At 40.1% G+C, this 288,358-nt stretch overlaps 2 protein-coding genes across 2 annotated transcripts; one reads left to right on the top strand and one right to left on the bottom strand.

The window, feature by feature from the left end:
* Positions 1 to 53,946: 53,946 nt before the first annotated feature.
* On the bottom strand, positions 53,947 to 215,845 carry LOC108896858 (MAM domain-containing glycosylphosphatidylinositol anchor protein 2). Its single transcript, XM_051071963.1, is given in 19 exon segments — positions 53,947 to 61,273; positions 62,774 to 62,870; positions 63,460 to 63,546; positions 63,548 to 63,591; positions 70,172 to 70,333; positions 72,857 to 73,012; positions 75,324 to 75,344; positions 83,019 to 83,196; positions 90,139 to 90,287; positions 99,149 to 99,421; positions 109,605 to 109,898; positions 120,977 to 121,214; positions 121,319 to 121,410; positions 132,779 to 133,048; positions 133,291 to 133,423; positions 136,675 to 136,871; positions 152,205 to 152,379; positions 161,052 to 161,191; positions 214,747 to 215,845. Coding segments are annotated over 19 exon segments (2,868 nt in total). The 5' UTR covers positions 214,820 to 215,845; the 3' UTR covers positions 53,947 to 61,184.
* Positions 178,004 to 181,053, top strand: LOC108896859 (low choriolytic enzyme-like). The gene is given in 10 exon segments (XM_018696137.2): positions 178,004 to 178,299; positions 178,479 to 178,497; positions 178,641 to 178,703; positions 178,897 to 179,043; positions 179,164 to 179,281; positions 180,383 to 180,470; positions 180,472 to 180,513; positions 180,515 to 180,563; positions 180,653 to 180,734; positions 180,858 to 181,053. Coding segments are annotated over 10 exon segments (819 nt in total). The 5' UTR covers positions 178,004 to 178,230; the 3' UTR covers positions 181,000 to 181,053.
* Positions 215,846 to 288,358: the final 72,513 nt, after the last annotated feature.

Raw genomic sequence — 288,358 nt, 5'->3', positions numbered from 1 at the left:
TTCAGAGAGAGAGACAGAGAGACAGAGAGAGAGAGAGACAGAGAGAGAGAGAGAGAGAGAGAACATTGCCATACTTTACAAAACAACTGAGTGCAGAGATTTTTTTAACTGGAAAAACATTGCCATGTAAAGCAACTCTATACATTAATAAACAGGTAAAGAAGCCTGTGAAAGGAAAATCCTTATTGTTTACAAATAAAGTAGGTAATTTTTTCTGGAAAAGACGTGTGACTAATATGAACATAAGTCTTCCATAACAGACTAGTGGCCTGTTTTGTTCTGTGAAAAAGTATAGATAGTCTATATAGCAACTTATAATGGTTTCTCAGTATGTTTGAGAGAAAACAAAGCTTTTGACCTGTAATATCCTCCATTTCCATCTTCCCTGCAACATTCTTGCATATGTTAATTGTTTTTTTATTTCATTTGTTCATAGCCCATGATCATATTAATTTTTTAGGTTTGCATTCCTCAGTGATGTTTGCAACACATTGCCATTTCTAGCCACCTTTTGCCTGCACACTCCTTCATTTCCTTTTGTTGCCCTCGATGTGCAGGGATCGATAAAATAGAGCTAATTATCATATGTCTAACTACATCCCTCATCTGATTGTCCTCCTCACATTGCATTCAGTCACAAACTTTACAATGATATCTACTGCGTACAGATCAGTTATGTAACAACATCAATGTACAGCCCAACATAAATCACTCTCACACAATAAACACTTTCTTCTTCTGATAGTTGGCAAACAGCCTTAGAGGAGTTAGTACCTCATACAAGACTGAGCTCTTCTGCTCTGTCTTCTGTATTTGGAGTCATTTATGTTTCATGATCACCATATACATTTTCACAGTAATTCCAAACATCATAATTACACAGTCCAGTAATGAATGTTATAGGTTTTATCTGCATATATATTTATGTCTCGCTATGTTTCTCAACCTGGCATGTACTGTAGCTTTATTCTACATAGCAAGAGCCTCATGTGTTGAGTCAGTTGTCAGCCTCCTGCTGCTTTTCTCAGAGTTAACGTGTCAGTCTCATCTTTGTTGCATCACCCAGGCTTTCTGTTTGCACCCTGTGGTTCAATTGGAAATCTTAGATTCGTGTACCAACAGTGAGACATACAGCATAAAAAGACCTGCATGAATATGTCTCCTAAATGACCTTGCTTACATCTATTCATCAATAACACTGAAAAGTTGTGAAGTGATAATTTGCCACCATAGTCAGATGTAGAGCAGGGTCAGAGTTTTTACCCTGGTTGTTTACCAGGCATCAACAGCGACACTGAGTGAGAAGTTCATGAGGAAGAGGAGAGGGATAATTATCTCTTTAGAGGAAATCTCTCAGGTCTCATTTCATCTCCTACTTTGCTTGTGAAGGAGAGATTGTCACAACAGCACAGCTGTGGAGGTGAGTTGGCTTCAGGAGAATTAACATAATTTTATAATAAAAACACACTGCCTTTTGATATTGTGATGTAAGGTTTTCTTTATGGTAACATACATATATCTAATATTTTACTGTGTATGGTACAACCAGTTCTTAGTTGGCCAGAGGGCCTACTCAAAATCTTTTTCTTTTCTTTTCTTTTTTTCCCCTTTTGTCTCTTTCCTTCATTCTTATGCCGCCAGCGTAATGTTTGCTTTTGCATTTTGGAGTGATGAGCGACTCTCTCACTCCTTATGAGCATTTGGATGAAACTTGCATCACAGGAAGTTTCAGGAGAAAAGAAAAGGCGATTGAGGATCATGCCTGGTGTATCGTGTTGTGATGAAGTATTTCTTAGGAATGCAAAGCTGAGGAGCTTAAATGGGCTCACATATCAAGCGAGAGAGGAATCTAATTTGATGCAGCTCCTGAGAGCTCTTCACATCTACAGGTTACACAAACAAGTGATACACATTCTCTCAGATGTGCCTCTCTGCACAGAGATTGCAAACAATATAATCCTTGAATCATGTTTGCAGAACTATGCCCTTAGTTACACTCAATTCAAGCACATGCACTGTCAGGCAATCCGGCTTTATTTTAGCATATTGTGGTTAATGCTCCGACAACATATACACATTATAAGTAAGATATCCACCAACAGCAAACAAGAAACTATATATTTGCTATAAAGCTGATACTAGTGCTGTCACATTTAAGCGTAATATTGACAGTTTTTCATTAAGATAATTTTTCAGAGTAATAACAGAACTGACATTTACCTCCCACGACGACAGCTGAGTGTGTTACAGTATTCCACCAAAGATCTAAATCTCTATTTGAGAGGCTACGAAAAGGCAAGTGTTAAGACTCTAAAGGAAACTCTTAATTAGATTATTAAAAGCAGGTGCAAGAAATTAACCTCAAATGTAGTACATGATATAAACTCATGGGCAGAACAATATGCTGTCTTCTACAAGAGACAAATTGGTGTAACATTAAAAACAATACAATGCATATGCTATTAGTTATACTATCTATTTATCTATCTTTCTATCTGGGTAAATGCAGTCACTTCAGTTTAGTCTGACTGCAGTTGCAACCTCAAACCTCAAGGGGGTAGTATGTATGCATTGTTCATACGGGTAAAGCTGACTTTGTCCCACATATACAAAAGATTGATATTTTCAATATATGAGGTTTACAATAAGGCTTGACAGGAGGGAAAATGGCCATGATTCATCCTGTTGAAGAGCACAACAATAATAAATACCATAAACAGTGTAAATAAATAACAGGTGCACGGTGAGGGGAAATAAGGTTTGCAATGCTGCTATGCTACAGAATCAAAAATTCACTGTCTGTGTGGATGGTGTTAATACAGTGTTTATCTGTTTTTCTCTGTATATGCAGACAGTAAAAGGAGCAGGAGTCATTCTGTATGATTAACCATTAATTTGATAGTTTTCTTTGAGTGACTGTGTAAAAGAAAACTTAATTATGCTGTGTGACTACAGCAGTATGAAGTGGCTTGTATGTGTCTGTCTCTCTTCTTTAGCTGGATCTGGCAGGAGATAAATTAATAAACCTTTTAATGTTGTTTACCTGGCTAAGTACAGGAGGAAATATTGAGTATGGTCATTATTTAAAAATAAATAAATAAAAATAAATAAAAAATTAACAACGCTTATCAACCTTCTCTCTTATCTGTCTGCAACAAATACCCAGAGGGTTAATTTGATTAATTATACTACTTTAAATGAAGGAGAGTGACAGAAAGAGAGTAGGAAAAAGTCAGTGGGGTCAGAAGGTTGTCCATTTTCATTGTCAACAATGTAATTACTTATAGAGCTGTGTTCAAGAAGCAAGCTAGAGAAATCACATTTCTCCTTCAATACCAGCCAGGACTTGAAAATATCATCTGACCCAGTACAAGCCAAGCAGCCAGTGTGCAGCTCCTCTCCAGAAGCTTTTTTCCTCCACATTTCCACTCTCCCCCCTTCTACTCATACTGGTGGAATTAAAGGCTTTCATAATGGAAATCACCCCTCGGTGGCCTTGGTCCACTGTGGATAATGTGTTTTCTGCTCAGTGCCTAATAAGCTCCCTCTAAGCCATGTGGTGAGCTGGGTTCACCTGCCTGCACCCCGGGCTGTGAGAACCCATCTTTAGCTTCATATGGAATATTATTCATATGCTGCCGCAGCCCAAACCAACAGTTTACACCTCATAAAATGTAGGCAGTCAGTGTGGAAGGTGAGATAGGTCAGCAGTTGAAAACGACACCAATATGGTGGTGAGAAAGTTGGAAGTGGTACCCTTTTCTATAAACTTTTATTTATAACCATATATCTTGGGAGGAGAGTAAAGGTTGGATTAAGGTGCAGTGTAGCAGGTGGGTTGGTCAACAGGGAGCGTGGAATTTCTCACACACATGCTCCTGGTATCATCATGCAGCAAGGAGCTCTCCATCCAACAAGCTGCACCAGGCTTTGGAACATTTCCAATCCAGAGCTTAGCCTGCAGATCTGTAGTCTCAGTACTAGCCCACGCCTGCCCTGTCAGATCTAATCTCTTGGCTGCATGCCGTGAAATGGGGCTTATTAAGAGTTTAACTGAGATCAGCCCAACCCCCGATCTGAGGCATGCAAAGGAAAAGGGAAATCGCTCACCTGAAAAATCTCAAAATCACAAGACCTGGGTGGCATAAGGGGTTGATATCAGTCACCAGAGGCTTTGCTGTACACCGCTACGTGCTCTCTGCCTTCTGTCTCCGGGATGCATCATCTGTTAACGGCTAATGAGAAACCAAAGAGAAAAGATGGATTTGAAGTTTCAATTGGAAGTAGTCCCAGTATGCTATCTCAGAGGGCTTAAAGGGACAGACTTCTGAGCCACATGCTCCCAAAACTCTTGTCTCCTCACATTACTCTCACTCTGTCTGTTTGCATTTAAACAATGACACTCCTGACTTCATCCTCAGTGCAAATTCTAAATTTCAAACACTGCATTTTAACTTCATCTTATGTCCACAGCTTACCATTTACTTGCTCTTATAGCTTAAAAAATACTGTTAAAAATACTGTTTGCTATAACTGCTGCAGTGTAAGGTTGGTCTGCTATTACTTGACTTAGTCTGTCCCCAGACAGCCTGAATTCAGAAACTGTGGTATAAAAATGTGCACAATGGAGCAATTACATTCCAGGCCAACTCTGTCTCTCAGAAATTACATTTATATACTACAAATTTGCAACAGCAAAGTGGTGCTGCCTGAATGTTTTTTGCTGTGCCAGTGGCACGGCTCTAGGGATAGCACTGTCTGTCTATCGGTCTGTCCACCACTTTGGTCCTGACTGAAATATCTCGACAACTACTGGATGGCTTGTCATGAAATTTGGATGACTTTTCTGATCCCCTGATGTTTCCTCTTGCACCACCACTCTCAACAGCCATTGGATGGATAGCCATAAAATCCTGTACACACATTCATGCTCCCTAGATGATGAATCCTACTGAATTTTGTGATGCCTGACATTTCCTCTTGCAACACCACAAGGAAGGATCCCCATGAAATTTGGTGCACACAGTCATGCCTGCATCAGGATCTATTTCTAATATATTTGGTGATCCTTTAACTTTTAATCTAGCACCATCACCAGGTCAAAATTTCTGTTAAGTCTCACTATATTTGGTGCTAATTAACAGAGATTAACATGCTAACATGCTAAACTAAGATGGTGAGCATGGTAAGAATTGTACCTATTAAACACTTTTAATGTTTATTTTTAAGCATTCACATTACTTAAAATATTGAAAGCAGTACAAGTTTACATGATTAACATTTAACAGTAAACCATTTAAGTGAGTGTGAATACACAATGCCCAGGGACTGGCTCACCTAAATGGAATACAGCCATCATTAATGTCATTAATGCTACCTGTACTTCTCCTGCTTTGTCAAGTCAAAATGTCTGCCATGAAAAGGGTCTACTCTTTGTATACATCAACGATCTGCACAGCTTGTATGCACTACAAAAACATAGCACTTTATTCACTGGAGAACCTTTGCCTGTGCCCACAGAAATGAAGACCGTCTGTATCCCAGGCACACATGGTCACACATTCATACAGTAAATACATTAAATGCACACCTGCCTGTCCAACCCTGAAGCAATGCTGTCTCACTGCTCTATCCACTGATCCCTCCTGGCAAAACAGCCTGAGATCAAGGCCCCATCTCACTCAGACACACATCATCCAGTCTCCCTGACCCTTCCCCAAGGATCCATCACCAAATGGAGCTTTGATTTGTGTTTACCAACCTTGAGATGAGGTACACATGTGTGTCCCCCTGTGCTATGTGCTGTAAACTCATGCAATTCTCAGTGGGGAAACCTCAGGACGGCAATGGTCGATGGATGGTGATAGTGAATGGACTGCTGATTGCAAAAAGCTTTTGCACTAAGTGACATTGAAAGGCATATGTCAGGAGTGGATTATGAGCCATTTTCTCAGTCTAATTTATTTTGGATCTGACGCGGGCACAGTATGATGGAAAGCCTGATTTTTTTATTTCAGGAAACAGAGAATGAGGAGCATCTGGGCACATTTATTACTTTGAATCATAACACCGACTTTAATATTTTTGATTTTCACATCATTTGAAAATATACTGATTTTCTGAGCGTTTTTTTTTTACTGCTCAGTTTGTGGCTGAATATATTTCATGGTGACACAGACCGACTTAAACATGCTGGCAATATTCAGTTTCATCTAGCCGTGTATATACAAAAGTGATTCACTGCCTGTATCAGCCTCCATTAAATCCATGCCAGGATACCCAGTGTGGCCTGGCACTAACCTCCTGTTGCACTCATAAAACATTCAAGCCTTCAGATAACATTTGAGCAAAAGTATTTTTTCTCTATTACAGAAAAAGGATGGCATACCTTGCCTTATCAGGATGTCAAGTAAAACACCAAGCAATTTTGCTCTACTTACACTAACCTGAACGCGTTTTCAAACTTGGGTTGTAGTAACTTTTCTTTTCCCATTTGTTCAAAGATTGGATTGCATTTTAGAGCAATCCCTTTTCTTTTACACAAACACCAAACGCACACGCGTGGGCACTAACACACACGCTGAAGGGTTTTTGTGTAATTGAAAATGGGTTTTGCGTTCAGTAGGTGGAATTCCATCTTTCTCCGTTCGGTTCCATCACCAGGATGAAGTGAGTTTCATTGTGGCTGTCATGTAAAATACATCATAACTGCTGAGAGAAGAAGACTTATTGATAACAGAACATGTTTCTCATATTTAGTATTTATGCAACATCACATAAAGGATATTTTCTGAGGCAGGATCTTCACATGAAGCATAACAGGAAAGAAGAGCCAACATGAGACAGCTAGTGTCATGGGAGTCATGAACCTATTATGTTGTTCGCAAATATAATTGTACCCTGGAATGCAATTTTTTCTCTTTTTTCCCCCTCAGTGTACGTATGTGTGCCTGAATGCACTTTGGAGAAAGATGAGACAAACTGGGGGAGAGAGGGCATTTAAGAGATGAAATACTGCGTGTGTTAAAGCCTGTGAATGCTCAGCATACACACCTGGTGCAAAACCATGAGACATTAAAGCACTACAGCCATGAAAGAGGTGACCAGTCATTTCTGTTTTTTATGTGCAGCTTTCCTGCCTTGTCCTCTCCAGCCAGCTGAGCCACTCAGGCTTGCAGTTTGATCAGTATGTGAAGCCTGACACAGACAAGGCACCATGCAATGAACATGAAAGGCTCAGCAAACACCCAGGCATTGACAGACACACACACACATGCTTACTCACGTAAACACAAATCCACATGCACTTTTTCTTTCATGTGCCTGCCTCTCACTCAATCTCATTCTACTGTTTTGGTCGGAAAGGATCAACAACAGAAAACCCAACAATTCACACAGTGTAGCTCCCCGCCGTTCCGCATCTCTCCTTAGAGGTCCCATTCATCTTAATAATGGAGAAGCAGAAAGCGCCGGAGCCAGATTGTCCATGGCACCTCTACCACCTTGCATTTTTGAAGGTGCCAACCAATCTGTCTATCTGACAAAATTCATGAAGGTGCCACATTTAAAGAGGAGGAGGAAGAAAGGTCATGTTTGAATAATGAATCTGTGCGGGGAATGAACTGCAGCTCTGGAGTCTGTCTGAGTTTTTGCGAATTTTCTTCAGGGGGGTGAGGTGATGACCACAGGTTCAATGTCTGTCAGAGACGCTTGAGGAAAGCCAGTCTAAACTTTCCATCTAAGAGAATAAAGTTGCTCAAACAAGGAGCAAGGGAATCTGAATGAAAACAACTCATCACAAACGCTAAAAAACATTATTTGTGCCTTCCTGAAACCCTACATACATGTCAAACAGAATAAAAATAGAGACACAGAGAGATGGCTGTGATGGTGACGATGACTGTGATATTATGGCACTGTTCACTGGTATTAGCGGAAGGTCAGACTCTGTCCTGACAAAAAAAAAAGCCATTATCTGGAAGGGTGAGATGGTCCACTGGGGCTCAGCACTCATCACTGTAAAGGACAGTAGGCAGGTCGAGGCATCCCAGGATGGCAATAACAACCCATACAGGTGGAGACAGGTGTCATTAGGAATGGGCAGGGCTATCTGGCATCCTCTGTCCTGGCACAGAGGGATACAATACAATTAATTTTGTTCTGTGTCATAGATTGTTCCTTTAAACCCTGGGTTGAAGCCTCAGTAAGATGGAAAGTTGAATTTTCCTGAATTCATGGCCATATAACGCAGCCTCACAAACCACAACTATAAATGTTGTGTATTAAAATCCCCTTGAAAAATTTGCTCTTTGGTGATCAAAATTATCTCAGAAAATTGAGTCTATTTTTCAAAAGTAAATTGAAACCTTTACATAAATTTTATTTGATCTGATTGGCTGACTGTATGGTTAAAACAGTAGCTACTGGTCCCATGCCTCAGATAACAAGTATGCAGTGGATGAAGTTTTAAAGCTGCACTTATTAATTTTCTGGTCACTTGGGGGCAGTGCAACAAGCTGTAAATGTAAGACTGTAAGAAATATTATCACCTTATTAAGTTGTTATGGTGAACTTTTAGCTCTGGTTTGGTCTCCACCAACACCAATATGTGGCTTTTTAGCAGCCAAGTCATCCACTGTGTTTACCTTCTAGCAACAGCAACAAACAAATAGTTAACAGCTACCTACTGTATCTGAAAATGTGGTTGAGAGCTGTGAGGGTGACCCAAAATATTAAAGTTGTGTGCCAGAAAACCAAAACAATAAAAAGCTTTACAGAGCTGAGGAGAACTGCAGAATTGGGTGGTAATTCTCTGTGGGCTCATTGCTATGAGCAACAGTATCAACAACAGTATTCATATTACATGTAGTCATTTTATCATAGCTAATAGAAATCTCTGGCAGGGTTTTGCATTGGATATTTACATTACATATTTGTGAATTCATTATTATTTGGTTAATATCAACACTGGATTACAACAAAATTTAAATGACATAAGTTATAACCAGAATAAATCTGTTATGCTGTACTAATGACTCAACACAGATCCTTTACCTCACCTCCACACTTTAGTCATGATTCAGCCCTCATCAATAAGTCACACTGGTCTCCTGATGCACTTAACTATTAATCATAACATAATATGTTGCACTTAAACAGCACAGGCTTGAGGAGTCTAAGTATGAAATTGGATTAAATTGGCAATCTGCAGAATTGAGTGGTGGCCTCCAGTGGACGAGAGCATCTGCTGAAGAATGAATGATTCTCTACATGATGATGAATGAAAATATAGGCATACAGAGAGGGAAAGAGTGCAATGTGATGATACCTTCAGGCACAGGCCAGGATATCAGGATATCATTTACAGAGTGACAGGAGTTATAAATCGTGTACATTACCTGTCTTGGTGCTATGTTTGATCAAGCTGAGGCAAGTGAAAATAACAGCTTACAATGTGCTGCACATGCACACAAGTAGTGGGTGAAATCATCAGCTATTTTAACTGCTTGTCTTTGCATGATCCTGGACAAAGGTATCGGGGTAATAAAGTGGAATGATGCAATTTAACGTGCAACCCGTCCCTGTAGGAATATAAAGTGAAGACAGGATGGAGTTCCGCTTTTAAGACTTGACCCTGCTCCCTGGTGATACTGCATTCAGCAGGACAAGACTACAGCTCATCCTAATTATTTCTAACTGATGGGCCAATCCATCAAGAGAGACAGTCAGAAAGAGGGAAGGACGGAGGAGGAGGAGGAGGAGGTGGTGGTGGAGGGAAACAGGAAAGGACGGTAAGAACTCATGCTGAGGCTCGACCACTCTTCCTCTGCAGGATCTCTCCTTTGTGTGGTTTTTCTCTCTTGTTCATTCTTTTTTTCTCTTCCCCCTTCACATCTCCTATTGCTTTTCCTATCTCACTTAGTCCTTTCCTGCTGTCAACATGAAAACATACTTTCTTGTGTGTTACTGTACCGTATATTTGGCAAGGTTCCGGGTAAGTCGATAACACAAATACATGGGGTTGTCATTGTAATAGTTTATAAAGCACGAGCAAGTGATCTTCTGTCCGAATGAGTCGATGTGAATTCAGAAAACCTATTTAGTTTTATTTCTCATATGAGGATTCTATGACAAATGTCCACGGCCCAGGCACTTCGGGTCATTAAATTCAGATTTATAAGATTGATATCAATACTTATCAAAACACTAACGCCCCCTTACGCCATCAAAAGCCCCAGGCGCCTATTCTCCCCTCATGAAGCAGGAGACTGATAGACTCAGAGCATGGACAAGAGCGAGAAGAAGAGGAAGGGATAGATAGAGAGAAAAATGTCCTGAGCCACAGCAGCAGCGTGCGATTCACCATTGCGGCATTAGCTGACGTCTCCTGATAACAATGGTAAGGGATTAATCAGTATTCTGTGCGTAGCTTAGGGCTGCACTAGTCCTTTATCACAGCAGCAACTGCGGCCTTCCACTAAAGGTAAGGTTAAAATGGAGATTACGCTTTGTTCCTGCACACCTCCTCTAATGAACCTTATCTCCCCTCACTACCCATCTCTTCATTCTGTCTCGCTCACACAGAATAACACACCTTCTGCCCTCTTTTCCCCTCTCTGGAGGAAAACAGAGAAAGGCTCTCTGTTTTCTGTGTCTTTTTCTTAAGTGCAGTGGGGCAGTCACCCTGTTGTCTCCTTCATTTCCGCTTTGAGTCATTCACGCTGAAGCATTTACACTTGTCAGCTCTTTAGAGGCTGTCTCGTCCGATGTCTAAACAGTGTGTTAAAACTCCTAACTGTGGACATTTGCCCAGAGTGCTTTATAATTAGTTACTGCTTTCATGCAAAAGTGAAATACACCTCTGCAAACCAGTAAACACTAATGTCTACAGTAGAAAATCAGCTTTGTCCAACCAGGTAAAACACATTGTTGTGAGTCCAGTGCTAAGTCTGATGCAAAGCAAAAACCAGTTCACATGCAGTCGGTTCCAAAGTCATTTCCAGGCTAGTCTCTGTTCCACTGGCCTCTGTGAGATAGTGCAATCTCTCAATTGCATTTTTTCATCAATCTCTCTGTTAAAGTCAAGCATGGTCCTGGGGTTTACTTTCCTTATTATATGACAAATGGCCATCCACTACAGCAGTTGCCCTTAGAAATTGAAACCTTACTGATTTTAACATAGTGCGGCAACACATGGTTTCGTCCATGTAATTCACTAACCTTCTCCTCTAAAGTCTTTTTCTAAAATTTTAGGTAGAAACCACTTCTACAATGTCCCCATCTCTGTCCTGCTACTGTTACAGATGTATCAGAGTTAGCTGCAGCCCCTTGATTTGCTCATGGATTCTCCTCTTTAGTCAAGCTGTGATATTTAGCCCAAAGGTCTCATGGGAAAAGGTGTTTGTTAAAGGTTGCTAAAAACATAACTATTAACTATATTAACAATGCAAGATTTCAAAAAGACTACCACCCTTTTGAAGACATATGACCCTAGCCACACAAAATACTGTTGAGAAAAGCTCTGGACTACACATCTGACATAATGTTTGATCATGGTCATAATGCTGTTTAATTATGTAAATTGGTAATATTTTAAATTACAAAAAATTAACAAAAGAAACTCAACACGTCTTAAATTAAACAACATTATGTTAATAGTGTCTAATTACATAGTGCTGGTAGGTTACCATAATCAGATATTTCCCATTTATTCTAAACTGCATGAATAAAACCATGAAAACACATAACAAATTATATTCATAGCTACATTTATGTAGGATTAGAAATTAAGTTTAATGGTACAGCACTACAGATCTTTCCTGGTGACCAGTTTTCAAATTATTGAAGTTTTCACCAGGCAAGTTTAATGGTGCAACCCAATTTGGTGAATCACTAGTTTGAAACTAGCTAGTACTTACTAAGAAATTATGGAAGCACTTAAAATGCAAATGTACTGATGGATTTATGGTGCAACCCAATCCACTTATTGTGTTACAAGTAATCTGTATTACTATGTCAAACAACACTTTAAAAGACCATTCAACAAATTTCTTCAGAACCATCCTGGGCACAAAAAGACAATTTAAAATGTATAATACATCATCTTTGCTCATTTCTTCCCTCTTGCTCTCATGCAGAGCTGAACCACACGCTAGTGAAACATCAGCAACCTCTACACCTGTGCAGGAGGCAGAAATGTGTAACATGGTGATGACACATAACTTGAAGAGCTGTCCTGTACATGCAGGTGGCATCTTGCAGCACACTGACTGTGTGATTTTCTCTACCACTAACTGGCTGCTGAAGAGGAGCTGCAAGGAATCACACCGAGTCAGATTTTTTAAGGAGTAGTGGCAAAGTGAGGGAGCAGAGGCAGAAACATGTATAATGTTGTATGTTAACGTGTTGTCCTTCAGTGTTCATATATATGTCCACTTTCACAATACATAATACATTTGATTATATATGCACTTGTTGTAATTACTTGATTAGAGTAGTTTTCAAAATTACTTTGTGTTTGTATCACTGCAGAGTGATAGAGCTGGAGGAAAATGCATTCCTCACACAACTTTGTTATCTTGATAAGGTGGGATTCAACCTGGCAAAGTCAAAAGAGATGGCCATCAGAGATGTAAGAGGTGTAATTTGACAAAGTGGCCTCCAACATTGGAGAATGTTGTAATTTCCCAAATTTTTACAATACAAAAACATTTTCTTGCCTCTTTTGAGGCTTTGTACTACCCTTTTATTTCTTAAAATGAGACTGCTGGTAGGGGCTGATTCGGTGAATAATGGGGCAATTTTAGCTTTTACCTGACTGCTCTTAAAAGGCAGTGATTTTCCTTGCAAGAACTCCTCCCTATGTATTCATTGTTTCTCCATTCATTTGAGAATTCTCCTCATCAGTCTCTAAACCAAATTTGTGTCCTCACTGGATGCAGTCGATGCTGATTTTTGAGAATCTGCAGGGCCATGCCTCACAAACAACAATATCACGTGTGATGTGAATAAAATGTTGTAGCTAAAAAGAAAGGAGAAACAGAAGAAGACAGAATAACATATATGTCTTTTATTTTTGCTTTAAATGACCAGATTTTTACATCATATTTACTGAACTATATCTGTACCAACACTGCTGTTATGTTGTCATCATTTTTAAAAATGGGACTTTTAAAATATATTCTATAAATATATTCTAAAATTGATTGTAGAACTGAGGAGAACTGCAGTGTTGGTGGTAATTCTCTGTATGCTTGTCATATATTGCATGTAATCATTTGAGCCAGTGTTGTTCTAAAAATATTTATTAGTGCAGCTTGTGCTGGGAGGAGGCAGGACTGCCTTTACACAATAATGGTCTTGGGGAATAATATTACGTTTGAGGGAGGGAGAAGTTGTAGAAAGCCTTTTGTAGCTTCAGGGGGAGGTGCGTGAAATCTGATAAATTGCCTCAAGTGATGTCACTTGAGTCAGGGGTAGTTGGCTTTGTTTCATTTAAGTTAGAAAAAAGAAAAATCTTGGGTTGTTGAGTTAGAAAGAAGTGAGCTTACCAAACCTTTGTGGCCTTCTTTCTCTGCTTGAGATTAGTGCCTCACAGCTAGATTAGTCACTACTAGCATAACACACCCTGATCTGTGGGCAGTTGAGTTGCATTGTGGGTAATGTACGTGTCGTGAGAGGTTTTGACAAAAAAGAAGAATGGTGGGAATACAGACGACAATATATCTGGTTCCGCTGCATCAAACTTGATCCTTTTCTTTAGATTGACTGTCTGACAGTGTGGGAGTGCAAAGCTAAATCTGTGGAGTCCTCTTTTTGAGCAAGTCATATAAACTTATGAGAGCTTGTTGGCAGCAGAAGAAACTAAATATCCTGTTTGGAAATCTATAGGGTGGTAAATGGTATATGATTTTTTCCTCCAGCTCTTTCTGTTCTGTTGTTGCAGTCACCATTTTTAATGCCAGACATGAGTCTAGCATCATAAATGACCAATGTGATCTACCATCTACTGTTTCTAACCTCTCCTTTTCATCTATCTTCACAGGGAATCAACCTAGTTTCACTTTTGTGTGGCTGAAATATAGATCTCAGTGTACCATTTGCATAAAAAATTGAAAAAATTGTTACTTCAGCTTCAAGGGACATATTTTTCATTCATGCACTATTGTTCACACCGAATCTCTGCAAAAACACCAGAGTAATTTCTCTGCATGAATGCCCTTTCTAAACCAACAGGCTTAAGATGAATTCAAAATCACTCAACATGCTTCATTCTTTCTGAGACCACTAAGATCCAGAGCTGGCATGATAAATCTGTATGCACATCTGCCAAACCATCCCTGTCTCCTCTCCACCTCTCTACCTCCTCCCTGTTCTAACCCCCCACCCCATCCCTCCGCTTCCACCATCTCTCAGTCCCAGACTCATTTGATTTGGGGCGTAATCACGGGTGCAGATCTGTGGCAGGGTGTGGAGAGGAGCGATTGCTGTGCTTCACTGAGTGCTGAGGATGAGATAGAAGAGAACAGTGCCCAGGAGACTCTGCGCTGCTATAGCTGGTTACCTAGACTCATACCTAGCTCCAAGCGCACTACAGTGCCAAAGGGAAGCCAAGGTTGGCTTTGCCAGTTTAAGTCTGTGTCTCTCTGTTCTTCTCTCCCTTTCACACTTGACTATCTCCCCTGTGGTAGCTTCTTGTTCTTTTTTTCTCCTGTATCTCTCATATTCTCTCTCCTATTTTTACTCCTCTTCATCTTCTTTCGTCCTCTATTTGACAATTAATCATCCAAATAGAATAAAAGAAATAAAGAATAATAAAGAATAAATGGTCTATCTATCTATCTATCTATCTATCTATCTATCTATCTATCTATCTATCTGTCTTATAGATCCTAGATGTACGCCTAAAATATAATATTTCTGTCTTTCTCTTCCACGCTTTCTCCACAAGCATGTATTTTCAATTCGATGTGGACTTAGTTCCCGCAGATTTATCCTTGCTAGGGCTTGAGTTACCAATTACCACGGCAGGTGCCTTCACATTTTCGATTTCACATTCACTTGGCTAGAAAAGTAAACCCAAATATGTGTGAATGCATACTGCAGACATAGGGATGATTCTTTTGTCGGGTATTGAGCCTTATACTGTGCAGCCCATCAGAGAACCAGGCAACCTTGAACACAGGAAACAGTTACTTTAAAAAAGCTGACGTGTTTTTTGAGTGACCAGCTGTGTTGATACGCGGGCTGTAAAGTTATCTCTATTGACATTACGTGACTGTGTGCGTGATGATATTTGCCATTACTGCAGTGGTTGGCTTCAAAACTGTAACAGTCTTTTCAGGGCAAGCTAGTAATCAAACCTCTCAAACTGCATAATTACAACAACAGCAGAGTGTTAAAACCCATCAGCCTTCTGTGGTTCCATGCCAACGTATTCAGCAGAGGTATAGTCAGTAATTATAGTCATGACACAAAGAGAATAAAGTGAAGTGCCTATGGACAGACAGAAATATTAAGCTAGCTCCCCTGTGAGTTGAGACCCTAACAATTAAGTCCCAACATGCTACAGTACATAGCAATCAGATACAGTGGGATATAAGGCTTAATTGCATGACATTGACATGCAAAGCTTTTCCCAAATTGACTCCCATAAGAAATTAACAGTTGCTGTGGGATAAATATTCTAAGTGAGTCTATTTTGGTAAGGTGAATATACAGACTCAGCTCTCTGTCGTGGCCTTGAGATCCACACAGGAGAGATTCAGGAGGGAAAAGATTTTGAGTGTGGGAGCACTTGCTCCACAGGACACTCCAGGCCTTCACAGGAAATGATTTATTCAGGAAGTAAGTGTAGCAGCGGGCCATGGGGCCTCCCCTGCCATCATTTAGGTGCATGCGCTTGCTTCATTTATCCTCCCCCTTTTATTGATTAATTCATGGCCCTGATTAAATTTTCACAAGTTGCCAATTGTCCTTCACAACGTCTGACTCCCCTGTCGATCCAGAGCCAGTGGGGACAGCTGCCCTCCTGGTAATGGGAGAAAGCTCTGGAACGTTTTCTCCCTCATCACAGACAGAGCTGGTTTAAGAGATCCCTTCTCTGAATATTTTACAAATTGCAGCCCATTATAATCTTTCTTTTTTTGGTTACCCACTGAGAGATTATTTAAATATTGATGATATGGTAATTCATCAATAATTGCAGGCTGCTGGGATAACAGCCCACATATGGGCTAAGGAGAGGATCAATTAAACAGTCAATCATTTCTCACTTACAGAGTACAGTGATTCTGCATTACTCAAAGGTGTTTTGCTGTAAATTGGGCGTTAAACAAACGCCTATATGGTAAAATGTCCAACGCCAACTCTCCATAGCACTGAGATTCATCTTATTATTCATAAGGCCTTGAAGAAACTCAGGCAAGAAAAATAATTTAAAGGTAGATGCAAATGACAGGATTTCTTAAACTAATTATACAGCTAGCGGCCATATTTTTAGATGAAGATACAGTGCAGGAACCTCTAGGAAAAGCTTAGATGTAAATTAGACTGGGATGTGTGACTCACCTTAATAAGTTTAATGACCATGTTCACGGCAGAAATATTGCAAAAAAATATTACAGGTTTGACAAAAAAAAAACAAAAAAAAAACAAAAAAAAAACGTTCCACTATCAAGACACACAGAGAGAAAGATGAACATTCTAAGTTAACAAAGTTTCCCCAAAGTAACAGCAAAATTATCTTACATGCTTTGGCTCGGTCTCCTGAACTCTGAGCTTTTTTTTCCCCTCCTTTCATGTTCCACGCCATGACATATAAAGCAACCACTATGAGAAATCACTTTCATTTCTTTGCAATAATGGAGTCAAAACCTGCAATTATTCCCACACATGATTCTCCACCTGATTGCCTGACATGCACACACACACACACACACACACACACACACACACACACACACACACACACAAAGACAAATCAGCTAAACTAACTTTGCTATTGGGATAAAATTAACATCTCCAGAGATGAAGCTCATTCCCATAACAAGATGATACAATTCCGTGCTGCATTATTCGCCCACACATCTGGATGTGAGCAAGGAGGATGCTCATTTCTGTGTGTGTGTGTGTGTGTGTGTGTGTGTGTGTGTGTGTGTCTGAGCCTGTGGATGTGTGCGTTGACCCTAATGTGTGTATGAGGTCAGCGGTGGGTCACTCAGCATCACCGGTGTGTTTGGCTGAGTTTTTTACTGAGTCACAAAAACAGTAGAACATCAACATGTATTATAAAACCTCCCAGCTCATCTAAGGTCGTTTACTGTTGTGTCACAGCTGGGTCTGTTGTGTTTTGTTTTACTGGAAGGGAAGCAGTTGGCAATCCCATAGCACACACTGCAAACCAGCAGAGACCTCTCACATCAACTGGACAGGAGTCAAAGATGTCTGAGTGGACCGGCAACAGACTGTCATCCAACGTTTATTGAGGCACAGATATGTGGCCTCACAAGAATAAGAAAAGATTTTTCTTTGTTAGTCTTATACAATTATTACTGACTACTCTAAGGGATGAACTGTGTTCTATTTTTTCTTATCCTGTGCTAGGAAAATTGAGAACACACAGAAGCTCGTTGCCAGCTAGTTTGACAAAACTTTACAATGCTCAGCTTTGATCACAATATGTTTAAATTAATAACACACTTAATGGTTGCAAGACTAACGCTTACACCCTTACCAGTGTGAGTACTGACTTAACAATGATCTGTAGTTACAATATGTGAGGACTATCTAAATTGTCTGAAGGTAAAGAGACAACGATTATCAATATCTGGCAGTTAAACTTCAATAAAAGTGATTATACTGGTAATGTTATTCAGTGAACTTGAACTGAAAATTAATGATAAAAAATTTCTCAACAGGGATTTACAACTTGAAAAACAAAAACAAAACAATCTCACCACAAGGTCTACTCAGTCGCTGTTTCGGAGCTTTCGACGGTATCATGTGATCTTCCTCTCCAGATGAAGTTGCCCAGTTGTCATGGAAATGTAGATGTTCAAGTGAATGCAGCAAGGGGACCTTTTGGTGAGATTGGTAAAGAAAGAATCTTCAGTTTCAACTTTAACAATATTGTAACTGTATACAGCAAATATCTCTTTAAAGCCGCATTAATGTTTTTTTTTTTTTTTTTTTTTTGCCTCTTGGGGGCAACTGAACACAATGTGAACACAGCAGTGACATACTCTTGATATGACAAACATGGTGGCAAAGAGTTTCCTACTTTCACATCATGTACAAACATGAAGCAACATCATCATTCATTTGGAGTTGTGTTTCTGGCCACCCAATATAGATTCATTAGCTAGTTGCTAACTTTGTCTTTCTGGTGTTTGGTGTTGGGCAGGTAGCACATAGTGGGTAAAACAGCTTGACAAGATTGACAAGAGTAGAGTTGCGAGTTGGAAAATCAAAACAATGATCCACAATAGAACTGGATTGTCTGGTGATAATTATGTGTGGGTTTGCCACTACATGCGACCCCTTACACATTACACATAGTCATTTGATCCACTGTTTATGTAAAAAATGTTGATTTGTGCAGCTTTAATGTTGTTGTTGTCTTATGCACTTTTGCATATGTTAAATCCCAGAAAGCTTGAAGAGTCACTGAAAAACAAACACTCCATGCAAATTATAAATGTGCTGGTTGCAAGGCAGAGGAATTACGTGTACAAACTTCAGGCTGGTTTATGTTAAACAGCCTCTTTCTCGTGCTCAGAGAAGGCACGGTACAGAAGCTGTCGGACGGGTATTTAATAACTGAAGTGTTATCCAAACGGCAACCCTAAAATTAGTCACCACATTCAGTTGCCATGGAGAGTATCAGACAGGGCTTTGTGTGTGTCAGGGAGAAGCATAAATCCCACAGCCCTGTGATAAAAGCTGCTAGATTAGAAACACGGGAATGTGCTGGATGCATCTTTCTATCTCTATCTCTCCTTTGTTCTCTGCTCACTTTGTTGTTATGTCCTTTCTCACTCCTCTCATTCCAATTTATTTCTCCTTGCTCCCTGCCTAAAGGAAAAAAATGGACTCTTCTCTCTGCCATTCTGATATCAGACTGCACCTCTGGTTTTCCTGTGTCATAATGTCCTTCAGTATGAGCATTATTTCTTCACTCTCCTCCGTCTCTCATTTCCTCTATCACACTGGCACTTTTTAGTTCTATTTTTTAGACCTTTTTCTTTCTTTTCTCTTTCTCTTTTCTCCCTTCATCCTTGAGGCGCTCTCAGAGTAAAGGTTGCATGGCGTTGCCCCTCGTGAAGGCACCATCCCACTGTAAACGAATGAGTCTGTCACACTGCAAACAATCTGCATTCATCATGTCTTATCTGCCTGGGCCTCCGCAGCAGCAGTCATGATACCAGGGCAGAGCGAGTGTGTTTGGGCCCGTGGCAGGGTCAAGGTCTACGGCTCAGGGAAATAGCACGCGGGCTCAAGGCTTATTTGGCGAGCTGGCGTTGGATTTAAGCATTAGGCTGTGGAGGAGGGGGACAGACGGCTTGACTTATCCTTGATCCAGGATAACGTTCTTTTTCTCTTTCTGTTTTTTTTTTTTTTTTTTTATTTGTCCGGGGATGGTTTGCTGACCATGCATGCTCTTTTTCAGCAATTCCAGGCTTAAGATTCATACAGCTACAGCTCTCATATTAACATCTGGCAGGATAATAGGATAACCAGAGTCTTAAACCTAAACATAAACAGGTTTAAGTGCCTTGCTTGAGGGCTTATCATAATTAATTGTTGAGATGAGCGAGGAGAGAGCACTGCTTAATCACTTTCCCCACCTCAAATTTCTCTTCCAGTTTCAGGATTCACACTGGAGCATTTTCATTCACATCTACTTTAAAATCATGATGCATTGATGTTGCAGATGAAAAGAAAAAAAAAAATTGAAGAAAAAAGTTCTCATGAGAAATGTTTACAGCTACCAATTCCAAGATGAAATAAGGTTCCAGTGAGTCATAATAAGTCAAACAACACTCATGAGGGGACTTATTGGCAGTTATCAAAGTCATTACCTAAGCCAGATACAAACAAATTATTTCTGTAAACAAAAGCAGCACCATGGAGCTTGTGCTGATGGACTCTATGATGAATATATGTTTAGACTGTCAAAGATGCTTGTCAATATCAGTGGGGTAGCTGTTGGAATTTTGGTAGAGTTTATTGGATTCAATAAAACACTGGGACCTGATGTGAATTTGGATTTCACAGTTCATTCCATGCTGTAATGGTGCACAATAGTCCAGAGGGTAACAACAGAACAACAGGAATACGTGAAAAACCTGGACAACAAAGGCATTCTTCTTATTCTTTAATCCATAATTCATCAAGGTGGAGTTTCTGGAGCTGATCTGGCAGTAAAACTCTTGGCTAAATTTTGGCTTCTAACTGGCCCTGAAAAACAACGATGACGACAGGGGAAGTGTTTACGAGCGCAGTGTTTGGAAACGAGTTTGAATGATAGCGCTGGTTTGAAGGTCACAGCCGCAGCGCTGACCGAGCAACAGAGTCACTGACTCCACCTGCTGCCCGGCAGACCTCTGGGCTACCTATCACTCACCCACCCGGCGGACGGCCGCACTCTGGGTGACTGGACCACGCCTCCCAGCTAGCCACTCTATCACTGCAGACAGCGCTCGCGGCAGCGTGGGCAGAGGGCATGATGGAGGTCGTAGTCAAGTGCATGGCCCAAATGTTCCATCTGGGGACTGGTTGTGGGGAGACCATTGAGGTCAGGGGTCAGGTGGACTTTTTGAATGAGTGACTGAATGCGAGATGGGACTCTACAGTGATAATAAAGATGTAATATGGTGGAGACAGCACATGACACATGGAGCATTTTTGGTGGATAACTGTTGTATTAATTAGAAAATCTGAGATGGATGTCTGCAGCTGGCCATGGAAAACACACGTGCACCAACACATATGTTTATGTCTATGTAATTAATACCATTAAACTGAGCAGACAGAAGTTGTGGCTGCATGCTGTCTAATTAAACTCCCATCTCAGTGTTTGTTCATCAAGTCACCCATCATTGAAACAAAAAGGCAGATGTGTGTTGGAGAACAGAAAAAAAAAAATCTCTCCACTGTAGTACATCCCGCAAATCAATTTTTCATTTTCCCCTCTTCTGCTTCTGAGTGAATTATATATAATATCCTTGAAGTACAGAGCAGGCGTTAATATAAGAGCACTGGTTGTGCTGTGATTATTTCTTTTTGTTGTGCGTCTGTGTTTTGTTTTCATTATTCAAATCGCTGAAGGGAACTTGTCCCTGCAGGGGGGGTCATGCTGCACCACACCAGGAGACTCTGGTTCCCAGCTTGTGGGGATAACAGCATCCCTCTAAACAAATTGAGTTAACCTGTATTTTAATCCAATTTGGCCTTTGATTGAATTGTTAGCACTGGGTTTTTTTTATCTAACTGCATGTGCATATCTATGAGTCAGGTAGAGCTTGAAACCCCCCCCCCTCCTTTTGTTATTTTGGCTCATTCTTCTCTTTGCTATGATGTGAATGGATTCACTGATGGATGCAATATGAATAACAATTAATACAGATAACAGTAATGACCACTAGAGTTACTCACTGCACTTACGGTGGCATTTGAGTGTTTTGTATCTGCTCATTGCATTAGCATGTATAATTAGGAAAAATACTGTGACGGACAATATCTAAAAGCAGCGGCCTTTCATTTCACCCTAAACAAACAATGACCTGAAGCTCATGTGGGCCGGCTGCAGCTGTCGACACTGAAACACACTACTCCTGACTGATAGGGACTCTGCTCCGCTAATGCACATTTAATTGTGTGAGCCATTACGATGTTGGAATATTTCAATTACATACATGCATTATACTTTCCTTGGAGGAACAGCCCTGTGTTTAATTTGATTCCGTAATAATTACTGTAAAATGAATTTTAATTGTTATATCCAATCCTAAAATAAATTGGCATATATTTTCTGCTCCCCGCAGTGAGGTGACTTTTCATTTGGATTTAAGGCGTCGCAATCAGACTATATTTGGCTAAATTAAGAAAATACAGTTCATCTAGATAACTTTGTTTAAGCATAAGCATGAAGACAGTAAGTGCTCTATTAACCCACTTTGCAGCAGAATCTAGCCTAGTACAAATCTCAGCACAGGGGTGAAGTTGCATTCAGAGAGTGGATTTGAATGTAAAACTAGGACTCATAACCGTTTTACATCATACAGCAGTTTCAGACAAATCCTAATTGGCCATGTTGTCTCTCCATCCAGACTTTGTCAAAAGCATTACGGGTGTCACAGTACCCTGAACATCTGCCATATTTATTACAGTTGGCTGCCTGTTTCTGTTTTAAAATGACACTGGCACCTGTGTCTGTGTTGCTCACTATGACATTTTCCCTGTTAGAAGATGAAATATGCGTCTTTATCTCTCTTCCCTCTGTCTCTCTGTCTCTCTTCCTCCATTGATGGCGTCTGTTGTCCGAGTGGATCCAGCAGGTTTCCGCTGGGTAGAGATGAGCTTCCCCTATTCGAAAATCAGGAGACACAGCCGCCTCATAATTAGATTTGCTTTCTGTGTGGCGCCAGTCCCTTCAATCTAATCTATTTATGCATTCCCTCTTTCAGGCCTCATTGAGATTCTATCGCCTTGTATTTGTACCCCGCCTGTCAAAACGGCCTTCTTTTCTTCACAATTTTGGGCTCATTTCACTGGCGGAGATGGGCGATGATTGCCCGCTGGTCTCATCGCAAATGCAATGTGCTGGAACTTAAGAGGCTTCTCTTCTCTCTTTAAAAGGCTGGAGTGTGTGTGTGTGTCTGTCTGCATGTGAGTGTGTACACGTTTGTTTAGCAGGCTGAGACATATGCTTTGCCGTGGGACGTGTTTGTGTTTTTGTGTATGTGTGCTCATGTCCTCCTGTCACTATAGTATTGATATGGGAATCAATAAATATTCTGTGCATGACTCTGTGTGTGTGTGTGTGTGGAAGAGGTGTAGGGTTGTGGAGAGGGAGGAGGTGGGGTGTTAAAGTAAGATTAACTTTATTTATCCCTAGGGGGAGAATTGGTTATTGAAGGAACAAACAATAGGCCATGGATGAAAATGCAATGAACTGAACATGAAGATATGTGCCTTCGTATCAAAACAGATCTGCTCTTGGCTGAAATAAATCAGGTTCTTGTATTTCTCAGAATAGTACAGGTTTTGACTGCAACTTATGACACTGACTATAATGTCCATTATACAATAATGTCTATATAAAGTTTTAAATGTTAGCTAACATTAATGTCACTTTAAGCAGATTCTTTAGTTTCACAGTGGATGCTGTCAGTTTAGGGTTATGCAAACACAAAGTGATTTGCCAAATGATGTGTGCAGAGATTGTATAGTTATCTGATTGTACTATCATATTAACATGTGGAAGTAGCAGAGTTTGTATGTTTGTATAAACTTGTATGTGTGGGTGCGTTGAGAAGCCAGTGAGTGTCTTTTATGTCGGCTGTGTGCTGTGTACATGCAATTTGTTTGCATGAAAAAGAGGGAGCCTCAAAGTGAAACAGGATCCAGGTAACTTGAGGGGGTTGTGGCTGTCTCAAGTGTTTCACTCCATGTCTGTCAGCGGTGAGACCTGTCGCAGTTTGTTGCCAATCCTATCAGCATCAATGGCAATGTCCCCAGAAGGTCATGGCAAAGCTTCAGTACATCCGAACAATAAATTACCCCGATAACAACAAAGAATGCTATTCCTGACAAGTCGCTTGCTATTTTATCATTGTCCAGCTGACACCATCTTCGGATGCCAAGCTGACATCGGCCCACACTCAAGCCAAATCAGGCTTTGTGGTGGAGCCATCTGCACTGAAGGACATAAAAAAAGAAGGAAACTGTGACTGAAGGTTATGAAACAACTGGAGCGATCCACACAATGTCTCATAGCTGCATAAAAAAAGGCTTTCAACAGTAGTCCCAAGAAAATATATTTTGATTTTGATTTTGATCTACCTATATCAAATACAGCACAGTAGGTGTCAGAACCTTCAGTCTTCTTATGTAAGACCACCTTTAAATACCAACATTGCTGTTATAATATAAAAACTCTTTAAGTACAAAACAGCATGAATCGTTAAATCTACAGAATACGTCCAACTCATGATGTGTGGGAATATAAAGTAATAGTTCACCATCTTGGGAAATATGCTTATTTGCTTTCTGGCAGAGACATAGATGAGAAGACGGATACTACTCTTATATCTGTCAGCAGCCAGTTTGCTCAACACAGAACAATAATTGGAAAAACTGGCAAACAGCTAGCCTGACTCAGTCCAAATATAACAAAATCCACTTGCTGGCACCTCTAAAGCTAGCCAATTAAAATTCTATATATTTGTTATATATGTACAAAAACCTTCATGTAAAAACAACAATTCTGGGGGGGGGGGGGGGGGGTATTTCTTGGCTGGGAGCAGTTACCAGGCAACCAGCAGAGACTCCAGGAAGTTTCTCCTAACCAGCTGCTGACTGTAGCCTTATATTTAATAGATTTGAGAGTGGTATCATTCTTCTCATCTCACTCTGAACAAGAGAGAGAATAATTGAAGGCAGGCTGTTTGACCTGACATTATATTACCATAAAATTTTAATCTTTTAAGACACATTATTTTAAGACACATTATTTGCCACAACTGTGGCAAATAAATCAACCAAAATGCACATAAAAAATTTGATGTACTCACAACTAAAGATTTTGGGAAATGCGCTTGCTTGCTGAAGGTTAGGCACAGCTAGTGTCCGTCAGTGTGGGTAACCTGGTCAACCTGGTCCTTGAGCTCCTGTGTTCACCAGCACTCATTGCCAAGGTGGTGTGCTGCAGATAAAATCATTATTCTATTATCACTACATTGTCTGACAAAGTGAACAAAATGCAGTTTACTGTCAGCAGCTGTGCTGTGTGACTGGCTGGACTGACATTTAAAACAAGTGATGACAGAGAGAGATAGAGGCATATTCAAGTACAGCCACAAAACATCTCAATGAGCTGCAACAGTTTTCTCAACATGCTGTAAAAGATTAAAAATATGTTAATTAATAGCTTTAGAGATGCTGGCAGGTAAATGCTTAACTTAAGACAGAGCCAGGCTAGCTGTTTCCCTCTGTTTTCACTCTTTATGCTAAGATCAAGCTAATTACTGCTTGGCTTTAGCCCAGTACTGCATGGTCAGAAATGAGAATGATATCAGTTATCTCATTTATATACCATATGTTCATTCATTATACCATACTCTTGGCAATAAAGCAAATAAGCCTATTTTCTATGAAGTTGAACGTCTTATTTAACAAGCTCAGGTTAGATTAGGGTAAGTGCTTTCATGAGTCCAAAATAACTAGTACCGATCTGCCTTGAAGGTACCACATGATCTACAACTACACCAGGGGAGTTAGAATAGATAACAGCAGATTGTGACTAAAGCTGCAAAAACCCTGTGTCTAAAAGTGAAAAAAGTCTGACACTGAAGTCAGGTGTCGCTATAATGTTCACTCAACTTTCCCTGCCTGAATTCACATGGTGAAAGAAGCTGAGCATCCTATAGCAGATATGCTAATTGACTGCGTTGAGAAAAAGCTAGTCAGTCTGACAGCCCGCTCCAGAGATGTTTGTTTCCTGTGTGCATTCAGATCTCTTGGGCATGTAATGCAACTCCGCTTCCTGAGAACTCCAACCAGCAGCACTGTTCAGCTGGTGACACCATTACAGTGAGTGATGGTCTGTCTGACAGGGGCTTCTGTCACCACTCGCAGGAGGAGTCAACCAACTGAACAGTCTCTCAGCCACCGAGGAGCTCTGCCTGTTGCCAGAGGGATAAACACTGTCACTGGTTGGTTTTAATATTACTCTGTCTAGTTGAGCATTTGTCAGCTGAACCACTTGATTGTAGTCTCTAAAGCATTTCAGTCCACTATTTGACAAGTATTCACTTCCTGTTATCTAACTTTGCTTCTGTGGCGGGTTTTCTGGCTTTCACCACTTGTACTGTTGTAGTCTGGATTCCATGTTTAGCTCTCACATATACTACATATATCTCATGTGACAGTTTAATTGTGTTTCTATAGACATGTTCCAGTGTGTGTAGCTGAGTTAGCATGTCTTAGTTAGCTGTGACAAACCTGAGGCTCACGGGAGCACCTTGAACTTACACCTCACGATACTTTGCAAATAAGATTAGAGCAATTTAATTAGGCAGAAAGCCGCAGTAATAAAGCCATTAAATTAGTCACTGGTGCAGGGCAACAGTGGCAAGGAATCCCACTAATTAACCTGTGTCTCTTAGACTGTTACAGCCCAGCTTGTCATAATGACGAAGGCTTGATGCTACAATGACCCAAACGTCCTGACCTTGCCCAAAACACTTAAATACTCATCTAGTTGCAAAATTGGCAAAGTTCATTAGTATAAACATACAAAGTGAGCAACATCCGCTTGTTTTTTTCCACTCATCGAGCATTGGATGAGTGTTAAATGTAAAAGGTTAAAGCATGAGGAGTTCACATTTAACTGAGCTCATCAAGATTTCTTTAAATTTGAGTCTCAGAATGATGTCTGAGCTTTGTGCAGGGACACAAATAATCCCCTTTACTGCATGAATTTCTCTTCTTTAACCTTAACATCATCGTTACGGAAAAAAAAAACAAAAAACAAAAAAACACTTTCCTCTGTGATGCAGAATAGAAGCATGATTTCCACTTTTATTTAGCGAAGCTGCCTGTGGATCAAGGATCCGTTATTCTTCTGAATCATTTTCTAGTACTTGACCCACAACTGTGCCCAAAGTGGCTCAGAGTCATAAAGATGAGAGTACAAAAATAAATCTCAACTCAAAATGAAAGCCAAGCTCGATTGCAGAAATAGCATCTCCTGGCTCATCACCTTGTGAACCCTCATCTACGTCCTATCAAGCTGAAGAAACACTTGAAAGTCTTGGTATTAAATAGTATCCAATGCTATTAATGACTTTACCTGTCCACATTTTCCTTACACTGCAGCTAGAGGGCAAGCAAGCATAGAAAACCATCTCTCTGAGGGATGAGGGTTAAACTTAGCTTTTTTCAGTGGTGCTGAAAGCCTGTATGTTAACATATCAACTTCATATGAAAGGAGGGACCTTCTGCATGTTTGCAGAGTGATAATGCACTGCACATCCCATTTTTGTGTATTACCTTGAAGCCAGAAGAGCACAGAATGACATTCTCCTCTATTTTTTGATGATGAGAGGTGCACCCTTCAGATTATTTGACAACTCATCTTGACATCTTCTCTCTGAGGCTCAGTTTCACAGAGATGCACTTACACGTGACACCCCGGCGAGAATCGGCGAGACATGTAACATGACATCTTAAAGATTTAACATGAAGGTCTGAGCAGCGCTTGATGTTTCTGTTGGTCTTTGGCACGGGTGGGCAGTGCTTCTGGCATGTGTCAGCTGACTGCAGCACCCATGGGACTGTGCCTAGCCCCTGGCATTGTCATTCTTCATTGATCAGAGGGGAGAGGCTAACAAGGTCTCCAGGCTACATGCTGCTCTCTGCCTGCTGCTAGAAACCTGCTCCTACTGCTCAATTTGGGCTGGGCTTTAATGCTGTTAGTCTTATTCAGGCCCTGGATTTCCTTAAAGGGAAATTATTATTAGTGCTATTGACAACTTGGCTCTCATTATAGTCATCTTTTCTATCAGTTAGAATGACATACTCACAAAGTCAGTTGCTGAGATTAAGAGCAGTCAGTGAGATTCAGATTAATCATACTGTACTGTTTTAAGCTAGTGACATACATTCAACACGCAGTTAGTTTTAAAGTTTCATCACAGTACTGTACTTAGCTGGGATTACAACTGATCATATGCCAGTGTTGTGTCTACAGCTTTTGTGTGCTGCCATGTGAAAATCAATTCATGCAGATTAAAATTTTAATGCATTGAGGTTTTGTTTAGGCTAGAGTAAGGTTTCTCTAACAGATGTTCCTCTTTGAGAATGATTTATATGTCCACATTCTGCATCAAGGGGTTATGTATGGCGTAGCTATATAGCTGCAATACCCACATAACTACCATGTGGGTACTGTTTTGGGCTGCTTGTGTTTTCTACTACTAAGTTTTAGTAGGATTGTTGAGAGTGAAGACAACAGACAAGGCTCTGTCATCTTCTCCTACTCAGTACACATACATTTAGTAGAACCATTTCCACTGCAAACCTGCTCACCACAATCCCCTCGTCTCTGTAACGGTTAATGAAGCAACATCAGTACTGCGTGAATAGTCACATATTCAGTAAACAGACATGGCCGATCGTCCCACTGGTTGTATCACAAAAGCAAATGAGCCAATGTAAATAATGCTAATGCTAACAGATGTAACTCTGGTTCTATGAGTAAAAGAAAGAATATCAACAAAGTTTATGTGAGAAATATTACTAAAGCTTGGTACATCTTTGTCAGATTTCCAACGGGTAAAATTTAATGTTGGACTATATTATGAAACCTACATCCGTCTGTATTTATGATAGGATTGCTATTAAACCCCTTGGCACTATCCAGCTTTAGTCCTACTTTGCCCTTTTGCTCTGTCTCTGCCAGTAAAGTGATCCCTAATATCATAAAATGGCCATTAGCAGGGGTACACTGCTGTCATGGATTTAAGCAAAGTTATGTACAGAGCATAGCTCATTAGATTGCCTCCACACCATCAAATCCAGTGTGGTGATCCTGGCCCTCTTACTTGCAACCTGCATAGCAATCACCCCTCCCTCTGACCTACTCTGGCGACCCGCCGCTTGCCCTCTCTCTACCTGTTTCCTCATTAGTGGCTGGCTCTCAATGAGGAAAATCCATTAGTAATCCTGCTGTCTCACACTGCACGAATCTGGATTTTTCCACTTTCTCGCATTCTCTCAATCATTCTCTGCATTCTCTCCGATTTGCATTCGCACAAACATAAGCGCAAGGCACACTTTTCACGCTGACATGTTTCAATTTTCTCTGTCACTATTCTTACTCCTGGCATTCTGTCTGTCTCTCTCCGCCACTTGATGCACTCCGTTCCCTCTCTTCCTCCGCATGTCTGTGAAATACCCAGAGAGCACAGATACGCGCATATATCCTCTGGCGCACGGTGCATCAGAGCTGGGTGAAATCATGGTCAGAAGACGTCTCCGCCGCTTGGGTCTAAATTGGCCAGCTCTGAACTTCGAGCTTCAGAAGATGGCCTGTGGTAACAAGTGGGAGGAGGTGAAGCCCCGACAAATATGCAGTACCAATCACTCATTAAGTTTACAGGGGGGATGCTACTGCTCACAGGATGAGGAGGGAGATTGTAAAATCAGGCGGGTTGTGAATATTCAAATATACATATGTCTCACGTGAATATTTATGTCATCCATCTACGAAACGAGTGGAGTGACTGCAATATCAGAGAACACAGATGGCTGAGAGGCATGACTTGGAAGCCTTGTAATAAATTAGAACATTTCTGATATGAGGAAAACAGACTGACTCTTCAACTAATTGCCTAAAAATACAGATAAAAGGAGACACTGCAGCCTGAAGTCGCAATATATATCCAATATTGGATTGGGAAACATATCACAAAGAAATACTGCCAGTTTAGACGGATGAAACCAGATGGGGTAATCACACAATTAATCTATTTGTTACCTGCATCACCCCGAAGCTACATGATACAATCCAGACTAAATTACACCAATTAGGTTGCTGTGATAGAGCTAGGTGCTCTTCGTCTTCGTCCCCCTAATTAGTTATTTTTGTGTTGCAATTTTTCCTAATTGAAAATGTCAGCAAAATGCATTTACCACAAACAAAGCGTAGCTAATTTTGCTGTGGAACAATGGCAGACATGAGAAATGAATTAGCCCGGATGACATGTATGTGTGAGCATAGTGTGGGTGAATATGTGTGTGTATGCGCAGTATATGTGTGTGAGCGTAGCATGTGTTGCCAGTGGGCACGGTGGTGTGTTTGCACTTTGCAGTATGATTCAGGAGTGGTTTTACAGAAACAAATGCATCAACATCTTCAACCGGAACTGACCAGTTCTGCTTTTAAAAGGCCATTAAGGTTATTCTGCACATTAAGCCCATTAATTACATTTGTGTATACATTACTGCTGACCATTCTCTAAGTAATTCCACACATTGATTTCCTTTTCCATGGCCACTGCTTTCCATATTTTTCAGTTAACTCTCACAGAGGTGTTCACTGAGACACAGTGAACATTTATTCACCTTTTCTTTTTGTAGAAAATAAAGTTAACATTATGTAGTAATGATGCAACAATTGACCAATTAGAGCTTAGTAGGTGGGATTAATAAGGGGACAGCTTCCTGCATAGCTAGCTATGTATCTTGGTACTTTTGTGAAAATAGTGACAACAAAAACTGTGACAAGGGTGGATGAAATTAACGCAGCTGTATAAGATGTTGTAAGTTGGCTTACAGTAATAAAAACTCTTAAACTGATATTTTTTATCTGATCAAGTTGAAAAACATTGAGTTAACTGCTCCTAGTGCTACTACAGCTTCAGTGTCAAGTGCAAATGAAATTGGCAGGGCTACTCGGTACAGATTGGTTACGGCAAAACAAAACAAAATACTTCCCCTTCAAACAAGAAATTGACATGAATACAATGTCAGGATAAAGTGAAACTAATTGTTAATTTAGTCTGATATTCAGCCTAATGACAACTGCCACTCCAGCAGGTTTTGCAGGCTATAACAACATTATGCTGCCTGTGTGCGTACTTGTTAGTAGCTGTAAAAATAATTTTTGGTGTCATTGCTCAGATGTCTGAAGTCGGTTATGAACAGCAACCGATTTAGTAACCAAGTCAAAGTCACACTGTGTCTGCAGTGTCTCTATTTGCTCCTAATGTGTTTGATTTTCCAATATCAAATTATGCTTCTAAGCTTCAAACTCTCAATGCACTGCAATGAACAATGTCCCTGCCATGTGACACAAGAGAATGTTTATCATTAAAAAAATAAAGGTGACAACAATGTTCACTCTGATAGAGTGCTTAGTTTGAGCTAATTTCAAACCTCTGTAGATTGATTTTCATATTAATTCATCAGATTAAAATGAATGGAGACATGTAACTGACCAAAACCTACTATTTCTTTAAGTAACTGGACTTAGAGGAACAAAATGTAAATATCTAAGTTGAAAAATCAGACAGAAGATATTGTATCTATATTACATAGGCCAGATATGGCTACATGGAAATTAATTCTACCTGCCACTTGAGTTGACTTGACTAGGCCTCAACCTAACCTTGTCATTCCCCCATGGCGCTCACCACAGTCGACCCTTCTCCCATTTTATACTCTCAGGGGTAAAATGCACGTGGCCTTTATTCAATCTAGCTCCTGATCATGCAGATAATGACTTTAGAGAGCCAGTTAGGCTGAGGGACAGGAGGAAGCTGTGTACGCGTGACAGCCAGCAGACGGGATAAAGAGACGTTTGGCCCTGCCAGGGTGATGAGCTGAAGGCGTTCATATTCAGCAGGAAGCGTCTTGCAAAATAATGTAGCCAGCTCCAACTCGTGGACTGTGTGTCAGCACATGTGTGTGGATTTACTGTCAATGTGCCTTTGTGAAGCAGCAGTACAAATACTCGTGGGGGCTGCAGTGTAGAGATTTTTGCTGAACTCAAATGGTGTCATATGTAATATTCACAAACACAGCCATGGGTAAGGTCAACCCTCCTTTCTATGTCATTAAAAAAAAAACAGATGAACTCGAACATACTGTAAAATACAGTAGTGCTGCAGCTTTCCCTGAATCTGCAAACTGTACTTGTGTACAGTAGATTTAGCGCATGAGTGGTAATGGAGGTCATTTCCTATAAAGTCACAACTAGGCAGAATTGTTCTGACACACACTTGTGTTAACTCTAAAATGTCAGAGTAAATTTACTCATTCCCTCCGTCTGTCTCCTTTTATTTCATACCCTCTTTCTTTCCAGTGCTCTCTTTCTTGCTTGCATGGGAAATCTAATGGGATGCTCGTCCTCCAGAGATGACACAATTTCCTTCTTCTCACACTTGAGTCCCCCAGTCAACATCTCTCACTCTAAATTATAGCTAGGTAATGTTAGACCTTACCCTCATTACCAGCCGTAATCACGGATGGAGAGAGGTGGCTAACATATGCATATGGAGAGAAAGTGGCCGACAAGTAGGGTGCAACACATGCAAATTCCTCATTTTTACTTGAAACTGAAGCTGTTTGAAACTACACTCTTTTCCTTACTCTTAACCTGAAATTAAGTGAAAAACCACTTGAATGTGGCTTGAATAGAGATGAAAGTTATCATCTTGTTTTCATATATTCTTTCTGTATGCTGATTTTCTGAAGTTGACCCACAGTATCAAAGAGTTTTACTTCTACTTTTACATCCATCTTTGGCTCTCTACTCTCCAATTTAATGGAGAAGACTTGGGAGTGTTCGACTTCTCTTGTTCTTCCACTAAAAGACCAAAACTAATGATGGATTGACTGTAAAAAGTATTGTCTGTGTACACCATTACACTGGGTGACATGTGCCTTCATTAGAGTGAACATAGGCACTGTATCTATTTTGACAGTAATCCCACATACACAATCATGCTGCCATGAATACTCACTAGTGCTCCTAGTGTGTATTAATCCACAGCTTAAAATAGTCCCCAACAAATTCACTGTTTGTAAGTTTGATATGGACTATAGTTGCCCAGCTGTTTTAAATTATTAACCTTTAGAAAAATAAATAAAGGAAATGAAGCTATAGAATGTGACCTGTGTTTAGAGTAGTACAAATAGGAACAAACGGACTTGGTGCTGATTGCCAAAAAGGACTGAAAGACAGATTAACACACTGTTGGTTTTGATCTTTTAACAATAAGAAAACCAGATAACAGTGTTAGAAGATCCAGCTCAAGAGATGAGATGAGGCATCATTATCTTCATCATAATCATCGTCATCATTGTCATCATCACAATAATCATCATCACCCATCGCCCAAGGGACCTACTTGAGTACTTTATCCAAGACACAAGATGTTGTCATGCATGGTTGACACAGATATCCCACGTCCCATATGGGCCTGGAGAGCGCATTGGCCTGTTCCCGGGTAGAAGCCCAGTTTGCAGTGCAGATGGCCACAGCTGCGGTGCATTGGCGTACGCTCCGTTCTGCTCCGGGTGACCCTCCCCTGTGCCGGCCTGAGTAAACGCTGCAGCTGTGGAGCCTCTGCCACACACCACATCCACCCAGTCTCTCTCTCTCCCTCACATACACATGCATACACACAAGCAAACAAGCTGCCAGTCTCCTGGGATGTATATCTTCATCTGTGAATTCAGAGAAAAACAAACTGCCATCAGAAAGCAACATATGGCCTGCTTCTAATGGAACACATCTCTTGGGCTCTAACTGATACAGTAACACAAAGGACCCATTGGCTTGAATGTTTTGTACTGTTGTTGAGCTTCGGGTGGAATTATAACAAGTGAGACTTTTTTTGTACAATTTTCAGTTTTGCATTGTTGTTATTTCTTCCGAGGATGATATGGCTCTTGTCTTTGCCAGCCTTGAATCCCAAGGACAATTGGAAGATGGATTCGGCAGTGTAGAGAATCACAAAACTCCTTTATTTATGCATGTAGGTCGGTGAAGAACAAATTCTTATTTACAAGCATAACCTTGGAGGAGTGAATTTTCCTCCTGAGTGGGAAGGGGAGGAGATAAAAAATGACGTTCAGGAAAACAAAAACACTCTGCACTGAGGGACAATATTATAGTGATAAACAACAACATAATATCAAACTAAGAGCAGAGTGATGGCAAAACATGGTGGCAAAATAAAACGAAAGGAAGAATGAAAGGGGATTAGGCAAAAAATAATTGTAAGAATGAAGAGAGGCAACACAGAAAAACAACAGAACAGCAGGACAGTGAAATCATGAATATAATAGGTAAGCTGGGGAAAAACATCTCCACGGCATGAGACCAGTACTGAGATTTTGTGTTGCAGCACTCTCAATAAAATGTGCAAATGAAGACACCAGCGTAATAGTTAAATCAACATTCAATATTTAAAACAAACTTTTTTCCTCAGTCTGGAAACAGCACTGTTACCTTGGATACACACAGTGAAGACAAACCTGAAACTGTACTTATGCTGCTCAGACCTTGTGCACCTGACCTGCTCCACATTTACAAGAAGGCAAATCGAATTTCTGGATTTTATTGAGCTATACAAACAATAGGAGATTGTGTCATGACAGAGAGTTGGAGGTGATGGGATGTGCAAATTGGTGTCTTGTAAGCTGGGTGCTGGAAACTTGTATTACTTGTTCTGGCTGCCTGAAAACAACAGTTTGCCATGACCTAAACACCCCTGAAAAAACTGGAAACAGGAAGATGCAAATATCAAAAGGCTGTCATATGTGATTGTTGATAATCAAACCACAGGCAATAATATTACATTATGACAACCTCCACTCATCTGGGAAGATTTTCTGTAAGAGTCTGGAACCTGGCTGCACAGATTTAATCCCATTCAGCCATGTGAACAATAGTTAGGACACAGATGTTGGGTGATAAGGCTTGAAGGTGATGTTCCAATTTATTCCAAAGGTGTTGGGTTGAGGTCAGGGCTCTGTGCAGGCCAGAGCCAAATGTCAAATGAAACTATACATTAAAGATTTACATATTTAATTGGATCAAATAGGCTTGAGATTAATTGCCACAGATAGGGCAGAAAGTTATGAGAGATGGGCTGAGTCAATGTTAGTTTTGGTCTTTTCATGGGATTTCATGGCAGAAAAACATTTTGTTTTTCAGATTAATGCTGATGTTATTATTGGAAGGAGGGGAGCCAAATTTTTCCAAAACAGACCCCATGAAGAAAAAACTGGTTTTATGGACCTCACATTGTGTCATTGTCATGTTCCCCAAACCATTACCAGAAAATGGAGGCACGTTAATGCGTGAAATATGACTCTTACTCACTCACTGATACTGAAATTTGCACCCAAACCATGAAAAACACAGCCCTAGGGATTATTGGATGATTCTGAATCTCATGATTTATATCCAGTCCTAACATTCAGTGCCAGTGCAGCAAGATCTCTGTAGTGGGGTCAAAAAGTAACGATATGGAGGGTTGGAGTGGTGGATGGGTGTCAGTATTTCATTTGCCATAACCATGATTTTTCCATAATGTCAACAATGCAAAGATACTGTAAGTAACAATTGTAAAAACATTGGCAATGGTTGGCATTGGAACATAATCTGGGGCTTTGCAGAATTGTCCAATATTGACATTCTTGTCTGGGATTTTTAGAAGAATCATGGTGCAAAACACCAGCACATTTTTCTTGTTGAGTCCAAAGAGTATATGGCTTACAAAACTGTAGAATGGTTCCTTTAAACATGTAAGTTACACCATTGCATTTGAAAGTGTACAATGTTTTTAGCCCAAACTGACTCTTCATGCAGTAAGGAGGTATCAAATCGAAGCATTTTAAAGAGAGCACTCCACAAATAATGTTGTTTGGGCAATATGTATTGTATTAAAATCCTACTCTGTACCAAATTACAATACTGAATAACTGCCATATGCATCAAAGCACAGATCATACAAGAAACTACCTAGCTTTCCTGCTTGTAGCGGTTTTGTCTCTTAACATAGTTAAGTCAAGTCAGCACACACTACACTGTGAACTTTCTGCTTTATTTGCTGCCAGTTAAAGCTGAAATCAGTGCTTTCAAGTGTCTCTCAATCTAAGGGACCATGCAGGGAAAAAAAAAAAAACTCAACAATGAAGCCAAACAAATGGTTCATGTAACGCCGAGGTGTGAGAAAGGACAGGATCCATAAAAAGTGAAAACAGTGTAGTTTTTGCCATGGAAACAAGCTGATGATCTGTCTCTTTTTTTTCTTCTTTTTTCGAGTATAGTGTTAGCAGCTCTGTTTTCAAAGTAGCACTGGTTCAATACTGTGGTATGTAGCCTACATACTGCGTTTCATCTGATATGAAAAATTTAGAACATGTGTTATATCACCATCAGACCCACAGAGACATGAATATCAAAGCACATTCTCTGGATTTTGTTTCATAACACCCATCCAATTCTCTTTCTACCTCTCCCTCACTACTCACTGATGCATCATATGAATGTGTACACTGTACATGAACCTCATATGTCCATAGAAAACACAGAATAATCAATGTTGAAACAATGGCGTCAGAATAAACTAGTGCTCACGCCTCCTTTTTTCCCCCATTCTCTTCTCTCCCTCTTTTCCATCAACTCCTCCCAGCTCCCAAATGAACACAGATGCCTCCTAATAGATCCTGCTAACTCAAAGACCATCTCTGGTGTAGCCAAGACAACACAGCTTATGATATATTCCCTCTTGATATTAAAAACAAGTGGGATGAGCAGAGGGATTGTCTGGGCTCTCTTATCTTACTTCAACCCCCCCTCCCCACCCCTTTCTTCCTCCCATCCTGCCTCTCCCCTGCGCTCCCTCTTGCCTCCTCTCTTCCTCCCCCTGCTCTCCTGATCGTCATAGCGATAACACGGAGTGAGGAAGGGGGAGGGATAGCGATACAGGCTAACCCTCCCCACCACCCCATATTCCCCAAATCCCCCTGATACTGTTCTTAGATCAGCCTATTTGTTATACACAGGTTTTTTTTTCCTCATGTGCAAGGCAGGCTAAGAGAGACAAACTCCTTGTCTGACTAGTGCTAGTGTTGCCTTGTCTCTTTTTGCCACTCACAGTCTATAGGGATACGTGCGCTTGTGTGCTTGTGTATTGGCCTGTGTTAACTCTATCTGCTGAGATGTGTATGTGTTTACACTGAATGTATGTGCAAATTGGCAAATTCTACACTTTGTTTGTCGTGTGTGAACTCCATTTGCTTCTCTAAACTATCACCTGAAGGTTGAAACAACAATCAACAGCTAAGTGTTGAATATTAAGCAGGGGAAAAAAAAAGTGACAGCACTGAGAGAGGAGATCTAAAGATTTCCATATGCTGTTGTGCAGAGTTGGGGTAATAGGGCTATGGGGGTATGACACTGCCTTTCTGTCCTTGAAACCTCCCCAAGATAGAAACACAAAGACAGAAACTCTAAACAGAAATCATTCACTCAAACCACGTTTACACGTACAACAGAAATGAGATTATAATTTGATTAAGTCAGTAATGCATGTGAGACGGAGCCCATGTAAACACCATTCTCTGATTGAATTAATGAAATTTTGCTCTTAATCTATAATCATAATTATATTAAAATATGCGCAGTGCTTGGATTTTAATCCTGTTAATAGACACATTTAGATCATGTTTATCTCTTTGCCACATTACTTAAACTGTGATCAAGTTCAGTATGCTATCTGGAGGTAGAGAGGAGCTGTAGTCTGCTGGTTTGGCTGCTTCTTCTCCACATTTTTAACCCCCTGAACCAGATAAATGAAATGTTCTATCAAAACTCACAACCCTTATTCTCAGATCTACAACTCAGTAAAATCTCACCACATAGAAATGGACAGTGCAACTTACTCTTTCCAGAGACGGTAGCATCTTCTACATCCACTGTGGTTAAACATAAATAAGTCTTCTTAGAAATCCAAGAAACAAGATGCTCCTCATAATTTAAGATTTTGACTAAAAATCATCCTGTTAAGATGTTTTCTTAAGCAGTTCGGTGACTGCTGTCTCCACTGTCACAGGTACTGCTAGTAGCTGATAAAGCATGATGTTTCAAGGTGCTAATTCCCCAAAATGTAAGCAAATATAAGCTAAAACAATTGTGTCTCAAACTGTAACCCACAGGTAGCTCACTCCATGGACAAATTGCACTTCCTGGTTGCATCTCCATAGCATGATGGGAAATGTAGTTCCACATTTCAGAACATTTAGTGCAAATAGAAGTAAAAAAAAAACTAAGGAGTGACTAAATAATTTGTTTTTTCTTTGTCCATTCATATACAGATCCACAAACACCTGTGGTATGTTGACAACCTGTGAACATATTATATTATACTGACTTTTTTGAAATAACAAATAACTTTATATAACTATTTTTATTTGCCCTAGAACATGTCAATTTGCCATTTGATGGCAGGGTTAGGGTTAGACAACAGGGTAGTGACAATACATAACATGTCTACTTAAGATATAGCGACTTTGACAAAAACTAGTGGGAAAGCTAAGCAAGAAAAAAAAGCCAGGGGTTCAAGGTGTTATATGAGTACTTCACCCAGTGGTCGTTTACACTATCATCACAGCTTAGAGATGTATTAACATGCCACAGTGGTTCATAATACACTAACCAAAAAAAAAAAAAAAAAAAAAAAAAAAAACAGCTCTTAGAAATGAGGCCTAACAGTATTACACAAACAATGAATTCATTTCCTTTCTGTGTTATGTAGTGGCTCAAACCTGTGAAGGCCTGTGTGCTTCTGCTTATTTTTGAGTGATAAGCTCTTATCACAACACTTCCTGTCAGAGGTGATGTTCATACATCAATATCACAACCAATCAATAGCACATACAGTACTACACTATGTCAAACAACACTCTTTTAAATGAACTGAATGGCTCAGTCGGTTTTCTTTTGTTTTTATCTGTCACTCACAGTGGAGAGACAGAGGTAATCAATTGAACAGTCAAATGACTGATCAATTGATAGCCACTGGACTTCAGTGAGTCACAAATTACTGACAAATGTTCTCCAATGCCCCAACTGTCAGTCATAACAAACCAGCTGCTTACAGCACAGCCAATTACAATTAGAATGTTTGACTGACAGTCAATCATGAAATGGTGTGGGCTAAAATGCAGGTTGTCACTATGATGCAAAACAAGACTGGGTGCAAAACAAACAAACAAACAAAAAATTGTACAATTAAGCATATGATTTTAAATGTGATTACATATGGAACCATTCTCTATGTGCATGTCAACATAAAAATAACATAAATAGGCTTTTGAAAATCTATCCTTCATGGTGAAAGCACCATGCAACATTTAGGGGGAAGTGCCCTTTAAAAGATTATTTTCAAGACACACATTGTGATACTATGCATTCACAGTGGAAAAAAAGACATTAACATGTGATAGAGTGGATGTGTAAAACCAATAACGCTCAGAAGCTGCAAAAAGAAATAAAATCTGAGATCAGAGCTACTGTCTCCAAATAATACACACACTCCACCAAATAGACTAGAGACAAGAAAAGCCTTTGCCACTTAACAGCATGGATGCACACTTACCCTCACACACACACACACACACACACACACACACACACACACACACACACACACACATACATCCCAGCAGCCAGTTGTTCCCTGCTTTGCATAAACCAATAATGTAATGGAGAGAAAGCAATTCCCTGATGAACACTGTTATGAATAATTTAAAATAACACAGCTGAAAACCATCTCAAACTTTTAAACTCGCTCCGATCACACATTCAAAAAGTCCATAAAGAAATTTAATGGCAGTCAATAGATGTAATGTTGTAGAATCATTGTACAAATAAGATGAGTTGCTTGCATTTACATCCAATTGAATTCAATAAGTCTGAGCTGGTTTGATTTTTGCTGTGATGGATTGTAGTCGTGCCTGCTAAGCTGCTCAGTGAGCTTGTGGTTCTGCTCTGCATTGTGGGTACTGGTAACAGGGTACAGCCAGCTTTGCCTCAGGGATGAAATGACCGTGTTAAGAAGAGAGCAGGTCGGAGATAAGAAAATATCTTTGTACAGTGGACATGTATGTGCTGCGAGCATGTATAGATAAAGATGCAGATAAATAAAATAGGGTGGTACCAGAGTTAAAAACAGCAAAGGTTTGCTCCATGAAGGGAGCTCGCAGTCAGCATTATCAAGTCATGGGTGCGGTCTGTTCCTGATACACTGTCATGACTTACCGAGACACTTGAATAGTACAGAGCCATTGTTAATGTTGTTAGAAACACCTGTGCTTTTCTTGCAATGATAAGCCAAAATATCTGTTGTAAAGACTGGTCTATTAAATGTGCAACAGGTGCAACAAAGCTGTGTGTGAGATGTCAATCAAACACAGTGTGTACGTGCCCACACAGTCCAGAGAATTTGTCTAATCAGAGACAAATGAACATCTGTGTGAGTGTGTTGGGCTCTTACAAAACACAAAATGAGATAAGTCGCAAGAAACAACTAAGGAACTGATCGTCAAAATCAAAATATTCAGGAAGTAACAGTAACTGATATGACTAATAATATGACTATGATTAGAAATGTTGCAGTTGTCAGTTTTTTTCCCACTCAGCAGCTGACTAAGAATGTGGTCAGTATGTAGATTCAATAATAACTGAAAACTAATCTTTGCATTATTTTCATTAACATAGCTGCAAAATGTATTATTGAATTTTTTATCCATTCATTTAATTTTTTTTTTCATGAATCATTTTTGACATATTTTTTGGTAACTACAAGAAGTTTGCACTATACTGTGTCATAAAAAAAAAAAAAAAAAACCACACAGAGAGAGAAAACCACATTGACTTTTTGGTCCTGGGAAAAAAGCTCTGTGGTCAAGAAATTCTATTATATGTATTATTTTTGTTTGTACTTCTGTGCCTTGTCATCATCATTAAAAAACCTCAGCTCAGCTCAGATTTCCCAGAATCTCTCCTTCACGACATGTCTTTGAAGGAGAGCTCATATTTGATTCCCTCTTCAAAGTGAGGTCGATCTACTTGTGGAAAGGGTATAAACCACAGGATGCATCAGTGCAGTCTGCTTCACTGCCATCTATCCATCCACCTCTTTCAGACGCATCATCCAGCCTCACTTTGACCGGCCGCCCTGCTGCACGGTGGGCTGGTCCGGCGGGACACAATGGAGGTCATATCTGGAAGGGGACAGTACATCAGCTGGACGCTAATCGGCTGACTCACCTTCACAATGCCCCCCTCTGGGATGGGCCAGAGGACTGGCGAAGGGGAAAGGCGGAGGGAAATCAGACTGTGAGCGATTAGGTTAATGAAAGAGGAAAATGGAGTGAAAGGACAGGAAAAGGTGGCCCTAAGGCAAATAAGTTTAGAGGAGAGCTGGACCAATTGCTCTGACAGCTTCAGAGCACAGCATTGAGACACTGATTGGCAGAGTAGAAATAAGAGCCAAGATACACTGTCAGTGGGTGAAAGAATTACTTTAAATGTCCTATTTTAGAAGCTCCCATTTCTATCAACTGCTAGAGGGTCAATGAAAGCAGGGCTATCACACAAAAGTCCTCTTTTTTTACAGCTGTCTGGTTTTACCGACTAACTGTAGGTTAACTGAGAATCTCCTTTAAAAGCTCTGCTTGGCAGATTTTTACGGAGAAACAAAACTGTCTTAGCCAAAACGCTGGAAGTGTTGCTCCAATAGAGACGAGCTCAGAAAAACATTTTGATTTATTATCATTACATTTTCTTATCCTGATGTTGGCTGTGACCACCAGGTGGAAATGTTGCATATGTGCAGTGGTGGAGAAAGTATGATGAAAATGTAGTAAAAATATAGTTTAAGTAATTAAAATAGACAGGTTTTAATAAAAATAAGAATATATAATAATGTGAATGTTTGTTCTTGGATGTTTGGTTCTTGGTTCTTGGATTGTGCAGTAAAGTCATATTTCATCCTACAATCCCCCCTTTCATCCAACAATCATTACAATTCAGTACAATGCAAGCTGCTATTTGTAGATGATGACATTTCAGTAACCTGCCAATCCATTTCTATTCTTCTATCCATTGCCCTTCATTAATTCACCTGTTTGAGAGTACTAGGATTATGCATATGTAATGCTTATTATGGCAGTAAGCATCAATTGTTGATCAGTCCTCACTTCATGTAATATAATCATCTAGAAGCATGCAGGCTACAGCTTACAGTTAATTGTTTGTTTGTTTTTTACTGTAACTGCAAATTATTTGGGTGTAATATAACCCACTACCAGGGACCGAGGCACGTGCAGTAAATGCTTGCATAGACTGGGTGCCCTGGGTACAGTGTGTGTTCAGATAATAGTGATTCAGCAACCTGTAATCTACCTCTGCCCTGTCTCTATCAGAAGGAAGTGTGGCCTGCGTGATGCTGAATTTCAAGTACATGAGGCTATGCACAGGCTTTCAACTGTTTTTAAATGCATTTTTTTGACTAATGAGAAGTGACAGTGATATTTACTGAGATTTGCACCTTTGCATAAATGTGTGAGTTTGGCCCTAGGACATGCTCCTGGTCAAGGCTATCCCTGTGTTTTTGAAATGTGTTGTACATGTTAACAAGTCTGTGTCTAAAAATGAGTGAGGAACAAAGTGCAGGAATTATGCAGTTGGAAATGGAAATTCTGAGTACTGCTGTATTTTGTCAGACGCCAAATTACATTGAAATCAACAGCAGTCTGGTGCACTGAATTTAAAGCATTCCTAATACAAATCCTCATATTGTTCTAGTACCAAAAAAGAAGACAAGTAACATAAGATAGAAGGAGAAGGAGAAATTGTGACAATAAAAACTTCAACAGCTTCTTCACACACCATTTCCACTTTGCAAGCTCCAGTTGTTCTCTAAGCCTTTAGTAACTGCTGCTACATCTGTCAAGCTTTCTGTTCCTGGTGAAAAGAGTCTTAAATATGCACTTGATGGCGACATAATGTAAATGTTATTGGTCTGAAGCTAAAACTCTGTATCAGAGGCTAGTCCTAGTTTATGCCTCTCATACATTAGCATATATTCAAGTCACAGGTAACCTCTCTTTCCTGTCTAGGTAGCCAGCGGGCTTCCAGCTTTGATTAGAAAACAGAGGTGCCACTTGGGGAAACAGGTTGAAAATCTTTTTTTTATCATTCAGTGAACTGATTTTTTTTTTCATCCAGATGGTTAGAGAAGTCTTTGGGGATTCCCAAAATAGCTTTAGGCCAATAGTAAGTGTTTTAAACGTCTTGGGTAATGTTTTCTGGGGGTTGTTGGAGTGCATACCTCCCAAAATACGATAATGAGCAAGACAGAGCTGCTAACGCTACACTAAACATAGCATCAAGGACCAGCTTCCACATGCTGGGGAAATACTAATTTTTACTTTTTTTTAAGTAACCTGTAACTGCACAAATGAATGTAGTTGGTTAATAATGTGCTCCTTAGCGGTGTAAGTAACTCTTTACTACTGTAAATAATAAGCTAGGTAGCTAGGGTTGGATTACAATATCCATTAGCATAGATAAACACATTGTTAAATTCATTACATTTTTTCACCAACATTTTTTAAAATTGTATTTTTGTTTGTGGAAAGGCTAAAAAAAGACAACACCCTCCAAACTCTAAAAATCGCTCTCACTCTGGCCCCTTACTTCAACACATAGAGAAATCCAGAGCTTATCAGGCCTGCAGTGCCTTGTTTTGGTTGCTAAGCTATGATTGGACAATCACTGTTCAGGGGAGGAGTTTTGGGGGCGATCAGTATCCTTTTTATTGCGGTCAGTCCACACTCTTACAATGTAGTCATGTTGAATTTCATGTTGAGTTTGGCTACACTGACCCCTCGAGCTGCATGTCATGTTGGGTCCACCTCTGTCATGGATTTATTTCTTACTCCCAGTGAAATGTTAGCTAGTGGCTGGACTCTCAATGTATTCAGAGCATTTATTATTTAGCTCTGGGGCAGGTCTGCACTTCAGGCTGCACAATCAACTATCTGGCAATTAAATTCTCCACTAAAATAGGATCTATGCTGCTTTTCTTTAAATAATATAAAAATCCCATGCTTTGCACAACTTGTCTTTTTTTTAACGTTGGAGAAAAGATTCACTCTAGGTGCCCAGAAAAGGACAATCTTGTTTGAATTCAGTGAAGGTGATGGGGTGTACTTGATTGCCAGTCCTGTCACCTCTGCTGAAGCCTTAGAGCATTGTTGGGATTGGGCCTGTCACCGTGCTGTTGTTGGAGAAGCATTTATTTTGGTGATATACTCCCAGCATTGCTCCATATGTGCCAATTTATCTCAAGGACTGGCCCCTTCAGATTATACTGGACTCCTTAGGACATCCCAGAATTCGACTGTGACAACAAACAAAACAAAACCAAGCCTCCCTTTTCCTCTCTGTGCTAATGTGTTCTGTGTGGAGAAACAAACAAAAAAATATCTCAGAAACAAGAGTAGCCTTACATATCACTGCACTATAACTTATGTATCACTTTTTATTTTTTATCTAATTGTTTTTATTCTTTTGACTTTTTATATGTATCTGTCATTCTAGAGCTGCTAAATAGTATTTTATTGTTTTGGATCAGTGACAATAAAGACTATTCTATTCTAGCCATACTTTAGCAGATGTGCATATTGATTTTAAGAAAACTCCTCCAGCAGAATGTGGGGCACGTTTAAGCACCTACAGGAATAAAACCTCTGAAATCCTCTCTCCACCCACCAACATCTTCCTTCTCAGAATGACCAAAAAAACAAAAAACAAAAAACAAAACAAACAAAAAAACAAAAAACCAAAAAAACAAAACAAAAAAAGGACAACTAAACAAGCACTGCTGAAATAAAGCCCAAAGGAACTCAAACCATCTGGACTGGAAAATGTGTACAAGCTGTAAACAAATAGCCACAGAACAAACCTCTGTGTCTCTGTGAGCTCTCATCAAATGCTGAAAAAATTCACCTCACACTGCAGAGCTGACCTGGCCCTCACCTAGCATCCCCGACCCCTCATAACCTAGCTGTGCAGCACTCAGAAACACTTCCCCTCTTGTCCAGGAGACAGCAAAGTGTCTCAGCAATGGCCTTTTGATCTGGAAGAAAAACTCAGGTGTTCATGACCCAATCGCAGTGTGTCGAGGTTGGCCTTAGGGCTTAAAGGTCACAGCCGGCGGAGAGGAGCTTACTACTTAATGTCAGAGATGTTGAGTTTACATTAGCTGTGGATCCAGTGGCGTTTGTGTGAGATGAGGGAGAGAGAATGTGAATTATCTTTTCCTCTGGCTCAGAGAGACAATGAAAATGAAACAGAAAAAGATGAAGCCATGATTTTGAATTTTGCCAGATTTTTCCTTGAGCCCCAGGCTCCACAGAGGGGCAGTAAAGTGAGCTAGGGCCACCCCAACCCCAGCAGCCTCTCAGTGCCCTGTCACAAGAGTGTGAAATATAATTGGACACCTGCACCCAAGGAGCACCAAAAACAGCTCTCTGTGTTTACACCAGAGCTTGGAGGAGAGGAGGAAGAGCAGTGCAGAGTATCATTGTTACCCTTTGTTAGACTCAGGCTGTTTCATTGCTCTTGTCTGATTGCCCAGCCTTTCTGCAGCACTGAAATACAAATCCACCCTAAGTTCCTGAAAGCAAAATGGAATTTCAAGTGCTTTTCTGTGTCTTTGTAAATTCTCGCACACTCACTAATGTCGACACAAATCTCTCACACCAGACTTCTTGCCCTGAATTTGGTTTAGTGCAGCTCATTCAGGAGGAATTTTCAGTACAATACACGGATTAATTCCTTTAGAGGAGGAATAGTTTGTTCTTAAGTGAGAGAGCCAGCTATGGTACATTGCCTTCCACTCGCTCGTTTTCTTTTTTTCACCCCTTGTCCTCCTCCTTCCTCCATTCTTGGTTTTTAAATGATCCCTGGTTTCCCCCTTGGTGAACCATGATTTTCAATAATCTAACTTTATTTAAGCAGTGTCAGAGAAAGAAGCAAAAGAGAAAGACTTTATCTTTCAAGAGCTGAGGTGGTGTGTGCTGAAAGCAGCAGAGCAAGTGGTTGCCATGTCTGTCCACATGCCCCGCTATTTACAGTTCTCTTCTGATCAATAGGCGCTCCAGGCAGTGAAAACCTCACTGAACCAGATCTACATCTCCACCTATTACCCCAGGGACCCGGAGATGGATCTCCAGCACACAATTAAAATTTCACACTTGACTGCCTTCCACAGGCTACCAATATTAGGAAAATGAATAATAGCAAAGTTGTGCAGTAAACATAAAGTTAAACAGGACTAATAACTTGTAAAAGTAACTGATGTAGGAACAAGAATAACAGAGAGGTGATTAGTCAAGATTAGGTGTTAACAGCCACGCTGGATGCTCTGGGATGCTGTATTTAGGCACTGTGGTACTTAAGCTACAGTGGTTACAATGACAGTGCTAACACGCTGATATTGGCAGGTTTAATGTTTACTATGTTCAAGGTGACAGTTACACAATAAACATTCTATACCAACAATAGATTTCTGAAAAGAAGTTGCTGAAGTGGACTAAAAGGTCACCAAATCTAGCGAGAAATTGGCACTAAAGACAAACCACAGTCGAGACTGGGAATATCATTTTGTATTTTTTGTTGTGGACAAATTAAAAATTTGACCTGATAATAGTACTAGATGAAAACTCAGGGGATCGCAAAAGTTATTACAATCCATCCTTAAGTAAACAAAATTTCATAGCAACTGATCCAATAGTTGAGACGTTTCACCGTAAATGTCCTATGTAAATCTCATAGTGGCGCTAGAGGAAAAATTAGGGGATTGTCAAAGAGAACGACCACAAATGTGCAAAATCACGCCTTAATCCATCCAAGCTGGTAAACAGACCAACTAACAGACAGACACTGTCACAGAGCTACACTACTAGTATGGCTAAAAAAAGAAAAGCATTGGTATTCTTTGACAACTTTGGATCAACGCATCTATTGTCAAGTTCTGTGCACCAAATAAATTTGGTCTTGTCACAGGCAGAGGTATGACTGCAGCCCTGAACCATGGGATATTCTATCCCTTGTTGTTTTTCTTCACCCCGCAGAAGGTTTAGTCCTCTGAGAGAAAAGTTGGCACAGGATGCCAGCTTTGTTTCCTGCAAGACATGACAAAATGAAACTGCTGCAGATGCATTGTGTCTTTCTGACCAAAACAAAACAAAACAAATCCCGTGTCACATGGTGTGACACAATCCATGGTTTTGGAAGGCAGATTTCAAATCCATTTGACCAGCTTGATAAATATCATTTCACATAAAACACATGTCACACAGTTAGCACTCCAGCACAGTTCCACAGCAACCATGACAGAAACAAACAAAATAAAACCAATTGAATTTCCTGAGTTGTCAGCCTTTTGTTTGGGTAAAAACTAGTTTACGATGCTGTGGGGTGGATTTTGTTGAGGAATCGAAGAAGCACAACCTGTTAAGCGGAACCAGGGATCAGCAGAACTTGTCAAAGTCCTGGCAATGGTACATTTTTCAAATGATTTCCAGCCAACTCACACACAGATGAGGGCTCAGGCACCCAGTGAAATATGTGAGCACCAGAAAGGTATCTTGTCTGTGATAGATGGAGGATTTTCACAAGGATTACAAGTCTGTCTGTCTATCTGGCTACAGTATCTTTCTACAAAATCTATTGCACTCTGTTTTGGCAGATGTAAAAACAGAAGGAGATAATTGCTTGGTCTAACTTGTCGTCTTCATGCTGAGAGGTACTCCATGCCTGTGTCCTGTCCTTCAGAGGACACTTGTGTGACATCAAACCCACAAGTGGTGAGCGAAGATGAAAAGAGGATGGAAATTATGGATTGGAGTTCCAGATACTTGCCCAATTTCAACACTGATATTTTTAGACTGGCTTTTCAACAGGCTTGTTTGACAGGAGTAGAATTACTTTGAAAACAGCACAAACAGATGTAGTGATTTTTTTCCCTGTGGGTACATTTCTCTTAAATATATTTCCATCTTGTTTGAAATTAGAATGCCTTTTGAGTCTCTGGTAAAGTTGAGTACCCAGAAGATTTTTTATTTTTTTCGAAGGTAAAATTGCTTTAATGCTCCAATTGAAAGATTAATGTGAAAGCAGTTGCTTGTAGTGATGGACATACAAAGAAGACTCTGCAGTGTGCCTAAGCTTCATATATTTTATAGCATCGTCCAGCTCATTCTTGTGGTGTTCCAGCCTCCAACTTAACTGTGTTGGACCTCTCTTATTACTTTCTTCAGCATTGGTTCAAGTGGATTTATCGGAGCTTTTTTTTTTTTAAAGCTCTGATAAATCCACTGTCCACTATCTGCCCAGCACCAGACAGACAAAAAATAGTAACTAGTTGGTGAACATAATGCAACATTTAGCTGCCAAAGAGTTGGTGGAGATAAAATGAAAGTTGAGTGAATATTGGACTTACATTCACCAGGTGGACACAAACACACCTCTAAAATGAATAATGTTGCAATATATCTGCTGTATGTGTAAATAAGCAGCTGTTTGCAAACAAAAGTGCTAATTTTATAAGGTGATAATATGTCAGTGTTTTGTTTACAGCTTTCTATGCTGCCCCCAAGTGGCCAAAAAGCTTTAAACATGAAGCACTGTAAGATGAAACCTTAAATGGGCACATCCCAGTAATGAAACTTCACAACCAGCACTACTCCAGACTTATCTGATATACAATCATACAGTATTACTACTATCAAAAATAAATTTCACTATAATAAGGTAAATAAGCTGTCATTATCACTTGTTTTCATGCTGACTCAACAAGTGTAAATAGCAATTTATTTCCAGGCTGTTTCCTTTTGCATGGCCTACTTTTGTTTAAAGGGCATATGACTTCATTGTAGTCATCCCTCAGTACCTTCACCTCTTATGCTTGGCCACTTCCAAACAGAGCAGCATTAAAGAAAAAAGAGCCCCATCTTTTGCCAAATCAAATTTTGAGACCACTTGATGCGGTGCTCTGAGCAGGGCATTTGAAGTTGGTCTAAATTATAATTCTTGGGCTCATATTTAATGGCGTGACCACTCATAAGACCAGTGAGATAAGGGAGCAGTGGGGGTGGAACTGTGGCATTGTGTAATCAGGACGTGGTGATGAGAAAAGGTCATTTGTGCTAATGCAACATTTTTTATTCTGTGAGAAAGACGTCAGCGCTGATAGATGATCCAAAGGTCACCCGTGTCATCACGCCCATTCTGTCCTGCGGGGTGATGCAAAACAGATCTGATGACTGCCCTCCACACTCTCTACTCCATCCGAGAACAAGAGAGAAAACAGCTCATCTGGTGGGCGGATAAGAGCCTGGGTGGGGCTCGCTCACATGATGAACAACCTTGCCTGCAACCTTACTCATAATGTTCGCCCGCAGACTGAAATGGCAGACTTAAGCACATTGGAGTCGAGGGAATCCAGCAAGTTTAAGTTTTGCTTATTTCCTTGCTGATGTGGAAGACGTATGGGAGCAGATTGATTGCTCTTTTGATCTGTATCAGCAACTTTAACAGTAATGAAAAGCCTCACACCCTGTCCTCACAGCCTGAGACGCTGCTTGGATAAACACACAATTCATACTGAGCAAATGAGTCACCTACTTGATATGCACAGGAGCAGTAATCATTATCTTGCTAGCTCATAAGCATTATACTCATAGCCTACCAGTAAACAAAGCTTATGAAATCACTTTTTGTCAATTAGCTCTTTGAGAAATGATCCAGAAAAAAATATTGTGAACGTGATGGACGTGATGTGGGAAAATGAAGAGAGGCATTGTCTTTATTCTTATGCCTTACCAAGTGATTCCTAAATCACTCAGCGAGGAAACTATACATTGAAAGTAAAGGATATGACAAAGAGAACGCTCTGCTAACAAATGCTGAAGGGAATATTTACTTGGAGAAGCAGAATTAGACGTCTCATTTAAATTGACTCGATAAGATCAGAAACATAAAAATGAATATGAGCTAACAGATTTTTCTTTTATCAGCCGAACTTCCCTGCAGAAGCGGGTCATGCTGTACCCATGAGGGAACTACATCTGAAAACGACCCCAGGAGGTAATCCATCTTATATATGAGACAGTGTTACAATACAGAAATATCTAAGTTGTGATACAGGGTGACACTCACTGTCATCATAATTAAATTAGGCAGAAAAACAGCTAATAATCAAGTTCAGAATCTGTTCATCTCTGGTTTAATCACCTGGAAGGATGAAACTGAAACAATGAGGCAGTATGCTTTGTGAGCGTGCTCTGGATCTGTCCTGCATTAGCAATGCAGAAATCAGTACTGCAGCACAGCAGAAGTAATCCCCTTGGAGATGAAGCAAAAGTGCAGCGACAGTGCGGCACATGTGGAAAAGGTGACCACTGTTCTGCTCATAGGCAGCGTTTGGTTCCCCTTTGTCTGTCTATCTGGTGGCCACAATTCAAACCAGATCTGATGCCTCCCTCCCATGATGTGCGCTCTTATCACACGACACAGATGTCTGAGCGGATGCCAGCAGGCTCAGGTCTGTGATGAGAATCCCTAGTTATGCGTGGTGGCACCCGGTGTGAGCACCGGCTTCCGAAGGGCAGACAGATAAATTATTCACCCTGAAGTTTTGCATCAACACGGCTCAGATGGCAGCACATGAGAGGGATTAATTTATGCAACATCCACGAGAGGACAAGTGCATGTCTCAGAGCTATGGGTTGAGTGAGAGGTGCTCATATGTATGTGGCTAGGCAAATCACTGCTCATAATGGAAGAATTGCTAATTAAGTTACTCTAGACTATGACATCTTTCTACTTGAGAAATGCAGGTAATGAAGAAAACAACAAAGTAATGCCTCGTGGACTGTTTGCTCTGTTTCTCCTCATACTGTTGACTGGTTTCAGATTATTTTAGTCTGGTGTGGAAACTTTTGAATCTTATTTAAAAACAATAGCTTATAAAGTTGGGAAAAGATGCACTGAGGCAACAAAGAGTGTTCCAGCTAATAAATTAAATAAAATCCCAGCGGTGTGGCTTTTTCAGTTTTGCTGTTGGAAGAAAAAAAAAAAAAACAATGTTGATGTGTTTTATCCTCTCAAGCAATCTAGTTTAATAATCTCAGCTGAACACAAATTAGTTTACACGTGGAGAACAAATGAGGAGTGTTTTTTTATTGATAATGTGTCAACACTGCAGCGGCCACAGATGTGGTCATCTCATGTTTGCCTGAATGACTTTGACAAAGCTGGCATAGCTGAATGGATATTGCTTGACTGACATGGGGAGCCCTGTCAGAGGAGCATTAGCGGACCATTAGCATTCCATGACATTTTCCCATCCGTCCAGAAAGCAGTGGTGGCCCTGTAAACAAAGTGCTGTTGCGGTGCATGGCAAGGAGAAAAGGGAATAGAATGTAATGTAAAATGGCATTGTTCAGTGGCTGAGATACCAGGTGCGCATTCTAATGCGGATCTACAGGGCAACCTCTGGCTGGCTGAAACAGAGGAGGGAGACGATAAGGGAGTGGACGAATGGGACATGCAGCGGGGTAATTGAAAGTGCTTGGGATTTTAAAGGCCAAATGCTACCAGGGGTTATCAGCCGCAGAAACAATCTGAATTTTTTATGGGAGTAACTTATTATCTAGACAAAAAGGAGGTTTGTCACGCTTCACAGAGGGCACGCAGGATAAAACAAGATCATAAAGGCCACAAGCAAACTTTAGAGTGCTTTTAAAGTACTGTAAAATTACTTTTAGCACCTTGTTTGCAGGAACAGCGGTTGGATTGTGTACTCAACACCCTTTTGAATAAATGTTCTCCACTTACCACCAGCCGTTCCCTTCACAGTAATTGTCTGTGTAATGGAACAAACTCCATAATGTGGTGTACATGTTGTTATTTTTTTCATGAAACAAAGATCACCACTTGGATATCAGTAAAGAGGATTACATCACTGCTTATGTTGCAGGGAAAAACAAACCTGAAAACAAAGGTGAGAGCTGCAGAATATGGCATCATGTGTTTCTGACTGCCCATCACAGAGCTACAAAGCTACAGCACTGGGGGAAAGACACATTAATGCTACAAAATATTATTGAAACAACTCAGTGTTTTGTCATGCGAAGATGCTGCACACATTCTCTCTCACATATGTGCGCACCTACACATCCTACACAAACACACACAGCCATAGCATTCTCTAAATCCATGGGCAGCCTTAGGAAAGCCCTGAGGCTAAAGGGAGACTGATGACAAAATCTGCATCTCATAAAACAATAAAACACTGTCCTGCTGTTCCCTCAGGGTACAGGGCTGAAAAACAACACAACTGGCAGATTCTTCCACTACTGGAAAAAAAAAAAAAAAAACAACAACTACTTGCCTTTCGGGAGTATGGACACAGCTTGGCCTTGGGGAAAACTGAGTATATGGTGGAAAATGCCTATTAGCCCCTACAGCAAGGCCTTATTGTGTGGGAGAAGCCAAAACAGTGTAAACAGATCATTCTGACGGGCATTACTTTCTTTGTCAGTGTGTGGTGTATGGACAGAAAAAGTCACCCTGATCTTTCAACAACTTTTAAAAATCAGAATAACATATTTTGGTTAATAGTTAAGCATTTTGGGAAATACAAAACATTGCTTATTCACTTTCTTGCCGAAAGACAGAAGAGAGAATCAATATCAGGCTCATGTCAGTACATTAATAGCCAAGAGGTGATTATCATAGCTTAGCATAAAGCCTGAAAACAACAAGCCAGTTCAAAAATATCTACCAACACCAAGTATATATAATATGTTGTATCTTGTTTGTTTAATCTGTACACAAACAGAAATGTAAAAACAACAATTTGTGTTTTGATGTGTTTTAACTATGTCTTGATAAATAAGGCCTGGGCATAGAAACTTCCTGTCTTGTTGGATAGACAAACTGTTGTTGGTAACAAAATAGTTCAAGCTCTTAAGCCCCTTTTAAAACATCTATATTTTTCTTACATGATTATTTGCATACTGCTCGAACATATGAGATAAAAAGTGTTAAATAGTGAGCTCAAGATGTGCTGGTGAAGCAGCTAGCCATGAATCTTTCTTTCAATATATGAGCCTACTCCACTTCAAATGAAGCTAAGGTATGTTAGCTTAAAATTGCTCTGATAAGTTTACTTGGAAACAAAGTTCCTGTCTACATTAAGCGTTACTCACCAAAATGCATCATGGATATCCTTGCGGTTTGACAAACACATTCAATGTATTTTCTTCCTCATAAAACATCTGCAAAGTTGATTTTTCATTAAAGTTTGACACCTGGAATGTTAACATCAGGTTTTCATGCATGCTTACTAGCTTGCAGTCTTCTTTGTTTGTTGGTGCATTTATGTGTTTCTTGATGCATTACTGCCACCTGTTGATCAGAGGAATAGTGTGAACAACATACTGTGCCATTTCTCTGACTTTGCAGTTATTGTAAAATACAATAAAAAGGTTTGGTGGTTTTAGTTGTCTGTTTAGTATATGAAAGGGGTGGGCTACTCAAGGAAAAAAAAAGAAAAAGAAAAGTCATTTCAGACTGTGTACAGTAACTTCTGTATAAGCTTTCCTCATTTGGGAGGCCCCTGCTGGTTAACCTTTGGATGACTTTCAAGTCCCTCCACACGCCATTGTTATTCCTCTGTCGTTCCCTCAGATGTCCTTTCGTCGCCACAATAACTCACATGCTCTCAACTCCAAGAGGAAAGCAAGCATGCTAGCTCCTCAGAAGAACCACAAACTGGGGAGTACTGTCAAAAGAACAATTTGCACAACACAAAAGCTTTTGTTTCCAGCCCTTTGAGTGGGAGACAGGTGGTCACTGAGGGAATAACTTGGCTTTTCCTTTGAAAAACTTTGGGGACAGAGGTGTCAAGTACAGGCAAGCCACAGAAACAAGAGGATTTGTGTTTCAGCTCTGAGCATATAATATGGGACATTGTACTCTATTCTGTCCTATACTGTTCTACTTTATTATGTTGTAGTCTCATAGAGTACAATAGAGGATTTATTTGACACAGCACATAAAATATTCCTTTTCTTTATTTTTTCATTAGTTGCAGGTATGGCACAAAAAATGGGTGATAAATCCAAAGAAATACAGTGAAAAAGAAGCCTGATCATATATAAATATAGAGCACAAAACAGAGAAGAGTGACAGGTCATCATTACAGGGTGTCAGCACAGAACAAGATAAATAACATCACTGAAACACAGCTTTCTCAACAACCTTGATATTACAGCATCAAATCTCATAATTTCCATGGGTTTTTAAGAATGAAGGGGGGCCATTTCTTGACGGTGGCAAACATCTTCATTTTGTCATCCCGCACACAGTCTGCTGCACTGATGGTAAATGACAAAAGGGAGTCTGTGTAGATGTTGCTCCTGCCTTGCCCGTGACTCCTGATCAAAGCAAGTGAAAAGAGAAAAAGAGGACAGACAGGAGAGGAAAGCCATCGAGAAGTAGTGAGATTGACTCCAACACCAGAAACACTAGGCACCAAGAGGTGGCAGTTTTCCCCACTGGTAAAGTTGTCACACTGAGCAGCCATGCCATCAAATAGCGACACACTGCTTCATCCCTGACAGAGTAAAATGAGATCTCTGAAATGTGTCTACCTTTTCCAGTTATTTAGTGAGACTGCAGACAGCCTCCTGTCGACAAGTCACTCACTACTGCCTAGCCACTGTGTGGAAGTGAAAGGAATGCACCACATTAAAATGGCCATTTTACTCTTGAAAAAGAATTCACTGCTGTGGTAAAGTTTCAGGTTTAATATGACAGATATTTTGTTTCTGTTTGAGTCGTTCATATGAACACTTTTGACTGTGACTGGCAATTCTGCCGGCGCTACTCGTACCTAACCACAGTGCTTTTCTCCCTTTTGGCGGTCAATGCCTTTGCTGAATCAATACCAAGAAAGCTGGGTGTGTATAGTGATAATTAGGGCTACCAGCTGCTATTATATCACGCTAGTGGAATTGAATATTTTTTTTAGGGGGGAGCTAAAATAGTGCGATGAATAGCACAATGTGACAAAGCCCTTCTCAGGTTAAACAGAAAATGAGAACATTTTCACTCAGAAAGAAATATTGGGACTGTTCCTTTTAGAGACCTATGGAGCAGTTAAATACCAGTTAAAAACAACAAACTATCAGATATCACAGCTGTAACTAAGCAGGTAAAAATGTGATAATTACAACTAAATTTCTTTTAAAACACTATTCAGGTAACTACATCACAGTTGGGAGCTGCCTGAGTTTAGTAGCATGACTGAACAGGACTCAACTTTCTTCTCTTCATGTAGTTTATAATATTACGAGGTATGCACTTTCTAGGAATTAAGGCAATATTTTGTTTTAAATGAAATTTTCTCACATCCCAACTGGCCATGGTTCTACTCACATGGATAGTTTTAATCAAATTTACCAAGGAACCTGGGAAATTGTTTCGACATACTGCATGTTACAGCAATTAAGTTCAGTCTACAGCCTGCACAAACTCTGACAGACCCCATCCTTTAATGCTACAGTACCTCCATTTTAATGGTATTAATCTAAGCACTGGGTATTTTCATGCACAACTGCATAATTCATTCATATATTCATAAATGCACAAAAGAAATAACAGATTTTTTTTTAAAAAAGAATCTAACATGAAACAGCATTGAAAACAAGTCCTTGTTTGTTTCCTTGGTAGTCCAGGACCTTACCATATCAACAATAGATTTCTTTTCAGTTTAATTAAGATTAATATGAGCCATATATCTTAAACAAAGGTAGCAAGTCAAATGTCTCATGTTTTCAGAAAGGTGAAACTAAATTCAAAAAGGCAAACATTATTTCTGTCTCTATACACTGCACTGCATACTGCTTCCCTCCTCCCACCTACCAAATGGTTATTGCCTTTTCCATGCAATAAAGATCGACTTGTGTTGTTTGCTTTCAGCAGCGTTACAAAGGAAAAAGGCAATTTCTTGTATATACTGTGACCAGTGCAATGTAAAGCAATGCAATATAATTGACTCAAACACCTTATTTTTAATGTTCAGTATTTGTTAAAACTATAAGCTTTAATGCTTTAGCTTTTTAAGTTGAATGAATTCTGTAGTGCATTTTCAGGCTGTACTTTCTGGTAGTTTTAACTGATTGCATCTTATTGAAAGGTGCCCTAAAGTTTTGTTCACCTCATGTACATTTACTTAGAGGGGCATAAACATAATATAGTCAAATACCAGACAATCACAATGTGCAGCTTCAAAAATAACAAACAATAACAAACAACACCTTTTTGACATGATGGCAACGACAAATAACTAAGTTTCGGTCGAGGAGTTGACCATTTATAGAAAATGATTACATACTTAGAGTTGGTGAAAAGGCTCTGCTCTCTAGGAGGTTAAAGTGACTGAGGAACATGCAACATTGGCATAAGTGTATCAGCAGAGTAATAGTGAGAAGTATCAGGTTATAATGGTTGCCCTTTACACCCACATGAATATGACTGGACATTATTACTCAGTTGATTGAGCTAGTGATTTTAGGGCTTGAATGAAACAGCTGATGCCAAAAAGTTAATGCAGACATGACTTCAGTGCTCCACCTGCCTCAGTGCTAATCTCTGTTTGACCAATGTTAAATATTAATAATAATATTGACAGTTGTACTAGATTGCTGTACCTATAATATATACATCACCATTCTTAGAGATAACTAAATAAATAGAGACCTTTACATGTCATGTTATTGTGAAAGGTCTGCCAAGAAGAAGAGAGAAAAAAAAAGATTTCCATAAGAATCTATTTAAAATAATGGCACTATTACCACAACTCTTCTTGAGTGAGCGTAAAACTTAATTAGCTGTTGTGAGAAACATCTGATACTGTATGCGTTGGTTGGAAAAACAAACACACTCAGCTCCAGCAGCTAAACTAAATAGACACTAGAAATACCTCAAACCCATTCCCCCTTAGTTAGTTAGTTTATGAACACTTCCCACTTTCCACAACTACAGAAGCCTCTCATTGTTAGAATAGAGTCAGTAAAGACTGCAAGAAAGCAAACTGTCACATACCACTGTTTACATATTCAAAAACTCTTAATCCCCTCCAATTGTACTTTGAAGTAGCTTAGAGGACTTTTATCAATAAATAGAGCAGAGCTGAGTGTGTAAGCCACTCACTGGGCTCATATCCCTCATACACACAAAGGGCAGAGGCTGACTTAGGGTGTATGAGTTGCACAGAAATGGAAATCAAGGATACGGTGAGAGCTGTAATACCATGGAAACAAACAATGACTCTTCTGGGAAAAATAGACAATATTTCCTTAACCCAAATGAACATTTTACAGCTATGTATGAATATACCCAATATTTAATAATGTTCACCACAAAACTAGGATAAAAATGGGGTCTGTCATAGTCTGTGAAAGGTTAATGCTGATATAATTCAATATACACAAAACAAGTTTTACAGTGTAGTGACTGAGAGGAAATACACAGAGAAAGTTTTGCATACTTTTAAACTCTAAAGCAATAGTTTGACATTTTGTGAAACACTTGTAAATTTGTGAGCTTTAGGGGTTATTTTTGAACTCCGGAGAGAGCAAAGCTAGCTGATAAGCACCTCCTGGTTCTAGCTCCATACAAATAGGAATGGTTTAACATTTAAAGAAATACACTTACTTACTTGTCCACAGTTGGCTAAGATTGATATCACTCTTATGGCAGCAGACATTTAGCCTAGCTTAACACAAAGACTGGAAACAGGGGAAACTGAATCAAAATGAAACCAAAATCAGCTTGCAGACACCTCTAAAGCTCACAAATGATGTTATATCTTGTTTAATTGTTGTTTAATTTGTACAAAAACGTTCCAACAATTTGTGGTTTTACAGGGGTTATGTGACAGACTATTTCTTGACTGGGAGCAGTGACTTCCTGACATCTTTGATAGTTTCCTGGCAACACACATAAAATGCAACGTCTTGTTTTTACTCTTTGGTTTTTGTAGAGCAGATTAAACCAAAGATATACAATTAGTGGATTTTGTTCAGGCAGAGCCAAGCTAGCTGTTTCTCTGTTTCCAGTCTTTGTGCTAAGCTAAGCTAATGGTTTTCTGGCTGTAGCTTCATATTTAACTGACAAGGCAAGAAAGCGAATACACACATTTCTCAAAATGTTACATTATTCCTTTAAATCAATGGTAACAATACCAAAATTATATCAAATATGTTCTTTTATGTAAATCCAGCAGCTATCATGTTCTGATTTTCTGTTCTCATCATGAACTGACCAGGTGCTTAGAGTGGCTGTAAAAGGAACAGTTACCAAAATATCTTAGGAAACTCATATCCATACTTAGTAACAGTGACGACTACTCATGGCACTTTTCATTACCTTCTATACCACAAGAGGATATAGCGACTAGCTAATGGATATTTTTTTTGAACTTATATTTTTGGAAATTGTGTCAAAGTCTGTGTCAAAGTCAGATGAACCTCTTGTTCTTGATGTACCCAAAACAACCTATGAAAGTCTGAAAGTTCTCATCATCAAAAGCACACAAAAAACATATGCTGAAGTAAAACATTACACCTAGTAAGAATGTAAAAAAACAACTCTCCCCAGAACGCCATTTACATTCATTGTGATCTGGGCCTTTTGGAAATAAAAACATAGAAATGAAAATGTCTGAAATTATCTAAAAAAACAAAAACAAAAAAACAAATACAAAACAGAAATGGATAGCATATAATACCTGTGAATACATCTCTGTAATAACATCATACAGACCATAATGATATTGTAAGGATGCCCTGAAATGTTCATCATTCTGCTCTGTTTTGCTTAGCATATTTATCTTCTTTACATGTATCAGTTTCTCATCACACCTATTGTACACAGCTTTATGCTCACACATGTACACGACCCACTCAGACTAACCCAGGCTTCCACTGAAGAGGCTACATACGCTGAACAACCACAACACCATGAACATTTACCCAGTTGGCATTCATGAAAATTTCATTTATACTCTTGACTGGGTTCCTTTTGCGTTCTCTAGCATTGTGGTTGCACTATAAATATGAATGCAACAAGTAAAAAATGATCAATTTGCTGTTAAACGTGGACTTTCAGAGTGTAGATAAGCCTGAATTTGTGGAAGTAGGTCACGTATGTGCAGAGAAATATAAAATGAATTTTATATGTTGAGACCTTGAACTGTATGTTGTGCTTCCTGTACTCCAACATAAAACATTTATCATAAACCTTTGAATAGAGCTTCTTTAACATTTACAAGTTATACAGTTACCAAATTGGTTTACTTCTTATGCTTCCATCAGCTTTGATACTTCAGCAATGCAAAGGGAGACAACAAGAAGAGAAAGGAAGTTAAGTCATCTTCAACAGAAAAAATAAGAAACAAGACACAAGTCCTCAAAACATTTGTCATAACCAACAATGAACGGAATTTTTCATTTTCTTATTTTCTCTTTTTTACAATACATTTTTTAAAAACCCCGCTGGTTAAGGTTATGGTCTCAGGTAGATCTTCCACAGTCAATCTTCACAGTTTGTGTAAAAGCAGAGAAACATTCTCGCTAGAGTAATAAAATATCATGACTATTATTATGGTCATTATTATCTTTTATTCTCATATTGTTCCATATAAATGGTGGAGGACAGGGGTGAGGCGAATCACCCTAAAGAAGCCTGCAGTCCCAAGGTTCCTACTCTCCTCCCTGTACAACGCAATGTTTTATTCAGCAGTTGTTCTTTTCTTTTGTTAAAAAATGCTCGCCCGCAGGGAAAGAGAATTATGGGAAGAGAGAGTGGGGTATTCATTCGACGAAGTGTCTTTATCCTCCCGTATGATCTTAAACTGTCTTTCTACGAAAAAATATCCAGAGCCTCACTTTCACTGTTGCCGCTGTTTTTGTCCAAATTGTTTCCAAACCTGTGCTCGGGGTCTGCCAGCACTGCCTGGTCGGCTGCCCTCACATTGAACTACGCATAGGCATAGGCATAGGCTTAGGCGCATGCACACACACAAACACACGCATACAAACAAACACGCACACACGCACACATAGGCAACTGTCCCATCAGGAGTAAAATCCGGGTGTTGCACAACCCCCATACTCCCTCTGAACACGCATGCCCTCCCATCAGCACTTGTGGGGCAAAAGAAACATGTAGAAAATAGCCCATCAGAGGAAACATGAACAGAGATGTGTTCGATGTTGATTAACACCCAGGCTCACGATTCGGTTTGTAATCTGAAGGCACTTTGTTTCATGGCAGAAAGTAAAGTGGCTTCTGTTCCACAGACAGACCGCTGACTGAATATTCGAGTCAGGCCTCACTAATCAGACCTTTCTCTACTCTCTGCCTGTTCCTCCTCTCCCTCCACTCTTCCTCCCTTTAACATCTCCCCTCTCTGCCCTCTTTCCACCTCTTCCTCTCATTGCAGCTCATAAACTTGAACTTCTTTCTGCCCTCCAGTCCAGCTGTCTACACCTCTGCTGATTCTTCTGCATTTATTGTTTTGCCACCATACTGTCGGCTGGCCACTTGGACTCGTGAGCACAGTGTTAAAAGATACATAGGCAGCTACAGGGGAGTAAGCAGACAGAACTAAATGTTGCCAGAGTCCTTGTTTTTCTACAGTACAGCACCAAGCAGATAAAGAAATGTCAAGGTGTGATGTGAGGCTGGGCTAGAGTGAAAAACAAGTGTCGGTGATTGGCATCTGGTGCAAGAAAATGAAGATAAAGATACACAGAGAAAGGTCTGATTTCATGTATTTGTAAGCAGGGAAATGTTATTTCCTCTTCAAAAAGTCAGCAGTGTCTATATTCCGCCGCCTTCCAAAGATATTTTCATAACTTCATAAAATTGTTCTTGTGCTTTACAAACTGTCCTCCCTCGACGCTTGTGAACTCTTTCGCCAAAGTCCAGGCTCACTCATCACCCACCTGTCTTTGTGCTCGTAAAGACGTCCCGAGTCCTGCATCGAGGAGTGGTTTCTGTAAAAGAGGTCTTTTTAAAAAAAGTAGCGCATCTTCTTTATTACTTTTTGTGTAACTTTTTTATCACTATTTTTTCTCTCTTTTCTTTATTTCGGTCCCTCCGTGGTCCGTCAGGGGACCCCTGCTGCTTTCAGGATGCATGAATCTTTGGTGATTGGATGCCGAGGGTATAGCTCACAGACGGTGGGTCTGAATATTCGCCTCTGAGGTGACGGAGAGAAGGGTCACCTTTGACCTTCTAGGAGGGTCATCACCAAGGTGATGCATAGCAGCCATATATGGGGGGATGAGGACGGAGCCGTGGAGCTGAGATCTAGATAAAAGATAAAAGAAACATAAAATAATGGCAGCTGTTGTTATTACATACTCCAAAGAGTACCCCTAGACTCAAAAACAAAACAAATGGACATGTAACAAGCGAGGAGCGTTTAAAGGAGTAGTCCACTATTTTGGGAAATGCACTTATTTACTCTCTTGATCAGAGTTAGTTGTCAAGATTGATACCACTTTCATGGATGTACAATAAATATGAAGCTATAGCCAGCAGCTGATTAGCTTAGCTTAGCATTAAGTCTCAAAACAGGGGGCACAGCTAGCCTGTCTCTGGAAAAAACAAAAACAAAAAGCCAAACAGGTGCAGATGTGTAAAAATGACAATTTGGACTTTTACGGGGGATTTTGTGTGGGAATATTTCTTGACCTGGTGCGATGTTGTCCTGGCCTTCAAGTTGGTATGATGATGACAAGACTCCTGGCAGTAACTTCTCTCAGGCAAAAACAAACAAGCCCCCTTTAAAACTACAAAGTGTCAGTTTTACAAATTAAACAAACAAGATATTCACTGTTACTTAGTGAGCTTTCTGGGTACTAACTGTTTCCCCCTGCTTTCAGTCTTTAAACTAAGCTAACTATCTCCTGGCTCCAAATTCCCATTAAACTCTCAGAGGGAAAGTGGATTATCACCATTTCCCAAAATGTCGAAGTATTCCTTTGATGCACAACTAACCTGTATGGCCAGGTCCTAAGATAGCTCCTCTGAACCATTCTTCCTGACAGTAACATCTTCGGTCAGAAGTCATGTCAGATCAGCCCTCATGAGATATTTCTCAATTTTTCCTTCTTGCATCACATAAGATCATGTAAGATTCATCATATGAGATTGAATTGCATAATTCATAACATTACTCTGTCCTCAGCCTGGGTGACCACTCCTATAAATCCAAATGAATTCACGCTGTCGCTTTGAATCATAGTGGATCTAAATGAAAATTAACTTATAATATAACATATAATAATCTTGCAGTAATAAAAAAATACATCTGACTCTGATTTTCTTTTAGATGCCTGGTTATTTTCCAGTGATGACATGAAAAATGAAAATAGATCACTTTGATTCATCTATGGCGTGTTAAAGAGATGTCTAGGTTTGAGAGGCTTCTGGAAATTATGCTCCTCTGATCATAAATAATATGAATTAAATCAAAGGAACAGTGTTTTCCTGCCTACCAATATCACCTTGTCAACTGCAGACCATTTTCTGTGTCTTGTTTTCTGTTTTTACCTCCTGTTTGTTCCTGCAGCGCAATTACAGTGCTCCACTCAGGCAGTGTGGCTATCATTCATGTGATTACAACACTGTTGCTATGACAACCACGTTTTCCCCATGAGACGGTAGTTCAATGCTGGCAACTGTCTCAGATTGGATCCCCTCTCGTAAATCTCGACCTTGTCCAGTGAGGTAGAGTGAGAATCCGGGGGCTCAGATAAGAGGGACAAAAGGGGGAGCAGGAGGCGGACGTGTGGTGCTACTCACTGGGCGGTGGGTCTCGACATTCCCCTTCTTCCAGCGTGACGTCATCGATGGCGATGTCTCCCTCGATGCCAGGTCCCCGGACACCTTCCAGTACCACCTAGAGAGAGAAAAACAAGTTTCTTTCTTTTTTTTTTTCTTTTTTTTTGGTGTGTGTAGCCTCGATAGACCACAAAGAAAATTAGCACTACTGCGAGATAAAATATAAAAGTAAGTACACAGAGTAATTTAGTTAAATTGCCTCTTATAAAAAATAACAGCAGGTGGCAAACGTTTGTTTCAGTCTTTAATGTCCCAAAATGTAAAACTAAGAATGCTTGTGGTGTTCGAACAGTTAGAAGTGAGAGTGGGAACAAAAAAAGACACAGAAGTGCAGCCAAAACTATAATTACTTTCCACAACTGCAGCCGTAAAAATGATGGAGAATATTGCAGTTCTATATTCGCTACTCACAAAGATTAGGCTTCCTGATGGCATAGCCTGAGTGATATTGCTTTCTCAATAGCAAACAATGTCTATGGATCCCGTCCACTTCTCTGCTTAATATCGAGGTTTGCGAAGTGCTACATCAATATGCAGCCCCCAAGGAAACTGATACTTCACCATACAAACACAGGCAGAGAGGAAAATAAAGGGCAACAGGGGGAAATGCTGCTGCGTATTGGATTGATTAAGTTTTCTGGTCTCACCTGAAAGGACGCTGTCGGATGGATGCTTACTTTGGCCTGCTTCCAGCGGTCACCTTGGTTACCACTTAGCGACCACACGGGACCCTCAGGAGGTTGTCAGGCCTTTCTGCTTTAGGAAGGCATTCAGTGTTCCTGCGTGAAGAGAAGACACACATACAGGTCACTGTACACACACACACTAATATGTTTCAAGTAAACACATAAATGTTTTGCAGTATTTACATTTGTATCTAACTCAGTTGTGTCAAACCCTGAGCGGCGGACCGGTACCGACCTGTACTAGACACAGAACATTCGCTACTGAACACACAGAGCTTAATAATAATTGTATACTGTCATTTTATAGGGCAATATAGACTATTTTTGTGGGGTAATTACCTTTAACTTGGTGCCCTCATTCCTCCCTGCTGTGCTCCCAACAACAATATGCTGCGATTTCTCTAAAGTAGGTCAGTGGTACTCAGGGTAACCAGTCTGCCATCACCACCTTTCAGTGTCTTATTTTTTTTTCTTCTTTTTTGTATGAGGAAATTAAATGAATGAAACAGATTTGCGTGGAGGTCAAATTTCCCAGAAGCACTTGAAATATTTGTTTTGTGGACAAGTGTTGAGTTTTTCTGAAAGTTTCCAGTTTCCAGTTCATATTCTAGCACACTTGCTGCTGGAAGGTATGTTATTAACTCTGGACTGTTTACTCTGTAACTCCCCGCAAGTGACATGTAATGCTCTGAGCCAATTCTGACTGGCTGCTGAGATTCTATTTACAGCAATATTTTTACATTACTCTTTACCAGGTAAAAATAGCATACAATTCAGTGCATTTATTTGATCCCTAGAAAACACTTGTTTTTCATCGTCTTCATTGTCATCATCATACTGTTGTTTTGATGGGATTTTGCAGTTTCTCTGACTGATGTCTGTATCAGTAGGTCTGGTTCTTTGTTGAATAGTGTAACTAAGGAGTGATAGACACACACTGATACATCAGTGTAAGTGTTGCTGAGGGGTAAATTTTGGTTTAACTGTTATACCCACTCATGTCAAGGCTTACTAGTGTTTTGGACATAGTGAATACAAAGAAAATATCAAGTATAAAAACAGCCAAAAAAGTGCAAAAAGGGCTGGGAACTCTGGCTCTACCTGGTCTATCTACTTTAAGGCTGAGTTCAGGATGAGTTAACAGTTAATATAAGATACCACAGGACCACCCACATACAGTAGGGGAGGGTTCCATTGTGAATTCCAGGGTAAAACTCCAAGTAAGAGCCAGACTTTTAAGTTTAATATTCACCTCTGTCTCCTGCATTTCAAATTAATGTATTCTTCTGCATTCGGAGCAGAGCCAACCGGTAGCAAAGGTTAAACTCAGGTCATATGAATTGATACATTTATTAAACTGGGGTTCTGTAAGTGATGATAAATTATTCTCTAGCTCATAATCATCCAAATTAATTATCACTAATAGCCAATGTGTGATGAGAATTTTTGGTGAGTGTAAATACCTTCCCTGTGGAGAACAGTTCTAATTTGCTTTCAGTTTCAAACTATCCCTGCCCAGTCCAGCTGCCTTTTCCCATCTCACCTGCTTTTCCACTGAAACTGCACAGGGAAAACTACTGGATGTCACTGCTGAAACCAGCTCTACATTTGAAAATGCAATATGACAGACCCATTTCAACTGAATTCACATATAAACCTTACAATAACGCAGAAATACTGTCTCTTATTGAGACAGAATAGACTATATACCAGGTCTGAATTATAGACTCTCCTCTTGCCTGGCCTTGGGCTTTGATATAAAGCTGTCAGATGATGACACTGAGTGCAACCACTTTACCCTCCTCTCCAAACACACCAATTGTGTTAGCTTTTTGCCATGCAGCAAAACTCTATGTGTGTGTGTGTGTGTGTGTGTGTGTCTGTGTGTGTGAGAGCAAGCCATCCTTAAGCATTGGCCCAGAGGGAGCAACATCCGAGGACCCCCATCAGTTCGGTATTGACACCATAGTTATGCTCAGTAGGACCACTACTCTGAAGTCGAGCATCACACAAGCATGGTAATCAGCACCTTTGCATTGACACAACTGATGAGAAAAAACAGCAGCGTTAGGGCCGCAACCTTGCTTTTGATGTATCTTTGCCTCAGCGAGGTGCCTCATTACTGTACAGCCCCCTTCAAAAAAAACATCTCTGTGAGGAAACGAGGGGAAGCTATACTGTACGTCCTTCTTCATATTCTCTCATCAGCACAGTATACACTTTCCCCAACGACAGCACAATCTCCAGTGAGAGATGAGCTCTTGTACAGAACATGACCTGCGGTTTCATCTGCCATAGAAGTGTTTAGGATGTAGGAGGATTCTTGCTGAGCTGGCTGGCTTACATTTTCTTTGAACTCACTGCGATGTAGGTGGTTATGTCAGTGTCATCACATCCTGAGCAAAGGCATATGCTGTATATTCTTTGGAGTACCTTTTTTTTTTTTTTTTTTAAAGAAATACCTGTGGCAGACACTTGTGAAATTTAAAAAGATCTGAGAGGAGAAAGATGTGAGTCTGGTGAAAACTGAGAAATAGCCCCTGGAAATTTTCAATTATGTAGTGAGGACGAGAGAGAGAGGGATTGAGGCGCAGTACCACCCTCCTTGCTAATGAAAGGATGACTCCATTGCTTCTCAGAAGGTCAGGCTTAAAACAGACTTGCTTGGTGTGCTTTGCTAGAGACTTAATCCTATAAACAAATGCGACACGGGCTCCAAAGGCAAACTTTGATGTGCTCTTCAGTAATTAAGTGTGACCTTGTCTCAGGTATCCCCCCGCTAGCTAACTACGGAGGAGTTTCTTTGAGCCTGTGCCACTGTTTTCATCAGTGTGTAGGCGAGACTCCTTATCGACTGATTCTGGCCTTCAGCGCTGCTGTGCCACAACTTGACTGTGACTCACCTCAACAGCACAGTCCCAAAGAGTATCAAACTCCAAGCATTTCAAGACGGAGCTGTGCCACTTCTCATGGCTTTGTGACTCACAGCTCTAAATATGAAAGTGCCTTCAACTACTTAAAACAACAAAGTTCTCTCAGATGAGAAAAAAACATACAGTATATGTGAACGTGCATTATTTGGACCATTTGTTATAAGCATTCACTCTCTGGGTAGAAAATATCACAAACCAACATTCCTGAGCTCAGGGGCAAATTTCTCTCACGGCTGGAGAGGCAGAATACTAAATGGAGCGTAGCTATAGAGGATCTGAGCTGGGTTTCAAGTCCTTGACATTTAGCCCATTCATCATAACACGCCACAGTCTGGGCATGGGCTTCACCACAGACGGGGAGGGCAGGGAAGAGAGGGTCTGGCTGGCGATCAATTTGAGCAAATTGGAAATGTCATGGCCTACTCAACCTCGGCAGGGAGCCGGAGGAGCTCTCATCTCCCCGCTGAGTCGCCTTCCAACACCTCTATCCTTACATTCTCTCCACCTCTCCAGATGTTTGGTCCGTCCCCCCCACCTGGACACTTCTACTAAGCCTTTCCACTGAGGACGGCTGAAAAGTAGCCTGGCTAAATTTCAGCCCATGTGGAGTCCTGTTGTCAAAAAAGTTGATTTCCCCATTTGCAGTGTTTTTAGGCTTTTGCTCTTTTTGCTCCTCAGTGATCTGCCACAACCCAAATATAATGGAGGATAATTTAACTTTTGTTATGTGGTAGAGAAGTAGAAAAAAAAAATCCAATTTATTATTCACATTTTCCAGAAACAGTGCTCTGGTTACTCATAATAATCTGTTCAAATTATTCACAATGCCATTTGTGGATTTCATTGAATAACCAGGAGAGCTCACTAGGTGAAGGTCAGTGGTCTTATTTGTCAAAATGTAAAATGTAATGCTTTATAAAAATTCTCAAAGATAAAGCAAGAAAATTTCAAAACACTCGTTCAGACTGAAGTTTGTCTCCTAATGAGAAAAACTGTCTATTGCTCAATGGACTGATCTGTAAGCTTATTGATATTTTCAATGCAAATAAGAGTCATTAAATTTACTTCAGAGAGAATAAAAAAATTGGAGCATAAAAATACATTTTAAAAAATGTATAAGCCAGTCACTAAAAACAAGAAAGAAAGAAAAGAAGAGAAAACTGAGTGGGCTGGAGATAAGCAGCAGGTCCAGCAGACGCTCAGAGTGGAGGGTGGAGATGGTGCTGATGTGACCAATGTCTCACTAGAAAATTGAGGTAAATGCTGCCAAATGCTCACTGTAAACATGTTCTGAAAAGAGAGGAGAGTGTAGCTGAGTGTAGTTGCCAGCCTGCAGTGATTTGCATAGCGTACTGAATGTCAAGTTCAAGTTTAATGAGCAGTGAAATACAACTACTTGTCCCCTCTTTGTGTTTATTCACTATCACTATCACTGTCTTTTCCTTCCTGCGCTGTGTTTTTGTTTTTAAATCTATTTTTTATTCCTTGTATTTATTTTTTGTGAACTAAAACATATCTTTGGTAAAGAAGTATTTTTACTTGAGAGGATATTTTTGTGGTACGCTCTCTCTTCGTCTGTGTCTCAAACAGCTTCTCACTCATCAGGGATGGGTCCTACATGAATACAAAATAATCTGCCAAGGTTTGAACTGTTTTGTTTATTTGGCATCAGAGATTTCTTTATTTTGTGTTATGTCTGTGATCTTCTCAGTGGTTTAAAGTGGGTGGGCCTCAGTTGGTGAATGTGATATCACATACTTCTGCCAATCAGATTTTGAACTCATTTGAATCAGAATCTGATGAGAACTGATGAGTTATTTGGTTACTGTCGAACAAACCACATCAACACAGGCTTCATGAGGCTGATTATCAGAGTTTTTGAGGGTTAAACTGTGAATAAAAAATGCTTAAAGATATTTATTTCCTAAACTTTCACTCTGATTGTTGCTTATTTTGTCATGAATATTGAATTTTAACCCATGTCTTCGGTGGCTTCAAAGCTCCTATGTATAGCATTTTACAAAAAGACACACTGGCGGAGAGTTATGTGCGCTCTTCACTTTGCATGTCAACCTCAAATGCCACGCAAACTGTGCTTCAAGGCTTCTGTGCCTATAATGTCCACACTTGCTTCGCATGTGAACGGACTGCTGAGGACAGGTCACTGGGTTTCTTTTACGGCGCAAATGTCAAAGGTGATGGCCCATAACACAACACACCTGCGTATGAGAGAGGTGCTCATGGTAGTTAAAATGGGAGACATCTGGTGGCTTGGGTAATAACAATAATAATAAACAGTCCAAAATATGATTCAACAACACACAACAGCACAGTGACCAAAGACACACTGGTGCTGTACAGCTGATGGTTTGTACAGTTCCAAAAACAACACAGGACACATCATGCATGAACTATAAAGGACGGTGTGGGAGCTGCAGTGGTTTGAGAGGCATTCAGGTGGATTAAACTGGGTCCATTAATATCTGTAAATGAATGCTGAAGTGCCAGGACTGACCAGAGTTCTTAAACCTTTGGGTTGCCTGAGAACTCGTTTAAAATAGGACAAATCTCGTTTTCATAAAATCTAGAATTACTTTTTTGCTATTAGTGTAAATGCTTTCTACAGCATCAGCTTGTTGTCTAACAAACTGCTCTCAAACCATACCAGCATCCAGGCCCCAAGATACCAAGATGACCCTGCAACCCCATCCAGAGGCACCCCTCACCTACCCTATAGACCTGTGCAATAGCTAATGATACAGGGTGCATCCGAGACCGAGAAATCACCACTAGTGGCCTTCAACATTGTCTGCTGTTTTTGTGCTCAGGTTCCAATCTTGCTCACCACTTCCAAATTCCCAGACACCATGAACAGAATGCACTCAGAGCAAGAGTGCTTGTGGTCGTCTGATTGGGTCCCTGGTGAAGGAAGCCTAAGAGTCAGACGTAACACAGAGTGCTCCTTCAGTCGCTCTGCCATCTTCAAACGGGCCATACAAGTTTGTTATCTACATTCAGAGAGCAATGTAAGAGCCAATGCCCAGGATTAGTGTATACACCTTTGTGGAGGTTTGTTGCAAAAATGAGATATCTTTTTCTTGAAACACCTGACAGCTGCACTTACAGAATTTTAACGTGAAAGCACAAAACTCCCAGGCGCACCTGCCGCGGGGACAAACTCTCTGGAAATTACTGAAATTCCGTTGCTTGCAGGAAAAAGTGCTGTTTCTTTTTCCAAAGTGTAAGTCCTCTCTTTCCTGTCTCAACTATTCTTTCACACTCACACAAAAAACTGAAATCCCCACTGGGAAACACGTGGGTGGTGGACAGCAATTTCAAGAATCTCATCTCATGAGTTTATATCTCAGAGTCACTGCGGGCGTTCCACACATGTTTGATGATAGCCTTTTTTTGATAAATAAAATTTGTTGTGGTGATTCCTCATTGACTGTTTAGTTCCGCACAGATAAGAATGCATCCCCTTCATTTAACAGAGAATTGCTAAAGCAATATAACTATTACTTGAAGATATTTCTGCTGCTTAAGCAACCAAACACACAGAACAGTGACAGATTCTTTAAAGAATGAGATTAATTATTCCTCCTTCATCTATTCCCATGAACTATTGAGCAATGAATTTAATTAAGAGCAATCCTTTCCACAGATTACTTCAAAGAGCAACACAGACGTTTGTAATACAAGCTAAGGATGTAATGAGGCATGTGAGGGATGTGTCTTACCTATGTGTTTTCCATACATGTGGTAGAAGAAGCCGAAGCAGTAGGCAGGAGGGTTGGTGATACCATAAGGGTTTTTAGGTGCTACGTTGAAAAATGGACTCACAAGCCGTGCCTGGTCCCCTTCCTTCCGTGGTCTTGATGTCTCAATGTACATGTAGAAACCTTAAAACACAGGGACACATGTAGTGATGTGTGTATATATACTGGAGGTTACTGCAAGATTTACTTGCAGGTAAAATCATCTTCATATATAAAACATAAAAATATAACAAACTATTCAGATGCTGGAGGACGCAACTTCCTTTACCTTAAGCTGCAGTAGTTTTTCAGGGAGAGATAAGACCACTTTATTTGGAAGTAAAACTGAAGTTGAGCACACCCTGAATTGGTAATAATCCATCCTTGCATGTTAAAATCACATGCACAAAGGTTAAATAGACATTTTCTCAAGTGTCACATTCTCAGAAACTGGGACGGTAGTCAAAATTACAAAAATAAGCCTCAAGTTGCAATAAATAAAAATAATCATTTAAGCTTATTAACAAACAAATATGTCTACTGTATGTAGTTATGTGTTCAGCACAATATATAGAGCTGACTATGCCCCTAAGCTTCTAGGATGTAGGACAAAGTCATTGTGTCTCACTGGGAAACTACAGGCTGTGTTCAGAATCCCATAACTACTTTCTCACTGGCCTCTGATATACAGCAGTTTTTTTTCTCACTGTAAACACTAGGTAAAAGCGAGGCTTCCTTGGTCACGCTCAGCTGCTTTTCCAGCCAGCCTGTGATTGTATGATGGAAATGAAACCTTCCATATCAGAGATAAGGATTCAGGCTTTCTATGAAGGACAGTTCTCTTTTTACTAATAGCAGTAACCTGGGGCAAATCGAGACGATAACAATGGGGCTACATTTATGCTCCCTCGGTCTGACAGTCGTGGACAGCGACGGTGATGGCAGTGAGTCAAACAGTCCTCTGATTGTGTCTGAGCCACATAATCTGAAGCCAATCTGTACCCAGCCACAGGCACAGGGAAGGTAGCTAGTGAGCAGCTCCACGCCCCTCCAGCCAAAATCAAATGGAATATCTCCCTCAGTTGAATCTCATATCAGATAATTATACGCAAAGAGGAATGGGGCTGGTAATGAAATGCTGGACATTTTGAAACCATTAGGTGATTAAAGCCAATGCATTATTTACTGCTTCAGCTGCTACTGGTGCCACAGCACCATAATAGGCACTTACAGTATATTCCACCACAGATAACTTCCATCAGAGGATTTTATATGACTCCTCTGATGGATTCCAGCAAATCCAATTTTGCAAATTCGTTACTTAACTTCTTGAATATGAAATACCTGCACATGTAAGTAACATTGAATACCAAATACTATGCAGATTTCTCTGGTTTAGGTACCCATGGAAACAGCAACAGAAACCCAGTTACAAGATTATCTTGAAAACAAATGGTCAAGGTTGCGCATCGTTAAATTGTGCTGCATCAAGCGATTGGTGACACAATGAGTTTAGCTGAAATCATTTATCATGCAGTAGGAACACTTGAATCTTTCCAACTTACTTCAACATTTCAAAAAGTGTTGATTTTAGTGGCATGTTTGCAAATAAAGCCACAACATAATCAACATGCAATGTTGCTAATTTTATGCCGTGTCATTTAGCAATAACAAGATAATCACACTGTTTGCCTGTGCACCATGGGAACTGCTGTATTCATGCATGGATTACATATGAAATAACAGAGTGGTGTCCATTTAAATGTGTGCACTCAACCAACTTATTTCCAATCCAATGAGCAGGTGCAGTGTTTTCAGAGCCTTACTGACAGCTGGCAAAAATAATCGCTTACTCTTACACCAACTGTGTTTTTTTCCTATTGGTGCATAATTTTACAGTCTGATTGTTCACATAAATCCCCAGCCGAGAAATGTAATTGGACAACTTGCTAACTGGTTGATGACTACTGAAGTTGTTGGTGATTTGTATTTAATTGCTGTTTTATGCACCAGTATGTTACATATATCTACCTATGTATCTATTCTCTACACATACATATTCATGCGCATTGTCATGGGAAGTTGAAGTCTATTCCAGCATGTGTTGGGCAAAAGCAAGGAACAGGTGTTACACATAGACAAACATATTAACACTTTAACTATTGGTAATTTAGAGTTTCAGATTCATTCTCCAGCTCATTTGACATACAACTGGACTGCTGTAAACACAAAGTACTAATTGCCCTGCCATCACAAGTACAAGGCTATATTAAGAAATGATGTGGACCTGTGGCTACTGCATATCTGCTAATCAGACAAACACTTGATGACTCAGCCAATGAATTAATCTGCTGACCCTTTGCTAAGCCCCTGTTGCTACGTGTCGAGCTTTCTGTTCCAGCACAGATACAGTTTACAGTTAAAAGAGAGGCAGAATTACCAAATGAGATTCATGGTATTTTTTTAAACAGTGAGTAGCTGACTGAACAGGGAATTTTGAAATGTAGCCCTATAATATATTGCATAGTAATAAGCTAATGATAAGCTGCTTAGCCGTGGAAGTGATGCCTTTTTTTTTCTTAACTACAGCTATGCTGTGATTGGACAATCACTGCTTGGGGGGAGGGGGGCTAGTGAACAGTCAATTAGACTTTTAGGAATACTTACCCTGCTTAGAACCACTGCGATCACCACTAGGCCCGGTATTAGGTGTATACTTGGTGTCGCGGGTAGCTGCGCTATGCCGTGTCCAATCAAAATCATCATTCTTGTCCTGGGTGAACATGCAGATGGGCTCCTCCTCAAAGCTGCAGTGGAACTCTCCTAGTGAGTGACAGAGCAGAACTGGGCTCTTACATTTACATCATTACAAAGAAAAAAAAAAAAAAAGTGTACACTGCCTAGAAGCTACGGTGCAATATGTGAGCAGTGTGACACCTACTGTATATTTATGAGATTTTCTGGGGTGTGTATGTGTGTGTACGTCTCAGGGGGGGATATACAACAGCCAAGTCCTAATTACACCATGCGATCTGGTGAAAAGACTTTCTAAATTAAGATGTGACCTCTCGCTGACTGTAGTGGAGACGTCACTGAGTGTGTTTTGGTTTGTTTCCTGACAACGGCATGCAGTTTGGTTCAGTTCAAACAGGAAGTCTCAGCAGAGAGAGAGAGAGAGAGCTGCTCCATGGAAACACCCAACAGCGGTGTTACTGGTTATTAGAAGCTATACCATGACAGCCCACTATTGAGGCATGATGGATAGCATTCAATAAACACACTCACATGCACTGCCCCGGTAAATAACATTAAATAACACACAAATCTCATGTGAAAGACATTGGAAACACTGAATCATGATTATTTTAAAGGTATTAATAGTTTTCTAGATGTTGCTTGACACTGTAGAAGTAGTATCACCTGCATGAAAAGTGAAGTTGTTGAACCGCTAATAATCATGAGTAACTTTTTCCCCGATTGCAAATAAAAATGAGGTGATTGTCCTTGAATGTTCTGTAGTGTCTCACTAATAGGACTTCATGCAATCATTTTTTTAAAAATTGACTCCGCCCTCCTGCTTCGCTATCACTCTCCATCTTCTCTGTAGTGGGTGTGCAGGTGGAGATATTGTGTGCCCCCCTTCCTTCTCTCCCCTTCGCCCTCCCCTCTCCTCCGTTGCTCTCCACGCCCACTTGACAGCAATTTTTAAACTACTGGAGTGTGCAGACAGGGAATGAAAGCGTGGGGTTTCGTCACCCCTCAAGAATTTTTTTTTTTAAAAAGAGTAAGCGTTACTCCAACACAAGGTTACGATGGGTCACATGTAGGGGGAATGTCTAACAGTGAATACACTAATGAGGAGTCGGAAATCGCATCGCATGGGGAACTAACCTACTCACTTTAATGAAGGGGTAGAGGCAGGAGCAACAGTGTCAAAACCTCTATTTAATTCATGTAACAAACAAAAGCAAAACACCTAACCAGAGGACATGGTGATGCTGAGCAGTGTCCTCAAAGAGATAGTAAAAAGGAGCATTTAGATTCAGGATGCAGGCATGTGTTCTGATAAATATTCATTGATTTATTAAAACGTAGCTGGGAGCAGTTTGGAGTGGTGACCTTGAGAGGAGCCGAATCTGCAGCTTTTACTCAGGTAATGGAGGTAACATAGACAGAGGTAGAGTGTGGGTGGATGGACCGAGGGAAGGGAGAGGGCAGTGGCGCTGCAAGGCAGAGCGAGGAAGAGAAAAGCATGGAAAAGTGAGAGCGGGAAGAGAAAGAGGTGGAGTGGGAGAGTGGAGGAGGGGGCCAGGTTGCAGGCACTCTTGACTCCTCTCCTCATAGACATGCAGATTTAAATGGAGGTCTAGCTCCCGGCGCTAGACACTGACGCCCCTATCCACTGTGAGCTAAACTAAATGTTTTCGCCTTGTGTGCCTGGGAGAGATGGGAGGATTTGAAGGATAGGCAGATGAAGGAGGGAAGAAGAGGAGGTGTGCAGGTAAGATAGTTTCCTTCAGGGATTTGGATAATGATGTTGGTGATTAGGATGTTTGTTATTATGTTGGCAATGTTTGTGAGAACACCCACCAAAATATATATCTATATAAATAAATAAACCACAATACACAACAGCACACTGCAGCAGAGCAAACAGTGATTAAGTGTGGATTCTCAAGGCGTGAATAATGTGAATTTGTAAAGTTTCAACAATGAAATGCGTCATAAATGGGACTAAACATTAAAGAATACAAACACATACGGCAGAGATGCATGCATAAGTAATGCTCATAAAGCACAAAGCGTGCAAACGTACTCACAGACGCACACAAAACCACATATCTCATGCAAATACAGTATCCAAAATGCACAATGTCCTGCAGAGATTTAAAGCTCTCAGCGTGTCAAATAGCCTGATGCAGGTTACTCTGAATTCCTACAGGGAAGTCTTATTTATCATACTTGATTTAGTTCTACTTAGAAAGATCTTCCAGTGCAATGTGACACGTTGAGAGTCAGATCTCTACGGGATGTACAGTTACTTTGAGTCCCCCCACTGTTCTCACAGACTGTGCTACGACAGACGGAGCTCGCTCTCTGACAAGAAAAGCAAAGTGAGGTTCACATTACTTACTCAGATGTGGGTTGATGGGAGCTGTGAAAGAGAAAGGCCAGGGACAGTCATTAGTACAGAATATAGTGTTTTAGCTGTTAAAAGGAAATGCGCACAGAGGCACACACACACCTGTACAAGCACTCAAACTGTCGCACTTTAAAACACAGTCTGACTGTTGTTGTACGCTCTACTACAGGTTACACACAATACTACACAAGCACATTCACAGTAGCTGTTGCTATTAACCTTTTGTCCTGGTGTCATCTACTGTTTGGTGTCGAGCTAATGAAAGTCTACATGTATAAAACTTTGCTTAGTGTTGTGCTATCATAAAAACAAAATGAAAGAGGCCCATGGGAAGTCTGGAAATATTGCCCTGTGATATTAAAACACTGCAAGCATATTAGGGTGTGTACTCTCCATCTTCCTCAAGCTCTATTGCATTCACAATGTGCAAACTAATAGTAAGTATATAGCTAAACAGGAAACAATGCACTGGCACACAAACAATACAGTGATTATTGAGCAGACAGAAAGAGAGATGTCTGGGATTTGAAGTGGAAAAGGTGACAACAGTCGTTCTCTGCCTGTTATCAAATGTAAAAGACAGAGGGATTAGGAAGACTAGCCTGACCACATTAATAAGCTTATAGCGCAACTGCTTATCATTATTGCCATTTACCGGCAATGCTGATGTTCTTGTCCAAGGTGACTTCCACTTAGAGCACTAAGCCTATTTCACACTTCCATTTAGAAGCCAATAAATCTTAAAAAATGAGTAATAATCATGAGTGTGTCAGCTAATCACTTTCCTGTAACATCCTTGATTCTTTCAATGTTTTTTATAGAAACTTTTGGATCAAACGTTGATGAGTTGAGTCCAGTGAAATCATGCACGGCTTCTTTTGCATTCTGTCCACCTAACCGCGGTTCAATGCCTCCCTCATTGATAATTTAAGAGGCTACTGCCGCAGCAAACACAGAAAGGTCAAGGGTATCACACAGAGTTGCAACGAGCCAGTTAGTCTGCACTTCACTTTTTGCAGAGTAAATACCATTTAACCTGTCAAGAAGATTCATGGGCATTTTCATGATCGATTGCTGACCGGCTGAATAGATGCGATACATCAGCTTTACCACAAAACTACGTTGCTTTGTGATTTATGAAACCTTGCCGTTCATGGGGGGAATTGATTTTAATCCAACCAATTAAATTGAGTAATAACAAATCATTCCTACAAAGGAAAACATGTACTGAAGAGTGGGAAAGTACTGCGGGGCTAGTGGAATCGGTCTTTTTAAGAGCAGAAACTCAAATAGTGATTTCTGTTTATTGTTGTGTGGCTCATAGAAATGTGTGCCCACTTGTTTACTTGCAGTGTTGAGAAAAGAAAGATAAACACAAGGACACACATACATACACACACACACACACACACACAGTGGGAAAGAGAGAGAACAAACTATTGCATTTTCAATTGATTCATATAAAATGTTCAGCGAACTGCACCGCTGCAGCTGAAGCCTGGCTGTGAGTGTAGGGCATGAGTGCGGAAAGAACAGGCTGTACAACCTCTTCATATAAAAGCTTTAATAATCTTTTATGTTACTGATTGTGAAAATACCTGCATCTCGACACTCACTGCTTCCTAGTGAACCTACACTGGACTGCACAGAGTATCACTGCTGCAAAGGAGGAGTTTGCAGAAGGGGAGAAAATCATCTAGGCTTTTACAGAGGAAATGTTTAAGATGACAACTTACAGCCTCAGGCCTGTGAAACGGATGCTGAGTTTTCCGACAAAACTCTATTCTTTCAGCAACCCCTCACACCCCCCCCCTTCTCCTCACCGGCTCTTCCCCTCTCTACCTTCCACTTCTTGTGACTCTCCTCCCCAATCCTGCCCCCTTCCTCCCTCCTTTTTTTCTTACCAAGACTGTGGTCATGAAAATATGTTTCGTTGACTTTTTTTTTTTTTTGTAACCTGCAGCGTGCACAGGCTGACTTGCTGTGCCTTAGTCCAGATGAATGTGTCTGCTCAAGCAGGATCTCTACCCCTACTGAGGAAATCAAGCTGAGCACAGAGCAGCCCAGAGGCTAGTTTACTACTTGCTGTACATGCACATGCATTCTTTAAAACACACACGCACACACACACACACACACAGATAATTGAACTTTCAATTTGGATGACTGTTTAAGATATGGGAAAACAAACAAGGAATTAAATAACTTGAGACTGAGATTGTTATTGTTGAATCAACCACTTTGGAATAAAGCATTCTTTTCAGAAATGTTACAGCATTGTCTTTAAATACTGCTGAAAACAGGAGCAGACCTCAAATGCTCTTCTCAAAATGGCATAGGTGTGAGGAGCCGTCAAGCAAGCTACAAAAGCTTTAAAAAATGTATCTCTTATTTCTTTCTTAATGCCTGCAGCACTCTGCTTTCCCTTTCATAATGATGGAGAATGAAATGTAACTTTGATAAAAACAGTCCCCGTGATCATGGAGTGAATTGAATTCTTTGAAAACTTCTGTTTTGTCATGTACTCAACCCACGTACTGTATTAGGTGCATGTCTGTCTGGCTCCTGGTTTCTACTTTTCCAACTGAGAGGACAAAACAAACTGCTGCTTGATGCATGAGCGCCTTCCATCCAAATTGCCTAATTTTGATTGAAACACAAAGTGAGCTCATTGACCGTCAAAGGACAGTGGTCCGTAGAGGCCGTTTCGGATACAAACACTGACTTCATCTTGGCAGGATTCCCTGCCCACTGGCCTGCGGCTGTTTTACAAAGCAGGAGACAATTCCTCGGCTGCAGCCAAGTGTCCTCATAGACAACAGCAGGCTGGCTTTTTTTTTATATACTGACCTTATATAATCCACACTCTCCAAGATTCCCATCCATCATGTTTAAGGGGTCTGGGTGGGTGCCATGATGTTCCGAGAGAGCCCTGTGATGGCTTCACAGCTCCAACCATCAGTTGGAATAACAACAGTGTGGGTAAATGTAATTCAGCAATCTTCCCCTCATGTCTCCCTGACAAATATAACACAGGCGACATCACACTATTGCGCCTTTCAATCAAATTCTGTTTTAGAGGATGTGCTGCTCTGCACAGGTCCTGCAGTAACACACACAGACCCATGGACACACCCAGGCACAGCCAACCCATGTGCAATGATTTCCTACTTGTTATCCTGTTCTTACATCAGCAAGTGTATGCCACATTGATGCAACAAGTGAATCCTTAATGGACTTCCACATGAATGAGCTTTGCTGTGGTTTAAATGTTTAGCAGAGAACTGAGACAAAAGAAAGGTGTGGGAAAAGAGACACTACTAACTCAAAGATATAACTAATGGAAACCATGATGGGAGTGCCATATTACATCACTTATGAGGTTACTGATGTCTTCTTTGTGATGATGAGTGTTTCACTGTGTTCTCAGGTAAACATCAAGTTGAGACAATGACTGAACAAACAGTCCGACAGGGATTACACTGAACCAACACTGGCCAAATAATAACACCCTGAAACCATAGCTACATCAGGAGTAGAAGACTGTAATTAATGTAAGATTTAGCTGGGTTCTGACTTTGGGACAGGCGTCTTACTGTATTTTTCAATATGAGCTGCATAAAAATGGAATATTGAGAAACAGCAATAGTGCTTTACTGTGCCACAGTGAGGGTTGACAGGAGGATTAAACATTAAATCCTCCGTCTTGGAGGAAACCAGAGAGAGGGAGAAGTGTTATAAGGAACGCCAAACAGATGCCGAGTTTGTCACTGCAGCAAAATTTAAAAGTGTCTTTGGAGCTTGGTGACACAACCATCCTTCATTCTACAGCTGGGGACACTATAACCGCTTTTGTGTTTTCTTGCCAACTCGCAGAAAAGCTGCTACCATCGACTTTATGTGTATCACAGTGATCTCTCAGCCTACTGGGCAATGATGAGAAAACTCACTCATAGTTTGATTTTAAAGGCCTTATATTTATACTTCACAGTACGACAGCTATGTTTACTCTAACAGCTAACAAAGGGTATAATAGTCAGTTTATTTGGTTTGTTGTTTGTTTTTGTGTACACACATCCAGTTTCAGTGTTATGGGAACCAGAAACTACTTAGTGAAAGGCAGGAAGCACCATGTCCACCATTGCACTATAAACATACAAACACACTTAGATGGACAAACACAGACAGACAAATACACTCACATTCAGACCTGAGGGTTATTTGGAGACTCCTGGCCTGTATGTATTTTTGACTGTTGGAGGAGACTACAGCAAACACAAGGACAATGTGCAAACTCCACACTGTGAGAACCACAGCTAAAGGGGGAATTCTCACTCACACCCTTCTTGCTGTGAAGCAGCAGTGCTAACGAATGATGAAAACCATAAACTGGTATAAACTGGATTTAATTGCAGAGCTAGCTGTTTGTTACTTTTTGAGTACCAAACTGCTAGTATGTAATAAAGAATGATAATAACAATATAAGGGTATAAATAAGATAGAGAAATAGGAATAAAAATGATGGAACAAAAATAAATGAAAAAAAAGAAACATATCTAATGATTAAATTGCCAAAGTTTATATTGGCTCTAATGTGTAGGAGGGTTGTGCATTTCTTCAGCAATTTTTGCACACGCTTGTAATTTGCAAATGTGAAGACAGGTGCTTTTTATTTATTTATTTTTTTTTTTTTGCATGTCTGACCATGGAAATTTTGCCAGCTGGGGTAGTAGGAAAGTAAGTAAGAAACCTTACCTTACCTGCTGTCTGTCTAGGTATGTGTCCAGCTTGGACGTCTAAGCAGTAAGTCAGAGACACTCAAACAAACAAGGTTTTTGTTTTCTTTCTATGTTACAGACATATTAATTGTATACAGGTATATACTAATTGTCAGTTTATGTTGCTAGAATAGAAAAAATCAATTTATTTTACTGTGTACACTAACAAGAAATAATACAATGCCTTTTTTGTTTTCTGGGGTGTTCACAAAGCTGTTACCAACACCTGCGATTTCTTTTAGTTTTTTTGCATCTATGAGTAGCTCCTCTGTTTCCTTTGTGCATTGCACTGTGGGAGGGTGCAACAGCTCACCCAGAAATCAGGGTTTTATAGTATGACGCGTTTATGTAAACAAATTTTGTAATGTTTCCATTACATTCCAACACAGGGCATGCTTAAATCCTACTGAGATTTACTGTTATGTATGGCTTTAGGACTTATGTAAGGAAGCTTTGTATTAGCATTAGGACTTGCATCAGCTGATTGGCATTAGATGCTTTATTGATGCTTCACTATCACTGGCTCATTCACCAACTGCTTGGCTACCAGCTGACTAGTGTAATTCAATGATATTCTTTCAGGCTGCCACTATGACAATTCATTATTAATCTGCTCAGTATTCAGCACTCACGCCAAAGTCTTTTTTTTGTTGCAGCTCCCTCCATCACCAAAACCCCTGTATACACTAAATTCTGTGTATTGTTGATTTAACTAATATTTAATGTTCATATATGTGATATTATTTATTTCTAAGTTTGGATTTTCCCTGCAGAATCCTTATTGCTGCTTGGATTCTTTGAGTGTTCCCTCAAATAGCAGCAGGGCATATTTCACCAAATGTAGCTGTATAACCATTTGCTATAAATGGTCAATTCTTTGATGCAAGTGTCTGTGACTCATAAGTTTGCCTGTTCACAATGAAAGTACTTAATTTAGATTAATGTCTTTGGCCAGGTCCAGGTACAATAATAATTAGGTTTCTTTTTCTTTTATGGAAATATTACATTATATTTATATAACACAGATAGAATGAGGCCAAATGTAAACATTAATTATAATCACATATACAATAACATAATTACAAAATCACACACATTCATTTCAGTTCACCATAAACTATTGTGTATACACGTTGTGAAATCTACAACGTGTATAGAAATATCCCAAACGTCCCTGTTCCCCAGTGAAAGTGAAAGGGAAGGAAAGTGATAATGGAGATGATACTGGACTATGTTTCACACGTCACTCAGACTGCCTTACGGGACACGCTCTCTGAGCAGAGTGGATTCGGCTCAGACCTACATTAGCCTGCTGCAGTGACACTATGCTGTGCGTGGGAGAACAGAGCAGCCCTAGAGTGATAATTAGTCCAGTCTCTCGTTGGGCAGGAGATTCACACATCAGCACTGGCTCTCTTCTTTCCCTTTTTTTCCACTTTGTTCCTCTGTATCTCCCTTTTCTCCCTCAGTCCCATCTTGGCTGCCTCTATCTCTCCTTCTGTGCCTCCCTCTGTCTTAATTAGCCTCAGTTCTCTTTACTTCACTTTGATTGGAATCAATTTCATTCAATTCAGCTGAATTCAAGGCTTTGGACAGGCCACACAATATCAAAAACTTCTACAAAAATAACAGCAGAGAAACTTTGTGTGTCTGTTTCTCTTCCTCTCTTCCTCAATTCTCTTTTCACCAGTCATGATGAGCTGCAGTGAAACTGAATTATTCACAACTGCAGCAGCATTGCCCAGGAAGGGCTCAGCAGACAGTGATAGACAGAAAACAGTCAGCCAGTTTGTTTCTCAAAATGCACATCTCAAGTACCTGTGCATCTGTTCACTGGCACTGCTGGGCCAACTGTGGATACTACTGTAGCTTTTGTATTTCAGCCAGTACATTATCCCACAGGCTGAAGAGTCTTCCTCCATTTTCATGCTGCTGTTTCACTCTCTAGAGAAATACAGTGTGTTTTGATGTATCCTCACTGGCTGCCGTGCCACACAATGCCCAGTAATCTCCATGATGTCATTCTGGCTGCTATTCTATAACTGTAGCTCTGATTCAAAACCTACTTTAACCAAGTTAAACAATATGTTATTATGGTTATTTTTCTATCTGTCCAGTGGCTCTGGGGTTTTGTTAGAGTGGCCATATGGGGCTTGGCAAGTGCAAGGACCTTTCACAATATTTGCATAAAATTAAAACAAAGAAATATAGAAAATTTGCTACATGATAAATATCCCAGGACACAAATCCCCCACCAAGAAAACAAACATTGTTTTGGGTGAAACTGAATGAAGCAAAACATGACTCATCTTTGACCATCCCTGCTTGGTCTTGTGACCTACACTATGTGTTTGAATCATCTGATGATTTGATGTCAGTCTCAAGCACAGAAACAAGTCAGCCTTTGCCCCAGTCAAGGATAGACCTGACTCCAGCAATAAAGGTCACGAGGATGAGATGATTACTCAGTTGATCAGCATTCATTTAGCTCAAACTGGCAAAGAAGCAAAGGAGGCTGATTTCAGTGATGACTGCATGTGTTAGATGCAATTCAAATTATTTTAATGAGTTCACTTTTTACTGGTCCTGCCTCATACATATCATACATAATACATCACCATCGTGATCATCATAATGATTACTGATACCAGGGTGAACTTTTCATATCCATCAAGGTTGATGAACATGTGTCATAATGCAGTGGTGCAAACTTGAGCTGGAGTTAGTTTCTGAGTTAGCTGAAGGATAACGTTACCAGCTGGAGCTATAATTCTTCCACCTGTGCAACCACATGTGTAAGCACACTAAAGCGAATGCTGCTCTCCTGTCTACCCGCTGTTTTTCTCTCTATTTTCCAGACTGCAGGATGAATAGACCAATGACAGTCCTCCAAGCATGCAGCACTCACCGCTATAGGTGACAATACGGATGGTGGAGTCACCCTCTCCAAAGCGTGTGATGGGGGTGAGGCGCACTTCGTAGGATTCAGGCTTTATCAGCTCAGTCAGGTTGTGCGTCATGAGCTCTCCTTTGTTGATTGTTCCATCCACAGGGATCTCTTGCTCCCACCAGCGCTGCAACCCCATCTGGATAGAAAGAGGAAAACACGAGAGGTTTTGATCATTAAAAATCACTGGACGCTCATAACTTCAGTTTCTTAGCGTAGGACATACTCGTACACACAGATATCACCTACAAAAAGCATGAAACATCGACCAGCCCCCTGCTTAAGAAGTTGCAAGGCACAGGTTTGTATTCGTCAGCATTAAAATGGTTTGATTCATATTTTACTCAACGTTCAATGTAATACAGTAACCTACAATATAAATCAACCTATAACATATGGAGTCCCACAGGGTTTTGGGCCACCTCTGTTTTTACTATACTAATGCTTTCAAATAAGAATGAGGACACATGGAAGATGATCTTAAGTATGGGATTCAGCAAGATCTAGAACTAACTTAAAAAAATAAGTTGTCTCATTTACTGCCAAACCCTCAGTTTGAGACCACCAAAATAGGTATTTGGCTAGAAAAACTAATTTGATCAATAAAGGAAGAATTTTCTTATTTTAAGCAGCTTTGAATACTCAATCTGCAAATTATATTAGAGTCTGCAAAAAACACCTTAAAGTAACCACAGATCTCTCAGCCCTTGTTAGTCAGTATTCTGTTGGTCTTGAAGCCAAGGGCACATGTTGGCAGACAACATTCTCAGCAGCTCGAGGTGTTAACTGTGATGGATAAAGTTGGAAAACCACAACTCAGTGTGGTACATAATACTTTTAACTCCAAGAAAACCCTCATAAAGTTGGAGAAGCTCACACCCACCAGACTAACTCTAGTGTTGTACTGAGGTTCAAATGTTAGTTTGAGTAAGGCTCACACTGATAGGTTCATATAATCAGTTTTTGTGTGGCTGTCTAGAAGTGAACAGGTCTTTTGATTAACCCAGAGACTCTGATATATTAAGTGCTCACATGTAGCAGAGATGAGAATCACCTTTGTTGGACTGTTGGACTGAGAGAGAGTCTAGGCCTGTTTGACTACTTGTATTTAACTGATCCAACTACCTCAAATTACCTGTGTTATCTTTGAGGTTACATGAGGGGCATCTCCTTGAGCTAGAAACTAAAATTCCAACACCCCACTGCCATTCAGCCTTCCGCTTTATTTTACTTTATCTTATAGAGTGGCTGTAGCCTAGACACTTAATAAAGAGATAGTTTTCATGACACAGTATCAACAGTTTTGTCTGTCCCTTTAGATTCTGTGGTGCTGTGAAATTGGATTAAATTTACTTTGTACAATATAATCACTGTAAATATCATTAGTCTACAGATTTTTTTTTAATCTTGATTAATCACAGAAAAAGAACATGTACAGTACAAAGAAAATTCTTCTGAAGAGTTTGCTCCTGGGAACATATTGCGCATATGACCACAACAAATACGTATTCCCTTCGCCAACAGTGTAGGATGTTTCCTCTCATCTGCCAATTAACCTCGTCTATAAGCATTTGTATGATCCGGCAACATGAAATGCTACACAACAAAAAATGTTTTTTTTCCTCTCTAAGCTGTTGACAGCTAGCTGCTCATTAGCCACATTTACTTTCAAAGCAGCTCCCAGCGTCTGAATTCAAAGGCTGATTCATTTTTCCCATTTAAGATATGCCTCAGTCTGCATTATACAGGCATTCTGCGAGAATGGTAAGGACAACACCTTTGTGCACTGTACTTGATTGCCTCGTTCTTCTCAAGTTTTTCTTAATCATGTTCTACAGTGTTTTGCTATCCCTTTGTACAAGGACCTTGAGCTGACAGGAATTTATATCTCGTCTTAGAACAATGCAGAGCACGTGAGGGAACCTGTCTTTAGGTGACTCAGCTCAGGTATCACACAAAAATTAGCTCATACTTTTCATGTCTTGTGATACAATACAGGCCCTCCAGACATCCAAAGAAACAAAATGAGGGTTTGTTGCTGCATTCGCTGGGGGGCAAAGAGAAGGGAAGAGAAGTAGGGTACATTTTATCCTTGAGAATCAGTTTAAGGGGAAGAGCTGCACAAAGACAAGTTACAGCTTCTGCATCACAATTAGTGACTATACATGCCCTTCTCAGTCAAAGGAAAAGAGGAAGAGTGTTACTAGTAGGGAGAGACAGAGAGAGAGTGAATGAAGGTGTGATAGCAGTGAAGCACTGTGTGTGTGTGAGAACAATACCAATTAAGTAATTACTTAGAGCCTGGATGAGCCACAATTATGGGGTGCAAGTTTTCATCACCATTAGTTTGCAGGTAAATAGAGTGTTTTGTCTGTCACTGGTAATTGCAGATGGTGCACTTGTCCCTACCTATCCTTTGAAAATTTTAGCTTTTCTCTAAAGTACAAAAGGAATTGCAGTTAATTGCCATAAATTACACAGTGTTGGCCTGTGTGTGTTTGTGCGTGTATGTGTTTGTGTATTTGCATTTGAACACTCTACTAAGAGGAAGCATCAATTTCAGCACATGTACTTTTTCAGCAGGAGTGAAAACAACCTTTCTATACAAATAGTGAAAAAACAGTACACCTGCTGTTTCTGACTAGACACACAGATATATTAAAAGTGACACATCTTCCTTTTGTTCTGAGTTTGTGTTTGGAGGTCTGGGCAATGTCTGCAAACTGGTGGTGAGGGGTTTACAGTGATAGGCAGCTGCAACATTCAGAAGGTATTTATACACTGTTACTCATACTCATGACAAAATACATTGCACTGTGCATTTAAATTAATCTGAACAAAAAACAAATGAAACACATGAAAACCTAACCAACATGTTTTTTAACTGGTGAGTACATGTCCTTCTCTTGCTTCCCTAAATGTGCAGATGCTAAGGAGAAGGAGGCACAAATATTCAGAGAATAATATTTTTAAAATGTTGGAAAGAAAGAATAATAGTCTACTTCATTTTGCCTTTAAATCAAGAAATGAAAGATTCTTTTCAAAGTTACCTTTTCTGAAAATCAGACACAAAATACATCACACCTCATCCACATGCTTTTTTCTTGCTTTTGTATTTCTTTGTTCTGTGTTTCTTTGACCCTGAGACCTGGAGCCAAAACAATCACTATCACTATCACTCAATTTCACATTTAAACAAATGCTCACATTTTCTGATTTGAATCCATCCTACTATATCAAAAAAATGAAATTAGTTTTCGTTATCATTTTGCTTCCTGTCCTTGTGTGTTTTTTCCTCTAGTGTTTCATCCCCTCACCTGTTCCCATTTACCCAATCAGCCCTGCAGTCACCTGGTCTTTCTCCCCACCTGCACCTCATCCCATAATCTGTTATGTTTCCTTGAGTTACTCATGCTTCTGGTGACTTCTGCTGATTTTTCCTGTGAGAGTTTCCTAGTGTCCCTGCTTCTAGCATGTTTTGAGTTTTTCTAGTGTTCCTTCCTCCTGTCTGTCTTCATGTGCCTGCATTTGAGTCCTGATATCCTCAACTGCAACATTAGGACTATGTTACTGAGCACAGCATTTGATCAGACTGACCACTAATGTCACATCTGCATCAGCTCATTGCCATCAGCTGTTTCATTAATGCTTCACAGTCACCGGCGCATGCATCAGTGGTTTGGCTACCAGCTAACTGTGCTGTACAATCATATTCATGCGGACCATTATAACATTATATGATACTTTCACGCTCCCTCCACAACCCAAACATCCTTCGTATCTGCTATATTTTAGGCATTGTTGGTTTAACTCTGATTTATGTTCATGTATGTGTTCAGATTCAGATCTAATCGGATCCTTTGCTCAGCCTTGTACACCAGTAAACCAGAGTAGGTTTATGTTTGCATTTTGCATCTAATTTTATTGTGTGTTATTACCTTATAAGACTAATAAAATGTTCTTATTACTTTAGTGTAATAGATGCAGGTCTCAAAAAAAAATAATATTTTATTTTTAATGGACTTGATTCCAGATTGCAATGAAAGCAATCTGTCAGTCTGTCAGAGGATGTCTTGGAGGGTTGTATCATACCTTATTATTGTTCACAATTCCCAATCGACATTACTTTTCTAATGTTCAGGTAGCTATTTAATACTGTGAGCATGAATAACACAAGTTAAATAAGTATATGTGTAGCTATATATCTGTTTTGGAGGCTGGCATCAGATTTAAACACATTTAATTGGGGACTGGTTTGTGTTGTGTGTCTTTGTGTGTGTTTGGGTGTCCCAAAGCTCCAGGCAGATGGAGGCCTTAAATGCGAGTCTTGGCAAACGCCGCCTCAAACTCCAAATGAACAAATGGAAGCAAATAGTTCAATTTTTTCCATATCAAAAAGGAATTGTGCTCAAACGTGCAAATCATATCAAACTTGAAATGTTGATTGAAAAAACATTTAACTTTTCAGATGTTTTGAATCATACACATGTGTATTGCCTTATTGGATTTTGCACTGTTGTTTTGATTCCCATTAATGTTCACTGAATCCCTGTGTCTGCGCTCAATTAAGGTGTCTCTTTACATCCCATTACCTTTCATTCCCCACATTTTCCCCACAGAGACAGAGTGCCATATTGATTTAATTTCATTTGATTGCAGTGGCAGTTCATGGGGTTTTTATGGCAACTTTAAAAACAGCAGAATTGATCAAAGTGATAACTGGAGCCAAAAGAAACACAGGAATAATCAAAGTGAAGGTGTAATGGTAGATGAGTGTTGATCTACTGTAGATTGCCCACATGTAATTAGTATGGCTCCTATTGATCTGCTCGCAAACTCTTGACTTGACAGATCAATTGAAAAGAGAGGGAGGAGGTAGAGGAGATGAAGGAGGAGCACGGAGAAGCAGCTTCAAGATGGCAAGATGTGGGCTGAAAAAGTTATTTTGCAGGGGTTAGAGACAGCCAATCAAGCCTCTGGACAGCAGAGGTTTTGAAGTAGCGGGCTACAGTATCTAAACAAGAGCAGATGTCACACCTTTCCATTGCATCCTTGACAGGTGCGGTGATTTGTGTTTTGTGATTCTCACCCGTGCATGCCTTTCAGCTAGAGCTTCATTCCCATTTCCCCTTCAGCTAGACTGTCTGTCACGAGGGCACTAGACGATAACACAAAGCAATTCATTACAGAGGCATAAGGTCTACCAGCTCTAAGTATTAATTCAAAAGTAGTGAGAGAAAATGATAATAATTCTCAGGGAATGGCAGGGGAGCTGCTGCTGGATCTATAAATAGATCGAAGTGGTGTAGTCCACGTGCCGGAGCTTTCCTTACTGCACCACTCTCTCACAGTCAGTCTGAGGGTATCTCTGCATTTATTTACAAAAGGAGCCTCTCCTCCTACTCATTTCGCTCCTCTTCTCTCTCATTTCCTCATGCGCGCTGCCTTTATTCTTTTGCTTCTTTTCCAGTTCCAACTCTTTCTCACCAAAAGACATTATAAAAAAAAAATCTTATTATCAGTCTAAATCAATACTAAAAGCTGAGACTCAATCAATCATAGAGGGTATACTGTATAGTAAATGCTGCCAAAAAGTCAGAATTTCCCTACAGCAAAGAATCTCTTTCATCTAAGACAATGGAAAATTGGTTGTTATGCCTCGGAGGAAGGAAATAATGGTCACACAATGTACCCTCTTGAGATATCAAGGCAAGACGGTGGAAAGAAATTAATTTTCCCAAACACTGATTCTCTGCTAAAATGGACAAGGGTAGTGATGTTCTCTTTTTAACAAACAAATGCATAAAAAAACTGAAATGCAAATGTGATTTCTGATTTACTGTGGGTCCTTTCTAGCACAGATGCAAAATGTCCAAATCTGTTTTAAAAACAAACAAACAAACAAACAAACAAACAAATAAACAAACAGTGCATGGGACCAGCTGAAAATAGGAAAAGCAAATGTATATTCCTGGCAAGTTTTCATACAAATGCCTGGCAAGCGCAAACATGGGCTCTGCAAGCGCAACATCATTTATTACCAAACAGGCCAACTGAGATAGTTGACAGAAAAATCATTGTGTTACACAAACATAACTGGTTTAGATTGTGTTTTCAAGCTTGAATTCCTTGAGGGTGTAGTGTGAAACAAACATGAAATTATATTATTCATTGCAAACACAACTGTCAGGCTATACTCACTAATTCTGAGCAGAACTGAGATGGATTTAGCATTGCAGCATGTGCTACATTTTTTTGATATATACATTATATGCATTAAAAAAAAAGGCAGGCTCCTGAGTGGCAGCTCAGTTGCTGCGATGCAATGATAATTTGAATACCTACAGTGTTAATAGAGCTGGAGTTTTAAACTTTATCTAGGTGGTGCCACACCTGCTGCTGTTTCAAGAAAAACATGGATGCACATTCGCCATGAGGAGAGAGAGTGAGAGAGGGAGAGAGGAAGGTGTACATTGATTGCCAAAGAGAAAAATGTAACCATGTCATCCATCAATGCTGTCTGCTTGTCATCTGTGGAGTTTACTTGAGAAGTAGGGAAAACAGGAGCAGTGCTTGTTCTTTTTCTCCGCGGGGTTCCCTTCCACTCCTCTGACTGAGCATCTGATGGAGAGCAAAAACAGAAGCAGTTCGTGGAAACCACAGAACTTGCTCAACCGACTGCCCCTGACAGGTTCTTAGTGATTCTGTTTGGCCCACAGAGGCTCATTCACATCCTCAAAAACTGCAGAATAAGACAGACAATGAATCGAGGCATAGAGATTTGGCGCTGTCAAATGGAATACAATAAGCAAGCGCAAGCTGTGCAGACACTTCTATCACATGCTTAAACTGGCAATAAGAAAGGTTTTTAATGCCCCGTGGCACAAAAACAACTCTAATTCATCTGTGAAGGGTCAAAAAGAGGCTGACCAATACCAATGACTCAACACTTTTTGTATCAGGAGCCAACTTTTCAGGCTTTAGAGATGCGTGTTCTGGCTGAAACAAATGCTTCCTGATAATAGAGTTCTGTGCAAATGAATAACACCAGAACTTACACAGCCAACTCTAGTCATCCTACCTGTCTGATTCCCAGTCTGTAAGCGACGATGCGGTCCACAGCGTTGGGGTTCATCTGGGTCCACTGGAGCTTGAAGCCGTAGACTCTGGGTCTGTTTTGCCACAGAGGGCTGTAGGTATCATAGTAGAACTCTGGGGGGTAGGCCTTTCCTGGAGAGAGAAAATACAATGATAATGTTACTAGATGCTTTAAATGCTCATTTAAGGTGAAAAACACAAAGTCTAGGGTTCCTGCAACTCATCTGTCAAACTCCACATTCCCAGTTTAACTTTGTTTCTGTTAAAAAGCATTTAGTCTAAAACTGAAGCCAAGATAGCCCTGATGACATCACTGGGGTCATTTTGTCAAACTTCTGAAAGGTCCCTTCAGAGCCACAGAAGATACTGTGCAGCAGCTTGTAGGCTGTATATGGCAGTACTTGCCATGATAAGTGATCTAAACTTTAAAAGTAAAGTTGGTGGTGTCTCCCTTTATGATTGGTTAAAAACTTTTACACTGATTAAGCCTATTATAAGGAATGATTGAGACTTACAGCCCCATGACAGCAGAGTCAGTGTTTCACCATATAGCATTCCTTATTGTATGTTTTTTTAAACAATAATAATAATGAAAACATTGACACTGACACATTTGTACAGTTAATTAGGGCTGTATTATCAGCATTTAGTGAAATAGATGTGAATTGCAATTTTACTTTCAGAATGCAGTTAGGTTATTATTATTATTATTATTATTATTAGTAGTAGTAGTAGTTTGAGATCTTAATTCCTTGCCTGTGGCCAGGCAAGCTCTGCTGTTTTATACAGCAGTTTATTTTGCACAGAATGCAGGCATACTCTTACACTTGAGTGAAAATTCAAGAATGTGTTAATGTAAATGTGCAAATGTTTCATTTGTTAACATTATAAGAAGTCTTTCAAGCCAGGAGGAGAGCTGAATTAGCACTGTAAAGATGTAGAGAATCTCTTATCTTTACTCCACTGTGTTTTTTCTTTGTTTTACCCACTATATGAGATCCCTTATTGCTGCTATGACCCAGTTTTCCCTCAAGGGTCATTAAAGTTTCATCTTATGTTCCGTGACATAGTGTAACATTCATGGCATAGAATCAAGGCATGCACCAGATTGTAGTGTCTCATAAATGTAAGTTAATCTTATGCGTCCATCTCATGCAATGGCAGATCCAATCTGTGTACTAGATGTCCCCTACACTCAGCTCAACAGCCCCCTAAGTAAAAACAATGTCATACAGCTGGATTTGAACTAACACAGAGATCTTCTCAAACCTTTTCTTTCAATAACACGGTCTGCTTTGTTGGAATCTGAGGATTTATTTTCTACAGAACTGTGGCTTGAACTGAATAAATCTCTCAAGTTTTCAGCTTTCCAGTCACAGTCTGCAAGCTGATTTCTGACAGCTGAAGAAGGAGCTGGCAGAACACTGCACTTTAATAAATATCTAGAAACAAGCTTACAGGATGACCTTCTGGGCAAAGAATAGTAATTCACCTCAATGACATGTTGTTGTGTTTGTCCCTCTGCTATTTGGGCTTGTTTATTGAAGGATGACAATACCCAAGGCAGATGATTGTTAATAGCCATGGAAAAGACAGAAGAGCAGCCATTGTTAGCTCAAACAATAGCAGCACCGGGATTTGATGTACCCGCACAGAGATGCAGCAAGTAGTCGATGTACAGTATGTCAGGCTATTAGATAAACCTGTCAAGATGGCATTATTTTCCTAAACAGTTTTAGTGGTCTCCTGGGTCTTTCCCTGGGTGCTCCTTGGTATGAAAAGATCCTTGAACCATAGGTTTCCTTTGACTTGACTATAAATATGACACTCAAGGGAGGAAGGAAATAAACTGGATTCTGGACTATGAAGAGGTCATAAGTTCAAACAGTTATATGTCTGGTTTTAATTTTCTGTGCCACTGCGCACAGTAGGCTACTGGTTTCCTAATCCTGAGCTGGATCAGAGCACAAGGGTAGTGATAATCTATATTTTTCTTATTGTTGTCAAATCCCATGAAGAGAACAAATCCAATACCAAACTGATCCTACACATAAGTATTGCCTGTGCAGCCAAAACCTGATATAGCTTATTCAGCTGTGTCACACAGCACTATAGTTGTTCAATACCAAGAACAAGGATAATGTAGTTTGTAGCCACATAAACTGCACTGCTGCTTCAAATACTAACTAATGCAACAAATGTGTATTAATCCACAGATGAAAATAGAAACCGTGTATATTGTGACTCATTTTCAAGATTCTTCAGTAGGGAACAAATGAGCTTGGGATGACAGCCACAGATGGGGCTGGGAAGAAGGAAAGTACTGAGAGATGGAGCCACACATTGCTGGTTTGGTCTTTGACTTAACAGCACAGTGCTGGAGACCTGAGCTATGCTGCTGTATAATCATGCAGCAGAGGTTGTAACTGATGTGAGATTCTAAAAGTATGCATTGTGTTGAGATGAAATCTAGCACAAGGAAAACAATATGGGGCAAACATAATCCATTATACACTGACAAGTGTAATAGTTTTTTAAAGGTGTGAACACATGGATTTAAGATATAATCATTCAAATGTACACAAATGAAAAGTAGTGAGGTGCCTTTGTAGGAGGAAAAAAAAATAAGTTTAGTGGTTTCACTCTGCCTCTAACTGGTTTGATCAATTCTCATAATCATCCATGATAATAAGTCAAAATCAACACTGCGGGCATTTTGTTCTGCATTTTAGACAATAAATCAGGTTAATGATGCTTTGGGCAGCCAACTGCAGATCACTTGGCCTTTACATGGATAAAGCTATTTAAAATACAATATTCTGATCTGGGGGAATGGAACACTCATTCATCAGCCAGATAAAATCTTTCAGAGAGAAAATAACAAGCAAGTGAAAGCAAGAGAAACACTGTTAATAATTTAACTATGCAATTTATCTTTAAATGTTTTGTCTTTATATAGAGTTAAGAAATGCAGCTGCAAGTTAAACCTCTCTGTTAGAACTGAAGAGGCTATAACATAAACTGCCTACATGCCTTGCTGAAATACTAATGCAACCAGAAAAACATATTTTCCAACAACAGAAAAAAAAGCATGGATAATTACTGTCTGCACTTCACTTGGCACTGTTTCGCTGTATAGAGCCAGCTGTGTTTACAGCATACTGTACAGCAAATGTTACATAGCAGTGCAGATAGTGTCAGTTTTGTTTATGCAGTTTATACAATACAGTAATACTGATAAGGAAAAGAAGAGGCTGTAATTTGCAGTAAAGCAAAGGCACGAAAGGTTAATTAAACTGACTTTTATCACTGTATGTTTTCATAAGTTGTCTTTAAAGATTCCCACTTAGACTGATTTACACATGACTGAAAGGGCACACTGTGCCTTTATAAACTATAAAATGTGTGATTTGTCTGATTTTGAGAGAATTCTTTCAAAGTTACATTTCTTAGAGCACATTCACAGCAAAGGGAGAGACAGACTGGTGAATTGTTGTCTATTAAAATATACACTGGAATTAAGCAAAATGGACCTCGCTCCTAATATGTTAAGTGTGGTGAAGCAGCATTACCTAACCCACTTACACTGCTTGAAACAGATAACCCTGGGTGGGAGACATCAAACATAAAGTACAGAAGACTTAATTGATTTTTTAAAATCCTGTTTATAACAGCAGAACCAATGCAATGATTCATAACAGCTCAGTGAAAACCCCTTCAGGCGAGAAGCTGACCTTGTTTGCAGACTTCTTTTTAATTTTTTTAAGGGTCTATGAACATGTTTTCTTCATCAGGAAAACACTTTGTCCTGCCATATGCTAAGCAATGCTATATGGTGCTGGGCTGATGTGTGTGTGGCAGACCTGACACTTACATATGGATGGACAGCTGGCTGAGATAAACTCAATACCACTGCAAGAATGGCAAACTGAGTATAAGGAAAAGGCATTAAAGACATAAGAAGACTCTGGTAATTGCCTAGTGGTGTCCTCCTGGGATGGAGAATGAAATCTCTCTGTGGCTTTTTTTTTCTTTTAAGGGGAATGGCATTGAACTTGTAATGAGTCATATCCACCCTGACTATTCAGTTAATTCTTCCTTTACTTCCTCCTTCCCTGACTAATCCATTTGAACAAAAACAAAGATTTCAAATCGTTGATCATATTATCTGGGATTGAATTTTGTTTGTCTTGACCCACTGTGGGTTCTGATTTTATCCCTCTTGGTCAGAACAAATAGAGGGCTGCTCTACAGTGACTAATCTTGTGATATTGTATTGATATAAAAGAAGCAGAACTACAAAAACAGGCTGGAAAATAAAAAAAAGAGAGGAAAGGACAAAAAAATAGCTGAATAGATTGTGTCTGTCCTTCAAGCCTGACAGACTTTTAGTCTGATCACAGATAACATTATTCATATGCTGCCTTTTTACTCTGACCATGTAATGTCAGTCATTACTACCTACATTACAGAATCCATCAACGTCAGTGTGTCTCTTTGAGCTACGGAAAGGACTCAACATCATTCTCCATTTACTGCAGGGGCGAAGTTCAACCCAGGTGAACTGGGCACAGACTATAAAGGCAGATAGCCAAGTTGCTTTAAACCATGTCTGGAACTCAAAGCTAAGGCAAAAATGTTCACTGGAGACCAAGGCTGATAAGGTTTATAAACCCCTGAGATGGAGGAGTGTGCTGGTTTGAAGGTAAAATCTATTTAGTTTTTTTCCCCTTGAATTTGGAGATATGAAAAAAAGATAAAGACAAAAATAACACACAAAACATCAGAGAATACCCACTCAAAAAAAAGCCCATGAGGGTTATTTAAAACACACCTCAAAGAGCCAAACATACAAAAAATAAATGAATCAAGATGACAAAAACATTGCTCAAAACAGATGCTGTACTAAGTAATAATATATAATATATTAAAACAGAAAAGGCATATACGTGGAGATGAAGTAGTCAGAACATGTGTGAGTCACACTAAAGGACATACAATGCCTTCCTGCAATGAAGATATCTGATTGCAGCCAGCCTTGGACACCATGTTCCACAATGTGATTTCTGCATCATTAGGAACGTTGGCGACAATAAAAATGGAAACTGGATCCATACAAGCACATCATTATTCAGAATCTGAATTCATTTTATGAGCAAACTCGCAAAACACAGACAATGAATATCTGAACGTTGTCCCCGAGAATTTTCCTATTCTTTTCTTCTAATTGACGCCAGACTGCCAAAAAAAAGGGATTAAGTGGAAAGAGAGAAATGAGAAACATTGTTTGCTCTTTCTTTGTGTTTTTCTGAATTGCTAGCAAAAACTGTACATTGTTCGGGAGGCTGGTCAATGGAGGGGGGGCTATGGTCTAGCTTTGCAGAATCTGTTAATTTGCTATAAATTTCTGTTTTGTAGTGATTAGACAAATGCGTTATCTTGAAGAGCCACTCCACTGATTTTACACATAAAGTTCATTTTACTCATCATAGTTAAGGCCACACAGGAAATTCAGAATATCTCACTTCAGCTCCTTCAGTTTAGACTTTTTTTTTCCCCCCTTTAATCTGACTCTTGTGGTAGTACGGTGGTGCAGTGGTTACCACTGTCACCTCACAGCAAGGTTCTGAGTTTGAGCTCCAGTTTGCCCAGGCCTTTTCTGTGTGGAGTTTGCATGTTCTCCCTGTGCCTGCGTGGGTTCTCTCCAGGCACTCTGACATGCAGGTTAATTGGTGACTCTAAATTGCCTGTAGGTGTGAATGTGAGTGTGGATGGTTGTTTGTCTATATGTGTTGGCCCTGCGGTGGACTGGCGATCTGTACAGGGTGTACCCTGCCTCTCGCCCAATGACAGCTGGGATAGACTCCACCCCCCATCCCTAATGGATAAGGGGTATAGATAATGGATGGATGGACGTGATCTGTCTCTTGTGAGTCAATGAACAATGCTAAATTGTGGGATTACCCCTTTAAAATTCATGTCTGTATATTCCATGACCTGTGTTTCACCCTATCACAGCTTCATCAGAACACATTTGCTGCCTAAGGACAGGATGTACAGTACATGCAGACTTGAATAAACCACTGACTGCATCAGAATGGAATGAAATCAGAGAAGAAACACAGCCTGAAGACCCAAAGACGGTGAAATATTTTTTTCATTTTCTAACTCTTGAGACAAGCATGATTTCAGCTTTGGCTAAAAGACTCAGGGTTCCCGTGACAGAGAGCCTGAGCCAAAGCTCAGTGGTACACATTACATCCCTCTGAGGGGTCTCTCCCCTGCCACAATTTAATGGCCAACTTGGCCATTACAGCCAACTCACTGTTTCCACAGATGTCCCAATGGCTTGGCACATGGGCATCCATGCACATGCACACACACTTTCCCCTGGCACAATATACTTTTTGAGGCAACAGCATTTATATAGTACTGAGAATGGCCTGCTGCCCAACTTTGGTGTGTTTGCATGTGTCTGTCGGCATGGTAACATATATGTTTTGCATGGTGTGTGGACTGGATCAGCGTGTTTAATTGTGTTGCTGTGGCCTCAGGCCAAAACTTATAGATGTGTTTATCATATATCTACAAGGCCTAAGAAGAAGCCAGGGAGAGCAATGAGGGAGTATCCACTTAGGTGCCTACCTGTCTTCACTCTGTAAAGTGAGCAAACCAAGATACCACCTAACTACATGAACCATAACAAATATTTCATGAGCTTCATCTTGAAGTGGGCTCACAAGTCATGGAGAGGAGCTGATACCCACTTTGTCTCCTGTAGATTATTTATTTCAGCCACAGAACAGAAAATTGTAGATCTCATATTGTGGCTATTGAGTTTCAGGATAAAATTAAAAAATCTTACAGAGTAAGAGCTGGGGTTAAGGGATTGGGGCGAGCCAGATTTCATAGATGATGGGAGGAACCAAAGTAGATTTTCTGCGCCATGCTCCTGCACTCAGGGGGGTTACTAAAAGAGCCTCCATACCTTTGGCAACCACTGAGTCCAGATGGTGGGAATCTGGAGCATTGGGCGGGAGGAATAGAACGATGGCGGGAGAGAGAGGGAAGGAGGGATGGAGGATGAAAGGGAAGGAAGGGGAGTGGAGTTAGGAAAAGGGAGGGTGAGTGAGCAATAGCAGGCACAACCCCAGCCCTATTGAGAAAAACAAATGGCTAGAGGGTACTATCTCCCCCTTTCTCTCTGCTCTACCCGTTTTGCCAGGGAGGAATGATTTATGACACACATGAGGGGGTGGGGGGGTGGGGCTGTGGGGATGTCCATAGTTTCCATCTCTTTCTCCAGGCAAACTTGAGAGACAGGGAGGATTATAGAGAGACAATCATAAGGAGAAAGATGAAGAATGAGGGAAAGATGGCATGGACAAAGAGAGAAAGAAAGGAGATAGAAAAAGAACGACTTGAAGACAGCAACAGATAGAGAGTAATGGACAGCATCAAAGAGGAGAGCAACATAAGTGGCAGAGGATCAAAGTGACAAATACTCCTCCTGTGACCCTGCAGCTCCTGTCTATAATGGGAGGTCTGGGAGATTGAAACCTTGGCCAGACATTCCTGCGGTCACTCAGCGTGGCCAAACTAATTTGGTCCTGTCATAACAACCAACTAGGAGATGGACACTTGTGTAGAAACAGGTTTACTAGGTGAGACAGAGAAAGAGCTGATGTGATTGACATGTCCCATTCAGATTGACAGTCGATAAAATTTTTTCTTTCAGTCTTGTTATAAATTAATTGTCTATCACACTCAGAGACATCTATGCCCCTAAAACACATTGTGACAAGAACTGTTATGTGTCTGAGGAGCCAATTTCAGCTGTCAGCAAACACTCTAATTACCAAATGGAGAGCACACTGAAGAATTGGTTGCAGACATGCAGATGTGCACTAAAAGAATAAAATCTGCCATCAACTGTCACTACAAAGTAGATGAGGCACACTGACAGTTAATTTTATACCACTAATGTGTGCATGATAGTGAAAGTGAAATCTAGTTTGAGGAAAAGTATGAAACTTTAAATAATTCACTTTTAAGTGAACATTTCCCTTGAGCAGGAATAGTCAAAACAGAGCTTAGCAAACACAAGAGGTTTGACAATCTCTAAATATCTCCACAGTGTGCATGGGGCTCTAGTAACAGATATTCCGTTTATAAAAAGTGTGAAGGATATCATTGTTCTTGTTAGCCTGTCCAAAACTAAAAAAAGGAGAGCAAAAGTTGAAAAAACTGATTGAAAGACAGTGTGTTTATCTGTTCTAACGTGAGTTGCAAACATTAGCTAATCTGACTAACTAGCATATTATCTACAGTGGTAACGTAGCTAAGCCTTACTTCAGAGGCTAAGAAGTTTTTCATACTATGCCATTTTGGATGACAGATTACATAAAAAACAACATGTTCACAACAGCAAACCTGCTGTGTAGTATTACTCCACTGTGTGGAAACTGGTCCTGGATGCTGTCAGAGTTTAGGCTATCTCAAAAATATTGAGAGGCCACAGTTTATTTCCCCATTTCAACCCAACAGTCAACATTTGTTTCTTTCAATCATAACCAAGATCACTCTATAACCTTAACCTTGAGTTTCTTATTAACCATGATGATAAAGATCCTCTAACATTTATGAAGCACTTAACGCAAACCACAGTCTTTCTCTAAACTTAATCAGGTTGTTTTTGTATCTAACCAAACCTTTACTATCTGTCACATCATAAAAGCTATATGACCTGTGGTAGACTTTATGGTTGTTTAGGTTAGACGACTTGTTGAGTTAACTAAGCAACAGTTGTCTTTTCAGGGAGGAAAACTGATGGTTGCCACGTGTAAATGAGAAGAAGAAGAGCATTTATCTACCACAGTTTGAACTGTTGTAACCGTGTGAGAATGGAAAGGTTGACAGGCATAGCAACAGTAGCTAAGGAGGGCTTAGCAAACAGTCAATTGGTAGGAAAACTGTAAAAGACAAATCTTTACCTGTAACCTGGAAGGTGCATTTGCCTGCTCCAGCCTCATTGATGACATTACAGGTGTACTCCCCCCAGCCGTCTCGATTCAGGCTGCGGATGGTATACTCCGTCTCATCTCTTTGGGCATCAAAGGCTCCGGCGTGGAGCAGCCGGTTTGATAGAAGCCACTCAAATCGCAGCACACGGGAGGGGTGGGCTCGCAGCACCCTGCAGGTCATCACCACGGGCCTCCCCAAGCCCTGACGCATCTCCATGAAAACCGGTTCCACCGTTGGAGGGTCTGAGTGGGAGACAGAAAGGCTCAGACAAGTTCAGCTGACATTTGATAAGGACAGAAAAGAGTGTCAAGGACGTCAATGCAGTGGAAATATGAAAGAATAGGGGAAAAAGCCTCTAAACGAGGGCACAGAGGAGAAAAGGAGTGAGTAGGAGGAAGGTGCATTGATGTCCACACATGCCAGACACTATTCAGACGAGGGCCCTTGCGGTCAGACTATGTTCTCTCTGACCTCCAGAGGTATTTAGAGAGAAAAAATATCTGGAAGACAGAAAAGACAGTCAGAGTACTACATCTAGAAGAGTCAGATATTAGAGGAATAAATAAATATATTTAAAAATCTAAACAAGGACATTTTATGAAAGACACACAAGGAGAATAGCTCTGAGCAATGTGCTCAAAGTTCGCTGAACACCTAAGAAGGACATAACTGGAAAGAAAATCGTTTTTTAAATGACAACCAAGACATTTTGGAGGACAGTCTAACATTATAACATGAATGGGAGCAGTGAGCAGAGAGAAAAAAAAGAGATTTAAGCATACTGTATTAAAGCAAACTTTAAACAATCAACACTGCACAGTCAATACAACTCAACGATAAATGAAAAATGACGAGTGAAAACAATTGTGGGGAGAGTGGCAATGCCGGAAGATCAATTTTGCAGAAAAACTAGAACAATGTTCTGAACGAAATCAGTCACGCTTCGCAGAAAATTGGTAACAGGATGATGAAGTGCACCTCAAGCTTTCAAAATGGAAAATTAATAACTTATTTGAGTATCTGACAGGCTCACCTCTTCCCACCAAGGCAACCCTGGTGGTGAATTATTTAGCCAGTCGTCTCAGAGCAGAGTCAGGGGCTGAATATGACCTCAATGCAACGCGGACTGCAGCGTAAAATGTATGATTTATCTATTTATTTTTAAAAATCTTTGCATATGTTAAGGTGCATGGGGACCGAATGCGTCTGTAGGTTTTCGTGAGGACAAAATGTGTTTAAGTGCTTGTGTGTGCAAGCACTGAAATACTTATGAATAATTTCCCCATCTTAAGCATCTTTGCTCTTGACAAGCTCATGCAGATGCTTGACAAAAGTCACGGTGGGGCTTGAAAAACAACAGTGAATGCAGAGGAGAAGAGACAGAATGACACAGAGCCCCTTAATTGCCTGAAATTTGCATAATTCCATTCAGAGTAAAGGAGAGACGGGTAGCTATAGCCAGGGCTGTGGATATTACTTTTCAAAATGTAATCTGTTACAGATCACTGATTACCTGATTGAAAATGTAATCTGCAACATAATCTTCTACATTATTCATACTCCATAATATAATCTAATTACTAAAGCCTTCCAAACTTGATAGGATATGCAATTAAATGAATAGTTTATAGCATATAATTTGATAACACTATTATGTCATTATCAACAATCTTAATCAGCCTTCTTAAAAGATGCTAAAATCACTAGCTAAACCTTTTTAAGCTAATCAGGATTTAAATGTTTTTTTTAAACAAGAAACAACTTCAATTTTTGTTTTTCTGTTGCACATAAATAAGATAATCTCAAGCTGTAGAGCAAGGCAGGTCATCCAGGCTAGAGAAGTGCACAGGGAAAGATCATACTGTGTGCAAAATAATCATAGACGTGTAACAGCGGGATTTTACTTTGTTGCCCTCTATGGTAATTATCACACATCCTACAATCCAGACAGCAGGCTACTATGATTAATGACACACCATTAGATCGGATAATGACCGGCTGAAATGTGAAAAATAATAAATCATAACACACCGGATGACATTAGTAAACACAAACCTTCCAAGAGGTTTGGACTGAAAAGAAAAAAAAAAGTTTGCCCACCACACCTGATGCTGTTCACAAGGTGGAGAATAAAGTGGCCTTCATCTCAGCTAAATGAAACAGCAATCAGTTCCTCCTTCAAATGAGCCTTGCCTGGGCTTCAACCCAAACCCAATGGCTTATCTCTGACTCCAAAAGAAGGATCAGAATTTCTACTTATCACATTAAAATTGTAGGTTTGTGTGCGGTGCTGAATCACAGCCTAGCTCCACAGCCTCCCTGAGTGGCACTAGACCAAATTGCAGTAAGTGCATTTCCATTCACACAGAAAGACAAATGAAGACAGGGTCTGGGTCTGCAGCAAATAGAAAAAAGGGGAAAAAATCTCTTATGTAACCAAAACATCCTTTAAACAAGGGCACATGCCTCATCTCCCCCCCCCGTGCATCTCCTGTGAAACAGCTGCCCAGAGAACATGAGGAGAAAAGGAGCGAAAAGGTCCTCTGTGATATTCCCTGAGCAGTGCGCGCTATGGTTAGTGTAGCAACGAGGGCGGTGAGGGCTCAGAGTTGCTGTAAGTCACAGGCTGGGGGAAAACCCTGAGCGCTGGCTGAGATGTAATCCATCATCAGTCACCGGTGGATACCTTGACAGTAATGTGGAGAAAAACAACATTTAAGACCATCGGAGGCCTTTTCCCTGCGGTCCACGTGGACTGCCATCTACAGGGAAGAGGACAGAACAAAGACATGTGTACATGGGGAAATGATGCATGTGTGTGTCTTTGCATGTGTGTGTGTGGGAAGCTGAGCTGAATTTGTGTGCATGTGTGCACCTACATTTCTGAAATACTGCTTGACTGGTTTACAATAAACTTCAACTTCAGCCAAAATAGGTCTCATTTTTCTTCCATGTGCTTTGGGTGAGTGCATCAAGAGATGGTGGTGCAACTCCTGTGGGCAAGGCTGCAAGAGTAAATTATACTGTGAACTATATTGAATGTGTACATGAAGCGTGTATGTGTGACTGCATTTCCTCTATGCAGTTGATGCTCATTTGGTCTTTCTTGTTTTTCTTTAACCCTTTTTCTCTTGAAAGCAACACATCTTCCCTCATAGCTTACTAAATGGCAGTATGCAGATTTCTTATTTAAGTAACAGTGCCAACATGACAAAAAAAAAAAAAAAAAAAAAAAAAAAAAAATACAAGTAAAGGTTCTGCATTCCATCCATCATTTATCTCTACCAGCTATCCGTTAAGGGTCACGGGGGGGCTGCAGCCTATCTCAGCTGTCATTGGGCGAGAGGCAGGGTAGCCCTGTACGGATTACCAGTCCATCGCAGGGCCAACACATATAGACAAACAACCATCCAGCACTCACATTCACACCTATAGGCAATTTTAGAGTCACCAATTAACCTAACCTGCATGTGTTTGGACTGTGGGAGGAAGCTGGAGTACCTGGAGAGAACATGCAAACTCCACACAGAAAAGCCAGGTGAACCAGGGCTCGAACCCAGAACCTCCTTGCTGTGAGGTGACAGTGCTAACCACTGCACCACTGTGCTGCCAGTTCGTGCAGACCACAGCACTATTATCAACAAAATGTACTTCAAGTATCAAAAATAAAAACACTTGCAGTGCATGTGCTGTGTAGAATAATGGCTACTGATCAATCATTACCATTAAATTCTCTATAAAAGCTGGTATCCAAATAACAGCTGAGTCTCTAATAATAGCCAGAGCTGTGGCTAGCACTAGCAGCAGTCCAGTTGCTAATAAAGGTATGGGGGAAAAAAATAAAACACTGAATGGGAATGAAATCATCTGATGCCTACTACAGCACTTCACGTAGTTAATTCAGTATAATGTCGACTTCCACTGATGGCATCAGTACAGCATTGAAACAATATGACAGTATTATAGTATTTTACAGTATTATAACAGTACTGCCATACCTATCACTCTGCTGCTCCAGTTTCTCTGTTTTAACCGAATTGATGCTTTCACACTCCCATTAATTCCACTCTTTTCTTCTGTGCTGTGCTACTGCCAATAAAACTCTACACATTAAGAGCCTACCTATAAAAGGAAGGCTGCAAGATTTTCAGTGAAGAATTCTGGGGTGTGGGAGTGGAGAAATTAGAAATAAAGGCAGAGTAAAAGCCTGTCCCAAATAGGTCAGACACTTTCTGCCACTGAGGTAAATAAAAGCACTGTTTGAGAATTTTTAGTGTACGTTACAGCATTAGATTGTTAATACTGATGCAACAATGTGAGAGTAGCACGTACCTGGTGTGGGTGGAGCTAGGTTTGAACTACTTTATATATAACTGGATAGTTTAGGCCAGTTTGTGCCCCCACAAAGAGTGACAAGATAAAACAGGGTTATAATGAGATGACTGTTATGGGGTAAGCAAACTATGGGAACTATGTTCTAATACACACATTTGTATTCAGTTTTTTGGGCTTTTTCTCTAATCATTGCTTTATTTTAAATACAATATTGCATAAACCCATTATTATGCAAATGACACCATCTGAGAAGTTTGAGTGAATTGTAGTTTATATCATGTTTTTAATGTAAAATCATAAAGGAAATCAGTAGCTGTAGCTTTTCCACCACTGCTGCATGCCTGGTGTGACATCAGTGCACATTGTTAACCTATTATTTGCTGTCTGTTGACACATGTTGGATTAACATGTGACATACCAGCACTCAGTTCAGAAGTATGTCACGTTTTTCCCACAACAGTGTTCAGCAGCTGTGCGTAGGAGTATAAAAAAAAATAAATAAAGGCCTTGTTTTTGGATGGAAGCAAATACATCCTTGTGGGAGAATAACCTTTGTAGCATAACATGCTTCACTATCAAGTCCTGATAGAGGAAATAACATTCATTAGGAAGTCAAACAGTTCTATACAGAATATGAAATGATAACCCTGATTCAACTGATTTATAATGAGTCCCTGTGTTGAATAATGTAGGGAAACGCTGCTCTGCATCAACGCACCCTCCTTCCCTCACGCTACAGCCGCTGCAATCAAACAATGAACTTAAGTACCATCTGCATTACCATATTGTTATTAAAACTTAAGAGATAATTTATGAACTTAAATATACAATTAATGATAATCAATGTAGACTCTTCAGTGTGAGGAGTGGCCTGGTGATCCGCTAATAGGTTTAGCTCAGTCATTGACCAAGTTATGAATTATTCTGTCTAAGCTGTGTGCAGGCTTGTGTTTACAACCTACATATTTGCTGACCTTTTCTGGTGTGGATTTGATGCGGCTGATCAATTCAATATTGTTCCATAAAAAAAAAAGGTTATTAAAATTTCATCCCCAAATGCGATGTGTGAGCTCTGCTGTAATGCAAAAGATTAATTTGCTGGCGTTAGGCTGGCGTTAGGCTAATGTGAATCGCTCTAATATGATTCACATTAGAGTGGGCCTCAGGGGCCAGCATTGCAGGCCTTCTTGATGCAGAAAGGAAAATTAATTAAAAACAATAATCGTGTAATTCTGCTCATTACTTTAGCCCAGACAGTAGCTCTTTATCCTGTGTGTGTGTCTTTTTGATGTATGTCAGAAAGTGAGGTGCTCGCTCAGGGGGACAATTGCACAGTTGCATCAGGCAGGTGTCATGGACGATGTGCGGAGGAACAGAAGGGAAGCCTGGATAAAAGATTCCTGTGCATCTGTGCCAGAGTAGAGCTTGATAACTCTCACTCTGACAGACAGTGGTATCTAGGACAGGAGACCACTCTATAGCTCCTTCTTCCCTGTATTTCTCTCCATTTCTTCACTCCCTCTCTCAAGCCCCTGGACCATGCCAAGTCAGTTTGACTAAGAACATTAGGGTGTCACAGCTTGGGATTTGGCGTTTGCAATTCTATTAGAGCGACGACTCTAAAGGCATACGTCTTCCATTCCCTCTACCTCTCCTCCTGGCGTTGCCTCTGCCAGCCAACAGATGCAGGTTTTTACATATCAAAGCTGTTGACTTGCCAGAGTCGTTCCTTCACGCCTCTAATGCTCTTTGCTTCAGAGGACTGTACCTCGGTCCCTTGATCAAGTTACTAAACGTGGCTTTGCACATGGCTCACCACCAAAGGCGGGTGGCTCACGCTGGGACCTGGAAATGCAGGCGAGAAAAGCATCTCAGAGGGATTGGCTTGTGCTTACACACCATGAGACAGGCCAAGAGAAAGAAAGGCGGGGGCATACCGACAGGCGTACGGAGCAAACAACAAAAGCAGGGCCGGATTGTTTTAATAAAGTAAATTCTCAAGCTGTGAAAGACGAGCAAAGGTCTATGTATTTGGCAAACGTAACAGAGTCAACAGTGTGCGTCGATGTGTACACATGGTGGACACATTTCCCCAATACACTCAAATTGTGTCAAAGCAATCTAACAACTCGAGAGCAGATTGTTTGTGCTTTTTAAACTTGGGCTTTGATGCGAGCTATTAATAAGTAACAAGAGCCTGATGAGCAGAACTGGCTCTGAAGCGAGAACATGTTAGAATGATTGATTTATCAATACGAAAGCCCTAATAAGTCTCTTCATTATGTGGTCTGCTTTGAAGATGAAGAACAGATGAAAGTGCTGTGTGACATCAAGAACTGTAGTGCAAGAGAGGTGCTTTATTAAAATAATGCTACATAATCAGAAATAATTGCATTCTCAGAGTAAATCTCGTTGAAAGGAAGAGATGGAATTATCAGGAATAGATGTGCTTAACTTTGTGTCTCCTAATGTGTGTGTCATCCAATGGTGCAACTACATGCCCAAGCAAATCTAGTCACATTTTTCCCTTCCCTCACCTCCTGTGGCCTGTCTTCTCTACCTCAGTGTCACTACAGTCAGTGGGGGGGGGGGCAGAGTGTGATATGAGATTACCTTTTCAGGTTGGAAGTCAGGGGAGAGAAATCTTCCACTCTGAGATGAGGTCATCCAGAAGTTGTGGAGCTTCATGAGAATTATACCTTTGCTTCTCAAAACACAGTTAAGTGTTTTTCAGCTTACACTGCTCTTTATTGTACTGGATGTAACTGGGGCAGTATGAAGGTATATAATGAATTTTAAACTGTTTTGATTTTTAGTATTCATCGCACATTCAGTAGCTGGTTAAGGCCACCTGAATTTATAGTCTTATGCTCTTGTTCCTCCTCTCCTCCTCTGAGATTGTCTGTCATAGTAGGCAACGAGGCAGTTGCTGATTCTATATACTGTGAAGTGACATTTTTCTTTTACCTTTTACTCTTATTTGTTTCATCCTATCTGCCTTGTCATCTTTATGGTTAGTCTTGATCTCATTTGACATTTGTTTTCAGACTGAGGAGGAACTCTTTCCTCCCCTGCACATGTTATTTTACCCATGTCCACTGGATGTGGCTGCATTGCATTCAGGTTGCACCATGGCTCTTTAACGTTCTGTAGTGGATCACATTTCCTTTCTTCAGCAGCCACCTTTCAAATATAGTTTTGAGTTGTGCTGCTGACATATCTGTTGTATACATGCACTGACTACATGTTAACAGCTCTGTGGGGCATGAATGTGCCTTTATTACACACAGTGGAGAGAGGGTGTTGCAGTTCTGGTCAGCATCTTAAACCTACTCTATGAGACACTCCTTACAACACATTTATTGTATATACTTCACGAATAGTGTGTAGTACAGGGAAAGCCCCTGCAATCCTTCTTTGCCATAGACTTTGGATAAGAAGTGACACACAAACATGAAAAACAAGTTTAGCTACATATATGTAAAGGCACCGTAAAGAACAATGAAATGCATCATCAAATCTTAATGTCATGTGAACTGACACGAGATATTGGCATTTTGTGTACACTCACAAATGACTCTTAAATAATGCACGCTGCTCTAGCAAAAACAGACAGAAAGCATAAAGATAATGAAGCAGAGAAAAGAGTAAGAGCGTGTTTACACAGAAAGCCGCCTGTCTCGCAGGTTACACACTTTTAAACGTGATCTAAAGCATATTTATGCTTCAAGTCTATTTTCCTGTGTTTTATGCTCATAATTACAGTGAATGTGCATTGGGCTCTGAGCACAAATAAACTCTGTGCTTCATAACTACCAACATAGAGTACTTAAATAGAGCTTTTCAAAATTCTTGATCAGTTTTATGTACTTTATGGCATGAACGCACAAATGAACATTTTTATTACGTGAAAAAGACCTCTGTTTTTCATTAAGGCTCCAGGACATTTCATATTTTTAATCTTCTATGAGAATAACAACTCTCAACTCAATCCAAAAATGCCTTTTAATTTGGGCAGACCTTACTTAAATGCATAATCTTTTTTTTTCATTTGTCACTAATTTGCAGATGAGGCTGTAGCATGCCATGTTGCTGGAAATGAGGGGGAAAAAAAGAAACTTTTTTTTTCCTTTTAATAAATGCTGCCTAATTGTAGCTGATAACCAAAAAGCTTTTCGGACATTTGGGACTTATTTGCTTTTTTCCTGCTCTAACTGTCCTGCCCTGAGACAAATAGTACACAGAATATGGTATGTGCCCCTGCTGCTCTCCAAACGGCAGCAGGATCACTGTGACCTATTGCTGCTTGTGGCAGTAAAATGCTTTCTGCTGAGAGGGAGCAAAGGGGAAAGCAGCATCATCCATTCTTCAGCTGTTTTTAAATGTATGTAGATGTGTGTTAATATTTCATAAAGACCACATGCAGTAGATATTTCAGTGTTTAAAAGTAGGGCATGGGGACATGTTCAACATGAGGATGCTGTGTGAGTATCCAGCAGCATTATAACCTTGCTTTAAAAAAGACTATTAGCACCAATCTTGTTCTTTTTAAAATTTAGCATTCAACCATTTGTTTCTATCCCACTACACCCTCCTTCCACAAGGCAGCAGATCCACTGAGCATTGCTAATTAATGAAGGGCATCTTAGAGTCTAAATCCTTTGTTTACTTTTTGGTGTCAGCATTGGTGCATAGCAAAGCCACTAACCTTTGATATGGGCTGTCATCACTGCATAATCATAATCAATTCAGCCAAAAATTCAACACAGTCTTCTTCAAAGCACATCAAAACTTCATTAATTCTCTTAACACAGCACAGTGGGTAACAAGCTAAGCTGAAACGTGAACGCCATAGCAAAGAGTACAATAAAACTCTTGAAAAAAATGAGGGCAGACTTATGCGCTAATCCTTGTCAGCGAGAACAGAACGGGGGCTGCTCTTGTTCCTCTTCAATCAAAATATTGGTAGTGGGAGTGTCAAGTTTGTCTTGAATCAAAACTCTGGTAGAGCTGCAGCCATAATTCTGTTTTATTAGTCGCACAAAAGTTGTTGGATATTTTTCCTGAAGTCTTATGTTTGACAAGCCTAATGCCGAGGACACTTAAAACATGACAGTCAGCATGCAGCATGCTAATTGTCGTACATTACACAGTAGTTCATGTGTGACGCGCTGCTCCACAGGTTCTTTCTAGATTACTGAAAAACTGAGATGGAAGAATACATGGATTAACTAAGTAGGCCATGAGAAAAACAATGGAGCTGTGGCTATGAGAGTCAGTTTTTCTATTTCTTGCAATCACTTGCCAGAAAATGGTAAGCACCCTACATGGATCGCTTTCATTTCCTTCCTATCCATCTTCCGTTCTTTTTATCTGCCTGAGAGAAACATCCCCAGCCCTTGAATGAGTGACACCGCTTTGAATCTCTGATGTTCATTTGAAAAAATATTCCATTCAAATCTCCATAAATGAATACAAAATGAACACAACTGGGAATAAATTAGCTGCTCGCTAATTAGCAGTTAAGCCATCTTTGAATGTCACATCTTAAAGGAAGGGAAGGGGTTTCTCACTGAGCGGCAGTGGCAGGGGGTCGAGGCCTGGGGATATAACACACAGTCTTTGGGGCTTCTCTGATGTAAGAGCGCGCGCACACACACACACACACACACACACACACACACACACACACACACACACAAATAAACATGCAAACAAGTCTGGACATCAGTATCTAGAGCTTTGTGCCTTTGTTAATATTAGTTCTGTTCAGTTCATGCACAGCAGATGAAGTCCTCAGCTTAGTGTAAGAGGCAGATTCAGAGCTGTTTCCTCTCAGACCTGACTGAGGGCATCAGGGGACTGGCCTAATTTTAAAGTCTTCAGAAGGAAATTGGATGGGCGTAGAAGGAAAGAAATGGGAAAAAGTTCAATGTTGGTCAGACTGGATTTGAACACAGAGATTAATTACACTGCATACAAAGAAAATACATCACAGTAACAACTGACACACCATACACCCATTATAACACTGCTACAGGTTATGTAGCACATAACAACATGTATACACACACATATACTGCTACTCACATTGTACGATCAGCTCCACCACAGCTTCCCTGGGCTTTACATTGAACCCATTATACTGGCTGGTCTGGCAGCGGTACGAGCCCGTCATCTCCCTGGACACATTAACAATACGCAGCACACCGTCGTAGCTCTCCATCTGCATGTTGCCATCCGGCATGGGCGCCTCCTTATCCGCTCGCGACCACAGGATGATGGGCTTGGGCTTCCCTGAAACAAGGCACTCCAGCTCCACTGTGTCACCCTCGCGGGCCACCAGAGGGGACTTGCCCCGGGGGACTGTCAGGTTGGGGGGAACTAAGAAAGAGAAAAACAGAGGAGGGACTGATATGGGGCTCTAGAAAGTCAGCAGGCGGGGTAAGAGGAAATGGTCAATTCGCAGGAGAAGTGGCATGGAGAGTATGGGGGGTGGGGAGCGAATAAAGCATCCAAGTTGCAATGGCAATGAAGCGGAGTCTCAGCCACACACACACACACAGCTTTGTATGGTTGGACCATGCAGATATTAGCAGCAGCAATGGCTAACAGCTGGGACTGGACAATCTGAGCATGTACTTTAAGTAAAACCATCATGGAGGGCAGCAGTGAGGAAGTTAAATGTTATCAAGCAATGGCAAACAATGAACAATGCAATGAAAAGCTGACAAACAAATGCACTTTGTAACCATATAAGTAAAAACAAATGATAACTAATAGCCCTTTCTAAACAAATGGGTCCAGATACAGCCACAGGAACTAAACTCAGGAAGTAAAATAAGACCTACATGTGCATTCCTATTTGCATTTCCACTACATCTGAAGACTCAATTAGAAAAGATTTGGCAGTAGTAGTATCATAATGGATTTAGAGATGATGACAGTAAGTTTCACACATGACAAAACAACTCAGTGATATTGTGTTACTGTGGCTGTTTTTTTTCCAGCTTTTGTGATAACAGCAATCTGTGATAATCAACTAATTAAAGGAACAGTATGTCTCTGGTAAGAGAGTAGTCAGGAAGCCCACAGCCTCTTAGCATCAACTAACATTACAAGAAACATCTGACCTTTATTCTAGTACTGATGCTAGCTGCAGCCTTTGCTTGCTGTACACAACTTCTAGCAGCCGTGAAATTCATGTTTAACCAGTCAGTGGCGTTCGTCACTCCAAACTCCACCATGATATATCCTGGGCCTTTGGAAAGTAAAAAGCCCTGAGAAGGCTTTTTTTTTCACCAGGATTATGGCAGAGGAATTAAGGTTAAGTATGGTTCCTGAAATAGTTCCTGGGTCCATGAAAAAGATTTAAAAAGACAGATTAGTATTCACTCAAATAGGAAGATAAAAGAATCCACCCATTAAGTAACATACAAACAAATTCTTTGTACTCTTCCTCTTCCTAAGCAATGAAATTGCATTACCCTTCTAAGAGAGCATCAGCAGCAGCAACGCCATTACAATCATCAGCAATACAGAATCATCATCATTGTCACACCATATTCACCACCATCATCATTTCAGCATTCATAACTCTTATCACCATCACCACCACTTGCATCATTACCATCACTGTGCAGCTTTTTACTTCCCTGCCCTCCTCCACATGCAGCTACTCAATCTCATCCACAGCTTCATATAATTCAGAGCATTTACAACAGAACCCTCCCAAAGGTGATATAGCATTATTGCTGGCAGTGTAACAAAATATGACCCAATAAATATTTTGCCTTTGTTTAACGGACATTTTAGAGCCTGGCTGAAAGTTGGCGATGAATAATAAAAGAGGTGCAAAGTGCCAAATTGCTGGACACAGTTGCAGGTTTCCTTGAGTGTGCCTCTGTGAGAGTGAGTGAGTGTGTGAGAGTGAGTGAGTGTGTGTGTGTGTGTGTGTGTGTGTGTGTTGTAAGTTTGGAAAGCAGGAAAATTAGTAGGTTGGATCAGGCAGTCTGGTTCCTCATCAAGCATGCTGGCCAAGTAAATTTGTTTAATTAGTAAACCTGGCAAATTGCACCGGCTCCTAGAGTGCTGTGTGTGTGTATTTGTGTGTTCATGTATTTCCGTGCGAATCCAAACCATCAGCAGACTCCAAGACTATTTTGTACAACTGCTCCCAAAAATAGTTTACAGCCAGCGATTCGAGGAGTGAAATCTTCTCAGCAATGATGAAACCGTGTCATGCTTCCCTGATGATTTTCGAATCACTGTCATTCTGCCCAAACAATGCTGCAGCTGGAATGAAGTCAAGCCACATTGAAGTTTCAAAGTGATGAAATCACTAGCAATCTCCAGAAAACGAAACAGAGTCCAGCTATATTTCTTTTGACCCCATTTCTGTCAGGGTGAGAAGTAACACTCCCCCTGTCATCTCAATGCTGCAACTGTCGGTTATTCCTTTTGTCCTTAAAGTGAGTCAAAAGGTATAAACCTACTCAAAAGGCAGGAACTGCAGTATATAAAACTGCAAGTGAATCATAGATGACTCAGACTGATAGAAACAAGGAAAAGCTCTATCTCTGATTCTAATATTTTACTAGATTATAATGGAAAATAATGAATCGCAGGTTATTGTTCAAATAAGTGTCTAGGCTAGATATGTCTGCAGACCGAACAAAAGTTGTGAATGGGGCACAGTGTCAGAGAATCCTCTCTCTCTGAGCCATTTATAGAAACATCTTTACAAATTAAAGAAGAACAGTAAAACTGCATTAGTAAACCTGCAATTTCGAGGCCATTTGGAGGCAGCAGAAACAAGCTGTAAACACAACACTGACATATTACCACCTTTTAAGTTGTTATTGCAAAAACATTAGCCCAAAGTTGCTAGTTTACAAATCCAGAAGATACAGCAACATTAGCATTCATTTGGAGTTGTGTTTCTGTAAACCTGGTAAACACAAGTCCAACATTCACCCCTCTTTTAGCTCAAGTGAAGTCTTTTAGTTCACTTGTTCTCTCTCTGCGCCAACTCCTGATAAAATATCTGGCTTTTTAGCTGCTAAATGGTAAATATGTTCACCCACTGGTTGCTTTCATTGTCTGTCTGCTGATAGTGCTGGACAGGTAGCACAGACTGCGTTTATCAAAGCTTTTTCACAAAAGACAGCTGCCTGCTGTGTCTGGAACAACAGTGACGAGAGCTGTGAAAGTGAACCAAAAGCCGTGGGCTATAAAAACCAAAACAATGAACTGAAAGACAATAAAGGGCTCCATGAGGCTGAGAGGAACTGTAGTCACGTGCTTGTGATGTAGTCTCCTCAAGGGACACCCCTTCAAACACAAGTAGTTATTTTATCCATTGTTATATAAATATAAATAATATATAAATATATAATATAAAAATATTGATCATACACAGCTTTAAACCTGTTCTACTATATATGGGAAATACTATACTGATTACTATTCATTGTATTTCAACAGAGGTAAACTCCTCAGTTGACTTTCCAGCCATTGGCTGCTAGTTCAACATTTATCTGGACTCTTTCAGATATGTATTGCATTTACATGTTGGTGTTATGGGCATGGGATAATGATGACTGGCCTTTCATAGATAAATCTTGGAAATGCTGTTTGGCACCAAAGAAGCAGCAAAAATGATCTCTGCAGAGACAATGACAGCGGACACTCATTTCATTCTTATACATTTGCCTATTGGTATTCACACAATGTCTCGAGTGGGCTAGCCAGGTGTCAGGAGCTGACATATTTCTTTCCACAGCATATTTTCTCCACTTCTCTGAACATTTCTTTGGGTCCAAACAGTGAAATGGTGAATTGACAGCAGCAGGATAGGAGGGGAGCAGTGAGCAGCCATTAGTGAATGGAGGAGAGGTGTATTCACTGAGTTGCCATCATTACACCTGGCCTCTCCACAGATTAGGCAGGCAATTACAGTTGTCTGCCTATTGGGTCTGGCAGCACAAACACTGGCTATCAGCTGCCATTGTCTCTTCACACCATCATGGAAACGCAAACAGGCATACATGCACACAGACACTCACCTATCTCTCTCTTTTGCTTACTCTGTATTTCATTCTTCCTCCTACTCTCTCTTTCCAAGTGAACACCCTGCCTCTGTGTGTGAGACTGACCACTGAGATGCTCAGTGTGGCAGAGGGCCCGCTACTGGTCTACACTGTGCTCTCATTGTGCCAAAGCCATCCAAATGCCAGTGATGCCTGCAGGGCATGCCCGCTGTGTGCGTATGCTTGTGTGGTGTGTGCTTACGTGGTTTTGTGTCTCTGTATGCGCATGTGTGTATAGCTGAGTGTTTCTCTTCTCGCCCACGGGCGGCACCCTGCTGTGATCCTGCCACAGTTCCTCAATGGCATGCTTTTCATTGTTGTTGCTGACTAAAAACACTGCAGTTATGCTTGTGTGTGCGTAAGTGTGTGTGCTTGTGTACTTTTTGGGCCAAAATTGGGACTGGACCTCCTTGTTTGGCCTCAGTAGCCCTACACATCTCTAGGGCCTCAGCTGGAATGATCCTCCAAGTGTAGAGGCTGATTGCTGGAGCCTGTCAGCAGGATCCATCAGCGCCACAGCAGACACAGTCCACTGTGAGCTGACTGCAAAACGTGGAAATATCTGGCACTTTGCATTTTCGTACAGCAACTGGAGCCAGAGCGGTGTGTGCATGGACGTCTTAGAGAATAAACAACATTCTCGCTGCCCCCTTTTCGGGTAAGTGCTGTGACATCACTCCCCGTTGCCATGGCAACATAGCACTCTCTACTACTGCAACTCCTGCAGAGTGTGTGTCTGTATGTGTGAGAGTGTGTTTAGACAGCTTGAGGCCAATGAGTTGGTCAAAATGTGACAGGACTCTCTGCTCCTCTGAGTCCTGGACCTCTGGGGACAGAGAGAGGAGTCCTGTAGGTCCATTGTGGGCATGTTTGTGAATCTATGTGTGTTTGTGTGTGTGTGTGGGAGAAAAGCACATATACAAAAAGTTGCTGAAGTGTAAAAATGTCTACAGATGTGTTAAAATTGGCTTAGTGCAATGATACACTGCTGACCACACTGACATCCTACTGTATGTGTACGTTTTTGACCCGTATACTGTCCCCATGAGACTTTATAAGAGTTCTTATGATCAGTCACACAAACCCCTCATGAATCCACGTGAGTGAGATTGTGCAGCAGCAGGCTTTCAATACCAATAATCTCATGGGTTGTAGTTTGATTTGTGCCACACTGCTCTCCGTAATGTTACCCTTCTGTTTTTCAGCATTTACCTAAGCAGACAGAATAAACGGAATGCCCACTGCTCCAGTTTAGAATTGCACAAATATACACCTCCAGTACCACCACTTCTTCTGCTGCTAAGCAGTGAGCAGGACTCTGGGAGGACCAGAGTTTATGTACATTGCTCAAGGGGCCTCGACAGTGGTTAATGAGGGAGGGAGAGTGTTTCTTATTCATGTTTGCCTTCCAGATTTTCCCAGCTGGACAGGGAGGTGATTTCCCAGATGGCCACCTCCATAAAGCATCACTTCAGGTGGTGCAGTTGAGGTTAGATGCTGGTACACTGTGCATAATGTGCAGAGTTATCTAGTCTTATTAACATATTTTATGGACTTAGCACAAAGTGAACACTGGTCACAGTATACATATAACTGAGAATCGCACTGTGTCACCCTGTCATGCTTTTATTTCCCCAAACCTCTATAAATGTACACGTTTGTGTTTACAGAGCACACAGTATGTTTTCCCCCCTGACAGTTTTGACATCTACAACCTTCCTCTGAAAAATCGCAGGTGTTGTGCTGACATATGCTGCCAGGTGGTTATATGCCTATCATTCTGGAAGTGGCATGACCATGGCATCTACTGTTGTCAAATGGCAGATTTCTCAGGACAGCATCCCAGCTGTGGGGCAGCTGTTAGGCCACTTCATCCCAGTTCACAGCTTTTTGGGACTGTATTGGGATCTGCTGCTCTCTGATGTTACTATTTTAGCCCAGTTTGCAGTTCATAACTTAATTCTGCATCTTACACTGGCTGGATATATCTAATTTGAGGTTTTTAGATTTTATCTGCGATTGCGGACATACAATACAGTATGTGCTCAAAGATGTGTGCTCATCTTTTGAATATATCACATTCAGTCCCGTTCTGAGTTCTAAACCGTTTCTAAAACCAAAAACACATGGGCAAAATTGTAAAAAGTGGATTAAACAGTGTGTTTGTCTGGTGAATGTAGGCTTTAAAAGTTAACATGTCTGGCTAATTGGCTTACCTACAATAGCAACCAAGGCTATGAAGCACATAATTAACTTACTACACTGGTCTATTGGGTTAAAAAAAGCTGTGTCATGGCTAGCACATCCACTGTGTGTAAGCTGGTCCTGGATGCTATTTGAGTTTTGCCTAACATTAGCAGCTCCCCATATCATCTGCTGGTGACAGTGCTAATATCGTCCTGAGACATGTAGCGTCAGTCTTTTTGATGCAGCAATCCAATGCATATTAAAGGCTGGGTTCTTGTTCTAAAACAAGTCAGCGTGAAATATGAAAAAGTCAACTGGACAGTCGCTTGGTCATCAGCTACAATTCACTTCTCCAGCACGAAACCCTGGCAGGCTTGCAGCATCAGCTACAATTCAGAAGCCTGCTTTTGTTTACCTCTGTCTGAAAATAAATGTCTGTATCATTTCTAAGCTTTTGTAATTGAGCTGTGCTTGTAACTTCTGACGAAGCAAAAACCAGATACACTGAAACAAGATACACCGCTTGGTTATTTTTTTAAAATATTTTTCAACTACTGTAGATCAATTACTGTGCAAATTAAACATAAAAAAGCAATGAAAGAGAATGGGCATCAACCAACATCAATGAAAAACCACATTCTGTGAAAACTCCATGTTCAAACCTGAAGGAAAAAGCAGCAAACAACTTGTTTCCACTCACAGTGATGAAACAACAGTTGAACTTTTGCACCCTGTACGTGAGTCAGGATGCAGACCAGGTTTCTCTTTAACAGGGTCAGTGAATTTGCTGCTGAAACAAGCACATCAGCACGGTCAACAGCCAGTGGTCATGTTGTCCCTATTAGACTCACACGTGGCACGGTCACTCAGATGATGGCAGCTCATGACGAATCAGAATCAACCAGACAATGGGAAGACAGACAGGGATGAGCAAGCCCACTGTGAGCTTTAGATGACTCAAATTCATTTCAGAAAAAAAGGCTGTACATTGTGTTTATTACACAGGCTCATTTTTTAATCAACTAAGCACTTAATTGATTTGCTTAATTCATTAACTGCAGTGATTCCTGAGATTGACAGAAACACTGGGTGGTGCCAGAGTTTCAGGTGTGAGCAGGATGCTAATTGTGGGACTCATCATGGAGGGATTTATCTGCCTCACAAGAAGAGAGAGGTGACTTTCAAGCCTAATACTTTGTGATCATCAATCAGACTGGAGATGAGCTACTGACAGTTGCTGATGCTAAGAGGTATCAACAGAGACTATTCTCGCCAACTGTTTTGAGAACTGTGATGTAGTTTTCCTGAACTGAGATGGCAGAATCTGGTGTTTATAGCAATTATAAGATAGTGAGTGCAATAAGCGGATATCAACTTTGTGAATCAGTGTTGAAAACTGGCTTTAAATGTCAGGAATCCATCCGTAATAACGCTACACGCTATTAAAATTTTATCTCTAAGATGGTCCCAGTGGTAGTTCCAATCTGAAGCCAAATAACATTTCAGTGCCACAGCCATAGAAAGGTAATAATCGCATCATCTAACGATAATCTAGCAAGACACACCCACTAAACACACATTTAACACACAGGCTAATGAGAGGATTAATCGGCTAGTTCCTGTTAGAAGTTTATGGGATGTTTTATGTTTTATACTAATGCTCGTAACTCTTTTCAGCTGTTCCTCTGTCTTGTGGTTCTTAATCCTGACAGTATCCAAAAGGGAGGTCTGTGTCCTCGTTTCCAGACCACGCTCATAAATAAGCATTAGCCCTGCAATCTCTGGAAGCCCTAACGAGAAAAGAAGTTGCTTATTTAATGAGTGTGTCATGATAGTAAATATTAGTGCTGTTTTCAGAGGGGAGAAATCATGAAAGCTGTTGAAATCTGTGTTCATCAAAAGTTGAAAGAATGGGAGATAATAAATATTCTTTTTTATAAATACGTGCTGTGGGCTGGGGCTAAGCCCCGGTTTGGAATCTGGAACTGGAGCCAATGCTGGAACAGCCACCGAGCTCCAAAGTGTACAGACTAGAGACACTTTAGGCTCAATCGCTTTCCAACCACTTCCCCAGCACGAAACCCTGGCAGACCTGCAGCGTAATCTCCTCTAAACGCTTTTATTAAGACTTCTAATTGCAGCTCGGGCTTTCTCCCTTCAGGAGAACAGGCAGAGGAACAAAAACAAGGCTTATTCACCCCAAAACAGGCTGCAGGCGTATAACAAGGCAGAGTCACAAGGCGCTTTAGCACACAGCAGCTATACTGTTCCGCTTTTGCGAAGACAACCCTCTGATTTGTGGCATCAATCCGACTGAAAGGAAACATCACGCATTAACAGGCATTCTCCAGGAAAACAGCCCAGTCACATCCAGGTAAAGCAGCGGGGAGGCAGAGGCAAAATTCAATATATTATTTCCTATGACAGGAACAGCTCTGTGACAATGCAACACTTTCATAATATTTCATACCCACACATCTGACTGGAACAATGAAAGCTTAAGAAGCAATCACATCTGAGCCTTAAGGAAACCTTTCATTTCATACAATCACAATAGAGTCAGTCATTTTCTTGCTTATTTCCTCAGTCAGACAGCAGTATTTTTTTTTTTTTACACATTAAAGGGTCTGTGTTAATGCATTGGCATCGCCCAGGCACTCCAAAAGAAGAGACTGCACTACTTAAAAGATAATGAGGAAACAATCTTGGCAGGTGCGATTGATCCTACTGTTTTATAGCGCAGGGATTATCAAAGGATTATCTAACAATAATTATGCACCCAAGGTCGACACACGGCTTTCATGTTAACGCTGTGAGTGGCAGTGAGGTGTGTGTGCGATAGGAAAAAACAAGACAGGTGAGAAGAGATGAGGGTGCACGAGTGTGAGAGTGTGTCTGTCGATGTGTGTGCATGCAGTGTGAGCATAAAAAAAAGGAAATAAAGCTCGCAATCACAAATCACAAAAAACATCACACAGCCCAAAAAGTCACTTATCAGGAGCGAACACACGCCAGTGAATTCAAAGCGAAAACAGATATCTATTTTGCCAGCGGCAACACCAACCCATGGGAGTCCCCCCACATGGAAAATCTGGAAATCTGGGATGAGTGAGCGGCAAGCAGGAGACTCCCAAAGGTGGCGTCTCAGAGGTATGGAGTCGATCGGGGGTCACATCCCTTGGTGGAGTCGATGGGTGGTGGAGTAATGCGTGGTGACACCGGAACATTACTACACATTTGTGGCTCATTGATTGACCTCACGTTGGAGATTACTCTCAAAGACCACCATTCCTGTTCCATTACATGTGTTATCATTTCACCATTACTGTACAAAACCTTTTGTTAACTATACTAAATGTGCTATGTAGCAATCCTCTAAAAGTCAAGCTCCCTTTTGTTGCCTAAGAAGCTGTTCCAGGCTTTTTCTTACAAAATCCTACATGGAAAAGGTTTGATTGATGTTAAATTCTAAAATGGTAGTTAGAAAAATAGATGTTTGACAGCTTATCCCTTTTATGAAAGAATACTGAAAGTTAGCACCTACGTCTTTCCATCTTTTGAAATAAGTGATGTACAATAGAGGAGCAGAGAATCTAAAAACACATCACAGTGAAAAGGCTGCTGGAACACTGCTCTTTTTCTAAGTGACTACTCAACATGCCATGATTGAAACTACAATGATAGAGCTCAGTAGACAAGGTGGACTGATGTGTTGTGTTATCAACATGCTGTATACATGTATACAAACGTTAGTTGGAACAGTGGTGGAAGCAGCCAATTAGATGGAAGGACGATGGATGTTTAGTCTCTGATTAGTTAAACTGATGGAGTCAACTTCGGTTCACAGAAATCCAATTGAACAGTCATCGCACAACAGTGGTGTTGGTGGTGTAATGCAATGGTGTGTGCAGTAATTAGAAAGTTAGGACAGTGGTTCTTGAACCGTTTTCAGGCCTGGGACTTGAATTGAGTCAGTCAGTGAACAATAATCTAATGAGGATATACAAACATTCTTATCCTGTGGAGACCATCAAGAAAAAGGACTTAATAGGTCTGTTCACCTAAATCCCACGTGCACATGCAATAAATAGTTTTGGTTTTATCTCCACAGGTTTTGAGACACCTGCCTTTATGACTTCTGCCACCACCTCAGTACAACAAAGGAATTTTGGTTGCACTAAGATGAAAAATCAGATTCAAAAATCTCACTAGCAACATGTCTTTCATTCGAAACAGTCCCAGTTACTCTGGCTAATTCAGAGAGAGCTCACTGTCAGCTGTTCTAACAATTTTCTGACAAATTGAAAAAAAGAAGGTTAAAATTGTAAACACATTGCCGTTTTTAATGCTGCGAGAACCACAGAGGAATTTCCTTCCTCCTCCACTGTACTGGGGTGCATAATTTCAAGTGGCAGAAGTGTGAAAACCTCAGCAGATAGAACCAAAACTGTCTGCACTGCCAGAAACCACTGGAGGTAAATTGGGAAATATGTCTTTCAGAATTTGGGTGAACTGACTCTTTAAAAAAAAATTCACACTTCATTATTGCTACCATTCCTATCTGTTCCATGTTGACATAACTGCTGAAATCTGGGAGAAAGACATACTCTACATGCTTTGAACTGCTTGAAACTGCTTTAAAGGCAAAGACATTAACCATCAGGTTTTAAACATATGTTGAGCTGAATTATACAGTGCATGGATCCCACTTGCCTAGAGGCTGATACCAAGATGAAAATCAAACTTATTTTTAGACATGTCAGTTGTAAACTCTCATTAGATGTTGGACAGTTCCTAGTTCAACTTTGATCTACTGTACTTAACATGGTATGTGCAAGAAATTTACAATGCAGTGCATGATTATGGTTTACTATGCTTTTGACTAACATTTAAAGTGCATAGTATTAGTTTTCACTTCTACAGAAATTATTAAGATAACCTGATTGGACACAACTGGAATAAAATCGGACTGAAACTGATAGGACTGATAGCAAAAACTACAAAAATGAGATTGTGATTGTTTAAAAAGATGAAGTGCCAAGCCCCACAGTCTAAGAAACACCGCCACAGTTTTTTTTTCCTTTACCCCATCATTTGGGATTTTCAGTGTGTGTGTTTGTGTCAGATATGCTGGGGTGGGGGGTGTTTAGATGTGTCATTGACACAAAGGGGTGTGAGGCTCACCAGTTGTGGACGAGATGTTGACGTCAATGCTGATCTCAGGGATGCCTCCTCCCTTCAGCGCCGCCACGCAGGTGTATGTGCCAAAGTCAGTGAACTTGAGGTCTATGATGTCCAGGTTGGTGGTCCCGGGGGAGATGTCAGGGTCCGTCTGGGTGATGACCATACGCTCTGAGCTCCGCAGGGCGCGCCCGTTCTTCAGCCAGCTAAATGTCAGCTCCTCTGGTGGAGTCGCCTCCACCTATAGGACATTCAGTACATTATTTGTATTGCATTGATGAGTGACTCACTTTCACTTTCATGTATGTGTGTGTTTATTCTCCCAGTGGTTTTCCTTAACTATACCTGACAAGATATCTTCACTTCCCGTCCGATCTGGATGTTGTCATCGTTGTGGTAGGGGTCAGGAGTGATCCAGAATCTGCCCTTTTTCAAAGCTGTGAAGGGAAAATTAATTTGATTAGAATTAGATTTACATTTGTACACTAAACTTGTTTTTTTTTCTGTAAGTCTGTCACTTATGCTGCAATAAGAAACCCAGAGACATTCACTGTAGGCTATGACTCTCCTTGTTATATTGATGCGACTTCTGAGATGTAATTTGGATTTTGTGGATTTTAAATTGATTTTTCAGTGATTTTACATGACCACACTTGTGCTGTAGATTGCTGTTATGCATCTCCTATGAATGCACTGTAAATCGCTCTTTTACTCACACCTGCTCAGCCGTTGAACTCTTCACATGCTTTTCAAATTCACAGGAACACTGGGTCATGTCACATCTACCTGAAATAACTGATCTGAGCAAAATATGATTTTAGCTCAGCTAGATGTGTCACTTCAGTGCCTAGGTCGTGAAATCGGAAAAGTGGTTCGAACGAGCAGTGTAAGAATAGTCATCACTGATTTGACAACTGTAACTGTTCTTTCATAACAGCAACTGAAACGTCTTTTGATGCAGCAGAAGGGTCAAACACAGAACTTACCAGATAAAAAAGATTCATGTTTTTGTTTTAAAGACTAAAGCTTTGAACCAACATTAATATTGATAGCTATGGACTGAAGAATCCTACAGCATTCATGCAGGTTCATCACACACACACACACACACACACACACACACACACACACACACACACTGTGAAATTGGAGAGATACCTAACAAAATATCCACCATTTCTAATCCAATTTGGTTTGTGAACTCCATTTTCAAAGCATAGCTTCTCTGAACAGAAAAAAGAAGATGATTTTATTATAATGCATGCTGTATTGGTTCCAAACCCTGCGCCTACTGTTCAATTCATCTCCTCAGCAAAAAAAAGCTGACGGCACCATGGAAATCTTTTCATCTAGCAATTCCCAAGTGACATTATCATATTCAGTTTGGTAAAGGGAAAACGAAAACAAAACCTACGTGTCAGATTTAAACACAGGAAATTGAATGTGCAAAACATTGTGATGCCTGCCGAGCTGCACATTGAGGGGAGAGACGAGTGACACATGCCTCCTTGACATGATCTTCCTCCTCGCGTTTGAAATCAGTGTCGGCAGGCAGAGAATCCTATTTCCGACGCATGTCAGATACAAATATTACAATCGTGTCAACACTCTCCAAATCACAAACCACTGTGCATTTGCATTCATTCCTTTATCCCATATATTCCTATTCTCTAAGGTGCTGCCTATCAATCATGTTGTCTATAATTCAAGAGTGCTGGCATGGAAACTGTAGCAATTAGCATAATATGTTGTGCAGCATATCTGTGACCTTTATGGATATGAAGATAATACAAGTCATCACCAACAACCCACGTTTATTTCCCATTTGGGTTCAGCTCTGCATCACAGTGTACGTCTACTACATATACACAAAGATTCTGTTTACTTAAAGCCAACATACACAGTAAAAGGTTAATGAGACAATACCAAGTCCATGGTAGAAGCCATTAAGTCAGTACTATATATATATGTAAGGAAATACAAATTTCCCTCAAACATACATGTCAGCTTGCGAAAACATGCAGAGACAGACTTGTACACTTGTAGTTTTATCTCGACAGTTTGAAAAGGCTTTTGTGTCTCTGCGACATCCTCAGCAGAGTTGGTAGCTGCTTCTTAAGAAAGCATTATCTCATCCACTCCACACACACACACACACACACACACACACACACGTATTTTCAAACATCTGCGTGAGTCATTGTGCTGTCACAGGTGACAGCGGATAAACTTTGGATTAACTGCTTCCCTCTTTCTCCCATTCCTCTGGCTCAAGTATTCCTCTCTCAACTTAAGAAACTGTAACACGACTGGGCATTTAACAATCACAGAACCAGCTCTGCTTTAATGCAAAGCCAGATTCAATCTTGTTCATGAAACTGTAAGTCAGATGAATGAAAACAGGTCAGTCTCTTTAGTTGCTTATGTTTTTTCTTCCTGTGTTGTTCACCATAGCACCTCTCTGCAAAATAATAATTTTGGTGCTGTGTAGATACACTTTACTGACCACAGGATGTGCTGAATCAAACTTTAAAGTGACCTATTTCCCCTACTTAATCACTATTGAGTGTAAATGGCCAATGCAGACTATCTGATCTGATGGTTGGGGCAATGAGGAGCTGTGCACCAGTCATTAGGGCTTTAATCGTAAAGCGTTACTTGGACTAAGCGCTGCTGTATTGTTTGCCCCCCTTTTTTTAAAATCTCTTTCTTAGGATTTATTATCCACTTCATACTCTTCACATTTAACTGTTGACTGACTAGTCATTTTGGTATCTCAGTGAAAAGAGCAAAAGCTCTTAGAGAGTGAAACAGGGTAGTTTTTTGTTTCTGTGCTACACTCACAGTATGTTTAAACAAGTGGTGTTTCAAGGTTTTTCTCAGGCAGCATCAAGTTAAATTCTCCCTAAAAACATGAGATGGTGAAAATTAGCCTTAAAAGTCAGCAATGACTCTTCAACTGGTCACATTTGTGAAGTATTAACTTAATTAATGAAGAAGAAGTAATTTATTTCCTGTTAAAGGATTTAAGAGGAAAGAACATGAGTTAATACACGTACCTCTATATTATAAATAATCTGAAACAAGTGTGGATCTTACTGGGTAACAAGTTCTGACTGATCTTGTCAATGGTTGGCTGGTGTGGCAATGGTTGGCTTTACCAGCACAGCAAGGACAATTGATACATTAGCATAATGTACTGCTGAAAATATGTCACCACCAAGGATAAAAGCTAACATCAATTTCATTTTCCTTTTTTTTTTTTTTTTATAAAAGCACCACACTGTCTGAATATATGCAACCACATCTTTCTCACTTTGTGTTTAATGTTGTGAAAAATCAAATCAAGGCTATTGAGAGGTAATTTGCAGAAAATTGGCAGATAAAAATCTCAGACTTACTGCAAGACTTACTGTATACCAACTTTGTTAAGAAATAAAGTCAACCGTGTAGGGTGCAAAAGGTACGTTCTAATTTGAAAATCCACTACTCTCAGCACTCGCACACATATTCAGATTCAGATTCAACAACCACAGATTTAAAGTTTTAGCTAAAGCAGGAGAAAAATGTCTGATTAAATCTTGGTGGTCACTTTTCTGTTCCCTACTTTCTCCTTGTGGTGACTAAGCCTTCCTTCATTTCTGCATAGAGGTGCGGTGCACGTCAAAATACCCACTGCTGCATATGTGCACTCATGCATATTTCAGAACTGGTTCCCCTCCCTGCCTCCTCCACATTCAAACCTCCTTTCCTGCCATTTTATCTGACCATAAATATTGAATATCAAGTAGGCATTCCTGTAAATCGACTACATTTGTGTACAAGAGAGATAAGTGGGCATTACTTCCCCTAGTTGTAGTAAATTTTGCTGGACAGCTGCAGTGACTAAAATGGTGCCTGTTCCTTTATGCATGGGAGAGAATCTAAAACTGGAAGTATTTTAAAAGGGACTGTGGTGAGTGTGTGAGGTGAGAAGTGCAGACTTGGGAGACTTTATCGAGTGTCACTGCGTTGTCACTCCTCCTTCCACATTTCTGATAATCAATTCATGGAAAAAGTCACATGAATCTTTAACACAGGCTCTGCTTGGAGACAGAACTTTCCCATTTGCTCCAGAGGTAAACTCTGTCTCCTACTATTGTCACACAATTTCCTCAACATCATTAATATCTTACCAGAGTATTATTGTGTGTGTGTGTGTGTGTGTGTGTGTGTGTGTGTGGATTTAAGTATGTAAGCACCATATGCTTACTTATATTCACACACAATAGCACACAGTAGTTAGGTAGAGATAGATCAGGAACACAACTCAAGGTCCACTTACTTGCTTTTTTCCAGAGCTTTAAGTAGTGTCACACAGGCTTCATTAGCGGACTGGGCTTGTTCAGTTGTTATGGAGATGGATCTGTTAACATGGCAGCTCAAATCCATTTCCATGACAACTGAGCAGGGATTGTTATCTCTGTCTGTCTCCCTCAGACGGTTTGATACATATGTGGATACAGCCCACAATCCATGAATAGCAAAGTGGGGATGTACCCAAATCAGAATTTTTCATCACATGTCAACTCTCAGGTTTTACCTACAAGAGTCAGGTTTTAATGTGTCTGTCTGTGATGAGAAAAGATCAGATTTCTCATCTTCTGTTTGTTGGTTGGTTGGTTGGTTGGTTTGTTTGTCAGCAGGATTACGCAAGAAGTACTGTACCCATTTGCACCAAACTTGGCAGAGGGATGTGGCATTGGCCAGGGAGGGACCTGTAAATTTTGGTGTGGGTCCTAAAAAATGGCGGATATGACAAATAAATAATTTATGTTGTCAGATTCCTTCTTCCTTTGATTTTTCTCTTCTACAGGATAGACAGACAAATGTAAGATTGTTTGGCCTTGGTAGAGGTATAAACTCTACTGAGTGCCATCCTAGTTAATAATGAAATCCTAGCACTCCAAGTATCTCTCTTGCCTGTCAAGGTAGACATCACACTGGACAGCAATTGAGGAAGTGGAGCTATTTTGTGAATATTTGACTAATCGAATGTTCAGTCGTTCGGTAGGTATTTGGTTTTCAATTTTGGGATTTGAAAAAACTTTTTGACTCTGATAGTCGACAAAAACATGTTGCATCTGCTTTGTTAGATGCCAACTAAAGCACGGTATGATAAGCAAAATTCAAGCACACATCTCAGGCACCACTGAAGGAAATCTAGCGTTATTTTTAAAAGCACTGCCAGTATCACAAGCACTGGGGCACAAAACACAAGTCAACATATGCACAAACAAATTCTGCATGCATTATTGATGAATTTTGGAAGCTGGTTCCCTTTTATCATCATCAGAGTTTCCTGTCATTGAACCTTGAGTGTGGCAACATGCCAAGGAGTAAAACATCCACTATGGGGACACTTGCAGGAGTTACTTTCTTCGTGGTTGTACCAAGAGAAGAAATGGAGGTTCTGTTTGTGCTTACATTTGCATTACATGTTTTCTGTATCCTATTTTGCTTGAGATTGCATTCAATTCCAATGGTAATCCAGTGGATATGCAAGGCATGCTTTTGGATCATTACTGTACATATTGCAGTGTTCTCACATTCCCTTTTTTTAAAACACAAAAACTGAAGTGCTTTTGCCTGCAGCGAGCCTGTATGATTCTCCATAGCTTTAATAGCCTGTGGGAATAATGGGTGGCCTGTACATGAAAAGCGCAGATAATCACACAAAGAGAAAAGCCCTGGTTGAGGCCTTCTTCTACAGAGAGCTCGTGTCACACGGCAGGATTACAATACCACCTCAGGGGAGCTTCTTAGCAGGGCAAAAGTACACACAGCCCTGACATACTGACTATGACATGCACGTATGTACGCACATAATGACAAAGACACAAAGGCATCATTTATTCACACACACACACATGGAGCAACACTGCAAGAAAAAAGATGTTTGAATGTGTTTCTTTCCCCCATCACTCTCTAGTGCATTCTCTCTGCCTTTGTCTGGTAGAGAAGAAAGATGTGTCTCACTCCGCTCTCCCTCTGAATCATTATCCTCCTGTTAACCCATCAGTCCATCTCATTTTTCAGTCAGTCCTGCCTGTCCGTCTCTCAGCAGGCGTCATACTGTGCTCTCCATTCATTCTTGCAGAGAATATCAGCATGTGAAGCCGAACTCATCTCTCAGAGCCAGATGGATGTCTCTCTAACTGCCACTCTCCTCTGCCTCATCTGCTCTGCTCAAGGTTAAACACAAAAAAGGACAACGGACATTAGCATGGTTCAAAACACAAGGCTTTCACAGGCACTCGCATACACACATTCACCATCCAAACACCTCTCATTTTTCTATTATCACTCCATGCATCTTCACATTAGCGCTAACACATTCCCCCATGCATCAGCACCTTTACAATATCATGGCTTCTCACACATGTCCATTCTGTGGTGGGAAAAAAACAGAGTCCTAAATGCTGCTCTCAACCTTCAGGCTGACCTCCGGCTTTAATTTATGCTGAAAAGGATTCACGTGTACGCACAGTCCCTGAATGCACAAACAAAACAGGCACGAGCACATGTACACATAAAAAAATACACTCACACACAGACAGTCCTTAGGGCGGCAGCCCAAGAGACCGGCCGGCCTGTGCCAGTTCTGGCCATCCAGCCATTAAATCTGGCATTCATGAATGGAAATATATTCAGCGTTTGACCAGAATTTATTCCAAAGCAAATTTGATAAGGGTCATTCACATGTTGATTCACATGCTGACAGCCAGGTTTTTACAAGGCACGTCATGATTGTTTTCTCCCCACCCCAACAGTCTAAATATAAACAGCAGGGAGCTCACACTGAAAAAGATTGCATTTTTGCTTGCCTATAAATACCAGCAAGCTTCCAATCAGAGTTACAATCTGTGGATGGTAGCTAGTGTGTTTGACTTTGTATTTATTTTCAAATGTGTATGTGTGTGGAATTAGTTGTGTCTACATTAGCAGGTCGGAATGATGGATGTCTCGATCGTAACAGCCTCATACCTGAATTTGTCAGGAACTCCTGGAGGAATTGTTTAGAAAATTCAATGACAACGCAGCGCCGTTTGATTTTTGTATCTTTGATTGCTACCAGGAATGCTCATTTCTCTACATCACACAGAGGGGAAACACACTGCTTTGCGAAAAGATGGGAAAGGCATGCACAGAGTCAGCTATGTGTGTGTGTGTTTGTGTGTGTGTGCGCAGGAAGACATAAAAACAAAATGCCAGGCCAGCTGCCCATTTTAACAACACCATATACAGACAGCTCTGTCTCAACTTGCCAACTCTCCATTTTAAAGCTGCCTACGCATATTTGATAACCAACAGAAAAAAGGAAGGAACAACCAGCACAGAGTATCTTTGCGTTGTCGTAGCAGATATATCACAAACGGGTGTCTTTGTTGGGGACAGAATGGACTCAAGTGGCTGGGGAAAACAGGGCATTGACCTGCATTTGAAGACGTGTAGTGGACCCTTAATCCATAAAAAGGATCTTGTCAGCAGGGTGATGTGATGCCAGTGGCCTGCTGGGCTGGCTGTAGAGATGGCCAAGCCCTGGAAGGCAGTCTGGCTGGTGGGACAGTATGGCCAGAGAAACCACCATCTGCTGGGGAGAGATGTGTGTTTTCACACACACAGCCCCCTTTGGCAACAGCAGTTTGAGAGGGCTTCTCAAGGACTGGGGAGGAGGGTGAACGAGCTGAGACAGGCAACCATGAGGCCACAGGGTGACCCTGCAAAACACGCAGAATAAACTCAGTGGAGCAGACCCAAATGTTTTGGTATTTCATGTACATGTGCAATAAGTGCACATGAATATAAACAGAAACGCAGACATGAAGAGATTAATGACCAGCATTTCTGCCCAAGTGCTTATAATTGAGAAATTTTCACAACATTTCAGCCTTCATGGCCAGACACACACCTACACATATATTACCAACTGGCACAGCATTTTTGCATTCTTGATTTTGAACTATTAAAGACAGTTTTGTCGTCTACAGTCAAGATATTCAGAAAATTAAATCAATGGGTGCAAAAAAAGAGTATACTGTATGTGAAAATGTATTAGCAAGAGAATGCAAATGCTCACACTAAGACACAGGCGTTCTCTCTTCTATTCTTCTTGCATGTGCGCACATACACACGCACGCACACACATGCACAAACAAACAAAGAGCAACTAAAGGTCTGCCTGTGCTCGAGCCTCGAGCCTGGCTTATCCTCTTTCAGTTTTCCTTTTCTCCTCACTTCAAAGTATCACGTCAGAAAAAAAGTTGCCATTGAAGTGCCTGCACTGAATGTTTTCTCAAACACAATTAAAACAAATACAGAATGTTCACATGTGAATACGCCATTAATTTTCATTTATAATCTAGTCGACTAAAGAAGCAACATGTGAGATCTAGTCACCATGGAACAGCATAATCACTTTAAGTGCCATGATTGTACTGTTTGTGCAGTTGCAGTATTTATTCCAAAGTCTTTAAGTGTTTGTATAACTTCAATAGAATTTGAGTGCGTTCGTGCAAGACTGATTCACATGCTAGGAGAAGGTGGGTAAAGAAAACAACACCGCTACAACACCGCTACATATTTGCTTTTTCTGTACTGTGTTTTTTTGGTGAGCTCACACAAAGTTAATTAAAAATTAATTTAAAAATTAAAAATCAAAGAAAAACATAACTTTGTTTCTAAATCCAAACATCTAACAGTGTCGATGGTGATGGATGTTTCCTGCTAAAGGTGGAAATTTAATGCACATCCATCCCAAACCAACCACCAAGCCCTCCTTAAAATGGAAAGACTCTATGAACTTGTTTTCATGCAGCGTGACACTCCACAACAGGAGGGATCAGCATGATAAAGTGCCACAGACATGCTACAAAAGCATGAGCAAACAATGGAGAAATTATTCTAATAAAGGTGGGCATGGTTTGCTTTTAAAACTGGGTCAGAATAGGCGTCTCAATAGACTATTCATGCTGATATACTGTACAAGCTATTTTTTATCACCTCAAAATGAGGTGAGTGTGGTTGAGAACACTATTGCAATCTAGCACATCCTGCTGATGCTTGCAGTGTGCTTTAAGTGACGACTAGAATCCATTATGTAGTGTAATATACTGTTATTTTATAATAACAGTATAAAAGATGGTTATTGAAATCCATGTCATGAATGTAGACATACTTCCTGTCATTGTACACTTACACAGCCCATATCCCTTCATCCAATGCATGTTGATCCAAAAATTGCATTTGCGTCAGTGACAGCTCATCAGACTCCGGAAAGAGCTTCTGAGATGTGTGATAACAAGCTGAACTCATCTCCTGTCAATTAGCGATGTCTGACAGACCCCTCCCTCTGTCCAACTGAAAGTAGTTTATCAGTCTGTCATATAAATAAAATACAGACTGTAATATGTTTGGCTTTTACAGCTTTTGCAGCATCTATAGTGCTTAGTCCAATTTCACTGACATCAATGATGGCTTGTTGGACTGAGGGGTGCTTCTCATCAAATGCTGACGGCAGTTAAGTTTGTCTTCCTCTCTAATTGGCTTCGCTTTGATAATCAATATGTCTCAATGTCATTTGGGCATGTTGATCCAAAATTTGCAGTTAGTGATGGTTTGTCAGACTCAGGACAGAGTTTTTAGGATGTCATTTAATGCCCTTCACCCTGTTCTTGACTGTCTATAACTACTGATTCAACATCTGCACTGACAGGAAGTCACTGTTCATCAGTCTCATGAAAATGTGCCCAATTTCTATTCTGTTTTTATTGATCCTAAATTTGCTTTGTCACATATTGATTAATTATGTCATTTAAACATCTCCCCATTTCATTTAAGACTGCCTTGATGTCTTTGGTTTGTTTTCACTCCTAATTCACATTAAAATGTGAGGTGACTCATTGACTTGATTTCATATGACACATCAATGAGAACGTGAGATTTACTGCAGCGATTGCCTGCAGTGAGTGTGCTCTGACTTATTTGCTCCCACGGGACACCTGACACCTCCTCTTTGATGTAAGCCTCTCACTTCTTAAGTCCTCAACTATATGGGCACTTTCACAATACAGAGAGGGGGTGTATCTGTCACCGGGGCCATCAGAAATGATTTGTTGACGATTTGATTTTCATCCAAGGGAGTATATGGCTGCTTAAATAAATGCTTCCGAAGAAGCTGAGCACAGAGGCGACCTGATGATGGAGCTGTGGCATAATCTCTGAGATGAAAGGAGAAAACTCAGGGAGAAACTTGCATTTCTGAGTCAATCTGCTAAACTCTGATACAAATGTGTTCCATTTGTCTATGCATGATATTCTTTGGAAAGTAAAATGTAAACAGGTTAAGCTTTTTTGAATTTGGATCATCCTATGTATGCTGTTTTGCTTGCAAAGGCTCCCAGTAATTAATGCATCTTTTTATTCACCTGCAAGAGGCTCCTGCAGTTTCACATTCAGGGCATTGGGATCCTCTGTTATGTCACAGATGAAAGCCTAGTCACACACCACCCTTAATCCTCAAGCTTAGTAATAGCAGTTGATTTAAGGGTATGAAAGTCAATTTTCTCATGCATCATGCAGGTCTTATAACAAAACAGCTTTTCTTTACAGATGGTAAAATTGCCTGTCTTGAGTATTAACCTTCAAACTAGTTTTTGTAGCATTTTACTGTATATACTGTATATACGATGTGTCTGGGTGAAAAGTAAAAGCACCCCCACCTTCTGTGTATCCACTTTGATAGCAAACGATCAATATAACAAGTATGCAAAAAATGGTACTTTGATAACGATTATTTCCGTAACGAACTACAGCAAGATCAGATGTTCCTCTGCCTTCTGTGCCACTTGGAAAAAAACCCATAATAATGGCTTAACAGGCAGCAACCCTGCTGCTCTTTGAATTAAGAGTATTTTTATTAATGGTTTCACACTCTTGTCTCCAGTGCTGCCCTCAACTGGCTTTAAGTAGCCTGAGCAATAATAGTGAGATTTGTTACTTCATAAATGAAGGACATAAAATCAAAATCAAGGAGAGAATCAACAAATGCTAACCACATTTAGCCTGCTGGTACCTGTTAGCTACTGCAAAGACAATGCCAAAGTAATTCTGAGATGAGGTTGTGGCTGTAAATAAAGCAAAGGTTAGTTTCTGGTGTATGTCTACATTAACTAACCTCTACTTTCATTTATCTTAATACAGTAGCACATGCTACCTAACTAGCTAGCTAACTAGTCTGGTTGGCTTGTCTGCTTAAGTGTTAGCAAAAGCTGCTAGGTGCTTAATTCAGAGTTACATCTGCAGCATTTTGATAAGAAATATGCACGACCCAGCAAAATCTTTCTCTTTCGCTTTTGTAGCAAACAGGAGCTAACTTGGTGGCTTGCAGTCGTGTGCTTGCTAAAAGAGGTGAGAGTGTGAGGGGGCAAAGACTGGTGACAACTCCAATGTCATGAAAGTTAACATTACAAAATAAAGTGTCATTAGGAAAAATGCCATTATGAAGTAAAAACACTGGCATACTGAAAAAAAAAATGTTTATACTGAAATAAAAATGAACTCTAAAGCCATTCTAAAAGCCAGCAAGACAAAATAACATTTCATAATAATTGAGTTTTGATTATTGATTTGATATTGATTACATTATTAAGTATATATTTGTTCTTGTATATATTTCACTCTTATCTATTCAGATGATTATCTTTTTTCTTTAATCTTGAGACTTTAAGGCTCCAGATATCTGGTCATGCAGTTATGCCTTCTCACCTCGCACCACAATGGTTGTGGACTTCTTGGCCGGGTTTCCCACATTGTTGCTGGCCACGCAGCTGTAGATCCCTGCCTCATCTGAGGTGATGGCTGGCAGTGTGAGCGTGCCCCCCTTCACCACGCTCCTCTGTGGCAGGCTGTCATTACTGCTGACCCAGGTGAGTGTGGGGGGAGGCTCCCCACCTGTGGTGATGCACACCAACGATACCGTCTGGCCAGGATTCACCACGATTGGATCCTCCACCAGCAGTTTGATGGATGGAGATGCTGTGGAGGAAGCAGTGTAAGAAAGACTGGCAGAAGATGGACAGCTTCAGCAGTTACAACAATTACAACTCTGCTGAGAAGGTGCACATCACTTAATCTGTCTGTTTTCATGTCTGTTCTTCATCTATTAAGACACCTTTGTAGATTTTTATATTGCAAAATAGTAATAAAATTATCAAAGGCAGCAATTTTAGATATACTGTACCTTTGCAGAAAGGTAAAAGTCTTAGAGCCTGTCTTACCTGTCTTATTGGTGAGTCTGAAGATGACACTGCGGTCAGGGATCCCACACACATTTCTGACAGAGGCAATGCAGCTGTAGTTGGCATAGTCCTGAGGACGTAGGTTCTTCAGCTTCAGAATCTTTGTTTCCCCCTGCAGCTCAGACCAAACCAACACTGGTATGCAAATGTGTGCAAAAATAACAACATAATCAAGTAAAAGAAATGCAGAAAACTAGGTACTGGGGAAGAGATGACAAAGGCCAAACCGCTCCAAAGAAAGGTCAAAGAGATGAATATGTATACGGAGTTAATGAAGCCAGAAGTGAAAAGAAAAGGCAGCAGAGTTCAAGAATATTACTGTAAAATCACTATAAAATATGATTCTGGTATTTTTCAGGAAAGTTAATGTGTCAACTTGCTCAATACATACGTGCGGATTACCCCCCAGTTAATGGCCCTGCAGTATTTTTACCATTCAGCTATACAACTATGAATGGGCTCAGTAGGGGACCCCTCTACCGAAATGGGATTTCAGTGAGAGAGTGTGTTTGATTCCAGCCAGGCCTGTCACACATGAGCCCCGCCCTGAAGGCTATGACGAGAATCTGAACCTCTGATCTAGTGGACGGCAGAGCGTGGGTGTCGGGGTGGGAGGGGGCACGGCAGATTAAAACATGACAGTCCAGCAACATGGCAATCACTCACGTCTTTCAAAACCTTTCATATCCAATGAGGCTCATGGTTAACTTAATTATATTAGATTAGCCATGCAGCCTACACTCCACTTCCTTTCTTTATTCTGTCACCTCCTCTGCTTCGGAGCAGATATCAGGAGATGAGGTCTGTAGTAGTCAGTGTGCAAGCTTTATTCACAGCAGGGAAAGGTGGGGGGCGCTGGGTGGGGGCAAATTGGAAGGAAAATCTATTTGGAAAATGCAAGGGGCAGAGAAAGGAATGGAAAGGACAAACACATTAAACCGAATTGGAAAGGGAGGATTGATGGTCATATTGATGGAAAGATTGAATGCTAAAGTACACGAGCTTCAGGAACAGGACGTATGGCTGTTGGTAAAGGGCAAAGAAATGATAAAGGAGTGTATTGTCACTGTCGGGAGAGAATATTTTATCTCCAGCTTCTTTTTCATATTTTAACTTTATTTTTAGGGATTAAATGCTCATCTTTGGGAAAATAGATGAAGAATAGAATCAAAACCAGCTCGACAAACTTAATACATGGTATTAAAGATGGAATTGAGGGCATTTTTCATAATAGCAGCAGAACCAGTTGTAGGGTACTTAGGGGCCAAGAAAATGAGAGAGGAAGCTGAACCAAAGAGCTGCAGAAAAATATCATAATTAACACAAATGTAATGTGGCCTCAGCTGGGTGATGAGGGTTATGTTGCTAACCAGGCTTTAAATGGTTACCTCCTCAAGATCAAGACAACATGCTAAAATAGAACATCACACCAAAAGAAAACATCAGGTCTCATTACAAACATCAAAACATCATCGACTACTGTAAAGAGGTGAGAATATGACAAGAGATGAGAAATGGCTCCATTATACCTTTGATAATTGTGCTATTCTGAGGCACTTTGTGGGGGAAATTGTGGTGCCAGAGGTGGAGGGGAAAGTAACAGACAGCAGAAAGGACAGGGTTTCTACAATAAAAGCACAGCTCTGGGCCTCACTCAATTATGAACCGGTTCTACGTACAGCGCTTGAAATGCCACCTTTGCATTTCTATAGTAACAGTGGGAATATAAAAATCGTTTGTCAGGCTGAAAAGGTGGTGGAGTGAAGCTGGAATGAAGAATAATGGAGGGAGAACAGTAATAAAGACGAATTTAACACACAAATCCTGGACTGACTGGACTCAAATGGACTCAAATGGACTCTACATGACCCTGTAGACTTGATATGGGTCAGTTATGAATTTGCTAATTGTCTGTAGATATTTCAGGCCAGTTCAAGTATATTGTTGAAAAATAATGTTATTAGCCATTTGTAATAGCAAATTACTAGGAGTTTAGTCTGGATTTATTTAGGGTTGGACTCACACAAAGCTAATCTCTAGGTTTGGGATACTCTCAAATTTTCAGACCCAATTAAAGCATTAATAGAGGGCAGGATGAAGGAGCGAGGGAAAGAGCAAAGAGGTACGAAGAGCAGGATGGAGACAGGAGGAGTGTCTGATGAGGCCCAGTTGTGCAGCTTTTTCAGTCCCCTTCACCCACTCCATTAGTTCCCAGCCATCTTTCTCCATTTGGCCAAACATCAATTTCACTTCCTTTTTCCTCTCCCTCTCTCTCTGTTTCTTAAGCCTCTTTTCCCCTCTCGTATGTCTTTTCTCTGTCTCGTAGATTTCCATTCTCCCTGACGCCCAATTCCACATACAAATCACATTTAACTCAATCAATTGAAAAACTACAATTCCCTTACTAGTGACAGAACAATCTCAGTTAGTTTCTTTGTTGACTGTGCAAGGTCCTTCTTAGAACCAACCCTCTCAATTTTCACATTGCAAAGAAAATCCACTTGCTCATTTGAAGGAACTGATTGTGAAGAGAACCCAATCTTCCAGTGTCTGCAAGTCGCTGAAACTAGTCTAGTGAAAGTGATGTTGCTATTCATAGGGGTTAATGAGTACAACCTTGTACTGTCCCATAGTATCACAAGGGGGTAGTGTTAGGGATTGAGATACAAAAAAGCCCCCCCCCCCGCCCATGCTACAAACACATAAGATAATGGGAAATGAAAGTACCTTTAATTCTGTATTTCACATTGCAACATGTCACCTTTGTAACAAGACGTGTTGATTCATTAACTAGCTACTGTGACTGACTCACCACTGCTGTGAAATGCAGGAAGTGTGTGAGAGTATCGTGACAACATGTTATTGCACTTCTTACTCATTGTCAAAAGAGGCTGATAAAGGTCATCATTTACATATTTGTAGTGTCTGTTTAAAGCCCAACAGTATGTCGAGCACGATCTCCAACATACTGTATTACAATGCATCAGAATTTCGATTACTAGTAATAACAGTAAGACTATCACCATGAAAACTGGTTTATTTTATGTGCATTTTTGATTTTTGAAATGGTTTTGACACAGTTCCCATTGTGCAGTAAACACAATCTGTTCTTGCAAAAAAAAAAGTTTGCTAGAATTTTTCTCCCCCCTTCTGGTACCACCAATAGCAACTTAATGCTGGTCATGAGAGCAGCTCATATGATATGAGAGAGCAGTGTCTGAAAGAGCTTTGGCAAATTTAGCCCCTGATGAGCTCATTTTGTGCTATGACAGCAAAAGGTTATTAGGAAGGGCAAAAGACGTATGTCTTCAGAGCATCTGATGTGAAACACCATCATTTTCATCCATGTTGCCTCTGTCTTACCTGTGTGAAAAACGGCTCGTAGATCTCCACGCCCTTGTCTGAGCCCTGTGTCAGGACCTCTCTCCCGCGGTGCCAGCTATAGCGGACTGGCGGGTTTGAATTGGCCACGCAGCGCAGGAACACGGTCCTCTCATAGTAGAACTGTTCCTTAGCCTCTCCTATACTCTGGTGCACCGTCACCACCGGGTCGTCAAGGTCTGTGAGAGGAGCACACATAGACAGGAGGAAATGGTCAATGTATACTTTTCCATGAGTTGTTCAAGTGGTGAAAGACTCCATAATTTCTTGTTGATCAATCAACCTTGCTGGCCACATTTCAGGCATAAATATATATTTACTCAGCTGTTGCAGTGATGGTAAACAAATCAGTTGTGATATCTTCATATTATCAGTAAACACAAATACAGTCTCCGTGCCTCTTGATTGTGGTGAAAGGTCTAACTGAAGGGGTCAGAATTCTCATTGCATTAGAAGAGCCAGTTATTGGCATTCACGCAGAGGTCGATGCATGAACGGAGGTGAGAGGCCCGCTACTTGAACTACTCAAGTCAATAGCATACAACCCAAGGGCACATTGACTTCCCAGTCAATGAGCGAGCTGCTGTGTGCTCCAAGTCGCACTCCATTGTGAGCTTCAAACACGAGTGAGGATGACAAATACTGTGCACAAAATGATGTTTGATGTCTATCACTTCAAAGAATAATGTTTGGCTGGCCCTGTGCTCTGATTTCGGCACTCTGTGATTTGACACATCTGCTGCTCTGCCCATTTCCCAACAGATCTGAGGGAAGTTTTACCCCAACACTAGACAGTTGGTTATTTGAGAAAGCGCTTGTGGTTGATTAAATGGATTCAAAGTTAATCATCTTAGCCGGCTATCACATTAAGCCTTGGCAAATGGTGTTCATCATAGCTGTGGTGTCTTTTAGCATGCTAATACTCGCCTTTTAGATTATGTCCATTTGCACGCTCAAAGAACGTGGGGAGCTAGCTGTTTCCCTTTCATCTCCCTCCGAGATGCAATCAGTTTTTAACACGAGCAAAAAGGCAATTTAAGGGAGACGATGAGAGAAGTCAATGCAAGTTATCCCTCATGCAAAAATTCTGATTGATAAAGGCTGACCTTTTGCATATGAAGGGGAAAGTGACTGTGTATATTAATGAGTGAGTTAGTGTATCAGTGAGTGAGCAACAAGGTGTATGATTGACTGAATGAGAGAACTGGTGTGTGAGTAAGAGAGTGAGTGAGAGAGTGCAAACAGCTTACAGTAAATGAATATCCAAATCTATAATGATTATAAGCCTCCAGAGAAAAACTACACATGCCCGAGGTAATATTAATGGATGAATTCATCACTTTTAATTCAGTGGCTGCCCCCACCCCTGGATTTGCTGAGGATCAGGTCCCTAATCAAGGTGCCTGTGGGCCACAGTGCACAGCATCCAGCCTCGACGCACCAGCCAGAGAATGCTGATTCCTCAGTTTCATTAAAGACATGGTCTGCCCTACAGCCTCTTAATCAAAATCTAGCAGCGGTCAATACTTCATCCAGGATCCATTACAGTGTCTCAGGTAAGAGCAATTACCTTTTGGGAGGGGGGTGGGGTGGGAAAAACAGGGGAGGGGGTGACATCGCTTCCAGAGAAGACGGAGCGATTGCAGGGCCATTTTAGAGGAGCAGATTGCTCTAAGTAAATACACTGATTCATTATAGAGAGGAGGAGGAGAGTATGAATCCTACATCTTATCTCTGACTCTTCCCAGCTCCTCTCTCATCTGTTTCCTGCTTCAAACAGTCAATTTACCAAGTGTGGCAGAAATGGTGTGATTCATTGACACCCCTATCTACCCTGGGATACACGTGTCTTTGAGAGCTGGACCTGATAGGAGGTTGTCTTTTTTGTTGTTTTTTTTTCCTGTGGTGACAAGAGTGTGAGCGTGTGTTTCTGTATGTTTGTATATTAGGTAAGGAGGGGTTTGAGCTATTAATAGGGCCAAAATGATATGCAGAGAGAAAGTGGATGCTAGGAGCGCAAAGAGATAAATATGGAAATATGGAAATGTACGCACTGGATTAAATTTTGATGAATTTCAAACAAAATTCCACCTCCACCATCAGTCTTTTCTCCCGTAAGGACGTTGTGTGTGTATATGTGTGTGTGTGTGTGTGTGTGTGTGTGTGTGTGCCACTCTTGTGCAATTAGCTTCTGAAGTCACGCTTGACTGATTGTTAAGCTTAAATCCCCGAGCCCAGAGGAAAACTGCGGTGTACAGGCCGCCTGTACCAGAGTTGTTAGGGTTTGTAATTGCAGGTTTATGGGTTCACAGGCCTGTAAATCTGCCCATGTACAGCTAAACGCTCCAGCGAGCTAACCTTAGCGTCACTCCTGCTCACTCTCACCATCCATGACAAGTCTCAAAGCCCTGGGTTTCTCTGATATTAAGACACGGGGGGGGCGGGCAGCATGACACACTGATGTGGAAATGCTAGATGCATCGCGTGTGTGAGTTAGAGGTCTCAAAAGACAAGCCAGAGAAAAAGGTATAACATTCAAATTATCAACAGTCGTTTTTTTAAAAAATTCTCTCAAGTGAGGAAAAACTCGAACAAAAACTGAAGCTCTTGATATTCCCGTTTGAATAGCAGAAGACAGATTTATGCTTTATAGGCCTACCAAAACATTTGTTGGACAAATAGGCACAAGTAAGTGGTTTGGATAAAAGAGAAGATGAAGACTAAAGAAGGTGCTTCATTATCACATCAAACCTTAGCTCCTTCCTTTCATGTCCCTCAACCCTCCTCCAAAAAAAGCAGACACCTGCATGAAAACTCACACACATTACCTTACTCCACCTACCCACACCCAGCCACCCACACATCCACACATATATACAGACACCAGCATCCTTGCACAGAAATCCCCCCCCGCCCCACACACACACACACACACCTGTCTCTCTGGAGTTAATCTAAAGTGGGTTTTTCTATTTTTTCTTGGCTTTGATGTCTTTCACTCTCTGCCGCCTGATCCGCCGAAGTCACCTGGGAAGAGAACACCTATCAGGCTCCCAGACTGTCAGCCATGAGCAACAGAGACCTGCGATTAATTTCACCTAATCACTGTCCCAGCTTGATCACCAGCGGGAGCCGCTGATCTGAATGACATTTGCGCGACATCTTTCAAGAGCAAACATCCCTGTGATGTCAAAGATATGCTATTTTGCTTTTATTTGGCACCAAGAGATGTCGAAAGAGGGAAAGATGAGGTCATGGTCAGAGAGAAAAGGAGGAAAAAGAGGCTCGAGAACATGTAATAACTTCTAAATTGCTGCCATCCAGATGCAGAGTTAATGAGGTGATGATACTGTATAGCAGCTGTCTTCTGCACATTCCAAGTAAGGGGAACTTGCTCTCTTTGTAGGGCTTTTTTTTTGTAGAAATATGGGCATGAGGCATAAGCGATTAAAGAAGTTATTACCTGGCAGCCTGCCCTGTGCAGGACCTCACCTTCAAGCCTCTTTTTTAGAAGCTGGAGTCTGAAAGCAAATCCTAAAAAAAGCAGAGTCACCTCTACATAAATAAGAAGCAATAAGAGGTGATTCTGTTTCTTTTAGATATTAAGACTGGCTGCTGAAAATGTGTCTTCGACCAGATTAAATGCCCATCGAAGGTGTCTGGCTCTGCTAATGGTGGAGTCTGAGTGATTTTTTTAAAATACCACCAGTACCATCAGATAAATAGAAAGATTGAGATAATGTGTAGAATATGAGATTCAGAGTCTGAGATATTTCCATGCTAATGCATGAAGCGTGGGATTAATGTACTGTAAGAAGACCTAAAATTGCAAACAATATGCAACATCAGTACACTGTGCATAAACATACTGCATCAAATAAGACAGCAAAAATAAAACAAGTTAGAGATGGTGTGTAATTTCAGTTTGCTGAATGGTACGTGTTCATTTCATTTATGTGGGTCAAAAGGTTTATAAGCCATACTAGTGATATATGACATCCATCTGATGCGGAGGAATATGTGAATGCACCATGTAATTTACTGTCAGAACATTTCCCTTCACTCCATCTCTCAGCCCCTTGGCAACAGTGACCTCTATCTCATGGCTACACTCCACAATAACTAGCTCCTGCTAGCTGTATCTATACGGTGTCAGCTGTTGCTTCATCTCTAAGTGTGATTGTGGTGTCGGACGCATGTATTTGGAGGGTGGGCGAGGGCATGATGCATCTATTTCTGCAACAAGTCCACTCTGACGATGGCGCCTGTGTAACAGAGATATCTCAGTAAACTGAATATCATTCTCTGAGAAATGAGATATGAGTGCGAGCAGCTTCATGTGCTGCACTGCTCTCAGTGCTGTTGTGGGGATAAAAGGATGGAGAGGAGAGAATCCAGGGAGGAGCACATTCCGCTGGTGTGTTATATCTGACTGTGACAGTGTAGCACACATTTCTAGGTTGAAAAAACACAAACGGTGACTGGATGCATCATACAACAAAGCAGCTGAGTGCATCTCACCACATAATTAAAATGGTAACGCACACATGGCTGGTGATCCAGCACTGATGGAGATCTTATGGCTCTTATGATATTTTATGGCAGATCATCAAAGTAACAGCCCTCACCTCATGTACATGTATGTAGTATGTCTACATGCACACTCTAACCAGATTACTGTGGTATTAAAATGAAACATTTAAAATATCATATGTTTACTACTACTACCCACTGCTTGTTTAGAGGAATGTTAGGGCTGTCCCTCTTATACAATTAGCTGTCTAAACAGTTGTAAGGGTCTTGTTAACTAGGGGGCTTTCATAAATTATTTGTTCCACCTTGCAGGAAAAATTCCACATTTTTGGAAATGTGATTATTTGCTGAGAAATAGATGAGAATATTCCTGCCACTGTGGGAATGTTTCTTGTCATTTTTCTGCATGAGATAAAGTATGTTAATAAGTGAGCTTTAAAGTGCTTGTAGTTGGAGGCCAGACTAACCATTTTCCCCTGTTTCCAGTCTTTATGCTATGCTAAGATGACTAGCTGCTTCATATTTACAGTACAGACAGATAGGTGTTGATCTTCTCATCTAACTCTCAGCAATAAAGTGAATAAGTCTATTTCCCAAAGTGTAAAACTATTCTTTTGATTTGAGGGAGACAGTTAACATAAGAAGTGATGTTTGAAGAAAAAGAAAGAAAAAAGTTTACAGTATCTAACACTGCTATGGGAATCTAATATGCATATGATGTGTATCTAATAATGAAAGCAATTCCATCGAGATGAAGAGTTGTCTGTGGAAATTTCACAAAATGAATGCACTTCTTGTTATTTTTCAAATGGATTGGCAAATTATACATGTTTTTGGTATTTAAACAGAGGTTATGCACTTCTGGTGATTGCTAATGTGACATGCACTTAATGCACTCACTCCATTTTTCACGTCTTAAAATAAAAATGCAGCAGTCAATGTGAAAGCAATGAAAGGTCAATAACAATGTGCAAACATTATTTACATGCTTTTGAAAATACATCTAATTAGATTGCATCTGTGATGAACTAAATGTTATTCACATTAACTATTTCTATATTGGAGAAAAGCAACCACTTCAAATCAGTGTTTTCATTCTGGTTATGTCAGTAAAACAATATTAAATATACAAATCCTTCTAGCACAAGCCCTAATAAAATATTGCAGATATATTAAGTTAGGTGATTTCATGTATGTGTGTGCATGTGTGTGTGAGAGTGTGTCTTGGGTCTAATTAATTACACAACCCCCTGTCCAGGCTTTAATATTTGAAGTATAGAACTGAAATTTAATCAGTGGGTCAGTTGCCAAGGGTCAAAACAACTGTTTTAATACACTGTAAAGGGGCAGGCCTTTGAGATCGGGGGTTTATAAAGGCTACTCCTCTGTCTCTGCCAGGAACACAGTGAGGGGGTGGCGGCGAGGGGATGTGGACAAGTTGCGTTAAGGTTTGTAAAGGGCAACACACCACCCCTGCTATAGCTGCAGCTTGGCATGCCTCTGTGGTACAAATACTGAATTATTCATTAGGTGTTTCCACATTTCTGTGTTAACTTGAATTTAAATTTCTACTGGGTGGGAGGGGAGAGAAAGCTGCTTTCCTCCCTCTTTCTCCATATAATCTCCTTTAGTTGACTTCCCCAGCCCCTTACACACAATTTTTCCCTTTCTCTCTCTCCAGCCATCACAGGATATGCATTAAGGTAACTGACTCCCTCTCTGAGGCCACAGTCATCAGGCCTGGTTAAGTGTAATTACTGCCAATTAAAGTAGCAAAGCAGAATGGTGTCAATGGAGCGATAGTGAACAATACAGCAGGCTACATTGTTGGTAGGAGAGTAGCTTAAATGGATATAGAGGACAACGGTCTTGTTAGTGTTGCATGAAGATACTTGTCCCCTTAAGCTACTGGCTGCTAATGTGTAAAAAAAACGATTTAGATAATATGAAGTATGAATCTAGAAAAGCATTTTATTTGTGCTATAAATACACGTCCAGAGCTAAACTATGGACTTTTGATTGCACCTATGCAAATACATAATGTTTAAGCTCATAGAGTGGATGATGTTTCCCTCCAGCCAGATGAAGTCATCCTGCGCTTTAACTATGCTGTTCAAAACTGTTGCTTTAAGAGTTGGAGCTGTGTTCAGGAAGCTGCAGTCGGCCTAGGCCTGCTGCACCTCCATCTTCCTCAATGACAGTGCTTTTCCAATTATGCTGTCTTTGGAGGAACGCTGCATGTCTGTAGGTGTGTGCAGAGGACTGATGTGTGTATGTGCGTGTACATGTGGACAATGTGTGTGATAAATGGAGGGGCAGACGTCAGCAGCCTCGCAGAAGAGCCTGTAACCCCTCACTTCCTCCCAGTGATGGAGATGAGTAAATAATGAGGCCCAGTTCTGCTGCGTGTGCGTGTGTGTGTTTGTTTTTGTGTGTGAGTATGTGTTAGGGGATGAGTAGTAATGAATCTCCTCTTCATCCTCTCCCTCAGACAGTGGCGTCTGCCTCAGCCCATCTCCTCTCTAATTCATCTCCCTAGAAAACAAGCAGGCCACAGACCACTGATCTAAACAACAACAACATCCAGAAACCAACCATTAGAGTTGGAGGCAAAGCACCAGTGACATGATGGAGTTCTTTTCTGGTTCCAGCCTAATGACCTTCTCCTTTGTTTGGTCTGGACAAAGAGCAACCAAGGATGGGAGATCTTTCCTGAATGATGATTTCAAGGCATTCTCTTCAAATGAAAAGGTCACCATATCTATTTCTGCTCATGCCACATTGGCTATTTTTCACATTTTATACCAATGATAACAGCATTAACAGTATACTCATGTTAAAGTAATGAAGTGTATCCTAGAGGCTAGAGAAGAGTTTTTTTGATAGGTGGTGTGTGTGTGTGTGTGTGTGTGTGTGTGTGTGTGTGTGTGTGCGTGTTGGGCATAATATAGTACATGACTGCCAGGATTATAAAAAATTCCATCCTCTCTGTTGTTGTCTCGACAGCAGGCCGGCCTCCAGTTGGCTAACGCTCGTTTGACCGTTGACGTAATGTCTGATTTCGAAGCTTACGCTGTATTTCTTTAAAGACACCACAAAAACTGGAATTTAAACATCCTGCCAAATGGTGAATCACCAGTAGCGACCTCACACTGTACCAGTGATATCACATATTTATAAATACTCTGGCCACTAAATCAAATTAAATAGTTCCTTTCTTTAATAGATAAGTCGCTGGTTTACACTTCAGAATGATCTCTCACCACATTAGTTCCTGTGGTAACATCCTATTTCAACGGCAATTTTATCAGTTTATGAAGTAATGAGGACATTTTAAAATGACTTCAATGCATACCTCTAGACATGACATTTCAAACAATCATTACTGAGTCTCTTTCTCTTTTCCATTGTCTCATTACCACCCTCCATAAATACATAAATAAATAAGTAAATTTAAAAAATAATCTGTAAACAACTATTTCATTTATTGTCTCCTTAGTCCTCTTTGGTAATACCATGTACAAACCAGAGCTCTGCATATTTGTTGAAAAAATATTCTTCCACTGATTTTTGCCTGAGAACGTTTCAAGATATCTATCCTTATGAGACTTCTACAAGCAACATCTTATCATTCATTAAATGCTGTTTTTTGCTTAAGAATTCATAGTTTTATGAAGGAGCAGAATTCAAGATCAATATTGTCATTATCCGTCATGAATTCTACAGTTTATTCACATCTTTTAATTGGAATATTGTTGCCCATATCCAAAATACTGGCTAAAAGATAAATAATAACTAGCTGTCAGTGCATCATTCGTGGCCTTTCCTCACCCAGAAAGAAAATGTTGAAAAACAAAAAGGAGATAAGAATGAAGCTCTACCAGAGATAATCACATTAGCATACACAACACAAACACATTGTAGTATGTTTTAAGCTCCTGATGGAGAGAAAAACAGAGGCAAGAGATGAGGATGACTCCACTACTCTGATTAAGGGGCCCCTCCCCAGAGCAAGTCCTTGAAAGAGTAATGGGCAGTCGTGAACTGGCTTTACCTCCATTAACCACACCAGCAAACATTTACATAATGTACACATAATGTGCTGATTCATTCTGTCCTGATTCAAACAAGGTTCAGATAACTCACCGTGGCTGTATCACACCATTCATCACACCAGGTCATTTACATCTAAAAGCACTTAAGAGCCGCTGCACATATATCTTTGTCTACATATATTATGGGATCTTTTCGGAAGATTGTATAATACATCACCTTGTATCATAGGATCACATCATACTGAGATACTAAGATGGCGTTTCTGAGCCATTTCTGGCACATAACTGTTTTCAGTCTGAAAATTGATGATGGAGATGGCATGTGAGGTTTTGTGTGAATTCAATTTTAAAGAGCATGAAATGTACTTGGAATGGATGGAATAAGAAATGGGATATATTTTACACCCATTCAGTATATGTCTCACAGTCTAAAACCATGCAGGTTAGGTGAGTTGACTGTTCACTAAAACCCTCCCCTGAAAAGCATAATGTCCAATCATAGCCTAACAGCCCTAACTAGGCACAGCAGCTCTGTCAAACTCTGTCAAATTTCTCCAGTTGTTGAAGCAGTGTGCATGAGGCTGTAGTAAGAGTGATACACAGCATTTAAAGAGTTAAGATTGTGATGTATTTTTTTAGCCAGAGAGCCAAAATATGAGGAATGGTTTAGACTGTGTCTAGTCTAAAAGAAGCTAATAAATGTTAGCATCACTAACTTGCTCCCTACCTACAGTAGTAACTAGGCATTACTTATCATTAGCTAATTACATTTGTTTGTGGGTTTACAGACTATGTAAACCTATACATAATACCACTGTGTAGTATTTCCATCCAAAATATTGTTTGAAAAATATAATTTTATTTTTATATTATTTTATAATTTATAATACACACACACACACACACACACACACACACACACACACACATATATATATATATATATATATATAGATATATAGATAGATATATATATATATAGATAGATAGATAGATAGATAGATAGATAGATAGATATAGATATAGATAATAATTGTCTATTTTTTGCAGATTTTTTTTTGGACGTGAGGCTGGTCAAATGGAAGCATTATAAATTTAGTGAGAGACGTTTTCCACTTACCCATGTACCTAATATTAGATAAAATGGTTAATTAGCTTCGACTGACAAAATCAGCTAGAGTTATAATTTGAGCCTCAGTCTGAAATCAAGAACCCACTGTCAACTGAAATTACTGAGAAATTCAAGCAGCAGGCTAATTCTGTCACCGTAATCACTGTAAATCACGTTTGCCATGGGAGAAAATAAAGTTTGACAGATGTAGTACCATAACTATAACTATAAAAAGTATATGACTAGAAGAAGGGCCACCAGTTGAACATGACATCTTAAATCTGAGTCATGACTCTGACCTATTGAATCTGCCTCTGGCACCTGCTTCATCCATCTGAACCCACTAATCGATACGCTCAACCTGAGATCACCATCTTACGCACTGCCCTCTGCATATACCCAAAGAGATTACCTAGTTACTTTAAAAGAGCCCCTGCGGAGTAAAAAAACATAAAAGCACAAAGTGCAAATATAAGTAATGAAGGGATACAGGAGTTAATACTGCGGAAGCCTCAGTCAAAACTTGATTGTTCGATCACCATGGTCGGTGAGTCAGAGTTTTTCTCTGAAACCCTATGCCTTCTCTTGCTCTCCACACACATTTACTCCAGCACCTTGCAGCAGGGCGGCACGAAATGTACACCTGATGAGATAGGAAGAGCCAGTTATACTGACCGACTGGATAAAGCAAAGCCTGCACGGCTGCTAAACAAACACCATCAGCTGGTGTTTGGTCTCTGAGCTCCTTCATGAACTCCATCGATGGAAGGCAAACATAAAGCAGACACACTTCCCCAACTCGGCTTCGCACTGCACACTGCTGCACTGCGTTGCACAGCTGAGGAGGCGTATGCCAAGACAAGTTAAGCCTTTGACATGTGTGTGTGAGTCAGGACCTCACTGGTGGAGAGTGTGTTCATGCATAAGCATGTGCTTGAACCCAATGGGCAGCCTCTATTTTTGTTTCCTCTCGCACGCATGAGCACACAATGAAATGGACACACACATTCACACGTCTCGAATCTAGATGAACGCTGCAGTTGCCAAAAAAAAAAAAGATTCCAGCTCAGACTCCAGTCCATGTGCTGACAAACACACACAAACACACAGTATCCTCATTAAAATTCTCTGGCTTGTGCACCAGCAGTGTGGACTAAGGGCTGTGTAAGTCCCTCCACAGATAACAGAGAAAGAAGGCTATTGTCTTATTCTAATCCGTCTTTTGAAGGAACATAGTGAGAAATATCAGGGAAGAGGGAAGAGTGTGTGTGAAAGCTTCAGTAAAATGATATCTACAGTACAGTGGGTTGTTTCTCACAATATATGTGCCACCTTACTATTCTACCACTGACAAATTGGCACTGGCTGAGGAGACAGCATTAATATCATCTGTCCAATATTAGCATATGGACAAACAGTACAAGCAGCTTTTTCTCTGCAGTTAATTCTGTAAAACTTGGCTACATGTTGTTGGTTTTTTTCTCTCCAAACCACATCTCTCTGTTCTCAATTTATTCTGAGTTGCCTGGTTTGTTCAGAGTATTTTAAAGTGAGTTTTAAAGTGGTGCTTTATCACAACCTGTATAGTAAATGCTGACCTGGGCCCGAGCAGGTTTAAGGCATAGCAATTTGTTTTCCATTTCTCCATCAGCTCAAATCATCCTGTTTCACTCCCTCTGAGTTAATTTGACAACCTGTACATTTGGGTGTCAGTAATTGACTTGAATTGTGTTGGATTGTATTGCGTATCAGTAAAAAGTGGAGTGGAACTATCTATTATTTTCAGTATTGATTAATGTCAATTATTTGCTCAATGACATGAACTGAATGGTATTGAGTGTTTAGTTCACAGTTTGTCAGAAAATAGTGAAAAATGCCTATCACAGCTTTCAAGAGAGTGAGGTGCTATCTTCAAAATGTTTGTTTTGTCTGACCAATGGCCTAAAAATACCTATACCTATACCTTATACCTATACAATGATGATGATAGAAAAGCTGCAAATCCTCACATTTATAAAGATTAAAACAGCAAATGTTTGGCCACTTTTGCCCTCTACGGGACTTACTTGATTATCAGAATTGTTGCTGATACAGCTTCTGTTCAATCAGTTAACTCATCAATGAGTCAACTCATCATGCCAGCACTAATTCACCTAATCACATAAAAAGTATGCGTTTAAAGACGATGGAAATCCATCAGCAATATACTGTAGATTGGAATGTTTCATTCCCCAAAACTCCTTCCTAATAGTTTATTTTTTGGTCTTGGGTGGATATTTCCCCCTCCTTGCCTCCTTGCCAAATCCCCTCCAGATATATTGTGCCTGTGATGGTCAATGAACTCTCTGAGCCTGCAATAAGCTGCCCCTGCAGAACTCTTAAGCCCTTCTCGATCAGTCACTCAATGAAACATTAGATCCTGCAGCAAAATTAATGCACCTGAAATTAAATGAAAACACTGAGACTCCCCTGTAGGAAAAAGAAGTGAGCATCTTAAGCTTAAAATCGATCAGTGTAGGAGTTGGGCAAGGTTCTTTATTAACTTTGCAGAGGACTTTCCCCACAGACCCAACTGTGGACAAACACAACTGAGGTGTCAGCAGGTATAAAATGTGCTTAGATGGACTTCTGAGCTTTGTAAATACGTTAGCTTTGAGCTGGCTGTATAGCTAATATCAGCTCCTCTGGGCTGTAGAGGTCAGTTATTACCATTAATTATCCTTCCTGTTTTCATCTGCTGCTCACAGACAATTCTGAAAACAGCAAACTTTTACTGTCAGTCTATATGTCTATCTATATGCCTACCTACTTTCTTATTTCTTAGATTAAATTTCATTGAAACTGAGTCAAGCAGGCAGAGGCTGCCTCTGTGATTTTTTTTTTTCCCCAGAAAACACACTTTGATCTAATAAAGTTGCATATATGAATAAGATCTCTAGCGCTTATTTTCAAAATTGAAAACAAGACCCTTAATTCCAGGCAGTAGGAGCAAATAAATGGTCTCAAAAGAAAACCAAACCAAAGGAAGGGACTCTTTGAAGGATCATTCAGGTTTTAAGCCTCTTAATGTAAAACATTATGGGGTCCTTTGTCTGGTTATGTAGAGTATCTTCCTATTGCGGTTATGGTGCAGTCCATTATAACTGCTAGCGTTCTTTCTTAGATATAAACAGAGAGGTATGAACTGACACACGCCACATACATTTGAAAGAGACAGCAAACGTAATTCAAGGTGTTGTTGTTGGGAGGTCCAGCTCCAAAACACCAGTTTTAGTACTAATTTAAAATCGTAGCTGCAAACCACTAAAAATAGCACGTACTGCAGAGGCCCATCAATTAAATTCACCCCCAGGGGACAGCTATAACATTGCTCAGGAGGAATGATGTGCTCTTGCTGGATGTACAGCATTGCACAGTGCCAGCTAATGAAGTACACACATACTGTGTTACAAGGCCAGATGCAAGGACGTAATCAGAATAACAATATGAAATACTGTGTAAAGAAATATATTGACTAAATATTAAACTTGATTTTATTCAAGTATTTGAATGTTCTTTTCTTTTTTCTTTATGCCTTTTTAATATTCTTTTTTCATTCATGGTGATAAATTGTATTATTGGATTAAACTAAACTATTTTACTAGTGTCACTATGGAATAATACTAAAATGCTACTAGATCATTGTTACTGTATGTTTATATCATATTACTTCATAAATGTCTTTTCCATTTCCATTTATAATTTTCATTCTTAGTATTCTATATTCATACATATGTTTGCAAAATTTACTTATAGTCTTAGGTATTGCAGTGTAATATAATGTATATAGCTTAATGTCATCTCTCTAACCTTAATTCATCTCTCTCTTTTCACGTCTTTTTAATTTCATTAGATTGCAAAATGTATTCATTTGTGCTCTACTGACACTTTATGTTATCCTTATCTTAAACAGCATGAAAACTCTGACCTCAAAATGCCAGATGATGATGCTCATTGAGAAACCACACTGTCTGATTATCCTCAGGTTCTGTCTCCAGTGTGTTATCTGGCTTCATTTCCACGTCTGCTCCTCCAAGCTCTTTAGTGCAGCCAAGGTGAAATGGTGCACAGAGGGAACAAGGCTCTGACTGTCAGCTGCTGAGAAGCGTTCAGCCCCTGCTCCGCTGCTCCACTAAGACCTTCCACAAGCTTTCTAAACAAGTTTCAATTCCGCAACCTCTGCCCGTGTCAGTCCAAATAAACAGGTACAAGCATGTGGCTCACACACCGAAGGGGCAAGAATAAGACAGAGAGAGGAGAGGAGAGGAGTGGAGAAAGTGTTATTACTCAAAAATGCATCAAATGAGCGTAGGTTTTACTGGAACGGTATCATGGACTGGAAGGGGTTCAAGTGCATCTTATTTAGTTCAGAAATGTTCTGCTCCACTACCTCTTTCTTTCCTGTGTGACTGAAAATTGGATGTTTGGTAATGAATTAAGGGCAGAGGGGTCATCAAATTTCAATTTTTTTAGTCTGCAGCTTGGCATGAAAGAGAAAGCAGAGATTGAGAGAGTGCCATTGAGACTGAAGCAGTCATGAAAAATTAAGGAGGCGGCTTAGAGATCTTTCAAAGGCACCAAGCACATGCTTTAGATGTATCTCAGGAGAATTTCTTGAAGCTGAAACAGTGAGACTGGACATAAGTAAAATCTGCCCTTAATACAGCTGATTGTGATACACCTACATATATACTCTCAGTTTCACTGTGTGATCAAACAACAATAGAGTGGTGGGCTGGAAGTTGTCTGAGGGCCCAGCTGTGATGAAAGGGCAGTGACTCCTCTGTATTCGCTGCTCTTCGAAGTGAAATAGAACAATCAATTCAAAATCAATAAAAGCAATAACACTAAATCACCATTTTCTCTGATGAATGCTAATGAACCTTCCCCATCTGTTGTACAGATATTTTAAAAATAGAGCGGTTTCTCTTACAGTCGATGGCTATGTCAGGAAAAGTGTTTCAGCTTAATTAACATTCTCAGGAGAGCGCAGGGGTCTCTTTGGATGCACCTCCTGCATCTCCAAATAACTACTTTTTCATTTACAGCAGAAATATGGAATATGTTGCTATATTGGGCTGTAAGCATTCATGTTGTTATACGCTGATCAGCATTAATTGATTGTCTGTGCTGCAGTGGTCTGTGTTAAGTTTCTTCAACCAAGTGATTCAAATGTAAAACATTTAGGCCAAATTTATAAACTAATATTGCTGGACTTTAATTTAGCATAATTTATTTATGTGGGGACTCAAATGATTTAATATAAGTGGAAAATATTGGTTATAATTTAAAAGAAAAGTTAAACTGTGCTGCCAGCTTCAGTATGTAAGAGACTTCGCTGCATAACCAGAACTGTGAACAGAAACCCTTTTCAGGGTCATGGCTGTTAGGAATCTGTCCGAGCACAGAATTAAGCCAAAGAAAAAGCAACACCATGGCGACTTACACAGATACAGACTCCAATAGTCACACCTCTAGGCAATTTACCATTTTCAGTCTGCCTCACGTGAATGTCTTTGTACAACAGGAAGAAACAAATAATGGCAAAGGGAGAGAATCCAAATCCCACACATAAAGTTGTGGAACAAACCAGGTATGACCTTATTACTGTGACCCAACAGTGGTCAATAATGTTTGCTGAATGTTCAATAAAGTCTTACAGAATCTCTTAGTAATCCAGACAACAAATAAAAAAGAATATCTCTGACAGCCATCAAAATCATGATTTTCAGCACTATCCTGTCCAATGTTCAGCCATGCGAGTTAAGACTTACAGTAGACGTCCACCCTGATGGACTTGATGGCAGGCGAGCCGAGGCCATTCTCAGCCTTGCAGTAGTAGCGACCTCCCTGGGTCCTCAGGATCTTTGCAATGTGCAACGTTTCATTGAACACACTGGAGTCCTGGAAACGGTCCGACACACTGCCGGCTGTCTTGGTCCATCGGATCTGGGAAGAACAAAAGGTAGAAATTACAAATTCCTTCCTAGTCTGCTTCCGCTTGTTCACCTTCTGTTCTAGTATGCAGGAAATGGAGTGAGGCATTAAACACAGCTTAATTTGGGACATAGACATACAGAATAAATCACGGTGATATTGTACATTCTTGAATAAAAGATGGTATTCCAATAATAATCATAGACATTGCCAGCATAAATGACCACTAATAAGGGCTTGGTAAAAACACTGAGGGAAGATGGAATTATCTTTAATCACTTAAATCACTTAAATGGTATTTCACCATAATGTACATTTCTATAGCACTAATTCAATCAGTACACCAACAGGATCATGCCATACATTCTTGTAGTACATAGTTTCTTTTTGGCAGAAATACAGTGTTTAAAGGAATACTTTGACATTTTGAGAAATATGATTGTTTGCCTTTTTACTGAGGGTTAGACAAGTACAGTAAATATGAAGCCAATTAGCTTAGCTTGACATAAAGACAGAAATCAGTGGCTCTGTCCTAATTTAATTAAGTCTGCCTATAAGCACTTTGCAAGCTCACTAATTAAAACCTTATATATAGTTTGTCTAATTCTTGAAAAATAATAAGAAAAACTTTTTTAACCTTCGGACACAGCCAGTCTCAACATTTCCCCTTCGACCTGTTTCCAAAAGCCTAACTTTATGCTAAGCTATGCTCTAGCTATCTGCTATTTGTACCTTTATATTTAGTGGAATCATTTTTTTTTTCATTTCGCTCTCAGCAAAAAAGTGACTAAGCAAATTTCCCAAAAGATCAAACTTTTCCTTTCCCTTCCTTACTGGTGCAGATGAGAAAACAGTCTTCTTGCAAAAATATAATTAAATATAGGTATAAAACAGGAAATTAAAAATAAAGGCTGGTCTAATATAAGCCTGTTTCAAATAATGGCCTTGTGTTTTTGACAAGTTTCTGTATTAAATGCAATGCACAGGCGACTGATGAAGAACATTCTGTTTTAGAATAAAATGTCGTAATGTTCTTTTGTGAAATGTCACAGTACAAAGGAGAGCGTGATTGCCAAAAATCTTCCTCTAACTTCCCTCTTTCTTTTGTTCCACACAAGACTGACCTCAGCGTGGCCTTCTCAGCATGAGTACCTTTCACTAACTGATGAGACCCAGTTAGCCCATGGCATTGAGGTGTAATGAAAGGTGAAATAGTGTTACTCTCCAACATGAGGTTGTAATTGACTCTCCATCATCTCCCTCTCCTGTCCTCATTAAAGCATACAGCATGAACAGGTACTGTGACAACTCTGGCCCGAGGGCCACACAGCCAGAACCGCAGAGCATAAAGCTCCATTCAATCCCTCATCCTAAGTAAGCTGCAGATGGACTGGCTTTGCCTGCAGAGCCTCACATATCTCTGTCTAGGCAGGGGTGGCTATGAATTAGAATCCAATATCTCCACACTGTATGGTGATAGCATCATCTTGGATACTGATAACATCCCATTTTACAGAGATAGCATCAGATGGAACAGGGATATCATTGCATGCAGGGATGGGGATTGGGTGCTATCTTGGGAGATTGCTGCTGTGCTGCTCTAGCTGTGGGGTTTTAACCATGACGCCTCCAGCTCAAGGATACAACAACTTGAAGTTTGGTCATTTTCCAAACAGATGCGAGAAAAGAAATGAAAGGGTGGGTGGCCCAAAACCTGATAATGGTGCCCTATTCTAGAGGCTTTTTGTGGAGCTTGGGGCTAGAGGATGACAAGCAGAGGAATTCGCATGCAGCAAAAGTTGAAGTTTATCAGAGGAGTTTCAGATTCTCTGTCTTGCTTGGGGTGTTGCTGTTCAGAATAGCAGAAATAAATTAGTTTACTGTGAAAGTCAAATACTGTGTGTCTGCTGTATTTCTTCTTTTCATCAATCTCTGTATCTGAAAAAAGACGAAGTCTGTATCCAGACTTTGCCTCTGTCCCCTCCCTTTATACAAGCTTTAAGTGGATATATTACCATTAAAAATAAATGCTTCTAAATGAATACAGTGCACAGAAAAGGCTTCACTTGCCCTGTTTCAAATGCACCAAGAGACACTGGGAGAAAGCACTCCACAAAAAAAGCCCATACTCAGCAATTGATCGATGCTAAAGTCCCACTGTTAGAAAATCTGGGGCCCCTATTATAACAGTTAGGGACATCATGAGTTCAGCAAAACAAGCCCTAAAGTTAAATAAGTTATGAGCATAAATTAGATGGAGCAAAGTTTTTGAATTCTGTGTCACTCTCCTACAGTGCTCTGGATCCCCTCATGCAAATACAAAGCAAGCTGGCTTATGGCGACCTCAGCAGAATTCAATATTCTCCCAGCTTATACCCCCAGTCATTTCCTTTGCCTTTTGTGTAAAGAGCTTTGAGTTTTAGGAAAGCGCAGTATCAATAAACGCATTGTTAGAGTGACACTAAGAAGTGGGTATTCAAATAACACTTCATATTTTCAAAAGGAAAGCGCTCCTGTTTGTTTCACGGGGGCAGCAGACCACATTATTGGTGAGCTTTCAACTCTCGCTGTACCCTGGAGCTATTTTCATTCCTCCACTCCTTTGACTTTTACTTTTTTATTTTATTTTTTTTTTTTACATCTGAGCACCTCTGCCCACAGGGGGAGTCCTGAAGTATGCCTGGCGAGAACAGTTTGACCCTCTTCACTCTCCTTAGTGCAATGCAAATACTCTTGATCTGAGAGGAGCTGGCGGATTTGAGCAATATGATAATGGCTCCTCCTTGCCCACTGCCAGCCTGACTGAGTTTTTTTTTTTTTTTTTTTTTGGCTATTTTTGCAGCTACTTTCTCATTCCTCAGCTGAAACCCATAAGGTGCCTGAAAGTATACACTGGGGAATAAGTCAAACTGCCCATGATGTACCACCCAGCTGCTGTTTTATGGCAGAAATTTATTATTCATGTCTGTGCCTTGCAATTTCGTGCATATATTAGTACCATGAAATGTAAATGGGGTCTGGTTTTCATGTTTTGCCTCACACACTTTTTTTAAAAAAAAGGAGTTACATCCACATTTTGCATATTCCATTTCTTAAAAAGTGTCAAAACATGACATCACTTAGTTCCACAGGGAAAAGCAAAGTCAACACAATAATAATAGCAGCATTCCCCCTTAAATCAGACAACCCAATGGAAAGATCAACATTTGCTTACAAGGAAAGCGGAAGCTCGTCAAGATTAGTATCCAACTGAACATCCCAGCAGTGTTTGAGACCACACATGCTGCGATGTCACGGCAAGAGCTAATTAAAATGCGCCCAGTGTCTGTTGTTATGCAGGGATCATATGCTGGAGCACGCTTCTTCGGTGAATCTCCCATAATGCCTGCTGTGACGTTTCCCTCTCCCTAACTACAGACTGGTTTCTAATTGCTTGCCATCTTTTCTTTTAGGCACTGATGGTGGTCTGTGCCGCTCGGTGGCGCAGCCAAGTGTGGCTGAGCATGACAATCAAGTGATCAGAAGAAGCGACGGGGGGTCCAAAATCACAAATTGTGAGTGCACAGACTCTACAGGTCTATATTAGAAAATACTGGCCCCCATAAAAACTGGATGATCATATGAAACACGCCACAGTAAGGGCTTTGATGGTTTTGATGTTAAAATTAAAAAAACAGAGGCAGAAATCAGAATCACACAGGAAACACACACTGACAAGACAGTAAAATGACATTAATCAGCTCTTACTTGTCTTGCTCTTGAACTGCACACAGTATGTTTGACTGTTGCAGTTAAAATGACTGTGTGTATGTTAGGTTGGGTGTAGTTCAAGGGGAAATTCTGAGACAGTGTCCCTATGCTGCACTTTATATGGCAAACAGTGAAAAAAATACAAGGTCATGTTCACAAAAAGCACCATCTGCTAAAGACACCAGCATTGTAGGCTAACTGTCATGGGAGCATCCAAAACAGATCACATACTCCAATTGGTCTGTATAAAGCGAAATGTCCCAGGGCCCGAGGTTAGCTTATTTGTACTCGCTGACCCGTGGCACTGTGAGTTGAATCTGGCTGGCCAATAATTGAAACAAAAAAAGGTGTTTGCAGTGTGGTGTTGCTGGCTGTTGGAGCCTGGTACTCAAACAAAGTAGTGTGGACATAATGGATGGAGGCCAGGGCAGGGGAGACGGGGGCAGATGGCTTCATCATCAGGGACTCTTTGATGTCTGTTCATAGCATCAAAGACAATGAATGAAGCTGAAGGACAGTGACCATGAAAGTGCGAACAGTTGAAGCTGTATATATGGTGTTCTGATGCAGAGACAAAGACAGGGCGAGACAGTGATAAAGACAAAGGAAAATGGTTCATTAGTCTTTAGACTTAATGAAGATGTGGCTGAATCTAACACTTCTTTCCAATATTGATCAATGTATTCGCTAATTTTCTGCTTAATCAATCAATCCTCCAATCTATAAAATGTCAAGAAAATGTTTAAAAGACAAATCCTCATATTTGAGAGGCTGTAACTAGCTGGTTTTTGGTAATTTTGCTTAATAAATGACTCAGTTATTCATTAATCGATTAACTAAACTATCCATTTCAGCACCAAATAGAGAGATGATGGAGAGAAAGAAAAAGAGGGAGAGTGAGAATGGCCATGTTTGTCTTTTATAAAGACATGGAGAGCAGGGAGATGCAGCAGTATCAGCTAAAGCTGTTCAAGATCTTTTGTGTGTTATCAAAGCTACAGATACAAAGAGAGAATGCAAGAAAAGGGAAAGGGTTTATGAGTATTTAAATTTGATAGAGGTGGCGCTACAATCGATTTTCATTGTCAGTTATTAGATCAATTCATTCTCCACCTGATCAATTAATCCTTTACTCTATAATCTGTCCAAAAAAGTGGAAAATGCACAAGCTCCGGTGGCCTGACATTTTTAAATTGATTGCTCTGTCTGACTAACAGATTGCCACAAAATTTGGATGAAGTATTCATATTCCCCACAGGATCAGCTGATGTAACTTTGTTGATCTGTTAACTTTTCATTCAATGCTATCCTCAGGCCATCAGGATGATTTTTCCAATATTTTGATTTATGACTAAATAAAATACCTTAAAATGAGATTCCCTTCAGTCTAGAGGAAAAAAAGAGAGTGAGGGAAAGGCACCGGCCACAACTAAGATTTTCTGTCTCATCAAAGTCCTAAAAATCCTTCCAGTGACCTCTGCCCTACACATATAGCGAGGGGGCTTCAAAAAGTTTGTGGAAAAAAGACAGTTGGAAAAAATGGTTTAAGTTTATGATGTTTATTTTTGCATTGCAACATGCATTTAAGGGTTTGTGTTAGAACATGTTATGACACGTTAGTACGAGAACGTACAGGTGCATTGAAATCAAAATCAAGATCAAACCCAACTGATATTGAGCTATGTACTTTTTCCATGAACTTTTTGAAGCCCCCTTGTATGAGAATGTGTAGTGCCCCCCTCCCCCAAGCCTGTCAGATGCCAACAGTCCCGTTCTTCCTGCACAGCCCATAGTAACACCTTGAAATGCCAAACCCACGAGGCAGCAGCGGAAAAGCTCATATTATACGGTGTACGGGTGACTGACAGGAACATATATTTATTTGACAATTAAATGGGGAGGCAGACAAGTGTTGCTGCTGCCACGTGTGTGTGTGTGTGTGTGTGTGTGTGTGTGTGGCTGAATGCATACATGATTTTATTATTAGAAAACCTCTGTTTTTCCTCCAAGGTGGGTGTGAGGATGTGCACAGGGCCAACAGAGGCCCACTGTGAGGTAGCTGCTGCCTGGTTGGACGCAATCCAGAGACTCCATCAGCAGGAAGGCCTGAGGGGCGTCTATGTAATTTAAGGAGTGTGCATATTGATAGACATGTGAAGAATTAAACGCTGGCGAAATTGCCAACCGTGGCCCCATTTACTCTGTGGTTGGTCCTTTGTGGTGCTGATGTTATACTTGGCACAACACCCCTCAGTCTATGTATTATCACGGGAGCTAGTAGTATCTCAAAGTCAGGAAAAGAGGCTGAAATCTGGACAGTAATGATGAAAAAAGCGATCTTGTGATTTGCTAATGCAGAACTAATTGAAGCAATTTACAGTGATCGAGTAGTGTGACTTGGCCCCCTGTGACGCTGCAGTCCAGATGGTGAGTGTGGTTTAAGATACTGCAGTATGGAAGTTGCTCAAGAAAACAACACTGAGAATGAATCCATGGTGAGACCAAGCTACTTTCTCATAAACAGGTGTAGACTGGGTATGGACGATAGGGACAGTTCCCCATTTAAACTACACATAGTGATACTGGTAAGGTCTTTGCAGAGTTGCCAGGTGTGTGTATTTTTTTTCTCTGAAAGACTGGCCTATTTTAATACAAAGTGAAAAAGAATGTGATATGGGGGATGCCTGACCTGTTGATCTGGCAACCCTCAGGCTGTACTGGGCATTGGCGGTTATCTGCAGCACAGCGTTGGCAGTGATGCCTGTGTGTGGACTGAACAGTGGCTGGTATTTATAGTCAAGCAATTCAAACATCAGAGGATTAAAAATGACATCTTTGCCGGGTTTAACTAACATCTGTCAGTTGAATTTAACTTTGAATTGAGTGCTAGTTAATTTTAACATCAACAAACTTTTGTTTTGTAGGTAAAAATGCCAAAAGCAAAAAGTGGGGGGTATGAGGCCCTGTATTTAATGATAAGCAAACAGAAGCACAGATGAAGTTTTACAATGGATTATAGAAACTGGTTGGTAGAAACAGAGTAGCACAATGGCTATGGTTGTTGTTTTATCAATTTTCTTGAAGCATATTTATTGAGAATGTCTCATATGATTTTTTTAGATGTAGATATATTTAGCATTGGAAAACATATCTTGAGGGAAAAACATCTGTCTGACACAACTCCCATTTTGGGGAAGTTAAACAAGCAGATACGGTATGGCATACTATGTGCACATGCATGCATGCATGTGCATAGAAAATGAAGTAGAGAGGAAGTGCACTGTTCATATTGGTAGTCTGACAAAAAAAGGTCCCCACCGATAATTAAACCAAACATATGCCTATTAATCAAGACAGGACACACTGAAACTGCACCGCAACCTTTAGCAAAGAGAACTGATTAATTTTTTCCCACATATGTCTTGAAAGATGAAGAAACTCAGCTCAATTAAAATGTGGAACTTTGGGGCAAAGAAAGACTGCGAACATGTTCTGAGGATTAATATTTAATTCTAACGAAAAGATGAGCTGTTATTGCTGTAATAACTTGCGAGTCTGTTTCCGATGAGGTCGCATACCCTTGTGTTTTTCCACCAACATCACAAAACCAGCCTTAGGTCTGCTGCCACCCCAGATAACCTCCTCGGCTTCCGAAACCTCTCAGAATGAGTGTGCGCTGCCCCCCGGTCTCATGCCACTACCAGAGGGGGGACAAAGCTGACACATCCCAAAGTCCGCAGAGACACAGCCGAGACCCGCTGTGCCAGGGGATCTGCGTGAGTCTCATAATGACTGTGTTTCAAAGGAGATCCAGCCTCTCCTGCCACAGATACGCAGGGCTTTTGATCTCCCACTCTCCTCTCCGCTCCCCGCCTCCCCTCACTCTGCTGTTTTTCAGAAATTCTAATTAAGAGGAAAGACAGAGATGATGAGTGTGAAGCTCTTGCCCCCCCCAACATGCGACGACAGAAGATGAACAACATTTCTGAACGTCTTGCTAATTTAAGAGGCCTCACCTTTTCAATAGAAATATAAAAATCAATATGTTCTTCTGCTTTGGCACCCAGAGGGGACGTGTACAAACTAATGGCCCTGTCTATCGATCAAAAGGGGAATTATATTAATTAATGTGAATGAGCTCAGTCCTGTTTGGAGATAGTGCTGAATTCTGTGTAATTTGTGTTATCAAGCAAATTGGAAACAACATTCGATAAATGTTGTAAAGGTTAGCGTGTGCAAATCCTGCCCAGACTAATACGAGAACAAAATGTGATGGTCAGGTCATTTGTGGCAGAGCTGACATTTATACCTGCGTGGATCACATTAGTTGGTATTTTGTCTAACAGAATAGATGGGATCTCATTTCTGCTGTTTTCTGTCTGTTGAATGCGCTTTTTACGCACATATTTCTAAGGTTTGGATGACAAAAGCAATAAGAAAGAGGCACAGCAATAAAAAATTAAAAGCCTGTTTTCTTCAGAAAGAAGGTTGAAGGTCTTTTAATTAGTTCAGATTACATCAGTAAATAAAAGAGTTTGAGGAAAAACTCTTTTTCAGATGCAGAGGACCCATGTGCATTCTCATGACCCAGAGTCTTTTTTACTGTGGCCTGTTTCTCACTCATTACATTTTGTTTTGGCAGATGTTGTTTCATCTGTTTTGTTTCCTGCACTCTCATTAGACTTGGAGGCTTTCATTATCAACATGCAGGTGCACAATGAAAAATAAACCATCAATAATTAAAGGATTAAACTTTTAAGCTGCTGCCACTCAATGACGCTAAGGCAGAATTTAAAAAAAAAAAGCTATGATGAAGGAGAGACAGAAGGAGAGATGGGCTACAAAATTAGCATGTCATCCCATGATTCCCTTGTGAAGCTATTTTCGTCCATGTTGACAGTAAAGGGCAGATAAATGGGTACCAAGCCCCTTACCTGTGGCCGAGGATGTCCCGTCACCAGACAGGTGAGCTCCAGGGTCTCTCCCTCTCTGATGGTGTAGACTCTCTCAGTGTGCCTCTCTTCCTCAACATTACAGGCATGCCCTGAGTGTATAATGCGGACAGTCGGAGGTGCTGCAGAGGGAAAAAAGCACAAGGTGTGTTAGCATTCTGGTCAGTTCTGAAGGTGTGAGTAGTTTAGCACAACAGATGGCGTATTGATTAAGAGGTTGTCTCACTTAAAACAAGCCTCCTCCAAAGCTTTGTGGCCACGTTTGTGCTGCACAACAGATGCACAACTAACCAGATGTATTTGTAGCAGAAAAAAATGAATTGACACATATTTTACTTTTATAGCATTCACTTTGGTTAAGCTTTTCAAACACAGAGGGAAGTTTCTTTGGGAAAGTGATTCGCTGCCTTACAAATGTGTAGTTTTAATCAGAAGTAATTTGATAAGAGTAGCAGTTTCACAGACATGACTTGTACTGTGTGTGTGTGTGTGTTGCCATCAAGCATGTTTTAAAAAGTAATAGACAGGTTTATCCTTTCTTTTCTTTAGTAAATCATATTCTGTAAGTCAAGTATGATTTCTCTCAGTTAGTAGCATTAGTTAGTGCTTAAGTTCAACCATGACTTTCAGTGTTTTATGTTTGTTTTTTCTTTTAATTTGCACTACAAAGATGAAAAATAAGAGAATCTGTATATTCCTATTAACTGCATTTATCTGTCCATGCATTTAAGCATAATGAAAAGGCACACTCCACAGAACAAGAAGTCATTCCACCACCAAAAATCAAAACACAATAAAGTAAACTTGTCACACTCATAATTAGCAGGACTTTCAATACAGTGACAACATGTCTAAGTTAACATTTTCTGATGCAAATAAACTATGATGTTTGTAATGCAAGAGTAAAGTTTTCCTATAATTTCAATTATAATAACATATGCTGATTTTCCCTGTGTACAATTCATTAGTGTTAGAGAATATATTTAAAATTTGTGTGGTTATTTGTGATCAAACATGACAGATTGGGCCTTTAACAAAGTTATTTTTAAGATTGACTGATGCTGCTTCAAGAGTGCTCTTATCACAAGGGGTGTCAAGAGGCCACACATTGTTTTTCTTTCTTGATCTATTTCTGTCATTTTGAGTCAATATTTGACCTTGTCAAATGACCTATTGACCCTCCACAGTACCTGCAGACCTTTCTTGGCATGGAACACGGTTCTGATCTAATCTTCATAGAAAAATGAGAAAAATAGACAAGGTAGTTGTGGCAGAAGCAATAACCAATCAATATCACTCCAATTTGAATCAAAGTGACACTCAATTTGCATCTTAACTAAATTAGCCAGTGTATGTAGCAGTAATTCAGATGCAGTGTCAAGAAGATGACCAACTGTAAACAACTGATGATAGGTCGCAAGACAAGTAATTTCTCTCAGTATCTCTTCCTATCCTCCTCTCTTCCTTGCTCTGGGAATATATCAGAATGAATTTACAACTAAGTGTAATTACGTGCCTGAGGAGTTTAAGTACAAAAAAACCTCAAATATTCTCAGCTGTCATTAGACCATATGGAGACAGGGTGTCCATATTTAAATAGGTGGATCTCATTTTGGAACAGAACTCATCATTTAGCACATTCATTTTAGCATAATTTTCTAATGTAATGCAATTAGGGATATAAAAATGCCAGAAACTGCAATATGGGCTAATTAAATTCACTATTTTGCAGCACAGGCCACACTGCAGTACAAGTTCAGGGTTTTAAACTACCCACAGCTGTCTGTCCACAGCTGTAATCACCACACTGGTTTCTCTCCACCACTTAGTTGACCCTCATGAGACCACAAGGCCATTTAAGTCTATCTACACACCAACATAGAGTGAGACACAAGTGGTGAGTGTTGAACTGAAGGGAGGAACAAGCGATCTTAGGTAAACCGCCCAAACCGCTCAGTTCCACTGAGCTGTGAAAGCGCAGTAGCATGTAACCGACCCCTGACAATACTAGACATCTGTTAAGCATTTCTTCCTCTCCAACTTACATGATTAGAGAAGAGGTTTGGGATGAGATGATTTAGAGAGCGGATACGGGATATGATTAGGAGGAGGAGTACAAATTGGTGGGAAAAAAAATAAAAAATCAGGCAGGAATCACAAGGACTGTAGTGCGCCTTTCATGTTGGAGGAGCAGCTTCCTGTGTGGGCTTGTCTCGCCAGACTCAGCCCCGGCAGCAGACTCAGCTCTACCTCTATCCAGGCTGCGATGCTAATGAGCATGGCGACACTCCTCCCTAACGCTGCATTGGGAGTCTCAGCCAGAGTGTATCCTTAGCCACGCGCTAACCACTTGTCCCTCCCTGTTACCAACCATGCTGTTTGTCTCATTCAGCTTGTTAGTGTAATGCCCCCCGTCCTGCTTGTCCTGCCTGTCTAAATGCTACGCAGATTGATGAATGCTGGTACAGGCACTAACTGGCTACTCATAAAGCCTTGTTGGACTGTTCTTGCTCTTACCCTTGATCGTCTCCTTTTCTCCATTTGGAGATGAATACACTGGTGGTGAATTCCATAGGGGGGGATAAAGGCTTGAGCAATAGGCTGAGTGTAAGGGAGCTTCACGCAAGGCTGCCACTTAAAACAAAAAAGGCTTAGAAACAAGACCCCTGGGCACTAGCCGAACAAAGTACTAATGCCATTTACTCCAGTGAGCCAGTATCTCTGCAGCATACTATCAGTCCTGGAGGAAAGTAGGGAAACACCCGTAATTAATGATCTTCAGCTGCTATAGCTGCTACTGCAACTGCCACACACACACACACACACACACACACACACATAAACATACACTTTCTCTTAACACATACAAACACTAAGCTTACAGCAACAAAAGCAAATAACTCCCGTCTTAAGCATACATAATGAGCACAGTAATGTTCTCACAGTCCCACATATCCTTGCATAGCTAAGATCTGCTCTTTCAAATCACTTGGCCCAAGGCATGGACTAAAACCCCCGTCATTACCACATAATTTCCTGTTTGTTTAGTTTTCATGAAGCCGCTTGATAGCCTACTGACAGTAACTATTCATAGTATTTTCAGAAAAGATATTAAAGAATGGATAATGAGACATTAATGCTGTGGGATTTGGGGTTGCTGCATAAAGTGAGATGTCAACGCACTGACAGGTCTGAGATAAAAGATGTCCTGGCAGACGGGTTACGGATGATAGACAAAGCTTTGAATACATCACAGCAGGATGGACACAGCGGGTTATACGCCTTAACATCTTAAATGCATCCCATACAAGTTCATTATGTCGACTGGGATCCTCATACACTGTGGAAGTGTTATGAAAATGTCAGGTTTTTGGATCAATAAGGGTTTTCTTTAAATTCATGTAATGTCCAATGGTAAAGGAAGTAATGATGTATGAAATTGCAACAATTGTTTTGCAAAGGCTTAGCTCAGGCAGCTTATAATAACTTAATCTACTTTTAATTCTAGAACACGCTGACAAAACAATCAGCATTTACACATTTGCTACATTTGTGCCTTGTTTCCTGAATCAACAAAGGTACTATTTCAATCAGTCTTCAGTGGTGAGAGAAGCATTAAGATTCATTATATTTGCAAAAGTAGAGTTACTGCAATGTACAAAATGCTCTGCTACAAGTAAAAGCCCTGCTCTTGTAATGATCCTTAAAGGCGCCTTGTGGAGTTTTCTTGTAAACGACAAAAGTTGTGTTTACTACTGGCCATTTCCAAACAAAATGCATTATGTCTATGCTAGAAGTATTTCCTTCTTCATAAAAGCCTTTTTTTTAATGTTTCAATTGTGTATTGCTTACATCCTTATTCACTTGCTAGCAGTCTTCTCCTTCACTGCCTTTGTTGGTGCATTGCTACATTTCTTAGCATACTACCACCACCAACTGTCAATTAGCGAAAAAGCATAGAACTGTGAACTGTGTCGTCTGTGTGCTTGAGTGCATCCGAACAAAGCAGACATGCACTTGTCAAAACACTGCTCTATAGCCCCACAAGTGGTCAAAAACTCCATGTGGTAGCTTTACAGAAAAGTACAGAAGTAGTATCAGCTAAACACACAAAAAGTATTGACAGTAAAAATACTTAGTGTACAGAATGGCCCCATGCAGAGCATCAACACATACAGTACATACCATTACTGGAAGATTATTACTAATTTGTAAGCAATATTTTGGTGTTTTAACTGGTTAGACTCAAGATTATTGCAACCATTGTATATAATGTCAGGTTATTTTAAACTATAACCATGCATTTCTTTTATAATTGGTTCATATAGTTTGTATATAAAGTAACTCTTACTGTCAGATAAATTAAGTAGAGGAGCAGAAGTATAAAATGCATAAAATAGAATAAAACATCAGAGGATGTGCAATTAATCAACCCCCAGCAGTCCCCTTCTGTTTGTATCAACAGTGGCATCCTACAACATTCTTTAAAATCCTATTACAAAGTTACACATGCATGTTTATGGTCAATTAATCAATAATCAATTTTGCTACCTCTTCTGATCCTTCTGTCAGTACGAGGTTACATCCCTCCAGAGCAAAATTACAAGATGTTAAATGAATGAGTGGTCATGCAGGTTGAACAGCAGAGCAGAGGTCATTTGGGAGCAATGAGCTGAAAAAAACTATTCTGCTGGTGGCACATTTGGATGTTAATTAGATGGTTTTTTTTCTGATCTTGTTTTTTTCTGCCAGTTGGAGAATTAGCATTGGCATAAGAAGCACATCTGCCACTCACACTGATGTGAAAAGTGCAAAACAGCAGGAGAGGAAAAATCAATGCTTAATACTGAGTGGATCTTTACAGTCAAACTAATGCAGAGTTATTCCAAAATCACTTGTTTATTTGCTCTACAAGCACTTGTGATTAAATGTTGCTGTTGCAAATGTTGAGCAAATGTTGTCATGAACCTGTGGGTTAAGATATTAAATTTGCATAAATGCGCATCTCCGGGTGTAATGTCACTCCCCTGTACGTCGCCAACCATCCAGCCATCTGCAGGCACAGACACTCACACACATACACACACAGCTTCCTGATAGCTAAAAGTTAAAAGGGAAAAAAAGGAAGCGGAGGAGCTGTGGGCTAGAAGCAGAAGTCTCAGATGTGCCTCTCTTTTTTTCATTTCATTATCTCATTTCCATAACAGTGACATCACTTTCCCCTCTGCAGAAACACACAACGGGGAGAGAAAAGGTAGGAGAGGGGAGGAGAACAAGAGAGTGCCTCTCCACATATGACTATGCACGTTACACTGTTGGTTTAATGCTTTCTCTTCATCTTGTCTGAACATGTGCATGTGTGTGTGTGTGCATGTGCTAAGTTGTGTTTGAGTGTGCATTATGTCCTTGTGTTGAATGAGCAGCTCCCAGTGGAGTGCCTAGCCTTCCTTGGCCTCAGTTGGGGGATATGGAGACAGCTTTATCCACTACCGCCAATGGAGATTAAATTGGATTTGGCTAAAAGCAGCCTTGTCACCACAGTTCTGGAGTGCCTGAGTGGCAGAGGGGGTTCTTGGCAATGGTAGAGACTCTAAATTTGACAAACAAATGAATGTGAAAAAAACTCCAACAGCTGGGGCTCGTTGTCGCTGTGGGCTTAATGTCCTCAGACCAACCCCTGAGGACCACTAACCATATCCTGCTAGTTTTCTGGCTCCGTAATCACCTTCTCAGAATGGGCCAGCCAGATAGAGAGAAACAGGAGCGAGTACGAAACAGAAGGAGAAAAACATAAGCAATATGCATGCAGTGACAATTTAAAAAATAACTGTTTTTGCTATCACACCAAGCTCATTATCAATTCTGTGCCAGGACCACCGGAAATAAACTTCTAGTTGGTTATAAAGGGACTGAGGGGGAGAAAGACAATTTTAGTGGTATGATAAAACTGCACGATGCCAACATAAAAAAAGCTTAGTGATAACACAGAAATAAGTTCAGCATCATTAAGCTGTTCAAACAAGTCAGCACAGTTGTGTTTGATGTTTGCCATATGCTCTCAAAATGATGGGTTTTGAAAAAAGATTGCTCAAGCTTGTCAAGTACTGTAATACCAACACCTATTGTTAATTAATGCTGTTTTTACATACAAACCTGGAATTCATGAGGGATAATGAACACATATTTGTCCTGTGTTTGACCCATTCATACCAGACTTCTGTCTCGAGTCACCGCTGTTCACTCGAACAACAGGACTAAACCAAAGAATTATACAAGACCTGAGATGTGTCTGCTGCAGTTTCAACTTCCACATTTTTACTACTTGAGAGTCACCATGGTGAGCAGTACATATACTGGACCATGGCACATGTACAGAAAAGTCATAACATTAGACAAACAGAGTAAACATTAAGTAACATTAGCCACCACAAACTGGTGGTCATACCACACTAAGTAAGGCTGAGCAAAGGTATGTTTATAAATTAGACTTTTTATTTGTAATCCTTAATAATAATTAGTTTTAGGCTATCAGCACACAGTTGCTTATTCACAAGTCCAGCAGGCACAAAGCAACATTAGCACTCACTGGAAGTTGTGTTTGTGGACACCTGGCATATGTTAAGACCAATATTCACTCTCCGTTTAGCTCTGTTTTGGTCTACACTAACTCCTATTTATCTGCTAAACGCTCTACTTTATTCACCAGTTATAACTGGTAAATAGTTTGTTCGTTTGTCCAGGGGGACAGGGGGGGTTGAGGGGAGTGGTGAGAGTGAACCGAAATAGCATGTAAAACAAAAATCATATGTGAAAGATAGTTAAAACTCTCCACAAGGCTGAGAGTAACTGCAGAGTCCAGGGAGTTACTCCTTTGACTTCACACAGAGCAATTTGGTTCATTATTAATGTAAAAGTATTGATAAGGGAGCTTTAAGAGAGAGGAGCATGACTAACTCAGCTGGCAATACCTTTACAGTAAAACTATAATAATTCTACAGCAGCCATGTTGTAGTTCACCAGATCTGTAGGAGGTACTGAATCACACTGCATCCATATTAAACTGGAACCTGAGTGATGTTATGGTTAGAAACAGTATTTGCTATGTCCTTTCAGATGATGCAGAACATTGTCCATTCAATGGATTTTATCTTTGAAAATTGGTAAACATGGTCCATTGCCAAAGGCATCACACACTGAATTCTATTATTTTCTGTGCTTTCCCCTATGCCTTACACTTTGGAAAGTGTAAGCTTACACTACACCCGGCCCTTCCCGCTGTATAATTGAGAAGCAGCTCATCCATGAGGTCATCCATGTGTGTAAAGCCTCCAAATGGTTTGCCAGCAGCACATGCATATTATTACATCAGGGGTTGTCAGAGCGTATCGATTACACACTGTAATGCACTCGTCTGCACTCCTCGGCCTACACTGTTATTGTAAATGAGACTTGGTATAGATCCGGCCTCGCACTATCAGCACAGATCATCTATCACACAGTGTGTACTGTTGAGCTGAAAAACACAGAGTTCATACAAAGCAGAGAACTGCAGCTTCACAGAAAAAACAACATGTTTGTGCAGCTCAGTAGAAAGAAAAGATAGGCATTATTAAAATCAAGAGAGGAATGTAAGGTGGTCTTTTTGTGGCACAAGGAGACAAAAAGAACCTTACTGTTATAAATTGGGTACTTGAGTTGAGAAAGCTCATTAACACAGGAGAGGGGTCTGTTTGTCCAATCATTCAATGGACATGGACATAAGAGAACATAACAACTATGCACAGCTGTGCCTTTCAGAAGTGCTATTTATAGCTGGGCAATACAGACATACACACACACACAAACACACACACACACACACAATCATACAAACACATACCCATGCACACACAGGCTGACACGCACACCTTGTTACTCTAAAATTAGGCCAGTGTGAACCTGCCAAAGCCCTGCTGAGATGGAAAGAGAGAAAAGAGAAATGACTGTGGAGGGTGAAGGTGGGGAGATTTGGAGGACAGATTCATCCCTGCTCCCACATTACAACAGTCCACAGCAGGGGTTATGGAGCTTGACTGCATACAGATTGCATTATGTTCATACAAGCTTGATGTCATACATGAGGTTTGCATGGGAGTGACACAAATGAGCCTGGTTTCAGCTGATGCATTAATTAAAGATTAAATACTTGGTTTAACTCCACATCAAATGTTTTAGTTTGAAACTGTGAGGTGCTGTGAGGTGTTTGGTTGCTGGGACAGTACTGTCTCTGTCCATGGTGCTGAAACATACAGCGGTTGTTAGCTCATCAAGGCTGTGAGAGCCTGCTGCCTACACACAATGTAAGCATCAAACCAACCAAACCAAACAAGGAGAAGTTACCTAATGCAACACTGAGGTTTTATTTTGTTCAGCACATGAATACATCTAACTCAGTACATTCAATCCACCATCTTGGATTCACTGTACCACTATACCAGCACTTTGGGCATCTAACTTCAGTAGATTATATTTAATGCATAACATTTTTGACAGTTTTCTGCACCAATGCTGTAACAATTAGTCTGGTACCTGATTCACTAATTAAAAATAACTTACATCAAAAAAACTTTGCTAATCAATTAATTGATTGATTAATTGATAATTTTTATGCAAATATGATGAACATTTGCCAAAACTAGCTTCTCAGATGTAAGTATTTGGTGGCTTTATTTGTCTGAATATCTATATTCTATAACTGAATATCTTTGGGTTTTGATCTGTTGGTGGGACAAAATGACCATAAGTATAGGGGCCATTTTTCACCATTTTTAAAAAAAAATTATTATTATCATTTGGGGCTTTTTTCCACCTATATTCAGATAGGACAGGAAACATGGAGAGCTAGTAGGGGAATGACATGCAGTAAGGGTCCAGCAGGACCAGGAGTCGATCTGGGGACCAGCTGCTCAGGGCACTAAAGCCTGTGTGGTATACGTCCTAGCCATTCGGCTTGAAGGTTTACTGGCACAGCCAAGACTGTGCAGCAATGCAAGAACAGTGTTAACAACATACTTCCTCTTAGACAATTCTTTAAAAATCACAGTTTTAGAGAATTGGCAACCAGCACTGCCAAAAGAGTAAAAAAAAAAAAAAAAGGATATATTAGACTTTTTACGTGAAATTGAGATACAGAACTTTCTCACAGTAAACATTCTGACTTATCATAGCAGGGAAAGCACAGGTGTAGCTAATATCATTAGTAATGGCTCTGTACTAAGCCATGCTAGTGAGCCAACATGCACAATGCCAGGGCTCTGTAGCTCTGTAAATTATATGGAGCCGCAATTTTTATTAATTACATTTGTGCATTTGCAGCTATGTACGACAAAATGTCTTCTGTGAAAAAGGTCAGGTATAGTGTTAATCTCTGCGCCTTTCCCAACATAATATGAAGTAGTGATAATTAGAAAATGTCAACTTCTTTCTATAAGTATAGTTTGATATATCCTCAGGCTTCTCAGGGAACTAACATAGCATCATATTTTAAGAGCTCTGTTTGACTACAGTAAACATAATATTGTTAAATACGGTGAGATAAAAAAGTTGCACAGCTACACAGATCTACAGAAGTATTTGCCTAGTTGGTCCTTAAATGTGCTGTAAAAAAAAAGGAAAAGGAAAGGACTTTACTAGTGTAAAGTCTAGTTTTATTAAAATTGCAATGCTGAACAAGTGCTAAATGTGCCTGAAAAAATATAGATTTGGTAGAACAACATAAAATGTGCACAATAACACACAAACACATACACACACATACTAATAGTACTAATGTATTTCAGTGGAAACAGAATGCTTGAGTAGTAGTAAAGCCTCTGCACTGTCATCTGATCTAATGCCTATGTCAACTTAAGGCGACATAGGCCCATTAAATGGAACATGACCAGAGTTCATTGAACATGTCCTTGGCTCGCATAAGCCAGAACAGTTTTATGAGGAATAAAACTTATAGGCCTTTACGAGTACATGCTGGTAAATTTAGAATCTTATTAAAGAAAGACCTCGACAGCTAAGCAGTGCCTGCTAGCTCATGGTATTATTAACAAAGGTCATTAGGCTGAGGTGTGAAGCTACACTTTGCCTACCATCAGTGATACACAGTCAAACACACACTGACAGAGTATCACAGTGTTACAGTTTGGTAAGCTTTTGTGGGTTTTTCCTATCCCATTCTACCAGTCTCTCCATTCACGGTACCACACTGGCATAGTAGGCCTGTTGTGGCAGTTTGATTTCCCTAAACAACACTAATCGGACATCTGTAGGGAAGGATAAAGCCCAGATTGGCTGTAACTGTGCAGCAGGTTCTCTGTTGATAGGCCTAACTCTGGCCAACACTCACACCATTGGCTGACGCAAGGCAGCAGCTTCCTTTATGGTTGGCTAGTGGCGAGCCAACAACCAGCTCACTGAGGACAGAGTATCTGGCAAACCTCAGAAGATTGGGTGCTGCCCGCCAAGTAACTGTCTCACGATTGGCTGTGGCAACTCCAGAGAGAACTGATTGTCCTATCAATGCCCACAGCACAGGATGGCTGACAGTGCTGCCTGCTGGCTGGCTTTGCAATATGCAGCTATCCATAACACCTCCAGGGGGCATATGTCCATGTCTTTGAGTGTGCATGTGAGTGTGTGTGTTAGCGAGTGTGTGACTGTATACCATCCATAACTTTTCCATTGGGGCGGTGTTCAGCTAAGCCTTGCCAGCAGGCTCTAACGCCTCATTATTTTAAGCCAGGCAGGAAATGGGTTTTAGAGATCTCTCACTGAGCTCTGCTCTTGGAAATGAGGGCTACAGGTCTTCCAATATCAGCAGCACAGACCTGGGAAATGCCTTTTTAGTTCATGTTAGCTACACAATAGCACAACCTTACTGTCTAGGCACGTACTGTCATGTTACAAAACACACACACAAACTGTTACAGTCTTGTGCAAATTAATTTGGTCTGAGAGTTTTTGAGATTTAATGAATTTGAAATTTTTCCACTGAGTCTTGTTAACTGAAGGGTGCTTATTCAATGTGATGTTAAATACAGCTCGCCGAAATGATGAAGATGAAAAATAGCAGTGTCTGAAGCCTCATTAGGAGATTTTCTACATTTGGGTGAAAAACTTAAGTAAGATAGCTCATATGCACTGACCAGGACATTTAACGAAGGGAAGCAGAGGAGAAGAAGAAGATTAAGAAGAGGAAAAATTTTGTTAACTAAAATACAAAATATGTACACTGGGTGAAATTACTCTTCTACAACTGACGTGTATGTATTCCAAATTGTAATTTCACTTAAAGCAATAATAACCCCTGACTGGAAGAGAGACTCTGTTAAACTACATAAGTGTATCATGGTAGAAGGTATTACAAGAACAGATGTGCTGATCTTTTATTCAAAGAATGCCTTTTATACTGTGCCTCTGTTTTCCCACCTTACAGTGCTTTGCTCACCAGTGCATGACAAACCACAACTGGTGAAAAAAAAAAAAGTTGTAAAGTAAGCGAGAGGGTTTTTGAAATAAGATCCTCATAAGCCTTGTTACATAGATAAGACTGCACTGTGTAATTCGATACAAGTTGTTCACTGACAGTGGCCACCTGAAACTGCATGTGTACCACCCATTAGCCTGGGTGTGACTGACGTAAACAGAAGCCACACAAACAGTAAAACACAATATATCTTCAATAGCATCTTTGGTTCTTCCAATAAGGGAGAGGGAGTGAATGTAATTTATGGTTTTAGAAACAAATTATTATTCAAAGCATCTTTACACGTCTGGAAAGAATCTTTAAAAGCAAATGGATACTAAAAGAATATCAATATAATTTCCAAATCTGTGTGATGTATTTTAGGTAGAAATCCAGCAAATGTGCCCACCTAATCACTTTTAGGGCACTGACACAAAAATCATTTTTTTGTATATTATATAACAACTACATATTTAGAATGTATTGTAATATTGCATTGTCACTGCTGATGTCTACAGTACACGATAGTGACCAAAAACTAAGCTGTTTCTACTAATGGAAAATGTGCTTCTTTATATTAGGATTAGTTGAAATAAGGGTTAAATTATCTTACAAGTGCTCTAAAAATTCAAATAGAATCATATTCTCAACACTGAAGTGCTAACAGAAGGCTTTATATCAGTGGCTGTAGCCTGCAGGAAGGGAAATGGGCTTCTCTAATATCATCAGTTCTAGATGGGCTGGGGAGACGTGGGTGGGCGAAGGGAATGAGTCACACTCTGCCCTCCTTCAGAATCTGTTTTAAAGTACCCTTGAGCAAGGCACACACTGCTGCTGCCTCAGTATATTTGGTCAATGGACACCAATGAAGCCTGCACTGGGTGGGATGTATGAAATATGAGGGAATTTCTTGAGTTTTACGAAATAAGTAATGGTTAAAAAATCAATAGGTGACTACTACAGTTTGTAAACTTATTTTACATTTGTCAAAATAGTACATTTATGTATAAAATTAGGTGCATTGGACCAGACGTGGAACAGACTCTGATAGATTTCTGCCTTATTAAAAAACTTAGCTCTCTCACTTACGCCATCTCTTTACCCTAACTGTTCCTTCTCTCAGTACAAAGACCTTTTACAGTATAATTTTCAAATGCACCTCATAAAGCACTTGGCACCTCATCCATCAAACACAATTATTCTCTGAATGGACCATGCAACTGGATCGTGGCTTAATCAATTGCATTACCACAATAATACACCTGATTTAATTTACCATTCACATGGCTCTGATGAGTCTAGTAATTCACATCAATTAAAACGGTGTTCATATTCAATATATTTGTTCCTGTTTGTCTGAATGTCAGTTAGTACGAACACTATGTTTACCTTCTAAGACTGACTCCAGTATAGAGAACAAACAGAGAGAGGAAAAAAGAGACAGAGGGAGACAGGCAGAGCGCTACTTTTAGAAAGTCTTCAAAGATTTTGTCTGAGCAAAAACAAATAAATCCATTGCTGTGAGTTACTGATGCAATAAAATAAATAAATAAATAAAAACTTGTTATGTACAGACATCCAACTAGACGAGAAATTAGTCAGCCAGTGAGAAAATAACAGAAGAAATATCTGGCTTATTTGAAGACTTGCATGTAAAAACATGTAATGAGATGGATCGCAGGGGGATGCTTGGCGTAAATGCAGCACATGTAACAGTTAATTGTTATTTTGATACACAGTCATACGCAGAGCAAAAGGCAAGTGAAGGGAGAGTAAGTAGGGCACATGTGTCGGGTCAGACAACCAACTGTAGGAGGAGAAGGAGCTAGAGTGAGTAAGAGGCAGCAGAGCAGGCTAATGTGTTTCATTTCACAAGGTGGTTATCATGGCTGTGGACTTCCTGGCACACACTCCCACTGAACGTCAGTGTAGCAATTCTAAATGTTAAGCACATTGTTTAATAGTCCATTACGTAAATTGATATTGCTCATTGACTGTTGTCCTTGGCTGCCCACGCGGTGTCAGAGAAAAAGACAGAGATGTACTCTAGCGCAGTGGAAGGCTAATAGGGTATGCCATCACTGCTGTTTGGTGCTCAGGAACAATGTGCCAAAACTTCCCATCTGCGCCACTTCCTCCCACCAACCAAATCTACTACTACCACCTACTAATACTGTTAAAGTCACACTGAATCATGAATATATTTAACATCTTGTGTAGGGCTGCAACTGAGGATTATTTGTATTATCAATGAATCTGCACATATTTTTTTTATGAATCCTTTGTCTATGAAATGCCAGGGAAAAGTAAAGAACGGCAATTATAGTCTCCCAGATCCAAAAGTGACATCTTCAGTTAAAATTAGATCTGACCAACAGCCCAAAACCAAATATTTAGTTTCTGTAATGATAAAAAAAAAACATCGACAAGCAACAAATACTCACATTAGAGAGTAGATTGACTGAAATTAATCAGTGAATTGTTTCAATTTAGTAGCATACAAGACAAAGAAAAAAGAAAAAAAAAATGTATATGTATAATGTATAAATATATGACTGGCATTTTTTCAGTTGATTGACTAATTAATTCTCTGTCGATCAACTAATTGATTAATCAACTAATAGCTTCAGCTCTACCACAGAACCCTATTTATATTACAGCCTAAAAATATCATATTTTTATGGTCTGTAGCTGACCAAATATCAAACAATATTATCAAACATGATTTTTTTTTTTTTTAAGTCCTTCACTCCCACTATTCCAATCATATAAACCTGAAAATTGTGACTCTGAAAAAGATAACGTCAGCATGGAACGACAGTACATTTTTGGGTGTTCACCCATGAAAAACCTTTTATTAAGTCAGCATAGCTGCAGCCTGGTGGCAGAATTTTTTCTTTTAATCCAGACTTGTAACAGCTTAAAATATGTGATTGCTGTTCTGTATTTAAAACAGACCCTGACACCTATCTCTTGCTACACGTGCTACCACAGCAAACAGAAATGTGCTGAATTACAGCAAAATTCAAACACTCTAAATGCTGTTCCCAGCTGATTTTGAAATGTAATAAAAACACAAGTAAGATTTGTGGTTCAAGTCTACTGAACTCATCAAAAAGAAAAGTATGTAGTATAGAAAGTTAAAGAGAAAAGAATGAAAAATAAAGCTAAATGCAATATGGGGAAAGTCTCACACTATAATTTTACTCAAACAACTGATGGTTCTCTGAAGCCTCTGCTCAGCTTAACAAAGTGCAGATGTTTAGGGGCAAATAAAAAATATTTTTTTGTGAGTAGCACTAAACTGACATCCAATTGAATAAGATCTACTTCCCCCTGCAGTTGGAGAGGCATTAGGAATAAAGCTCAACCCAATGGATGGGTCATACATCATTGAGCATTACTCGTGCTGTGCTGTGACTCTAAAACACAAATTGGATTACCTGCGCACCCACGCGGATCACCCGAATTGGACAGGCACAGACGTACAGACAGACACACACACAGACACACAAAAGTGCATAACTCATGCATGTGCAAAATGCATGACGCAAACAGTGTAAAATTTACAAATCCACAGGATTTTATTAGGCCTGCAGTAAAAAGAGTATATACACACAGGACAGCACCTGCAGTCCACTTCTCTGTAACACACACACACACACACACACACACACACACAAAGAGTGCAATTTTTGTTCCCCAACAATAAATGCCACATTACTGTGATGAACAGCAGAGGACCACATCATATAAAGGATGCCGTGATGGAATCTCTGTTTGAAGCTGCTGGCCTTGACATGTGAAATCAGATCCTAAAACTGTTTATGACTCTGTGAAGCCAGACAGCATCCCTCTTCTCCTGTAAACAATCCGCTGAGACCTGATGATTTATTAGCGAGGCATCCAATAAATCTGAATACTCATCTCTCTAAACAACCCATTTCTGGATTTTGAGTTTTTAGAAGACAGTTTTTTTTTCTTAACAGTCTGGTGGCCAAGGCCTGGTCTTTACCACTGAGATCATTACTGTTGCAGCAGCAGCAGGAGCGCTTCAATAATGAATCCAGGACTTTACAGCCAGTCACTAATTGAGCCATTATTGTTATTTGAAACAACACATTTTAAATGGTGCAGCACAACAATAGGTCACACCCAGTGTAAACTAAAAAGCTCTTTGTGAATCTAGAGGGTTGTAAAGGCCACAGTGGCTGTTTAGTTTAAGAGCAAATGAGGTTTTTGTTAAAAGATGCACTGATGATATCAGTAGCACCGGAGTTGTTAGTGATCAGGCTCCTAAGTGCTCATACTTGGATCAAAAAGCAAGTTAGTTCTTATACCAGTAAGTGATATAAACTGCTCTTTGGCATCACAAAATAACATTTTCTGGCAAAAGAAGAACACGGCAGTGCCGGGAGTCGCAGCACAGCAGCACAAAACCACAGAGACGTGGTGGAGCCACTCCCTCAGCAAAACAGAAATCAAACAATAACCTTGATTTTTACTTCAAAATAAAGTCACTTCTTGTGGATTGCTGCAATTAATCAAAGAAATGTTGATATTAAATATGGTAGGAACACAACTTTGGGTAAAAATGAAGCAGAGCCAACATGTAAATATGTCCTCACAGTGTTCAAACAACAACAGAAGATGTTTATCCATATGGAGCTTATTTGTCTTTCCTCCTCTTTCTCTGACCAAACAACAACAACACCATATTCTACAGTCCCTCATAATCATCATCATTGTTATTAGTACTATTATTGTTACTGCTTTTTTCATTTTATTATTAAGGCTGTTACCCAATTTCTAGTGCATTTCTTTAGGTCAACTGAAACCCTTTTCTGCTTATTTTACTCAAAACTTGGTAAAAAAAGATGGTGCTGCAACCATCAATTATTCCCACTGACAATTAATATGCTGTTTATTTTCTCAAAAAATCAAATAAACTTTATAATGTCAGAGTCCAAAGTGAATTTAAATTCACCATTTTGTTCGAACTATAGACCAAAATTCAAAAGTATTCACTGCATCATCATATATGGCAAAGAAAAGCAGCAAACCCTCAACTTTGAGAAGATACATATTGGGTATGTTTGCTTGGGAAATTACCCCTACAAAAAATGAATCAAACCAAAAATGAATTGCATATGAAAATAGTTGCAGATTAAAAATCAGTATATCGCTTTCCATCGTGATCTGTGACATGATCTTTGTATGCTGCTACTGGGTTAGAAAGGGGTCTAAATACTGCTAATTCACCTCGGTGTCTGCAAATACTTAATAGGAACATGGCATCATTTGATTCAAATGTTATATCTGTTATTTTTGGGATAAAACTTTGGGACAGACCCAGATCTTATGCGCAGACCTCCTGCTGGTTAAAAAGGCCATCTGAAATCTGATGCTAAGCGAGCTGACAGCAGCCTGTGGTCACTGTAATCCCCCCTGAATGAGATTATCCCCGTGTGGAAACAGTGGGCCAGGGTGGGCAGGGCACTCCCATCAGCTGTGTGTCTAAGACGGAGCCCATTGAACCCCTGCCACTAATCTCTGTACACAGACACACCTTGACAGCCTGCATATAAACCCAGCCCCGACTGGGCTTCAGCATCCGTCCTTAGTGAGACAAGTGAAGGCTCACATCATCACCTTCAGACAAAAATGGACTGCAAAGCAACAGTTTCTCTTCTTCTCCTCCTGCTGGGCATCAGTAATGCTCACCACGGAAATGTAAGAAACAACTCACTAAATATACTGCAGAACAGCTTGTATTCACTATATGTAATGAATGACACATTATCCATACCAATGGCATCTGTCTTTGTCCAGAAAGACATTGTTGTTGTATTAGACAGAATTTAAGTACTGTAAAATGAAGTAAAGAGGTTTATTTTCTCCTTTTTTCAAAGGATCATGGTGCTGATAATGGTAAGTGCTGATAAACCTCAGCACATATATTTGCAGCCTGGTCTAACAGACCATATCTATCATGCATCACACTTTTGTCACACACATTTGTCATTGTCAAAGCAGCAGAGTTGTATGACATCTGCTTTTCTTCTATTTATTAGAGATCCCAGCAGATAGGTCTGCTATGGAGGACATTACTGCAACTATTCTGAGAATGAACAATGGTGGGTATTCAATCATGATGTTACAAGGACAGTGAAGGAACATTAGTTTTTCACTCAATATTAGTGCAGATTTTCTATATTCAATAAAGGAAAGAATGTTTTTTTTATTTGAGAAACACAGCAATTCCTTAGTTTGAGTTTACTAATGTTCTGACAGTCACATGAGAATGCATGCTTTCTTTTATTCTAATAGGATCTAGTAACTTCATGCTGGAAGGAGACATTTTGATGCCAAGAAGCAGGACTGCTATGAAGTGCTTAAATGAAAAATATTCCTGTCTGTGGCCAAAGTCTCCTAACGGGATTGTGGAAATCCCTTTCCTTATCAGTGAAAAATATGGTGGGTTTCAATTTCCAAGGCGATAAATTAAACTGAAACTGGATTGTGTATGTTAACATGTCTGTTTCACCTACTGAGTGGATGATATTACTGATTTAATACTTTTATCTGCAACTGTAGATGACTCTGAGAGGAGTCTGATATTAACTTCCATGAAGGACTTTGAAACAAAAACCTGCATTCGCTTCATCCCACGCTGGAGTCAGGTGGCATACTTGAACATTGAACCAAGATTTGGGTAAGTCAATAACTAAAGCATTCCTGGATGTGAAGGGATAAAGTACAAATATAATATAGTATATATAAATGTAGAGGGACAGTAATTATTAAGTAAAAAATGAGTTCCATTTAAGGCAACTGAATGTAGCTAAAAGTAAGGACACCCTCTTGTGAATGACAACTTTCTCAGCACAATGTTTCTGAACTGCCTTGGTGCAGACACACCCATCTAATGCTACACGATGGCATGCATGAATTACTGAACTGGCCTCCCAGGCACAGGTATGGGAGCCCAAGGCGTTAGGGAGGCACCAGAGCTGGACTGTTGACATTTCCTGAAGAAAGTAACAGAGCTCAATGATTATAGGATGTACAGATCATGTTTTGTTTTTTGTTTTTCACCTGATCATGATGAGAGTTTTTGAATGTTAAGTATCTGCAAGTCAAACCTAATATCTGGGATTTATTGTTTCATATCACAGTACACTAACATAAGTAAAGATGGTTCCCTTTAATGTCTTGTGCAGTATGCTCTGTTGTTTAGTATAGCAACTGTGCAAAGGAATGTCGCTGCAAAGAGCCACAAAATGTCTATGCAGATGCAAAACAGCTAAAAAGAGATGCAAGATGACCGCAAAGAGATGCGAAGCAACCATACAAAGATGGAAAATGACTACAAACAGATGCAAAACAAGCCACAAAGAGACACAAAACAGCCATAAAGAGATGTGAAACACTTACAAAGAAATAAATGCAAAGTTACTATAAACAATGTAGCCATGTCATTTATAATCATTTCACATCTCTTTCAGTCTAGGGGTCTTGTTGCTATATAGAAGAGATGGGGGGGCTTTTACATCTCTATTCCATTCCAGAGGCATAATCCTACACACACATTAAATCTGCAATATGCATCTTGCAGGATCATACTTTTAGCTAAGACAGGTAGGGCATTTATAATCCATCTTTCCCTCCTGAAATGCTGCCCTAACATTGGTCAGACCTCTCTTCTCTTCTGTTAGAATCCTGAATGATAATGTAAATTACATATCTTTATTTATCAAACGTCAAGTTGCGTGTTACATATCAATTATCTCTTTTTCACTCTCTCTGCTATTAGCTGTGCCTCTCTGCTGGGTTATGTTGGAGACAAGCAGGGGCTGTCACTGCAGAGGTTTGGCTGCGTACAAAAAGGCATCATCCAGCATCGAGCTGCTCCACGCGCTGGGTTTCTACCATGAACACACTCGGCAGTGACCGTGACCAGTATGTCAAAATCAACTGGGAAAACATACATGAATGTAAGAATCTCACTTTCTGATTGATTGATTCAGATTGATCTATTTCTTAGTCTGTTAGCTATTAATTGATTTTTTTTTTTTATCAACAGACTTTGCCTACAACTTCGATAAGAAGGACACGGATAATCTCAACACTCCGTATGACTACTCCTCTGTCATGCACTATGGAAAGTAAGATATAAACTTGTTGTTGATGTTACATTAAATCAAATAAGTCAGCATTAAATCTAATTTTATTCTGGAAACACATTTTTGAATGATCTTTTGTCTTATTAACATTGTTCAAATCTGTAGAACTGCCTTTGGAATTAATGGATTGGAAACCATAACTCCCATCCCTGACCCCTCTGCTCCCATCGGCCAGAGGAACGGCCTGTCTGACATTGACATTCTCAGGATCAACAGGCTCTACCAGTGCTGGAATTACTTCAAGTAGAGGATTACAGCAGTATCTTTTGATTCTCACACTTGACACATTAATTTGACACTCTGATAATAAAAAGTTGAGATTGCATGAATCGTTTGTCTCTTGTCATTTACAGTAAAGTATATGTATCTTTTGTGGGTCATAGCAACATGGACCTTTAAAGGAGCATTACATGAATTTCACATATCAGAGTCAATTTATTTTATTTACATTGGAAACAACAAAATGATGACAGATACCTGGCATTTGAAACTGGGGGTAAAGTTTGATTGAACTGTATTTACCTAGCGGGAGGGATTTCACAAAGGTGCACTGAGGGAAGTGTACCAATATTAAGGATGACAAGTCGGGATATCTCGAAAACCTGCCACATCATTTTTGACTGTTTTTGTTTTATCTGTTGTTTATCTGATTCACTCAGCCTGGGGTTACACTTTACAGTCTGCTACTGAAAAGCCAAAGTGCTGAGAGTGTGCTTTTTTCTATTTCTTTGAGCTTATTTGTGCTTATTGTGATTCAGCAAATTCAATGAAAAACCAAATTATTCTTTGCGTTTCTATAGAAACACTATAGGTGACATCAATGAACAACCGGTATGATTCTAATCATCAGTTTATCTTCATTTATTTGGAACAACTTTGTACATAGGCAGTAAAATAAAACTTTTAAACACTGTTTTACCATGTCTGTTATAGAAAAAATTCCCTTATTTCTCTATATTACTCTCAGTAAGAACACAAAGTTGGGATATATTGGCAAATAAAAAAAAAAAAAAGATACAAAAATGACTGAAGGGCAAATATGCAGCAATATTTTCATAATTGAGTTCATTTCCATTTCAGCTCATGGTAATTAAGTTTGGGATTTGTACACTGGTGAGGAGTACAGTGTTTTATCAGGGTAAATCAGTACTGCAGTAAATTCAGCGAGTCAAACTTTGCAGGGCTGCGTCTCTGCGGAAAGGCATAGATGTGGTAGGATACAAGATAAACCCCACTCCTACTACTCCCTAACCCTGCAGAGAAATTAGCTGTTTTTTTTTTTTTTAACTTGGCCACATCCCACACTCTTGGATGTCTGTTTTTTTTTTTTTTTTTCATCCCTTTGAAATCCTACGCAATGTTATTCTTCTGTATTCACCCCAGCGCAAGAGAGAGAGAGCAGTGTTGGGTGAGAAAGGAGTAGCGGGGGAGTTTTGGGGGAAGATAAGGGAAAAATGCCTAGGAGAGAGAACAAATTCCTATTAAGCAAATTTTGCTCCTCTCATGATGTATGAATGCACTAACACTCACGACAGCGCTGCATGTATTTCTCCAGTGTTCTGGCTTAAATACAGCTAAAGAGGTCATGGCACCAGCAGTGCCCAGAGAAAGCCAGTGTATCTGTATAGTTCAGATGGACACAGGCCCTTTAATGTTTCATAAAGTAGTTTCAGTTCATATCAATCGTTCTGCCCATGAAATATTTAAAATCTACTTGTTTATTGAAATATTTAACGCTCTGGCTCTGTTCATGCTCCAAGAAGCTCAGAGAGACTTTTCAGCCTGCTATAAATTAAAGTATTTCTCAGAATCCTGATTAAAATAAGATTACCAATGAGCCCAAGATCCCATAACTGAAGTACAAACAGGCCACCACTGGAACACACTGTGGCTGAAAAAAATCACATTCAACGTTCAGTGAAACTGGAGTCTAATGAGAGTCATCAGTCTGAACTGTGATGCTGAACTGAAACACTTCATATGGAATATTTTATCTTTCCTTTAATTGTTCACGTGTGTGCCTCCCTTGGGTTTGGTGTTACTGCAGCCCAATAAAACACAAAAAATATTAAACAGAAGCCTGATCTGTAGTGCATTAACTAACATTGCATTGTCTGTGAGGCTCTTACAGATGCTCTTTGACCGTACTTTAAAGGGCAGTGTGTATATGACCAGCAGGGTCTCCTGTAGGATGTCTGTTCTAATGAGAGCAGGCCGAGCGGAGCCAAATGCAGTCTGATCTGTGATGTCACTGGTAATACGCTGGCAGGCCTTAACCGCTGCCTGGCTGAGCAGCTCTTACCACCACGTTATTAACACAGATCAGTGTACCTGCCTCTCTTCAAACACGATAAGCTTCAACACAGCTCTCCTCAGTTCACTGCGGAAGCTGCCTAATACTCACCAATAGGAAATTAAAATGTTCTCTCCGAGCGGTGCTACCATCTTAGCTGGTCCAACCTTGATGACATTTTCAGAGATTTTTCTGTAAATAAAGTAGGCTTTTGACCTTCAGTTAAAAAAAAGCCCTTTTACACTTCTAACTAAAAATTAGTTGCTTTTAAAGGATGGGTTCACCTTTTTCATTTTAATATTCATATGTACTGTATGTTGAATAGGGTGTCAGTAAATATTCTTGAAACAGATCTATTCAACTCAAGTGCAACTCCAATGTAAAAGATGAGGCTTTAGGTAAATCTCAAGCTAATATAAGGCTTCAGCAGCTCATTAATTCATTCATTATCTATACCGCCTATCCCAGCTGACCCTGGGTGAGAAGTGGGGTGCACCCTAGATAGATCACCAGTCCATCGCAGGGCCAACACATATAGACAAACAACCACACTTACATTCACACCTATGGGAAATTTAGAGTCACCAATTAACCTAACCTGCATGTCTTTGGACTGTAGGAGGAAGCTGGAGTATCTGGAGAGAACCCACACAGGTACAGGGAGAACAATACAAACTCCACACAGAAAAGCCCCAGCCAACCAGGGCTCGAACCTGGAACCCTCTTGCTGTGAGGTGACAGTAACCACTGCACCACGGCACGCCCTTCAGCAGTTCAGATGTCAAATTAACTTCTTGCACCCAACTGCGAGTTTGTGTCAAAAATGTCCTTCTCAGAGTCATCACTCAGTCAAATCTGAACACAAAGACCTAATACACATATTTTGAGATTCATAGTGATTTACACCTTCTTAGAACATCATTATTTCTGATGTCCATTTTCCATAAATCATCAATAGAAATCATAGAAAAGGATGTTCTTTAAAACTTAAGAACTAGCCTGTGAATCCTCATGTTTCTAAGTTTTCTTTAGTACCAAAATAATTCAGTGATGGTTTTCTGTACAACCAATGTAGCTCATACAGCTAGCTCATATCTTAACTCACTGAATACACAATGACATTATACTTCATGTTTACATACCCCAAAGTATTATGGAAACTTGAAGTATGATATCCCCAAAATAGAAGTAAGAAAAATAATAACAGGAGTGACAACATCCTTAAACATTAACTTTTACATGTTGCACTATCAATATATTTCTTTCAACTAAGGCACACTGTACCACCAACGTGGTTCATATATTAATGTATCTACAACACTCAAACTTTCATTCATACACTGGTATTTGCCCTGTGCTGAAAACCTGTGTAAATAGAAACTGTCCTAAACGATGTATACTATAACTCACATGCAAACTGATTTCTGAGTGGCTTAACTTACTCTGAAAATAACTATAATTCCTTCAGTAAAGAAACACAGAACTTATGTACTAAAAGTATAATGTTGAGAAGTACTCTAATGCATGATTTCTTGAGCTGTTGAAGACCTACAGTGTATTAGCTTCAGCTCAATATATTTTTACACTGAATGAAAATTTCTTATTCTTACAAACTCTAAAATTGCATTAGAAAGGAATCTCTTCACGGCCATTATGGTAAAAAGGAATGATGACAGCATCAAAAGAACTCTGGAGACTCTTTAAAAATGTAAACTTTAAAACACAAATGGGTATCAAGCTGAATTTAAAAAATATATATCTTCACTTCCTCCTGAACATAATCAAATAGCCTAATAACAAAGAGGAGTTTAAAAAAACAACAGGGACAGTGGATCATTTGATTTCGCAATCTGTGGCGCACATCTTCTTTCAAAGCCTGTCCTGGGTCACAAGCAAGTCAGCTGTTAAGTGCCCCTTTTGAGAGAGATGAAAGCATTGCTCACAAAAACAAGTAAATTTAGTTAAGGATGCAATCAAAAGAAATAACAGATTGGTGTACAAATTCTGGAAGTCTTTGTTGTTGCCCTGCAGGACCCAGAAGAAACGATTAGCAGGATGAGGGATCGAAGGCACCAAACTATGCTACTGTTGAAGCTTTCATGAAGTTTGACTCAGCTTCTCTTTCTGCAGATCTGAGGAGCCTGAGGAGCCATATACAAACTTCCTAAGATGTCTGAACCTAGAATAGCACGCTGACAAGTTACTGTCTGTTGTCACTGCATTCTCAAATCTCATAAATATTTCATGCATTGTGTTCCCTGAAACTGAGATTGTGGCTGGCATTACTTTAAATACAAAAAGGACATTTCAGAAGACAGAAAGATGAGGCGATATGAGGAGATTCTGACTAAAGATCGAAAAGGAAAATATGGGCGAGTGCGCTCTATAAACGTGTGCTGCCTTTGGAGGCCGTGTGGCATTTCTATACACAACGCCAGCCTGTCTGTGTCAAAGAGAAATGATGTTTTAAAAAGGCCTTTGTAAATGTGTAAATCAGACTGAGGCATTAGTCTACAATCCCTTTGAGCTGTGTTCTCAGAGCTGCACCACATCTCTGTTTGTCAGTGCTGAGGAATTGCAGCTGTCGAAAGTGATGCGGTCCCATTAGTGACAGAATCCAAGCTGAGACGGAGCCAGACAGAAAGCCGCTGTGGGGACAAGATGATAACAAGGTACTCATTGGAGATGTGAGGGATGGTGTTTGTGCATCACTCTCTGTGTGTGTCTGATGAAAGCAGGGCAGCGGAGGAGATGGAGGGGTTAAGATAAAGAGCGAGAGGGAGAAGGTGTGGAGAATGAGAAAGAGAGGGAAATGGTAAGAGGAGGGGGGTAATGGGGGGAGATAAGGATGAGACAAATAGAGATGACAACAATGAGACCGGGGGAGTGAGGGGGAGTGACTGGGACAGTAATCAGGGGAGGGTGACGGTGAAACATGCGAATCAAAGCGGTGACTGAAGCAGTTGAGTTGACCAGAGACGGAGAGAGAGAGAGAGCGTGACACACAATGCTCAGTGCCCTGACAGATTGGCAGGTTTATTCACAAGGAGTTACTGATCTCACATCCTGCAGATCATTTCACCTCAGAAGTAAGCTACGTGCATCACAGTGGGATAAAGACGCAGACTTGTTACAATTGCAGCAAAGGAAATCACTTCATTCACTGTAACAAAAGTGAGTGATGATGAGAGTAAAACAGACTTTGGTGCTGTGTATTAAGCCACAGCTAATAAACAGGCTGATTGATTTTCTTGATTAGAAAACAATCTAATACAGAAAGTCAGGTAGACTGTCTTTACAATTAACTGAACTGACACACAGTATACAAAGTACATTTCTACAGTTATGTAGGTAGCTGTGAGCAAGGTGATAATACAATATGAATATCTGCTACCACGTGACCTTTTGGTGGTGGTTTGGTTCAGGCAAGTAAAGCACTTTGGTTAAAGTTAGGAAAAATTGGTTAGATGTAAATAAATCAGTTGTGTCTAAAATTAATTTTAAAAAAAGAAAAAAAACTGTGGGCTTATTCTGTATTTAACCGGACCTCAATCTTTACTTAACCTTAACTGAGTAATGTGAGTGCCTAAACCTAAACATAAAAATGTTTAATCATGCTGTAGTCAATACAAGTAGATACTGTGCAGCAAGATTTTGTCTGTAAACATTTTGCACATACATGCAGTACCATACTGGATGCTAGGACCAATTCTGTTCCATTCAAGTTGGTTAAGAAAAAGCCAAAATTTCCACGAGAATGCCACTTTACAGAACAACACATAAATAAAATCCTACTGCCAACACAAGGAAATCATCCACCACAGTATTTTGCTATACAGCTTAATACTATTCAGTCTGAGGACCAGAAACCCATGGAATAAAAGCATGGACACACTTACATATACACAGTAGATTATTTTCTGATTAAAGCAAAACGACTTCAGTACCAAGGACAGTGCACACTGCTACAGATCAGGGTTTTGGTCAACATTTAGTCCACAATGCTTTAATTACATCAGTATACAGCCTATAATGCTTTTACTCACCTGATAATCTGTAATTACATTCTAGTGGAGGGTAGTTGTGCTTCAGCTAATTGTCACTATTCATCACTATATCAGGACATCAGGGAAGTAGTGATGAAGAGAAGGTGTTTACAGCAGTTTGCAGGCAAAATTGCAGTAATAAAGCATAAAATAAAAGACAGTTAACATCAAAATTGTGAAAAAGTGCTTGATTGCTTTTACTTTGTACAGGCATATGTAGGCACATCAAGAGATACTGTATAATGCTATCAAACTGTGGTTCCATCAGAGCAACCTTTATATGACTTGGTCCCCCGCTGTGCATCTCAGTACTTAGGCATTATCAGGGGGACATGCTGTGTGTGTGTGTGTGTGTGTGTGTGTGTGTGTGTGTGTGTGTGTGTGTCCGTCTGTTTGTCAAAGACTGGGTAATTGGGGACAGCTTGACTAACTGGGGACAATAACTGTGTTGGGAAAAAGCTCATTTTTGGTTCAGTGGTTAGGGTTAGAAGTAAGTCTCCAGGAAATAAAGTCTGTGTAATGTCCCCAAAAGTGACCCAGATCAACATATGCGTGGGTGTGTGTGTGTGTGCATGTGTGTGTGTGTGTACATTGATGAATGCTTGGCAGTGTATGTTCTCAAAGTGTTGCAGGTGAGCATGCACTGTATGTGAGCGGTGCATCAGTGCATTTGAAGTGCATACTAAAGGTGGGATTGTATAATTACTGCTATAGAAATATAATTACAACCTTGAAATGTGGCAATTATACGTGGCAATTACACAGGTTGCATGAGTATGACTTCTATGAGCAGCAGAGTGGATGACAGCCTCCGATCCCCATGAAATCTTCCAAGGCCATTTATTTCAAGTTATATTAATAGCACCGCTCTTGCTTTCATAGGCAGGACGCCTACTCTTAGTGTTTTCAGCTAATTATCGTGGCGTTAGGCTGTACTTCACTCTCTTTGTCCTTAGTGGACTTGCCAATAAACCCAGGTGGATTGTGATCGTCTGACAGCTGTTTCTGATTTTCGCTTGATTATACATCCCCCAGTTTTTTGTGAATGTGTTTAATTAAGTTTTTGATGATGGCTCCCAAATCACTTTTAAGCCAATAAATTGTACCGTCATTTGCAGTCAAACTGTGGTTTAATCATAGCACAGTTGTATCATGAATGCAGATGAAAAAAAAAAAAATCACATAAAAAATGGCCAGTCAGACAAGATGACAGAATGATGAAGCAATTCCTAACAGCATTAACGAGTGATCCCCAAAGGTAGGACGTTTACTTGTTCTAAGCGTTGAACAGACACAAGAATTGTAGCGCTCCCAGATATAACCAATAAAGGGAAATTATGTTCTTTTTTTTAATCTAAATGTTTCTTTTTTCTTTGTTTACAACATAATGTTCCTAGGAGGACATATTGTCCCTGCAGAGATGTGTTGCACATTTAAGATATTTTTAACTTAGTATACTTGTATATTGCCCAATTAAAGCTGTAATTAATGCAGCAGTGTTGTGCTTCCAGGAAAATGTGAAACTTAACACATATGACAAACAAATAGCCGAGATCAAGCTCCTCACAAAAAGCAGCTAAAGTGCCAAAAACAAAGCGCACAAAGGTCAAAAGTCTCCGACTGTGCTTGGAAAATGTTATTTCTATGAAATTCACTTTGATGGCATGTTTGTGGGCTCTTCTCTGAGCTGAATGTGGGTCTCCACACATCCTCATCTTGCCCCCATGTACTTCCATCATCTTGCTCTAGACAATCGGAAAATGTAATTTCTTCTTGTTGAATGAATGGGTTGGAGAGCGCATGAACATCCGCTCAGGCAATGTATGTCTCTGTCTTAGAGCAAAGCACACTGTCCACAAGGACATGTTAAATCAGCAGAAAGGTCAAACAGTGTGCAGTGCAGAGGGAGGCATTTAAAGGGGTGTTTTGTCAGTTTGTGGGTGTCCAGTCAGTGCTTCTGGGCACTGTAGGCAATTGAAGCAATAACATTTTCACAGACAAGAGAAATAAGATCTTTTCCCTACATGTTAAGAGCGCCTGCCTGTTTTAGTTGATATTGTACACATGGCTCCAGTCATTCAAAGCAAGCTTGCCAACCACCTGAAAATGTGTTTCCATTCAGTAGGAAACCTAACCAGGGTTCTCATGTCTGGCTTCTTCCCTTATCCTCATTGTACTTTTATAGCAACTTTCTTCTTCTGAAAAAGCAAAAATCCATTTGAGTTGTGTTTGAAACTCTAAATGGGAATTTTCCCAGCAGTTGGGAGAAATGCACCCATGAGATGTTAACAAACCACCAATAAATCCAAAATAAGAAACCTCTCTGCAGCCAGCAAAGGAAATGACAACAGTGTGCAGTGTTGTGGGTACGCACTCATGCTCTCGGTTCATCACATCTGACACGAAGTGGAGATGGAGACAACAAAAGACCTCATAGTTCTTCCAGCAACTCTTGACGTCAGGATTTAGGGAGCTGCACTTCTCAAGATGCAGTAAATGGAAGCAGGCAGGCATGTTAGCCTGTAGTCTACACATACTGTGAGGATACAGCTGATCATTTTTCAAGGCAACATGAGTTGAAAAATGGCAAAGATGGTGCTGGTGCATTACAACAGTGCATAGGCTCATTAGCCTTTTCTTCAGTTCACCAGTTCTGATTATGAATCCTTTCATCATTTCTTCACGTGTGTGTGTGTGTTTGTGTGTGTGTGTCTCCTTGCAGTAAAAGTTTGCATGTGTGTGCACATCTGACAATGACATAACAGGAGCCTCCTCAAGTGAGGATGTTTGCTAAAACCAGGGTGATGTTGCTTAAGTCATTTTCTTTTCTCTCTTCAAGTAGCAGTCATACAGTACATTTTGTGTCACACTGATAAAACAGGTTTGCAGCTCTGAGATTTGACAATTTTGAGCTTAAGTTTAAGTCAGAGTTCGCTGCACAAAAAGCATCTTGTTTAGTGAGTCTTTTTCTCAGGTAGTTGTTTGGAGTGGGCAGTCTTCCACATCAGCTAAGGCAAGAAACTAATTGAAATTCAGTTTCTTTAGTTTCTTGCAAAGTTTTTTTTCCCCTCCCCTTCCCATAACTAACTTGACATGTTGTGTGCCAGTATGATACCTCATGCGATGAGAGGCTCATTAGACCGTGAAATTAAGCAATATTACCTTGCCTTGTATATAAATTTTGAAAGGAAGGAAAATGAAGTGACACAGAGAGAAGGAATGTAGACACACTGTGTATGTTTGCATGTGTTTCTATATAATGCAGATAAACTGTCAAGACCTTAACCTTGACTGATAATCATCAAAAAACACCGTCTCTGGCAAAACAGCTTCTCTATTGTCGCAGCTGTTTTCCACTACTTTCATCTTTAGTTGTTACTTGTTACTTTCCTTGTGTGAAAGGTTATATTCAACTCGTTACTTTAGACATCACTGCGCTCTCATCAGTCAAAGTGTATGTGTTCAGCTCATTGGTTCAAACAATGCTGGAGGAAATGCACTGATCTTCTATATAAGTAAAAGCAATAGCATCAAGGTAAAAGCATTCATTATGCAGAATGGCCGAATCTGAACGTTATATATAGTATATGTTGTATATTGTATTATTATTTACGCATTAACATGTGAGAGCATTTTAATGTTGAAAAGCAAGCTGAGCTACTGAGTGCAGCTAATTTTAACTCTGTGTACTGTTCGTTTTAACAATAATATGTTTTTCATTATTACTCATATGTCTTGTACATGAAATAACCAGTAATTTAGTATAGTAAAAAGTAGAAAATATAATATTTCCTTCGGTGGAACAGAGGTATAAAATAGCAGAAAAATGAAATATTCAAGTACAAAAACTGCATTCAGTACAGTATGTGAGTAAATGTACTTAGTTACTTTCCACCAATGGGAACAATTGGAGCCAACATATTCTGTTTATAAGAGCTTAAAATATGCCTGATCAAACCTGTGGAGAGCAATGCAAACCCACTTAAATGTCCAAATTTAGTAACATAACTGATTAACAGTCACATTTAATTACATCGAGTTATACAGTATTGCATTCGCAACATGAGTAAATTGCTGTAAACTAAAACCCAAAAGACAAACAACAAGTGAGACTGGGCACAATGAAAAAGATTGTTTCAATTTAGAAAGCTTGTTGCATTAAAGAAAGGCAGACACTCAAATCACAGATGTCCTTGAACACACGAACAAGAAGTTGTTTCAAAGCAGACACCCTGTTCACATCACCATGTGATGATAATGTAACTGTGCCAAGAACAAAATGGAGACAAAAGGAGACTTGTATGAGTTGTAGGCTCTGCTCTCTGTGTGATTTACACGACAGGAATTAAGTGACTGACAGCAGCAGGATATCAATCAGCAGGGCGTCAAACAATTTCCGGTATGCTGACTGGCAGTGTGTAATATGTTAAAAGTGGTTAGCAGTAATGTTAAGTATGTGTGAAATGTAAAACAACCATCAGCATGGTCATTCAATGACACTCATCAGCAACCTTCACAGTGAGAGCTTCATAACCTCCACTCTGCTGGCTAAAGCTACATGCACAGCAGAGGTACAGGAAGAGGCCTGTGTCACAAACACTGACAGCCTTTTCAGTCTGAACATGAAGGAAAGTGTTAGACTAGCATTCTGGTGCAGGGGCTGTACCTGACCTGTGCTGAGTAATGAACTTCCAACTTGACATACTGCTATAGTGCACTTCCAGCTCTAACATACTGCAGAGTAAAAAGCGCAACATTTTGGAAATGGTTGTGTGAGGGGGTGTAGTAAGGTAATAAAAAAACAGTGTTTCTCCATGGAGTGTAAAATGGGAGGGTTTGGCAGTGTGCAGAAAGGGAGGACAGCAGGGGAGAGGAGAAGTAGTGCTGGGTCGCCAGGGTAATTTAGCTCTGATCGCAGTGCACTGTCGTGAAAGCCTGGGGAGGGAAGCCCATGCATCACACTGCAGCTGTTGTCCGGAGTGCACTCTTATGATTGATCACCTCACACTCTGCTTTAATTTAAAGTCAATGGCATCTATAGATACCTGTCAGAGCGAAGCAACCTGTAATGTCTGCTCACAGGCCAAGACCCTCAGTTTGCCAACTGAGGAGTCGCCAAAAGCCAAGAAGGGCTGCATTCAGCCCCAGAACAAAAGGAAGAGAAAGAGAGTGTGCTTGGTAATCACTCATCCAGCTGTTTTATTTCTGGCAGCTGTGACAGAAAGTGTAAGGTGTTCACCAGTGATTTGAGTCAAAGATGGATGGCAGTGGGCGAAACCCTGTTAATGCTGAGTGAGTGTACAATGCAAACATAATGGAAGGGAAATTATGTTAAGAAATGTTATCCAAAATCTGTTACATTGTGTCATTTAGAATTTTGTATTAACCTTTAGAGAATGGCTGGCCATTCCTTCTGGTATTACCACTGCTAAAACATATCTTACAATCAGTTTCCTCTATTCTTATGTTGCTCTAAGCCAGCTACTGTCTCAAATTGCTCTTTGTTTATTCTTTATTTTCCACATTCATCTAAATATCAAGGGGGAGGCAGAAAGACTTATGGGGGTATTACAGATGAAAAATGAGATAAGAGTAAAATAGTTCCCTTAATGTACCTGGCAAATCTGCAACTTTTTGTATTACAAATGACAGCAGGCCTCGCAGGGACACAAGATCACACCTTTGAAACGATTCATATCCTTCAGCAATTACATTTTAGTTTTTGGCAAAGACCTTAAGGACCATTTAAATCACTGAAATGAGAACAAGGAGTTGATGCTGAATTACTTGTGTGCCAAATTACATCCTTTGATTTATGATCGGAAAATGTAATGAGTTATTTTGGCAGAAAATTGTGTGCTTTTCTCCTGCACTAACAAAATATCTAAATAGTTAGCATTAGAGAGTTGTGGAGCAAGTGAAAGGATACTAATCATTAATATGACTGAGACTGTGATCACAATACAGATGCAATATGAACCAGAGTTGGCCAAAATCAATACCTCTTTTGTTATCCAGATTTTGCAACAGAATTTAAAAATGAAAAACATTTACCAACTAATCTCTGCAACATCCTGAGCTGTGATTTTTTCTTGTAGTCCCCAACTATCACTGAGTTATCATTAAAGCAGACCCTCAGGGTCCCTGCTAGCAAAACTGTATTCTGATTCCTTGTCCATGACCTCAACTCGTGCATTTATAATGCAGGACCTTGCCCTGGAGGGCATGACAGGCACCTACAGGGCTTCAGGAAGCAAGTAGCCTGGAGCAGGAAAGATATGAATATTTGACATCTCCTCAGGTTAAAGGTCATGCACTAAAGACACCACATACCCACACATACATACACTTGGGACACTTACAGTGTATGGACGTGATGTGTAGTATGTGAGGATTTTACTATGTCTGCACATGTACAAACAGTGTATGTGTGTTTAAAGTGACATATGGTGCCAGCTACAGTACATGTGTGTGTGTGTGCCTGAAGACAGTATCCTGGACCTTCCTTAAAAGCTTTTATAGGTTTTGTACACACTTGTGTGTATTAACTTATTTCCACACAGGTTTTGTGAAGTGTTCATTAAAAATGCACATAAAAACAGGCAGGTGGAAACACATTAAATGTCTGCAGTTCAACCAAACAGTGATTTCTCCCTCACAGATTCTTTTACTTGAATACTTTTTGTGTCCTGAAGAGACAAATTATTCAGAAACTCACAAGTAAGATATAATAATAATAAAAAATAAACTATAATTTTGTGTAGCATCTTGCAACCACTCAGATTTATATAGTAAGCACTCAAGCAGGTCCTGACCCCAACCAGTGGTTCATTCTATTCTACTATGGTACATACTGTATACTGCGTACACACTGTAGTGTGGTCTTCACATTCATCTGAAACAACCTATCTATTCTGTGATGATGCTCAAAGTTAAGACACATTCTTACAGAAAAGTAAAAAGTATATATATTTTAGAACACAGATTTCATTCAGCAGTTTCATTTTGTAACATACCCATGACATACCCTGTTTATTTGGAGAAAACAGTGTGGTCTTACAAGAAAGAGACAAACTCTCTTTTGTTCGCAGCACAGAGAAGGCCATCACATTAGCCTTGAGCAAACTAAAACATCCACAGCAGGGGAGGAGCATATGTCTATTCTGTTCATTTCACACACAGTAAACTGTGTCTGATTGTGCCATGTCACCCTGTTGCTCTAAATCTGTGTCTGCACTTGCATACCTGTACGTGTGCGCCTGCACGCACTATGTGAAGACTTGAGCATATCTGCTGCGCAGAATCACATTTTTTGGGTACACTCCATTTCACACTGTAAGTGAGATAAGTGCCTTCACCCCGGTCATCCATCCAGAAAACACAGAGAGGAGTAAATCAATGTCCAGTCATAAAGCCTAAAGGGTCAAAGGGGAGGTCTGGTGTTGTACAGTGTTAATCAAAGTAAATCATTCTCCAGACAAAACTGAGCATCTAGCTGCTACCAGACACATCAGAGATCAAGACAGATTTTTTTTTTTTTTTTTAATTGGACAGTTTTTGGATGGTGGAGCATATGTGGAAGCGATAATGTATAATCACAACAACATAGCTTTCACTCCAGATTTGCCTGAATTGAATTATCAGATAAACGGTCCAGTGAAGTGCTTGAATATCATCCAACCATATTTGAATCATGTGAATGAGATGGCTGTATTATCTGCCACACTTGCTCAAGCCCAGTATTTGAATTGGTCTGCTGAGAGAAAAATGCCCAACAATTAAGTCATTTATCAAGAAATAAACACATAATTCTTGATTAGCTGCTCCAAGCAGCTTGCCGTTAAATTGACTCATTTGGGATTAGCACTCTGGAAATCTGACTAAGACTGGGCCTATTGCACCTGAATCCAAGATACTACACCCACCAACCAGCTCGCATGATAGACAGTAATCATTTTTTTAAGCATCAAATGTTTGCCACTAGTCCACAGGAAAACAGAAACCAGAAAAACTCCTGATACTGCAGCCCCACCCTAAGAGGCAAAGTGGTCATATGCCCCACAATGCCACATATATAGTAAAGTTTTGGACCTAAACGACCGGCTAAGTAACCAACAGAATGACTCATAATAGCTCCTGTATGCAGCTAAAATCAACTGTGAGTCTGAGGCTATTTGTGCATATTTTGTGTGCACTAAACCAATCCAACTCTAACACTAAACCAAAGAAATTGCACCTTTGCTTCACAATGAGAGGCTTATAATTATACTGTCAGCAAATTACACATAGTTTCTTACACTGCAGTGTGCCATCACACACAATAACACGCTGCGGCATAAAGTGTGACACTGGAGCACCAGTCAAAACTGCCATCTAAACACAAACATTTCCAGCAGGTGGGTTTTACAATCAGCATAGTTCTGAGATCATAAAAGCTTTTATTGCCTAATGCATTAAAGTTCATCGCCATACGCGCAACTAAATGTCTATGTGTATGTACATTACATGTTCAGCTTGAGAGTGCCTGAACCTAACTGTTTCCTGCTCTGTGCTTAACGGCCCACTCCACGCCATGGGCATGACAGAGCTTCTCTAATAGTCAGTGCTTAGTCAAAGTAGGCATCCCTGAAATGTGAAAATCAATCATGGGTGACAGCTCATTTGGGCTATCTACCAGGGCAAGGCAGAGAAAGGGAATAAAAAGGGTAGAAATTCCAATTACACAGTCAATGCCCATTTGCTCCATGGATATGTGTAACCTCTGGCTGACACTGTTGACGCCTCCGTCCAGTTGTATAATGAGCATGCTGTGGGCGTAACTTGTTCAATGGAGGTAAGTATTAGAAGAATAAAGTGAATGTTGCATTGTAGAGAAGATCCAGATGCTTCTGTAGAGAAGTCATGAGATGAGATCTTAGACAGGTATTATCTCGCTATCACACTGTGACGGGTAAATTATCCCATATAGCTGCTTGAACTTGGCCACCTTGAGCTGATTAGAATAACTAGAGAACAGCATGCTATATTGTCAAATGTCTAATGTTATATACAGTATACAGTCCATTTTAGTACACAGTGTTTGAGACAAAAGTTCATCTTTAAATGCCAGTGACAAATCAAAAGATGCTTGCACCATGCCCCAGACTGACATGACCCATTTAACCTTCTTGCAAGCCATGCAAACCCCACAATCTGTTCATTGGCCTTCCTGTCACCCGTGGACCGAGCACCACAGCGACCTGCCATGGAGTCAAACTGCTCAAAACTAATATAATTTTGTCTGGGAAATCTAATAAAACACAAGAGCCATTTCCCCTCTTTTCTGTCTCTCCTGCCCTCCTTCCATATATCCTGACTGAACCCGCTATGATTCATAAGAGCTGTGGTGGCGGCTCTCAGTATGCGATGAGTGAAAGGCACCTTGGGGAATTTTATGATCCATGACGAAGCGTCCAGGATCATTCTGGATGTATGCATGTGTCACTGCATATTAATAATGGTCTCTGTCTCATGAAAGCGCCAGCACACCTTCAAAAGAGATAATTTAATCTTCTCCCTGCTGAGCCTCCTCTCCTCTCTACGCTTGCTAATACTTTCCCTCAGAACCCCAGTCAAAAGAGCCATCGCTTACATTGTGCATCCTTGGCTTTGGGATGATAAAAAGGAGAAACAGGAAATGACAGAGGAAGTAAAGCCAACCAAGAGGAGGAAATAAGCCCCAGATTCAGAACACAGCCAAGGAAGATAATACACAGAGCTGATGGAGAATCTCCTTTCTTCTCTTTGTGGCATGTAAATTGAGTGGTCATATAACTAACCCCCCCCCCCCCCCACCAAGGCGATGGTTGTTGCGGAAATTGACTTTTTACCTTTCTGGGTTATCTATCCATTGCTGAGAATCATGTGCAGCCACTAAAAATTCCCCTCATTAAAAATTACCATCCTGCAGTGCTCTTTTTTTCCTTCTGTCCCCATTCTTGCACTGTGAGCCTGCAAACAAGCAAAAGAACAAGAGCAGTGTGCTCTTAAGTGAGCTCCATGTGCCCTTTATCTCACTGAAAGATTTCATTCTCTTTAAAGAGCTGGCGCCCTGCGGTGAAGCCAACAAATGAGGAGAGCATTGTTGGATCCTGGACTTGTTTATGGGACGCCATGGTGAGCACTGTCAAAGCAAGAGCTGATACTCATTATTCAGTGACTGCACAGAATACCAAAAGTTACCAAGCTTGGGAAAACTCAAACACAATGCTTCACTTTTGATATATGACGCTACATGATCTAATAATTGCATGTAAAATCAAAGCTGATATGTAATAAACTAAATAACATAAATGTCCTCTTGTTTTATTGTCATAGACAATGTTGTGGAAGCAGAGCGCCTGTTAACCTCTGTCCAAGGGGAGTTGGACTCCAATGAAACCCGCAGTAAAAGACCTTCCATTATGTAAATAGATTCACCAACATATTCCCTGTATGCCAATAAAACATTCACACCCCACAACAGCCATGTATTAGCACACATGATGACATACTGCTGTTAACAATACAGTAATGTCAGCTGATGATGCAAGTGCATTAAGAAGACTTGTAAACCTATGAAAAGAGCCATTAATAATCCATCTAGAGAGTGTTCATCCAGGAAAAAAGCAAAGTCAATGTCAAATATCAAATACAACATGGCACAGAATTGCAAATGAATGCAAATCTAGGCTAAATCCATTCAAATGCTGCAAAGAAGACTTAGCACATTAACACACGAGCTTGATCTCTTGATCTTGATGGGTGTGGGTTTGACTTCAATAAGTTTAAAAAGCTTTGCAGTACAACACATGTAACTATTGCCTTTTGCATACTTCTGGGTACCAGTGATTACTAACAGTGGCTTACTTTTTCAAGTTGATTATATGGTCCATTAATTTTCTTCTTTATCTTTTTACAGCATTTGGAGTTTAACTTTTATTGAGGGTGCCAATATATCTGGGGGGTGCCGCATATCTGAGGAGAGCAGCACTTAAAACAAATGCAGGGAACAAAACAGAGGCTATTATACATTAAGGATTTCTGGCAAAGGCATCTGCATTGCACTGTGGCAGCTTGGATTACAATGCCCAAAACAAGCTGAGAAAATATGAAGAAAGCTTTGTAAATATTAGACAAAGACTTACATGCAGCCTCCCACAAAACTGTGCTATTATCACGAACAGAGACAGTAATCTACATATATTCAATGAGGCCTGAAAAAGAGAATATACTGTAGTAAATCTGATTTATCTTAACCCTCTGTGAGAGGGCACTGCCTAATGGAGTGTGTGGTGGATTCAGCATCTCATGCCCCTCATTGACCAGAGGTGGCACTACAGTGCAGGAAAGGATCAAGCAAAGCAGAGTGCTACAGGAGTTCAGTGATGGATAATTATTGACAAACCACCTAGTTTTTTTCCTCCTGGGTAACTGTGATGACTGCTGTGAGGCAGTTTTCATTGGTTTCCTGCTCTGTGTATGAGTGAATACATTAATCATCTACTGTAAGTGGATGTTATCCTTAGACTAATACATACCCAAACCTGGTTCTGAATACAACAACACATGTCACTAAATAAGCTAATTTAAGAGCATGTAAGGATCTGTGCAGTGGCTACCTGTACTGTTCCCATTAAAACATACTTCATGTTTTCCAAATGTCCTTCCTTCAAAGGCAAGTAAAAGGTCTAAATAGAGTTCTGATGAAGCATATAACATTTACAAATGAGAATACAGAAATGTCTTCATATGTAAATGAAGTGCAACATCATCACCATCAGTATCTGATGTCAAATAAACAGCAAACATTCTTAAAGATATCCTTCAGACAAGTTTGAAAGAGATATACAAATACTCTGCTTTGCATAGTAATTTGTGTCTGATATGGCTTTTGCACAAAAACTTGATTTACGTGATTAATCCCTAAAAATACACCTTCTCCTTCTCCCAAATTGAATAATCCAGGATCTATGAATATGAAATTGTTTTTCTTTTCAAATGTTTAACTGTTTGATGCACGCTGTCTCCTACTTTACTGAAAAGTGCATCCTCAGTGTATGTGACCTGGGGGCAAAATCCTGCTCATATGTACATATCTTACACTGAGAAATAAGTGTCCTCCTGCAAATGAGTGTGAAAACAGCCTTTCAGCATCAAACTCTGCACGAGTATCACTCTGCACAGTGAAGGTCAAACATCCCTGTGAAGCGACAAAAAGCAAAACATATTTATGAGTGGAGGGTGACTTTAAAAGACTTCCTGGAATCTGAAAGACAGAATAAACAACTTCACAAAGCAGGCGTGTGGTTTATCTCATCTCATCAAAAACTAGATGTACAGTATATACTCTGTACAGAGGGTAAACAAAAATAATAGGAATAATTTAGACCACACTAGCTATCCCTTTAAAATCTCTGGGTGTGTTAGGCCATTGTGGGCAATGCTGGCAATATAGCGAGTGCAATCAAATTTATAGCAATATTGGATTTTAATGTGATTTGTGCATCAGCGAGGTGAAGTTTAATTTGTCATATATTTAATTCAATGAATTAGACAAAGACACACATTCACATCTAATTATATTACCCATTCACAGTTTCTTAATTGATTTTTTTAACAATTTAAATTCATTCAAAATTAATTACATATACTTTGATAGAAGGTTTTATGCATATCGCCTGTTCCTTAGTCCAATGTTTCCTTAAAAAAAACAAAAACAAACCTATTTCAGCTTGAGCTGCTGCAGCAGAGCCATGTATGACCATGCAATTTTATGCCATAAGTTAATGAGTTTGAGCACATTATGTCATCAGATAGGGGCATGAGCAATTCCCACAAATGTTTCCCTTGTGGCATTTTAATGACGTTATCATCATGGCTGACTCCTACTTCCGCTGAAGCCATAGTGACATGTACAACAAGCCACTTAATGGTGATATAAATGAGTCAGAGGCCTTCTCCCTCTTGTTTTCGCCTGCATGAGTGTGTGTGAAAGAGAATGTGAAAGCAGAGGAGTAAAACATACAGGAGTGGAGAACAAACCCATGCAAGTGTGAGCCTCTCTATGTATGTGTGAATGAACTGCATGGTTCAGAGAGTGCTATTTTATTCACTCACATCCATCTCAGTAAACCCTGTTTGCTGCTATGACGAAATCCCCCGCTGTCTTTAAGGTTTTTTTTCCTGTCACCACACTCTCACCTCCCCTCAAGAGCGTGGAGGAGGTGAGAGGGAGAAAGCCTCATCTGTCATCACAGTTTAGATCAGTGTCCAGCCTCCACCCCCGCTGATTCCACACCCCTTGCCCTCCACCCAAACCTCCAGCAGCGTATTATGCAACTTCAAAAACAAGGTCACGGAAATATCCAGAGAGGAATCAAAGCAGATAAACAGGAGGGGAAGGAAAGGGAAGGAAGAGATCCTCTTCCTCCGCCCTCTCTTTCTGCCTGCGTCCATTGCAGTGTGTGATTCAGCAGGAGGTCAGACCAGTGGAATGAGAGAGCCTGCAGCGTCTAACGCATACAAATGCCTGTAGACACACATTCACACGCATACAGACAACATGCACATACACAACACTGACACACACACACGTCAGACAATGGCAGCTGGAGAGATCATGATAGTTTCAACAAGGCATGGTCTGTCATGTTGTTGTGTTGGTGTGTATGTGCATGTGTGTAATCAGGCTGCATGCAGAGAGGTGTATCACTGTGAAGACTAATACTCACCCAGTGTTAAGATCAAATTTCCTAAACAAGGCATCCTCTTGAGTAAGAAACCTTATTTTGACCTCATCTTTATCATGTATTAGTAATCAGACTTTAAAAAGTAGCCCTGGTGAGCTAAAAGGCCGTTGCATGTTGCTTCTGCATTGCACATGGGATTAACAATACCAATTACTAAGGAGAAGAAAAACATGTATGACTCAAAAACAGCCAGCACTCTCAAAGATATCACTCTGAAGTCCATATTGCTTTGTAAGGGAATAAATGAAAATTGCACCAGAGGATGAATATTTCAAGCTCAATTAGTCAAGGAAATTAATCAGAAATTCAGTCTACAGTCATGTTAGCAGCTTGGGTATAGTAGAAGTTTGAGCTAAATGCTAATATTACAATGCTAATATGCTGATACCAAGCAGATACCATGTTCACCATCTTAGTTTAGCATGTTATCATGCTAATATTTGCTGGTTAGCACTAAGAACAAAGTACAGATGAAGCTGATGGGAATATAATTTAGTCATAAACTAAAGCACTGAAAAGACTGAAAATGTGATGGCTGCAATAGAGGACAAGTCTAAGTCTAGTGTTATTAAAGTGATAACAACTAGTCCTGTCATCTACTGCCCAACATCTCAAAGTAAGAAGTTGTTATTTTTGATAAGTTTAGAAGGATGTCTTCAGGATAAATTTATTGTGCATTCGAAACAGTATTTTAGTTGATAGACATTCACTGAAAATTGAAGTAGATTAATATTGTTTTCACAGTGTGGTTTTTACTTCTATGGCTTCAATAGCTGCTGGTTTTGATAGGAGTTGGATTCAATAAATAAATTCACAACTGGATTTAAATGAAATGCTATCCAACCCGATCGCTAGCCACACTAGCATGGCTAAAAATATTAAACTTAAATATTCAACAGGTTCCAGCTGCCAAAATATAATTACATATTGCAGATTTTCCCCATTTTATATGACTATAAAGTGATCAATGCTAAAATGATTAGCCACTTGATCAAGGAGTCTCTGCCTCAGAAAGTTCATGATTTGTCACTATGTTCTGACATTTGTAAGCCTAAATGTTTACCAGCAGATTTAATAATTATTAGTTCTAGCCATAAAACTGAATATCTTTGGGTGTCTGGCTGTCTTGAACTCTGGGAAATTGTCAACTGAAAATGTCTGCGAAAGATAAATCGATAAATTTAAATCAAACAAACAAACAAAAAACCAAAAAAGTTGACTGGATGAAACAAGTATTCTGAAGACATCAAACATGGCTTTGGGAGTTTGCAGTTCTCACTATTCTCTGATATTTTAATAGATAATCAATAAAAATGACATATTAATAGATGAAATAGATCAACTGTATAGACTGTACATGTCATTTGACATCTATGATCACAAACACAGCAGCTCATCTCTAAATTAATATTTAGTATGTTAATGTGACACTATACAAATCAGTTAATTGCTCATTTTCCTGGTTATTTACATGTTAATGTTTTTGCGTCAGCTTGCAGCCATTTTTTTGGATGATGAAAGTTTGCACAGCCTACAGTAGCTGTTCATCATTCCCAAACAACCAAGGCATCGTTAATTAAATTCCGACTGAGTAAAACTTAACACTGTGCCAGAGTTTTGGTACATTTCCACCCATCAGGAATAATTTAACACTCTTGATACTTTTGAGTACGTGCCCCAGAGCTGTATCAGCTCCATGAGAGAACAATCAGGTCTCTAGCCCTCCCAAAATAATTGTCACTGCAAAATCAACAGTTATTAAGTAGAAGAACTGTGGTGAGCAGTGTGTGTATCCTCAGCTTTATGTTTCCAGAGGACTGCCACGCATGTGCACGGTCATGTCATTACATGTTAATGGGCTTTCCTCTGATACTACAGAGGAGCAAAGAGACGGAGACTGTGATGGAGAGAGAACAGGGAACCATTTGATGTTTGCCAGTTGAAAGAATAAGCCTTCCTTTGGGTTGTGCTTTCCACAGAGGCATGCTGGGATTGAAAGAGCGCTTGCCCAGGGCTAAAGGGGATTTTTGGTGGGCGTCACACATCCAATTACCTCGGTAGCATCACAGAAATCCACGGGGGAATACACACACAAACAGACTGATATACACATTCACACACACATGCACGCGGGCGCCCACGCACACACCAACATGTAAGACACCCACTGCAGGAGGCTCTCACCGCATAAGGGGTGCAGCCAAGTTTTACTATTCTGCTTCTGCTGGATCGGTTGCTGCGGAATTCATGAATATTATCAGCATGTGCTGATATGTGGCTTATGATATAAATATGGATAGCAATATGGAAACACCACCCAGGTTCCACCTCTTTGGAGAGCATTATTAATGCATTCAGAAAAGCTATTACTGGATTTGCATGGGCTCTTCTGATGAGCCAAGAGAACCTGCAGATCCACTAATATGTTGAGGTTTACTGGCGCATTTCAAAGCTGTTTTGAAGTCTTCTGTTCTGTGGCAAAAGCTGTGATTTCTAGCTGTTTAATATCCCCACCAACAAACTTTAATAACTGCATGGTCCCACATCAGCACACCAAACACGTAGTTCAGCCATACCAAACTCATTTAAAACACAGCATCCTGGAATTAATGCATTCAGACTTCTCTTTTACCTCCACCTACACAGGTTAATAACTTTAATATTTCCTCTTTCCTTAAAACAGGGACCTGAAGGCCAATGGGAAATCATACTTCACCAAATGTTACTATGAGATCAATTTTGTGGTACATTTTTAATTATACAAGATTCGTCATTTCTTTTAATAACATGATGAAATGGCCTGGAGCCCCACTTCTCTTTTATCGAAACTCATAAATCTCTTATATCTGTGTAGTTTTAAATCATCCTTGGCACTAGAGACGGATTGACTCTATTTTTGGTAAACACACCTACAACATAAGAAATTCAAACCTAGAAGTGGGTATTTAAATTAAGGTTGGTCAAAGCATTCCCAGATTTCTGATCTTGGGGAAAATGGTCACAGATAAAGTTTCAGAATATATAATGTATCATTTTTTTTTTTTTTATGAGTCTCAACTCATACAGCCCTTAGATGTAGAAGCAAGGTGTGCATTCAGTAAATACTAGTGTTCTTCTTGAGATCCCAAGGACTAGCACAGCTGTCCTCGAACAATCAACTATAGATCAACTATTGAACTGCAATTTCACACAATCAACCTTACCCCCAGTTGAGCTTAGAGGATAAAATCCATGGTGAGTCTGGCAGTTAGCTACAGAGAAAGTTGCTGTTCAGGAAAAGCTCTTCTGCTTAGCACAGAGACCTTTGATTACAGCCCAAGAGCAGACTAATATAAACTCTGTTCCAATATATATTTTAGCAACCTTCTCAAGGTAATCATGCCGATGAAGGGTCACTGGAGAGGTCTAACAAGACCATTCCTTATTATTAAGATGTCTCAACTGCTCAGAGATGGTGCCACTCTTTGAGGCATTTGGTACACACTCAGAACCGGAGGAGTAATAATACTGTGTTCAAGGGAAAAGGCGATGTACGGGCACAGGGATATAAAACGGAGGGAAATGGGGAGAAGCAGAAATGATGAAAAAGGGCAAAAGGTCAGCTCGAGCTGTGAATGTGGCATTTGAGGAGGCCCCCCTTCAGGCTTCACTCATCTTCAAATGAAACACATCTAACTGACATGAAAGACATTATTAAAGGACTGCAGTGCAGAAGTGTGTGTCTCTCTGTATGCACATATATGAGCATGTGATTTGTTCGTTATTCAAGCCTGGGACCACTGAATGACTACTGTTTTGTAGATGACTTTATGATGTGATCACACCTTTTTCACCTCAGCAGAATTGGTCTGAACACGTGTATTCAACACAAGATATGATGAGCTGAAAATCCATTAAGGAACAGAATCAGATTTCCAACCAGAACGCATGCTGCATATAATACAATTTCAGCATGCAACAGCAATTTTGAATTAATCGGTGATTGGACTTATATGCAAAGTCTTAATTTGGTAAAGTTCGTGTTACTGTAGGTGTGCCATTGCAATGATTTGATATTCCGATCAAACAAAAACATCTGGCTTGAGATGTGACTGGTTTGAAGAATAAGAAACCCGTGCTATGAATAGTTGATGTGAACCTTTGTTGAGGCCAAGGGAGAATGGACCAAACCAAGTGAGAATTTCACTGAAGGCAAAAAGCGTGGGCTGATTGTGGCGAGGGAGAAGCTCTCCAAACGGAAGCACACCTCATGCTGTGCAGACATGTATAGTATGGGTCATGAGCCATATTGGATTGCTAATAACTAAAGGCCAAAGCATACATTTCTAAGAGGATGCACCAAACTGTGAGGAGACTCGTGCAACACAGCAAGAATTAACTTTTTTTCCCTGGATTCTGGACTTTGACTGTTATCAGTGTATTGTTCTCAGCAGCTGATGCGTGGCTACAAGTAATTCCTAAACCTACAGTATTTTAATACAATATATCTGCAAGTAAAATGAAATGCAAAGCTTAATTAAAGACAAGAAAGGAGATGGCAGACAATCAGAATAATGCAAGAACTCCAACATCTGCATTCAATCTCGCTCTGAGATTTCTCTCTCCACTAAGTGAAATCTCAGTCCCCATGAGTGTTAACAGCCTCTGGGATATACTTTGTCTGGCGGGGAGATGAAGAGAGCATGACGCTAAAGAGATTAGCTATTACATTGTGAATTTCTGTTAGAAGAATAAGGTTTTTAGAGACTATTGAGGGATACACAGAAAGCCAAATAATACAATAAAGGGCTCAGCAGACAGTTGGATATCCCTTTAAAGAGGCTTGGAGGTTTAGTAAGTGTAAAAGCACACGTAATGACTGCATCACATGTTCGCAGGCACTCTGAGGCACGTTTAGCATCCACGATGAGTCTTGCTCAGATGGGCTGATGTGCGAACGCAGTGATAAATCACATTGCTAAATTAATATCTCAGCAAAGTGTTGCCCTAGATAGATGAGAAATCACACACAACACACACAGAAAGCGGGTACGCACGCTCCCATATTCACACACAAACTGCATGTTCATCTGTGTCGAAATTTTACAGTGCCTCTGCAGAGCCACAGCACAACTCCATAGTCAGTCTCTTTTTGCCAATAGGGGAATGACTAGAGAAAGGAGGAGAAACACAGCATGGATATGTGTGTGTTTTTTGTGTGGATGGGTGGGGTGAGGAGGTATTGCTATATTGGTAGTTTATGCAGGGGTGTTTCAATGTGCAGCCCCCCTGCTGTCAAGCTGTTTGGCATTGGTTTTGAAGCTAGAGACTACTGAAGGCGTCATTGTCAACACATTTACTTCGCCACTGTTCACTGCTTGTCAGAGAAGCTTAAGCATTATTTGCTACAAAGATAAGTAGGCCCCTTCCTGCAGTTGCCTCACAGCAACGAAATGGTGGTGATTTTTGAAGAGACACATTCAGCAAACGCACCCCCCACCTCCCACCCCACGAACCTTCTACACGCTTCTACCCCCCAACCCCTCCCTCCCTCCCTTCACAGCAATCTCATCTGCTCTCGTGCACAATTGTAAGGCTGCTGCGAGGAGCTTTCGTTTCTGCAATCACTTCACATTTGTTTCAGCGATTGATTTCCTGGCATGTGAGCGGAAGGAGAGAATGAACGAGTGGGTAGGCAGTGAGGGAGGGAGCGAAGGAAGGAAGGAGCAAGAGAGGGAGGGATGGAGGAAACAGGGAAGTCAGAGGACGTGCAATGCCAGGCTCACATACTGTCACCATGACAACAGACATCACTTCACAGGAGCAGCACTTAGGATGCCTGTGTGGGCTGAAGTGACATAGTTGAAGGTTGGCATTAGCCTCTTGTGGGTGCCACGATGTACCAATCCTCTCCTGGTTTGCTTTTTCCTTTACTTCCTCCACAGCACTGCTAAAAGACGCCCTGTTGCTCTTGTCAGCTACCTATTGGGATTGCTGAGTGATTTGTACTTTATGTGTGTAAATGCGGGTCCTGCCAGTTTGGCTTAACAAAGACAATTCAATTGACTGCGATGTGTAAGGGAAGACAGGAGGAGGCATTCATATTCAATGAGCTCCTTTCATCATTTGCGTCACTTTGAAGTTGGCTAGCATGTATAATTCTCTGTGATTTGAAGTGATGCCAATCATGGAAATGATAACTCAAGATACAGAAACACACCACAGACTCTAAAAAGTATCTGTAAAATATGTGTAACACTTAATGAAGGCACAGAATTGATGTTTTCAAATGCAAAACTAATGCATGACTCATCAGTATGAGTCATGCGCACATCAGATCTAGCAAATGTATTAATTACATTTATATAGCACTAGCTTAATAGTAATAAATGATTAAGTTTATGAGATGATTTAACACTTAATGAATCGTACATCTGCCAAAAAATGTAACACAGTTAAGTCATATTTTCATTACCATGTCATCATATTAACTGTAAAGCAGGTAGAAGGACATAAGCTTAATACTACATTTGATCAGCCTCTCCAAAAGCATAAATGCACCTGTTTCTTCTCTTTATGCACCAATTATAAACCTGGCTAAATGGATTTTGATCTGCTCTTATCAGCATGCAGCATGTGTGGCTGCATGCCTCGCTCTCTGCATCTGGCCTTTTTTATCCATTCACACACATTATATAGTATTTACCAGCTGGCCAAACTGGAATGCATGTAAGAGGCATGACCACATAATGGAAAAAATGGGCGGTCAGGGAAGAGTGGGACCAACTAAAACACACAGCGTATATGATGAGATTTTAGTGAATGTATTACTTATCTGCGACTCAATGGTTGTAAATTGTGCAGAAAATGTAAAACTGAACCATGAAGTACAGCTCTGACTCATGAGGGGATCGAGCTTAAGCATAATGTGGTTTGTAATCTATTGTTTTAATTACAGTTCTTATTATTCCACCAGAACCTTTAACCCAAGTCTTGGAGCAACCACAACAAAAAGGTTTTTAATATCCCTAAATATTCACAAATTTTGCACTTATCAGACATGTTTTGTGCTGTAATGACTCAAAATCAATGAGTCTGACCAATAGGTCATATACCATCCCAACAAGGTCTACCACAGAACGTAAGCTAAAGACAAATCCAGGGCATGTTACAGAGATAACTACAGTTAGCTTTGAATAAAGCAAAATTACCTACCAAGCACAGTGCATAACTAAAGTTAGTACTAAACGTAACTAAAGAAGTACTTGTCTTTTACTTGAGTATTTCTTTTTAATGCTACTTTATGCTTCTACTACTCTACATTTCAGTGGGAAATATTGTACTTTATACTCCACTGAATGTATTTGGCAGATAAAGCTACAAGATATTTTGCAAATTAAAGGCTGTGCACACTGATATATGTTTTTAATTACTGTATAAACTCCCTGGCCACTTTATTAGGTACACCTGTAAGATTCAATGCAATCCAATACAACAGCTCTGACCTTAAACTAGCCATTTTTTAAAACTTTCTGTCTGGTGTTACTTAAGCTATATCCTCATTAGTGAGGCTGTCGTCAGAGGTGGTGTTGTACTGGGCTGCATTATATCGAAGATGTATTTCTAATATTGTGCCCCCCTAATTTTCGTAAACGGGGTGGATACCTCAATGATAAACAGATACATAGAGATTAATCCCTCTCTGACAGCAACAGTTCAAAACTGAGCAGTAATATCTTTGTAAAAGTACACTTTATGGTTGAGCTGTTATATTAGATTGCATTAGGGTTCACAGGTGTCCTAAAAAGTGGCACTGAGTGTACAAAGTGCTATAAAACTATTGCATGCAGTATTTCATATGAGTTCATTTAGCATGTTTTATGGTATTTTTGGTATGCAGTATAGCGAACAAGAAATGACAGAGAGAGTCCTGGCCAGAGATGAACCAGTGATATTGCAGTCACATGGTCAGCACCAAGAACCCCTGGGCCAACAGGCTGCCCTTGTTACTGACATTTTATCTTTGAAGTATAACATTAGTCTTTATGACAGTCAAACTTAAGAGAGTCCACATTCTGACATCCTTCGGAAAAAAAAATAAGTTACTTGCTGGCTAATGTCACCACAGATGAGGATAGAACCAACCACAACAACATGATATTACAGTTCCTGGTCAAGCTATAGGCCTGTTAGCAATACAATCGCAGGCTGCATCATTAGAAACAAAGGTAGAAAAATAAATTGTCTTTCTTTCAAGGCCTGTCATCACTTATGGTCAGTACTGCAGTAGTTAGTTGTAGAAAATAGCTGTATTCATCTACCCAACTGGTCAAGGCAGATGGCCGCCCACCTAGAGCCCTCTTCTGCTCAAGTTTTCTACCTGTGAAATGGTAGTTTTTCTGAGACACTGTCATCAAGTCCCTGCTCATGGTAGAGTAGACTCTACATGAAAAGTGCCCTGAGATAACTTTGGTTATTTAGCATTATGGACATGGGAGTTCTACCCCAAGGACCTACATCAGTCATGAGTCATAGCTGCAACAGCACTATTGACCAGTTTGGTTTTTTAAACAAAGATATTGTAGGTTTAATTTATTGGAGTTGGACCATGTGTCTGTCAACATAAGGAAATTAACGCTATTACAAGAAATTAAATCACTACAGATAAAAAGCTTGCTGCTGTACAAGGTAATATTAGCAGGACCAAGGTTGACATTTAAGATTTATATCTTGTTTTTAATGATTCAGATGATAAATTGCCACTACATTAGAATGTCAGGAGAGAAGGGGAAAAGTATCAGTTCTAGTTCACTGCAGACCTTCTCCGCAGGTTAGAGGCCGTACAAGACTTCATTAAAAGTACAGAATTACTTTTGATTCTAAATAAACCAGGGCACGAGGCTGGTCTAGTCATGCACCAGAACAGGACTTAATGAATGAATGACTACAAGATCATTAGCAGCAGCTTTCTGTCCTTAGCACTGTACAGAGCAGGACAAGTAGCTCAGGGTTTGGGGATGTGGGCTTAACAGTTGAAGCAGCCAGCCAGGTTACAATAAGCTTCTTTGGTCCGCAGTGGGGATTTGGCCTTGAATGATCCGGAGGTAAATTGTGTTCCTGAACTCATCCAAATCCTAACAGTAGAGGAAGGAAAGTATTACAGCCGTTCATGATGTGTGCAAAGTAGCCAAAGCTACATTATACTTTCTCTTTTTTTTTTCATAGTTTTGAGTGCAAATCGTGAAGAAAAATATTACCCTCTGTGAACATCCATACTGAAAATATATTCCATTCATCACAGCTGCGCATGACTTTATCTTTGCTTTCAACAATGCATAAGAAAAAGGGAATGGAATTGCTTATTTTCTGTGCAGAGGACACTGTGGTAGTTGACAACGTTGTTAAAATCCCTGCTACTGTACAACCCTAAAGCTTACGGCTCCATTTTCCATTCTGCCTACTGCCAAACTATACACAGCTGCATCTTTCAAAATAGCTAAAGAGGGGCAGAGAGAGGGCAAATCCAAGAGTGGCATCCTTCCAGTGGAGAGTGCCACCATGCCACACACGCGCGCGCACACACACACACACACACACCTCACATAAACATGAGCAACATGACCTCTTGGCTTCACAGCTAAGCAGCAAGTCACAGAGATCAAATTAAAGGGGCACTTCACTGATTTTACACATATAAGAAGCATGAGTCAGCCTGTGGTAACAGTTATGTAATATCTTCTGTGGCTCTGGAGAGGCTTTCTGAAATCTGAGAAAATAACCTTCATGATGTCACAGTGTTTTGGAGCTTGACCCACACGTAACTAAAAGTCAGGATATGTCAGCCTCTGTTGCTCAACTTTGGACCACCTTTTAACAAAAAACTGTCTCTCACAGGTCTCCTGGCTTTATGGAGATACATTACGAAACTGGTGGAATACCCCTTTAATTTGAGCCTAGCGAATATGCAGTCTGGTTTCCAAAATTCACCACACAGAAAAATAGCTGTTTCACCTTAATCACATTGTATTGGAGTATTAAAGTAAAACTGTCAAAGATTATCCAATGAATACTGAGCACAGCAGGAGAGCTTCAGACTTGAAGTTCAAACATTGTCTCTGCAGTGTGTATTCAGTGCCAGTCTCAGAGGACTGGGTCCAAAGAGAACTGACATTCGGTATGATTAAATTGGTGTTATCTGAAGCCCCACCCAGGGGTACATAGTAATCCCCAAAGTGCACCGCACACTGTTCCACTGCAGCGAATTACTTCTTCTACCCAGCTGTATATCCTCATTTGCCTCTGATTGAAGCGCATATACTGTAGACATCCATTGGCTGTTCCCCAGGGAATGGAGAAGGACAGACAGGCACTGGGAGAGAGAGACAGGCAGGGAGATAGGGACTGAGAGTGGGAGGGAGGAGAAGAGATAGAGTTATCCGTGGTCTCATTACGGTGGGAAATGTGAGGGTCCCGATCCAAGGGAATGATGAAGGACTCTGTGGAGGAGGCCTCTGAGAACCAACAAAGACGGCTTTAGTTTCACTGGCAGAATGCATTTGCATAGCTTAGAAGCCAAAGCGTCTGAACCGGGGCTCATGAAAAGAAACCCCAGCAATTGCTTGGACTTCAATGCAAACGAGAGGGAGTGAGAGACAGAGAGACAGAGAGAGAGTGAGCGAGAGAAAGACAGAAGTGGGGTGGCAGAAAAAGCAGTAGGAACTTTTTCTCTTCAGTAGCATAACACAAAACGAGATCAGGAACATCTGCACATCCCATGGAGGTTGTTGCCGACTGACTTTGATGCAAAGAGAACATACTGAAGGCGGTACATCTCCAGATAAAGTAACACGCAGAAAAGCATTTCCATGCTATCATAGGAGTCATGTTCCATTGTAACCGTTTGATATTATTATTTAGTGCAGTTTGGTTGTCAGCAACATTTCACATAAAGAGCACTTGGGAATATTTAGCAGATTTGTAGGTACATCATGGGATATTTCCATTTGCTTTAAGAGAGGAACGGCTACTGGCCTATTCTGGAGAGCAGCACAGGTCGAGATAATAGAGCAGTCTCTTGGAGAAGAGTGTGTGTGTGTGTGTGTGTGTGTGTGTGTGTGTGTGTGTGTGTGTGTGTGTTCTGAAGGAAAGAGATACACTCTGAGGAAAGAAAAGAAAAAAAGAGGAAAAGATGGGGAGAGAAGGAGTGCAGGCAGATGTTGAACTTTAGCGGTGTCTCTCTTTCTCTCCCTGTAGCCTGAAGTCATGGAGGGATGACTAGCCTTCATCAATCCTCTTTAATGACTCTGGCAGCACCACTTAATACACTAGTATGTGATTTCTTCATTACTACATCATGATTCCACCATTTAGTCAGCAGTGATGACGTATACCGATGCTCAGGGATAAAAAGAATCGCTGAAAGTCTCATTTTCACAAACTGCCCCATTCATCTACTGCTGGGTTCATTTAGAAATCTGGGAGGGAAAATGATACGTGATGCTTGAATGCAACAAAAAGGAGACGATGGAATCCAGTGGAATTCAGTAGTTATTACTGAGATGCATTTATCTGTGAAAAAAATAAGAATATCCACCGCTATATGATATTCCAGTTTCAAAGATGACCAGTGGAGTGCATTATAAAGCCCTGTTGACACACTACTTCTAACTTAGCATTGCCATTATATGTTGTCCTCTCACAGCCTTTATTTTAAGTCACAGTCACACACTCACTGTCTCTCACCTGTGGTGCACAATACTCCATTTCCCTGACCCTCCTCCTTCATGTGTCAAAACCTTCAGTGAATACAATGGGAGGTTGACGCAACTTGAATGCTAATGTTTTTGCCACTATCAATAATAAATGTTGACTTTTGATCCCTGCCATTTTTATTCAGACCACCTCTCTGCAGATGTGCTATATGCTTTAAACATGAGGTTTATAAAGGACTTCACCCAATGGCTACTTGCCATTTACAAGCATGTGATACATCTATGCAGTGTATATATGTACTGTATCTGGATCCAGCTCTTTTCCTGTTACAGTACCAAAATACACAGCAGCTGGAGAGCAGGACAGATGTAAACCTTTACTAAAGCCCACATTCTGCAAAATAGGTGAAACACAGCAGTGATGGAGAGAAAGGGGGTGACTGTGGTCAGGAGAATTTTCCGGCTGCACAACAAACGTGCATCCACACAGGCACAAACACAGACAGTTAAATCCTCAAACAATTCCATCTGCTACATCTTCCCATCTCTTCTGCTGCTGCTGCTGCTGCTGCTGCTGCTTTAGGCCTGCTAGTCCACACACACCACTATGGCAACACCACATCGAGCATCATGGGATATGATTCCTCCTAATGAGCTTGCGTCTTCATCTGCACACATATGCTGCAGCATGGACAGCTTTGATCTGACATTCATGTGATCGGTTTTGATGGTTGGTGTCATGCCTGTCTCCCCTGAATATATGTATATCTGGGAGAGACCAATTTAGTAGATACGGATATCAAATCAAGTAAGGCAATAATTTCTTGAGACGTCAACGGTTGATGAGAGGCTATGCCCTCAGGCTTGAAGCGTAACATGGAGGAATTTGCTAGCTCCAAACAACAGCACCTATGTAAAAATCTTATCCTGCCTAATGAATGCTTAAAGGTTTGCAATCGATAAGTGTAGGCTGCACATTTTTAGATATATTCTAATGTGAAGTACCTCTGCAACAGGTGTTAGAACAGGAGAAATGTTTCAGTATGAATAACTGTGCACATATATGAACATTGTCATGCTACAGCTGCCCTGACATGTGCTGTGATTTATTATCTTATTCACCTCCTCTCTCAAGAGCAATAGAATAGAACAAATCCTGGCGCATCATTGGTCAGGTGCAGCACCATGACTGTTCCTGTCATGCTCACAGTAACCTTTTATTGCTACATCATCTCTGCACACACACACACAAACACACAGCATGGCGACATATCTTTTTAGTGCTCGGCAACAGCCTCTGAAACACACCATCCCACATCTCTGCTTGACCTCTCATTCTCCCAACACAACCTCTGCTTCGGTCAGAGCCACTGTCACTGCCGACAGGTCAGAGCTGTGTGCGCCTCAAGGTTTCCTCCCTGTCCCAATGTTAGTGCACATGAATCATTATTTCCTCACGGTGCTGCTGCTGCTGTTCGCCGCCGCTGCTGCTGGGAGGATGACGATTCATACAAGACATCATCTGTGCCACTGGTTGCACAAGCAGACAGGGTAAGAGACAGCAATGTGAGTGTGTGCGTGTGTGTGTGTGTGGGAGGGAGAGACTGAGAGAGATTCAGACAGACGTTGGGAAGAGGTAGACAGATAGATCAACCACATATAAAAAAATCATTCATGACTCTGCATAATAAATGTCACCTCTCAACAGACTATGATCCTTATGATGACATTCGAAAATACATTTGGCCTAATGTAAGACAAGTGCCACGCTGAACCTTTAGAATGATAATTAATGAATTACATGTATGTGGGTGACCAGTATGAGAGGCTACAGGCTTCAAGACAGATCCACCAGGTTCCAGTCTAATAATCTATGAATGTACCCTACTAAATTTAGCCTGCTCACCGACCATCCTGAGTGATGGATTGGATGAGAAAAGGGGCTGTGCATGATTGGCTACACACGCGATTTGCTGTATAACCTCGGGGTTGCTGAGAACATTTGGAGCCTCTCACTCAAACATGACATTCAGACCTGGTTTGTCGCCCTTACAGGAGCTTATGTTGCGTGTTTTTATTATTATTATGGGGACCTTGTAATTCTAAATGGAATAAAGTGGAGATTTATGAGCGACCACTGTTTTACAAGGTCATGATCACATTTGGTTTCAACAGAGGCAAACTGCTCACACTCACCATACACTCCTTGGCAACGGATGCCCTCCACGACCAGCGCCAGCAGCCCCAAAACACAGATAATTAGATCCATCCTTTCACGTTAATCTCTGCATATCCAGCTCTCAATGGCAAAAAGTCCTCTCCGGGGAGGTGTAACTGAGGTGCATAGACACAGCAGCACTGCTCCGATCCACACGTCGATTAATTTAGTCTCAGTATGTAAAGGTATTTATGTGCGCAGGAGGCAAACGGACTCAGGTAGGGATGATGTTGTTGATGTCCACTGCTATGAAGTCAAGAAGCGCAGCGCTCGCGGCAAACGGAGACGCTGCCGAGGATGCGGAGAAGCGGGCAGGCTTGGGGAGTGGGCTGCAGAGAGCCCGGCCTTATAACAAACAGCAACCTCTCCTCGACTCCAGGTAGGTGCGCTCCTCAGAAAACCGTCTGTCCCTGGACTTTAGCGAAGACCCCCGAGGCGGCAAACCGACGGGGCGCTTAGTTGCTGTCGACTACAAGCGGCGGACGGAGGCTCGGTACCCACGGACATAGCTCCTCTATTCCAGCTGTGGCCACGGTTCGCTCCGCGGATGCTGCTGCTGCAGTGACTGCATGCTGTCAGACGAAGCCATCACCTCTGCTGTATACAAACAGCCACAGTCAAATTCTCACCGTTTTCATCACCTTGGAGGAGGTGGGGGGGGGGATAAAAGTCGTCAAGCTGCTTTTGGCAATACTACGGCGAAGGCTCGTGCGCTCACACAGTCACAGCACGACTGCACCCCGACGCCGCGCGCTCAACTCATCTCTAACCGGTGGCAATGACAAGGGGAGGGTCCAGTCCGCTGAGCAGCGGCGGATGGTTCCTCTACAGCTCCTCCGCGATGCCCGCTGTCGCCTCGGCGTTATGAGACCACTTTCTAAATGGATTCACGCGACGGTGAGAGCCGGATGTGCCCGCCGTGGTCGCCAGTTGAGCATCAGTCACGTTGCGCAATACGTGCTACGGAGACCGAGTGGCACCGCAAACGGTCTGTGGCTACGTCAAGAGGTGCGTGGCTTCCAGCGCTCATCTGTATGGGAGGCTTCGCTCGGCGTCAGGAAAGGCATGAGCGAGGCGCAGCTGCTGGATGCTGAGGGGGAGAGAGAGAGAGAGAGAGAGAGAGAGAGAGAGAGAGAGGGAGAGGGGGGGAGAGAGAGAGAGAGAGAGAGAGAGAGATGGGACCATTGGAATTCAGGAGATCTAGCTTTGACAGACCTTTGCAATCAACGCCAAACACACAGTCCTCTCTGCTCATGTTTCACCATGCCTCCTTTATCAGACAGGGAGGATGAGGTGCTGTCTGTCATGTAGCATTCATCTGCTACATCAGATTTCTTTGGCTTGAAACAGTGAGATGTCTGTGTTAGTTCGGGCACACACTGCTGCTGCCACAGGCCTACACATTTTTGGCAACTTTTATAGCAATACATAACTTTTAAAGTTTTGAAAAGGTACAGCTAAGTGGTTCCCAAATGGGGTCCCAGTAGGCCCTCAGGGGTCCTGCTAGCAGTTCCAGGGGGTTCCTGCAAAACGATAAAGTCCAATTCATTACGTTCAGTTTTGCCATTTTTTGCAACTAGCAATATCCAAGCTACAGAACGCACAGTAAGACTAGTCTGACCAGGCTTTACTCTCACACTGTCCTCTAAGTACAGTTCTGACTCATGGTCTTACAGAGCATTTCAAAGTAATATAACCATTATATTGTAAATGGGTCCACTTCATGGTATTTTTGGTAATAATATCTATAGCTGGCAGTGCTTTAAAAAAGTTGTACTATAGCAAGACAATGTAATGGTCTTAACTGGTACATTTCTCCCCAGTGGAGAAGCAAGTACTTTTGGGACAAATGGGGATTAATGTCAGAATGCCAACAAACAGTGAAGGCATGTGGCTATGTTTCAACTCTCAGTTAGGTTTCGCGGTCACTGATGGTGATTAAAATCATATTTTAAAGCTTTTTTTTAATTCAGTTAATGTGCAATATATATATTTTTAAGTTTAGAAGTGACACTGCATCCAGATAGTGTCTGGTATTTTGTCACTCAAGTTAAGATAGCTTGAGTCCAGCATCAGATCATTCTCTCCAAAAACTGTAAAAGTGTCTTGACAAGTGATTTATCAGGTGTTGAGTAAAAGAGTAAATGTTTCCCTTAAAGAAAATGAAACTGTTACTTTATTTCACTTGTTGTGACAGAAAAGAAAGACTGTTTGAGGCACAGACTGTACTCTGAGGGCCTTCTCTTTATAGGCAGCTGGGGAAGTGACTACTAGAGCAACACTGGGTGGTCTGGCGCCCTCTACAGGACTCAATTAAATGCATCCATTATCATGCAGTCATTGGAGATTATGCCAAGTTTGTGACCAGGCTATAATTTTGATTGCTCGTACTCACTGTTTAAAATAGATATAAAGATGACATCATGATTATTTCATTGCCTCATGAGATTTCCATCACTGTTATTCAGCTGAGCTGTCAATATCTGATCCTTAGATGAGGACCTCACAGAGGGACAGAGGAGTAAAATGAATTTAGTGGAGTTAATATTTGATAGTCTATTCCAAATTTAATTTTAGGATCTAAATGATTAATCCTGTCCATCCATTTTATACGGTCATTAGCATGGTGTCCTTGGAGCAGCAGATAGCAATTGTAATTATTTAAAACATTTCAGATCTTATTTTCTGCCAATAACTGGCTTTGTTTTATCTCAAGGTATGTGGAATGGAGAGCTCTATAATTTTATCATCTCTTTAATTCAGGATGTTTAACTATCTCTGGCTCTCTATGTCCTCACTCCCTCTCTGCGAGAGTGCATGTGCATCTGTTTGTGCAGGTGTAAGAAAAATGGTCCTTTCATTCACAGATACATAAATCAAAATCTCTGTTAAACAAGTCATTTAATACCGAGTGTTGCTTTCAGCTTGAATTTTCATGACACCACTTACTGGTTGCAGCAAATGAAGTAGTGTAGCTTATTTTAATTGTTACTTTTTGTGAAGGTTCTTGATGTGATTGAACATTAGTCTAACTCAACTCAAATACTGATATATTTCAAGAAAAATAAATCAATACATGGATAAATATTTGGTCATTAGGACTGTCTGGCAACAGTTAAATGGTTTGGACATGAATAGCAGTCAGCTGAATGTCCTGACAAGTATAAAAATGTGCTTTTTGTCATATGGTGATGTGTGTGTATTGTCGCTTATCCGCCATCTGCTTGCTGCTAGTCATTCTGTTTATTACTGTACCTTTGCATCACCCATCGAATACGGACCAGAGTGGGAGACAACTGTGGAAGCTTAGACTTTAACTCCCCATCTGTCTGTTGTGGATAAGTCTGCTCTCTGTCTGTCTTCTCCTTCCCCTGTGGAATATAATGCAACCTTTCATATCCAAGATGTCTAATGCTACTACAGTGCACTGACATTGGAGAGAATGTAATTATGAAGCCCATTGTGGCTGCAGAGTCTACATGTAGCATCATAAGGGGATTTATAAATATAATATGCCCTCACTACTATAGTAGTTGAGGCTGTATGACATTTCACTAAATTTATTCAGTCATAAAGTGCAGGAGGTGTTGGATATGGTATGAAACAAGACAATTTGGCATTTGGGGAGGCCTCTCCGGGCTTCGCATTCATCTTCAAACACAGCAAAGACCCAAATGACGTCACAGTTAAATACAAGGCCAGGGTTAGACAGAGAGGAGTGTGTGTCTGTGTTTGTGTAAATGCGAGTGTGCGAGACAACATGAGAGGGTTATGGCTTTGGTACTCTGACAATATTCTGCTCTGGTTGGCATCACACATGAGCAAATCTCAAATGGAACAACATGTATTTTTCCATCTCACTGCCCTAAAAGTCATCTAACAGCCAGCGGCCACCTGTGGAAGCTGTTTCCACTGACTACTGTAGCTCAGAGCTTGTCAAGCGATGCTCACTTTCTTTTTGTCCGGTTAATGTCACTTCATTTAAATTGTCAGCATCACTTGGCGAATGTGGCATTTGAAGTGAATGATTACTTTAAACATCATTTGGCACACCCAGAGGGAATTGTCATACAGACATGACATAGGCTTGAGGATTTTTAATGGTTCCAACAAACTGCAATCATCTATTCCTCTGAACAACCTGAAGTGTCATTGAGCATGCTGTTGAAAATCTGCAACATCCAGAGCACAAGCACCCAAGGGGGTATGGGATATACATTTTTGGCCGTCATCCAAAAGTTGCACATGCCTGACTTCCAGCCAACCTTGCATGCATAATAACTACAGTACACAAACTTAAAAGACACAAACCCAGCATCCCCACCGTGTGCAACTGTTGACGAATGTTTCACTTAGAAAATAGGTCACCTCCGAGCTGGCAGAAAGATTTAAGAGGGGGCGAAATTTAAAAGTGGGCAGATGATTTGGTTTCTCCGTGTCATGATTCGTTTACAGTGAGGCAATGCCTTGCATGTGGCTTATCCGAGTCCAGCTGGAGGGAAAGTGACAGCGGGTAAAAATGCATCCAACAAGAACACTCATCGACTCTCTTCCAGGCCGCGGTTTGTGAGGATGCAAAAACGAAGTGCAATCTTTATTCAAATAAAAACTTTAGCAGCGATGAGTTAATACATACTTGCTCTGTGGATCCTGTAAACAGGAAACAAACAAGTTCTTTTATGTTAATGGGATGTAGACTGCATCTGCTCTTAATGCTCTTGCGTGTCTTTCCACATGAAAAGAGCTGACAACATTTAGATTCAGTGTTTTTAGTTCCCTGTTGAGGAAAGCTTCATCATCAGAACAGCCTTTTAACATGGACTAGTGTAAGATCTCATGCTGAGCGGCAGGCCTTAGCCTGACTATAAAAACAAAAGGCACTTCTGACAGGCATGACGTGTGTTTCTATTCTACAAATGTTCCCTCAGACACCCCCCGTTTTCCCTGGGTAGCGGCACTCTTGACACACTCAGTATTCACAGCGGCAGGAAGCCTGTCGGCAGTATTAACACACATAACTAGGGTGAAAAGAGGTAGATTTCACAATGAGGTGCAGTGGTTCATGGCAGCTGGTATCAAGATGCCGTCAGAATCCAGAAACCGCAGGCCTTTGTGATGGTCCCCGTGAGGTATCAGGGCTTGTCCCCACAGAGGCTGACTTGTCAATGAATTCACTGAAGTAGTGCAAAGTTACCTGCACATTTGAAGCTTTGTAAAAACTTGCCACCACTGTGTGAAAAGTGTCAAGCTCGCAACTGTAGCCTAAACAAGTTTGTAAATCACAAACTATTTTCATTTGCTTTGCTCATCAGAGGACATAAGATTTTTTTATGACACCCTTCAAAAGTACAAACTGATTAAAATCCCCACAGATCAATTTATTCATCTGCCTATACTGTGATTAAGAAAACCGTTTATGTCTCCCTTAATTTAGCTACACTGCAGCTATCCATTTTAACAGAGAATTTCCTATTGGCCTATTGATCAGCTGCGCTCCCAAGTGATTCTTCCCAACTCATCAGATTGATTCTGTCATGGCTATTTTGGTGAGACAGCACAGAGTTAACATGGCATGCTAATTAAGCTGTATGAACCTACTATACTAATTAAAAGGTCCAATGCCTGACATCATACACAGACACCTGCGATTTGCTTCATTTTAAGAGATTATGAAGCAATGTTTAAAAACAAAAATGATCAAAACACTCAAAATCTGTTCAGTCTTCCAAATATTAATTAAGCCTTTGTAGCAGTAAACAAAAATCACTGCATTAATGGTAATGTGAGAAATTGTGGAGCTTAAAGGTACAGTGAAGTTTGACAACTCAGTCCACTTACTAGATTTTAGAGCTTTCAGATGCAGCTCATGGTCTCAGAATTTGGAGAATCAAGTAACTGTATAATATGATGTAAAATATATTTAATGTCATAATGTAATTGGTAAATAGGATAGGGATTTATTTGTAGAACTACTTGTTATTATTAACAACATGAAGACGTATTTTGTATGATTACAGCTGTGTTACATATCATTGTCATTTATTTTCAGATGCTTCACAGTAGGGCTTATTGTTGTTTACTGTATTTTACACATTTCTACATGCTCGTGTACTGAGAAAAAAATTAAGCCCCATAAAATGCATCGCAGGATGTTCACCTGTAGAGATCCATTAAAAAAAACCTCATAATCAGTTCAGGGCGGTAAATTCTGGTAAATAGTGTGAGCTGAGCATTTAAGTATTGGCAAAGCAAAGTGAACTATTTAATTAGCTAACATATGTTGTCAGAATCAGCCATACTGGCCATGTATGTTTATTTAAAGAAATCAACTACAGTTTCAAGTAAATGTGCCAACATTCAGTTCCCACATTTGGCAAATTCACATAGGCACACAGCTAAAACAAACAAAACAAATGTAACATACATATATAAATTATGTAGAGAAAAGTAAGCAGAAATATTTCCTAATTACACTAAAGTATCTTTTTGTGATGAGAAAAAGACCTTGAAAGAGAAAAAAAAATCTCAGTGTAATCAGGAACTGTTCAGATTTCTTTCTCTCATGGCACTAGTAATACACTGCTGTGTATTTTTAGCACAGTGCTAATCACAAATAAATAAGCATACCTAAGCAAGTACAATCAGGTTTCCAATTTGAACCCCTTCAACTGCATAGTAAATGCGATTCCCAGTTTAGTATGCAGTGCTACTTGGCTCAGTGTCTGAGAATGTAATTATCTCTCTGTAAAGAAGGTAAAGTGAAGCCCATGTTAGCCTTCGTGTCCTTGGCTGCACCGGGGCAGGAAAAGAAATCTTCAGAACAGATCTCATTCCGGGTACATTCATTACACTCCACACTGCACTCGGCAGACAATAAATTACATTACTACCACTACTTAAAATTGCAGGTAAAGAGTGACACAGAGGAAATCCTCATTCAAAAGTAAACTTCTGCAATTGGTTTGTATCTTGGCAGGCCTCTAGGATCAGTACTAAATTACACACTAGTTCAACCTCTACCACTCGAAAGGCCATTAGTAATCACTGTTTGTACCTGTGCGAGTGCACAAACAGATGCAGATAATTGGGTGTTTCATAAGAAAGATGCCATTACAGCGTAATTATTTTCTTTATCTGCTGCAGATCCTGTGCCTGATTCTGCATGAAAGCCTCATTGTGAATCAGAGCTCTTTCTGAAACCACAGTATGGCCAGGGGCAATAGCAGAAAGCAATGAAGTATGGGTAAAGTGGTGTGTGTGTGTGTGTGTGTGTGTGTGTGTGTGTGTGTGAATGAAATACAAATGCCACTCCATTCAGCAGGACAGTTTGCCATAGATATACACCCAAATGAAAAAGGGCCACAATCACTTTGGGCTGAGTTGCGAGCAAACAAATTAATTATTTATGAACAATGAATATTGCATATTGCTCTCAAAATTGTTGTTGCCTCTCCTTCATAAGCCAGCAGATTTGATTTACATGGCTGGATATTCACTTCCATGGCAGCTGAATTCTAATCACTTTTTCTACGTTGGCACATGAAGCAGAAAAAGAAACCAACATGCAGCTGATATTTGTGACACAGAATGATAAAATATTTATCATGTATGTATTTTTTAAAAACATATCTGTGTTAAATTATTTGCATTTCATTTCTTTCTTGACATGCAACATAAACATGGTCCCCCCATAAGACACACTGAAAAATAGTTTTTTACTTTGAGCTCAGTCATGTTCATGTTTCTATCATCCGTGGCCGATAAACATTGTTTCTCCAGCGGCATCACATCATGTTGTGTCCCTTATTTTCACCCAACATTGCCTTCTGATGTGCCCACTTTAAAAAGTAATCGAGTGGTCAAACAAAGCTTGAAACAGCCGCTGTGTAACCATTGGCTTTTCTATTTTGCGCTGTGGCTCAGATGTAGGGTAATAATGGCTCTGCCATCTGCGTACCCGGTTGTCCTTTAAATTGTCTTCCTTTGCTATTGGCTTAAAACAAAAGCATGCATTCGGAAAGCACACTGCTGTTTATGCCTGACACACAATCACTCTGGCTCACCACCAAGAGATAATTTTGAAAATATGAGTGAAAACTGGAGTTTTAGAGGCTGACTTCACTTCCATCCCTCCGATCTCCTGTTCCGTTCAGGGTCGTAATGGGGGGGCCTTATCCCATTGTGCATTTGACAAAAGGCAGAGTCCACCTTGAACAGGTCACCAGTAAATCACAGTGCTAACACATACAGACAGACAACCACATTCACAGCTACAGGCAATTTAGGGTTTCCACTTCAGCTAGTCTGAATGTGTCTGTGAGTGTGGGAGGAAAACTGAGTACACGGAGGAAGTCCACACAGACACATGGAGAACATGTCTACTCCACACAGAAAGGCTCCAGCTGGCCAGAGCAGGTTTGAACTCAGGGATACTGATTATCCCATCTATCATTTTGTGCTCATTTGAGTGTAAACAAACAAACATGAGTCACAAAGCTATAATTCAGACTGGACCCAACTGATCCATCTTTTTTGCATGTAATTGCTCAGAAATACTAATTTATGAATTCATTTTTCTGGCCACCTGATGAATTCAAGCCAAATGCTGACTCTCCTTTTACATCTGTTTTGGTATCCAACAATTCTGGAGAAAAATACCAGGTTTTTCTCACTCCTAAATGCTATGCTTTGCTCACACTGTCTGTCTGCCGTTTGATGCTGGGTAAGGATCTGAAAACAGCTGCTCAACATGATGCAAATGTGAGAGTAAATAAAAACATTAAAGTCGCAAGCTGTTAAACCAAAACAATGAGCTGAAAGGCACTAAACACTCCATACAGCTGAGAGGAACTGTAGAGGTGGGGGATAATTCTCTGTGGGATCGTCACTACAAGCAACTTCTTTCACATTATACAAAGTTTTTTTCATCCATTGTTGACTACAAATATATTAATAGGAGCAGCTTTAATCTTTAACATTTCATTATATTAAGTAATGGATTATTTAAAAACTTAACCTGTTGTATTCTTCTTCTACCTCCCTGAACAAAGAAGAAGACTGATTTGGAGATCAATTGGAACTGATACACACTTACATACTAAGTCTGGAGTTCACGTCAGTAAAGCTTTGATGCAGGAATAGCGCGACAGCAACAGCCAAAACATATCTAGAAAGACAGGGTCTGGGGGGAGTGATCTCTTTGCAGTGTGTCATGAAATTTTAGAAGTGAGCTGGTGCTTACTTTATGGCAGGTGATGGACATGCATTTTCTTTGGTTACATGAAAGGCTTTGCTGTCTGTGGACTTTGACTATAAAGTCAGTGGTTGGAGAAAACCTTTGTTCATTGCACATGCTGTCATCATGAATACTGCAACGCTCAGCAGCTCAGCGATGCTGCTAGTGAGAGCCTTGTTACATCAATATGAGTCTGGGTAACTTTCAAATCGATGGGTAATAATAACATATAAACATTCAACTCTATATACACCTGATAAAATTCACATATTAATAATAAATAGCAAGTATATTCTTACTGTTGTGTTTTTCTCGTGTACTATCTGAATGTCTGGCAGAGTTTGTTGGTCTTTTAAGATCTATTTTACCCAAGTTAAGTGTGCTTTTGGGGGAGTGATATGAGCCAACTTTGACGTGCTCTGCCAGCATTTCAAATATTCATGATGTTGTAAACTCAACAGAAAGGGAGGATGGATTTACCAAGGTTGTTGAAACCTCATCACACGGCATCATCTCTCCTAAGAAAATCTCAGTCTTCACCCAAAGCGACACCTGAGATGTGATTCGCTCTTAGCGCATAGCTGAGAAAAAAGGAAGTAATATTTAATTCAGAAACAAACTCTGCTCATTCAGCTTGCATTCCCTGTATTCTGTGTCTACTGAGGCCGTCGTTACTGTGTCCAAGCAACTGAGACATAACTTTCATGATAATTCAGGCTCCTAGATGTACGTTCGCAGTAGGTGAATTCCCTATAGATTTTCTATGCTCTCAAACCGTGAGTCTGCCTGCAGAGCTCATTATGAAATTAGATTTAATCTTTTCTGAGATGCTAATGCAAATGACATCTGGAGATAAAGCTAGCGTTGTTGTGCACAACGCTGTATTTGGATGCGTGTCGTAAGCATGTATGCAAATGTACCACACAACATGGATGTTGTAAGTACATTAACTAAATTTGTTGGTGGATCAGAGGGGATAGAAAGATTTCAATAATCTCTGTCTTTTCTTTTTAGTGTATAAGTATGTGCTTATGTTTTATCATCATTCATCACATTTTCTGTCTGTCTTTTAATTGCTGGGCTGGCATCCAACACTGTAGACTTGTATGTTGCTAATAGATGTGAAATAAGAACAGACACCAGTGGTTGCAGAATGGGGACATAAATACAATGGTTGTAACAGTATAGGACTTGGCACTTTGACAGCGTGTACTATAATCAGGTGTGGCATCAACAACTGATTACTTTGATTCTTTGATCTCATTTGACATGAGAATTGCTAATTAGACAACGTGTAGTTTACTCCACCGAAAACAAGACAGAAATAGCTGAGCAGAGGGTGTGAATAGCAGTGTATCATAGCCTTACAGTGTGTGTGTGTGTGTGTGTGTACCATGTAATCACGGTCATCTTTCTTCATATATAAATTATACTGTATGTGTTCGTACACATGCAGACATATGAGCCAGTTTGTGAGCGTCTGACAGAGTATTTTTCTCTGGCGCGTCTGTGTCAGAGGGGTCGGGGGGTTGGGTGTTCAGGGTATGTGTGTCGATGTGATGAGTATGTCTCTGGAGAGCACAGCCAAGCAGAACTGTGATAAGAGGAGGGGGGCCTAATTATGGTGTGACACGGGTTCAGTGTGCTGCCCTCAGCACTGCTGACCAAACACTTCTAATGGGACACGCAGGTGCCAACGAACATGGGAAAACGCAAGGGGGGCTGCCTAATAAATAGATAATCACATCAGTTCCCCCCTCTCCTCCTCTCTGGCTGATTAAAGGCAACTCAGGCTGAGCTTCATTACAGAGCTGAAGTAGCATTACCCTCACTATAGGAAGCTGACCATATCGACACCTGAGTGTGTTTCACTCCTACAAGGTTTCACTTTGATTGTTCTGTTGTTATCATAAATGATTCTTAAAACAGTGTGGTGCTGGAGATGTTCAGGGATGCGAGTGTGCCCCTAGATGAGAGAATGGGCAAAGGAGGCAGTCTGCAATGAATTACACTCACCGTCTGCATACAAATCGGAGAGCCAGCGACGAGAGACATAGAGGCCGACAACAGATTTAACATCTCAGTGAGCGGTTGAGGATGGTGCAAGCTGGCAGCTCCCGTCTTCTCTCTCTCCCCTTCTACACCCCGTCTTCAGTCAGCCAGCCTCCCTGGTGACGATGATGGCTGTGTTGGAGCTGTGGCGGTGGCGGCGGCAGTGGCGGCGGCGGCAGAAGCAGGCCAGCTGGCGTCCCGTTGGAAGGGCAGGTTGGGAGGGCAGCCAGCAAAGGACTGTCAGAGGCCTGCCAGGGCTGCTGAGGAGCCGGGCGCTCTCAATTCTGCTCAGCGTGATGCATTAACAGGGAACACATGCACACACAGACAAACACACACACACAGAGCACATTTGTATCACTGCACAGTACATACAAGAATCTTCGGTGACTACATAATATCTTATCCCATAACCCTCTTAACTACATGCTCACTTGCAAGCCTGAGGGAATGGAAGGCCATAAAACTAAGGTTATCACATTAGTTGTGTCGCACCATCCAGATTCATATTACTCTGCTCTGTCAAATAAACAGCAAAGCCAATAGAGCGTTCCTCTTCACAAAACTAACCCCAACCAACTGTAGAAGCTGCAAGACCCCACAAGTTTTTTTTTTTAAATTCACACTAATTTATACCTAATCCTATTTCTACCTTAAATCTAACTCCAAGTCATAGCTGTAATTCTTGATATAATATAAACACCAATACAAATGCACATACAGTGCATACACACATACTGACACTGCTCTCACTACATATACACACAGCAGATATTTGCAAAATTATTGCACAAGTAGCCTGAGTCCATGCATTCAGGGTTAAACAACACTATCATGCTATTGTCTTTGTGAAGCTGTACCTGCGACATAGTGGGTTTTGAGGTTAAGGCCAACATCAGAATACTAACATGATCACAATGCCAGCATTAACATGATGAAGTTTAGCAAATATAATGTTTACCATGTTCTTCTAACATTCTCTAATAGGCAGTAAACACAAAGTAAAGCTGAGACTGAATAGAATCAGTTGTGGAGGTATTTGGTCATAAACCAAAAATATTTGACAAATTAGATTTTTGGCCTGATGACTGTGTTTGATGAAAAGTCAGAGGATCACAAAAGTTATTATAACTCACCCTGAGAGGGTCATAAATGTCTGTACCAAATTTCATTGGTATCCAGTGGATGTTGAGATATTTCAGTCTGGACCAAAGTAGTGGAACAAGCCTTGTGGCTGTGCTGTGTATCTCTCCATCTTTGCTCCATTCGTCACGCACAGATAAACACACAAAATCTATTTGTTACAACTTTGATGGAAGATTTATTTCTTATTAAATCTGTAATCTGTCGCTTCAGATCCAAGATTAGCTTTTGTCAAATTCCAATTAATTACAATGTGTAATGTTAAAATTCAAAGGGTCTTTTCAGCCTTTGTCAGCCTTTTCTCATTTTCCACCTTTTTGTTCACACAGTCATCCTCCTGTCTGTCTGTCATACACTCTGTTTGTCAATCTGCTTCTGTCAGTCTGTCTCTCCACTCATTAACAGGGTTGTGTGTAGTGAGGCTCAGCGGACATTACATGCGCCATCTATTTGCCAGATGTTATTGCTTACACGCTGGCGATTTCATAAGGTGCTGTGACAATTTCATTAACTTGGGGGAAAATCAGACTCTCTTTCCCAGAGAAGGCGAAAATGGAGAGCAGGGCTCGGAATTTGAAACGCTGTTACATTAGCAAGATGGGGGAAGGAATATATCACCAAGGAATTACTGGGCACAATAGACACAGCAGAGCCATTCTCCTCTATTTTAATGAGATATTCCCAGCTCATGCTACCTACAGTTCCTGGGCTGTAGGTAAATGAAAATGCACCAGGATCACAATGAATTGTTACCGACAAGAACTCTGATCTGTTAGTAATGTGGATGATTCTCCTATCTGCCCCAGTATGGATTCAAATTTTCAAATTGAGATACATGGGATGATATCAGGCATATCCCATTTCAAGAACATATTGTGCACCAAGAGTTAGCGTAAGGCTCGGAGTGGAGAAAAATTGCAGTCTTGTGCTGGAGCTGCACAGTCACATGGTTAATGGGGTTTCATTGAAAGCAGAAGACGAGGGGTGATAGCCCTCCCTGATCACATTAGTCACATATCGATCTTGCCCCTCTGTCTGCTGGGTAAAGGTGAACACGCAAGACATAATCCTGTTAGCAGCTCTTTCCCAAACCACTCGCCCAGATGGAGAGGTATCCATGATAAGAGTTTCTATCTGCTTACATCTAAGGTTTTCCTTGGAAGAGCTGTTTACAAGCTACCTTCATTTTTTTTAGAAATGCAAAAATGAGTTGTCTCTGTGTCTTTATCACTCTTACAGGCTGTATCTTATCTATACACAGCTACACACACACACACACACAGAGGTAGACACAGTGGAGTTATTATACACTGCATATGCACACACACATATATAAATGTACATCCCGACAGCAGTCTGTGATTGCTTTAACAGATGAAGAGATACAGGGGATTCATCAAAAAAAAAAAAAAAAAAAGCACAACGCTTGTACTCAGTGGCCAGCGATGCATAATTCATTGCTGATCAAATTTGACAAGTTCTTATCTTCCTGTTTGGGGCTTGTTGTGGAACAATGCTGCGTCTTTCATGACTGCATTGTCTCCAAATGCTGCAAGAATGCGAGTCTCATTTCCATTTTTGCAGTCGGGCCACATTAGCATACATCTCTCCATGCGGTAGTGGGGAGGGGGTGGGGGTGGGGGGTGCAACAGGGGTCCTCATCAGATAGGATTAAAGAAGGGAGTCCGCTGGAGCAGAACAGATTTAGGGAGAGACAGGCACAGATAGCGAAGCAGAGGAGAGAGGGATAGAAGAGGTGCGTACAGAGGGATGGAGAGGAGGAAGGGACAGAGAAATAGCTGGACCATGAAACATGAGTCTTCGACCTAGCATATGGGTCCTCTGCAGTACATCTGAACAGAGTTATTAAATGGTATTTGAGTCTCTTAGTAAAAGTCTGTTCAGCTTTGAATTTTTCTTTAACTTCAGTACAACAAATGTCCCTTTCTTCCACACAGGGTAACCTCATCAAGGTGGCTCATATCAGACCTTGAAGCTTGAAGTGTCCAGGAGGTGAGTGTGTGCTCACGTAACTTCATAGTTGGTCTTGGTACAATGTCGGTTTGCCCTTGTAAGGTACATTAGTGGAATTGATGGCATTTTTGCCGCAACTAAAGAACCTGGATAGACCATTTAGGTTGCACTCATACAATGAAAATGTATTGCCAAAAAGATATTTTATACCGTTTGAAGGCAATGTACTGTACAGTGGCAGATAGATGAGTTTTCACATTCAGGATGACTGACTTGGATGCTGGCAGTCACACAGTCTTGAACCAGGGGCTTCAAGATGAATAGCCTCCAAATTTAAAGGATAATTCTTTTTTTTTTTTTTTTTTTCTTAAAGTGTAGGTTATTTCCCCAGTTTCTGTCACCGTGATATTTCAGTCAGGTTTTGTCAGTTACTAAAGTTCTGCCCTTTTTCTCGAATCCACTGGGTGCAAGCACAAGTCACTCAAAATCAAAAATTATTAAAACTTGGCCGTTCGAAACAGTTCTTCATGTGACATTTATCTAAGATCTGTTACTCCAAGCAGGATTAATAGTTAGCTGCGAGTGTAAACCTCAGGAACCTGGGCTGAAGTAAAAATAGCTAAAGCTAATCCAGAAATTCTGCTTCATAAAACAGGTCTCTGTGATCCTATGCTTTGCATTTGCTTCTAATATTATACATTTGCCAATGAATCAAATACAACTAACTGAGCATAGATTTCCACTTAATCCACTGTAATGTATGAATGTTTTATATACAGTATGCAAGTTATTTACTTAGTGTATTTATAATTAATTTATGAAGTGTTCTCTGCCAAACTACTCACTATCTTTTTATGTAGTAAATTCTTCTGGAACTTTTATCTTGCAGCCTTCATCAACGGATGTCACAGCACTAGCACCTGTCCACTTCAGTCTTGCTTTTAGAGACAACTTATGTTCATTTTAGTGCTCACTCAGGGCCAAACTTACTAAAGTGGTATCTTACAAATGCATTTTTCAGCCACAATCCATTTGTTTATTTGCTCCTGACTTACTAAGATGGCTGATCATTTCTGGCCTCACCTCCAGACTCAATCTGCAAGTTAAGGAGAGCTCATTGAATACTGAATAATATTAAAAATATTTTAGTCCTGTTGAATTACAATGACCGTAAGAGTCAAACAAACTCAACGATGAACAAAATGATAAAGAAATAGAATAAGACACAGGTCGGGTAGCAAAGTGTGCAGCAGGTGGAGGAGAAGATAATGTTGATACTATTACAGATGTCACTAAAGTAAATACAGCTAAACATTCACTGTAGTGATTTCACAGTGCATTGACGGTGAAGGTGAAATTCATGTTTACTGAATGCATCAAAATGCTACTTTACCCTATTGCTCTTATTTTATAAATACACCACAGGTTTATCTTTAACAGTGTTAGTCCTTAAAGGTAGAAAAGGGCCTTTAAAATAAGGATCACTTATGTTGAGTGCATCCCTCTGCTCAGGTCAAACTTGACAAACCCTAAATGTTTCATTTGATGTAAGAAGCTTGGGATGTAAAAATACATTTTATGTGGAGTACTGCTGCACCTTGAATGTAGTTTATTCCTCCAGTATAGCATGAACAAAGACTGAAAGGATGAATGACACAAATGGATGACTGACCGCCAAAGCCTTTGAGTTTGTGATAATCAGAATGAAAAGAGGCAGGTGGGGAGTCCAATGCTCCGTATTGAACATCCTTGCAAAGATGTCTGGATGATACTCAATATTTCTTTTCACATGGAACGAATATAGAAAGTACAAAGTGTTTCAGGATTGAATTGCCCTCCATTTCACCCAACATTTGAAAGATTTATCATATCCAACCATCCATCTTGAAAAAAATGTTTTAACTGAAGAAACACAGAATCAGTTTGGCTAAATTCTTTCTGTGGAGCTATATGAGCGAGAGAGCGATATTTGTTCCCTCTGTGATATCAAATGGACAACAGATAATCATTTTGTAGCATACTTGTTGTTGTGAGTGATCAATATTCATGTCATTCATGTCAAGTAGTTTTTCAGCAGTGATTCATTTCTATATTTATGAGGTCAGATATTCCAACACATGAATTGAACCCTGTCGTGTGGCTGTACATGATGTTGTGCCTGTCGCGTTCAGTGCATTCACAGCTTTGGTCCTGTCTGTCCTAACCTTCGTCATCACTCATCAGTAGACCTCCATGCTTTCTCTCTGCCTCTCTCTCTCTCTCCTAAGAGCTCACAGACAGCCAATCCATGATTAATTCACCATCCCATTCCACTGCTCCAACTGGATAAGTTGAGCACATTAATTATGGACTCGTGCGTGCGTGTGAGGTAGTGTTTTTGTTTGACATACCTCGATCGGACAAGGCTATCAGAAAATGTTCATTTTCATATGGGTGTGTGTGTGTGAGAGAGAGAGTGAGAGAGAGAGAGAGAGAGATTGAAAAATTATTGATGCACCTGTAATACCTGCTCTGAAGGATTCCTCAGAGCAGCTTCATCATCTTCTGTACAAAGAATAAAAATATGGTATTGACTTTATGTAAAGAATCATAACTGAGCCCACTTTAAAGAGTAAAGTGTGATCAGTCACACAGTTAGGAGTGACCCTCTCTCTGTGTCCTAGATGTCTCTTGCAACCCTCTTGTGCTTTGTAATATTTATAGATTATCTACAGCCAAACACTGCAAATTACAAGATTATTCAGAAAACAACCCTTGATTAAAAAAAAATGTAATTAGGCATTGATAATGGCATTTTTTCCTATAAGCCAAGTGTAAGGGCAAAACAACTTTAGAAGGACATCATTGCAAAAAAAACAAACAAAACAAAAAACAATAACAACAACAAAAAACCTGTTGATCATGAGCAATGACCTGCTTCCACATTTGTTTTTAACTTTTGACTTGGTTGTAAATGTGTTTGTTGTATATTGCAGCTCTGTAGCCCACTGAGTTGGGGAGACAAGCTGAGTTGGTAAGCAGCAGTTCAAATTGTCTTTAACGCACCAGAGACTGAACACACAGAGCTAAAGTTGAACTCAAAGCTAATCAAAAAGCTTATTTGAGACTTATCTCCCAGCATGGCTCCATTTCATTTGCAGATTTGTTTTACATTTGTTGTATCTTTAAAGGCCAAATAGGAGGTTTTCATCAGATAAAAAGTTTCTAATATAGCTGTAGTTCAGTGTGTGGCACAAACTTGAATTTGTATTTTAAATGCTGTTTTTTTAATATGTATCCCATCATGACGCAAATCTGATTTCTTTCAAATTTAAAAAGCAAAGAAATGTAAACAAATACTTTTTGCTTCAAGCAAACAGGCATATCTTTTTAATGGAGTCCCCTTTTGTTAATAAGATTTTTTTTTTTTTTTTTTTTTTTTTTTTTTTTTTATGTTTCGGGGTCTGTCTTAGTCATTTTAATTAAATCCTGGAAATCACAGATGGAATATGGTGCTATTACCACATCTGTTTGGTTATTTTTATTGCATCTGTTAAAAGATTATTTAAATTTAATTACAAACTGAAATCTGTTTAGTCAACAGAGTTGTAAAATCTTGACTCACTTTAAAATATATGAAAAATACTCTATATTGAATTCAGGGTCAATTGATGTGTAAAAAGTTATCTCCTGAAAAGTTCTCTGACTCTGATCTAAAATGTTTGGTTTTAATTTATTCAAGAGTCAGGGAAGCTCGTCACATTGAAGACATTTTCAAAAACGTAATTGGATAAGATCAAAATCCATGAAGTACAAACGATATCCCCTTGGAGAATGTTTTTTTGCTTTCATTACTTTAATCAAAAAAAAAAAAAGATCAACTATGACAGTGTCGCAGTGACAACCTGTGTACTGGGAAACTACAGTACATGTGCATTGTACTGTGCATCTTTTTCACAAGTCTCAATGGTTTGAATATTTCAGGTGTGTGATTGTACAATGTGCAGAATGTGGTCACGTTTTAGAGGTAACAGTGGACAGTCTGAAAGAGACTGTGACCTTGTTGAAAATGAAAGGATCTTGTGCTGCAAAAGAATTACTGGTACAAAAAATTCATTCAGTTAGAGATGGTATTATACACATAATATAGCTAGAATAGTGTCACACCCACAAGCAAAGACTTGCCCTGTAGCCAAGGACTCTCCATCTTTGCCAGGTGAAATAATCCCATGGAGGTTATTCATCAGATTGACAAAGACAAGACTTCACTCTGTCTTTCCTTCATGGTATCTCTAACCGGGAGCTTTCGGTTCTACCCTCTGCCGCAGGCGAGAGAGTCTGTTCAACTTTTAAGTCAACTCCTCTCTTGCAAAGGGATCTAAATTAACATTGCTTGGTGCGGTGCGAGGCATATGGATTTAAGCAGGGATTTATGATGAGCGCAGCACGCAGTGAAGTTATCAGTACAGAAGCTTTATACAGAACAGTTTGCATTCAGGCTGTTACAGTCAGGTGAAAACTCATTTCTTATGGCATCAGCTCCTAGAAACAGTGTAGAAATTCCAGTCGTATGGAGCTCTACAATAAGTGAGGCTTCATCTTGGCAGGGAGTTTAGGTTTAGTGACCACTACTTTTAATGCAGTGACAGCAGCAATATAATGAGTCTTGAAGATTGCTGATTCCTCTTTATGTGCCCCTCACAGGATATCACCAAAACTCTAGCTGCTCATTATCCACGTGGCTGGATATAAAATTCTCACTGTTGATATGAGTTTTAGGTGTGTTAGAATATACGCAGAAATCCATATGCACACACAGACACACACTTGATCGCACGCAAATAAACCCCATTCCTCTACCCACTCTTTTCCATCTTATATATTTCCAGCATGACTGAGCTTACCGCATTCCCCTACAGAGCCCTTCTCCAAACTTGCAGAGTGCTTGAGCAAACACTGTGTACTGGGCCAATTAAAACTCCTGTGGCGTGGGCGAAGGGGGTATGGCAGCATGGGATGGATAGATGGGGCATAACGACCCATTTGGGTAATGACCAGCTTTTCCCTTTCCCTCCCTTCCTCCCTCTTTTATACTCTATATTATATATAAACACGCACACACGCACACACACCACTCCTTTGTCTCCTCCCGTTTCGTATTTCTGTCTCCCCTCCTCCTCCTCACACCTTTCTCTCCCTCTCTCCATGCTGATTGTCTGTCACTCCCTCAGTGCTCCTGGGAGCAGCTAATTGCACCTCTTGCACTCTCCCGCTTCCCCCTTGTGTGATAGGATGCCGATTGTAGCGGGTACTCACTTTAAGCGATCAATGGCGCGAGTTGCTAAACAGCTCCGCACAGAGCTGACTGCCGGGATGGCGGCTGTGGTTCGATGCAAGACACTTTCGTCCGCCCTGTTGTTTATGCATTTCAAACAGGTTTTTGCACATGCACCTAAGCGCCACACATCATCCTCAGCTGAAGCTTGCTGTTAGGCAAAAAAGCACATGAGGCAGCAGCCTTTTAAAACAATATCCACCCTGGTGGTGATGAAGATATCTAAAATGGAAAAAGACTGAAATAAGTTGATGGTATGAATTGAAGGCACATTGGCCCAAAGGGATAAACAAACATGCATTTTCTTTCCCAGTGTGCAAGACACTTAAGTTGAAAGTTCAAGCCTTTTCACTCGTATAAAAGGATGCTGTCTTCTCTCATGTGTCGCTGTCAGGTGTCATCACGGTTCCGGTTGACAGTGTTGCTGCACGCCTCAGAATAAACAGTGAGTCGGCATAAAGGAATAATGACAGAATGTGACAAATTATCACTCACAACTTGTCAATCATCCACACCCAGGGGTTGTTTGTTGTGACACAAATAGCAGCAGTAAACTTAGTCACAGGGAGGATGACATTTGCAAAGGTTTGGGTTACGTCCTTAGTCTGCAAGGAGCTGTTTTTATTCAACAGCCTGGCTCCACCAGTTCTCCTTTGTGTATTAACAAATGGTGGAATACTCTCTGACAGAATTGAGGCCATGTTTCACACAAAAGGAGGCAGATTGGTGATAATGATGTCTCGTTATCATTTATTCACTCTCGCATGTGAAGACACATTCAACTGCATGCAAACAAACTCTGCCGATGAATGTGAATACATTTCACAATTACAAAAGTGCATTCTATTTGTATCCTCCAAGTCTTTATTTTGGCAAAATGTCTGCTTCAAGACTCCTCCTGGCGCATCGCTGAGACAGAAAAGATCTTTTTGGAGTTAAACACATTGCATGGTGTGAAAGAGCCGTCAAAAATGATCTGCTAATGTGATTACAGAGTAATACCCCTGAGCACTGAGTGCGAATGGCAAAGACAGCAGTGAGGAGGAAGAGCTTTTTTTAAAGTGGGATGATGTTTGGCAAAAAGCTTTGACATGACGAAAAAAAACAACCAAAAAAAAAACAAAACAAATGAGAGCGGATGAGAACAAACGTCTTTCAGTTCTGAGTGATTTCATAACATCATTACTTTCTTTAAAGCCTTAGGCAAAATGAAAAAGATCATAGTAAAGACGTGCTCCTCTACCTCTCTCTCTGTTCTCTCTTTCTCACTGCAATCCTACTGTAAAGGCTGACATTATCAATGCCTAATTACACTTTAAGTTTCTCATCAGTTTCAAATCTAATCAAGTAGAAAATTAATATTTCAAAATCATATTTTCTGAGCAATATTCAACTCCATTCATATCTGCTAATGAGAGAGGCGTAGATACACTAGACAGGCTGATGTACTCTTTAATTATCCCCTTCTTGCCTTCTCTCCACATTACACAAGATCACTTCACTGGCCTCTTCCTTTTGACCACAGCATGGAGTGCCGTTTGTATCTATGTGCCAAATTAGATCATGATACTTTTTATGTCATCCATTCTTGGCTATAGTATTTCCTTATTAAAGCCAAATCAGAATAATGGTGCTTGTATTATATGCTCCACAAACTAGAATCTATTTGGGTTTGAAAATTAACGTCTTTTGACTTTGTTGTATTAAGTCATGGACTTTATGGACTCTACTCTCAGCAGACTGAGAAAGGTTAATAATTGATGAATCTGCACAGTTTCAGGGCAGAGGGAAAAACCTGTAGCATCATTAGGATGTTGGATTTAATCAAGATGTGGTCGTACGATTCATGTTTACAGAATGCAGTTCAAGCTAAACATTCAGGCAAGTTAAATCAAAGTTCTGATCATCCTTTACAGACACTAACCTTTTGGCTGGTGGCATGGGGTTCAAAGAAATAGTGATGTACAAACTATGAATATATACACACACATACATACATAAGAGGGCAGTGGGGTACGAGTAGAGAGCAGAAGTAGAACCATTAACCTAAATATGCTAGATCAGGGATCTGAGGGTGTAAGCATCCACCCAGCTTTTTGTAGATTTTTACAAAATATTAGCAGCAGAGCTTAAAGGAAAATTACATTTACTAAAAGGTTTTGGCTATTAGTTTTATAAGTCATGATAACACTGTACAAACCAAGGTAAAGAAAATGCCCCTACCCAATCTGCTGGATCAGGATTGGGCCCAATATTCATCTTGATGAAAAAAAGTCATATACATGAAACACTGGCGTTGCTTCCCACTGCTGACAGCACTTGGTAGGTAAAGGAATGAAGTTTGAGGCTGAACTCACACATATTCTACACTGGTAAGTAAACAGTTGGTACTGCTGATGTTGGCTATGTAGTAATAGAAAAATGTACAAGCAGCTCTTTTAAATACAGTTGTTTTTTTTTTTAATATCTACATTAAAATTCTGTGTTAGAAAGCATGTCTGCTATCAGTTACCTTCTTTTTTGGCACTACAACAATCCCACACACTATATACATTTTGAATTTTAAACAGAAAGCACTAATATCAAATATAGAACTGGAACATGCAGATAATTTGAGTTAAGGTATCGTACTGGGAGAGATAAGTTTGGATCGGCGCATCTCTACCAGGCAATTACTACAATCTGGGATCATGGTGGCATTTCTTAAAATGAAGCCTGACAGGGCAACAACCACAAGTGCAAAGGTTAGTATGGTCAAAAGTGCTAAAGGTAGTCAAAGTTGAACCAGAAACCAGAAACCAGAACCAGAAACCCTTTGTTTTTTAACTGTAATGGATGTTTACACCTTGAACTGACAGTTCGGGGTGTAATTTTACTGTTTGCCTTTACTCTCTTCTAAATATTTTTGGCTAAACTGTGGGTTTGTTTAAACCTGTACAATCATCTGACACCCCGTGTTTTCTGCCCCATCTGATTTGTTTTTAGAAATGCTGCTGTGTTCCCAGATCCCTGTGGTTAACTTGGTGAGCCATCATTACCCATAGACATGATGGGAAAATCCACAAAAAATAAGACTCAGGTTAAATGTGCTTTTAAAGGCAGCCCAACAGGAATCTCAATGCTGCAGTCATCACTACAGTAGAGGTTTTCATGTCATTGACATTAATGTAATTAATTTCATTCTAAAGAGCAAAGAAACTGACTTCTTTGCACCTGCTTAAACCTATATGATCATGTCATTTTGTATCTTCCTACTGCCTCTCAAAAGGTCCTTGTCTATTAATGAGCAGAACTACAAAATGCATGTAACTGCTCTCTGTGCCCTCTCAACACTACAAATAAGCTAAATGGGCAAATCCTGGGCGGTCACCTTGTGGGGGTTTGCTGATGTGGAAGTTTGTATCCTTTTTAATAGGTTCAAGTCTTGAATATACATTGGCTTCATGCACACTCAAAAACTGTTTTTGCTTTGTCCAGCTCCACTGTACTGAAAAACTGTATAGACTTGTCTGGTGTGAAGTTTGTCAGTCGTGTACAGTAAGGGAACACAATTTGATTACTTTTAAATTTGAGAACCTGGGAAATCAGACCATTTCTTTAACAGGTAATCAGTGGAGATAATATTTCAGAATCATATATACCCAACATCGTCTACATGTCACCACAGTTTTAGCGTGAAGGCAGGTGATTCAGGCCAGATGTAATTCCCAGCCACTTGGTCCTCTCCTGTTAATTAGATAATGCTTCACTTCTGCTGGCATCACACACTTGATGAACGCAGTCCTGGGAGATTACTTCTCCAGAGCAGCTGACAGGCTGGATTACCTAGACAAATTAATGGCTCTATAATTTGATTTTCCTGGGATTGCAACGTCTAAGCGACTCCAGCAGAGAGGAACGGTCTGAATCAGCCCTGCTGTGCGGTGACATTAGCTAATCACATCTGCATGCTAAAGAGAACGCTGGGCCACAGGGAAACAAAAGGCTCCACATAGGTAGGAAATGGGAACGATTTTCTTCAGGAACTGATCTACGGGGAGAAGCAGCGGTATTCTTGGCTCAGAGGTATGGCTCAGGGTTCAACTGAACAAGGACTGCATTGAGGGATGCAAGAGAACAAGGTAAGAGGTAAACCTCTTACAAATGAAAACAGCACAGTTTACTCTGGGTGGTCGCTTGTCCCTGTCAGACAGCCTGTTGCGCCTGATATCAGCTTCCAAACACTTGTCAGGTGTTTCGGTCAATAGCCATCGACTCCATTAGAAGGCCATGTATGTGCACCCAATGCAGAGTAAACACAAGCGAGCAAATCTTCAGCTGAAGTGACACCTGCTCTCTGCCCTGCAGCGTTGAATTTAACTGTTCACCTTGTTTTAAAAATACATGCTTCGCAACACTGTAATGTATCAATTTCACAAAATAAAAGCCTTAGCTTCACAAAATAAAAGCCACATGCATGCACCGACTGACTATTGCAAGCCCATGGAAACAATGACATTATAAAGAACTTATGTTGCGTTTTGCTGGTTCACAGTGCTAATAAAAGTTGTAATGGCAGCTCTACCACTTGCACAAGTCCCAATGGCATGTAATTAAACTGTCTCATCAGGGAACCCTAGGCTTAATGAGCCTCTCACATTTCAACAAGTAAACTGCTGCTGCGGAACAGTTGTGGGCTCAGGCAACCGTTCCCAATCCATTCTCGGGGGTAATTCTCTCTGAATGAAAGTTTTGCAATTTACTTGCACATAATTTGGCTTCTCCAAAGCCCGATTCATTCCTTTGTATGTGTGAGTGTGTGTTCTTTATGACTGACAGTCGGGCTCTGGGTGACTGACGTTGAGTGACAGCCAATCAGGTAGGCAGCTCTGCCTGTCCAGGAAGTCCCATCTGTGCTGACAGTGCAGATTCGATCAGGTCCTGCACAGGATTGGGTTTGCACGCCACCCACGTACCGATGCACTCAGAGACGATGGCATATCAACACCTAAAACCAGCTTGCCTTGCAAAGTGTTTATGCTTCTTATGTAACAACAACAACAACAGTATCTTGTGTAAGCATTTAGTGTGGCCATTCTTACTGAAGTGTGCAAAAAGCTTTAATCCCCATGGCAACACAAATTATTTGGGAGTGAGAGGTTATATTCATCTCTGTGAACATGGTGCTGTAAGTGTTATTATACAAGCTTCAAATTTTCCGAGCTTCATACAGGCACCGGCCCATCAGGGGCTGGAATCCAAAATTCATGTAGCTGTTCTTTGTTCTTCTATGGCTCATGTGTATTCATGGCTAATTAAATGCAAATAACTTCTTTTAGTAACAGCCTCCATGCATGCACACTACGCACTAAAAGACAACTCATCATGCATTATCTTTTTTTCTAAATTAAGTGTTGTGTGGCTCTAAGATAGCAGTTTACACATGCATATTGGATTTTAACTTTAGGAGAGACTAGCTATAAACTAATGTACTTTTCCACCTTGATTCCCAGACTAGCCAGACATTTTTTCAAATATCAGCAAGGTATTTCAGGGTCTTGTATCGCACACCAATGCAATTACATACTAAAAAACCTCTTTTAAAAACACATGAATAAGATGGGGAAATCACAACAGCATATTCCCACCAAAATCCATCTTATCTGCCAGGGACAGCCAATTTCAATGAAAAAAGCACAGGTGTTATCCTTGAGACCTCTATCAGTCAGTGATCAGCAAACCTCTTCATCCTGGCACACAGTTTGCTCTGGGGGGACCTCTGGTGACATTCTCCCTCTTCTGTGGTTCACAACACTGAATTGTGACCATTTGATCTCTGCATACTCCCTACGGCACAAAATGGTTCTGGCATTTGCAGACAAGGCAACGAGGAGAGCTGCACCACACTGTAGGAAGGCGGGTCAGGATGTCAGGATAGAGCGGGGACCGCCACTGCAAGCCTATCTAAATACTCCCAATACAACAGGGAGGAAGAAAAGGAGTGATGAGAGTGCAGATGAAGCTGCCTCCAGAGCTTCAGGAGACATGAAAGGAAGGAATGTCACTCAGGGGCTTTGGTTGGAAAATGTTGATAGATTAAAGCAGAGAGAAAGTGCATGCAATAGTTGGCAGGCTTGGTATAATGTTTTATTTGTATTCTGGAATAATTTTACTTGGGGAAATAATATCTCTAACATGAAATCCCCCAGACTAAATGACAAAATACTCAATTTGTCATTGTCACACACATTTTCTTATTTGATGGCCTTGCTGGCAGGACAACATTGTCAGTATCTTCCAAAACTAGGCGCATACTACTTGGTTAATGATGTTGACTTTTGTTAACAGGGGAACAACCAGTAACCTCCTGTGTCCAAGTTGCACACTTTGTTGACCCATCCATCCACCCAACCTCTTCCCTATGACAACAAGTGCTCCACCCTAAACAACCATATCTGTCATTTGTCCATACCTTCTGATATGACTCATAGGAGCGTACAAATTGCCGGTGGTTAGAGTTGTGCAACAGTCATGGTTTGGTTAGGTTTAGGAAAAGATCATGGTTTGGATTAAAGTTTGTCCCTAAAGTTAGAGGACTTTCATCATCATGGTTACCATAATAAACATGGTTAAGAAACAGCACCAAACAATGAACAGTGGCCTCCTGTGTAAAAGTTCTGTGTTTTGTCAACCCATTCATCCACCCAAACCTTCTCCTCCTAATGCAAACTTTATGTGTCATCCTAACTCCCTTCAGGATGGCAGTAAATTTCTGCCCTGATGGAGATGTTCTGAAACTATGAAAAATCCACCTGACATCTGTCTCTGTTTTTCCAGAGTATTTCCACATTATTCTAATTAATCACCATTTCAGAGGTAAATATTTATGTAGTACACTACGTCTATTTTACAGCTACAAGTACTTAACAGATTAACATTTTATCTATGTGACAACAGGATCAGCTTATAACTTAATTTCAAATGCATTGTACATTTGAGAAGTTTATCTCCACCTGCTACAGCTACAACTTTAAAACGTATTTGTGTTATATTCATGGGTATGCAACGCTCACCATTCTACACAATGAGTACTTCTAATATTTAAATACATTTAGAATTTGGAATAGAGGGCTTCTACTTGTAAAGAACTATTTTCTTTATTGTAACATTGCTACTTTTATTCATTCCACAACAAATACTAATACATTTTATGTGTTCAGCATGTATCATATACTTTAAAAATGGCAGTTTCTCTATTCACTGAAGTAACCTTCATTAACAATAGCAGTGAATATAGAGTATTAAAAATCTGTAGAATACTCCATCCTTCTTCAATCATTGTTGCCTCTAATAAGCTCAAGGCATATCTTCTTTCTATTTATATAGTTTCCCACTTCCTTCTATTATCCTATCAGATTAAAAGTTAATAGGCAACTCCCTCCTGCTTCATACCATTCTTATCAAGTAAGCAGAAAGTACCACTCTTCTCTCTTGCCCACGTGGGAGTCAGTTACCAATTAGCATCGTCTTTATGAACCCAATTAGCTGCACCAGTAGCATGCTGCCTCCAGCTGCACCACCATCTTCCCCCACTAACACCAGCACTTAGACTCTATCCACTGTGATGTTAGTGGATTATCACTTTTATGAGCCTCAGCCCAATCTGATATAAAATGTGGATGTATTCACATTCCATTTCATCAAAAAACATTTTACATCTGTAAACTGCTCCCTCCTGACTAAACTCAGAGCTGAGTTTCTGATTAATAACTTGGTGTACTGGTACAATAAAACTAGCAGTCTAGCTGTACCATTACAGACACAGAACACTACAGTCTTCAGATGTGTCTTATAAGCTCTCAAAGGAAAAAGACACCTCCAAAAGCCTCAAAAGCAATAAAATGCTTCTTAAGACATATCCTTAGAAAAGTATAGTCTTCTAGTTTCAAATCAGCAGACAGAAAAATTAATAAGTCTACCAATATGTCTAACACTTTGAGAGACACATCATCCTGAGGTGAAACTACTTCTGGGACTGAGATTAAAGCTCAGGCTCTGATACTTGGCAGGTATTTCTACAATTAGAAAACTCCAGTGACTGCTCAACATTTTGTAGCATCTGTGCAGAGCTATATTAGCATTGCCCTCGCTTTGAATTGTGACCCCAAAAGACAAGGAGCGAGTACAGACAGTGCAAACTCCTTATATCAAAAATGAGGGGGGGGGGGGTCAAAAGAGCATATTATTCTTGCTAAGCTTCCAGGGAAATTGGTCTGTCCAAAATGCATTACTGCATCATCTCACTGAAAGCAGTGTGATAAATATCTTTCCAATATGTGAGGAAAGAGAGAATTTCTATTAGCAAGCTGTTCAGATAACATAGGTGAAAAAAAAAACCTCATCCAGCTGGCTGAGTAGAGCTTGAGTCTCTTCTGTGTCTTGTGTCCCCCCTCTCTCCCTCCCTCCTTATCTCTACTCTGAGGTGTACTGTTCAATCAGCCTCCATTAGTAAATTAGATGTTATCTTCTCTGACTAGATCGATAAATTATCACATAACAAGATGTTGGACCTTGGATTTGCATTACTGGTCCTGACAGCATGTGACAAACTAATTATTTCTGAAGGACCCCCTCGCTCTGTGTGTGACAATTTGGGAAATGGAGTGGAGACATTTCTCTGACTTTTGAATGCCCATAGAGCCACTACACAGAAATCAAAAGCAATGACACAGTCACATGAGAACCAAGCTACAAATAGACAGAGAACTGGAAAGCCAAGGGCGCCAATACTGAAATAAAAACATCTTCATTAGAACACATCATCCTAGATTTTCTCTCTCTACTCTCTTTAACTGTTTTATTGGCATAATGAATAGCAGACATAAAAGAGCATTTAGTAGTTTTATTTCCTTTCATGTTTTTATTGCAGAGACCTATTGATTTCATAAGTGTTTTTATTTCTACTATATTTCCATGAATATCTTGCATGACTTAATTTCTTTTCCATGCTGTATTTTTAGCCAGTTTTCCCATACATGCAGAGCGTTTCTGAGGCCAGCTCCTGTGTGATTGTTTCGTTGATGTGAAGTTGTATTCAGAAAATGACAGCTGTTGAAATGTCATTTAGGTTAAGGTAATGGCTTGAATCAGCAGCAAATGTGAGCCTCTGTGAAGAAAAGATACCTTGGCAACAGTTTGCATGCTGTTTTCTATGAATGATGACATGCCTGTCTGGACCAATCATTAACAAATATGTCACGTTAACATGTGTTAGCCTATTAAATACAAAATGTGTCCTTTTTACTTTCTTTTTTTACAGCATGTCACAAGGAACTGGAACTTTGCAAGAAACCCTGACATGCGTAAATCATTGCCATGGATTGGCTGCTGTGTTGTCTGTTAAAGGAAACTCAGAAGACAAATAAGCACTTAAAAATTCATACTATACATGAAAGAGACCATGTGAATTCTGTAGTTTGTTGTTTCAGCTCTGCAAAATCTGAAGAATTGTCTTAAAATACTTATTAAAGCAATATCTTGACAAGTTGTCTTTATCAGGCAAACAACCAGAAAATGACAGTTGTCGTGGACATAAAAGAACATGACACAAGAGATTCTGAAAGAAAAAAGTCATAGCTAAGACAGTAGACAATGCTTCAAATATGGATGTCGCTCCAAAGACCAAATTCTAAAATGTGGTTGCTTCTCACACATCATCAACCTGACAGTACATAAGATCTATACAATTACCAGAGTTTTCAAGGTGGACACCAAAGATTAGTGCCATGAATTCAGTAGCTGACCAAATGTGAAATACGAGTCACAATGTCCCCTTCTGTTCCCAAGTTAATAATGGCCAGAAAAGTGTTTTTGCAACATTATGATATCATGGTGAAGTTGACCTTTGACCTTTTGAATAAAAGTCATCATTTTATCCTATTAGACATTTGCATGAAATTAGTCATTACCTACATGTGTTACATCCTGAAAACATAATGCATCTGGCCACAGCTTTGCATTTATGGTTCCAAAAGGAGCTGCACAAAATCTGATAAACTGTCTTAAGTGATGTCACTTGACTCAGCATAAGTTTGAGCTGAAAATTTAAAAAGCCAGTGAGCTTACCAGGCACTCTGTAGGCTGTTTCTCATCTCTGCTTGAGGCGAGAGACTCAAGGCTACATTAGTCGCTACAAGCAGCAGAACACACCCAAATCCCAGATCGAGCTTGTGGGTAATGTGGAGACCAGGTTTTGACAAGAGAAATTTACAGAATGAAAAAGATGAGAGCTGAAACAATTAGTCAATGAATCGATCAACAGAAAAATAACTAGCAGCCACTTTGATATATTAACTGTGTCAGTGATTTTTTTAAAGAAAAAACTGTGAGGAAAAAGGCCACACACTCTGTCGAGTAGGAGGATTTGTTCCTCTCTGTTTCATATCACTGTAAACTGAATCTCTTTCAGTACTGTTGATAGGACAAAACAAGACATCTGAGGGCATCAGCTTGACCTCTGAGAGTTGGGCATTTTGTTATTTAATAAACTATGAATTATTTGGTTAAGAAGTAATTGGCAGATTAGTCAATAATGAAAATAATCACTGCAGCCCCCAAAAATGGGAAATCTGATTCAGCTGTATTAATGCGCGATCTGAAAATGTGATAGACATTTTCTATGAGTTGCATATGGGAAATATTACTGTATGGAGTAAATTTTCAGTGTGGATAGTCACTGCTTGGGGATAAGTAAGGATACTGACATACAGGGAGGAAAGATTGAGGAGATTAGAAGGTTTCAAAAGGTATGTGGGAGTGGGTTTTTGTTTGGACTGACAGAGGTTGGAGGGTGAGAAAAAGGGGAGCGCAATATCAGAGGGAGAGAAAAGAAAACCTGTGCTTATAAAGTCAGAGAGTGGGAGAAGGACACAGAAGACGGAGATGGAGAGAGAGAGAGAAGAAAGGATAGAGGAAGGGATTTAAAAATGGAACAGAGAGGTAAAGGGGGTGAACGCCAGAGATTCTGAGGCGGAGAGTAAGGAATGTGGGATTGGCTGGTCGGGTAAAAGGAGCTTTGGTCCCCATAAAGTCACATTACTGCAGGCTCATAACAGAGGGAAGCTGTTGCCTCCACAGATACAAGCAGTGGCTTTGGTACATTAATAATTCAGTCGGCAAGGAGGACGTGGGGATCCTTGGATACTGTGGCATACAGATGGGCCCTCACGAAGGGCCCACGAGACATAACACAGCAGGAAAGAGCACAAGTTAATCCACATCACAGTATGATCTGACCTTACACACCCATGAAATCAGAACTGTTAGAAGCTGCTGCGTCGCTGGAAAAGACCACCTATATTTGTACTGGTTTTTTTGCACTCTGTATTGTATCTAGGCCTCATTAGGCAGTGCGAAATGTGCATCATGTTTTACAAGAGATTTGTTAGCATGGAAATGCATGCAAAGCCCCACTGTGGGACACAAGCTTTTATTAATCTGGTCAGGAGAGAGTTAATGTGAGAGTTCCTTGGCATGCATTAGATATCGGCTGTGCTAATGGGAGGCAGGCTGCTAGGAACCTGGCCGACAGGGATTAGATAGAGAAGTGATCACAGGGAAGACTTCATCAGAAATGCTGAGGCACCAGGCAGCTCATTACTACTGTAGCAGCGCAGCTTCAGCCCAGTGGTCCTGCTCTGCTCTCTGCAGAATCTCACATACAGGCAGGCTGGAGATATAATATCGATGCAAACATACACACACTGGAAGAATCCCAGACAATTAAACCAATTATTCATACACAAACACACATATGTATGTGGGCAATCTAGTACAAGAATTGCATTATGAAAACAGCACTCAACACCTTCATGCAAGTAAGTGCACTCTTACCCTTTGATTTCTGGAGCAGTAAAGCTAGAACCCATGAGCTTGGCTACAAACAGGCTCTAAAAAAAGATGTAAAGCACACATACATCGTCATTATGTAGACTTCAAACACACACACAATTCATATTTGATGCTGAGAGCCATAGATGTTATACAGTGACTCTGAACATAAGGAATTACATGATTTTCAACATCAAAACACATTTTCAATGAGGTTGAACGTCTAAAATTCTCTGAGGACAACCAACATGAAAATGCCATTTTTTTGTGCGTGTGATTTCGAAACTCATCTCAGGAACTGTGGCCTCTTGTTTGAGAGGGAATACTTGTGTTATCAAGTTTTCTGCCCTGCTCTGGTGGCTTGTGATGACTTCTCATCTACCTCTCACAGCTCTGGTTCCATCCATTGCCTCAGCAGAAACATTGAATTGAACTAGAGTTGCATCATACATCAGTCTCCCATACCGTACCACCTAAGTATTTTCAGCATTCGTGTTCTGTAGATGTATTTTTCTATCTGCCTGGAAAATCTTTTACCTTCAAGTAAGAAGCTACCTTCCTCTTTTTTTTACTTATTTTTTCATAGTCAGCCTTTGTCTGGATGGTGATGTTTTAGTGACAATTTTTAAAAGAGATTGCTCCATAGCCACATATATTGTCAAGGCATCGACCAACACGGGCAGTATGTCTTAATTTGAAGAGAAACTTGGGTAACTTATACATCTTCCTAAGTCTATCTAACAAAGACAATACCACAGACAGCAGAGTATGACTGCATCTATTTTACATCAACACCTTTTACATTAGAGAAATGATCATTTGTTTGCTTTCTTTAACCCAAGACACTGTGAAGACAACAGGATGTTTTAATACTTTTGTCTCCTCCTGACAACAACAGGTTCATCACGGCAATTGCCCATCTCCTCCTCAAAAGAAGAAATGATTGCCAAGGTGAAGTAATAGCGGGGGCTGTGTGCTGTGTGAGTGGGTTCACAGGAGACAGCTTAGCACTGATGTGGCAGAGGAGGGATTGGCAAATACAGTATGCATCAGAGAAGAGGGATCTGTTTCCGCTGTCGTGTTGACAGACTTTCATATCCGCCCATGCTTCTCCATTAGGGAAGCCAATGAGAACAAATGTGTTAGAATTCATCATATACACAAACACACAGAAAACCACACCAAACAGACAGTAGACATTAGCCATCATACCGATTGTCACAACTTGGCCAGACAGATTGTGGGCATAAAGTGATCACAGTCTGTAACATGCCAGATCCAGACTGAGAAGGGAGTCGCAATTTGTGTGATAAATAAAGACAGATGGTTCAAACAAGTGAGGAAATGTTAACTATGGACAAACAGCAGCAATAATAGCTGAGCATTCTTTACTGGAACAACAAGTCCAGACCAGCTTCATCTTGGATGTTCCAGGACATTCAGAGCCACAAGAGCAAATACACAGCATCCCAAATGTACATATCAGCACAATACTCCTCCAAGGGCACATAATGTCTTGAGATGAGTTCACACTTGTGGACATATTGGAAGTCTGGGAGTCACCATGTTTGGAACAATTACACAGCTCTCCACAATAATCACATGTGAAGTTCTTAATAACAATGTACTAATATTCATTTAAGAAAAACACATTTAAAGCTTAGAGCGTACAACAATATCCTGTAATGATTCTGCGGACTTTGCCCACACAAGATCTTTTCTAATACTACATTCCTGTTTGTGGTCAGACCAAATTACACAGTTAAATCAAAAGTCATTACTATGCTTTACATGTTGGTAAACCATGGATTTGAGTCTTAAGAGGCAGAAAACACACACAGCTGTTGTCCTGGTTACCTGCCTTGGTAACATGGTGGGTTTTTTTTTTTTTTTTTTTTTGATGAAGAAACAAAGAAATGATTGGTGGTAACAGGTGGTCTTTTAGGAAATGAGTGATGCAAAAATGAGTGAGAAGTTTTTAAGTGACCACTTGAAACAAGGAGTCTTTGCTTTCAGGCAGGTAAACAGAAGCAGGCCTCTCAGTTACAGTTAGCCCACAGTTACTACCATGGGTAGAGGGCTAGTTCGCCAGACATGCTAACAATCACAACAACACCTACAAACTAAATACCAAGTATCATTTTTAGTACAGGTCAGTGCACAGTGCTTCAACGTGGAGAAATCCACAGCTTGACAGACTTGCCATGCTTGATTAACATTGAACAAATGCAGTTCAGGGGAAGGATTTAGCAAATGGTCAGCTGTCTTGATTTTATTAAATGAGCCATGATGATGTCCCCACAGTCAACACACTACATTCTGATTTTCACTGCATAAACTGGAATGCTGTGTAGCTATAAATGACCAGTTTGCTGTACATAAGAGCGCAGATGTTAGATGTTTGTTCTCAACAGCTTGGTGCTGTTGTGTGTTATTTAATTAAGTTAACCACAATGGATCTGGTATGCATAACTACACTTTGACAATGTGTGTCACCCAAATTAGAGAGTGTAAATGGAAAACATACCTGTCACCGCTGTAAAGAGAGTTGATCAGCTGAACGTGTAGGTGGATGAGAGATGCTGATAAGAACAGACGTGAATTTTTACTCCGCCTTCCTGGCATTACTGCCATAATTGCTATAAAATTTTATTTTTTCTGTGCATTTAGATGTGCCTGTGTGGTTGATGAATGTACAGTGAAAGTGAAACTGACAAGCTAAATACACAGAGAAGGGGTTTGTGTTACTTTGGAGAGTTTGATGTGAGTATGTTTCCACCAATTAAAGTGATAAAAATAGCTACAGAACACAGATGCAGCATATGTGCTGACCTGCTGACCTGGACAAGAGAAGTTGGCAGCGAGTGCCACAATATGCTGGGAACACTGACACAAATATTCTTTTCAATCGCCAACGATGCGCCCCCACCCCACCCACAACCCCCGCCCCCTCCGCTCCTCTACTACTTTGGCACATAGTGAGTCACCAAAATGCACCAACAGCCACAGGCAGGGAGAAACCTCAGTGCTCCAGAAAAATGCCACTTCAACAGTGCAAAGCTGTGGTTTCTGCGATCTAACAGTCTAAAATAAAACCCTCCGCCACACAGAGCGTCAATAAAAGATTAAAGGAAACAACCAAAAAAAAAATTTGATAAGCAGCTGATGAAGTTTTGCTTCTCAAGATGAACTCACTGTGGAATCCTGCTAGCTGCTGCAGGCATTCATCATCATTTTCATCTTTGGGAAAAATGCTTTTTTAAAATCCTAACCCCTTAAATTTAAGAGGCTGTGGAAGATTGGTTACATGCAGCCCAGACCTGTTTAAACTCTGTTTCCTCAAGTAGCACCAGCCAGCCTAAAAACACTGAGGAACTAATTTTCATCTTCAATTAATTATTGATAAATTATTTTGACTGTGGGGTTGTAATCATCTTTAACCTATATTAGGAGTGTGATTATGAGGGTAACTGTACTCAAAGATCCCACACCTGATATAAGGCAGAAATGAGAAGACAGTATTACTAAAAAGAGTACACTGTGACCCTGAAAATGAGTTCACTGGGGTGCATATCAAGTTTACATATCTCACTCTCATCTCTAAAAACAAGTCATATTGTTATTGTCTTGCTTATTACCATTGTTATATTCCACATCAATGCTGGAAATCCAAAAGGACGTCCTTGCAGCATGACTGTGTTAAATAAAATCCTGAGCACTACATCCAGAGAGGTGGGCTGCTGTCAGCATCTTCTGCTTGACATGCAGAAGGCAAGCAATGGGAAGAAACTGGGGAAATTTAGCCGAAGCAATCCTCGATCACAAATTCAGTGAATCATTAATGTATCATATTGCAGTCAAGATTGCTTTCCATTTCAATTCATTTTTATTTAGACACCTCGTTTCATGTGAAAATAATCACAAAAATAAGCAGAAACAGAAATAATCATATTCATAACTACAGGACTGAGGTAGACTGAAAGAGGATCTGTATTATGTTATTGGCAGAGCTGAAGTGAACAATCAGTTTTCACCTTGTGTTGCTTTACATTTCATCACTTCTTTGCTTGACTTATGTGCCACCTTATTTAAAATCTGTATCTGTATAAAAGCAAACCCTGAAACTTGTGATAATTTTAGAAGAATGTGTCATCTGAAAACTCGCACAGTCCTAAAAATTATAATAGATGTATTACAGTTCTGAAGATCGAAAGTACACATTTAGGTAATTTCTAAGTCACTTGTGTTGTGCTGTCAGTTAAATCTTAGCTAATATCTGTGATGGGAGGTACCACTTAAAAACCCCTGTTACCCACATATCACCACCACAATTACGCACACCAAGTTTTTACATTGGTATCATCCATCAGCGGCCCGTTAAATGTTGTACAGAACGCAAATAAATGCAGACTCATGTGTACACTCGGGATGATACACAGTAAAGTGACAGAGGGACAATGTCACTGTTTGCAGCTGTTCAAACATGTTACCCACTCTCCTGGTGGGGGCTTCCCATGTAATTACACAGCTGTCACACTGTAATCACACTAATCACTGGTGAATCGCAAGGAAATAGCATGGGCCACTCGCTCATTAAGAGGCATGCCTTCTCGTCATCTGCCGGGTGTTTGTTTTATAAACCTGGAGAGATAATCTCCTTGTCTGTGATGGGATTTTAAAAAATGATTGCCGACATTACCAAAGGAGTAAATGTGAACCTGAGCACTGCCAGTGACAGCTTGTGCGAGATCACACACATGGACAAACTAATGTTAGTGTAGGGATTGGCAGTCCTATGCAAGATGTTGGTTGGCCATTGTTAATCTTGTGAATTAACCTGTGGTCAGGTCGACTTAGTGCAGTGTCCTCTTTTTGATGGTTGAGACTTTGCACAGTTGGGATCATGAGAGAAGAGAGCCTGTCAAGTTGTATTGATTAATTGCCAGCTGATGTGACGAGTTCAAAGGGAGGACATTAAAATGAAAGTTTGCCATCATAAGCTTCATTAAAAAAATGACAACTCACAAACAGTCTCATACTCACGTGTCTACAAATAAAGTAAATCTGAAATCTAAAGCTCTAAAGCTACTGACTCACAGCTACCCACTCAGGTGTTTTCAGCTATTCTGCCCTGACATACCTCTTCTCAGAACTGTGAAGACATGTAGTTTTGTTAGTTTTGTTGAACATGTTAAAGTGGGGCACTTATTATATTACTTGCACATGGATTGTGGTGACATTATGTATATTCCTGCAAAGGTTATAGTCCAATTTCAACCTGCACTGAAAACATATGAAAGCCAGTCTAGGTGTGAATATCTTTTAACAAGGACATAACAGTGTTGCTGATGCAAATGATCTAAAATTAGGACCAACCAATATTCTCTAACTGAATCTCGCTCTTCCAGTCTACCCTGCACATTGCGGTGATCAACTTTGAAAGTGTCATTATCAGTATACACAGCATTTCATTCATCCAATAAGTGACATCCATTCAGTCACACTGACCTGGCACAGCTGATTACTTTCCACACATGTACTGAGCAGCCCAGCCAGAGTCCTTCCCATAAAGTCTATCTGCACGTCCAAGTCTACCTCTGGGATTGCTTAAAAACAAACCAACAAAAAAGGGTTGTATCTCAACCGCTCTATGGAGTTCAACTGGTCTATGTAGTTCTTAGTCCTTCCAAAGCCCCTGAAACATCCATCATTATTGGTATTCCCCAACTGTCCCTAACAGTCAACTGACTAAGCAGAGCTAGCCGCACAGATTGTTTACTTGAAGGAAGTACTACCACTTATATTATGGAGCTCAGAATTTATTAACTTTAAGTACTTTCTTTTGAGTTTTGATGAGGTCCCAAAAATAACCAGTCTGGGATTATTTTTGGTTAAGACTTTTATTTGCGGAGAACAGAACTGTCTGAGGGATCATTAATAATCCCACATCTTGTTTTGTGTCTTTTATTTTTTGTGTGGATATTTGATGTAGTGCAATTTGGCAAAAATTATAGTGTGGTGAGGGTTCATGAGGGGAGCCATGTATTTGATTTGATTTTCATTGATTTCTCAGAAATGACTGCAGATGATAATTGCAGATTATTACAACAGATGTATGTTTACGGGCCAATGTACTCTGAAGTAATAGCTGCTGTAACAGCTGCAGCTTATACTATTTTTGTGAGTGCACAGTATGTTTAGGAGGTTTTAGATTTTAAACCCACAAAATGTAACAGACGTATTATGTTTGTTGTTGAATAATGGGAATGAGTTCATACTGCTTTTAGTGCCAAGTCTTCTGGTTACTTGCAGTGTGTTTATCCAAAGCAATAAAAGAAAATTAGCTAATGTAAACTGATAGTTTTATTTCTGTCTTTGGTGCTATAAATCTGAAATATAACCATACTCAGTTTCTTTTTTTTTAGCTATGAGTACAAGTGTTAAAACTTAAACCTTGAACATTAGAAAACTGTATCCATTGCCTGCAGGTGGAGCAAGTGTTAACAGCTGCCCTTTTTACTTTCCTTGCCTCTAGATGGAGCAGGTTAGCATATGTGCAACAGGTTTGACAGTAACTAACAGCTCTGCCTCTAGAGGTACCTGTGACCGGCTAAAAGCTAATGAGTTTGGGAGGTACAAGGCTGCTAAACAACTGTAGTGTTGATGCTCAAAGTACATTAGGTGGTAAAGTTCTAGTAAATTGCATTTCCACAGCATATTAGGTGACCTATCTATACATGCAATAACTTTTGGCCAAAACAAAAATGCATATTCAGATTAGTGTAAGTGAAAATACAAAAATAACATCAATGCTGCTCACTATGTATTGAGTTTGCAGATAGATTCTGTGCCAGTGGCAATGCAGAGAATGAAGATATTTTTGATGGTCTTACTCCAGGAATTTTCTGCAGAAGAGAGGATTAAACGATGGTGAGGTTTTAAGGCCACATACCTCCAGGGCCTCTAAGAAGTTAATCAAATGTGTTGGGGAAGTTTATTTATATGCCCCGGTGTGATGTATGCATTTGGAATGTCAATGCCGTCACTCTAAACAACTCATGGCTGTAGGAGTACTTACTTTTTACAGCTGGTACTCCCCATACATTTGTATAATTTGACTCCTCACCAAAGAAAAAAAGCATACTCTTCAAAGGAGGTTGTATAAATTGATTGGGTAAGAGTTCTTTCTATTCCCCCACCACAGCAATGTGAACACCAGTTCTATGCATCAGAAATAGACCTTCTTTTCAGAAGTATGGAGGGAGGAGGTGGGGGGTAGAGGAGAGAAAAAAATCGCATGTATTCAAACTGGAGGCCTCACTGAATTGATGGGCACCAGGCGTGGAGCTTTTCTGCGGGGAAATCATTTGCATAATGGGAAAGTGGTTGGAGTTGGAGCTGAGAGCTCTCCTCTTGTGGGGACAGTCAGTGAAGTGGAAGGAGAGAGCTCCTATCAGATAGAAGGCCAATACCAAGGGTGCTCTGAATGGGAGATGTATGCGATATGCTCCTTTGCTTCCTGTCACCTGCCCATTTCATCTGCAAAATAATTTACCAACAATCTCTCAGACGTCCACAACCAATATGTACTCATGAATTTGCTTTTGAAAAGACTGCAGTGGAATTGCTCCGTCTTCATTCGGCTAATGAATCTTGCACAATAGTTTCCAGTCAGCTTGCTATGATAAACAGAAGGGTTGATTGATTCGAAAATTGAAATTCAGCCAAATTTAATTTTTGAACACAACGTCTGTGGAGACTGAAGCAAGGTTAAGCTTCAATCAAACATGCAAGGCTCACTCTATTATACTGTAAAACTCCAACTCCCACTTCATGGTCATTCAAGCATGAGTCCAAATGGTGACATATATAGCTATTCCCACTCTAATAAATACATGAGACCCCAGATTTAGAAACAGCGTATTGCTATATTATGTGGCTAATATTTGTGCGCATACGTTAGTGGTGCTCATGAAAAATGGCTTGAGAGATATGGTAGATATGGAGGACAAAAGCATATAGACTGCAGCACTAAGAATGTGTCTTACTGCATGATTTATAGGTCTTTGGCTGTTTTATGCAGTCTTATGATGTATGTGTGCACTTACCAGAGAGGAGGTATGTAGTGTGGGCTAGGAATTAAGGATCGAAGTGAATGATGTTTCAGTCATACATTTTTCAAAGGTTTTGGAGGTACTTGGTGGTTTGCTGTTGCCTGGAAAGAATACCAACAGCAGCTTTGCAGGTTCAGGAGGGAAAATAGCAAACTGTACACATCAAAAAAACTGCTGCTTGTAATATTTTTTGCAGTGTGAAACTCTTAATGCAAGAATTTCAGGATTTCAATCCAAAAGACGGTGTCCACTGTTTGACAAATGTAATGCCTTATCTTCCAAAATGATTCAAGTGCATTCAAGTGTTGACACCTGAATATTAACGACTCAAAGCCTGAGAGCTACTTCAGGCAGAGAACCTGAGTGGCACTGCATTCCGAATCAGTCAGTGTTTTAAACTGAGCTTATATATCATCAACACCTATTGGGCAGTATACTTAAGATGTCAGAATTGCATTTCATCATGTGCTGCTGCTATAGTACCTGTGCATGTTCTGATTTACTTACTACCACCATCATGTTGCTTCATCTGCTTCTCACCTGACTATCAATGTGTAATTTATGGATGAGATGCTGACATGCTGCTACCTGTCACCTTAATTACATGAACATTCACTCAGCATGTAACATGGTTGTTACACAGTAGCTTGGTTGGTTTAATGGCACTGAATAGCTTTGCATCCTTTCCAGTCATGACAGAAGAAACTCCTGCAGCTTTTTAGCTGTTCTCTGGTGTCGGCAAATGGCTTGCTGTCGATTAAAAAAAAAAAAAAAAAAAAAGAGCTATTTGACCTGAGTGCTCCAGTTTGTTTCCTAATGCCTGTTTTAATCAGTGGGAGGCTGGTTCTCCACCGTTAATCAAGACAATTAGTTTCAACCCAAAGTCCTGACTGTTCACAAACAAATTGACTATATATGCTGGGCTAAATGTGCTGAATATTATGTTACTTTTAATTTGCTGCCTTCCTCTGCACATCAGGTAAACTCCTTAGGTCTTGATCCTTAATGGAAGTAGTATGAGTAGTGAAGGTTTAAGTTTTGCTCAAACTCCAAGCACCTGCAGCTCTTCATCTAATTACTTTAATTTTGCTGCATCTTTGTTAACTCTCCCTCTCTTGCAGTATTTAAAACCGACCTGCAAAAACAAAGTATTGAAAATGTCAAAATCTAGATACTGCATACATAAAAAAAATAAAATAATAAAAAATAAAAATATAAAAAAAAATAATATCATGTGACAGCACAGAGAGTGTACTACAATGGCACTGTAGCACTCACTGCACTAGCAAATGCTACAGTGCAAATGTTCATCTCAATGAAGTAACATGTCAGTCAGTGCAACAGTGTGGCACATTGATGTGTCTATGGCACAGTGGCATAAACAGTATCAGACTTTGGATACACAGAATAAATTCATTGTTGGTTTTTGTCTGTTCATGGGATTTGATGATAGTAAGAAAAATTAGGAATATGACCAGTCTTATACTTTAATAACATAAAGGAATGTCTCAACATGAAAGGACAAATTTTCATGCAAAATATATGCCAAATTCACACAAGGTGCATCACAATAAGCTCATGACTGCAGGGATTTCAGATCTGTTTACATTCAAAACACATGTTGTGTCAGTCTGTGCGAACTGAGACCAATAATGCTGCACATTTTTCTGTTTTTGAAGGACGCCACTGCCTTCAACAAGATATGCTGTACATGTTTGGCCTTGGTGTGTGCACATGAGTGTTAATACTGATGTTCAATTAATATTCATGTTCGCATCAGACAGAAATGTCACTTGTTAAATATAATAGAGGCTTATCTTTTAAGTCACTTCCAACAAATGTGGATTTTAAAAAATAAATTAAAAAACTGGGCTTTTTTTTTTAGCTTTAACACCATCAATGTTTTTTGTATGTCATAGCAGGAAATATCACAATGTTTAACATTAACAGACATCAGACACACTGTGATTAATAAGCAGACAAACAACAGTTTAATACATTATGTACCAGTACTGTATAATATTGTTTTATCGCAAACATGAGGTAGCTATAGCTTAATAATAAATGTTATATATAGATACACACATTGAGGTTATTTGTATAGTCACAGCTAATGTTCAGCATCCACATGTATATAGTTTATTATACACATATACATTAAATATATGTGTATTATATGTGTATTTAAACAACACTGGAGCTCATGCATTACTTTCTGCCACGCTCTAAACATCACCCTGTCACACATTAACTACAGTCTGAGTGATGATTATGTCTTGGAAGAGACTGCCTTCAGTGTCTTGTCAGTGCATGTCAGTGTCTTGTCAAGGGGGGCTGCCACTGACCTGAAATAACTGTGGCAGTAACCTGATTTTTACTGTGGCATTTTACAGTGAGCAAACACGAAACACAACACTGATCAGTGATGTAGGCTATGCTTACAAAACATTTGTCTTTGCCACTGGTTTTCTCTTGTGTCCTACAGATGTCAGTCAGAAACATATAGTAGCAGCATCAGTAATGGTACTGAATGACAGCCCCAAACTGATAAAGATTTGAGTTGTTATCGCTGAGTATTGCATTGGGTTTACAGATCAATCAGAAGTGCAGTGTCTCTCTGTGAGCATGATGGTGAATTCCCAGCACAGCTCACATCACTCACTCTATAGGAGAAGGTATTCAGCTGCACTGTTTCCTTTGTGACTGAACATGATGTGCTCTGTGTATTTACTTATTTAGCATACACCTACCTCCCACATACAAAGGGAATATACACTCAGCAGACATTTAATAGGTACACCTGTAAAAAATTTTGCAAGTAAATACAACAGCTGTGCAGCAGATTCTACCTTTTACCAATTTTATGATAAATATATTGACATTGTAGGACATATGTAAATTCAATCATATGCTGTGGTTGCTGAGGTCATAGTTAAAGATGCCGTTGTACTAGATTACATTATACTCAAAGGTGTTCCTAATTTACTGTCTTCACTATTTACATACATGAAAGGGGAAGAACATTAAAAACATGTTTGAACATGATGCAGACCAGGTCAACACAATCACTAATGATCACCTCAATGCTAAAACATATGAACACCACTGTAACTGAAAAAATGAACATTATAAGCATCATTAAAGTGGACCTTATGGCAGAGTAGTTGTATTGGATTGCATTATTGTACAGGTGTACCTAAAAAAGGTGTATCTATGATGTAACATAAAATCAATTGCAAACACTGTTCTCTATTAGATACAGATAGCCATGGTGACTAGACACAGCACTCCATAAATACTAAACCCATGTCTTGCATGCTCTTCACCTTTGAATAAACCAAGGTGATTCCTGAAGCTTGCCAGTGGCCAGCTGAAAATAGGACTTTCAATTTGTTCAATCAAATTGTTGGACAAATATTCTGCCATTGTTAGCAGCTGCGGCAGGCGAGGCCACAGATGCAAAATGTAAGATAGTATAAGAAAAGTTTGGTAGTAGGTTTGCCAAAGCTTGGGCCTTAAATAATTTTTGTGTGTGTGTGTGTGTGTCTCCATTCACAGGTAGATCAGAGGTTACACTAAGCTAGACAACAATATTCTCTTAAAGTATTCTGTATTCTGAAAGAGGTTTAGTATCTTGCTCAAGGACACTTTAGCAGGGCTGCTTGCCAACATACGGCCTTGTTCTGCATCCATAGTGGGAAAAAAAACTGTACGAATGTCTGGAAACGAAAGTTAATAAATAAAAAATGTCCAGCTGAGATGGCAACATGATCGTCAAATAGAAATCAATAAAGACGACTGGAAATATTTCTGTCATACAGTTCGTTAGAGTTCATATAATTCATGACTTGCATAGGTTAGATTAATTATTTTTATGATTCTGCATAGGACGCATTACACTCCAGAGACTATGCATAACATTTTGTGTGAAATGTCATTTATTGAGATCAGCTGTTTACAGACTCCTTTATGGTGGTATATTATAACAAAGGGAAGCCACATATGTTTCCCTATGATAATTTGGCATGATTGTATGAATTTAGATTTTCTGGCTCATTTAGAAAACAACAGAAGTAACAAAAGTAATGATTTAGAGAAATGTAGATATAAACCTTAACAGGTATTATTTATGTATGTGTGTAGTTCCATGTACAGTATGTGTGCAAGTTTTATTTTTGTATTATCTATTTACGGATTCCCTGGGTCTCCTTGTATGTTGCAGTCTGTTATGTGGTTTTTTTTTTTTTTTTTTTTTTTTTTTAAATTACAACTTTGGACCTTTGGACTTGAGTGGAAATATTTAGAATTGTTTCACAATATGCATTAGCTTTCATGTTTTGTAAGAAGTAAGCTAATTCATATGGAACACTTATACATCTAGCTCTTTTTATCTATCCTCTTTTGTCCTGTTCACTCCTGTACTCCTGCAGATGTATACAGGGAGAGAGGGAGACACTATGCATATTCTGAGCAAGACATGAGTAGTACAGTGGCTAAGTATTAATTCAGCACTTACTTTCCTCAACAGCCACATCAGAGATTTGGAGTCTAATGATTTCTGCTGCAGCAGAATAATAGGATCTTTCTTCACGCCACGCTTTGAAGTCAAAGAGCCAGATCGTCGGGGTAAAGACTGCCACTTATGATGTGCCTTAGGTACAAATGAGAGGCATTAGTTTGCTGGACCCTCACATGAATACCAATAGCTTGGTCCGTGGGCTGGCCTTAGCCAGGCCAGTCACCTCCTTTTTCCTCTTAGGGACAAAGTGTTTTCATCCCCAGTGTTGTCACTTTTTGTATCCACGCCTTTTGATGTCGTGGACAGTTACAAAAGTCACTGTCATCAGCTCTGGAGGGGGAACATCACTTTATCCATGATTCATCTAAAGTGTTTGACACTGCAGAACTTTCACTTTACATTGAACTAAAGTAGAGTCAGAGCACACATGATTGGTTTATGTGTCACCTTAGAAACACAGCAATGACAGATGATTTCTGTTTTTTTTCTTTTCCTTTTAAACCTTTTAAAAGATTTTGCTTTTGATTGAAGTTTCTATTCTCTTCTTTTGTCTTTGTAACTATTCTTACAAACAATACCATGAACACTCCCTGTCTAAATTATAGTTTTATTTGTGTTTCAGAGCAGATTTTATAGCCAGACTGAAAATCTTTGCAATATGTTCATTAATAAAAGGGAAGCTTAGTGATAATTGTTTACATTTCTGAATGTGCTGTAATTGCATCATTAGTTATTATATTACTAAGTGATCATTTTCAACACAATATAATATGCAGTTTTCATTTCATGTATATTATTTACTAGCTGACTGATTATTTAATTGGATAATTGTTGATGTGGTTACAGACAACACACCACTAATCATTCTCATACTTAATTTACTGATGATTATCACTTGCAAATCATTGCTCACCTGTAATAACTTGAAGTAAGAGTGGAAGTGGTATTGGAAATACCCCTAGACAGATTTTGTGTCAATACACTGCTGCCAATGGTAACGATGAAAACAATAACTAAAGCAACATTTATTAAATCTTTAATGTATTGTAGTGCTAGTCAGATTTTATTATATATCTAGATTGTTGACAGTCATGCTGAAGTGAACATCCTAGCATTCTCACACTGCAGTGTGATTTCTCCGCTCTGTCACCTCTACATGACCAGTGTGTCTGCAAATATCACAATATGACAAAAATGTGACAATTCAACACATTGTGTCTGCTGTTATATACTCTCTGCTGGTCTGTATAGAATCCTCCCAGTGTTGTATTTGTAGATGCAATAAATAAAACTGCATTATACAACTCTAACTTTTAAAAATTATCATTACTATTTTCATATTAAGTATTTTCTTTATTTTATAAGTAATTGTCAGTAACAGATTCCTTGTTCTTAAGGTTCTCAATTTGAAATGAAATAATGGATACTACATTAAATTGCCAAGTCTCAGATTTAAGTAGGGTTACATCAGTACAAGCTTTTTAACACATTGTGTCCAAAGATTAGGGGTTCAAGAGTAACTGGACAGAAACACATGAAATAAAAAAAAAATCATCATGTATAATATTTTGTGGAAAATCCTTTGCAGCCTTCGACCCATAGAGATCAGCAGGCACTGATCACCTTCCCTGATATGCTCTGCCTGGCCTTCACTACAGTCACCTTCAGCTCTTGCTTGTTGTGCGGTCTCAACCTTCAGTCTGGTCTTAAGCAGGTGGAATGCAGCTCAGTAAGGCTGAGATCTGATGACCAACTCAGCCAGTCAAGGATATTCCACCTCTCCACCCTGAAAAGCTCTTTGGTTGCTTTGCCTGTATGTGTAGGATCACTGACCTGTTTTGATGCATTTGGCTGAATATGAGCTCACTGAATGCTCCTGTATAGCCATATCAGAGCCACCATGTTTGACAGATGAGGTGGTATGAACTGGTCGTGAACTGTTGCTTTTTCTTCTCCACACTTTTCTTTCCATCCTTTTGAGAGAGATTCATTTATGTTTCATGAGTCCATAGAGCTTTGTTCCACAACTCTACTGGTTTCTTTTTGTATGTTTTTGTGAACTTTAACCTGGCCTCTGTAACTTTGAGGGTTACCAGAGGCTTGGATCTTGTGGTGAATCCTGTGAGGTGCTGGACAAGAGGCTTTTGATTGTTGACAAGGATACTGTGATGAAGAGGTTTTTCTTGGCGATGCAAATGATCTTCTGCTCAAAGAAAACACTTGCTCTTTTCTCTACAGGTTGCTTGTCAATCTCTAGTTTTCCTGTGAGCACCTGCTTCCTTAGAATGTATACAAATGTTGATTGAAACGACAAATCTACCCAAGAAACAGTAAATAACAGATTTTCCAATTGCTTTTGATTTGGGCACTATGCATTCAATGGACGATATCTCCCACAAAGTTCACTGGCAATTGATGTAAACCTACTCAAATTAAAGCTGAAACTTATATGTAGTATCCATTATTTTATGTCAAATTGAATGAAAATCACATAATGCGTAACTGTCCAAATACTTATCGTCTGGACTGTACATACACAGGTCCATCACCCATCCTGACAGTATTTATGCTCTTGTCCTTCAGTTAGAATTTTCCTGCACTTGAAGGAAAAGAGCAGCAGAGGGACCATAAGCATGAAGAATGATAATGTATAAAAATGCATATTTATGATTGTGGTGATTCAAAAGCCAACTAGTTTCCCATTTATTTTATAATTCTTCACAGCTTTTCTACCAGGAATGGCCAAACCAACGTACCAGTACAATACATTATGAAGTTTTCTAGACCACACTCTTCTTAGACTATGCACCAGCAAAACATGAAAACAATGTTGCGACTCCATAAAAAGCCTCATACATCATACCTCAACATGATAGTGTGCACTGGAGCATTTTACTCTGCTACTACACACATGCTGAGAGTGTATTTCCACACAAAGTGAATCTAAAACTATTGTTCTACTACTGACAATAACCCAAGGGTGAAGACTCTGCACTAATCTATGACCAAGCTTTGAGCATTTACATAATATTGAGTATGACCTTTAAAAAAGTCTGCTCACAAACCACTGAATATGTTATTGCACTGCACATGAATAAAAAACAATGAATTATTATTTGGTTGTTAAGGCAGAAGTTTGCAGCCCTTCATAATTAGCAATTATTCATCAGTATGAGCCTAATAATAATCAGCACATGTATGAATTGTTAAAATCTTTTCAGGATTGTGTCTTGCACACATCAACATTGATGTTGTTGTCAACCACACATTTTCATTTTGCTGCCCCCCTTGACAGGCAGGTGAAAGAGCACAGTCAGGTAGAAAGGACCACCCACAAAGCTCACAGGGACTGTGCGTTTCAGGAAGGAAAACATGAAAACAGCTCAACACACTACATCCTTTTCAAACCTTTGTTTTTCCCCATCACTAATTTTGGTTTCATTGCATGCCGTTAAGCAGAGAAAGACTACAAAAGACAGATGGGATAACATGCATCACGGTCATGAGGTGGACTTGAACAGATGAGGCTGGGGGCTTGAGCCTGCTAGTGCACCTGGGCAGCTTACAGCGCAATCACGACCAACCACTGCTATGAATCTGACAAGAAGCTAAAAATTGGGCTGCTCACACGGAGATGTTTATTCATATTCTCTAGTCTAACATTTGTATTCTTGGCAACCTGGCTTTACACATGGAGTAAGAGATAGTCCCCTCCAGCATAAAAACAACTGCAAGCTAGCAGTAACTTTTTTCTGATAATATAATTCTACATTCATATTATTTCTTGTGGTCTGGTAATGGAGATTGAATAGAAATGAGAAAGGCAAAGCCTCCCTTCGCTCCCTCCCTCTCTCAACATTTCAGTCCACTAGCATTAATTTAATGCTTCGTCTATCTAATATTGTAATCCTATAAAAATTTCTACCATTGTAATTTTGCCCATCACCACCTCTGAGTCATGAAACGCAGACCCACGAGTCTATATTCCCACAGACTCAAACTCCATCAGACTCCACTCTCTCTTTTTCGTTTATACAACTGCAAGCAAACTTTGTGTCAGTGTACGTGTGTGCGCGCGTGTGGGTGAAAAGAGCAGGCAGGTTGAGGTTCAGTGTGTTGTGAATGATGCCTGATTCAATCCCTAGAGACATCAAGGGTGCAGTCTTACTGTATGTGCACAACTGCACAGACAGGAAAGTGCACACATAGACATACAACACTTTCTCTGGCAGCGCTTCCTGTCCCTCGGGAAGTGGCTACATGAGAATAAGTGAGTGTGTGAGTTTGTGTGTGTAGGTGTTTGCGTGTGTCTGTATGTGTGGATGTTGGGAGGTTAAGGCTGAAATGGAGATATTCGAAAGAAACTGAGCCAGAGCACAAACTGAAAACTAGTTCAGGTATAACAGGGTGGCAAATTACTGTATCAGAGTTAGACACTCCTGGTTTTCCAGCTGGATGAATTAACTGGAATCTATCTCTTTTATATGGAAAATAGGTCGGCAAATTACCACCTGAGATGAGCTTTGAGCCAGTGAGCCAGGATGCAGCCTTCCGACTTTTAATATGCATTAGATAACCTGATTTTGACATTTTATTAATAGGGAAACTGTCAGCACAGGGATACAGAACTCTTTATTTAATCATGGTTACATCACTATGGTGATTGTGTATCAAATGAAAAAATGACACAATAATCTAATTTTGATGACAATGACATATTAATATACGTCAGACAGAGAGAAGCTATTATTATTGTGGCCTGTGTATATTCTGCCAGAGGGTTTGCATGAGGCTGTGCTGTCCTTGAGCACATCGATTGCATGACATTGATATTCCTTTTGCGTAAATAGAGTCGCCCAACAACTAAAGGCTTGCCTCAACAACAGAAACTCTGTGAAACTCTCTCTGCTAATTTATCAATCAATCAATAACAGCTGAGTTAATGAACAACTGTTAAACACCTCACAAATGTGAGTTCCTCTATGATTAAAAAAAAAAAAACTAAGTAACACAAGAAACGCAGATATCTATTACATAATGCTGATCAAGCCATTGGAAAATTAGCATTGCTCAGGTAATTGTCTAACCATCATCAACCAAAACAAACCCTGCCAAGATCAACAGTGAGTGACAGATCCATTATAAGGACATTAGTTTAAGGACAACATTTAAAAAGTTCTGCTCACTGTTTTGCTTAAATATTTGATGCAAGAGAGAAACTCACTGCAAAAATGTCCCTCTGTAAACTTAACAAGTAACTTTAGCAAGAGGACACAGACACACTGTGGAGGATGTGATGTACCAGCTTAATTATTATGGATAAGTGCTTATCAGTACAATTTTCTTAGGTATGTAAGGGGCTTGTGTGCTACACTATCATGCATTCCACTGTAATACATGATATCAACATAATTACAATACCCACAACAACTATGAGAGAAGTTGGGGAGGGGGGATAAAAAAACTTTCTTTGCAGGTGTACTAAAGATGGGTTTCAGAGTGAGGTTAGTAAGATCAACATGAAAAGTTGTTTTTGTTCCTAAAACTGTACAAATCACAAATGAAATGGGTGGAAAATGTTCATCTCAAGAGGGAAACCTGCCTGTTTGCTCAAAGAGCAGAATTAGCGGTTAGCTCCAGCCTTCTGGTCACAGCTCTGGATTCTATGAAAGTTGTGGAAGGTTTTGTACTAGAATTGCAGGAATAAACACTTGTTTTAAGGTAAGACATTTGACAGTGTTTTTCTGTTTGTAATTGGTGACAGCTGATAGAGGAGAAGACTGATGGCTTTGGATGGATATTGTATCATGCTGTTATGCTCATAATGTTCCAGAGAAAATATTAGACGGACGTACAGAGTCTATTTTCATGATCCTGTGAGGTTAATCAATAACACTGATTAAATCCTGGACTGACAGTTTTTGAGGAGTGAAGGTCTTCCGTTTACACTGCACTCATCACTAGCATGAGGTTTGCATTAATGTAGCACTTTTGGCACATATCCAGTGTCTGGTATATTTTGAGGAAAGAGAAGGATTTTCATATTTTACAAATGTAGTAACCAGAGAGAGTGTGCCAGTGATCTGTGTGCAGCAGGCAAAGATCATTGTTAATGAAGGGGGCCTCAAGCTTTTAACCCATACTGACAGTTGTTTTTGGACACACACAGGTCATTTCTTTCTACCTGTGGAGTTACCTAGCAGTCATTTCTCACTGGAACATGTATTCTGTTGATAATGTGTGTTACTTACAAATTAATCTCTGAATCTCATTGCTTTCATTTCATTTTCAAAATACTGAAAATGTCCATATACTGTGTATAAGTTATTATGACAATGGGGAAACATGTTTTCTAACTCTGATGTGTACACATCCACAACTGTTTGTAAGCAAAAAAAAAAACAAATAAACAAATAACTCTCTATTGAGTTCTATTGTATAATACTGAACAGGGACTGCTCTTTGTGTCAGCCCCTGATGCAACACAGACAGGCCGAACATTACAGAATTATAACTTGGAAAAATCTTCACACATTCTGTCTCTTATTGTGAATTAATCTCTGCCTTTATCAAACAGAGTATCCATTAATCAGTATTACCAAAATACTGTAGTTTTCTTTTAGCTAACAGACTTGGACTGATTAATATTTTATTTGTCTTTTGACTGATCCTTTAGAACCTATTACGTAACCTAAAAATACAGTCTTTCCTTCATTATATTTCATAAATTATCTATGATAATGGCAGTTGTTTTCCGCAAACTTTTTATCATCACATATTAAGCCTGTTATGCCAGTTACTGCAGCAGTTGCAGGAAGCAACTTTTGCTGTCTTTGTGCTCACAAAAAGGGCATTTCCTACTCACACAGAAAGACAGAGACAGAAAAGTAGACACCAAAAATAGTGTGCAACAGTGAGTGGGTTGATTTTGTGGTATGACGTCCATGGGTTTACTTTGCAGTGAAGCTTTTTCGTGTTGAAAGATAACAAAAGGCTTTCAGGAGAACTGAACATTACTAGGACTTCATTTCCTTGGAAGGACACAAAACTGCAGAAATAATTTTCTATCCTCAGGCTATTAATGCAAGGCAGTCCTGCACAGCTTAATTAAGTAGGTAGGTACAAAAAAACTGCCACGGACACACACTATTTTGGCACTAAATTTCATTTATCCTACTTTAAGTTCACTATGCTGAACTTTTCCACCAGCTATTCTACGACATTTAAACTGAGCACTATGATTTACTGATCAATATGGCATTAGGTGATAACCAAAGGCAATTTTTTTGAATTAGTTTGTGAATTCAGAGGAAAGGTTTGGACTTTCCTCTATTATGAACAGAAGAGTGGGGAATGTTTTTATGCCACCTGTGTTACTGCACACTGCTACAAGCCTAGAACACTCGCTTTGTGGAAGCAATGAAGGTCTTTGTTTTGTAGTGACTTGAGCAACCCCAATAAGGTGATGACATTTGTTAGAGACCCTTTCTAAGAACATTTCTGTGGTTACTCACTGACCGCTGTGCTTGTGAAATGCAGAAAATGTAGTTTTAGTTTTAAACTTGTTCTATGCAGTATTGCTTGTTTTTTTGAACCAATGACAGTCTTCTGTTCTTCTGATACTGGACCTAATGGAATGTAGCCTGTGCAGACATTTGAATTTGTGATAACACCTCATTAAACCTTGCATATAAATGTAACTTGTGGATATATTAAATTAACTTGTGTTCATTGCTTTTGTTCTGTTTTTTGATATTTAATTATTCCCATCACTTGTTTGAAATTATGCAAATGTTACAGAGTAACTTTACAAGGGTTGAAAAGCTGTGGTTCTCTGCTGTCTGTAATGCAGCCACACACACAACCACCAGAGACATCACTGTGTACTGATAAACTCTAGAGTACACTTCTACATCACTGCAGCAAGGTACGAGGTTAAATCAACTAAGATTTTCAGGGGTTGTGAAGCTGCATTTAAACTAAACAAGAGTAAAGGATCAACTGCCAGTAAAAATTCAAAATCATTTTAAGAAATAAAAGATCTTAGAAGAATTAGAGATTTGGGCTTTGTGATTTCATGTGCACACCAATGATGACATGTCAGCCCCCAAAAAGTGAAGCCAAAACATCCCGCTGAAACCAAACTAAAACATCAAAGTACACGCCAAATATATTTTTCCCAAAGATGGTCTCAATTTCAGTAGTTTTAATTACACTGATGTATCTTCAAGGGTTCATTTTTCTGATAAGTTTAGTTTTAATAAGATATCTGATGCTATGAAAGCGTGACATTGTGATTGACAGCTGTGCCTGCAATTGATGTAGGATTGGCGGTGTTTTTGCAAAGTTGGCAGTGTTTGTATCAGGGATATTTTGGCTTCATTTTCATACACTGGGGGAGAGAGTGGAGATGTGTCATCTATCTTTATATACAGTCATTAGTGCATGTTCACAATCTGCCAAAAAATGTTTGAATTGAAAAAATTTGTGGCTTAGCTTAGCACCCACAGATGACCGCTGCAATGAAGCAATAACCTCCATAGACAGTAAACTTCTTTATTTTTCCTGCATATAATTTAACAAGGGAAGGAAAAATGCAAATAAATGCAACAAAATTGTTTAATTTGATCTATTGAGCCTGAGCCACAGTAATAACATCTGAAAAAGAGTCTTCAGTTCAACAAATACTGTATATGGCTCCATCTCTCCATTGTAGTATCTGTCTGAATTTCTTATACTGAGCAAAGCAGGATAATCCTGTGGTGTTACATTGTGAAATTCACAGGTGAGGGTTTCCTTAATAATCACGCAAATTAAGAAAATTATGTTCAGGATTGAGAATCACAAAGTGTGAGATGACTAACTAATCTCTTTGGACGTGCAGGCGCATGCTGATGCAGTACACACACAAATACACGCAGACTCATGATTGGTGTACGGAGCACAGGAAGGGGAAACCAAATGCTGAAAACTCAGAGAGGCAGGTGCAGTGAAGCGACTTTAATAAAACAATGACCAAGGCAAACAGGTACACAGGCAGGCAGACAACAGGCAAGGTGGTGAGAACGAGAGTCCACAGCATGAACAATACCAAGTACAACACATCTGGCAGGGAGCAGGTGGAAGAGACAAGTCTAAATATGACTGGGAAACTGGGAACAGGTGTGAGAGTGGGCGGGGAAGGTCAGGTGACTGGGAAGGGAGGGAAAATCTGAGGGCATCTAGTGAACAGCTGAGGAATGACAGTCACGAATAGTTCTGAATCAGAGAACTGAGATTTTGGCTGACAGGGACAGAGGGGCCAACATTAATGGTACCGGGGCAGAGATCATGACACACACATACACAGACTCTCTCCTAATATGATTGCTTTCACAGCTGGCAAAAGTAAACTGACAGCCCAAATTGAAGCTGGGTTATTATGTTAAAGTCGAGTAAAGTTCATCCTTCAGATGTTATTTGTTCACTTTTCCTGAGATCACAACAAGAGGAGAAGAGAAAAGTGAATGTGTTATAAAGTTCTTTTTGTCCCCTCCACAGAAAAGTTATTCTTTACAGCCAGTTGCTTTATTGTTAAATATCCTATGAAATCAGCTTGTATGCGTTCAATTGCAGCAACAAATTCAGTTAGGATTCAGGTGCTTCTCCCACTGCCCCCGCAACACAGACACAGACACACACGCACACGCAAACTCACTCTACCATGCAGACAGCCATTGCTCTCTCCTTGTTTCCAATTCAAATGGGAATTGTGTGGAGAGTCGCTGCCAAAAGAAGAGGCTTCATTAATGCTTCAGGTTGATGACACACTCTGATATCAATAATCAATCATGAAACTCCATGCTACAATCTAGTCAGTTAGGCACCGCTAGAAATCAATACAGTGATGAAGCAGCTTGTCCCTTGGGCACACCCTACTGCTTAGTCTGTCCTGTGGAGACTTTCCTTGGCTAGACATTAATCCCACAGTGCTGGACGCTCCTGAGCTGGTCATTTTCTGAAAACTACCTCCACATCTTAAATCAGGTGGTGGTGCAGCATGCGGCCATTGATGGCTCAGCACACACCTGGAAGTTTCCGCAGTGTCTTTACTACATCTTCAGCATGAGAAACCATAGCCTGTGCAAAATATAACCACTTATACAGGATAAATATGGAAGCAATAGACAATGTACTGTAATGTTGCTAGTCTACAGTTCACATTCAGTTCAGCTGAGGCTTTAGGCTGTCACACCATATTTCACACTCTTTTCTTAACACTGTACGCAACTTCAAAGTCTGTTCAAGTGTTTACGTGCACACAGCTGTTTTATGCTTTTGATATCTCTTTGAATATATAACAAAGCACAAGCAGAAGCACATTTATCCTACAGATGTGACCCCTATTGGAGACTCTTACATACAAAAAAATGAACCTTTGTTTACACGATGATTATTTCTGACTGCTAAGCCAGATGATGATAGGTCAAAGATGCCATTCGATTAAAATGCTGAAGAGATGTTTACGTGTACACATCTTTCTGAATAATGCATTCATTGTGCAAGTATACTTAGGAGTATACACACTGCTATATGTGAGTGAGCGTGTGTGTGTGTGTGTGTGTGTGTGTCTCTTTAGGGAAAGAGGGATTTACACAAGGTCATTAGCTTCACAGTGGTCCAGCTGTGTGATCTGGCTCAGGTACACACAAATCAGGTTTGACCTTGATGTTTACCAGTGGTAGTCTGGGCTCGTGTGTGTTTGCGTGTCTTATGTGTGTGAAGGGTTCTCAACTGGAAGGAGCGAGAGAGTGTGCGTGTGTGAGTATGTGTGCACATGTGTGGCAACGTGCTCTATATCCTCCTGAACCTATCCAACATACATTTTCATACTCCAAAGTCTGACCCTGTCTACCAACTAACCAAGCAGCAGGAAAGAATAAATGTTTGACACACACACACACACACTAAATAGTGTGTAAAATACATTTCACAAAAGGGAACAGTAACCCAGTTGGAGAGTAAAGTTAGGCAGTGGATTCTCAATCCCATGTATGAATCTTCATTTAGTCTGGTTCTAGCTTAAAGTCCAGGGGCTCATCACTGCCTATCACAGCTCTGCACTGTTGCCATAGCAGTGACTGAGCTATTCAGAAGTAGTGAGCTAATGCAAACACTGACAACAGTAAATTAAATGTATCCTAAAATTAATCAATGAATTAATTTTGTTCTTGCTTGTTGTTACTTAATGTTCACATTTCTTTTTTTACATTATGTAAGCACTTGACCGCAGCTTTTCCACAGCAGACATTTTGACCTGTCGTCTCAGGAAAAGAACAGGGTTTACTAATAACCTTAACAATTTGACACTGAACCAGCTAAATAGATTTCAGCCATCATTAAGCCAACCGTGACACCCACTGAATGCATCTTCAGCCTTTTGTCAGCATCTGTATACATTATATAATAGCACTATAGGTGTTCAGTCCCACACTGCAACAGAAATATCAACCCTAAATCTACCCTAACCCTCTTTACTGGTCACACACAGTAAAATAAAAAAGCTACAACCTAATCACTGATCAGTCTGAATACACTGTATTTCCTGTCATTATGCAACATACTTTACTGAACCCACTGAAGACTAAACCACAGTTCAATATGGTTGTCAGAGAACCGAGGTTTGCCTGCTAAGCATTATGCCTTATAGAGAGGCTCTTGCTATGTTTTCTATCTCTCTTCCACTGAACCTTTAGCTTTTGACTTAATGAGAAATGAATTTATTCACCATCTGCGCCAGTTTCTCACATCTGTATTCCTAAACCAGAAATGTGGGCGGTGACTTTCAGATCAGGTGCAACACTTGCACTCTAGCTGACTCTGGAGACATGAGCAGCAGAGGATAGTAGGTAAGGACAAAGTGTGCTCTTGCTAGTAATCATCTGCTTAAGTGCTAATCAGGACTCCACTGATTTACAGTGTGGCTCAGTGAGCTCCACTCGCCACTCAATCACACAAACCCAACACAATACAGTATAGCAGCTGTTAAGACAAACACCCCATCCCTCCATTAGTTCAACAAGAACTATTCATTAATTTATTTATCTGGGCACTCACAGGAGCAAGGCCATGGAGATACAGTGGAGGGAGCTTTTTAATCAAGCCCTAGCTCCCAACCGGCTGACTGATGTGCAACGACGCGTGTTTGTTTATCCAGGGCGCAGCTGCCAGAGGGCAAGGTGACGAAGGGAATTTCTCTCTCTCCCTGTTACTCTCTCCCTACACATTGAGAACAGTTCAGTGAGAAAAGAAAGGCAAGGAGGATCTTGAACTTTTTCTAACGAGATCTAAAGCACTGGGTGTAATTAGAAGCTGTCTGGAATAAGGACAATTAAGTGCGGTTTTGGTGTCCCCCAGGGTTCTCTCAATGGGCCGAATTAGAAAACGGGTGCAAAAAGATTGATGAGTTCAATGTTTTCCAAATGAGCAGCCTTATACACATAATTACACCATGGAAATGAATGGATCATCATGATACAAACTCAGGCGACGGGTATGCTAATTGCTCATCAAATGGGAAGGCTGCGGTGTCAGCTACACAACTGCAGTATTCACAGTAAAAAGAAGAGCTGGGGGGGGGGCTCTGCTGCTCAGATTAATGTGATCCATCTTCCTTTTGTCTATGTTCATTATTCTATATTCACACTCTAACCCCAGTTATCTAGTCCTGCACTCCATGCCAGTCAGATGCACAAGGACATTGCAGCACTTCCTACAGCATTGTAACATGTAACAGGACTTGTAGATTGGGGGGGAAAATTGAAATAACTCAACAGCATAAGTGTCTTTTACTTCTTTTTTTGTTGTTGTTGTTGTTATGTGACCACTTTACAAAAAGATACAAAAAATGGTAGTAAAATTGGTGATATTACTGCCAGTATTTAATGTATCTCACTCCTGCCTACATAGTATACATTGAGCTTAACTTTCCCCTGGGTTTGCAATGACACGGTCAGATGGTGAAGAGTAGGACATTTTGTCACCAAGCAGACATCAGTAAGTAATATTTAGTGGAGTGATCTTGGGGATAATGACGTGACTAATTTGAATAAATCCCCTCTCTATGATATGGGGGTTATAATTATCATCAGAGGTTATAGGACTTCAGAAACAGCTGCCAGAGTGCCTGTTAAGTTGGTGGAAGGAGTCCAAATGAAACTTGGTTTAAAATGTGAGGACATTAGACCTTTGATCATACTGTTCTGATTTTCATTTTCATTTCAATATCCACACATTTTTTCTCTTCTTTATTTGACTGTGAGGCTAACACAGTGAAAAATATTCAGCATCATCTTGGCCTCAGTCCTCGCTTGACACCGTAATTTATATGAGGAATGACATTTCATTTTTCTGAATTACATTTTTTTCAGCATTTGAATTCAGGACAAATCTTCTAAATAACCCATCAGTGAAGTCACTGGTCTGCCAAAAGTTAAATCTTCAAATCATCAACTGGAACATTATCACCCACTGCCGAGTTGACCCAACTAATTTTCACTGCCCATCAGACCTTTGATATCCTCATACTAAGTCTGAGGTGTCAGTGTTACAGGGGACATGTTGGCAATAGTCTACTTATCAAATCCACAGGAATGGATGGCAAATCCCCTTTCCCCTGACCTTATCTGATATCTGTCCTGCAAGCCTTTCAGCACACTCATCCTACATTGCAAAAGACCGTATAGCCTTCAGGATTCTGGGCTGGCATGTATCCTTCCCTCCTTCCTCCCACATCCCCACATGAATAAGTGAGTGTCCAGGAAGGGATGTCTAGATCTCTTTAGATTTCCTCTGGGATGCCCAGCCCTGCCTTGTAGAGCACTGTCCATTTAGGGATGCTAGCAAAGGCAGGACTGACATTGCAGTGGGTTTGTATGAAAAAGATTTTGCTACATATTTCATTAGTTTCTCTATGGTTCAAGAGATATGCAGAGGTAAGACACTGAAACACATTTTTTAAAATATTTTTTTAAAATCCCAACTATAAAAAAGAGCTTAAATGTGTTTAAATTTGTGGATTGAAGCAAAGTATTTTTAAATACTACAACAAAATGGTTTCTAATGTGTTTACTCTGCCAGTTACTACCAGGGGACAGAACGTGGATGAAGGGCTCAATATGTCAATAAAGAGAAAATGAACAAAAAAAAATAATCAAAAAGTTCAATAGCCCTCAGAGGGAATACATTAACATGTTTTGATACTGCTAGCACCACAAAGGCAGAGGTTTCAAAGAGATCCATGAAAGGCATGAGTAGAAAGACACATCTGTGAATACAGACATTAAGATGCCTCAGGACATTGAATCTTCTAAATTAAGGTCAAAGCCTGTATATCTTAATATTTAGATTAAACACTGAATGTGACTGTTGACAAACACAATGTATAAGAAATCATGTAAAAAGCCAGATGCATTCAGAGCTGCCACTATTAAGCAGTTGTTAGCACAATGCCATAGTGCAGGGAGAGAAATGCAAGGACAGGACAAAGACACTAGAATATGTTCTCTTGTAGACATACAATGTGCCACGACGGTTAAACAAACATATCAGAAAGAGAATTTCTGACTGTAACAGAGCCATTATGCTGTTTGGTATGTTCTACTGAAGGTTAAAGGACCTCTGGTAGTACAATGGAACATTTTTCCTGTGGGCCATTGAGTGGGTCTCTTTGTCCATTTTCTTGGACACACACACAAGGTTACTCACACATGTGGCATTATAAAATACATAGTGCTACCAATGGTGTCAAACTATTCCACTGATCATCAGGTGACAGTGACACACCAATAAAAGCAGCAAAGTGACAACAAAGGTAGGGAAGAGGAAGACACAACAAACATACACATTTTTGGTGAGTAATACTGAATGTAAATATAACTTTTGTTGGTTTACAAGAAAATGCCACAAGGTACCATTAAGCATGAGAAACTAGAGGACTGACTGGAGTGGAGGGTGTCAGATAAGGGTTCAAAGTCAAACGTATGGTTGACCAGTCTAATATTTATCAGTCAATTTTGAAATTATATATAAACCTCTATAAGCCCAACACTGGTATGTGTTGGCAATGTGGTTATAAATCCTTCATGTCACTTTAGTTACACTACCTTTCCTATATCAAGCTGATAATGACAGGTTGATAATGGTTTGCAGAAATTTTGACAAAACGTAACAAATTAAAATCATGTTGCCTAAACGTGCTTTTTGGGGAAAAAAATTAATTATGAGTTCAGCATGCATAAACATGGGAATCACTACAGGGAGAATGGGAAGAGTTATGTATCATTCTATGTAGTAATTCATGCTACGTAATATTGACAGAAACAGAGGCCTTGAGCTAGTTGTGTCATCCATTTTGTGGATGGTGTATATGTGGGTCAGCCAGGGTGGTAAACGTGAATACCTAGAGTTACAACAGTCGAAGTCACTGAACTCAGTACTTTATTAATGTACATCACACAGGTTTGCTAAAGTTTGCTAGCATTGACTAACAGTAGCCACCATGAGTCATTAGTAATACTAGACCAAGTAAGGATGTAGCAGCAAAACCCTCTAATAAATTGAACTGAACAAGGGTGTGTATTATTAATTCAACTTTAAATTTTCAAGCAGAAAAATGTGTACTTTCTTCTTTTGAATTTTATTTCTGACAAATCACGTGCACCTTCACTGTTTCTACACTTATTCATCCATTCATTAATTCATTCATTTAATTATTCATTCATTTAATGTTTTTGTTTTATGCAGAAAAGTTATGAGGGAGGTTAGCACAGGAGGGCTCTTTGTCACTTGGAGTATTCATCAATGAAACAGTTGTGCAGGTGGAGCCCAGTATGAGGTTAAGGAGCAGAACAGGGTGAGAGGAGCAGAAAAACACAGAGAGTTCTCTGAGGTGAAACATGGTCACACTTGGCCCCAGGGGTCTTCTGACTTTTCTCCCAGCTGCCACATTTACACGGTAACTCTCCGATTATATTTAGATATAACTAGAATTCTGTTAATTAGTTGGAATGTGTTCTTTGAGTGTGCACATACACGTGTGTGTGTGTGAGAGAGCGAGACAGAGATAGAAGAAAAAAAGGACAAAAACATTGGAGTGTAAGAGAGTGTATTGTTAATGTAAGTTAATGGGTTTTTAATGGAAGTACTTGTTAGTCAGGACCATGGACAGCACCACAGAGAAATTCCAGCCAAACTTTAAGCAAGAGAATTATCTAGACCCTTATGAAGGAAATTGCAACCAAATTAAATGCACCCAAGTGCTGGTGACAGCACACTGGGGTCTTGCAAAGTATCATTTGCAAGTGTATTTATGTGTGTCAGACACATGGCTTTTCAGAGACCTTTAGCGAAGTACACCAAAATCCATTCCATGCAGGATTTCAACAAAGAGTGTTGTGACTAATAGTTTGGACACATGTACTCTAGCTTGTGACAACTGAGCTCCAATGTTAATCATGTCTGGGTTTAAGGATCAAATGAATAAACATGAGCTTTGTTTAATTATGGCTTTCAATAGAGAAAACTCCTGAGATTGGAAGGACATAAGCTGTCAGAAGGAGGATAATCTCTAACACCTGCAGTATGACACATACTCTAAGTCCCTTTAACAAATATGTCCAACCTAAATCTCTTCACTTCCCTTTAAAATAGAGTGCAGCTGTGCAGTTCCCCCGGGTGGAAATGGAGGAGGAGTGCAAGAGGGGGACAAAAAATGTAAACAAAGAGGCGCATTAACAACACAGACAGAAACAAACAGGAAGAGAACTGTGTACCACTTCCTAACCTCCATGCTTGGAAAGTTGTGCACTGGTCGGGTTAACCTACCAGCTTTCTCAAGGCAGCTCTTTAACTCAACGCCCAAATGCTGGTGTCTGCCTCTGAGCTTATCAGGCTTCCCCAGATGGTGATTTGAGCACATGGAGGGAGTGAGACGCGCACTGAAAGGGAAAGGGGAGTGGAGAGGAGTGGAGGTGAGTTTACGAAGATGAAACAGACTCTACACTTGGGGTCAAAAAATTTGACTTTTTTCTTGGGAAAAAAAAAAGAAAGAAAGAAAAAAAAGGAGCCTATGGACTCATTTCTGTTGGAACAAGTATAGTTTGTGCAACAAGCACTGATGTCTGAAAGCTCACTTAAAGTGAAGCAGGGGGTGTCAGTAATGTTCATTAAAGAAAACAAAAATTAGTTCCTGTAAGATTTTGAGTAAACAGTTCAGCACAAATGAAGGCCAAGATATTGTACATTCACTGAGGCTGTTACAATCAAATATTTCACTCTACACTGTCATTGTACTCAATTATTTTCACTCCATTACCCATTAGGTTTTTGAATGACATATTTAAAAACATGCTCTATATCAGGGACAATTACAAAGCTGCCAGCAGTTCCTATCCATTATCTAGATATCACATTTAAACCAGTTTTAGCCTAAATCTTTAAACAGTTGCGAATATATATAATATATCATAATAATTTGTTTACAGAATGTAAAACATGTTAGGCCGCATTTATGACAGCAAAACAGCAAGTGCCATCATGATCTGTGGGGGTTCAAGTGTTGTGTTACCAAATGTGGTGCTACAGGATGCATCCGTGCAAGCTCGAGAGCTAATTGACTATAATGTCATTTTATCTGCTTCAGCAGGTTATTGACAGCAACATCCTAGAAGCCTGTTCATCCTTCTGTCAACCCGTCAGCATGGGAGACACCATTATCATCTCATTACGGCTCACGCTTTCATATAATCCTGACATTTCCTCCCCCTCTCTCTCTCTGAGCTTTGGGAGCTGCCACACTTGGCTGTATTGTAGTAGTAATAGTGGAATGTTGTATGTGTGTGTGGATGGTGGGTGGGTAGAAGAGAATGTGAATGAGGGGTAATAAAAGACAGTTTTAATTTCCTGGAGCCACTCAACAGACAGTCCTTATCCATCTGCTTCTTCCCTCTAACAACCTCACAGCCTTTAAATCTCAGCATTCTTGTACTTCAGCAAAAAACTGCATGCTTAAATACGACAGATTGCTGAATCCACACCAACAATTTGAAAAGAGTTGGCAGCGATGTTTGTGGAGTTTGTAGCCTTGAATGATGTCTAGTTATTACTGAAATAACCGTTGTGCAGTCAGCGAAGGAAAGGTCACCGACAGAGATGAGGAATGGGAGGTGTGTTGGAGCGATGGAAAGAACTCAGAGTGGTGTGTCTGGGATTAATCTTGTCTTCCCAGAGTTACCTGGGGAATGAGAAAACATGATTCATGATGAGAGCAGAAAAAAAAAATCTCACAGAAAACAAAAAAAAAAAAACAATCGAGTGTGTTTTTGCCTTTGAAGAGAAAGACAAGAAAAAGTATAAATGAATCTGCCCACACTGAGTTTGCCATTTCCCCATGTGATGCAGCGATCACATGCTCTTTTAAAGGTGTGCAGGGTCTACAGACGACCTTCTCTCTGAACCGTGTTTCTTTTCATCTGCTGTATCTAGCGACCCTCCGCTGTGCCCCTTATTAATCTTCCATGGAAAAAAAACACTCCGTTTCAACCAAGCGCCGGGTGCAGAGGGATATCAGAGCAATCGATGCGAAGAGCTTCTATAAAGGAAGCAGCAGTGGGCGCGGGTGATGTGGGCGAAGGTGAGAATCTCACAATGAATCCTACAATTTATCCTGTACAAGCTGCAGTGAGAACAGAGGGAAAGTTCCATATTTCCACTTCAGCAGCCATCAATAGCTCCAGGGCTGTCTCCCACAGCACTGTTTTATGATTGCAGCTGTCATAGGATGGTTAGGTGTTTGTCAGGTGAAACTGAAGCATGCCCAGATCAATGAGCAACGTGCAGATAGTATGGTAAATGTAAGCTACTGCATTTTTTTTCCAGGTCCTGTAATGTACATAGTATGATGTGTATGTAGTACTTGTGATGTGATGATACAGTGATGACTGTTGAAATAAAAAAGGACATTACCTAATATTCACTTGCTAAATGTAATAACTTAAATATTCACAAATTTAACTATATTACAGTTTATTGATCTTGACTGGAAAAAGATCATTGTCTCTGCAGGTGATATTCAAGTGTCTTGCTCATGGACACTACAGCAGAGCTGAAGCCTCTTCCATGGAAAGCAATAACATTAGAGCTGCGAGCAGCAATACAGCGACTGTGGTCTGGCAATTTAGCCACAGGAGGAAAATAAAAAGCTAATCTAAAAAGCTAAACTAAGCTCTAGCATATTTAGAACAGTTCATTCAGAGACAGCCGATGTTAACATGAGGGTTTTTTCCCTCCAAAATGAATGTTTGGAAGTAAATTGAAAGTTTAAAAATTAATTCTACTATTAGAATTAGGAAAATGTCCTTACATCATCTTTGATTAAGTTTGAAATGTTTTCATTCATGGAGAGGGCAATATTATGTCAAAATAAATCAGTAGGAGTGGATTTTTAAAGAGTGATAGAGATTTATAACTCTGCACAATGTGAGTCTGTTGTTTGAACAGCCTCTCTTCATCTCCAACATGAACAAAATGCTGAGAATCAAATGCACTTTTCAACCAATAGCAACACTTGAGGGGTGATACGTCTGCAAACCTAAAATCTTTAAGTTGTAACCAGCTACAACTTCTAGATATTGATTATTAATTTTACATGGTCTTGGCTCACTCATGATTAACAAGCTCAGAAACCTAAATAGTTCCAGAGCACAATGGAACTTTTTTGATAGCTAACTCATGCATAGCTGGAACAAACATACATGATCCATCAAAGCATCCCTGGATTGGCCCAAATTCTGATCATTTGGATTGGATTGGGACATCACTATAAAGCTAATAATAATGGAATAAGAGATTAAAGTAACATTGGGGCAAAAATTAACATAACCCTAACCCTGTATTCTTGCTCCTGCTCCTCAGAGATTCTGCACATGCCACAGATCGTACCACAGAAATCACACATTTCACGATAACTTTCAAATATTCTTACATTCAAAGTGCCTTGTTGGGATTTTCCATCATTCAGATGAGAACTTATCATATGTATATGTGCCTGCATGCACAGCAACATAAGTATTCTTTACTTCAGTATTTCAAATCAGTAGCTTAGAAGTGAACTGATAGATGCACTGAAACAGATCAGCATAACAGGTCTGCAGGAGGAAATATTACTCTTCAGTCTGACAACACTCCTAAAACCTTGCAGGACAAAAAGACCTCAGACACAATCCATATGCAAGAGACAAGATCACACAGTACACTTAAGTCAGGCTTGGCTCTGAGACACACTGAAATGATAGGCGTACGAGTGCATGCACCATGACGCTGATGACATTTTCAGATTTCTGTTTCAGTCGCTAGAATCACATTTCCATTTTTCCATTTGGTCTGTTTTACTGGGTTTTAATGGCAGGATACAATTATTGTGATTATTTGCACACAGTCACAGATTTTCTTATTTTTCCTCTCAGCAGCATTACCAACATTGAAAACATCACACATGTTTATGCATTCACATGTATTTCAACTCTGACACATCAATGACAAATTGATGAAGGAAAAAAAAAACATAACGGCATGTACCAAATGTGCGACAGCTTGCCATAAATCCACACCGCATAAATTGGTTCAATTATTCTCCTCCTGTCATGAACACACAGCCTATTCAGTTGACTCAGAGCCTATGCATAGCTGCTGTTGTTTTTTGTACTGCTATTCTAATGTGCCACCACAGAGCTGCGTTCTACAGATCTGCCAGACTGCCAGGAAAGCTCAGTTAGCCAGCTCTGTCCTATCAGGAATACCAAGTACATGTTCAGACTACTCAGGGGATGCAGATACAGATGCCTGTGTTCAGCTTCAGCTCGCAGGCTCGAGGCAGAACGCCACCATATTACAAAAACAAAGCCTAATCGTGTGACTGTGTTGCTCATCAGAGGAAACATGACTCCTCTTGTTCTGCAGAGCTGAGGTTAGCTTTAGCAGCACTGTGGCTTCACACGTACTGTATGTATGCATATAAACACAGTCTGTGCACATTCAGTATGAAGCAACACATATGGGCGCAGACACACAGGCTAACATAGATACACACACACACACACACAATGTGCAGTCATTATTGTATTCCTGAGGCAGCAGAGAGGGCAGCGTGCCCCGGCTGTCGTACATGAGGGAACATGAGTGATATGGCTCCCTGCCTCCAGGCCTGGCTTTTCACTCTACTAAATTGTTGTAATTTTCTTCTCCTGGACTGGCCTGCAGTTGTGCAACCTCCTACATTTCACCTTGCCACTGTCCTTAGGTCAGAGATGTATTAAAAGCTGTGCCCTAATACATCTAATACTGGTGAGAACGGTAAATGTTGCCTTGAAAAAAAAAAAAAAAAAAACATGAATCATACGAAGTACAGTAGCAGTACAGTACAACCCAGTAAATGTGTGGCTGTAACATATACAAAAACCAAGACAAATAGCAATGCAATAGGGCATCATGTCAAGCTATAAATGCTTCCCTTCCCTATCATATACAAGCTTATTCAAAGCCTGCATACAGGTTTTGAATAAGCTCATCTATGCCCTCCTGTGCAGTCATATCTTGAGCAAAGTGTCACACAGAGAAGCATAATGGTCAAACTGAGAATCATAAAGGATTCATCTCAAACTGTTCTACATAAATTGCTCTCCAGGTCCATTCTGATCTGACTAGGGGTAATGGAGTTGTCAGTTTCTTGAACCCAAAGGTCTGATAGCATCTCTCTTAGGTTTGCTTATCTGTGCTCACTGCAGAAGACTTAACAGAGTGGGCCATAGTACAAACAAGATGCCTGATCTGCCTCAGGCTTATTTTAGCACAGGGCTAGTGTACAAACGTCTCTAACAAGTTGGAGTAAATTACTGGAAGGAGAAGTGAGAAGCATGTTGTGAAGTTGCATTTGCCCATTTCCGTTGTCAAGTGTTGGAATGTGACTCATGAAATGAAAAAATTACAGCAAGTTTTTCATATTTCTACAGTTCTTTGTATTTCTATACGTAGTTTCACAGCCTTTAATTAACCCTCTCTTACAAACTCAAGCTGGTTAGAAGCATCAGTACATATGTATGTATGTGTGTGTGTGCATGCCACTGTGTGCCAGTGTTTTTTGAGGACAAGCTAAGAAAAGTTAGAGCAACAGAGAAAGAGAGGACAAAGAGGAGGAGCAGGCGGGGGATGCAGGATGAGGTGAGGGAGAATGGCAAAGAGTCCATGTGCGCCCAGTCCTGTACTCAGCTGCTGAGTGCGGCTCTCAGGTTGCCATTTGTCCATTGCCTGTTCCAGAGAGAGGGGTGAGGCACTGAGAGAGACTCCCTGCAGCAGATGGCAGAGTTATGCTCTGCAGAGGTGAGAAATAGCCTATTAGCCTTACCAAAAATTACAGCCTGCCTTCTCTTTAGTGCTCAGCCTTGAGTACACCTGACCAGATTGGGACTGTGTCTGGCATGATCATCACTCTGTAATCAGACTGATGCTCTGTTGACCAAAAAAAAAAAACATTTTGTTGTTGATCTGCTTTAGCTAGCTCCATCCTTGCTGAACATCAATTCAATTAGGAGAAGTACACTGGAAACAAAATAATATTTATGAAGGATTAAGAGGGCAAAAGAAAGATTTTAGCAATTAGACTCCATTAATGCATAGCATCCTAGCCCTTGGAGGCTAAAAATGGCTACAGCTAAAACTAGAGACTGGCTACAGCTCAGCATTCATGATACTTTCCATAAACATTTTGTAACAGATGCAACAAGATGAGGAAATGTGAGCTGTCAGCTAATCTTGAAAATGTCTGTGTTCAAATTAAATCAAGACCAAAAGGTTTAGGTCCATTTAGAAACTTATAAACCTTTCTTATTTTGACTATAACTCCTAAAAAATAACCAATCTGTGAAGGAAAAGCCATACTCAAGTGACAGTTAGGACTGTTACATGCAATAACAAAATATAAATGACCCTTTTGAGCCTCATAAAATGAGTCTGCTGTTGCCTAAACTATCTAATCAGTTGATAAGAGCAGCCAGTGCACACATGAGAATATGTAATCTTGTTCTTCAGGATTTCTTCAAGAGCAGGGCGTTTAAGGGAGCCTCTTTTTTAAATGTGATTCGTGGCAAATTACTGAAATAACATTTCTATTCATATTCACACAATACTAAATATTGCCATCGGAAAGTGGCACAAAAGGATGAGGGACTTGGGAGACTTTTAATGCCTTCCCATTCACTGAATAAGGTGAGACTGAATTAATGCGGCAGCTTTCCAAGCTAAAGACACAGCGTTACAATGTGGGGACTTGACAAGCGTGTAAGGATTAGCTTGCGTTACACTGGAAGTAGACAATTCAAGGAAGCTGCTTCAAAAGGAATTAAACAGCCATAAATAGTATATGTTCTGACATGGCTTTGGGTGTTTATGGCAGGCACCTCTGACCATTCGGAAGAAACCAACTCTGCAGAGCCAGCACAGACAAAACTGCATACAGCATCCACTTTATCTGTTGAGTATAGTCCTTATTTTTACAGGAGACAGCAGTCAGACTGAGACAACCAGGGGACACACAGAGAGAGAGGGTTTTGTGTATTTTTAAAAAGGTGGGAAGGGGAGTGTTCTTTCCCCCAAGCGAAACAAGACACTTCCACCTGAATCATAGGATTAAAAGGCCATCTTGGTCAGCTTAAATTTTCATAGTGTAGTAAATTATATTTCCATTCATAAATGAATGTATGGTGTCACAAAGGTCAACCTCATTAATTTAATGGAACATTAGAAATGTCAGTTAATGTCATAAAGCCAGGTGCTGCAAACTGATAAGAACTGATCAGATGTTCACAACAGAAACAACATGACACTGGATGACAGCACGCTGCAAATCATCATGACTTGTTAACTCCACACATTTAGTCAAGGGAACATGAAAAGTTACACTGTGTGATCGACAGTAATATGTGCCTCCATCCCAAAACGCACATCGCTGTGTTGTCTGTAATTACTGGACAAAACTGCGCACTGCTGATGTCATTAACCTGCACTGAGATAGAATTAATGTAAACACCAATAATGATAGTACATGCTGTTTTCTTCCAATGAAATTAAAGCTGTTTTGTTTAAAGATATTTTCAGATTTGAGATGGAATTACATCTGCCAAAGCCATACAGGACCCATCTGGGCAGATGTGGGTTGCATCATTGGATGAGCATGTATCTGTAACAGCTGTAACATTTCAAAATATTTTAAAAAGATAATTTCACATTTACTATTATTCACACAGTTGCCACTCTGGTTCATTTAAACCACAGGAACCAGACTTGTCTTAGAGGTGCCAGTTAAGCGAGTCATCTAATAAAATAAGGTGTAAAGTAGTGCTCAGTTTCACTGTGCTCAGATTTGTATAACTGTTGATGCAATTTTATTATGCATTTCCACATTTCTCGAACACAATACTGAAACTAAATGTCTTTGTGTTTTGAATTGTTTGTAAGATAAAGAAAGCAACTGAAGATGCCACTTTGGGCTGTGGGAGACTGTAATGGGCAATTTTCACTATTTTCAGACACTTTATTGACAAAACTGTGAACCATGGAAATAATTAGTTAATTTGCTGATAATAAAAATGACTGCTTGTTGTTGCTCTGCATGTAATATTGGTAAAAACATGATGACATTTGGAAAAAAAAACACTGAACTTAATTGCAAACAACTGACTCATACGTCTCTTATCTTCTCTACACAATACATTTCATAATCTCATACAGACAGTAAGTCCACACAATATGAAATTTCCAGTTATAATATGTACCAGTGCATGTATCAAATACATGACTTGCAGTCTTCTTATCTAAATGCTGAGCAGTAACAAGAAAATATAATAGATGTTCAGTATCAAACTAATCACACAGAGAGTGATAAACACACTCTTTAAGAACTAACTACCAGACCTACTGCAGAGGCTACAAACAACACACAGTCAGCAGGTAGTTACACCAACAACTATATTAACACAGAAGAGAAGAGTAAGTAAAATAATTATCAGAGTACAGTACATCTGACCAATACAACCTTCAACACACTAACAATCTCTTAACCAAGGGAACATTCACGGTGGGATTTTTAATAGAGCCAAGCCACTAGCGAGGAGACCCAGAAAGCAGAGTATTTGACTTACAGTTGACGCTGAAGTCCTCTCTCCCTTCCTTCATGGAGGTGAAGTTGTCAGTATCCATGTCAAATTAAGTCCCACTTCACTTGTTGCCATATCTGTGCAGGTGTTGACCGCTCTCCTCACGTCCAGTTTCCATCGCGGCTGGCTAGCATAACAAACGCACTGAAGCTAATGTCATTGATGGAAAACTAGCCAACTCACCACCAATGTTGTTTCATTTTAAAAAATGTTGTCAACTTTCGATAATTTGTTTGCTGTGCGGCCCAACAGAGCGCCACCGGAAAAAGTTTAATCTTTTTTTTTTTCTCCTCCAAACTTCATTCACTTTCTACAGCGGCCATTAAAATAGCTGACTTCCACACACCGCCGAGATTTCTGTAATTAAGGGAAATTAATTTCACCTGGCGTAGTTTCCCTCTTACCACACGCTGACCGACATTTATCACCTGTCACAATCCAGGGGGCGCTGTCTCACGATTTATTTATTTATTTATTTTTAGATTAGCAGTGGGCATAAGTCTGTCCCGTCTTGAAACTGGGATGACTTTTAGTGTAATTATAGCAATTACTAAGGCCAAACAGCTAAACAATTTCCTGGCTCAGTGCTATTATTTTAATAGACTTGAAGCAATTTAAGCTTTTTGAAAATAGGTCACTGTCACACAAAAAATGCCATCTCCTATTATCATAGAGGAAGCCATCACACAAATCTACACTATACAATAATGGCAGTAATTATTGTTGCTCTAAGTTTCATATAGTTATCTCCTCCAGAAATGCCATCCAAATCTCCAGAAAATGTCTGGATGAATGCAAATAAATGTAAAAGATACACAAGATAATAGCAGAGGTACACATAAGCATGTTCTGAATTACTAGCCCTAATTAACAGTTATGATATTTTAAAAAAAGTAGCTGGGAGCAGGTTGGTACACAGAGGCCCAACATTAAGTCTCAGCCATACATCCACAAAAATCAATTTCTGCTGTTCTACTGAGAGACAAAGTCGAGTCGATCAATTCAACTTCAGATACTAAGACGTCTCCTCTGTGTCTGTGCATTATCAGAGGCAGAAGAAAAATACTAAATTGGCAGCTGGGTAGCGTGCATGTACAACTGAAGTGCAGACTCTATTTCCCTTCATCTATAATTTTAACTATGAATTTACAGCATTCCTCTGAATTTTCAGACGCAAACAACCCATGTTCTCTTTCTTTTTTTATTCATGCTTTGATTGTTTCAGATACGATTTGATGCAATGAAACAAGAGTAATCCCCCATCCATTGCAACAGCAAGTTGTGGAGTGCATCAAAGAAAATGAATATTAATAATATAACAAATTAAGGTTATGAAACACTTTCAACAAACAATCCCAACACAACATATTAAGAAAAAACTATATGATTAAAAATGTGCAAAAGCTATAGAAGATATTATCAGGAACTGCAAAAGAGCAGCAGTAGTCTCAGAGGCAGAGGAACATACTGAGACCTAAGAGGATATTCACCTACATAATAATGAGAAAAAGACAGTATAGACAGATTTCCCCCAGGCCGGGTACCTGTGCCGTGCCAAACTGTATACTGCACTGCTGGAAGGTTTTTACTGTTAAACAGCAGGAGGAAGTGTTGAGATTAACATTGCAAGGGAGTAATGGACTTTCATTACAGGTGTAAAAAAAGCTTAACCAAGGGCAGCTTATCAGGAAACAGTGAGGCTGCTATCTGAGATGAAAGAAACAGAAACATGGGAGTATAACTCAGCCTCTAAACAACAAATGTTACTAGAGGACCCACAACAGTGCTGAATGCTCAACAAAGTGAGTCTTTTAAATGTCACCGTCGCTCGCTTCCTGTCCCCCTTGCATGGCCACACACTGCTTGAGCCAGCCAGTTGACCGTGATGTCATTACAACTGAGTTGAGAGCGGGCGCTGTCACACTGTAGCTCTGCTCACAAGCACAACATATACAGCACAGTACATGTTACGGGTCAGCTCAGAAACCACCTGCTGAGAATGGGAAATGAATATCACTTCAGCATGGACATCACTTGGCTTTAGTGTTCTGTTTTGTACCATTTTACATGTAGTATTTACAGTGTATAGAGATGTATTCACCCTTTAATACATCTACAGGGGGCCATGCAGCTACAAGAGCATAGGCAAGTAGCGAGAACCATACCACCATACCTCACTTATGGATGCAAATAATATGTACAGTCATGAAGATTTACACAAGTAGAGAAGAAATGACAATGTCCAAGACACATTTAGATTGAACATTCATAACCAGAACATGACATGTGTATAAATATGCATGAAAAGGGACTTCTCAGCGGTACAAGCAAAGCTGTGTATCTGATCCTCCAATAGGAAGAGCTTAGTCACAGGACTTGATGATGACAGTGTCAGTGTGCCTGGCTAAATGCAAAACTGCAAATGCTCTGTGGGACTGTGCCAAATGTGTGCCTTTTTTAAAAAAATCATCGATAGAATGTTCAACAGAACAGTTCCGTTAAAGATTTCTGCCTTTAAATAAAAGGGCCGTTGGTGGCACTGGCAAGTGGTGTAGTAAAAAATGTCCCCAGCTGCAACTCTAGCAGTGTTGTGTGTTATCATTGTGTGACTGTTCTGAAATGTTCAACTTCTACTGAGTACATTTCATCTATATTTTCTTTTGAGAACAATTATTCATTCCCTCCTTAAATGGTTCAACAGAGGAGTGGGTAACCATATACAGTGGATTTCTTCTGGTGAGTACAAAAAGTAGTGGGTGGATTTGAAAAAAAGGTGATAGAAAGTTTTTTTTTAATCATAAACACACAATGGATGAACTAAATGAATACACATTACTTTAGAAATAAACTCCCCACACATCTTGCTAGGTGGGATGGCAATCAAAATGTCACAGCCCCATGTGCAGGTTGGGCAACCTTTCGCAGTGTGTGAAGAGCAACATCTTGGGTTCAAACTCCCTCTGAGCATGGATTCCTTTTTTATTTTCTTTAACTAACTACTGCAAGGTGTCATTTTTCATGTCACAGGGTATGTAGGGTGAATTTGTATTTTAAAGTTTCACAGCGGTCAGACTGAGAGTTCTACATGTAGGAGGCGGTCGACTGAACAGAGCCAATGAGTGAGGGAGGAACAAAACAAGGTTAGCAGAAGCAGCTGTAATGTGTAACCCCAATTATGTCTATGGAGCTAAACTACTGATTTGCATGCTTATGCACAGAGATATGCATGTCTGCATACTTATACAAACACAGAGCTGTAACCTTGAGGCTTACATATGCTACATTATCTCAGAAATTCAGACTGAGTAGCCAGAAGGACCTGGGCTGAGACGATCTTGGTTGCATTGTCAGTGTTTACATGCGTTTCCTGTCCTCATTTAGATGCAGAGGGAGTGGACAAATATCAGAATCAATTGTAGGTGCTGCTCTGATTCCAGATCCCCAGGCAATTATGCCAGCTTGTACGTGTTGACTTCTGAAAACAAAGACGTTGCCTTAAAAAACCTGGTGCGTGCACGTGGTTGCTAAGGTGCACGGATCTGTCTGTACCTTCATGTGCACTGTGCGTACCTGCGCAAGCATTATCTGTTCTTGCATCTTTGTCTAGTTGTGTCTTTTTCTGTCATTTTGAACACTATGTCATTGTAAGCCGCAGCACTGAAGGAATAATCTAGTTATCATGCAGGATTCATATTTGGATGAAACATGACAGATTCCCTTTGAGGATTCTGTAGATCAAATGCTCAAAAGAAAAACTGTTCATTTTGTTCTAACATTAAGGCTGGATGCTGAGGCCAGCCAGGACAGAATCTGTTGAGCAAGAACCACAGACTGTCCTTGTTTCTTGTTCAAAATTCTCCTTTTCCAGGTCCAGCTCAGAAACATTCATCCATCTGTTTCATCATAAAATATTCCTTAACACCCTACAGTTGCACTACAGAACTTCCTTCGAAAGCAGTCTAATTGGATGCCCAACCTGAAAGAGACTTCTGACATACCATAAATCCAGTGAAAAATCTGTTTTTTTAATGAGTTGCTTTCATGTCCTCAGGTTCTACCAAGACTTTCCACAAAGAAGACTGCCTTTAGAAATGACAGGGACAATATACGCTGACCTATTTTGATGCCCC

This window comes from Lates calcarifer, linkage group LG7_1, assembly GCF_001640805.2.
Source record: "Lates calcarifer isolate ASB-BC8 linkage group LG7_1, TLL_Latcal_v3, whole genome shotgun sequence".
NCBI lineage: Eukaryota > Metazoa > Chordata > Actinopteri > Centropomidae > Lates > Lates calcarifer.
This window is presented reverse-complemented; position numbering and strand designations above follow the sequence as displayed.